This window comes from Neofelis nebulosa, chromosome 6 (assembly GCF_028018385.1).
Source record: "Neofelis nebulosa isolate mNeoNeb1 chromosome 6, mNeoNeb1.pri, whole genome shotgun sequence".
NCBI lineage: Eukaryota > Metazoa > Chordata > Mammalia > Carnivora > Felidae > Neofelis > Neofelis nebulosa.
The window spans coordinates 108,448,351-108,650,894 of record NC_080787.1 but is presented as its reverse complement, the minus strand read 5'-3'; the positions used below and the strand labels follow the sequence as shown (position 1 = coordinate 108,650,894).

The 202,544-nt window shown below is 39.8% G+C and overlaps 4 protein-coding genes, 3 long non-coding RNA genes and 1 pseudogene across 13 annotated transcripts; 5 read left to right on the top strand and 3 right to left on the bottom strand.

Annotated features, from left to right (window-relative positions):
- Positions 1 to 4,353: 4,353 nt before the first annotated feature.
- TRAPPC3L (trafficking protein particle complex subunit 3L) lies at positions 4,354 to 46,042 on the top strand. The gene is made up of 5 exons (XM_058735057.1): positions 4,354 to 4,681; positions 7,964 to 8,061; positions 11,239 to 11,338; positions 40,059 to 40,244; positions 45,042 to 46,042. The coding sequence occupies exons 1-5, from the start codon at positions 4,640 to 4,642 to the stop codon at positions 45,159 to 45,161; spliced, it is 546 nt and encodes a 181-aa protein (XP_058591040.1). The 5' UTR covers positions 4,354 to 4,639; the 3' UTR covers positions 45,162 to 46,042.
- CALHM5 (calcium homeostasis modulator family member 5) lies at positions 29,015 to 37,636 on the bottom strand. The gene is made up of 2 exons (XM_058735041.1): positions 36,918 to 37,636; positions 29,015 to 33,486 (listed from the first exon to the last, which is right to left on the bottom strand). The coding sequence occupies exons 1-2, from the start codon at positions 37,455 to 37,457 to the stop codon at positions 33,097 to 33,099; spliced, it is 930 nt and encodes a 309-aa protein (XP_058591024.1). The 5' UTR covers positions 37,458 to 37,636; the 3' UTR covers positions 29,015 to 33,096.
- Positions 46,043 to 51,233: 5,191 nt separating the features above from the next.
- Positions 51,234 to 88,825, top strand: LOC131514743 (uncharacterized). Of its 3 annotated transcripts, none has more exons than XR_009263250.1 (5): positions 75,422 to 75,948; positions 79,510 to 79,594; positions 80,835 to 81,021; positions 84,258 to 84,360; positions 88,444 to 88,825. It is a non-coding gene; the product is annotated as an uncharacterized LOC131514743 (long non-coding RNA). The 3 variants fall into 3 exon arrangements; XR_009263251.1 differs by lacking the exon at positions 88,444 to 88,825 and adding an exon at positions 78,806 to 79,061 and having other exon boundaries at positions 84,258 to 84,929; XR_009263252.1 differs by lacking the exons at positions 75,422 to 75,948; positions 88,444 to 88,825 and adding an exon at positions 51,234 to 51,601 and having other exon boundaries at positions 84,258 to 84,929.
- On the top strand, positions 65,866 to 68,584 carry LOC131514744 (uncharacterized). The gene is made up of 2 exons (XR_009263253.1): positions 65,866 to 66,634; positions 68,325 to 68,584. It is a non-coding gene; the product is annotated as an uncharacterized LOC131514744 (long non-coding RNA).
- Positions 73,494 to 75,223, bottom strand: CALHM6 (calcium homeostasis modulator family member 6). Its single transcript, XM_058735038.1, has 2 exons — positions 74,689 to 75,223; positions 73,494 to 74,057 (listed from the first exon to the last, which is right to left on the bottom strand). The coding sequence occupies exons 1-2, from the start codon at positions 75,217 to 75,219 to the stop codon at positions 73,635 to 73,637; spliced, it is 954 nt and encodes a 317-aa protein (XP_058591021.1). The 5' UTR covers positions 75,220 to 75,223; the 3' UTR covers positions 73,494 to 73,634.
- A 256-nt stretch (positions 88,826 to 89,081) lies between the features above and the next one.
- On the top strand, positions 89,082 to 90,570 carry LOC131515468 (DNA-(apurinic or apyrimidinic site) endonuclease-like; annotated as a pseudogene).
- Positions 90,571 to 102,003: 11,433 nt separating this feature from the next.
- Positions 102,004 to 183,709, bottom strand: DSE (dermatan sulfate epimerase). 5 transcript variants are annotated; one of them, XM_058735033.1, is made up of 6 exons: positions 183,534 to 183,709; positions 154,838 to 155,306; positions 114,576 to 114,829; positions 109,605 to 109,844; positions 107,029 to 107,236; positions 102,004 to 104,678 (listed from the first exon to the last, which is right to left on the bottom strand). In XM_058735033.1, the coding sequence occupies exons 1-6, from the start codon at positions 183,655 to 183,657 to the stop codon at positions 102,929 to 102,931; spliced, it is 3,045 nt and encodes a 1,014-aa protein (XP_058591016.1). In that variant the 5' UTR covers positions 183,658 to 183,709; the 3' UTR covers positions 102,004 to 102,928. The 5 variants fall into 5 exon arrangements, with proteins under 5 accessions (XP_058591016.1, XP_058591018.1, XP_058591017.1 ...); XM_058735035.1 differs by lacking the exon at positions 183,534 to 183,709 and adding an exon at positions 183,194 to 183,289; XM_058735034.1 differs by lacking the exon at positions 183,534 to 183,709 and adding an exon at positions 182,304 to 182,549.
- Positions 182,944 to 195,523, top strand: LOC131514745 (uncharacterized). Its single transcript, XR_009263254.1, has 4 exons — positions 182,944 to 183,152; positions 193,855 to 193,995; positions 194,762 to 194,821; positions 195,160 to 195,523. It is a non-coding gene; the product is annotated as an uncharacterized LOC131514745 (long non-coding RNA).
- Positions 195,524 to 202,544: the final 7,021 nt, after the last annotated feature.

The window sequence follows — 202,544 nt, the reverse complement described above, 5'->3', positions numbered from 1 at the left end:
AAGGGATAGGCAGAGAGATACTATTTGAAGAGAAGTGACTGAGAATTTTGTAAAATCAAAGAAAGTTCCCACATCAGAAGAGTGTTAGATGTTCTGAGCAGTGTAAATAAAGACAAATCCACATATAAATACATCATAGTAAAACTTCAGTCTGTGAAAAATGAAGAGATATTATTAAAAGCTACCAGAAAGAGGAGGTACGTAAGCCACAAAAGAATGACAGTAGACGGACAATAGATTTCCCACTGACAACAGTAGAGACCAGAAGGCAGTTGTCTTCAGGCTGTATGGTTTTGTTTTTGTGTGTTTTTTTTTAAATTTTCATTTTATTTCTTTTGAGAGAGAGAGGAAAAAAAAACGAGTGGGGGAGGGGCAGAGAGAGAAGGAGAAAGAGAGGATACCAAGCAGGCTCTGCACTGTTAGCACAGAGCCCTACACGGAGCTTGATCCCACCAACTGTGAGATCATGACCTGAGCTGAAATCAGTTAGTGGGATGCTTTACCGACTGAGCCACCCAGGCGCCCCTCACACACACAAAAATTTTAAAGAGCCAACAATTACTGTGTGCTTGCTACATGCCAGTCACTGTTTTAAGAACTATGATGAGGTGCTAATATTAGCCTCAACTTGTTTACAGATGAGATAACTGAGGTGTTATGAGATTAAGGAAATTGCGCAGGGTCACACAGAGATGACAGAAGAATCAGGAGTAGGTCCCCGGTGGTCTGTCATGCTCCTAACAACCACACCGAAGCTGGAGCAAACTCACCTCCAGACTGATTAAAAAATAGAGTCACACTGCTTGCAAGTGACACCTAAAACTTGACTGCACACAAAGCTTGAAAACTAGAGGTATTGAAATATATATAACTGGGAATCATAGTATAAGGCAAAACTGAACCAAAGTCAAAAAGTGTCAGAAGAGCTAATTTTGAACACCCCATCATAATAAAAGGAACAATCCATTATGAAGATATAACAATTGCCAATTTGTAGGTCTGTGACTGCATAACTTTGAAAATACATAAAGCAAAAACTGATCGAGTTATAAGGAGAATTCTTTTTGACATTTTAAACATAGTTTTATAAGAAATGATTAAACATTAGGATATAAAAGATGTGAAGAACAAGCCAGCTTTTTCTAAGATATATGTAGTATTCCACTACAGTATTTTCATTCTATTTCATTATTAATGTCTAATAACAAAGAAACAGATTAATAAGCCACAGAAATAGAATGCTCTAGACTAGGGGTTGATCACGTATGGCTCAGAGACTAAAGTGGCCCACTGCCTGTTTTCTATGGTTTGCGAGCTATGAATGGTTTCCACATCTTTAACTTGGTTGGGAAAAAAAAAAAGTTTAGTATTTTGTGACCCGTGAAATTCAAGAAATTCAAATCTCTGTATTTAAAAATAAAGTTTTATTCACACATGGGCACACCTGTTCCTGAATTGTCTGTGGCTGCTTTCTCACCACAATAGCAGAGTTGAGTGGTTGTGACAGAGTCCATATGTCTGTAAAACTTAAAATATCCTCTCCCTGGCCCTTTACAGAAGAAGTTTGCTGACCTCAGCTATAAGAAGCTGGGAAAATAAATTCACTAGAGTGGCAGCTATGGATCTGGATAAATCCTAAGGAGTAACTGGAAGGGAAAATGCAAGCTATAGAGTATGTGCAGTATAAGAAATTTTGTAAAGTCTTAAAACAAAATGATACCACATAGTCTTTGTGGTTACTAACATATGTAGAATTTAAAAACACATATAGGAATGACAAATATCAAGTTTTGCATAGCAGAACTGAGAAGGACAGAATAGAATTAAGGAGGGTACTGGATATTTCAACTGTATCAGTATTGCTTTATTGCTGAAAATAAAGCCTAAAGTATAAATAGCAACTTGTTCGGTAGAGCTCGGTAGTACGAACCGCATCTTCCTTATGTTTATAATTTCATATTTTAAAAGTCCATTTAATAGAGCATATGGGAAGTGAGGAGGTAGAAAAGGAAATTGTAGACCACTCTTTCAGGCAACATTGTAAGAAAGGATGAATGAAGCATGGATTGATAACAAGTCACTATTGAGGTATCAAAGTCTTGCTGTAAAGGAGTTTGTTGATGACAAACTCTTAAGCCTTATTGTTTACAGTTGAAAGAACTAATGACTTCATCAACAGTACCTGTGTGTAACTTGTCAATGATTGTGAATGATTACATCTGTGAGTAATCATTTTTCTTCTGGGTTTTCTAACCAAATGGTCTTTTTTTCTTCTTTTTAAGATAGCTTGCCGTCACCTGTCTATCCAACATACAAAATGTCTACTCCTTGGGGCACCTGGGTGGCTCAGTCAGTTAAATGTCCAACTTCGGCTCCACCCACATTGGGCTCTGTGCTGGACAGCTCAGAGCCTGGAGCCTGCTTCAGATTGTGTCTCCCTCTCCCCCACTTTCTCCCTCTCTCTCTTTCAAAAACAAATTAAAGCATAAATTTTTTTTTAAAAAAAGAAATATAACCTCTACACTTTCTTCTATTTAAGTGAAGACTGACAGAAAGAAAGAGCCTGTGGCACACCAAGCTTCCTTGGATCATAAGAGCCGCTGAAGGCTAGTGGGTTTCACAGTCTGAAAACCAGCAAACTGGTGTCCCAGCACCACAGGCTGCAGCTGTATTTGTGCAGATTGTGCTCTCATACGGGAACCCCAGGCAGGGACTGCTTCCTTAAGCCCTATGGTCCTGACCTAAGACGCAGGAGGGAGAGGAAGGTCAATCAGTCTGGAGGAAGAGCTGGCTTTTCCTAATGCACCCATCATGTCCTGAAATTATCATGGTGGCCCTGATGTCACCATACCACAGCCATTAGAGTTTAGTGAAATTGATTCCAGGACCACTACTCCCCACCCACCAAATACACAGGGCTTTTCTTGGTTTTTCTCGGAACCCAGAACTACCCCCACAGTAGGCTCAGCAACATTCTCTCATCACACCTTAGTAGCTTTTGTGAGTCTGCCTCTAAAACCTTTGCTCTAACATAATGGGAGTGTGTGCAATAGAAAAAATTTTTGATTTGGAGTCAGCAAATTTAGCCCAAATCCCTCTTTGTTGCCTACCACCCAGCCAACTTTGAACAAATTTCTCAACATGACTTTTAGATTCTTATCCTATAAAATGGTAATGATTACAGTACTGACTACTTCACAGATGGTAATTGAATCAAAATGAGATAAAATGAAAACCATGTTATAAATCGTAAACTTTATATAAATATAAGGTGTCATGAATCTGCCACTGAAAAGCACCCTCACACACACACACCACCACCCAGCAAAACTGACTTTTCCTGAGAATGAGTCATAAAACATAGGCAGTAATGGAAATACCTTAAATATTGAAGAATTCCATTCAAAACGCTCACCTACAAGATAAATCTATAGTAATTAGTGTTTATATGGTGCATTATAATGTGTTTTATAGCACACATTATCTCTTTGATTCTCCAATTGTTCTGTGAGATGGGCATTATTATTGCCATTTTGCAAATGTGGAAACTGAGCCACAGAGCAATAAAATGGCTTGTCCAAGGTCGCACAGCCAGTAAATGGTAAAACCGCAGCTTAGTCTGAGCCTTCCAAAGTCTCCTAGCTCTTTCAACTACACCACACTCTTTCAAAGTATTGAGTAGTCTGTCACAGCATAGCAAGAATTTTCTAGAACACATAGGGCCAATTAACTCAGATGGTAAAGATGGGAGAAGTAGGAAACTACTTTCTTAAACTGAGTTTTATGCTTCTATTTCTGGAACAGTTCTGATCCTCCACACCCTGCAGTTGTCAAGATGAGGGAGTTTCTTGTTTTAACTTTAAAGGTCTATACTCCTGCATAAATAAAGAGAGCCTTCAATAGCTAACATCTCAGGGACTATCAAAAGAAAGCTAAGGGCTTGCTTTCTCTGTCAGAAATATTATACATTATTAAACTGTAGAACACTCATTATGACCAACAGTTTTATGAAAAAATACCAATACCCCAAATCTATCATTCTTTAAAACTGCTGCTTATGAAAACAAAAATACCAGATACATTTGAATTTTGAATCACACAAGATGGGGTCTGTGATACTCATTAGAGTCATTGATTATTACATTTGAACCCAAGACATAGTAGGTACAGATTGCTGATCCTGTCTCGAATTCACACAACAATCAATACAAAGACTGAATAATGCTAACATTTAGATTTATCTTGGATTGGGAAGGTTTCTGTTTGTGATTTTAGAACAATGTGTTGGCATGAGAGCAAAACACCACTCTTATATTCCCTTGGGCTAAAGAATTTTCAGTAGCTGGTGTTTCTGGTCTGACTTCCCACTATCAGCTTTTATGTCTCTAGATTACAATTTGTCCTCACAAGTGAAGCAGTATTTGATCGGTGGCAAGGGACGTGCCTACAAGACAGTTCTGCTTGTGATTGTTTTCCTCTTCAGTTCAGCAAAGAGCAACAGCAGGGGAGTGCAGAAGTAGCACTCTTGTCTCAAAGCAAAAAGGAACTTGCGGAAACAAAAGGACGGAGATTGATACACCTGTAAGATAAAAGCCAACGAAAAGAAATCGAAGATCACATCCTTCATCTCTCAAGCACAATGTCTCGCCCTGCACACAGAAGACCAGAATACCATAAAATAGTAAGATCTTTTTATAAACATATTCTCAAAGAGGCTTTTCTTCTACTTCGAAGAAAATATTTTCTTCAGTGATTTCTGATTTATTTTAAAAAGTGACACTATAAACAGACTTTTTTCAGTGGGAGCAAGGGAGTGTTTAGTGGGTTGGATCATAAATGATACCTCTGGGAATAGTACAGTGATCAGTGATCTCTAACACTTTATAACAGAATCGATTCTTTATGCATATTTTAGGGTTTTCCTTTCTGACTAATTAGATCTATAAAGTGCCAAATGTATCTTCTGTCTCTGACGGAAAAAAGATTAAGCAATTCTTTGTATTTCATACATAGAATTCTTTGTATTTCATACTTCATGAACTGGCAAGTGAAATGTATATAAAATAGTTGATTACGTGTTAAATTAACAGGAATAGATCAGCAAGAAACTCAGTATTAAAAGATTATTGCTTTTGGAAATAGATTTCCTTGTTTTAAATGTAAGTATCTATCATTATAATTTTGTATGTGCTACTGTCCTTTCTGTATATTCCAAGCTCAGAGTTTTTTTTAAAACTTATTTACAGATTATATTTGGAATAATATTCCTCTTTAATCCTCTATTAGGCATTTAGAAGTTACAGAAGTGAAAATTTATCATTACACTTAAAGCCCTTTTAATTATTTCAGGAAACTGATGAGCATTGGATAAAATTGAGGAATCTCAGTTATGGGTAGTTGGAGTTGTATGATTAACTGGCACACCCCAGTTGGGAATGCCTGCAGGTGCCCCCTTTGGCATTCTGGGATCCTGACTGATTTTTATGTGGGGCTCTGAAATACGAAAAGATATTGTAGATTTCACATTGCACCTAAATCCCTTCATTTATATATCAGCTAAAACACACTTTTATCCTGACATCTCCAAAACCTCAAATAACTAATGGTGTTCTATTTTTCGAATGTGAAAATGACTGTCTTTATTGTTATTGTTATAAACTGTGAAGATAAATTTTATGTTGACCTTTTCTGTGATCAGTAGTATGGATTTGAGACCCTCCCAGACATGTAGTTCAAGGTTCAGCCTTTTACTAGGAAGCGGGATGGAGAAAACTGGCCCTCATGGGTATTGAACTTGAAACCCAGCTGCAAGTACAGTGTAGTTAGTACTCACCCATCAGAGTAAGAGAGAAAGAGAAAGAAGAAAATGCCATGATTTCAGGTTGGCCATAATTATAAATGAGCACAATGCTACGGCTCTGGCATGTAAATAGGGTATAATTTTATTTCCTTTTATCTCTTTTTCAAATTCTTCTGTTTTATTGCTGGTGGCAACAAATACATTATCAGTCTTTCTGTCTCTCTTGCCTTCACTGGTGCCCATTTTTATGCTGTGGTATTACCACATAGCAGTAATTGATCTTCTGTGGTGTCTCCTTACATTAGGAAGATATTTCATGTATAATTTACAGACATTTCTTAGAGTGGATGATTAGGTTTTTAAAATTAAATAAGAACAGAACAAAAATTGAATATATTGTGACCCTTCAGTGATTTTGTTTAACAATATTTTTGTTAAAATCACTTGCTTTACATTTCTTGTTTTCTACTGGAAATATTAATGTACTTATTATTTTATTATACCTGACTCATATATATATTAGTCCTTGATGTAATGTTGATTAATGTATCTAACATATATTCTACAGACACTTAGGACATTTTAACTTATGTTTTCAATACGGACACAATTTTTCACTACAACTATTTAGATTCTATCCATTTACAACTTATTTAGTTATAACAAATATTCATTCTGATTAAAGAAACATTTCTTGTGATATAAACCCACATATAAGGAAGGAGATTCTGGTGGTATTGGGCAAATTTTGTAAGTATTTGGATCAAAATTATATCATGTTTTACGGAAGCTACTTTGTTGAATAAACAATTTTATTGATTTGTTGAGCCATTTCTGCCTGTGCCTTAAAAAAAAAAAAATGAATGTATCTTATCAGACCTTATCTTACCCTCCACGTTAGGCTACCCAAGATACCTAGGTCTAGAGATAAAGACGCCTCTTCTAACCTGGAATTCACATTTAGCTTTTCGTGATAATACCAGATTATGCACAAAATAAGATTATTTCCAACAGTGGTTCTCCTCCCTACCTCTCTCTCTCACCCACTTCTACTTCAAATAAGTCTCTTGTGCACCTGAGAAATCATCACTACGTCCAAGTGGAGCCTGTAGTCTCGGGCTCCTCCCTGGCTCCCAGTTGATGGCTGGTTGGGCAAGTCATTCCCTCCTCTGTAGGACTGAGAGCTTTGAAATTGATTATCTCTAATACCTCCATCCTTTACTTAGTATTCAAGAGCAGAAGCAAAACCGAGAGGCTTCTTTAAATGGATTGACTGAGATTTGTGTGCTCTGTTTCCCCTATTTTCTACCTGCCTATACTAAACCAAACCTAAATTATTCTTAGTTGTCATTCTCATATTTACTTCACTCTGAAAATAGGACATATTTTGGAGTTCTATTAGGAAAGTACAAATTCTCCTTTTTTCACTGTGTAAAGAAAATAACATCTCACAAATTTGCTGCTCTAGTTGGGTTCCTGCTGATGGTCTCCTTGGCAGATCTGGAACCCATTAGGGATTGTGCAGATTCATGAGAAGACTCACCCAATTAATTATTCCTTCCAACTGAAACATGGTCGACAATACCAAAGCCCATTCTAGAACAACAGAAATTTATATTAGCAATTATTTTTTTAAAAACTTCCTCCAGGGGCGCCTGGGTGGCGCAGTCGGTTAAGCGTCCGACTTCAGCCGGGTCACGATCTCGCGGTCCGTGAGTTCGAGCCCCGCGTCAGGCTCTGGGCTGATGGCTCGGAGCCTGGAGCCTGTTTCCGATTCTGTGTCTCCCTCTCTCTCTGCCCCTCCCCCGTTCATGCTCTGTCTCTCTCTGTCCCAAAAATAAATAAAAAATGTTGAAAAAAAAAATTTAAAAACTTCCTCCATGAAAATACATTGCAAGTTATATAATGTAAGCAATAGATGCATATTTTTCCTGTTCAGAAATTTATTTTATTTTATAGCTCTTTTTCTCATCAATGTATCCAAATATAGATACAACTCACCCTCAAAAGTCAAAATGGTTGCAATAATTAGTAGGAGGGTAGAAAAAAATGAACAGATGATCTCAAAGACTGCTTCCATTGGAAAATTTTGTTAAAAAAAAGTGGAGTAGCATGTCGTCCCTAGCTTTGCCTATAAAGTAAAACTAATTCTTTTTTCTCTAGAACAAAGATCTCTTTGTCCTCACCTATGGAGCTCTGGTTGCCCAACTCTGTAAAGATTATGAAAAAGATGAAGATGTGAATAAATATTTAGATAAAATGTAAGTAGAAGTCTTGTATTCTCATAGAATGTGCACTTTTTTCTTAACATCCTCTGCCTTTTGTCCACCTATAAAGACTTTGCTTGCTTCACTTTCCCAGCTCTTATATTTCAACAAATCACATTTCAAAGCTGAACATAATTTCTGACAACTGCCATTTGGGTTGTCATAAAGCATAATGTAACAGGAAGGAAACTTTTTTCTATGAAAGTCAAGCATGGAACATTTTCTTTTTAATTAGAAATCATTTCTTTGCGGGCACCTGGGTGGCGCAGTCGGTTAAGCGTCCGACTTCAGCCAGGTCACGATCTCGCGGTCCGTGAGTTCGAGCCCCGCGTCAGGCTCTGGGCTGATGGCTCGGAGCCTGGAGCCTGTTTCCGATTCTGTGTCTCCCTCTCTCTCTGCCCCTCCCCCGTTCATACTCTGTCTCTCTCTGTCCCAAAAATAAAAAAATTTAAAAAAAAAAAAAAAAAAAAAGTTGAGAAATCATTTCTTTGCTAGTCACGTATAAGCAAGTGTATGGTAAAACTAAGATTGTTCTTTCAACAATGTGATGGGTCATCAAATTTGATTCTTTCCAGAAGTCTTTTGCTCTAATAAAACTCCTTCTAACATATAAATATATGCTTATATAAGTATAGACCATGTATGGAAGGATATGCAAAAAATTAGTAATGGTGATTGCCTGAGAGAACTTGGAGACAGGGATTATGGGTAGAAGAGAGGTTTATTTTTTCCTATGTAGTGTTTTCATTGTTTGAATGCTTTTACCATTGTTATGCTTTACTTAAAAATATATTAAAGGGAGAAACCCACTTCTTCCTTTTAAAATAAAGTCCATTCTCCTTGTCTTCATTAATGGAGATTCCTTCTGTACAAATTCAGCCTTTAATTTTCTCAGAATAATTATATGACCATCAGATTATTGCTCAATAATAAAATATCTTTCAACCTTTTTGGAACCTCTTAATTATGGATCCTGAAAAGGACTCTAACTGGGCAGTGACTGGAAAACCTGCCCTAAATAGAAGATTTAGTTAGAAAGGTTGAAAGGGAAATCCAGCCTAGTTGAGCATTTTAGGGCTTCTAAAAAGGGCTCGTTGTGTTTTGAGGTGGAAAACAAAAAAGACAACATAAAGGAAAGCTTGAAAGGCTTTTTTTTTTTTTTTTTTGAACCATGGTTTCCCTCCTTTCTATGCTTATTCTTTTTCTATTGGAAAGCTCTTTTTTATTGTTTTGTGTTTATTTTGGTTCACATAACTTATTTTTCATTTCTTTTTAATTAATCAGGAGTACTTCCCAAGATAGTGTCTGGAATAGCGGGAGTTGCTTAACCTATTTACATTTAAGTCATACTTCAACACGTGATATGGTATTTCTGGAGTACACATCATTTTATGTAGCTTATGTTAAATTTACATTGTTTTGTGAAACACATATAGAAAATGAAGAAACTCATTTGTCTGACTAAAAAAACATACCTTGATTAGCACTTGGGTGCACAGTTTAACAAATATGAAATATGAATGAAATATTGAAGAATAAATTCTGAGAGTCTGTGGAAAGGCATTGCCTTAAGTAAAGCAATAATTCACATTTGGATTTCTTTAATAGCTTCTGCTGAAAACATCTGACATTTTTAACTCAATATATAAACTATCTACAGAAACATACACTTTGATCAAAGCAAGATGTGTGTGTGTGTGTGTGTGTGTGTGTGTGTAGTGTGTATGTATTTGTGTGTGTTATATGTGTATGTGTGTAGTTTGTATCTATGTGTGTGGTATGGATATATATGCATGTGTATAGTGTGTATATATGTGTGTAATATATATATACATATGTGTGTGTGTGTGTGTGTGTGTACACTTATTGTGCTGACTGTAACATTTTGGCCTTCTATCACCCCTCACTGTCCAAGGCTGTGGATATGCATAGAGATTAGAAAACGCTGGAAACATCTTTTTAAATACAGTACAACCATTTCTGTAAAGTATATATTCTGTTCTTCAAAAGTTTTTTTTAGTGCGAACTTTCTAGCTAGAATCACAAAACAGTTTTCTCAGAAGGCAAGTAAGCCAAATTGAATATTTCTATCTACTGAGAAATATAGAGTGTCTCATAGACTTAGTGAATTAGTAAGCACTCTGACATTAAATCTGTTTCCCCCAACCACCACCCAGTTACCGATTATCCCCCACCAACTTTTAGGCCCTATGGAACAGACATTCCCTTTACACACCATGCTGTCTTTATCTTGGTGGGCCTTCTATTGTTGTGTTCAAATCATTTCACTTGTCTACGTACATGTGGTTGTGAAATTAAAAGACCAATTTTGTGCCTATTGGTTAGCAAAAGCAGCCTATTCCTTCTTATTTCCACCAGTAAGGTCATATTTCCTCAGCTAGATAGAAAGTTCTCAGGTCTATCTTGTCGAAGGTGTCTGCTCAGCTACATACTCAGCTATAGTATGACATCTCAGTAAGATGCCTTCAAAACTGTACTTGAGATGCTACCCAATCTATTCATGGTAGGGTAGAGCTAACAGATAATATAAATACTTTCTCCCAAGTCCCATAGGTTCAGTTTCCCTAGAATGAAAAATGAATTTTCTGAACATCACTTTATTTTCTTTTTGCCAAACTTCAGAGTTCTAACTGCAGAAACCTATGCTGGCAACAAAAATTGATTTTACTTTTCCCTTCTTCCTCTCCTTCCAGAGCCCATCCTGGATATGCCTGTTCCCTTACCATGATAACTATGCTAGGAGAAGAATGAACACCTAAGTACCATACCTGTAGCAGACAACAAGTTAGCCAGATCCTCGTTGGTTCCATCACCAGCTAGTGATGAGAAAGTTGCCAGTAAGAAACACTAGGCTACAAACACCAACTTCCCTTAACTTTAATCTACACTGTCAAATTTGGGCCAGACATACCTCTTCAGTCTTCTCTGTTTATAGGAAACTAGTTAATATTTCCCAGAGAAGTGCTTTGTGTTTCTGTGGTCTGTAAGACAAATAAAGAGCCTACTGTGAAATAGCCATTAGACTTGTCAAGTTTGCTTTACTTTGTTATCCATTTATGCAAGTGCTAAACCGATGACTCCATTCTCAAACATATATAGAATTCACTACTTAAATATCATTTTCAGACCACACTCTTTCCTTGACCACAGGGGATATGGCATTGGAACACGGCTGGTGGAAGATTTTTTGGCTCGATCTTGTGTAAGAAGATGCCACAGTTACTCAGAAATTACAGACATAATTGCCCAGGTAAATGCATTTTTTGCCCTTTCATATGTTTTGAGAAGCTTTGATTTGTCCTCAGTTCTGTGGTTTTCTTCCCTGATTAGATAGGTTCTATCTGTATTCATCACTAGGTGCTAAGAGATTCTGATCGAAAAGAATTTTATTTTGGCACAGGGACAAAGCTATTGTGAACAGAGATAATTGCTTTTAGGCATTTAAGCATCTATAGATTTTTCTGAACACGTGGTGTGTGTGGAGTGTATGTCCCACACTGGGAAAAATGTTTTGAGAGGTAAACAAAAGGGAATGTAATAAGGCAACCTCATAATATGCATGCCCCAAATCAATTCCTTTGTATAATTGTTTTAGTGCATGGAGGAAGTGGTCTTTGGCTGTCTTATAGAATATTGTTGCAGCCATTTTATTTCCAAAGCAATGTTTTCCCAAGAGAAAAATAAAATTTCTAAGAACCTTTGCAGACCTGATACATGAGAGACAACTTGGAATCACCCAAGACTAGCTCAAATCTCTTAGATATAAGACAATATGGGAAATGCATCCTTAGCCAGAATCCCTTTAATCTGGAAGCCTATGGCTATTTACCTAGGGTTGTTCATTTGTGGGATACATGGAAAGAATACATGGGTATCAGATATTTGTAAGGTTCACCTCTGGGTTCTCACAACAGACCTGTGAATTCAGCCTCGTTCTTTTCTCTCCCAATCCTTAATATTATTGTACATTGTCATACTGACTCTTCATGTGAGTGGCAATAATAGTTTTACATAGTGCTTTGTAATTCTAAATGCAGTTTTACGTATTTTTTTTGTCTTTCACACTTACATTATCCCTATGAAGTAAACAGAGTGGGAGTTATTCCCATTTTCCAGATAAGAAAACTGAGTTCCAGAAAGAATATGACAAAAATTGAAGATTAGTATATATTTTAAAAATGTAGGCATTCAAAAAACACAATCCAAATAAAAGATTTTTCCCACTTCTTGTTATAATTACTCTCATTATTTCATGGCTAGTGATCATGTGGTTGAAACTGAAACCCAGGTCTTCCAGTGTCAGTGTGGTGAGTTTATCACACAACTAAACAGTTTAAAAAATTCCCTTTCCATGTTTGCAGAATATAACTAAAGTGATAAAGCAGTAGTTTGAAAAATAAAATAACTTTTCACTAGGGCAAATGTATGGGCAATACTACAAAAATACTAGATGTTTTAATGGAAAATATTTGCACTATATAAATGTAGATGGTTGTGTTCTATTTCTGTAAGAATGCCATTGGAATTTTGATGAGGATTGCATTGCAAGAACAGATCACTTTGGATAGTATGGACATTTTAACAATATTAAATCTTTCAATCTATGAACATGGGCTGTCATTCCATTTGTTTGTGTTTTGTTTGATTTCTTTCATCAATGCAAGTCTTTCACCTCCTTCAGTTCATTCCTGGGTATTTTATCCTTTTTTGCTGCAATTGTAAATGGGATTGTTTTCTTAATTTCTTTTCTGGATAGTTCATTGTCAGTATACAGAAACTAATTTTATGTTGGTTTTGTATTCTGCAACTTTGCTGAAATCATTTCTTAATTCTAACAGCTTTTTTGGTGGAATATTTAGGGGTTTCTTGCATTTAAGATTGTATCATCTGTGAAAAGAGATAATTTTACTTTTTTTCTTTCCAATTTGTATGCCTTCTATTTCTTTTTCTAGCCTAACTACTCTGGCTAGGACTTCCAGCACTAAGTTGAGTAGAAATGGTGAGAGGAGGCATCCTTATCTTGTTCCTGATCTTAGAGGAAAAGCTTCCCGTTTTCTACCATTGAGTATGGCAATGGGGAAAAATTGTCTTCAATAAATGGTGCTGGGAAAACTGGCTATCCACATGCAAAAGAATGGAATTAGACCCTTATACCATACATAAAAATGAACTGAAATGGATTAAAATGTAAACATAAAACCCAAAACTGCAAAACTCCTAGAACAAAATAGGGGGAAAGTTTAGTGACATTAGTCTTGGCATGATTTTATGGATATGACATCAAAAAGCACAGGCAACAAAAACAAAATAAGGAAGTGAGACTACATCAAACTGAAAAGCTTCTGCACAGCAAATGATCAACAGAGTGAAAAGGCAACCATGGAATAAAAGAAAATATTTGCAAACCAAATATCTAATAAGGGGTTAATGCCCAAAATATGTAAGGAACTCCTGTAACTCTAGTTTAAAAAACTAGTAACTGAGTTAAGAAATAAGCGAGGAACTTGACTAGATATTTCTCCAAAAAAAAGACATTCAAATGGCCAGCAGGTATACGTAAAAATGCTCAAAGTCACTTACCATCAGGGAAATGCAAATCAAAACCACACTATCACCTCACCTCACCTCACCTCAGGTATATATTTGCATTTATATTTATATTTATATTTATATTTATATTTATATTTATATTTATATTTATATTTATATTTATATGCAACAAGTTTTGGGGAAGATGTGAAGATATTGGAACCCTCCACACCATTAGTGGGAATTCAAAATGGTGTAGCCACTGTGGAAAACAGTTTGACAGTTCCTCAAAAATTAAAAATAGAATTGCCATAAGGCCTGCCAGTCCCACTTCTGGGTACTTGTCCCCCCAAAAATTGAAACCAGGATCTTGAAGAGATTTTAGCACCCTTATATTCATTGCATCGGTATTCACAATAGCCAAGATGTGGAAAAAAACCTAAAAGGCAATTGACAGATGACTAGATTTTAAAAAAATGTGGTATATACATACAATGGCATACTACCCAGTCTTTAAAACAAAAAAAGAGAGAGAGATTCTGCAAGTGAAACAACATGGTCGAAGCCAGACACAGAAAGACAAGCACTGCCTGATTCCACTTAGGTATCTAAAATATTCAATCTAAATTATCTAAATATCAAATTCATAGAATCAAAGAGGGGAATGATGGTTGCCAGGGGCTGGAGGAGGAGGAAATAGGGAGTTACTAACTAATGGGCTCAAAGTGTCAGTCAAGCAGGATGAATGAGCTCTAGAGATCTGTGGTACAACATTTTACCCATAGTCAACAATAATATACTGTACACTTATAAATGTATTAAGAGGGTAGATCTCATGTTAAGTGTTCTGATTTCAATTTTTAAAAAGCTTTGGGGCGCCTGGGTGGCGCAGTCGGTTAAGCGTCCGACTTCAGCCAGGTCACGATCTCGCGGTCCGTGAGTTCGAGCCCCACGTCAGGCTCTGGGCTGATGGCTCGGAGCCTGGAGCCTGTTTCCGATTCTGTGTCTCCCTCTCTCTCTGCCCCTCCCCCGTTCATGCTCTGTCTCTCTCTGTCCCAAAAATAAAAAATTAAAAATTAAAAATTAAAAAAAAAAACGTTGAAAAAAGCTTAGAAGAAAGAGATCTGTTTGATATAAAACTAAGAACATATACAACATCCACTTTCCAAATGTGTTTCCTCTAAACTTTTTGTATGTTTCTGATGTCCTGTAAATTCTTATCTGCTCTCCATCCTCAACAAACTGGGAAAAAATCCACTCCACTCCTATGCAAGATTCCTTCTTAACAATGAAGACAATATTTCATCACCCTTACCCTTCTCTGCTGCAGAGGCGTTGTCTCCTGGCCTTTGCAGTTTCCTTCGAGGGCCCAATTTTCTCTCTCTTAATCATTTTCACTTCTACAGCAAAATGTTCTCTTACATGTGGGAATGATGTCACCCAATTCAGAAGCTTTTTAACCCAGAGGAAGGGGCAGAGCTTAGTTACAAACTTGCCCACTGAGGCTCTGCTTATAATTAGCAGCTTTCATTAAAAGGTCTGGCCTTCAGCAGCATTATCTCATTAATCCTTGTAAACTCTCCCGCGGGGAGGCAGGTGTCAAATGTTACAGAGTAGTTTTAGAGAGGAGTGGAGCAAGGGCAGACGCAATTTACCACAGTCTTATGGCCAGGGAGCATCGCAGGGTCAGGATTAGATCCTAAACCCTGTGATGTTTGTTTGGCTGCAAGCTCAGACAGACCACGCCTTTATCCAGAACACCATCCTCATCCTCGCGCGGCCTCGGCGTCTGAACAATTAGCTTTAGGCCCCAAAGTGCGCCATCTAGTGGTCCGAAAAGAAATCCCATGGCAGGCCAAATCATTGCTCGAAAAAGTCTGTAATCAGGCCTTACGTTTTACATAAAAAAGAGATGCCAGGCTAATTCTAAAGTCACATTCCTGCAACATCAAAATGCATCCATTTTTAAAATATGATTTTATCTGGGGCGCCTGGGTGGCGCAGTCGGTTAAGCGTCCGACTTCAGCCAGGTCACGATCTCGCGGTCTGTGAGTTCGAGCCCCGCGTCAGGCTCTGGGCTGATGGCTCGGAGCCTGGAGCCTGTTTCCGATTCTGTGTCTCCCTCTCTCTCTGCCCCTCCCCTGTTCCCAAAAATAAGTAAAAAAACGTTGAAAAAAAATTTTTTTTTTAAAAATATGATTTTATCATATACAAGTTACTTTTGTGGTGATTGCCTCAGCACTTCACACTTCAATTAAGACATATAATTTATAAAAATTGCCAGCAGCGTTGCAACATGCTATTGCAAAACTTTAATGATACAGTGTCTTTCTTTAGAAAAGCTCAAAGTAGTTGCCACTTATTATTTCTTCCCCTTACAAGAGTCCTGTGAAGTAAAAACGGTATCTATCATTAGCCACATTTGACTGATGACATAATTCAGATTTAGGATGATGTCGTCGCCAGTTACATAGTCATAAAAGCCAGCTTACAATTTAATTTTTCTGAAAAAGAGGGAGAGAGAGAGAGAGAGAGAGAGAGAGAGAGAGAAGCAAACCATAAGAGACTCTTAAAGACAGAGAACAAACTGAGGATAGCTGGAGGGGAGGTGGGTTGGAGGCTGGGCCAGATGAGTGAAGAGTGAAGATTAAGAAGATTAAGGAAAGCGCTTGTGATGAGCACTGGGTGTTGTATGTAAGTGATGAGTCACTGAATTCTACTCCTGAAACCTATGCTGCACTGTATGTTAACTAACTAGAATTTAAACAAAAATTTGAAAAGAAACAAAGAATTTTTCTGATCTTATTCTAGTGCTTTTCCCAAAAATTGTTTCTTTAAAATGTACTTTTGAAGATTTTCTCCTGTTATGACGGCTGTTCTGAGAAAACTGAAAATGTGGAAATTGCAGTAGAGTTAACATGGCCGATTTTAGTTGTAGTGATGAAACATTGGAGCGTTTAAGTGTAATCTAACAGGCATAAATCTCTCAGTTTATTATGAAAGCAAGGCAAAAATACAGTTGTACCTTACTCTGGTCTAAGGTCTAAAACACATTTCCTTAGTTATGCAAAAATATATTTCACGGTTTCCAAATACATTCATGACAAATGTTTTATTATTAAGAGAAGTGAATTAGAGATTAATTTAATCCTTTACTTTTTTAATGTTTATTTATTTACTTTTGACAGAAAGAGAGAGAGAGAAACACAGAATCTGAAGCAGGCTCCAGGCTCCAGGCTCTGAGCTGTCAGCACAGAGCCCAACACAGGGCTAGAACCCACAAACCATAAGACCATGACCTGAGCCAGACTCAGACGCTTAACCGACTGAGCCACCTGGGTGCCCCAAAACTTAATCCTTTAAAGTTAAGATGATCATAAAGTTTACACTTGGCAAAAGATATTATAACGTTCCCTTTGAAAAGTCACTTAAACACAAGAAGCTCTAATCCATCATCAGATGTAGAGCGATAGTCTAACCATACCCAGTGCAGTCGAGATTAAAAGATAAGGATCCACATCCTACTCAGCCACATTCCCAGTGTGTGACCCTTAGCAAGTCATGTTGCCGGTCTGAACCTCAGCTTCCATATTTATCAGGTGGGACCTCTTTCAGCTGTAGTTTTTCAGATTTTCAGGCTTTGCTTTCCCTCACCAAAATCTGGATGTGGAACTATAATCATAAATAGCTGAGTGTGATGGGTGTAGCTTCCAAAGCCTCCCTCAGGACATCCATACCGTCTGGTTATTGATGGTGTTTACAACTGCTTGGCTTAGCACAAACTCTGCCCATCAAAGCTGGGAAAGCTTTTTACTGCTAGGTCAGTGTCATCATGATGTCATTACAAAGGGTAGAAGGAATTGATAATTTTTCAGGATAAACATCACATCAGGGGTGTTGTCACAGTAAGATGAAATTTTTAGAGAAAAAAATATAATATATAAAAAATATAAAAAGACTTGTAAAACTTGAAATTCCAATCCTTAGGTCAAAAAATTGAACCCTGATATATTGTCCTTGGAAATTCTGAAAAGTGAAAATGAGATCTTTTACTTTTAATACTATAAATTGATATTTACCTTAATTAAATAATGTGTGCAATGATTTTTTTTTGGTGAGTGATAGAAAATCAATGAAATAATTGAAAGGAAGCATTCATAGGAGGCAATATAAGTAAGAATGCCTAAAGCAGGGAGGGAAATCTAAATGGTGAATGTTGTAAGCACAAACTCTAAGGCAAAAGGCTTAGGAATATAACCCAGAGGAACTTGAATGGCAGAAGGATTTTTTTTAACTGGACGATCATTTTGTTTAAAGAAATTGGTTCATTTAAGATTAGAGTTGAGGCTATACAGAAAGGTTTTGGTAAATCGTACTGGCCTTCTTTCTTTTATCTTGCTTCTTATCTGAAGGCACAAAACCACCAAGGCTGCATCTATGCAAGTAATTCAAATATTTTGAAGCATAAAGCTCCCGAGTCAGTTCAGCATGGTGGCGGCTCCACGGCAATCTCCAATACAGATTTGTACTCAGAAGCACTGATGTTTTGCTTCTACGGGGACATACAAATGACTTTATTAGACACTTCCAGAGGGGTGTGCCATGGCTGGGAAGGTGGATCAGTGAAGGCCCCATCAGGAGACAGAAACCACACAATCGTTTCAATAAGGAAGGTTTAACATGAAACATTATTAACTATTTATAGGGTACTAGCTACTAAGAAAGGAGAAAATGCTAAAGAATATCCTGGGGCTGAGGGAGAATACCCAAAGAAAAAACACACTTTGAAGAGGGTCTCTCTTCCCAAGGCTGAGGTTCAAACATCTTTGGCGACATGTGATTGCAGCCCGTGGATGCTGAAAAAGGCCTCTGCGTTGTCAGGCTGAGATGGGTGGGTAGGGAATTATGGATCAAAACCAGTGAGCAGAAATCCCCCACTGGGGTGAAGGTGGACTGAGGCTGGCAGTGAGGAAACCTTGAAATCATGGCCAGAACTGAGAAGTGAGTGCCACTGGGTATACGAAGCACTGCCAGTCACCGTTTCCTGTAGGAGGAAACCAAGAAAAGGTGCCCCAGAGCCAGGAAGAGAAGTCTGTCCTCCCGCTGTGTCCCTAGAGACCCTTCTACTGGCAAAGGAGAAATGTTTGTGAGATCTATCTCCAGCATCACTAGCAGGGCAATGATGAGTCGGTTTGGAGCTGAGAGGCAATACTCTGACAACCAGCACAGAAGGCATGAGTCAGTAGGATTGTTACATACATTTCCATGGCTGTTGTTTACTTTGGTGGCTTCATGTTTGACCCATCCAAAAGGCTTGCCCACTCAGGAACTATTCTTCTAAGAAGCTGGCCAGTGGAAGGGAGATGTGATGAGAAGGGAAGCTGCATCCTTCTCCCAACAGGGTGCTGTCAACTTTTTGCAAATGGGGATGCAAAACAGACTGAAGAGCATAATTTTCAATATGCAAACATCTGAAATAAAGACTTTCCATTAAAACACTGAAAGTTATTAAATACAGCCACTGGTTCGTTACGAATTTCTCTCTAGCCAGATCTGTTCTCCCTCCCACAACTATGAAATCTACTCTCTCCATTTATTAGTGCTAAAAGTGCCATTAAATGACTTTGTGGGCCAAGGGCCCAGAATACGACTGCCTAATAACTTGTGCTCTCTTCTCTAGAAGTCCAAAGAAGTGAGATGCAAGGCACAATGGTGGATTGGCACTTCAGCTGCCACCCAGTGAAAGGTGTAACGGGGTTTAGACTTACCCGCTGTGTTAGGGCTTCATAAGCTTCAAATGGACCAGGTCCATTTTCTGAAATATGCCAAAGGTGAAACTTAGTTTTCTTTGTAGGAGGCAGGAGTTGCAATCACAATGAGTAAACAAACATGACAGAACAACTTTGGAAAGGTAAGGGAATCCAGGAGTATCCTTACCTAGAACATTTTTATTGTGAAAAAAAGAGCCACATAAGTCTGAATTTTAGCTTAATGTTTTAGTCTGTGAAACACAATTTTATTGTGTTTTGTGCCTGCTGATCTTCCAAGAATTTGCTCTTGACCAGCTTTTTTTTTTTTTTTTTTTTTTTTTGGTATATATTTCTATTCTCCATCTAACCGGAGCCAAAGTATTTTACAAAGAATGGAAATAATGTAGAGTTTTCTTGGATTACTTTGATTTGACACGTGAGTGAAGTTATCTTTCATCTCTGGAAATTTTTATTTCCCCATCCTGTCTGTAAGCTTTTCAAAGGGAGGGATAATTTCAAACATTCTTGGGGTTTGGCCCACGGTGCCATGGCAAACCAGTACATTGTAGACATTCATTAAGAATTGTCTAAATGAATTTGGAAAATATTCTAGATCTTTTCTCTCATGTGCACGCTGCTGCTTCTCCTATTCTGTCCAGGAGAGGGCAGTGGTCCACATTCATCTCCAAATTAAAGCCTGCCTTCCATCCTGCCCTGATTTCTACCACCTGCAGAAGCTCTCTTACTTCAAGCAATATTTACCACATACAAAATCCAGTGCTGTACTGGGTGTCATATGTGACTGATGGACCACGGGAATCTGCTCCTGAAGCCAAGACTACACTGTATGTTAGCTAACTTAACAATAAATTATTGAAAGAAAGAAAGAAAGAAAGAAAGAAAGAAAGAAAGAAAGAAGAAAGAAAGAAAGAAAGAAAGAAAGAAAGAAAGAAAGAAAGAAGAAAATGGCACATTAAGCCACAAACTAGAAAGAAAGAAAGAAAGAAAGAGAAAATCCAGTGTTCCAAAAGTGCCTGTGGCTCACCATAACCAATTTACAATGAAAAGATTAGAAGTGCCATGGGATCCTGGACAGGAAAATATTCTCATTAAATAATAGACAGTGAACTCATTTTGATAATTTTATTGAAAGTTTCATCCCCTCCCCCCACCTTGCTTACTTATATGACTGTAGAAAGTTTCAGGAGAAGGGAGAGATTCAGTCTTGCCCCTTTGAGGTCAATTGTGATTGCAAAATGCAAGCACTAAATAGATAATCAAATCATTAGAGATTACATTTTACATAATTTACTCAACAGGCATATATCACTTCCAGTTTATTATGAGGGCAAATAAAAAGTACAGTTATACCTTTCTCTGGTATAAAATCTAAAAAACGTCTCCTTAGTTGCACACACAAAAAATATACTTTCTAAACCCATTTATAAGATTTCATTAAGAGAAGTTAAAGATAAAATTGAGCATTTAAGTAAATCATTTCCATTTATTATAGAAAGTATTTGAAATGTATCCTAAAACTCATCATAAAGCCAAAAGTTGTGTTGAATGTTTGGGTTGTGTCAGGTCATAGTGGTTGACTGTAATGATATTCTGGGACACACCAGCTGGTCCCATGGAAAAGCAGAAATCGGGAAATCCCTCAGTCTACCCTGTCATGTCAGTAGCAGGTATCTGTGGTTGCCTCCTCCGGTCCTCGTCATTTTGGTGACTCAACTATTCTCTGCTGATTTTGCTCTTCAGCTACCTGCTAACATCTCTCTATTCTTTATCTTCTCTCCACCTGAGTGACTCTGCTGCCTCAGGACTTCTCCTTGCCCTCTTTTAGTCTCTCCTCTCTGGGTGTGTCTTCTGTGAGTCTCTGTGTCTCATATTCAAAGTCCCAAAAAGAGCCTCTAACCTGTCTTCTGTGAGTACAGACTTCATGCCACACGTCTTCTGTGGCCAAGCTGTGGACTGAGTGCCCAGGCTCTCAGATGCCCATCCTAGTCCATTATCTGTGATCAGAATGGCAGTGTAATGAGACACAGAGTCTGGCCATCCTAGAGAGCCCTCCAAGAAGGGGGTTGGGGTACGAAAAACGTTCTGAGATTTCCCCAAATGGGGCAAAGCCATTGGCAAAGACCATATTCTTCCTGTCTAGGAAATTAGCAACATTTATTTATGAGTCTTACTTTACCTATGAACCCTGTGCTTGTGTTATTTGTCTTACTGATGCTGGTGTTTGTTTCCTTTATTCCAGAGGCTAGAATTCCTGTATAGAAGAGTATAGCAGGCTCCATTTAGCATGCTAACTATAAGGTATTGAAATAGAGAGAATTGTCTTTGTTATGTATTTTGCAGATAATAAGTAAGCAAACTTTAAAAAAAAAAAGCATCCTCTGGGAAGCAATCTGAGCCAAAACACGTTATTTGTTGAAAGTAAATATTTTAGACCATTAGCAAGAATGGGGCAGGGGGTGGGGGGGAGGTACATTTCTCAGAACAGTAAATTCAGAGGGAAGCTTCAGTGGATGGGAGCCAGCCAGATTCTCCTAAGCAAAATGATGTTGTGCTACAACAGACAGTATTAGGTTTCCTTTTGAATTTATTCTAAAGGAACCAATCATAAAAGTTTGTTCTGGTCCTTTAATCCCATGGGCCTTTTGCTTTTGTTTCTTTTTCTAAATCTTTTTCAGTTCCTTCTCTTGGCATTCTCTGTCTTTTCAGAAAATGTTACCAGATATGACCTGATTTTTTTATGTGAATAGGAAAACTGCCCAGGTGAAATTAACTTGAACCAGGCCATGCAAGACAGAGACATCAGCATATCTTAGGTTTTTTCTTTCTCTTAAAAACAAAACAAAACAAAACAAAACAGGTTTTATTCCTTATGCTTCTGTATTTTACTTTCCCTCCATTCTTTTTCCAGATTGTATTTGGCTTCCTCCATTTTCTAAACAATGTACAGGTTTAAAAGGAATACTTTCCCTAAAAGGCCTATTTCACAGTTCTGGGTGTAAGCCTAAGTGTAATGCACCCAGTACAATGCACAACACTTGAATTGTGTCAACATCCTGATTCTATGCACAAAATCAGGAGACTTTTCTCAGTCCTTTGAATGTTTTGGGTTTTTTTGACCAGGATGAAAATTTAGATCTCAGTTTTAAAGTTGCCTCCATTCCCACCCCCCCTTTCCCCCTCCCCCGCCCGCCAACCCCCCACACCCCTGACACACTCTCCTCCTTCTTACACACAATTTGCTTGAAGGGATAGACTAAAAAATGCAGCTTGAATGGCATAGAACAGAGGGGAAACCTGGAACCTTTTTATTATTAGGCAACCCCTGCCCTTTGTTAAAATCTCTCATTGATGTGGAGGTCAGGTTTTTGCTCATGATCCTCTCAAAGGTGACTCATCTCATCAAGGCTGGGAGCACTTCACAGCCCCTGTCTCGCTGTCAGCATCACTCCGTGATATGCCCTGGCTCAGCCTTCTGCCTTCCAGGACACGGAATGGAAGCTTTGTGCTCCCCACACAGATGCTCATGGAGGGGAACTTCCCTTCAGCTCAGATCTGCTCCACCTCAGGCAACTCAACGCTGTGGGCAAAATAATCTCCAGACAACCTGGATAATCTGGGCGAGAAGAGAGGAGAGGGTGGAGGGAGGGTACCACTGGTTTCACCTACCTCAGACACCCTATAGTTGTGACTGTCAGTTCAAAGATATGCCCCCACCATCCTAAAGTATTTAGGTGTCTTGCCACTGTTTTATACTAGAATAATCTGTAAATAGATGTTTGAGAAGGTGGCCATGATTGTATGTGCATCCCACCTCCACCCAGAAAATTGAAGTGGGAAACTGAGGTACTGGAATGGCAGAGTCCTCACAGTCTAGGTTGGATTTGGGACCCAGGCATCCTTCACCATGTGACCTGTATGGGGAGCTGATGGGGTGAGGAGAAAATGAGTGAAGAGCTCAGTAATTAATCCAAAGGGTCTGGACGGAACTGGAGAGTGAGTGTTCACAGGTGACAGGACGCAACTGGAGACCAGGTCACTAAGAGCACTTCCCAGTGTGGTTCCGGGGGGGCTGGATCCTAAGGGTAAAGCACTGTAGGTGCCTTCGCCCTCAACACCTTCCCAGGATTCCTGTTCCTTTTCATCCTTCAACTGAACAATGGAAGCTAATCAGACTAAGCCTAAATAGAACATCTTTCTTTTGCTTTTTATTTTTAATTTAAATTCAAGTTAGTGAACATATAATGTAATAATAATTCCAGGAATAGAATTTAGTGGTTCATCACATACTTATAACACCCATTGATCATCACAAGTGCCCTCCTTAATGACCCTCACCCATTTAGCCCAGCCCCCCACCCAACACCCCACCAACAACCCTCAGTTTGTTCTCTGCATTTAAGAGTCTCTTATGGTTTATCTCCCTCTCTGTTTTTATCTTATTTTTCCTTCCCTTCCCTTATGTTCATCTCTTTTGTTTCTTAAATTCCACATATGAGTGAAATCATATGATATTTATCTTTTTCTGACTGACTTATTTCACTTAGCATAATACACTCCAGTTCCATCCACGTTGTTGCAAGATTTCATTCTTTTTCATCACTCAGTAATATTCCATTGTATATATATACTTCTTTATCCATTCATCAGTTGATGGACATTTGGGCTCTTTCCATACTTTGGCTATTGTTGATAACGCTGCTATAAACATTGGGGTGCATGTGCCCCTTCCAATCAGCACTCCTTTATCCTTTGAACAAATACCTCGTAGTACAATTGCTGGGTCATAGTGTATTTATTTTTAATTTTTTGAGGAACTTCCATACTGTTTTCCAAAGTGGCTGCACCAGTCTGCATTCCCACCAGCAGTGCAAAAGGGTTCCTCTTTCTCTGCATCTTTGCCAACATCAGTCACTGCCTGAGTTGTTAATTTTAGCCATGCTGAGAGGTGTGAGGTGGTATCTCATTGTGGTTTTGATTTGTATTTCCCTGATGAAGAGTGGCGTTGAGCATCTTTTCATGTGTCTGTTGGCCATCTGGATGTCTTCTTTGGAAAAGTGTCTATTCATGTCTTCTGCTCATTTCTTCACTGGATTATTTGTTTTTTGAGTGCTGACTTTGATCAGTTCTTTATAGATTTTGGATACTAGCCCTTCATCTGATATTTCATTTGCAAATATCTTCTCCCATTCCATCGCATTCTAGATATAGAATCTGTTAATCTTTGCTATTAATTACTATTTTTCAAAGGCTAACTCACAAGTTAGTGTTAGGGGCCTATGGAATTGCTTTACTTTTTCCACTTTTTCCAACATATGATATGAAAATAAGTGGGAGCCCTTGATAAACAGGGATTGAATTCCATGGAAGTCACAGCACAACACCACACAACATTCCAGAGAAGGCTAGCCTCACAGCTAGCTGAATGTCAGGCCGTTTTCCTACTGAGTAACATTTGTGAGCAGAAAAGGAGTAGAAAAAAATTAAATGGAAAGAAAAACTCTTTATAGTCATAAAATTCTCCATATTTAAAAAACAGTTAATATTAACGGCAAAAGGAACTCATCAAGTATTTTGAGAAATCTTCCCATTTGGGCCAGAAATATAGCAGATGGATTATTAAAACTAATAAACTTGCTTAAAGAAATATAACCATTTAGGCTTAATTCTCTTCTCTGAGTAGGCAGAACTGCCTTACATAAACACCCACACACTCAATCTATTCCCCTTTGTACCCCTGGGAGGGGTGAAAGAAGAAAAGTGTAGGAAGTTTTCTTTTGTGGAAAAGCATGTGTGCATAACCACAAGGTCCGTGGATTCTGCAGACTGATCAGGCCTAACCCAGCAGACCACATACTCGCAGCAGCATTCCAATACGAAAGCAGGGCACCTGCAGGGAAATTACCCATAAGTTTTTATTATGACTACATTTGTGTTGTATTCTTTTTCCTTTAGTCACAGGGAAGTGTCTCTGAAGGCTCAATTGTCAGTAAATTCTGCAAGTTATCCCCCCTTACCTGTGAATGTCCATCGTCCAGTTCTGTTTATGATCAGGTCTTATAGGAAATCTGGCTGTCTCTAGGTGTCTTACCTCCTTGGCACTATTACCAAAGATGCTCCAGGGGAAAGTTATCAATGTTCCAGATATCTCAGCACATGAAAATCTAGGCTGTCTTAACTTTCCATTGGAGAGTCTTTGTTTTCTTTTTCTTAACTCATTTGGATGAGATTCGTGAGAGCCTTACTTATGAAACAAACCAAAGCGTGTGCACTGAAAATAGCATTAGTGTCGGAAGCATTTCGTTACTGTAACTATCGACAATGAAATTTCTTACCAGGAGATGAAAACTGCTGAGGAAATACTCTGGGACCCCAAACCTCAAAGGCTAAAGCAAGGTCCATCTGAGCCTAAGAATTCAGAGACACTAGGGAAGACATTCACGCTCTGGGGCCTCCCTGCTTAGTGCATTCTTGTCAGAAGAAAGATTTTGTCCAAACTTGCCTGGACCTCTCAGTGATGCTCCAGGGTAATGACTCTCAATCCTTATTGCCCTACAGAATCGCCTACAGCTTTTCCAAAACAAAACAAAACAAAACAAAACAAAACAACAACAAAACAGATGCCCAGGCCCTACTTTTGACCTATTGAGTGGGGTCTCTGGAAATAAGACCCAGGCATCAAAACTTTGAAAATGCTCCCCAAGTGATCTTTATGTGCATCCACTGATTTAAAGCAAGAGTTTGCAAACTGTGTTCCTTGGTTGGTGCTCCAGGGTGATTGCTATAATGGCAGGGAGGCATGGGAGGCCTGCTATTCCTCCAGACCCTCAGTCCAAATTCTTCCAGAGTTGCCTCTCATTTTATCTCTTTTACATATTTCAAATAAAAGAAAATGTCATTGGAACAAAAGTAGATAGTCTTGATTGAAACAAAGCCCACCCAACACTGGTTTGTGACTCTATATTTTTTTTTAACTATTTCCTATACAGGGTCAGTGAGACTCACTCATAGTTAGCCAGGTGTTTAATGAAGTGAGATTTTTAAAAATGCCAATTTCCACCCTTCATGTTTCCTCCCATGATGCAAATACCAAAAAAAAAAAAAAAAAAAAAAAAAAAAAAAAAAAACCCAGGGAGAAATAAACTTGTTCTGTTGATAACATCAGCAATCATTATTAATACAGACGCACATCTGTTCATGTTAAAATCTAGGAACAAAATGTTGTTACAATGCAACTAGAAACCATTTTATGGGTTATGTACTCTGCCCAAAGATGTATATATTTTGAGGTATTATTCTTAAGTGGAATTACTCACATCATCTGAATTCATACGTATCTTACCTTATCCTATTCTTGGAAATGATTTGAAGAATGGGATTAGATGAAATAACTAATTCATTTTCCCCATTTTCATTTCAGTTTTCATTATAATTTAAAACTTTTAAAGATTTTTCTCTAGCATTAGTGCAGCTATATGATCAGGAACTCTGTAAAAAATATGGCTAGTTCATATGGACAGACAGAAAGACGGCTCTAAAGATATAAAAATTAGAGTTTATAGACTATTCTAAATCTTGTATGAACTTTATATTGCTAAAGATTCCTTCTTTATCAATTATCTTTAAAAAATTTTTTTAATGTTTATTTATTTTTGAAAGAACGAGTGGGGGAGGGGCAGAGAGAAAAGGAGACACAGAATCTGAAGCAGGCTCCAGGCTCTGAGCTGTCAGCACAGAGCCCAACACGAGGCTCAAACTCATGAACTGTGAGATCACGACCTGAGCCGAGGCCGAATGCTTAACCGACTGGGCCACCCAGGCGCCCCAATTATCATTTTTATCTAAGGAAATATTAGGAAGGTGACCTTATTGATATAGTGAACCAGAAGCATAGTTTGAGCACAGCTATCCCAAATGATCTGGGAACTCAGAGTAGAAAAGGATGGGAGAGAGGCTGAGAACCTTGGAGTTGGATATCAATTGCCAGGAGTACAGCAAGAAGTCCATTGATGGAAGTCATGTGCTACTGGCTATGAGATTTAGGACAGAAGAACTGAAAGAAACTCAGAGATGTACTAATTCAACACTGTAATTACCATGAGGAAACACGCTTTTAAAGATTAAATAAAAACTTGATATTACACCAACGTGAGACAACACTTATGTGGTAGAAGTTAAGAGCTCAGACAAATCCAGGTACAAATTTAGGCTCTATTCTCTTACCCGTGGCTTAACCTTGACCTTTCTGAACTTTAGTGTTATTCATAAAAATAGAAACAATAATACCTCCTCCCCAGTATGGTTGGGAAGTTTTCAATTTAATCATATGTAAAGTATCCAGCACATAATAGGTTGTCAATAAACATTAATTCTGCCTTTCCTCCTTAGCGGAAGTGCAAAATTTAGAATATGATCTCTCTTCCAGGTGCACAAATGTTCTTTCTGCATAATTCAGTTTTAACCAACTGAACCCTGAAAATATTTTGTGAAGCTGCCTAAAAGCAGATTTCCTTCCAAACTCAAATATGACATTGTGTATTTGCAAAAAGTATTTTGCAACCCCAAAAGGGATTTAACTAACTCAATGCTCTTGATCAAAACCCTATTCAAATGGGCATAAGTACACTTGCCTGGCCTGCAACTAATGAAGACTTCTTTCTGGGGCTTCCCTCCTTGCTCGGGCTCCAGCCCCAGTAGCTCAGCTTCCCCTTTTGTCTCTCTTAAAGTCTCACTATGTCCTGGGACACACCGTGAGGCTGGTGCTATAAACGATGAGAACTGGAGCCCAATCCTTCCTTATGTCAGCTCCTCGGCGCAGTGTAGGCTCCCTTGGGAACTTTGGGAAATGATGGGATTGGGTCGAATATATGATACCAATCGAGACAGCAACCACACAGAGAAATCATCCTTGCAGCCGCCACATAAGAGGTGCGTGTACAGATCCACCGCTCCTCTCTCTTCACCTCCTAGGTCACAGGCTACGAAGGTCAAAATGTCAAGTATAGGCTCTATTCTAGTTGCATGGGCAGACTGAGGAAAAGAGAAGGTAGAAATAGATGAAACAAGAATCAAAACCACAAGGTTAACTTAGGTTTTTAAAATTATTATTAAATAAATGAAAATCCAATAGGAGCATAGCAGTGGCTTCGTTCTGAATTCAAAACCACAAGGTTTCTTGAAAATCACATAGTGCAATAAGGAGAATGAAGGGAAATTCACAAACTCCATTTTCTTGAAACCGAAGAAAATGTTTCTTCATAATGAAGAGTATACCTTGGAGCAGGGAAAACTGATCCAAAAGACCCATCTGAAGGCAGATTTAGTATCTTTAAAGACTTTAAAGATGTGAAAATATAGGCCAAAGTATCGTGTTAGAAATAAATCGGGATGGCATTGGATTTCTCCTCAGCAACATTCAGTGGCAAAAGAAAATGGACTAACATTTAAAATTTACCCAAGTAGAGAAAGTGTGAACCAGCTAAGCTGCTCTTCAAGTAGAGAGCAGGCCATTTGAATATCTAAGAATTCAGGGAATAGTATTCCCAAGAACCTTTTCTGAGAATGATACCAGAGGGCAAAATTCAGGCAAGCAGGAGTTGATTGACAACACTTCAGCAGAAGAACTGAGGTGAGCATATAATTCATTTCATTGCATAACTATTATGGAAATTTTCAAGCATACACAAAGGTAAAGAGAATGTACCTGCTCTCCAGCTTCAATAAGCATCAATATTTTGCCAATCTTGTTTCATCCTTCAGCTACCTCCCCTTTTTGTGACAAAATATTTTAAAGAAAATTCTAAACATTATGCTAATTCATACAGAAACATTTCAATATGAGTCTCTAACTGGTAAGGACTTTTTAAAAAAAATATAAAGTACCATGCTATAATTATACATAACAAGGTATATATTTTATATACAGGTCTTTGATTTATAATATTATTATAAATAATTCCCTGAAATCATCTAATATCCATTTAATACCATTCATATTTCCCTAAATAGCACAAAGATACCCTGTTATAGTTGGCTGTATGAAGCAGGTTATACATAAGGCCCATATGTTGCTTCTGGTTGTTATGTCTCTCGTGTCTCATTTTTTCTCTTTTTTTCATGCCATTGGTTTGTGAAAAACCGGGTCATGTGTCAAATAGAATGTCCTATATCATAGATTTACTTGGTCGCTTCTTCATGATGCTAATTAACTTGCAGATTTTTTGCCTGTATTCCCTACAAAGTGACAATTTGGTCTAATACCTGATTAGATGCAGACTTAATTTCCTAGGAAACGATACTTGACAGGTGACGCTGTGTACTTACTCTTGCACTGCATGGCATAAGGGGGCACAGAATATCGGACCATCCCATTTTTAGGGACGCTAAGGGAGATAAGTGGCCTCATGTGACACAGTCCCCATCCCACTATGCTTTCACCTAGTACTTTAGAATTCATTATTTATTGTGTAGATCCATTACATCACTAGGGGTTGCAAAATGGTTATTTTCTAATTCTGAAAAGCTCTACAAAGAATAAAATAATAAAAGAAAAGTTGAATGATACAAAATTGATGTGCATAAAGAAATAATTTTTTCATGGACTGGAATAACAATGACTGAGAAGACATCATGGGAAAAAGAAGCCATTAACTATAGCCTACAAATGCGGGAAACTTACAAAATGTGTGAGGAAATCTTTAAAATATTTCTAAAGGACAAAAGGTAGCCTTGAATAAATGGAAAATAAATGGAAAGGCACCCCATGTTCCCAGACAGGTTGATAATAACACAACAAAGGTGTCTAATTCACTAGCGTTGGGGTGGAGCCCAAGATTCTCTTTTAGCCTGCCTTCCCCAGTATGGCCTGCTTTGTGCTTTAAAGCAGTTCTCAAGAAATGATCCCTGGACCAACAATATGAACTCGGTTACACATGCAAATTCTCTTGCCTCGCTCCAGACCTACCAAATCAGACACTCTGGTCTCAGCAGTCTCTGTTAACAAGCCCTCTGGATGATTTTTGCGTGAGCTGAAAGTTTGAGGACCACTATCTCTAGTGCTTCTAAAATCTAAGTTGCATACAAATCACCTAAGATTCTGTTAACCGGACTGGATTCAGCAGGTCTGGGATGGGGTCTGATTCTGCATTGCTAACAGACTCCCTAGTGATGCCGATGCTGATGGTCTGAAGACAACAGTTTGAGGAGCAAGACTAGAAAAACGATCTGTTTCTAGTTTACTCAAGGCCAACCTACCCTGTGCCCTCTGCTCCCATTTTGTTCTAGGTATTAATGACAAATCATATGTTACTCCTCACAGTAACATGTTTATTTTAAACAGAAGTTAACCCACAGAAGTATGTTCCTCTCGAAACACATTTAACCAGAAATAATTACAAATTAATCTCAGGCTTTAGTGAAGCAATTTTGGAGAGAAACGTATTCAGCATCTATCAAAGCATGCCATAGAGGACATACTGCTAAATGGAATCTAGAGGAGAAAACTACTAAGGAAAAGCTTATGTATAAGGAGAATCTTTGTGTAAATCTATGTATAATCCAGTTTGTATAAATCCAGTTTGCATCTACTTTCTCTCCCTTAATAAATTCTTATTTTCATGTATTAGGTTTGGTGTAGGCCCTCATATTGCTTCATAGTGCCCCAAAATTTGGTGGCTGAAAACACCAAACATTTATTTAAGCTCATGATTTTCTGGGTCAGAGATGTAGAGAGTGCCCTACAATGTCTGCAGCCTCAGAAGTGGTGGCTCAAAGTCTGAATGGCTGTAATGGCTTCTTCCTCTCCACTTGGCTGGCTTGGCCAGGCTGAGCATTACCAGAGACAAGTCATAAGATGCAACATTTCCACAATCTGGCTTCACTTCTGCTATAGTCTATTGGTTCACTAAGGCCAGATTCAAGGGGAGAAGGATAAGATTCCATCTCCCAGTTAGAGCCATTGAGCCACATTTCGTTTACCATGGTTGGTTTTGATTAGAGTGAAACCCAGAAGGACCAAAGATGCAGTGAAGTTGGTTTGGTTAGAATCAACGTAAATGAAAAAAAAAAAAAAAATGCTAGCTTTAAGACCTTCTTTGAAAGCTCACAGGCTCAGGAGAGCCTGCGGTTCGCATTTCTTCCCCACTTTGCTTTCAGTGACCTCACCTTGGAAACTTGAATCTGCGTCATAGAAATTGGCAAACATTTCACATCAGGGTGTTTTTTAGGAGCCATTTGTTAAATACTAATCACATACCATGTTTAAAATCCAAGTAATATATCAAATATATTACAAATATATTGCGATGTTACATCCTCCACCTTCCCCTCTCCCACCTAAACACACACACGCCTGACCCTGCTCCTCTAACTTCCCAAGGATATGTTCCAGGTCTTAACACTTATAGGGTCCTGTCTTCAATTTGGGGTAACGTTCCATGGTAATAAAGGGTTCATTCCCAGGATTGTCCAGCTAGGGAGCCAGGATTTTTAGTGATACAGAGTGCGAGCCACAGTGTAAAATGTAGTGCCTCTTTACACATCAATTCCACTCAGAGATTTAGGGAAACTTTAAAAAAAAAATATATATACATATATATATATATATATATATATGTATGTATATATGTGTGTATATATGTGTGTGTGTGTTATATATATTATATACACACATATGTGTGTATATATATTTAAACTAGTGTGGGTATATAACATAGTAGAATGCAAAATTTGCATTATTTCTAATAAACATAAAACTACAAAACAGTTTTACACCAGCACTGCTTTGACAGTTTCCCCAGACCTCCAGTCAGGGCCGACTTACCCATTCAGCACAGTAGGCACTATGCCTAGAAACCACCATACTTGTAGGGGTTCCAAAAGTGTTTTTAATTTCTTTTAAAGTTAGAAGAAAATGAACTTTGGGGTTGAAAAAGTATTTTAGTATATAATATTAATTTATTTGTATTTATATTAATACAGTCATAAATGTGTATGTGCATGCATATGTGTGTGTGCACGCGCGCGTTTAAAGTAAAAAGGGGTCTATGGAGGCAGAAGTGCCTAGGGCCCCCAAAAGTCATAATACAGCCCTGCCTATAGGGACATGCTTTCAGAGCACAGTGGAAACATGTGAAAAGCTCTAAATTTTAAGCACCATATCCTTTCAATGTGTTATTCTTGAAAACTGCTGTCTTCAGATTCCAAGGAAATGAATTCTAAATGGTAGATTTTCATATGTCCTTGAAAGGCAGTAGAATAGATTTGCAGGACGAGGATTTCCGCTGACCGCACCACTGACCCCACTGTCTATAGCAGTCAGTTAAGAGGATCTTGGTTACTCACAAGTCACCACTTCTGCTCCCAGATGCCATGACCAATATTTATATAGAGCAGCAGACCTTCTTGCATGAGTCTCGTCAAGCCATAAAATCATAGAACTTGAAGCCACGGAGCCCCAACCCCCAACCAATGGAAGAGCACCTTTCTCGCCATCCTTGACCGTCACTCGGCATCAGTTTGAGCACATCCTGACACAGCCCTGACACATCCCGACACAGCCTTCCCTCAGGAGCTGCAACGCTGCTTCTCTTTGGGTTGTTGTCTTCAAGGAAACACTGACGGCGAGAAAACACAGAGATACACAGGTTGCTGTCGATGCAGCCGAAGATGTCAGAATGAGCCCTGAACACCGTGAGTCCGTGTGGTAAATGAACTACACGCTGTGCGCAGTACCCACAAGTACCAGTGTGGTCTCATCGTCCTCAGGGCTGTGTTCCAGACCATCCTCCACCACCTTATGCAGAGTGCTGTAGTGTTGCCGACTTTGGTGGAAAGAATGCAGCTCTGAGGCAGCCTCCCAGGCCGCAAAGGTGGGCATGGGGAAGGCATCTGGCCTCTTGTTTTCAAAAAAGCACTTCAGGTTTCGCTCACTCAGCTTGTTGGCATACTCCAGGAATGTATTCTCCAACTGCTCCTTCTCCTTTTGTGCATACGTCTTCCAAAAACTCAGCTGCAGGTGGCTGACTTTAGATCGGCAGCGAGCATAGCAAGTGGTGAGCAGAGAGAAGAAAGACGCTGAACAAATCAGGCACCATCCTAGAATCTTAGAAAGAAAGAAACAGTGAGGACATGTAGAAGCAAAGCCACTTCCCAGGGAGCCGGGATGGTGTTCCTGGTAAGTTGTGCTGAGTTAACACCACAGGCATTGCTATACCTCAGTTGAAATACTTCATGTTAATTTTGTAACAGTCAAAATAAAGTTCGAGTTTACCTAATCTCTATCATCCATCCTACCCAACGTTGCCGGTATACAAAGAAATAGCCAGAAGACAGACACATGGAAAATTGCAAAAATATAAATTATCCAAGAATCAGTTAAACCAACCCCTCAAATAGCTATTAAAGGAAAGAATTCTGTGCATGTGGAAGTGTGGTCATTTGCACAAATGAGCAATTCCTCAGCCAGGAGTTTTCAGGCATTGATAAATACACATTCATGGCTAGTGACTGATTTTTCCATGTTACGTTGTTTGCAGCGAACAACAGACCCTCTCTCAGAGAAGTAGCATTACTCATTACCCATGATCAAGTGAGACAGGCATAATACAATAAGGAAACTGAAGCCAGAAGAATTGAAAAGCTGCATTAAAAAAGAAAAGAAAAGAAAAGAAAAAGAACCTCAGCGTCATTCTAAACCTTCAGGATTACTGGTTCAGAATTTTGGTAATCAGAAAAAAAAAAAATCCTGAGTAAAAACTGGTTCAGGTGGCATTTTTTTCCCTGAATTTTAAAAGCAGAACTCTAAATAGCTCGACGTACCTTCTAAACTTTTTTGTTGCTCTAATTGCATTGGTCACAATTGGAATTAATCTCATATTTGGACAACTAACAGAGCCCTTTCACAGTTTCTCTTGACGTTTTCAATGACCCTTAGTATTTCTCAGCAAATGGGCCTGTTTGAAAATAGAAGCAATAATCTGCAAATGAACCCATTCAGACCGTAACAGAACTACAAATAAGTTGCAATGCTTTAAACCAGTGGTTCCCACACTCTGGCTCAGACTGTGGAGGCATTGTGAGGGTCTCAGACTCCACGTGAATGCCAACTCTGGAGTGGAACTAACTGGATTTAAATCTCAACCTTCCCTTTCCTACAGGTGTTCTCATTTCCTATGGGCACCTCATTTCCTCAGTTGTAAAATGGGGGTTACCCACCTCAGAGGGGAATTTGGGGAATTGAAATGAGACAGTGTAGACATACATACGCATTCAGTATGTGTTAGCTATTATCACATGCTGCGATTTTTCGGATGTTATATATTCACGTAAAAGCATTACTGAACTCGTGGTATCTTTCTTTCGTGATTTATGAATGAGACACAGCTTCCACCACGGTGAAAGTCTTCATATTTACCTTGAATCCCTTGTGGTTGGCTGCCTCTTCTCTTCCTCTTCTACCTTCCTCTTTCCACGCAGCCGGACATCCTGCAGGCCAGCAGACCGTCTCACCTCAGCATCTGAGCCAGTTCTGCCTGAGCTATACTATTCAATCAACTACAGACTCCTCCTTCCACACTGCATGATTTTGGTGTTACCTTGCTCCGAGTACTGAGCACTGAGCCCTCTTGTTCTTCCCCAGTTCATAGTATCCAGAATCTAAATAGACATGGTGGATGCGCTCACACCAGCCCTCAATATGTTCCATTCTTCATGAGTCTCCTCTCTCAAACCCTGGCAGTTTTCTCATTAATTTAGAACCATTACTGTGAGTCAACAGCTTTATGCCCATTTGTGTCCTTCATCTCTACACCTTTCAGCAGCCGTCCAAGGTAGGTGTTATTACTCCCAACTGTGAGCAAACTGGGGCTCAGAGGGGTGAAACCATTAGTTCTGGGTCACAGAGCTGGTAAGTGGTAGAGTCAGGATTCAAACCCAAGGCTAGCCAACTCTAAGACCAAGCTCTTGCCACTTGTCCACTCTAACTGCCTTAAGAATAGAAGTTAGAAAATCCAGCTGGATCTCTTCTTTCTTTGCGCCCCCCCCCCCCATGGATAGGGAACTTTTTCCACCCCCACCCACATATTCAACTATTGGTCTGGATTCCCTGTTGCTCCTGCCTGGCTGAACCACTGTGGTCAGCAGCTGTCATTGATATAGCTCCCCTTGTCTACATCCCATGTGTATCGTCCCCTAGAAATCAGCCCCGGGTCTTTCTCATTCTGCTGAAAAGTAAACAGGTAGTGTGCCCAGGATAAGCTATGACAGGATATTCATAATTCCTTATGCCTGTGTTTAGAGAAGAAAAGCTCACACAGTGATAAGTGTTTGGATCTGGCATGAACTGAATAGAGCCTGGTGCCTGAGGACATAAATCATAAATCGCTCATTGTATCATAACATTTGTAATTAGTACCTTCCTTCAACAAAAGAAGGAAGACATTTGGGATCCTGGAATGTTTTTATCTAAGATGAGCTTTATGCGTTAAACAAAAGATTTTGTTGTGGGGCATTTTGAAGCTTATCAGCTTATGAAAAAAGTACCATGTGACTATACAGCCAACCAGCTTTGGAAAGTATGATTTTAAAACCAGACTGCCTTGATGTGTTGTTGAAAAGGCACGTCCTTGTTGAAAAAGTAAAAATATACCATTTTGAGTGCCTTTATTCCGAAACAAATAGCATTCCTGACAAATTGTGGATCTGTTTATGTACTCTTATTGGTTGTTTTGGTTTGGGGAACATAATCCTACTACTCCCAAGTAGGAATTCAGTCTTTTCCTGAGGCCAGGGCAAGGCTCCACATCTGGATTTGTGCTCACGTACCTGGACGGATGACAAGCTACTTCCCTGTGTCAATTAGGTAAAGCTACAATTTCCTTCTATTAAATAAAACCTGTAGAGCGCAAAGAGCAGAGGACCTAACCTCCCTAGAGAATACCGTCACTTTTCACTGAAGGCTATTTAAAGACTGCCACCTCCCATTTTGGACAGGAAATCTTTCTCAATCTTGACAATATTTATACGCAGAGATAACAGTTGCCAGAAATCACTTGAGGGAATCTCTACACTAATTATATTACGTGCAGCTTTGAAAAATAGGAGTTCATTTGGTTCAGCTATATTTTAATAGATGAATGCTATGTGTGTTTTTCTGAGAAACCAGTTTGAAAATAATTGATTGAAGGCAGTAATTTCTAATTACAGCTCTGTCATTAATGCTCAATTATGAGTTAGCGTCATGCATTATTTACAAAGTCAACCCGGAGAGATTGTTTTAAAGCACTTAAGTATTTACATACGCATAACCCAGAGGTTATTTTCTTTTTGGAAGTGGAAAAGACAATGCAATCAACAATTTTAGGGAGCCACCAACCTCTAAAAAGCTTTCCCTGAGATTGTCTTACTGCTGCATGATGTTCCAATTTCCATTTGGTTTCAAAATATTCTAACAAGATTCAGACTCAGCTCTGCCGGAAGTGAGTACAGACAGAATACTTTGCGCGGGGAGAAAAAGGCAAGTTTGTCCTTTCTTACCTGAGACTGGGCTTGCAGGGACAGTTTCAGTTCTTCGTTGTCCGTGGGGGCCATGCTGGTTTTGCCACAAGACACTTTGTAAAGTTCATCCCAGCATTCCTGGGGCTTGCCCTTGCAAATCAGTCCCAGGAGTCTTGAACTTTTGGTCCCGCTCATGGCACATTCATAAAAAGTCCCATTGAGCAGAGCCACAGAAAGCCACATCATTGGAGCCACCAATGAACTCAGAGTGATCTGGCCGAGGACATAGAAAAAGTGGCAGCTGTGACCTTTGGGGAAGATTTTCCTGGGATTCACACAGCAGCCAGTGAAGAGCCTCATCGCCTTGCTGTTCAGAAAGAATCCCAGGATCAGTAACACCCAAGCAGGAGCAAACAGGAAAACCAGCCCATAGACCACATTCTCAGTGCTGCAGGGACACTTAAAAGCCACCAGTGAAAAGAGACGCTCGCTCCCCACGGTCAGCAGAGCCATGAAGCTGTAGCCAATAACAGTTTTCTGGTTGAGGAAGAATTTTAAAATCCCCTGAAAAGCATCCATGTTGAAGATACACAAAGGGAAAATGCTTTGCCCTTATTTATTGGCAGAGCAGCTGCGGCAGCGGCCGAGGGTGGAGCTCCTTCTTCATTAGAAACAACAGTCCTCCTTCTCAGACTGAATTCAGCCAGATAAGGAAACAATGTCATTGCCTAGGAATGAGTATTTCCCAACCATGCTCAGATAACGCCTCCTACTGGTGAATTTTGTGCCACGGAACCGGGGCCCAAACACTGAGAATCTGAGTACATTCAGAGTGCACAGTTCCCATTTTATGTTATTTTCATATGACTTGGACTGAGAATCAGAATTTTTTTCGGATTCTCAATCCTATAAATAATAGTCTAGGAATTTTCCAGCCGGAGGAATCAACATTAGCAGAAATGGGTCTCAGCCAATTCACTGAGAGCCAAATCTAGTCTCCAGGCCAGGAGTCTCATGATGATTTTTCCCTTGTTACTTAAGACTGCTACTTTTGCTACTTTGCCTTAAGATCTGAAAGATTCATTTTTTTGTGTCCTCTTAAACTGACTAGTGTCAGAGATTTGAGCCAAATTTTAGGATTTGGGCTACTTAAAATTTCTACGGAAAAGTTTAGGGAGCATTTGAGTTTTCAGTGAAAGACAAAATGAGAAGGTCCTCATCATTTCTTTCCTAGTAACCTCTTGATTACTATCTCTGCCTTTGACCTCCTGCCCAACCCTACCCTCAACCCAAATCCACCCTCCAAGCTCACACAAAGGAGATCCTTCAAATGGAAATTCAATTCTGTCCTAACCTACTCACACCTTCGGGGCTTTATGCTACCCACAGCTGATAAATACCAGTCTGCCCTGAACTTGATCATGGTATTTCCTGCCCATGACATGTTTCCTCCACCTAGAACACCTCCCACTCCCACCACAGCTGTCCACCTGGCAAATTCTCACTCAATATTCATGAACAGAATAGCAGTTTCCTTCTCTGTATTTGCAGGATTGCTTCCTAATATAGAGCACTGTACTTGCAGGACTTACACCATTGCAGTTTGTTTAATACCTTTTTACTATAAGCTCTTATAAAACAGGAACTCTATGAACTTTTGTATTCTGGGCCTAAACATGGTCTCAAACACAGAATGGATGCTCATTTAATAATTTGTTTTTCAAATAGTTATTGAACTCGCATTGTGTGCTAGAAATGCAGTGTTCAGTGAGTACCTATTGAATGAATAATGAACCTTTCAGGACTTCTAACTATAAATAATTTAAGAAAATTGTTTCCATTTCTGTCCTATACTGCTCTTAATTTTAAAAATTAAATTAATTGGGGCACCTGGGTGGCTCGATTGGTTAAGGGTCTGACTCTTGATCTCAGCTCGGGTCATGATCTCACCGTTCGTGGGATCGAGCCCCATGGTGGGGCTGTATGATAACAGTACAGAGCCTGCTTGGGATTCTCTCTCTCCCCCTCTCTCTACTCCTCTCCTGCTAATGCTCTCTCTCTCAAAATATATAAATAAACCTTTTTAAAAAATTAAATAATTAAGGCACTTGAAAGACAAGTTCACAAGTTTCCAATAATAAACTTCAAATTCCAGTGCATTTGGTAAAAAGAAAGTTCCTTGGCCCAGAAGTCAAGGGACTGAGCAATAGCATGGGCTTGGCCATGTCATTCGACTTCTCTGAATCCCAACCTGCTCACTTATGAAACTAGAGGTATAAAAGAAATAGTCTCCAGGGCGCCTGGGTGGCTCAGTCGGTTGAGCGCCAACTTCGGCTCAGGTCTTGATCTCGCGGTCCGTGAGTTCGAGCCCCGCATCGGGCCCCTGTGCTGACAGCTCAGAGCCCGGAGCCTGTTTCAGATTCTGTGTCTCCCTCTCTCTGACCCTCCCCCATTCATGCTCTGTCTCTCTCTGTCTCAAAAATAAATAAACGTTAAAAAAAAAAATTAAAAAAAAAAAAAAGAAATAGTCTCCAAGATTCTCTCCATCTCAACATGGTCAAAATCTGTAAGCCCTTCAATACAGCAGACTTTTTTCAGAAGTTACTTTATGACTCATTTATGTAAATCATACCACCACTATCCCTTGCTCCTTCTCAGAGACTAGTCATCCTTTGTGATATGACTTCCTCCACTTTCGAAAGCACACCCTTGAGTCTGATTGTCCCACAGCACCCTCTACTCTATCACCTTCCCATTGTGGTGGATATGTCTCGCGTCCCTTCTCATTCAGGATCTTACCCTTTATTAGGCTCACATGACACCTATCATGCTGGGATGTTGATGACGAATATTTTAATTTCTTACCCTCCTGAAGGATATTTATTTTTGAAAAAGATTTTTTGAGAAATAATGCTTAACTCTGTTTCATAAAGCATATTGCTTCCACAGAAAACTAGTCCCTTAGGATATCCCATAAAAATAAAACTCTTTAAGACTTGTACAGGTCATAGGGTGGGTACATGCCAAAGCTCAGTGTGAACCCACACTGGCTGACTACAAACTCCACATGCTTAACCATTGTGCTGCACTGTCTGGAACAGAATATCTGGGTGCTTTGCTAATAATAGATACTTGTTCCAGACCAAGTTTTTTAGCAGATTTTTCCCCTCTTTTTATTAGGTTGCCTTTAAGATGTACCTGGGAATTACACCAAGTGTGACCTGTAACAATCCAAGCAGAACTGAATTTTCCCTGATCTTAGACAAGAATCCTCTGGTGGAGTTTGTGGAAGAGCTCCCTGCCGGGCGATCGTCTCTGTGCTACTGCAATTTACTCTGTGGGATTATCAGAGGTGCCCTGGAAATGGTAAAGCGTATCTATTTCATTGTGTTGGGTATATTCCTTATCTCGTGCTATGTAACAGATTACCCCCAGATACAACCGTTTAAAACAACTAATATTTATTATCTCACACAGTTTCTAAGAATCAGAAATCCCGGAAGAGTTTTGCTAGGTGGTTGTGGCTAACAGCCTTTCAGAGAGTAATACACACACGGTCCGGCTGTTGGTCCGGTCCCTTCAGGGCTGCAGTCCCTGAACACTTGACTGAGGCTAGACGATCCACCTCCATGCTCACTCACGTGGCCTCACTGGCTGGCTGGCAGCTGGCTAGAGGCTTCATGAAAGTCCTTGCCACATAGGCTCCCTGGTATATACAGTCACAACAGGTGCTGCTGGCCCTGGTACTGTGTGGGAGGACCCTACCTGAGGGTGTGTGAATAACAGGAGGCAAAGATCACTGCAGTCGATTTTGGAGGCTGGCTTCCACACCTGAATTATTCATTGACTGAACAAAGACGGTGAGGTGATTCGCATCTGTGAAAAGGCACTGAGCTCTTGGTTTGGGGAGTAGATTCCCGTGATTCATTGCTTACATACAAAAACCAAGAGCACACTGTATGTTAGCCAGTTTGACAACAAATTATAAAAAAAAAAAAAGATATTTTAAAAATAAAAATTAATGAAGAGAGAAAAGAAATAAGAGATTTAAAAAGGCCTGAAAAATAGTTTGAAATGTAAGAATTACATTATCAAAAAAAAAGTAGCACTGACAGCAATTTTCTAGTGAATTTAATTTGTGTGGAAAAGTAAGTAAATAATTGTGCTTCCAAACAAATCTAAGTCCAGATAATTATTCAAAAAAGAAAAAAGGCATTGAGCATACAAGGTGAATAAGACATAGTTGCTGCCCTTCAAGAGTTTCTGTCTAGTACAGGGGCACCTGGGTGGCTCAGTTGGTTGAGTGTCCGACTTCGGCTCAGGTCATGATCTTGCGGTTAGTGAGTTCCAGTCCCACGTCGGGTTCTGTGCTGACAGCTCAGAGCCTGGAGCCTACTTCAGATTCTGTGTCTCCCTCTCTCACTCTGCCCTTCCCCTGCTCATGCTGTGTGTCTCTCTCTCTCTCAAGAATAAATGAACATTAAAAAATAATAATAATAATAAAAGAGTTTCTGTCCAGTAGAGAAGTCAGATAGATGTGTAAAAAAGTGTGGATAAATGGCTAGGGGAGGACCTGGGTTGGGGTGGTTGGTAGGGCAGAGATAACTTCCTAGAGAAACTAGGATAAATAGAAGGTGAAGGCCATGGGGTAAGGGGAGCAGGGGAAAATAATGTTCCAGGTAAAAGGAATAGCATGTCCAAAGGCACAAAAAGAATGTTTCATTCAAGGAATGAGAAACTTAAATTAATTCCATAGAGATGACATGTAGATAGAGATATTGTCTCCAGTAAGGTTTCAATTCTTTACAGAGGCTTGATTTTTATTTTTTATTTTATTTTATTTTATTTTATTTTATTTTATTTTTTATATTAAATATAATTTATTGTCAAATTGGTTTCCATACAACACCCAGTGCTCATCCCAACAGGTGCCCTCCTCAATAGAGGCCTGATTTTTATTTATTTTTTATTTTTTATTTATTTTTTATTTTTTTTAAAATTTTTTTTTTCAACATTTTTTATTTATTTTTGGGACAGAGAGAGACAGAGCATGAACGGGGGAGGGGCAGAGAGAGAGGGAGACACAGAATCGGAAACAGGCTCCAGGCTCCGAGCCATCAGCCCAGAGCCTGACGCGGGGCTCGAACTCACGGACCACGAGATCGTGACCTGGCTGAAGTCGGACGCTTAACCGACTGCGCCACCCAGGCGCCCCGAGGCCTGATTTTTAAAAAGTGGCGGGGCACATTCATATGACAACCTTTGGGAACAATCTAAAGATTGTTATATTGAAAGCAGCAGAGACCCATTATAGGTTTATAAAGAAGGGAATGGTATTTTGAAATTTGTGTTTTAGGAATTTTATCCCTTTGTCAACAAAGTGAAAGTATACAGGAGGAGGGTACAGTGCTGGAGGGAAGAAGAGGGCAGTTAGGAAGCTGATGATGGTAACCTCAAGAAAAACTAGAATAAAGCCCTGACAATAGGAGTGGAGAGGAGATCGATGTGAACAACATTAATAAGGCAGATTATTAACTAATTAAACTTAAAACTAGGCTATTAGTTGACTGAAAGAGATAAGATTGGGAAAAAGATTCAGGAATTATTTAAGGTTCTGAGCAACCTGTAAGATGGTTGTACTGTTAACCAAGAGAGCAAAACAAGGAGGGGTACACTGGGGGTTGGGAAAGATAAAGTGAGGAGTTCAGCTTGGAAGATTCTAGAATTGAGGTGTCTAACATACAAACAAGTGATGATATTCAATAAGCAGTTGTTTTACATGTCTGGAAGCCACAGATGTGGGCTGGAGAGTCATTGGAACTGTCAAAAGATGCCTAGGAAGTGTGTAGAGTAAGAAGGAAAAGAAGTCACAGGTGGAACCGTAGGAAGCAATAAAACATAATGAATAAGTTGAAGAGAGAATACAAAGACTGCAAAGGATACCAAGAAGGAATAAACAGAAGTGGGAAAATACAGGGAAAGAATGGAGTCAGAAACAAAGGAGGAGAGTATTTCAAGAGGTTCCTCGAAAAATTAAAAATAGAACTATCCTACAACCCAAAAAATTGCACTACTAGGAATTTATCCAAAGGATACAAAAATGCTGATTTGAAGGGGCATGCACACCCCAATGTTTATAGCAGAACAATCAACAATAGCCAAAGTATGGAAAGAGCCTAAATGTCCATCGAATATGTACATATACATATGTATATATGTATTATATATATATAATGGAATACTACTCAGTGATGAGAAAGCATGAAATCTTGCCATTTGCAACAATGTGGATGGAACTAGAGTGTATTATGCTAAGTGGATAAGTCAGTCAGAGAAAGAGAAATATCATATGATTTCACTTGTATGTGGAATTTGAGAAACTCAACAGTTAACATAGGGGAAGGGAAGGAAAAATAAGATAAAAACAGAGAGAGAGCGCGCAATACAGAGAACAAACTGAGGTTTGCTGGGGGGTGTGAGGGGTTAAATGGTGACAGGCATTAATGAGGGCACTTTTCAGGATGAGCACTGGGTGTCATGCGTAAGAGATTAATCACTGGGTTCTATTCCTGAAGCCAAGACTACACTGTATGTTAACTAACATGGATATAAATTTAAAAAAAGAAGAAGAAGAGGGAGTGATTCCCAAGATCAAGGACAGCAGAGATGCTAAGTAAAACAAGACCTGAAAAATATTCACAACATGTAGGAAGGAAAAGGTCAGGAAGGACCTTAGTGGGATGAGAACCTGAAGGAAGAAGACAATCTGTCAAAAACTCTTGATCAAGGGCAACTTAGAAAGAGGTAACAGTCCACAAAGTCTAGTTTTTCCAGAAGCTGAGCTTTTAAAAGTGGTGAGACCAGAGAGTAGCCAAAGATTAGACATGATAATGAGGCATGCATATAATTTTCAATTATCTGTCATAATTAGAGGAAGGATATAATAACAGGTAATCCAAAAGAGTAAAACAATAGCCATAATGTATTATTCACACAGACCTTCCATGCTCTGTCCTACCAATTTTTTAGGCTTGCCCTATAATCAAGAAATCAAGAAAGAGGAAGGGAGATGTTCTGGGAGCTTACAGACAAAGGGAGGAACCATAAAACAAAGGCAAAAATAAGATAAATAATTCTCCAGTTTTCACAGACAACATTTGATTCTATATGCTATTTGACAAATAGCTATCAGGCCTCATGTGGCCTCAGGTATCCAAATAGCTTCAACATAGCCTCCTTGCTCATTTTAACTGACTTTCTGACAAATTTTGACAAAGACAAAAAAGATCTTATTGGGGGAAAATGAGGGTGAACATAGCTTCTATATTAAGATCTTATTGGGGGAAAATGAGGGTGAACATAGCTTCTATATTTCAATTGCCTACTAGACCCAGGCTTTTTCACTTATTATTTGTTTTACCAAGTACTTTTGCTTTTATCTTATTTATCACAAGGACTTAAAATAGCTGAACAGATACTCTGTCAAGGATAGTCGGTCAGCAATATGATGCTCTTATGTGAATACATTTTAATGAATAGACAAGTAAGCCCTGTGGGATCACTTCAATGTATGGAAAGTGGGAAATTCTTTATGGTAGAAAAGAAGGGCTGGATATCAAATATTCATGTCTGTAATTTCAATCTTTAATTTTATATTTATAATTTATTTAGTTGATACTTTTTCAAAGCTCTCAAAGTCGTGATTGCTACATGTTGTTAGCACAAGTGATGCTATTTGGCTGATGACAGAATGATTGATAGCAAGTTCGTTGGAAAGAAATCATTTAAGAATCCATTTATCCTTGGAAGTTCTGCTTGACAAGGCACATTGGGTCAAGGCTATAGATGAGCTCTGCACTGTGAACAAAAGTGGGCCCATGTCCCTTGACTTGCCCCGGAATCCCCCAGGTTGGGCGTGGCCTGGACCACCCTTCTCTCTGCAGGCTCACACCACAGAGCTGACCCACAGCCAGATCATCTCTGGAGGACACACAGTAAAGGGCCCTTCATCCATGGAGCAAACTCTTTTTTTTATCATTCCATAAGTAAAGTGAGCCCCTTATTGGTTATAGAAAGCTGAAAACAAAATTTAGAGAGTTTTTTTAAATTTTTTAAACCTAAATGATGCGTGCCTGTTTTGTTTTGTTTTTTTCTCTTTCCTAGGTTCATTTGGCTGCTGATGTTACATTCTTGCAAGACACACTGAAAGGCGACCGTGTGACAGAAATAGGAATAACATTTCTGAAAAAGCTAGATGAGAAAAAATACAGACGGAAAAAATGAAGAATTGCATGCAAAACGCCACAGGGTGGCCATTTGAGGAGTTAATATTATCTAAACATATATAGCCATAGAAATTTTGAATTGTTTAATAATAGCATGGGATTTAAAAGGCTTCTATATCCACCAGAAATTTGAAGTGCAGGGCACTAGGAGTTAAAGCTGTTTTCTTTCTTTGTTTATAAATCACACATTTTTAATCTTATGTCCATAAGATTACATCTACAAATAACTCTTCGTAAGATGGGATACATGAATTTCACATATCATATAGTTTGTCCTAACAGAGTCTATTGATTTCATTTACTTATGGCAATGAAAAAAAATCACAACCAGCTACTCAGTTAGTATATTTACCCATTCTCATTGGAAAAATAGATGAAATAATACAATATAGAGTTCACTATATAGAGATAATTTCTAGATACTGTATAGAAACAGTGCCATTTATAATACCTTTCCATCTTTTTGAGAAACTATGAATACGATTTCTCTCATATATTGGCTTCGTTAATCACTTTAGCCTCCCAAAGTTGCTCTCTCCTGATTTATAAATACCAAGGCAAGCTGTTTATTTGGATGTTAATTTTAAAATATTTTTAAATAGCATTTAATTTTAATTAATTTAATTTTTATATAGTATTAACCACATTTCTTCCTTTTCTCATGAAATATTGCTGATGGTCAAGCCAGAAAATCTCTAAAATGAGAGGTCAATAATGTTTTTTTCAAAGTACTTTCTTACCCCAAAGCTTATTAAGTGAGAAATTTTGCTGTCATTTTTATCCCCTAAACACCTTACAAAGCATATTTTGTGCCCAGAACATATTTAAAATTCAAAATGTACTGGATTAAATACACAATAATCGTTACCAGACCATCAGCATACAGGTAGCCTATATGGCAGTCCGGGATCTAGTGGGATCTTCAGAGAACTGAAATTACAAGTAAGCTATAATTAGTATGGGCCCATCCGTTAAAACTGGTGTAAGTGATATGAGAGAGGTAGACTTCAGTTGGACTCGGGAGCCTGAAGACACTATCCCTCCAGTCTGAAGACACTAGTCTCTTTCTAGTGGATTCAGGTGATCCTAATTAGTGGCTGATCTTGGGAAAGGCACATAGTCTCTCAGGCACACTCTCTCTCATCTATAAAATGGCATGGTTGGACATGATAAATATCTTAAATTATATAAATGAGTTTGAATGGCATCAAGAACCACTCTAGGGCCCCTGAGTGGCTCAGTCGGTTAAGCATCTGACTCTAGATTTCGGCTCAGGTCTCACGGTGTGTTTGAGCTGACGGCATGGGGCCTGCTTGGGATTCTGTCTCCCTCTTTCTCTGCCACTGTCCCCCTCGCTCTCTATCTCTCTCTCTCAAAATAAATTAAAAAAATAACAATAAGCTTAAAGAAAAATATTTTTAAAAGAACCACTGAAATTCCACATTTTTGGACTTTAGAAGACGATGAGGAATTTCTTTGTTCCCTGCCTACCCAGCTGTCTCTTCAAAAGGACATTGAAGTGGGTATTAGGATCAAATAGAGTCCCTGGGGCAGCTGTAGCGACCATGGAGTTCCACGGACGACCAGGAATAGAATCTGGAAGAAGATTACCTGACATCAGAAGGGATATCACAGTGCCACGTATTTTAAACTGATGCCTCCAGAAGAATGTTTGCAATCCATTCCAAAGCTTCTTTTGGGCATGTTTCCATCTTCTGTTCAGTTTCCTCTTTCTCCTTTATAGTACACTCACCTCTCCAGGAACCCAAAGTACCCATGTCTAAGGGCCTCTCTCTTCAATCAGCACTGAAGTACACTTCCATGCTCTGCAGTATTCTCTTGTCTACACTTTCCTCTCCTTTCTCTCCCAGCCCAGCCATCCAAACTCCCTGGGGCCGCTGTCTTCATTACCCACCCACCTGAAGACAGCTGATTCGGATACTCTGATGCTGAGTGTTAGAACGGGTGATGGTTTCAGGATGAGTTTTGTTCTCCGTTCTTTGTTTTCCCTTACCTTAGAGAGGGAGACCAGCCTTTTGGATTGAATTTATGGTATAAATAGTGACCTATATCACCAAGAGAAAAGACTGTTCAGTAGTCCCCTCCACCTTATCCCCAGGGGATATGTTCCAAGACCCCAAATGGATGCCTGAAGCCACTGATAGTACTGAGCCCTATATATATACATATCTGTGATAAAGTTTAATATATAAATTAGGCACAGTAAGATATTTATAACAATAATGATAAAACAATGATAGCAATGTACTATAATAAAAGTTGTGTAAATGTGGGCGTTCTCTTTCTCAAAATATCTTAGTGTGCTGTACTCACCCTTCCTCCTGTGATGCCGTGAGATGATAACATGCCTATGTGATGAGATGCAGGCATTGTGACCTGGTGTTAGGCTACTGTGGGTCTCTGACCAGAACTCAAAAGAGGTATCATCTGCTTCCGGACTGAGGTTGACTGATGAAAGCAAAACCACAGGTGGGGAGAGACCACTGTATTCAGTAAGAACTCCATCCTGAAGAATGGGAGAATCTAAAAAATGCTGTTCATGAGAATTAGAGCCACATAGATACATTTTCGAATAGCCACATTCAAAAAGTGAAAAGGAGAAGGGAACACTAATTTTAATAATATACTTTTTTTAGACTAATTATCCAAAATATTATTTCAACAGTCAATATAAAAAGTATTGACGGGGCGCCTGGGTGGCTCAGTCGGTTAAGCGGCCGACTTCGGCTCAGGTCATGATCTTGCGGTCCGTGGGTTCGAGCCCCACGTCGGGCTCTGTGCTGACCACTCAGAGCCTGGAGCCTGTTTCAGATTCTGTGTCTCCCTCTCTCTCTGACCCTCCCCCATTCATGCTCTGTCTTTCTCTGTCTCAAAAATAAATAAAACATTAAAAAAAATTAAAAAAAATTATTGAGACCACTTACATCCTTTTAAAAAGTGTGTTTGAACTCTATATTTTACACTTTTAGCACATCTCAATTCAATGGTAAATTTTCAAAGCTTACAGTGAAATGTAGTCCTACCAAAACAGTAAAATTGTGTTTAATAGCTTCAATTTTTTTTAATTTAAATGAACTAAAATTAAATTTAATTTAAAAATTCATTTCCTCAGTCACACTAGTCACATTTTAAGTGTTCAGTAGCCATATGTGGCTAGTGGCTACTCTAATATACAGCACAAGTCTACAATTCCCAGTCACAGACCTGTAGGGTCTCCTTGACCTTCGACACAAAGTATTAATGGGGAGGATCCAAGTTCGTAGAGAGGGAGAAAGGAGACAGAAAGAAAAAGGTCTTTCTCAGAGACCATCAGACATCAATGAAATGCTTAGTGGTGATCCATAAAAACAGAGAGGCTTTCTAGGTAAAGATTTCACACTAAGGAAAAGGTGCACACCATCCTCTGAGTTCCAAGTGTATTTTCACCCCCTTTGTGTGAAGTTGTCTTTCTTTCTTTTTCTGTCTTTCTTTCTTCCGAAAGAGAGAGAACGCAAGTGAGAGAGCATCAGAGAGAGAAGCCGAGGAGGGGCAGAGACAGAGAGAGACAGAAAAAGAGAAGGAGAGAGAGAGAAAAGCAGGGCTCACCCAAAGTGGGGCACAAGCTCACCTGATGTGGGACCCAAACTCACAAACCATGAGATCGTGACCTGAGCCAAAGTCGGATGCTTAACACCTGAGCCACCCAGGTGCCCCTGAAGTTGAGTCTTTCTAATAAAGGCCTTGTGGAAGTTGCACGGTGTAACTAAAGAGGTATAGAATTTTTTATTTCATAAAGGCCTTCACTCTGTACTCCAGACCCTGATCAGTGCAGAGGGAAGCCAAAAAGGAAGAAAGGTTGGGGGCAGAAAGATAGTTTATTGCTATTCAAATGACATCACCAGATTGCTGCCTGAGCTGTTTACCGGGGAGACCTGCTGTGGTTGCCTGTTCACTTATTTAAAGTTGCCAGGAATCAGAAATACTTCCCTCAGCAGCCTGCACAGTTGTTTATTGTTTTCTCAAATCTCTTAGGTTCATCCGTTAGTTATTAGAAGCCTGGATCTCTTCAGCAGTTGGAATGGACTGTTAAGAATAAGTGGAAAGTTCCCTCTTCTTCGTTTATGAAGGATCAAAGTAGAAATATGGGAAAACAGATGCATGAAGTGAGAGAATGTCATTAAAACTTTCGTAACCAAAGAGGCCACTTTAATCAAGATCTGCTAAATGTTAAGTAACAAGTAAATGCCGGAAGAGATCGTATTATTCATTGTTAAGGGTCTGTCAGTTGGGACTGTAGACTGAGTGGTGCTCATATTCCACTGTCTCATCCACCAGCTAGGGAGGCTAATTAATTTCTCCTCAGTAACACTGAAGTCCATGATGAAGGCAGTAGCCTCCCAGCCCTAGAAACCTGGTATGACAAACATTTCCTTCTTTAAAAAGGGAGGCAAACTTTGTTTATTCTGCTTGGTTGCATATTAAAAAAAAAAAAAGTCTGTCCAGTTGCTATATTTCTTCATTCTGGTAAACCTTCCAGAACTTTAGCTGGACATGACCAGTGGTTAATCAACAGTGGCTATGGCAAAACAGTCAACAGACAGAAGGAAAGGGGTTGCAGCAGTATAACGTGCCAGTCTATAATCGAGGCGACACCCAGTACTGATTTTATCAGCTATAGTCACCCTAAAATTGAGAATAAGGCCTGGCCATAGCAATCACTAGCAAAACCTTATTTTTTAAGTGCTTCATTAAGAGAGGAGGAGGTAAACAAAACACATCAAAAGTTGGAAATCCTTCACTAAAAACAGGTAAGAAATAAATGTCCTAGGATAATTCCTTGTTCCCCCTCAAACTGAAACTCTTTCCCAATTAAATCTTTCTTTGCTTTTCTTCCTTCAGTTTCTTTTGTCTTCCGTTTTTTTTCTCTTCTAGAAGCTCTGTTGCCACGACATATGCTTCTTTCTTTTTCCTAAAGAATCTTCCAGCAACTCCTTTACTTAATCCTTTGTTCCCCTTCCATTTCCTTTACCTTCATTATGCTTCATGTAATGGGTATTTGTTAGCTGCATATATCTCCACTAATAGAATGACACTTTCCTGTTGAGGTGTCCACCATTTTATTAGGCCACCCATCCTTCAGGAAAAGTCATCTCTATCCCCTGCTCCACTGCTATCACCCTCGCACAGTGGCTCTTTCCCAGTTTAAAATCACTGCCTTGCCAGTCGGATCGAAGCCAGTCAGGACATGGCATCCCCTAGCCCACAACCATTGCTGCTGACATAGGGCAGAGGTCCAGGATGAATGGATTGAAAGAAGAAAAGTCTGTCTGTTACATGAGCTAATAAATTTACTGTATTCTTTAAGCGAGTAGTGTTATGTTCACTGCATAATTGGTATGTGAAAGGTCAGACAATTTGCATCATATTGGAGAACAGCAAAGAGAATAAACTTTATTATTACATTTTTCACACGGTTGAATGCTCAACGAAATGAAGTTGGATTTACAACACTTCTCCTCCTCACAGAAAGGAAAGGGCTGTGGGAGACAGAGAATAGAGAGAGGCTGGCATGATAGTGTGCATCCACCCAGCACACAAGTCCCAGAAAGGGGAGATCCCACAGGGAGAAGACCTTTTAAATCAGTGGTAGCTCTTTAAAAACAAACAAAACTCATACATTTCTGGTACGTCAACTATTTTTCCTGGAAACTTAAATCACTTCAGGAGTCACCTGGGGATTGCAAACTCAGAACAATCCCGATTTCCGGAGACTCTCAGTGGCCTCAATCTTTCAAGCCAGCAGACTACTTAGTGACTTTGCTGTTTCTGTGCAGTGCATGAATCACATAGAGTTTAATGGCTTAAAAGAGGAAACGCTAATTCCTTGTGGCCTGTATATATCAAACAACAGAGGCACCTGGAAATGCTACTTTCTTGGTTTGGGATTCAATTAAGATTTTTATCAGGTGCTATGCACATTAATTATATGCTGTGTCACTTAATTTTCATAACAATCTGCGAGTCATTAGGTTGATAACAAAGACAAAGTTGGACAGGAAACTACAAAGGAGTTCAATTTGCTGGCGCTTTCAGTGCATCAAAGAGGCTAGAGAGTAGTAGGAGTGGCAATGGCTCTGGAGTGTCTCCTGTCTCTCTTGGGAGGCTGAGGGACCACAAGGAGGCAGCTTAGAAAAGAAGCTAATAAGCTTTGAATATTTTGAGTTTGAGGTGCCTTTGAAGCATCCAAACAACATCCGATGTTCAGAAGAGAGGCCTGAACTGAAGACAGGCTGTGGAGTCATCAGTACACGGATAATAGTAGCAGCAGTGGATGTGGATGGCAACATCTGGGGAGAGCATGGACCTCAGGAAATATAAGGAACAAAGAATCTGTAGAAATACCACCATTCAAGAGGCCCCAGGGAACGAAGAGCACAGGTGAGACCGAACTTTCCATTCACAGACGGAGATGGAAGAAACTGGTTACGTGAAAGCTAAGAGTCTCAAGGAGAGCAGAGTGGGCAGAGACATTAGATGCCACAGAAAAGCCAAGAAAGGCCAGGAAAGGGACATTGGGTTTGATTAGGAGAATGTCTCTGCCTCAGAGCAATTTCAGGGCAAGACGGAGGCAGCAGATTTGTTGTAGTGGATTGAGGAGTCAGCAGGAGGTGAGTCACCATGTGGATTATTCCAAGATGGTTCTTGGAATTTGACTGTGAATGGAAAGAAACAAAAGATACTTGGTGTAAAGTTGGGTGGCTGTTGCTCTTTTATTTTTCTTTTTTTAAGAATGCAGGCATTTGAAGCTATAGGAGACAGGAAATGACTGAGGAAGCAAGGCTCTGAGGAGGTAGAAGGGGTTGGGATCCAGATCAAAACAGTCTGACTCTGAACTGCACAAAAACTACCCTATCCCCTGAGAAGAGAGTAACGAAAGCGAGAGGGCTCATGGTTGGGGATGGGATTGGACACGTTAGGGGAAGACCTTGACAGAGCTCATGAACTGTGGCCTCAAACTTCCCTGTGAAGCAAGATTCAGAGTGTTGGTGGAGGTGGAGGTGGAGGTGGAGGGAAGCCAGATGAGAGTACCTTCTGCTCTAAGCCATGGCCCATCCTCTCCCATTCACACCCAGAAATAGAAAATAGCCCAGCCTTCGGGTTGAATGATCATACACAAGCCAGGGGAGAAAATACAGATCACCTTGACCTCTGTGCTCTAGTGAACAATTCTCTACCCTCCCACCAACACAAGGGGGATAACATCCTGAGTGGAGGCACTTACCTGAGACTCCACCTGGATCATAAACAGGATTTCCTATGTCTCGGGAGGAAAGAGAGACATTTGGTTCCAGGCCTTTTAGAGAGCTCTATCATGCAGCCAATAGATGTGTGTCCACAAAGTTGCCTCAGCTACTCCAGCATTCGGCAACACAGAAATGACCCTTTAGGAAAGCCACAGAAAGCCCCAAAACCAGACTACCAAGACTTGTAAGGTGATTTTCCCAAAGATGTAAAAGAAATGACATTGTTTCCCTTTGGAAAAGATTTTCCAAGGGTTCGTAGAGAATCTTGTGAAAAGCTCACATAAATGGCACTGTTGGGAGGAAAAACACCCCAGGGAAAGAAGCACAAAAACTGAACCTAATAAGTAAAAGTGTCCACTGACATAATTTTTATTGCTGCAGAGACACTTAAAACCGACAGGAAGAAGAAAATCCCCCCCCTCCGTCAGCAGTTCCTGAAAACTGTAACCTGTGACTATTCTGTGGCTGCCTAAGGCATTTCAGATGGTCAGGAAAACCTCCAGGTCTAAACAATACACTTTTCAACCCCCTTTCTTTTAAGCTTTCTGAACACCTGCTGGGTTGAGTACCTCATGAGGATGTCAAATCTAAATGAATGAACGGGGGGGGGGGAGGGGGGGGGGGGGAGGGGAAGGAACTGCAAAACTAGTTACTTGAGTTTAGACAGATCAAGAGGCAATTCTTTGCCAAGAATTCAACCACTCCAGGCCCAGTAGTTGATTAAGATGGTGTTTCTGTGCATGGATTGGGCCAGCAGTCTCTTGGCAAGGATTTGTACTCTAATCTAAAGTTAAATATAGTTGAACATAGTTGAACTACAATAATATGTCTGGTGGCTCCTTCCAAGGAAAGAAGTATTTGCAGTAGATTTGGCTTGGAAGCAGGGAGAATCCATGCAACAACTCAGAAAGTTCTTTTCAGTTCTGGGATAGTGGACTTCATAGAAAAAGCTATAAAGATAAAAGTTTAGGACCAAACATGGTCTTGGAGATATCTAAAGTATCCTACTTTTTACATTCATAAGTTTACTGAGACCTGAAAGGTTGATAATGTCATGAAAAAGACCCCAGGGAAGGGCAAATTGAATACATAAATACTAGCATATGGAATTGCTTATTCTGATACAGACACAGGCATGTTCTAGTTCCCACTACCGCATCAGGGACCTTATTCTTATCACTTATCTACCTTCACCCTCCACTTGGCTCCTCCTCATAAGCCTAAAAATATATTCAAGATTCTCCCATCCTAGGAAAAACATTCTCTTAACACTGCTTCCCTTCTTCTACTGGCAAACTTTGAGAAAGCATGATGTAGCGGGAAAATGTTCTATGGCCTGAATGTTTGCCTCCCTCTAAGTTTCATATGTTAAAGACCTAATCCCCAGTGTGATGGTATTTGGAGGTGGGACCTTTGTGATGTGACTGGGGTTAGATTAGGTCTTGAGAGTAGGACCCTCGTGATGGGGTTAGTGCTCTTAGAAAAAGAGAAAGAGACCCAAGATCTCTTTCCTCCCCTTCCATGTGAGGATATAACAAGGCAGCCATCAACAAACCAAAGAGAGGGCCCTCGCCAGACACGGGATTTGCTGGCGTCTTGATCTTGAATATCCCAGCCTCCAGAACTGTGAGAAATAAATGTTTGTTGTTATTTAAGCCACCAAGTCTGTGGAATTTTGTTCCAGCAGCCCTAATTGTCTAAGAAAAAGAGCCAGTTTTGAAAGCGTATAATTCTATGTTGAAATGCTTGCCAGTGCTTACCTTAAATCTCTCGATTCTGACTCTTCTATTGTGTTTCAGCTGACTATTGATCATAAGTCTCTTTCATTCCTCTCCAGCTCCTCTTCTTTCCCCAAATTCTGATAGATGCAGGCTCTGTGGTTTGCACTTCTCTTGAGGCCGATGTTTCCCCTGTGTAGAGCAATCTGACACAGAAAATGTCACCTCTCTACCCTTTCACCAATCTGCTCCTATTGCCTACTCTACTTATATGTCCCAGAAGCATATATTTGGTGTGTTCAAAAAGCCAGCTCATTATTTCCTCTCACTCCCTGTAAAACCTCTTTTTCCTCCAACATTCCTAAATCCTAGTTAATGGTCCCATTGTTAAAACTAAAAGCCTCCTGTTAATTTCTGACTCCTCCCTCCCTTTTACTTCTCACATTGAATCTGTCACCAAATTCTTATAATCCTACATCCTAAACTCCTCTTGATCTTTCTTTTGCCCTCAGTCCAGGGCCTCATCTGTTCTCCTTAAGTTGCTTCCTGATGTGATTTTTAATTTCTATTTCACTCTCCACTCTGGAATCAAGTGATCTCTATAATATACAATACAGCCACACTGCAAACTTCTCAGTTTTCCTGTCGGCAAGATAGAGCTTCTAGTACGTACTATACTCCTTATCTATCCAGTGAAGTCCAACTCAATCTCTCCTACTTGGTGAAGACTATCCTAAGTGACCCATCTCCCCACCCCACCACTGGACCAAATGAGATGCCCACTAATTTCTGGTCTCTTTAGTACCTTTTACATGTCTCTACACTATACGCTGAGTATTTGCCTACATGTCTTTCTTCCCAACTAGCCTGTGAGTTCTTCTTTGGCAAAGGGCACATCTTTTTTACCTTTGTATTCCCAGCACCTGGCACAGTTCCTGACAATCAATACTTCTTAATATTTTTTGAGTGGCAAATATAGAGTGAATGAGTGAATGAATGAATGAATGAAATGGTAATTTATAGGTCTTATTGGCCCATTTTGGAAGATTGTTCTCCATTTTATCTTCATGTGACCTTCTGTTGCTAACGTCAAGCTTTTAGGGGAAAGTTCTCTGAAATACTGTATAAAACACAAGGAATGCATCTGTGATACAGACTCCTTTGACCCTGAGGATACCTAGGGTGCCTTGACTCATCAAGCTAAGAACTGTGGACTTTGCTTTGCTCAAGAAGGTGAGATTAGTCTGGAGACCATAACGTCACTGCACCTTTGCTCTGCCCCTTAATTTTCTGGTGTAACCAGAGTCTCCATGACAAAAGGGTAAATAAATGTTGGTTATTCTACTTGTCCTTTGGCTCCCTCCAGGGCTCATTGTCCTCAAGGCATATGCTCTAAAATTAAAAACCATACGGGCTATAATAGAATGAATGTGCACACATTATCCAAAGAGATTTTATTCACCCTCATAGGTAAATTGAAATAATCTTAAAAGAGCCACAGTAAAAGTGCTCGTTGTATTACCAAGTCGTGCTAAATAATACCTCCACCTGCTCTCTATATATCTCTTGAATCAAGTTCGCTTCCCTATACACTGCCACTGCCTTTGCTTTCATCCTTATCACCACAGCAGTGATTTTCTCATCCTGCAATCCCTGGAAACCAACCACTATTTTCTTCATTATGTGTGAGAGTAGTATTGTAGTTATTCAGGATATTATCATCTCTTGACAGATATATGGTAAAAATTTTTGGAAAAAGATGACATATTTGTGTTTTTCTTTAATTCACAAAAGCATTAATCAAATGGCAAAATATTAATTGTAGATGTCTGCACAAGCTATTCATTTGTAATAACTAAAAAATAAAAACAATCAAATGTCTACCTGTAGAGGGCTGATTGAACGAACTATTTCCACATAATGGAGTACTATACTGCCATAAAAAAGAAATGAGTAATAGCTTATTTATTGTAAGGCATGATGACTTCTAGAATATATTGTCAAGTAATAAAAAGGAAAGTAGAAAAAAGTGTACATATATATATTTTTTAATAGGCTAAATCAAAAACATTTTTTAAAAGGGTACCACTGAGAGAGAGAGAAGAGTATGAAAACAATAAGGATAAAAGCTAGATTTCTCAAAATATACCTTTTGGGGTGATTTAGTTTTGTTACCATGTAATCACTTTACATAATAATTAAACATTTGAAATTAAAAGCAGTTCTTAACAAATGAAAGCAAAATTAAATAAATGAATGTAACTACATATTGAATTAGTGGCATAGAGAGAACTAATTCAGGCGACTTTAAACACAGTAATTTGATTGTACAACCTTAAAGGATATACCTTAAGGACAAAAAGGAGCAGAAAAACAATAAAAATAAAAATCCTAAACTTCTCTCAGAAATCAAATTGTCTGTGGCAGTGTTGGTGTCGTTATTTTGAGTCTTTTGGGTACGTATTGTGGTATAAAGAAATGGAGAGGCACCTGGGTGGCTCAGTCAGTTAAGCATCCAACTCTTGATTTTGGCTCAGGTCATGACCTCACACTTCGTGAGTTCGAGCCACACATCAGCTCTGAGCTAACAGCACAGACCTGCTTAGGATTCTCTCTCTCTCCCTCTCTCTGCCCCTTCCCCACTCATGTGTGCTCTCTCTCTCTAAAAACAAAAACAAACAAACAAAAAAACTTAAAAGAAATGTAGTAACAATGTGGTTATTAGGACTTGGGGTTTTGGAAATGAGGAAAAAGAGACAAAAGGTCAGTTAGATAGAGTTAAATTTAATTTGTCAAAAGCCCTGTAGTCCAGAATTTGAATAGAAAACTATCAGTATATTTTTATTTAAAAAATCCAGGTATGATACCAAAAACACAGGCAATAAAAAATAATAAATTGTAGTACATCAAAATTAAAAACTATGTGCATCAAAGGACACAACAGGGGTACCTGGGTGGCTCAGTTGGTTAAGCGTCCGACTCTTGATTTCAGCTCAGGTCATGATCTCACAGTTCGTGAGTTCAAGCCCCAACTCAGGCTCTGTGCTAACAGTGTGGAGCCTGCCTGGGATTCTCTCTCTCCCTCTCTCTCTGCTCCCACCCCCCCCCCCAAATGTATATATAAACTTTAAAAATATATATTTAAAAAGGACACAATTAACAGAATGAAAAGGCACCCTATGGAATGGTACAAAATATTTGCAAATAATATATCTGATAAGGGGTTAACATCCAGAATATATGAAGAACTCCTACAGTTCAACACCAAAAAATAAACAACTCAATGAAAAAAGTAGGCAAATAATTTGAACCTTTTTCCATTAAGGATATACAAATGGCCACATGAAAAGATGCTCAACATCAAACCATTAGGGGAATGCAAATTAAAACTGCAATGAGATAACCACCTCACACTCATTAGGATGGCTATTACAAAACAAAAACGAAAACAAAAAAGCAAAAAACAAAACAGAAAATAACAAGTATGTTGAAGAGTCAAGAAATTAGAATCCTTGTGCACGCACTGTTAGTGGGACTATGAAACGGTGCAGCCCCATGGAAAACAATGTGGTGATTCTTCAAAAAGTTAAAAATTGAACTAAAAATATGATTTAGCAACTCCATTTCTGGGTTCACACCCAAAAGAATCAAAAGCAGGACTTCAAAAAGATATATCTGTACATCCATGTTCACAGCAGCATTATTCACAATAACCAAAAAGTAGAAACAGCCCAAGTGTTCATCAAAGGATAAATGAATAAACAAAACGTGATATATACTTATAATGGAATATTATTCAGCCTTAAAAAGGAAGGAAATTCTGACAGAAGCTACAACATGGATGAACCTTCCATGAGGTACCTAGGGTAGTCAAATGCATAGAAACAGAAAATAGAATGGCGGTTGTCAGGGGCTGGGGAAAGGGGGTTTGGGGAGTCATTGTTTAATGAGTATGGAGTTTTGGTTCTGCAAGATGCTGAAAGTTCTGGAGATGGATGGTGGTGATGGTTACACAACATTGTGAAATACTTAGTACTACTAAGTACACTTAGTAATGGTTAAGATGGTAAATTTTAACCACAATTAAAATTTTTCTAAGCAACAAATCAAATGACTAAAATAAAGAACTGATATTTTATTTTTTAATGTTTATTTATTTATGTTGAGAGAGAGAAAGAGAGAGAGAGAGAGAGAGAGAGAGGGAGAGAGTGAGCATGGGGGAGGGAAAGAGAGAGAGAGGGAGAGAATGCCAAGCAGGCTCTGCACCACCAGCACAGAGCCTGATGAGGGACTTGAACTCATGAACCATGAGATCATGACCTGAGCCAAAATCAAGAGCCAGACACTCAACTGACTGAGCCACCCAGGTGCCCTGAGAATTTATATTTTAAAAAAGACATTTAAGGGGCACACCAATTTTATAGTATATGGACCTTATTTGAATCCCAATTCAAACAAGTAATACTTTTATGAGGCAAGTAGGAACTTAAATACTGACTGGATACTTGATGATATTAAGAAATTATTGTTGTTTTTTAAGTGTGATAATGATATTGAGGACTTTGCTTTTTGGAGTCGTTTTTGTTTTAATTGAGACTTTGGTTTTATAGAGCAGTTTTAGGTTCACCGCAAAATTGGGGGAGAAGGTACAGAACTTTTCCCTTCATCCCTTGCTCCTACACATGCACAGCTTTCCCCATTACCAACATTCTCCACCAGAGCGGTATATGTTACAACTCACAAAGCTCTACTGACACATCATAATCACACAGAGTCTGTAGTTCACATAATGGTTCACTCTTGGTGGTGTACCTTCTGTGGATGTTTTATGTATTCTTTTCTGAAATATATACTTTACAGAAGGAATTGTATGACATTTGGGATGTGTCTCAACATAATCTGGGAATGGAGGGAAGTGTGTTGGAGAGTAGATAAGATTGGTAATGAGTTGATAATTGTTGAAACTGACTTAGAGGTACAAGAGGCTTCCTTATGTTATTTTCTCTACTTATGTTTATTCTTGAAATTTCCCATAATAAGCACTTTTTTAAAATGTTTACAATTCTGAAATCTATGTTTATAGTGGTTCATTACACAGAGAAACACATTTCTCTGTGTTTATATAATTTTCATAATATCTACTTTAAAAATCCTTCACCAGAATGATCCATCTATATCCAGTGGTATCACCAATTTCCTTACTGCCTCTCCATTGTCTACAGGGCTAAGTGTAAGTTCCCTATGATGACAAATGAAGCCCTCGGTGAGTGGCCCTCTGCTTTGCTGTCCAGCCTGCATTCAGGGCAATGCTAAAGTAATTCGGTTCCTAAATACACAATGCTGTTCGTGCCTCTGTGCCTTTTCACATGGCCTTCCTTGTTCCTGGAATGCTCTTCCCCTGCTTGTACACCTGACAAACAATTCATCTTCCCAAAACCTCTTCAGGGCTCATGTTCTCTAAAACCTTCCTTTATCATCTCTCACAACTCTTTAGTCAGTTTATATCTTGCTTCATTCCATAAATATCCGATGCAGCTCCCAGAAAAATTATCACTCTACTCTTTCTCGGACATGTATAAACATTAATAATCTTCACACAAATTTCATTGCATTATAGTTTTTTGATTATGGGGTTGCCCCCCTCACTAGACTATGATATTCTAATGGATGCTTGATAAATATTTATTAAATCAAACTGGCTCCTGCTTCAAAAACTTTTGGGTGACATTGCAAAGAGAAGGCAAGGCTAAAATGAACAAAACCTATTCAATAGTTAGAATATTGCTTTTCATACTCTACATCAATAGAGAAAACAAAATAGTCACAAGAACTGATTAAATAGATAACAAAAGACCTTGTTTCATCTCAGAACACAAAAAAATTCTTCTCAAAGAGCAAATCACTAAGAGTCCAGTCATATTTTTAATGATTATTTAAGTGATTATTTTTAATCACTTCAGAAAACATGGAAAAATCTTAAGCAGAAGTTAATAAGTAGATATTCCTCTCTGTAGATGTGAGAACCTTATTTGGAGGACACTTGAAAGAGAATTTGGCACTCCAAAAGATGTAAAGCACCAATAGTAACATTGGTAAATTTGCAGATTCTCACCATACATTTTAATGATTATTTTAGTAATTCTCCTGTTTCTCTTTTCTTGTTAAGTTTTACTTTTTAAAAATGTATTCACACAAACAATTTAAAGAGCCAGATAAGAATATAAATCATTTCCTACCACCCCTTGACCTTCACCAGTGCTGCTTTCCACCATTTCCTGCTTCATATCAGCACCTCCTTTCTACTCTTGTCAACCGGTTCTTCTGGAATCTACTTCATTTTTGTCCATAATATGCTTATATAAGCTCTTTCTTGATTTTTCAGTTTGAGGCACCATTTTTTTAAATTTCCACATAGAAATACAAGGCTTTCTCACACCCAGCCTTCATCCTAACCACACACATATACAAACTTCCTGACCCTCTTCCCTCTTATTATGTGGAATTGGACTTAGACCAGTATTCTGAGGTTCCACTACCATGACTGTGTAAACACTATAGACCACTGGACCATGTAGCATACCAAGACTAGATTTCCCTGGAGTTAACAATAGAATCATTTTCACATTTTCTGAGCTTTCTCTATTCTTATCACTAATCTTCAAACTCTTCTCCCATTTGAATATATCTTCTCTCAATATTATTCAGTACATTAACTTTTCTATCAATGTATCTTCTTAAAGAAGTCTCAAGCCTTCTGATGTTGTCTCCCTACTTAGCTGTTGCAGTGGGGGAAAAAAACTGACGCAAAATTTAAACTGAGATTTTAATATTGCTGAGAACTGCACACAGGAAGGAAGGAGAGGTTCTCCCCAGCCAGTGGCTGGGCATATTCAAATTCCATTTCCTTAACCCATCAAAGTTATAGCTCTTTTTACTCATGAGTACATTCTAAAACGCTCTTGAAAAATTGCCTCATGGCCAGCAGCAGAAGAGGAGCCTATGATGCTCAGGTGGAGAAAATGAGATGTAATGTCACTTAGGAACGTTAGGGAGGGTGGACCTTATAGTAGTCGAGTTACCAAATTTCAGTAGGCTATGTATTAGTTACTTTTTGCTGTGTAACCAATATCCTCAAAACTCAGCGACTTGTGACAATTTATTATCTCACAGTCTCTGTGGGCTATGAATTCAGGAACAGCTCGGCTGGGTGGTTCTGGTTCAGGGTTTCCCTCAAGGCTGCAATCGGGACATCACTGAAGTCTGCAGCCCTATGAAGACTTGAGGATTTTACTCTAAGACAGTCCACACCCATGGCTGTGGGCAGGAGGTTTTAGTTTCTCCCCACAGGGGCCTCTCCAGGGGCTGCTTCATCATCCTCACAGCCTGGCAGTGAATTCCATCAAAAGGGCAGTCCAGGAGAGAGTGAGAGAAAGGAGGCTGCAACACCTTTTACGGTCCATTCTCTGAAGGCACATATCATCCTTTCCACTTTTTTTCTATTCTTCAGAAGTGAGTCAGTAAGTCCAGCATACAACCAAAGGAGAGAATTCATCTCTACCTCTTGATGGTAGGCATGTCACAGAATCTGGGGATCCATTGTAAAGCCACCACACATTATTTGAAAGAGGTTGCAGTGATTTTTTTTTTTTAGCGAAATATTAAAAACTCATAATTTTGTCAAAAATTTGACTTTCTTCCTGTCTAACCCTTGACTAACCCACCCGGGGCTAATCTTGTTATGGAGGGCTGAATTGCCATCATATTTTTTTTTTGTCTATTTATTTATTTTGAGGCAGGGGGAGGGACAGAGAGAGAGGGAGAGAGAGAATCCCACGCAGGCTCCGTGTGGTCAGCACAGAGCCCAATCTCACAAGGCATAGCACAATCTCACAAGGACACCTGAACCCAGTGTTCCAAAATTGCACCATGATGCGCTTCATTGTGGGTCTGTATCCTTCCACTGTACTGATCACTCGATGGAACTCTTCAATCTGGAAATCCGTGTCCTTTCATCTGGGGAAAACATATCGAGTTATTTCTTTGGTGATATCTTATTCTATCCTACCTCTTTCTCCTGTTTCTCCTAGAATCTTATTAGTAGGATGACAGATATCTTAGACTAGTTTTCTAATTTTTTTCTTACTTTTCTCTCTTGTCCATCTCTTTATCTCCATCCATACTTCCTGTGAGATTTCCTCCAAGTCTATCTTCCAGTCCTTCTACTGAATTTTTAATTTCTGCTGTCATGTTAATCTCCAAGAACTCTTTTGTTCTCCAATTGGTTTCTTAATACCATTCTATTCTCATTTCATGTATGTAATGTCTCCTCTTATATCTCTAAAATCATTATGGTAAGGTTTTTTTTAAGTTTTCTAAAAAATATAATTTCTGCTTCTTCTAAGTAGCCTTTTTCTTTGTTTTGACTTCTGTCTTTCATACTTTTTTCAAATCTCTGCAGATCCTTGGTTAGCCTCTCAAATTGGATAAAATATGAACTTTGGTAGAGTTTGGAGGTTATGGACTACAACATAGGATAATAACTGGGGGGGGCACTTAAACGTGAATCTTAAAATGTGTTGTTTTATTGAAATATCTTTTCTTGGGCAGTAAGATTTGCTAGATATAGATCCTCTGACCTACTGCCCAGAGAATAAAGGCCTGAATGCCAGTATTCTGGAAACCAGGTTGGGTAAGAAGGCTAGGGGGAAAAAAAAATTCAGTATGTACATTTTAGCTTAATTCCCATTTGCTCAATATACTGACTCTGCCTTCAACTAGCCTAGTGTTCCCCAGTTCAGAAATCTCTTCTAGGGGCATCTGGGTAGCTCAGTTGGTTGAGCATCTGAATCTTGATTTCAACTCTCCTGGTTTGTGGGTTTGAGCCCTGTATCAGGCTCTGGGCCGGCAACAGAGCCTACTTCAGATCCTCTGTCTCCCTCTTTCTCTGGCTCTCCCCAGCTCGCACTTTCTCTCTCCCAAAAGTAAATAAACATTTTCTTAAATAAATAAATAAATAAACATAGAAATTAATAGAAAAAATCTGCTCAAAAAACTGTATCTAGAGATTGAAATTGCCATCTTTCTCTAGGTTACAGAGAAGCAGTTGTCCAGCCACTTGGAATGGGGACAGAGATCTGAGGGACCAATTCTTTTTTTTTTATTTTTTTTTTTATTTTTTTTTCAACGTTTTTAATTTATTTTTGGGACAGAGAGAGACAGAGCATGAACGGGGGAGGGGCAGAGAGAGAGGGAGACACAGAATCTGAAACAGGCTCCAGGCTCCGAGCCATCAGCCCAGAGCCTGACGCGGGGCTCGAACTCACGGACCGCGAGATCATGACCTGGCTGAAGTCGGACGCTTAACCGACTGTGCCACCCAGGCGCCACCAAGGCGCCCCTGAGGGACCAATTCTTAAAGAAGCTTTCAACCAATGCTGTTTTTTGCCCCCACCACCAGAGGTGACTGGTGCTGCTAATTCCTGAGCTTTTTTTTTTTTTTTGACAAATTCCATGGTAAAAATCATTTCATTTCTTTTTTTTTTTTTTTTTTTTTTTTAAATGTTTATTTTCAAGAGAGAGACAGAGCGCAATCATGGGAGGGGCAGAGAGAAAGGGAGACAGAATCTGAAGCAGGCTCCAGACTCTGGGCTGTTAACACAGAGCCCAATGCGGGGCTTGAACTCATGAACTGTGAGATCATGACCTGAGCCGAAGTCAGACACTTAACCAACTGAGCCACCCAGGCACCCCAAAATCATTTCATTTCTTATCTTTCTCAAGTTCTGGCTTGGGATTTAGATTTTTCAGGTCCATTAGGAAAATTGCCATTTACCATCTGCTTTCTAACTTCTAAAAATTGTGTTACTTTCTTCTCTCCTGTTCCCTATTTGCTTTCTGATGTAAAAAAAGATCTCTATACTTTTGCTTTATTGTGGTGGAACACGTACTTTCAAACCAACAATTTTAACCAGAAGTACCTCTTTCAGTTGTCTTTCACTGCCAACAATCATCTTTACCAAGCACTGATTTTAATAAGTGTAAATTGTTCAACCTCAAGTTGGAGTCAGAACATAGAGGACCTGTAATAAAGGTTTAGATTTTAGGAAAATAAAAAACTTTGATAGAAGAGGTTCCTTGTGTACCTGCAGGGAGAGATAGGCAGTTTCTAGCTGGGATAGATGTGATCATGAGGCTGGAAAATTGTGGAATTCTGTTGGTATTAACAGTGGCAAACAGATTTAAAGTTAAAGAATGTGAACTCATTTAATGTTAGTCTTCTTAGGGGCACCTGGGTGACTCAGTTGGTTAAGCATCCGACTTCAGCTCAGGTCATGATCTCAAGGTTTGTGAATTTGAGCCCCACATTGGACTTTGTGCTGACAGCTCAGAGCCTAAAGCCTGCTTCTGATTCTGTGTCTCCCTCTCTGTCTGCCCCTCTCCCACTCACACTCTGTCTATCTCTCTCACTCTCTCTCAAAAGTAAACAAACATAAAAAAATAAAAAATAAAGTTAGTCTTCTTGGATTGCATATGAATTGAATAGGAACAATCATCTCATCAAGAAATCTTGAGCAGAGCTGGGAGCTGAGAAAGGATTTAAGATTATTTTGATTTTTGAGAGGAAAAACATCTGGTTTTGATTTTATGCACTGCCCTCTCTCCAAGCGTTTTTAAGTACCTTTAAAGATGCCTAGACAGATGACGATCTTGTCTCTGTGAAATAAAGCGTCATTTAATGAATCCGGAATGTATCCATCTACTTGTTTGGCCACTGAAATAAGTTGCCCTACAGCTTGACCATGTCTCAGACTTGAGTTTATTCAAGCTGCTATTTTTGGATAGACCATGTGATTTAAGAATACTATGAAGTAAGCCAAACAACAGTTGATTTTCCATCTGCCTCTCATTATCTAAGGTAATGTTTCCCAAACTGTGTTCTGTAGAACATCAGAAACCCAAATTGTTGATGCGTACTCCTTGGAAAAAAATAAACAAACAAACAAACTTTTGTCTATTAAGTTTTGTTTCTTTACTATATGTAAGTAAAATATTAAATATATTTATACAATTATTTTTCTTACTCTATAATCAGCCTTTAAGAAATGCAGTGCCAGAGTGCCTGGGTGGCTCAGTCAGTTAAGCTTCCAACTCTTGATTTCAGCTCAGGTTATGATCTCATGGTTCCTGAGATCAACCCCACGTCAGGCTCTGCCCTGACAGCAGTGTGGAGCTTGCTCTCTCTCAATGTCTCTTTGCTCCTCCCCTGCTCATTCTCTCTCTCTCTCTCCCCATATATATATATATATATATATATATATATATATATACATATACATTATATGTACATATACATGTATATATATATATATATATATATATATATATACATTAAAAAATAAAATGTTTTATCTCAATAAATTTTAAAAATATTTGGTCTTTCTCAGTTGTTTTTATCAGTTGTGTTGCTGTATTGTGACATTTGTAAGACAATCGGTTTTTTTTTAAGTCTTCATAAGGCATAAAATCATGCTGAGGAGAGAAAACACAGTTCATATGACACAAAGAGGTATGTGACCATGTGCTACAGTGAGTTTCAGAGATGAAGTCATTAAGAGTTCAGGAAAGAAGTTATGTGGACGGATGTCATCGGGGAATGCTTTGAATAGAAAGCATGATTTGAAAGAGGGCTTGAGGGCGCCTGGTGGCTCAGTTGGTTAAGCGTCTGACTCTTGGTTTCAGCTCAGGTCATGATCTCATGGTTTGTGAGTCTGAGCTCCATGTCAGGTTCTGGACTGCCAGTGCGGAGCCTGCTTGGGATTCTCTCTCTCTCCCTTTCTCTGCCCCTACTCTGAACTCTCTCCCCCCCCCCCCCAAAATAAATAAACCTAAAAAAAAAAAAAAAAAAGAAAGGGGGCTTGAAAGACAGAAAATTATGTGCACGTTCCTACATGTCTCACTAGTATGCCAAGAATGCAAGGCTATGATTGCTTTTTACCCAGGCCATTTCTCAGAGTGTGTTTGCAGCAAGCAACATTGAGAGGTGAAATAGTTTCCCTCTTGGACAAAGAGCAGGCTTGATTACTATTTGTTATACGATGGTGGTACCCCAAGCTCTGTGTTCTCTCAAGTAACATAATCCACTCAGTGTGATGGAATTTGGAGGTGATTAGGTCATAAGGGCAGAGAACTCATTAATGGGATTAGTGCCCTTATATAAGAGACTCCAGAGAGCTCCCTTGTGCCCTCTACCATGTGAGAAGACCCCTATCTATGAAACAGGAAAGGGGCACCCACCCGACACGGAATTTGATGATATCTTAATCTTGGACTTCCCAACCTCCAGAACTGTGAGAAATAAGTTTCTATTGCTCATAAGCCACCCAGTCTACAGTACTTTGTCTCCAGTGACTAAGCTGTTAATCATGGTATTATGAAGACTCCCACACACAGTAGGTATCCTCAATATATGTTTGGATGTTTCTTGAATGACTGAAAATGAATATATTAAGAAGATGATGGTGACCATGAGGGGATTGGTTAATGAGGCCCAAAACTTGACAAGGAGAATTACTTTAAAGTGATTTGCAGAGTTTTAAAAGCAATTTGTAATTATACAATTTCTTTTGAGTATATAAGCTCATTTATCCCCATTATTAATAATCTTATCAAACCAAGTTTTCTTAAATTAATATTCTCCTAGCAAAAAGAAACGAAAAAAAACTATCAAAAACGTACTAAAGGCACCATAAAAGAACTCATGTACATACACACACACACACACTCATGTACACACACACACACACGCACACACGCATGCACACATGCACACATACACATATACTTTTCACCTGACTTTAATTCCACAGTAACATATGCTATTAAGTCTTGGGCATCATTTTTCTAATTCCAGGGCAGCTATAGTCTTTTTTAAATGTTTTTTAACGTTTTTATTTATTTTTGAGACAGAGACAGAGCATGAGCAGGGGAGGGGCAGAGAGAGAGGGAGACACAGAATCTGAAGCAGGCTCCAGGCTTTGAGCTGTCAGCACAGAGCCGGATGCGGGGCTCGACGCGGGGCTCGACGCGGGGCTCGACGCGGGGCTCGACGCGGGGCTCGAACTCATGGACTGTGAGATCCTGACCTGAGCCAAAGTCAGACGCTTAACCAACTGAGCCACCCAGGCGCCCCTAGGCCATCTATAGTCTAAAAGGGAGTATCACTTCCTCTTTTTGGAATCAGCATGTTCTTGCCTTCCATTGATTACCCCGGTGTATCCAATGGTCTTGCTCAGTAATCAATTGACTTAGGCTTTGTAGGGAATGTGTGAGGTGGTTATTCAGTTCATTTAGGGTAAAACCCAAAGCCCTTATTCTGGCCCAAATGCTTTTTATGATCTACTGGCTAACTTCTCACCCCTTCCAGTCTCTGCCCAAAGGTGACTTCTCAGTGAGGCCAACAACTCTCTAAATTCCAGCATTTCTAATGCCTCTTAGAGTGTTCTCCTTTTTCTTTTTTTCCTCACGGTATTCTTCTCTTCCTTACCTTCAATTATTTGCTTGTTTATTATCGTTACTGTTTGTTACCTCTCTCTCCCCTTAGAATGTAGACCTCACAAAGTCAGGGTCTTTGCTGTTGGTTCATTGATGTATCCCAAGTACCTAGTACATGCTGGAAGCAAAGCAGGCACTAAATAAATATTTGTTAGTCTAAATGAGTGAATAATAATGAAATCATAGAAATCAATAGGAAATATTTGCCCAAATCAATCAATATTTGGGCAAATCAGTCAACCAATATTGGGCAAATCAATCAATATTTGCCCAAATATTAAAAAATGGGCAAAAGGCTTAAATAGGCATTTCATAAAAGAGGATATCCAAATGACTAGTAAACCTAGGAAAAGATGCCAAAAACCTTTAATGGTTAGGGAGATGACAATTAAACACACAATGAGAAATACCATTACATACTCACTAGAGTGACAAACAATAAATAATTGGAAATACCAAGTGTGGCAGAGGTGAGAAGCAGTGGGAACCCTCATAGTAGCGTACATTGGTATAACGCTTATGGCAAACATTTGATATTATCTGGCAAACTGGAATATATACATGACCTCATGCTTTCATCTATTCCAGGAACACACCTTGAAGCAACACTTGCACATACCTACCTACCAGAATTCAAATACAGGAACGGTCACTCCAGCATTGCTCACAAGCGCCGGAAATCGGGAGCAAACCAAATGTCCATCAGCAGTTAAATGGATAACCAGATTGTGGTATATTCAGGTAGTCGAATACTATCCAGCAATCAAGACAAATAAGTTGTTCCAGGCATACTATGGATGAATCTATCAAATAAAAGCAAAAAAGATGATAAAACAATTCGTAGAGAACCAATTAGAAAGTGATTTCATTCACACAAAGTTCCAAAACAGACAAAAATAAACATTAATAATTTAGGAATGCGCACATAGGTGGTAAAACTATAAATAAAAGTAAGGTAATGAGGGCACCAGGGTGGCTTAGTTAAGCATCTGACTTCAGTTCAGGTAATGATCTCACAGTTCATGAATTCAAGTCCCACATCAGGCTCTCTGCCATCAGCACAGAGCTTGCTTCAGGTCCTCTGTCCCCCTCTCTCTCTGCCCCTCCTCTGCTTGTTCTCTTTTCTCTCTCAAAACTAAATAAACTTAAAAAAAAAAAAAGTAAGGGAATGATCTCCCCCGGCGCCCCCGACCGCCTGCCGCCCACATTTAGGCAGAGAGAGTTGACCCTGTGAAGTGACACTCGGGCAGGTGTTTTCTGTGTTGCTGGAGATGTCCTCTCTCTTTCCCCTCTGTGGCGGTTACGTAGATGTTTACTGTGTAATTATTTTTTTAAATGTACACAAATGTTTCATATACTCTTCTCTATGTTTGATAACACACAATTTTTTGACAAATGACAATAAATTGCCCAATTTTATAGAGATTTCTTGCATTCAGAAGTTTTTCATGTTTTATTCCTTGTGGCAAAGGATCTTGGTAGACAATACCCCTTTTTTGATACAGGTCTCTTTCTTTAGATAAGAATATGATATAATCACTTCCACAGCTCTTATATTGCAACTCACAGGAGATATTTCGTAAGGCGGCAATGAGGAGGAAGGGACAAAATAAGATCAACTACAGGCTTAGCTTGCAGGGCAGACCCAGTTTTGGACACATGGTAAGCACCCAACGGAAGCTTGCTGCTGACTAAATAGGCAGTGGCGGCTGGGGCTGACTCAGACAGGGGGGTATTTCTCAATCTTTGTTTTAGGAAGAATTCTTTACAATAGGCCACCTGGTAGGTAAGATGTTGTGAAACTTAGGGGTTCCCAGATGTTTTCCAGCCAGAGACATTTGTGGGGACACTGTGTAGACATCTGTCTACAAATGTAGACAGTTGTATATAATTCTGTTTGCAGATGCTCCCTCAGGACTTGCTTCTTTAGTTTGTAGAGCATTGATATTTTGATCTATGGCTTTGGATGGAGCAAAGAGATCATGCCTAATCTTATGAGGCGCTGTAAACTGTATCATCTTGCCTAACTCAATGCAGTGTGGAGTCATCTCTTAGAACAATATGGTTGTTTTGCAGCAAATATTATTAGCAGATGCTGTGTCTGAATCTCTTCTAAGCTGAAGCCTTTAGGGCAGCATAAAGCCAGGGTGATCATAAAGAATCAGTTGGTGAGCCAGCAAATAAATACAGTTGACCCGTGGACAACACAAATATGAACTGCACAGCTCCACTTGTACACAGATTTTTTCAATACAGTATAATACAGTAAATGTATTTTCTCTTCCTTATGATTTTCTCACCTTATGATTTTCTTTAGATACAGTAAATAATACATATAACATATAAAATGTGTTAATCAACTGTTTATGTTATCATGAATGCTTCCAGTCAACAATAGGCTATTCGTACTTAAGTTTTAGGGGAGTCAAGGGTTATACATGGATTTTCGACTGTACAAGGGTCAGTGCTTTGAAGCCCCAATTGTTCAAGGATCAACTGTATACACCCAGTGGAGAAATGCTTCATAAGCCCATGATGTGGCCTGTTTGTGGCTGGACTCCAAGGAGTAGTGTGTCCTACCAAATAGTGGTGGCCATATGCCCACCATGAAATAACTTCTGTGTCCTGATTCCCTATGTTTATTCAAAGTGGTCTCAGGTATCAAGAGTTGCCAAGTTCCTGGATGAGATGAAAAATAGTAGGGGTCACTAAGGACATCTGCATTTTTTCTGCTCACAAGGGCACATGGGCTAAAAAGGGACAAAACAGGCCCAGTAATAAGGACAACAGGTGGCCACTCTGAACCACACTATCCAGACAGGCTCAGTCCACTAACTTTAGTTCTGCCTGCCATTGACTGTATGACCTTGGTCTAGTAATGTAACCACTCCAACCTTCAATTCCTCACTTGTACGTTTGAGTGATGTGTTTTGTGGGTACCCTACAATGTTGTAAAAATGAACTGAAGAGAAAGATATAAAACTTCCTGTTGACTGCAAAGCCCTACACCATTGTAAGGGTTCTTTTTAATCTTTTCTAACTACACAGTTAACATTTATTATTCATTACAAAAAACATCCAAAGATCAAAAACACATGAGGTTTTTGTTTGTTTGTTCTGGAGCGGGTTGTTTTTTTTGTTTTTGTTTTTGTTTTTTGGTTTTATGTGGGTTTTTTTGTTTTTTTGTTTTTGTTTTTGTTTTGAGAGAGAAAGAGAGAGAGAGAGAGAGCGGGGGAGAGGGGCATAGAAAGAGAGAGAAAGAGAGAGAGAGAGAGAGAGAGAGAGAGAGAGAGGATCCCAAGTAGGCTCCACACTCAGCATGGAGCCCAATGGGGGCTCAATCCATGACCCTGGAATCATGACTTAAGCCAAAATCAAGAATCAGACGCTCAACTGACTGAGCCACCCAGGTGCCCCCAAAACACATAAGACTTAAAGAAAAACTCCTCTCCCTTATTATTAGTCTTTAGAATTGACCAAATTTGACAATTTTTTGCTTATCTTTATATACTTTATGAATGCATGTGTTTATATATATGTGTTTTTTTTTTTTTAACAAAAAAGGAAGCATAACTCTTTTCTAATTCTAAAAATTCTAATCAGCGGACTTTTTTATGAGAGAAACTGTTATATAGGGACATGGAACAATGATATTTAATGTGAAAAAGTTGCAGAACCACATTTATAATACGATAATATTTGTGTAGACACAGAGCCTATGGCTTCCTCTGGTAAAACTATATTGCAAAGGAATGAGGTAAGAGTACGTTTTACTTCACATAGTTCTCTATTGTTATCATCTTTTTCTTAAGCATATATACTTGAACAATTAATAAAGACTGTGCAAGAGGAAGTAAACAAAATGGAGACAATATACTATAAGATGTAAGTGCCCATGTTAGACCAGAGGGGGGGAAAAGCACTGAAAGAGAAGAATATACAAAAGAAATGGGAAGATGAAATAAAGGTAGCAAAAATAAAAGTAAGGATGATACGATTTTCAAAATTATTCATTAGGGAATAGAAAATAAAACTGATCATGTAGTTTCTGCCACTAACCTTCTTATAATATAGACTCACTAACAGGATATTCAGTTCTGCTGACAAGTTCTTTTAAATGATCCTGTGCAACAAAGGGCAAATAGAGCCCAAGACAGAGATCTGTTCAGAGAGGAAGAAGGGCTAAATAGGCCCAGTGCTCAATTCCTTTACAGTTTAAAGTTTTCATATTTTATTTTTTTTAAATGCACAAGACACCCATAAATTTGGGAGATGTGCAGGAATGACAAGCTAATGTCCCCTGATATTGTCAAGCACCCGACTCTTGATTTCAGCTCAGGTCATGATCTCACAGTTCATGAGTTCGAGCCCCGTATTGTGCAGAGCCTGCTTGGGATCCCCTCTTTCTCCCTCTCTCTCTGCCCCTTCCCCCCACCTCTCTTTCTTTCTCTCTCTCTCAAAAAGAAATAAACTTAAAAAAAAAATAATTTTGTGGGGTGCCTGGGTGGCTCAGTCGGTTAAGCGTCCGACTTCGGCTCAGGTCGTGATGTTACCGCTTGTGGGTTTGAGCCCCGCGTCGGGCTCTGTGCTGATGGCTCAGAGCCTGGAGCCTGCTTCGGATTCTGTGTCTCCCCCTTTCTCTCTGCCCCTCCCCCGCTCACACGCTCTCTGTCTCTCAAAAAATAAATAAACATTAAAAAATAAATAATTTTGTCTACAGATACTGTGGCTCTCAATAAATGTTTCCCTTCTCTCCATTAACAAATCCTGTCATGTCTATGTTCAAAATTTACCTTGACTCTATCCACTTTTGCTATCTTCATCACCATCGACCCACTTCAAATTCACTCCTACCTATTTTCACTGCAGTGGCCTCCTGACGAATCTTTCTGTTTCCATGTTGGCTCTGTCTCTTCCCCCATGCCATTCCTTTTTCCACAAGAAAATCAGAACAGTCTTCCTAAAATGCTCATGGGATGAAAACCAAAACCCTTCGCATGAAATCGAGGACCCGCACCACCTGTCCCTTGCTCCTTTTTTTCCAGTCACCTCTAACTAAGGCTTTCAGCTGCGCTCAGATCTTTCTCACCTTAGTCTTTGCCATGCTGTTCCGCAAACTGAAATGCTCTTCCGTTCCTCAGGTTTCAGTTTCTCACAGAGTTCCCAGCCCCCTCCTGTACTCTAAATCAGGCCACAATTGCTATTTCTATATTTACTTGCATGCTATGGGTTTCATCTGACTTCCCTACACTGTCAAAACTGTATAATGACTATACAGGGGCTCAGAACATGATCCTTTCTACTTTTGTGCATATTTGAAATTTACCAAAATAAAGTTTTAAAATCTGCCCTCTGACCCTACAAACTGAAACCAACAGTTAGGCTTGCAATTATCGTTTTCCATATTTTGTATTTTTAAAAAATTGACTTTCCTGTTCATGATAATTTTTTGTTTGTTTAGTACCCACATTAGAGCCGTCAGAGGCGGTATTTTAAAGTTTGAAACAATGTATTATCTTCAAGAAAGTGAATTTGAAACTAACATCAGATAACCTAACAGAAAGGTCAAAAGTTCAATCATTCTCCCGCTGTTTCTGCTACTGTCTCTGCTACTAAAGTCTTTTATTTGACAGCATTCTTATTCAGTGAAAAGGACCCTAAACCAGGGGTGTAAAACTTTTGATCTAGTTCTAGTTTGCCCCTTGGACAGAATCATTTGACTTTGCTTCCTTTTTCATAACTAACATAATAAATAGGTAAAGTTCTCAATTTTTTATTTGATTTAAAATTGTTTCCACAACTTGAAAAATCGGAAAAAAAGTCACAAAAATACCAAAGTTTATTTTTTAAAAACGAAGCGATAACTCAAAAGAACTTTCCTCATATCCATTAATAAGGTCATAAGTCAGCAGTAGTGTGCATACCAGGTGTATCCACAAAGCCAAGAATGGGAATCACTGTATCTCCTTCTTTAGATTTGATGCTCTCACTCTTCTCTGTTCTATGAACATACTTGTGCAACATGCTATAGTACTGCTCCTTTGGATTGAAAGTATATAGTGATGAAATTTGCTGCCAGTCTCTAATGCTTGGGGTATTGTACTCCTTCGGATGTGAGCACTCAAAGAAACATTTAACATTCTCTTTGGCCAATTCTGTCGCATGCTCTGTGGCTTGACTCTTAAGGATCTGCTGCTCCTGTTCCAAATAGATTTTCCAAAATTTCAGCTGCAGAAAACTAACTGGAGATAGGCATCGGATGATAGATGTAAAAATCAAAAGGAAGATGATAACAACTGCGATTAGGATCCAGCCCAGCACCTGAGGAAAACACAACAAAACAGCAACTTAGTGACATTTTTTCATAACAAAATTTTAAATCCTTACATAAAGGTTGAACTACTCACAGTTATGCTGATGAACAAGCAACCGTTTTAGGTCTTAGTCTCTTAAAGAGAAAGAAGAGACAACCTCCCAAACGCCTCAACCACTTCACAGGTCATTTTCCAAGTCCCGTCGAGGGCCCAGGGAAAAGCCTACTTACTCGTCACTCGGCTAGAATTCAACACGTGGAATTTCGGCAAATCCAATGAAACAAGCATTCATTTTCAAGAGTCTCCGGGCTTTATATGCCCAGAAGCAGTGTGGGGCGGGGGCTTTAGAGCCAGGGAGGCCCATTTTATTGTAACAATTCTGCCTTCTTCCGGCCGGACAAACAACTTGATCTGTACTTGGTGTACTGGCTAAAAAGAGAGTAAGTAAGGTAGGACGGGAGCTGAACGGCCAGGCGCGGTATCCGGCACAGAGCAGGTGCCTTCCCTCCTTTTCGTTCGTTTTACTGAAATTGTCGCCGTTCCAGCTTGTCGCCTGGGGTCCCGTGTCTGGGGCGAGGGCACCGGCCCAGCCGGCCCCGCTCCCATCCTCCCAACCGCGTCCAGCGCCCGCGCCTGACCTGAGACTGGGCCTTGAGCTCCTTCAGGAGGTCCTGCGCGTCGGGCGCCCGGGCCTGGTGGCAGGGCGCCAGCGGCAGCTGGGCCTCGCAGGCGGCGTCGCGGCCCCGGCACAGCAGCCGCGCCAGTGGGGCGCTCCCGCTGGCCGCGCACTCGTAGAAGGCGCCCCCGAGCAGCGCCACGGCCACCCAGGTGAGCGGCGCGACGGCGGCGGTGGCGCTGAGCTGCACGCACACCAGGGCGGCCCGCAGCCGCGGCCCGCAGCCCCCGGGGCGGGCGCCGCGCGCGCAGCAGCCGGTCAGCAGGCGCCAGGTGCGCGCGCTCAGCACGTAGCCCAGCAGGAAGAGCGCCAGCGCGGGCACCAGCAGGAAGACCAGGCCGTACGGCAGGTTCCAGGCGGCGCTGCAGGGGCACTGGAACACCGCGACGGAGAACAGGCGCTCCCCGCCCGCCGTCAGGAGCGTCACCAGGCCGTAGCCCAGCGCGCGGGGATGCTGCAGGTGCAAGTTTAGCACCGCCTGAATCTTATCCATGGGCCTCGTGCCGTGGACGGGGCGCCCTGGCCGGGCCCGGATGCTTCTGCCTCTTCACCGCCCTGCACTTTTCACTGCCCTGCGCTTGCAGTGGTTTGGGTGGACTGAGGTCTAGGGCTTCCCACTCTGCGAAGCAGCAGCTTCCGGACAGGGGGAAAGGGCCTCTCCGGGCTCCGTGAGCTTTCGCTTTCTTATTTCAGGCAGAGCAGCTGTGGCCAACACACACCTTTGACGTCCGCAGGACCCCTAGTGACTTCTCTCTCGCAGTTCAGGAACCTGACTGAGAATAGACCCCATTCCATTGTTACCTTTGTTTCCCCCCAACTTATAAGAAACTAGGGGGCTTTCCTTGGCATCCTGATTCAATGCAGCTACCCAAATGAAAAGAATACACTTTATTTGGGCAGACAGGAAAACACTCCACCTTCCCTTATTGCAGCCACCCTACTTCGTTCCTAAGCCAACTCCAACTCAGATCAAATGATTACGAAAAAACCTGGTCATTTACAGGAAACATTACTCAAGAACAAATTTTCTAGTTTCTCTTTCATAAGCGAAATCACCACAAAGCCCAGCTCAAGTTCGAGTACCTCCGTGATCTTCTGTTCCCCTCCTGTTCTCCTTCTGGACAGAATCACCAGCATAATTCACACGGACTTCTCCTCTCATCTCCCACAGGTCGTTAGACTGGATATATTGTATTGACTTCTGCCTCCATTATTCCCCCAGGTATGTGCTAGCATTGGCAGTACTTTGACAAATGTCCAATTTTTGCTCAGTGACCACCAAGTTGATCAGAAGTGGGTGGTGAGGCAGCAGAGACATGGTTATTCAAAAAAACACGGATTGAACCCCCAAAATTCCAACTGCTGCCACATCCAACTAACATGTTTCCTCCACCTTTCTCAAAAAGCAGCATTGCTCTGACTCAAACTGTCACCATTTCGGTGAAATTGAGCCATTTTGGTGTGTGGCTCCAGAGTGAGGTGAGAGGTGCTTGAAAGAACATAGGCTTTGGGTCGGGTGCATCGTGTCTGTGCGTGTATTTAATAAGTGCGCCCCTCTGAGACTCTGCATCCCCATTTGTAAAAGCAGAATAGTCCTCACCTTTCAAGATTGTTGAGACAAGTAAATTGAGTAGCATATGTAAAACACCTTTATATATAAGGTGTGCCCATTAAATGAATTTTTAAAAATTTTTTTAATGTTTATTTATTTTTGAGAGAGAGAGAGAGATAGAGCATGAGTGGGGAGAGGGTCAGGGAGAGAGGGAGACACAGAATCCGAAGCAGGCTCCAGGCTCTGAGCTGTCAGCACAGAGCCCATCGCGGGGCTCGAACTCACGAACCGTGAGATCATGACCTGAGCTGAAGTTGGACGCTTAACCTACTAAGCCACCCAGGCGCCCCGAATGAATGTTTAATGTGAGGGATTGCCTCTTATATCGCAACGCTGGGAAGAGACAACAAATAACTGTGTTGTACATGATTTAAGAATGCGTATTAATGCTCAGTTTTAGACCAAGGATTGTATTCAGTGAGTCGATGATCTTCTCTTGCCTTAGGAGAATTGGTGTGCCCTTTGAGGTCCACCTCACTACAAGGAGGGTATTTGGTTATGGAGTCTGGGTGGACAGGTCATAGTGAACTGGTTACTGCCAGCACCCGTCCACCAGGTTTGCCTTATTCACCTGGGAAGAGTAAGTAGGCTAAAGAACCATGTGGACTGTTAGAGAACGGAAAAGAAATGTATTATTCTTTTCTTAGTCCAGTGTGCCTTCTTAGCAACCTCCCAGTACCAGTGCCTGGTCCCAAATCACCATTCCCTAGCATTTTGGTGAAAAGCTGTTCTCTCTGTGTGAGTCTTAAGAAGCTACCCCCAGATCAGAGTCTAAATTGTCATGCAGGACAGTTGGGGACCATTTCTCTGAGATTAAACCAGGCACTGCTGGGCTCCCTGTAAACTTGCAGCAAAAGTCCGTATTTGAGGCACATCGCTTCTTCTATGACTATCATCTCTTTGTTCCTACATCTCAAAAAAAATTTTTTTCTCTCCCGTTATCCTTCAGGTGATTCTGCCCTTTTACTGCTAGACTCTTCTTCACTCCCACCACATGTCTCCTAAAGATGTTGTCTTCCCCCTCCTCGCTTTCCATATATCACCATGAACAAATTCTTTTATATCCACTTTTATGCAGATGGCTTTATCCAAATCTCCCTTAACTGTAACCAAACTAAAATGTGCCCCCTCTGTCCTCTTGAGTGAGGTTTATTTTATTCTCCCACATTTCTCAAAACAAGGAGGAGGGTTGGCTGGCATTCTCCCATTACAATGTCCAAACCCAGGCTTTTCTGTCATCTTCTAATACTTTATTCTCCACTGAGAGTCAAGCTACTCAGCACAACTTCCTCCCCCACTTCACTCCTGCCACCCGTGCTCATTCCCTGCATTTATCAAGACTTTCGCATCTGGTGACAGCCTTCCTCCTCTCCCTAGCTCCTGTTATTTAGTCAAGGATTTGGTTTCATATCTTTTTAGTTATGGAAACTTTCATTTTGCCAGTCCCCTATCCGTCTAATTTGTTTATTAACAGTTTATTTGTTCATTTGTTCATTCAGTCGCTCATCTAAAATGTGTAATAAGCCCCCATGATATGATAGGAACTTATAAAAGTGCCTGGTATTATTGGGTACCACAAGGAATAACACAAATAGATACCCTCCTTTCATTGAGCTTATATTAGTGAGGAGATAGATAGAGGAGGCAAGTCTCAAGGGTATGCAAATAATTAAAATGGAATCATGTAGTAGAGAGTCTCCTGGAAAAGCCTTTGTAAGGGGAGGACATTTAAGGGTCCATCTGAATGACCAAGGCTCTGGGGTTCAAGGGATCTTGGCATTCTGTGGTTGGAAAGAAAGCCAGAGTGATGGGACATTAAAGGTGAAAAGGAAGTTGGCACATTTTGAGGGCAGAGGTGCAGGTGAATGGTTGAGTTTAGGGGCTTTATAGACCAGAGTATGTGGTTGAGAACCCTGCCCCTGAAACTCATTACAGACTGAGCTGCTTCCTGACCGATTATCCTATCAGCTTGTGTCTCCAAACACTACCGCCTGGGGTTGCCACCACCGTACTCCCCAACTCTGCACTTATTACAGGTTACCGTAATTGTGAGTCTGGGTTCTGCCGGCCAGTCTGAATTTTCTCCCAGAACCAGCAGATGAGTCTAGTACCCTGATACCTATCCCTGCCATCTCTGGAGCAGCGGGTGGTTCTAGTTCTGAGTCTATTGAAGATGGTTCAGCCCTTTATACCCAGTTCCGTTTGGAGAAAATATTGCTGAGAAGTTCAGTGTTTAGTGGAAATAGAGTAACATCCTAATGGTGTGGAGAGGATTCAAGAATTTTCTCTTGAGAGTAGACTAAATAATATTTGAAAGACCTTTACACTTTGGAAAATCTGTAATTTAACACCAATTTACATTAGCTTTTAAAAAATGCATGAGAGATTCTCATGGTAAGCATGTTGGAAAACCAATGGTTATGGGGTTTGTTTTGTCTTGTTTTAACTGTCATACTTTCTTTCTCAGCACTTTCATTACCACTGTCAGGAATGGGTTTCAGAAACCACAAAAAATTTCACGGAAGAGACAGGAAAAGAAACTCTTGAAAGAATTTCACACCGAATGGAAAAGTTCCTTCTAGTCGTCTTCGAGTGAACTAGTTCGCAAACATTATTCTCTGTAGTCTTCCTGAGAACTCAGACTACTGGTGTGACCCTGCTTGGAATATGACTGCTGGATTCTAGCAATGTGTTGATCCTGGCCCCAAGACCCGCCTACGAAAGTAAAGTCAAATCAAAATTTGTCTATATTTTAAGTATCTACCATGTACAAGACAAAACTTTAGATGCCAAAAATAACAAGTAAATTTAGAAAAATCTGACAATCTTAGAGACTACCTTTCTGTGCGCCTTAATTTATGGATTTATTATTTATGTTATGTATTTGAAAATCTTAACCTGATATTATCTGAAGATTTTTGAATGTTTATAAAAGTTCTTCCAGTGGAAGTTTAAAGCAGAAGGAGGGAAAGATCATACCCTTCCCCAGACACAGGATGTCGTTTGTTAAATGGCAATCCCATGACGTTTCAAGTAACCTTTTTACAGATTCTCTTTTTCTTAGCATGAATTTTCTAAACCTGTTACAAAATTTTAAATATTCACAAAATTTTAAATATTCACTGATTCACACACTAAGAATACTTTTTTTTTTTTTTTTTTTTACAAAAGATGATTATTTTAACCCTGAGGACCTAGATGTGGCCAGTCTTTGTTGGGACCACTGTTGTCATCGTCATCGTCACCATCTAACACCGTAAGTCTATTAAAAGTTCTAGTTTTCCCGCCGTGGTTCTTAGAACCTATGTCTATTAAGGATTTTGGTAAATTAAATTATGTTTTTCCCTTGACTCAAATTATTTCACAGGTGATTTTAATGTGTGCTAGAGTTTCATTGTCAATGGCCACTTACTTACACTTTGCTTCATCCCGAGCCTCAGTTCCCCTGCCGTGCCGATTTGGTTTACCAGTTTGCGAACTATGATCAAAGGTTTGGATTTCCAAAGATAATAATGGTGAATCGCAAATAAGATTAAAGGACAAGAATAAAGAAGAAAAGTAATTTAATAGGAGGAGACTTGGGTTTCTTCAAATTATAAATAACATTATCGCAAAGTCTCAAAAAAATTTACGTTAATGGAGAACTTAAAAAGTGTTGTGGAAGGTCTTTCCTAAAAGAATATATCGCATGAGGGGCACCTGGCTGGCTCAATTGGTGGAGCATGCTACTCTTGATCTGAGGGTCATGAGTTTAAGCCCCACATTGGGTATAGAGATTACTTAAAAATAATAAGATAGATAAGATAAAAATAAGTCACATGAAATATGCCACATATTGAAAACACTCACATGTATGCAAATGGAATACCAAGTAAGTGCACAGGATTGAGGTAGATCTGTATGTGCTAGTATGGTGAAAAGGCAGAGTTGACATGTTAATTGGAAAAGGTAAACCAAAATTCTGCCTGTCATACATTTGTGTAAAAAAAGGAAAGAAAAAGAAAATGTATATATGTCCCTTGCAGATGTGTACGCTCTTCTGCAAGATTAAAAAAATACTGTCAAGGGATGCCTTGATGCCTCAGTTGGTTAAGCATCTGACTGGGGCTCAGGTCATGATCTCACGGTTCGTGGGTTTGAGCCTCACATGGGGCTCTGGGCGATCAGCACAGAGCTCACTTCAGACCCTCTGTCCCCCTCTCTCTCTGCCCCTCCCCACATCTCTCTCTCTCTCTCTCAAAAATAAATAAACATTAAAAAAATACTGTCAAATGTTTACCTCTGAGAAGTAATGGAGAGGGTTGGGAATGAATGCAGGGAGAGAGATTGGTTGGATATCTTTCTTCACTGTTTGCCTTTTTTAAAACATGCATATGTTTCTTCTACAATTAAAAAACACTAACATGAAATGTCTTGATCTAATGGAGAATCTCTGAGGAACAAGTCTGGAAAGAGGCTTTTTCACAGGCTCTTTGTCCTTCCTTCTCTGTACACAGGGCTTTTATCAAGGGTTGCTCCCTGAGCCTGGATGCCAATCATTCACCTCTCCTTGGCAAAAGTAATAAATCATAGCAAGAAACTGACTGCTTTTGAAGAATATAGAAGATAAAGAAACTGAGTGTTTGAGAACTGGAAGGTGGCAAAAAGCAGCAGGAGGCGAAGAGGAAAAGATCAAGTGGAAAGGTTGGGATTGGGTGACATTTGTCCAAATTCTGAGGGAAACAAGATGGAAAGACCCATCTGTCTCCTTCAGAGAGGGCTTCAGCTCTACTCTGTAGAGTCTCCTATGTATCCATTACTGTCACAGAAACAAGGCAGAGAGGAAAGCCAGGTGGTAAAGAAAGGAGGTGGGTGAGAGTTTAGATTATGGAGCTTTTGAAGGGCAATAGGGAGTTCAGCTTCCAGCAGTTTAGAAACCACTATTGCTTCTTTTAAATGTTGATCCAGACAAGTTTTTCCTGGGTTTCCAGGAGCTACCTGTTTTGCTCTAGCTTCCTTAAAAACCATGTATGTACGGGGGAGAATCCAGAAAACCAATAGTGTTTGGTGAGTTAGGATATTGTTTAATGGAGGCTGGGGACTGCTCCTAACTGAGTAACAGATTTAAGGAAAGAGAAGTGATTCCTAGTAAAAAGAATTCCAATTTATCCCAGGATCTCTTTCCTGGGGGGCTATTATCAAGTTGCAAGAACAGTAAGAAAAGAAATACCATTAAAGCACTACTCTCTTTCCATGGAAGGAGGAGGAAGTTGGGGCAGATATTAGAAAGCACTCTGGGAATTCATTACTGAATTGAAATGGCTTCTCATCTGTACACACTGACAGATAATCTTCAGGGATACTAGAAAACCAGGTTGGAGGGACACCACTGTCTTCTAGATGGAGTCTTGGCTTCTTCCCAGGAACCCCACACTCTCCTTGCTCCAGCTCTGGGAGCTGCATACTCTGCTCCTTTAGGAAGCAACTCTCTCCTCTTTAGGGATTGCTTTTCAATGATGAACATATAGATCATCTTCTCTGTGTCTACATTCTTCTACTAGGCAGCATTTGCATCTTGGGAAAGTTTGGGTAATACCATAATATCCTGTCTCCAAGACATTTTCTGTTCCTTCGTCCTGTTCATTATAGACAGTGATGTGATCAGAATATGTCCCCCAAAATTCATACATTGAAACCCTAACCCCCAAAAGTGATGGTATTAGTAAGTAGGGCCATTCTGAGGTGTTTAAGTCATGAGAGTTTTTAAGAGTAGGATTAGTGCTCTTATAAAAGAGGCTCCAGAAAGATCCCTAGCTCCTGGGGGGTGGGGATCTCCCAATAGCTATTAAATACTTCAGTGAATTCTTGTGGTCCACTTTACTGTACGGGGACAAGTACATGTAATCTTTCCATTTGCCAGAAGGAAAGGAATGATCATTAGTTCTACTATAGGCTACTCTTTTGTTTCACTCCTCTTCCCACTCCAGAACTCACTAACCTTCTTTCCACCCCTTCTAACCACCCCCCCCCCCCGCCACAATAAAAACACAAAGAACAAAAAAGCAGAAGTCCAAACATGGAGCTCACAGTCCAGAGTTTGGGTAGTGCATGGTAGTCTCTACATTAGGTCTTCATGTGGCCCCTCTGGGGCTACAGACCCATGAACTCACAGTAATAGATTAATCTGTCCCTCCACAGACAATGTAGAGTGGAGGAACAGGGCCAGAACAAGAAATACTCCATTCTGAAAGGGAAAAATGGAAGCCAGAAGCAGGCACTGATTGACCTCTTATGTTTCTGGGCAAATACCAGAAAGGCCTCTACCCGAAACAAAGCTGTTGAAAAATGTTCCTTGAATCTCGACTCTACCCTCTGGAGAGTCTTATGTTACTGTCCTTGGCCACATACTCAATGAGTATATGCTCTTCTGGGAGCAGACTAGTGTTCTTAGTTCATGTGCTACTTGTACAATGTTGGAAGACCACAAGTCCAGTTGGGTTTATGATTCCTTTGACTGTAAATGTCTCCCCAAATTATTTAGTAAGCTTCTTGTCTCTGATTTCAGTAAAATATGCTTGCCAATACTGTTACTCACAGTTCTTTTCAAAACATAGTTCTCAGATATACTATATGCTTTTGCTTTCTTGCCCCATTCTCTCTCTTCTTCCCTCTGCCCCCACTAATTTGTACATACCTGTCTTTTTCTCTTGCCAGTACAGGTACTCTGAGTAAACATGAGACTATAGTTTTCTGTGGGAAAGCTACACCTTTATTTTGATCTTTCTGTGGCTCTTTGCCAATTGAATACCTTAATTTTATCTTTACGCCAAAGTTCTGAACTTATTGAGAGGTATTGCCAATAGGTGTAGAAGCCACACTTAATTTGGCCTTTCCATGAGTTTATTTTAATGGACTTGGTCTTCCAAGGCTTTCCCAAATTCTCTCTTTGAGTTTGGCGTCTAAAACCTGTCAGGTTTTCCGGTTTTGCAAGTCCTCATTTTTCTGAAATATTTCTATTCGTTGTTATTTCTTCTTACAAATCAACCAGTTCTTTCTTAAGGTCATAAAGTCTTGCCAAAATGTAGCCAGCAGCAATCAACACACACTAGAAACATTGTTTTCTAATTTTTTCTCCTAGAGCCACATTTTCTTTAGCTATATATATATATATATATATATATATATATATATATATATATAATCTTTCCAAATTAATGCAGAAGTTCATTTTATCAGCAACCAAATAAGAACTGTGGCCTCACTAGCCTCCATTATCAGCTTCTATGCTGTTCACCACTGGCTTGCTAAACTAACACCACAAATTTTAGGATTTGCAATCTAACAATAAGGCATAGAAAAAGTTATTTCCTTTTGGTTGTTGTCCACAGCTGAAGTAAAAAAGAAAAATGCCTCCCTTATTTCATCCTCTTCTGTTTGGGTTTGGGAAGACAGGGGAACAATGGGGCAGATAGCGAGGACGAAGACCAATGATTTTTATCATGGAAGTGCCCCACGTCAAATACCAATATTTGGTCCAAACTGGTCATAAGGCTCCACCAAACTGCAAGGGAAAGGGGGAGTATGGTCCTCTCCTGTGCCTTAAAGGTGAACAGAACTGCACAAACACGAATGCGTGAGGTCTACCGTGCGTTACACGATCAGTTTTTCTAAATTCCCCCATCCACCCCTGAATCTTATTACATATGACAGTTTTATCATCTTTCATTTGCTGCTTACGATTTTTTCCATCTCCCCAACTAGATTATAGGTTTCGTGATGGCGAGATCTAACTCCTCTTTGGTTACACAAGTCTTAGCACAGTACCCAGGACATTATAGGTGTTCAATAAATATCTGTGGGTATAAGGAGTGAATCAATGGATGAATGAATGAATGAATGAATGGGAAGCAGACTTGGATTTTTCTCTTCTCTTACTGCAGAGTCAGCACCATGTGTACTTTGCTCAGCTCGGAACTTGAACCCTTCTACAGAGATCACGTCTGTCTGAGCCTCTTGAATTGCCAACCTTGTGATAAACAATAGGTAAACGTATCCAGGGAGAAACAGGGCAACACCAAGGAGACAACAGGGCCATAGGACAGGTTCCAGGTACAGCTGAAGGGCCATCTGGACACCCACTCCCACCCACTTTCGTCAGAGTCACCAAGCACAGTGGGGGGTCGGGATGGAGCCACAGGCGCTGACAGAGTAGTGACTCCCCCACAACTTCCTCCTTCCTGCCCAGCTCAGCCTGTTTACTCAGCAGACTTGTCTGGTGTAAAGCTCTCATCTTCCCCACAACCGGCCCCATTTCTCCACCACCTTCCCATACCACACATAGCTGTATTTCTTAAGGGAGAGATTTTTCTTTTTACGTTAGCTGTAGACAGCAACCAAAGGTAAATAACAATTTGTCTATATTTTATTATTCGATTCCTTAAAGAGGTTTCACTTCCTTTCTTGGGAGCAGTGAGCCAAGCATGAATAGGTTTTGTGGACACTAAGTCTCAAGTTTGACTGTGACTCCACTTTGGCACTCTACCTGACCTTCTCCGGTAGTGCCAGGCACCTGACTTACCTTATTAAGTTAATTAAAGTTTGGCTACTAATGACACTCTTCTGGTTCTCCTCCTAACTTGGTGGCTGTCCATCTAAGTGTCCTTCCCAGGCTCCTCCTCCAATCATTAATATTGGTAGTCACTAGAATTCAATCCTTTCCACATACGCTTCCCGAATAATCTCCTTTTGGTGCACCACTAGCTAGATGTGTGACCTGGGGCAAGTTATTGGCCTCTGTGTGCCTCAGTTCTTTCATCTGTGAAATGAAAATAATAGTATTATGTGCCTCCTTGGGTTGTTGTGAAGATTACATGGGTTGATATAAGTAACATTCTTTTTTTGAATTTTACTAAGTTTTTAATTTTAATTCCAGTGTAGTTAACATACAGTGTTCTATTAGTTTCAGTTGTATGACACAGTAATTTAGTAATTCTATACACTACTCAATACTTATGATAAGGGTACTCTTGATCCTCATCACCTATTTCACTCATCTCCCCACCCACCTCCCATCTGGTAACCATCTGTTTGTTCCCTATAGTTAAGGGTCTGTTTCTTGGGGTACCTGGGTGGCTCAGTTGATTAAGTGTCTCACTCTTGGTTTTAGCTCAGGTCATGATCTCATGACTTGTGAATTCAAGTCCCACATTGGGCTCTGCGCTGACAGCACAGAGCCTGCTTGGGATTCTCTGTCTCCCTCTCTCTCTGCCCCTCCTACCCCCCTCACACTCTCTCTCTGTCTAAAAATAAATAAACATTTTTTAAAAACTAAGTCTGTTTCTCGGTTTGTCTCTCTCCCTTTTTCCTTTGTTTTGTTTCTTAAATTTCATGAGTGAAATCATAGGGTATTTGTCTTTCTCTGACTGACTTATTTCTCTTAGTATAATACTCTTTAACTCCATCCATGTCATTGCAAATGGCAAGATTTCATTCTTTTTTTTATGGCTGAATAATATATATTCTATTGTATATAAATATATCACCTCTTCTTTATCCATTCATCTATCAGTGGACACTCGGGCCACTTCCATAATTTGGTTATGGTAAATAATGCTGCAATAAACATAGGGGTGTATGTATCCTTTCAAATTAGGTTTTCATATTCTTTGGGTAACTACTTAGTAGCATGATTACTGGATCACAGTGTAGTCCTATTTTTAAATTTTTGAGGAAACTCCATACTGTTTTCCACAGTGGCTGTACCAGTTTGCATTCCCACCAACGTGCACAAGGGTTTCTTTTTCTCCACATCCTCACCAACAGTTGTTGTTTCTTGAGATACATGTAACGTTCTCAGACTAGTGCCAGCCACATGGTAAATGCTCAGAACGTGCTGTCAATTACTTGTTACTCTCTTTTCCCATGGCTTTGACAACCAACTGTATGTTACCATTGCCAAATCCCCATCTCCAGTCCTCCCCTTTCCTAAGTTCTCTATGGGTATTTCTGATTTCCTATAGCAGACATTTTTGCTTATATCCAGCAATCATCTCAAACCCAAAATAGAACTCATTTTCCCCCAAAACTTACTTTTCCTCCAGAATTCTGATGTCACTTAAGGATACCAGTCTTTCAAGCTGGAAAACTGAGGGTCACCTGTAAGTGCCACTCCATTTCCTGTGCAGCTCGGTGCTGCCCCAGGACCGTCCCTCATATTGGACCTCTTCTCCACCCTCACTGAAAGTGGACCAGGCCCTTATTCCCTCACTCCACTCTAGCTGATGCCACACAGTCCTATCAGACAGAGTTAGCTTCCTGAAAGAAATCTGATTTAGGCTGGAGAAACTGTTGTGCACATGTGAAAAGTACAAAGTACAAAAGCTCATAGCAGTATTGTTTGTATTAGGAAAAAACTGGTTTAAAAAAAGTCAATAAGTATCCAACAGCGTCACACAGGAGAAATTGCAAAATATTCGAACAGGAGAATGCTATACAGCAGTGTAAATAAATAAACGCTGACACAGCGACAACCAACAAGGATGCATGTTAAAAACATTATGTTGTTGGGCTGTCTGGGTGGCTCAGTCAGTCAGTTAAACATCTGAGTTCAGTTCAGGTCACGATCTCACAGATCGTGAGTTCAAGCCCCATGTCTGCCTCTGTGCTGACAGCTCAGAGCCTAGAGATTGCTTCAGGTTCTGTGTCTCCCTCTCTCTCTCTGCCCCTCCTCCCCCCCCTCAAGAAGTAAATATTAACAAAAAATATTTTTAAAAAAACATTATGTTGAGCAAGAAAAATCAAACACAAAGAAAAATTTAAGTATGACTCCATTTATAAAAAGTTCACAAACAGTTAAAATAAAATTTTATTTTCTGAGGATGTTTATAAAAGTCACGAAACAGTAAAGAAAAAGAAAGTGTTGAGGAAGAATCACAGACACAGTGATTACTGTCTTTGGGGCTTGAATGGGATTATGACTGGGATAGAAAGAAGGGGGAGTGTTCACAAAGTTATATTTCTATACCAGGGTGAGGGGCACAGAAGTATTTGCTTTATAACTATGCTTTATACAGTATATTTGTTTTACTAGTTTTCTGACTGTGGCTTATGTTTTCTTAACTTATCAGGCAGAAAAAGAAAGAAATACAGTCACATTATTTTCTGGTTGAATATCCTCAATATTCCCATTGTCAAGAGGACAAGTTCTGTATTCCCAGCTATATGGAATCTCTTCCCATTCCTGCTCCAGACACCTCTGTCCCCTCCATCCCTTGCACCCCAGTTTCCCACAGTGCTGCCCCCTACATTACCTGTACTGACTTATCACAGTGTTCCTCAGTTGTGTCTTTTCATTAGCTCTGCTTGCTACTTGGAATGCCGTTTCTCTGTTCTTCACTTGGCAAACAACTCTCCTCCTTTAATACTTTGTCCAATGTCATGTTTTCATTGAGGCTATCCTTAAGACCCCCAAGTGGAGCTAGTGGTTCTGTTTCCTTGCTCCACACTATTAAATAAATAAATAAGTCTGCAACAGTCCTTACGGTGCCTACTGCAGCAATCCTTTCCAGAATTCTGTCTCCCCTACTAATCTGGGAGCTCCCAGAGCGCCAGGGCCTCTTCGTATTCATCACTGTGTCACTGAGCAAAGTCAGTCATTGCCTGTCCAGCGCTCTTCTCACTCCTGAGGGAGCTCTCACCACATATTAGCTGCCTCTCTTACTTGGCTGTCTCCATTGATCATACAATTTTTGTGAGAATTGAAGTGAGATAGTGGAAAGAACCCAGCACAGTACTTAGGTCATTTTGGTTTTACAGTTAGATTTTATAAAAGATTTTTTTTAGCAGTGGTGACTCAGAAATGTGCTAGAGGGCGCTAGTTCACTGCCATAATAGGCTCTTAGGCTCTATGGGGTGTTAACGTTTGACTTGATCATCTAACAGAGAATCAAAGACAGTTTAGTAAACAAATTATCAGCCATCTTTATTCAGGGAAATAAATGAATACAGTTCAAAAATTTAAGTCTGCAACTTGCTTGAAATTATTTGGGGGAAGAACAATCCAACAGCTGGATTGATGGCATCATAAACTTGTTTTCATCCCTGTTTTGTTTATTCTCCCCAACCAAGGGATGGTCTGACTTACAGTTGGAAATGTCAAAGCAGGCAATGTTGGTTTTGGTGACGCCTTCACCTGCACCAAAGTGAAGAAATGCCAAGCAAGGTGACTCCTTAACTGTGAAATGAAAGGATTGGGCTAGATCATCTGCAGAGTCCCTTTCAACTCTAACATTTTATAATCCACAATTCTGGTTCTGGAAGGAAACAGGCATGATCTCCAGAAATTACAAACATTCAACCAAAAAGTGCCAAAATTCAATCAAAAGTGAAAAAACAAATAATTCTTTAAGTCTTCCAAAACAGGAAGATAAAACAAAACAAAACAAAAAACAGTTTCATTCTTTCCTTCCATTGAATGCTGGAGTTTAAAAAGCAGTGTGAGTAACAAGTGATTGGCTGTCTCAAAGATGTATTGATTGTGAAGTATTTTCTAGCTTCCTTTATATCTCCACACCTGTTAATAATTATTTCAGACAAATATTTGTCTTTAAGGGAGGGAGATGAGGTAGACTTCTTTTATATAAAGTATTAGCCAGCCAATATAAGCCAGCATTATAGTTTTACAATGACTTCATTCATTTCAAACAACCTGAAAAACCCACAAACATTTATGAGTAAGAGCAAAATCCAGATAACAATATTAAGGGATGAATATGAAGAAATCAGTAAATAAATTGTTTTTATGTTTATGAAGCATTGCTACTTCATAAGAATCAAAGTGACTCCCAGTTTGGGTGTTAAGATGAGACTAGAAACAAAAAGCAGAAGTCTGATTTTGCACTGATGATATATCTGATGCCCTGTGTAAGCCGCGCTGCAGAATCTTAAACTACGACAAATAGTTGTAATTTCTAGAATATGGGGTTGTCTTTTAGAGGACAAGCCAGGCTGGGACCCGAGAAGGTAACGGGGTAAAAATACTGCTCTGGTGGGCAGCGAGGTGCAGGTTCAGAAGGGCATTCGTTACAGTGTTGCTGAAGCATGGGGAAAATCGAACTGTGGCAGAAGATGGGAAAGAGCCCAAGACTGAGCCAGAAGTCAAGAAGAGTAAGGCAGGAGCAAAGGAAAATGGAAAAAAAGGCAGCAGGAGAGGGGGAGTGTATACGAGGACCCCCATCCCCACAGATGGGAAAACCTTGCCCAGTGGCAAATCGGACACGTTCAAGATCTGCACCTGGAATGTGGGTGGGCTTCAAGTTTGGATTAAGAAGAAAGGTTGAGACTGGGTAAAGGAAGAAGCCCCAGATATCCTGTGCCTCCACCAGACCAAATGTTCAGAGAACAAACTACCAGCTGAACTTCAAGAGCTGCCTGAGCTATCCCATCAGTACTGGTCAGCGGTGTGAGACAAGGAAGGTATGGTGGCGTGGTCCTGCCCTCCCACCAGTGCCCACTCAAAGTCTCCAAGGGCATCGGTGAGGAGGAGCATGATCAGGAAGGCTGAGTGACTGGCTGAATTGGACACCTCTGTGCTGGTAACAGGCTAGGTACCTAACCCAGGCAAGGTCTAATGCATCTGGAGTACCAGCCACGCAGGGGGGAAGCCTTTCACAACTTCCTGAAGGGCTTGGCTGCCCGTGAGCCCCTTGGGCTATGTGCGGCCTCACTGTGGCTCAGGAAGAAATGGACCTTTAAAACCCCAAGAGAAACAAAAAGAATGCTGGCTTCTCTCCACAAGAGCATCAAGACTTTGGGGGAATTGCTACAGGCCGTACCACTGACTGACAGTTGGGGGCACCTCTGGACCTACATGATGAATGCCTACCAAAATGTTGGTTGGCAATCTTGATTACATTTTTTGTTGTGTCACTCTCTGTTACCTTGCACTGTGTGACAGCAAGTTCTGTTCCACAATCCTGGGCTGTGACCAGTGTCCCATCACCCTATACCTAGCACTTTGACACCTTCCCTAAATTAAGCCTGGGAAGTAAGTTCCCCAAACTAGCCTTAAAACTTAACACCCATCCCCAACTTCTTTAAAAACTGCTCTCTGAAGAGGGGTGCCTGCGTGGCTCAGTCGGTTAAGCACCGGGCTCTTGATTTCCACTCAGGTCATGATCTCCTAGTTTGTGAGTTTTAGCCCCGTGTGGGGCTCTGTGCTGACAGTGGGGAGCCTCTTGGGATTCTCTCTCGTGCACATGCTCTCTCTCTCACTCTCTCTCTCTCCCTCTCTCAAAATAAACTTAAAAAAAAAAAACAAAAACCTGCTCTCTGGAGAAACCTGCACTGTATTTCCCTTCTAAAAATGTGAATCCTTCAACCAGGCTCTTAGAGATACTCAGGTTTCCTTTAAACCCAAAATTTCTCTCTATTTTGGTGGGTTTTTTCTCCTTCTCCTTCTCCTTTTCTCCTCCTCCTCCTCCTCCTCCTTCTTCTTCTCCTTCTCCTCCTCCTCCTCCTTCTTCTACTTCTCCTTCTTCTTCTTTTTGCATTAAACAAAAGCTACTGATGACTTCCTCTGAATTGTCCACTTGAAAATAAAGAGCCATACTTTAAAAAAATAAGTAAATAAAATACGGGGGTGTCTTTTAGTCTTTTTTTTTTTAATGTTTATTTATTTTTGAGAGAGAGCAAGCAGTGGAGGGACAGAGAGAGGGGGAGACAGAGGATCCAAAATGGGCTCTGTGCTGACAGCAGAGAGCCCGGTGCGGGGGCTCAAACTCTAGAACCTGTGAGATCATGACCTGAGCTGAAGTCACTTAACCTACTGAGCCATCCAGGTGCCCCAAGTCTATCTTATTTTTTAAAGTCTACTTTGACAAAAAAAAAAACAAACAAACCCTTTTGTTGCTGTTTTCAGTTTCACAAGATTAAAGGTAGAAACTGCAGTGACACTTTAGTAGTTTTCACATAATTATGCTCATAACTCAATTAATAGTTTAAATTGTTACAATGAGGCATTTTGAACATTTCAAGTATTAGAAGCAAATATTAAAATATTGTTTTACCTTTTTGATTTATTTTGAGAGAGAGAGACAGAGAGAGAGGGGGAGAGAGAGAGAGAGAGAGAGAGAGAGAATGAATCCCAAGCAGGCTCCTCACTGTCAGCACAGAGCCCCATATGGGGCCTGAACTCACGAACCGCACAAGATCATGACCTGAGCCAAAATCAAGAGTTGCCATTTAAATGATGAGCCACCCAGGTGCCCCAAAACATTGTTGTATTTTGAGGTTCATAAAATAGTCCATAATGATTTCTGTGCATCTCTAGTCCCATTTCTTAACTTTGCTGAGCCTAGCTTCCTAATTTATAAGATGGGGCTATAGCTTATATCTTCCTTACATCCTTACCGAAGTGGTGTGCAGATGTCTGCAAAATTCTTGCTCTACAGGTCTCAGTAAGATGGCTATTATTATCACTGCTCGCCCATATGCTTTAACATAGTAATGGTGTAAACATGGAGAGGACAGTGTTTTCATGAATTGTGGGCTCTTTATATCCTATTAAAAATTTTTTTTTCAAATGATTATTTGAGAGAGAGAGAGAAAAGAGAGAGAGAGAGAGAGAGAGAGAGAGAGAGAGAGCAGAGGAGGGGCAGAGAGGGAGACACAGAATCCGAAGCAGGCTCCAGGCTCTGAGCTGTCAGCACAGAGCCCGACACGGGGCTCAAGACCACGAACCGTGAGATCATGACCTGAGCCGAAGGCGGACACTGAACCGACTGAGCCACCCAGGCGCCCCTCTTTATATCTTATTTTAAAAACAAGACTTATTTTACAGAATTATCAAGTGCCCTTTCATTCCCTATTTCTTCCCCTGGCATCCAAATTATTTTTTTAAATAAAAAAATGACCTCTCCTAAGCAGTAAATTCACAAAGGTCCTCTCATCATCTATAAGACTTTTAAAACATCCACTAAGCAACACAGAAACTCTATTTAGAAGTAGAGAAAACATGCAGTAACTTATATGAGCTCCTCCACTTGCCAGTTTTCTCCAGGAAGTCCGATGTTCTCCTAGGTGCCCTGGCGTGACTCTCCACGCGTGTAGGTGTGGCTGCAAAGCCAGCTGAATAATCAACCCTCCTGGCCACACTGCCTGCCCACATCCCCTGCACCCACACCACATTGTCCTGTGTTCTCTAGGAAGTCAGCTGTGCTGGCGTCGCCTTGCTTGCTGCATTGCACAATGTCGTGAACTCAAAAGGCATTCTCCTGGGCAATTCCTGAAGCTTAGCAACACTCTGTTGATTACTGGTGGTTTACAACATCCCACACAAATGGTGTGTTATTTTAAGTCGTGCTTTGGCATCTGGGCTTTCTATCCCACTTGGGACCACCACATGTATTACAGCCATAGCGCAGCAGTTCACATCTGTCTTTCTCATGTGGCTTGTCCTGGAGATTGAATTTTAGAACCACCGCATAGCCCAGAGATTTCAACGCTGAAACAGCTCTAGGATCTAGTTGGAGCATCTCTCAGGGCCAAAGTTCACCGCAGTGTGGGAGGTTAGTGACGTTAGCTCATTGTACCAGCTGGAGTTCTATATGTTAAGGTCTTCTGAGACTACATTCCATTCATGTATTCCGTCAGTCAGTTCGTCAGATATTGTTTGAATACCATGGATGTGCCAGGCACTGTGTAAGAATCATGTATATACAATGAGCAGGAGGGGCACCTGGGTGGCTCAGCTGGTTGAACATCTGCTTCTTGATTTCAGCTCAGGTCATGATCCCAGGGTCGTGGGATTGAGCCCTGTGTTGGGCTCCCTGCTCAGCATGGGGCCCACTTGAGATTCTTTCTCTCTCTCCTTCTCTCTCTCCCTCTGCCCCTCTCCCCTGCCCCTCCTCTCTCTCTCTCTTTCAAAATAAAAAATAAATAAAAATTAAAAAATAAAAAACACAATGAGCAGGAGACTAATCGCTGCCCTCAAGGTTTGTAGTGTAGTGGGGAAGTCAGAGTAGTGATTTTTATGTTCTCTTTATGTCTTCTAAGTGTGAGGTACCCAAGGGCAATTTTCAGTAATAGTGATGTTTGCAGTTGTTATTTCAATTTATAGTTCAACTTTGATAAAAAGTTCTGGGAATTCATCTTTCAAAATAATCACATTTTCCTTCCTTCAGTCCTTTTTGTATAAGGAACAGAGCTTTAAATATATACAGTGCTCCAAGAATTCTCCTCAGAACTCGAATAAATGGCATGGATACGCTTTGTCACTAAAACAGATTCCTTAGAGAGTGGGGCGAGGGAACTAAGGAATCAAGATTATCTGCATAGGAAGGCAATAAATGAGAATTTCCTGTATTTTACCTGTGGTCTCTTACCCTGGACAAAATTAAAAAGTGGTAAACAACAAATGCTAAAAAGTGAAAAGGAGAAAAGACTGCTAGTATGTCCCCTTCACAGAGAAGGGTAATTCCAATATCCTGTTCTTACACTTTCTTTGAAAGGAAAAGAAGGTGCCTAAACCATTGGAAACTTTTTTTATTCAGAAAATAATTCCTAAATATATACTAAAATCACTTATCCTTGTTTAATTTGGAAGGTGTGAGCTGACTGAAATGTTTTTAGAAGCTCTTGCCTTAAGAAAATCCACCTTGGGGCGCCTGGGTGGTTCAGTCGGTTAAGCAGCCGACTTCGGCTCAGGTCATGATCTCGCAGTCCGTGAGTTCGAGCCCCGCGTCGGGCTCTGTGCTGACAGCTCAGAGCCTGGAGCCTGTTTCAGATTCTGTGTCTCCCTCTTTCTGACCCTCCCCCGTTCATGCTCTGTCTCTCTCTGTCTCAAAAATAAATAAACGTTAAAAAAAAAATCCACCTTAAACCAAAGCTTCAAAAGCCCACCCCCAATCATTCGTGTTTCCTTTGGGGCTCACCATTAAAGTCACATGATCCTTCCATGACAAAGTTGCCCTATAACTTCCAGAGACAGCAGGAGGAGGAAGGGGCACCTCTAGTTTTCCCATTTAGAAGGTATTTCAACTGCCTACCTTAATCAAAATGCCCATACAATTGGTACTATTTAAAAAATTAAGGGGAGAAATTAAAAAATTAAGGGGAGAGAAGGGGCATCTCCTCTACCCCACTGTCTAATGTTTTTAAATTTTTTTAATGTTTATTTATTTTTGAGAGAGAGAGAGAGAGAGAGAGCAAGCAGGGGAGGGGCAGAGAGAGGGAGACACCGAATCCAAAGCAGGCTCCAGGCTCTGAGCTGTTAGCACAGAGCCCGACGCGGGGCTCGAACTCACAAGCTGTGAGATCATGACCTGAGCCAAAGTTGGAAGCTTAACCGGCTGAGCCACCCAGGCACCCATCACTGTCTAATTTTTTAGTCTTGTTTTCCACTACCCTCCATCGTACACCCTCTACCCCAGCCACACCAATCTATGTGGAGTCACTGAAACAGGCAGGCTGAAAATAGAGGTGGCAGGAAGACTTGGACAATTTCCGAAGCTTAGTAAGGGACAGTCAAGAGGATCGGAGCAGAGGTGTGCCAGGCAACTGCGCTCTTCTACAGTAAATGGGACGCAGAGACACATACATCCTGAGGGCCCCTGGATTTATCATCTTTTGACCTATCCTTCCACAAAATATATATCCCTTTGGTCACATGTTTTGCCTGTGAGCTGGATCTTAAATATTCCCTCTCTAGACTTAAAGAGTGAATTATCTCCTACCTATGGAAGGACTGTGCAAAAAACTTCCTATCTCTTCCCTATTGGGTCCATCCCGTGTTGAAGCTAAAGCTGTCTTTCTAAAATGCAAATCTGTGAGGTGTCTGGGTGGCTCAGTCGGTTGAGTGTCCAACTTCAGCTCAGGTCATGATCTCACAGTCCGTGGGTTCAAGCCCTGCATTGGGCTCTGTGCTGACAGCTCAGAGCCTACAGCCTGCTTCTGATTCTGTCTCCTTCTTTCTCTGCCCCTCTCCTGCCCATGCTCTGTCTCTTTCTGTCTCTCAAAAAATAATAAATAAATGCTCAAAAAATTTAATGAAAATAAAATGCAAATCTGTCTATTTAAAAAGAAAATCTTTCAATGGTTCTCCATTGCTTGCAGTGATTTCCAACTAGAGGGAAAACTTCCACTAGAGTGAACGGATGGGAAATGGGGCATATGAGCACCACTTCAAGGATTTTTCAAAACCTCACACACACACACATGCATGGATGTGTGCTATCGTTACCTCCCTTCCTTCAAGTCCCCTTAGCCACCCTATCCACACATCCCACCTGGTGAAAATTACTGCCATGTTGGTTCAGTAATAGGCATTGTTTATATCCCTCAGTTATGCTGAAGCACAAGAAAGGTTGAGGAGCCCTCACTGCAGAATGAAGTCCAAATTCCTTAACATGCCATACAAAGTCCTCTTTACTTCTTTATTTTTTCAAAGTCCACTTTAATATTCTCCCGGCTTTCCATTCCAGTCTCATCTTCAACCACTCCCCATTTCATGCCCTATGAGCCAACCACATCAATCTGGGTCAATTCTTGAATAAGTCTTGGTTTTTCATACATCTGTTTATGCTATTCCACTTACCAAGAATGCATTTCTCCCCTTATACAGCTAGGGATTTTCCATTTAACCTTCAAAAAGATATCAACAACTGAGGCGCCTGAGCGGCTTAGTCAGTTAGGCGTCTGACTCGTGATTTTGGCTCAGGTCGTGATCTCATGGTTCATGGGATCAAGCCCCACGTCTGGCTCTGTGCTGACAGCATGGAGCCGGCTTGGGATTCTCTCTCTCTCCCTCTCTCTCTGACCCTCCCCCACTCTCTCTCTCTCTCTCAAAATAAATAAACTTAAAAAAAAAAAAAGGCACCAACAACTCTATCTACAGCCACAGCCTCTTCCTGGATTCTAGGACCATTTGGGTGTCTAGAAAATACACAAGCTCCTGGACTCACCTCTCCCTGGTTATTTCTCCTGCAGCTGGCCACATATCCCACTGACTTCTCCCCCTCAAAATCCAAGGCTTTGCTACAATCCATGAGGGAATGTATAATCAGATCTTGCTTCCCAATATTCTCCCCTTTCCCATTCTGCTCCAGCCACACTGGCCTCCTGTTCTTGAAACACATCAAACACATAGTGACCTCAGGGCCTTTGTAACTTCTGTGCCATCTGGAACACACTTCTAGAAATCTTCCTTTCTTTCAAGTGTCTGTTCATATGTATCACACATGAAACCACTTTTTACAGAATAGTACCAGCTCACCATCACTTTACATCCCTTCCCATTATTCTCCATAATGCTTACCCTACTTGACATATTATATTTTTATTGTGGTTGTTACTTGCCTCTCCCACTCACCCACTCATATCAGAACATAAACTACCCAAGGACCAGGTTCTATTTTGTTATTCTCTACCAAATTTCTAGCTCCTAAAACAGTACCTGGAACATAGTAGGTGCTCAGTAAAAGTGTGCTGTTGTCATTCTTACTTACCAACTCTCTTAAAAAGTGATATGGTGCTTCCAGTTAAACATACTGGGTTCAATATCAATTTATATCTGTTTCTTCCTGAGACTCCACTAAACTGACAGTAAAAGGATTTTAAAAATGAAAAGGAGAACGGGAGTGGGGACATCAATGGAGCCTACCCTGACCACCCTATTTAAAATTACACCCTTCCCTTCTCAGTCTCAATTACATCCTCCAGCACCTATCATCCTTTAATAGGCTATGTAATTCACTTATAAATTATGCTAATTTGTCAGACCTATCCCTAGAACGTAAGCAACAAGAAGGCAGAATCTTTGTTTCACTAATGTAATATTCTAAGTAATAGAACAGTGCCTTGCACTAAGTGGGTTCTCAAAAAAATAAATAAAAAATAAAAAATAATATATACATATATATATATTTGTAGAATGAATGAATGAAAAATGGAATAAGACTGTGGAAGCTGAGAGAAGATGGATGGATGGATGGATGGTAACTAAAGAGGAGGCTGGAATCCAAGCAAGCAAGAGAATGGGGTTGTCAACAGAAATAAGCCAGTTTGCTCTGCAGCACTGCAAGGAGGCTCAGGAATTGGCAGGAGGCACCCCTGATTGGGGCGGGTGAGGGGAGAAATGCAGTTGGAAGTGGAAAATCCAACCACAGAGCAGGCAGAGGCACACTTGGACTCCAGCAGAAGATGAGGCTTTGCCTCTCCAGAGAGACTGAGAAGAGGGATTCTGAATTAAAGACACAACACAGCTGAGAGTGGAGATGCTGAGCTTAATCAGAGAATAAGTGAGACTTCTAGCTCCCTTCCTCCATGACCTTGAGAACACAGGCAGTTAGGTTTATTAAGCGCCTCCTCCCCACAGCATCCCTCCGCTGAAGTAACCAGGGAGGAGAGTGGAGACTTTGCTGAAAATTGCTCTGTCGAGGAGAAAACTCAGTAACATTTGGGAAGTCATGGAGCTACGCCATCACAGTTTTGAGGAAAAGTTATTTCCAACCTACAGTAGTTGTTGGCCAAGTGATTGATCAAAAGGAGAGAATAAAAATTTTTTTCAGATATGCAAAGGGGCAAGATATTTACCACTCACGTGTTCTTCCTCAGAAATCTCAGGGAGGAGGGGCAACTGGGTGGCTCAGTCAGTTAAGCATCCAACTTCAGCTCAGGTCATGATCTTGTGGTCTTTGGGTTCGAGCCCCACACCAGGCTCTGTGCTGACAGCTCAGAGCCTGGACCCTGCTTCTGATTCTGTGTCTCCCTCTCTCTCTGTCCCATCACCACTTATGCTCTGGCTTTTGCTCTATCTCTCAATTCTCAAAAATGAATGTTAAAAAAAGATATTAATGAAGAAAAAGGAAGCATGAAGTTCAAGCAGCATAAGATCTACACAGAAAAAGGCACACAGAATCCTCAGAATGATGGAGAAAAGAGATCTGAGCACAACTAACATGTAAGGAGGGCTGGTCCCAAGAACACAAAGGGCTATCCGATTACATAGAGGTGACTGAACATAGAGGGAGGAGAGTCCCACTCCTATTGGAGAAACTGGGAGATGAAATGAAATTGCTTGACAACTAAGCAAATGGAAAAAAGAAATAGTCATTAACCTTGGGGAAACCAAAGTTCTACATGGAAAGAAGCAAGATAGTGCTCTACATGGCTAACCCACAGGTCCTACTTATCATGGTGGTAAGTATGGAAATGCTGAATGGTGACTTAACCAAAAATTATGATAGCTCTGTTAGAAGGTTGGGGGTGAATGAAACAGGTGTGAAGAGAGAGGAGATGGACAAGGGAGCTAAATCCTCTTCTTCACTGGTAAGAAGTTTTAGACCTTATCATAAACAAGGACATAACGGACACAACAGCTAAGACAATCAGAAATTAGTTACTTCTGGAAAGCATGAACCTAGAGTGAAAAACGAGTGGGCAGGATGTGTTTAAAATTACATGCCTTTTGAGGCACCTGGATGGCTCAGCTGATTAAGAGTCTGCCTTTTTTTTTTTAATTTTTAAAAAATGTTTATTTATTTAGGGAGAGAGAGAGAACACGTGTGGGGGAGGGGCAGAGACAGAAAGGAGAGATTCCCAAGCAGGCTCCTTACTGTCAGTGCAGAAGAGCCTGACACAGGGCTGGATCTCACGAACTTTAAGATCATGACTTGAGCTGAAATCAAGAGTCAGACGCTTAACCGAATGAACCACCCAGGCTCCCCCAAGTGTCTAAGTCTTGATTTCAGCTCAGATCATGGTCTCATGATTCATGAGATCAAGCTCTGTGTTGGGCTCTACACTGACAGTTTGGAGCCTGCTTGGGATTCTTCCTCTCCATCTCTCCCTGCCCCTCCCCCTCTTGCGCTTTTCTGCACTCTCTCAAAATAAACATTTAAAAATAAATAAAAATGCAAGCCTCTTAGTACTATTTTACCTTTTTAATCATGTATGTTTATAACTTGAGGAAAAAATCTAAAACTGAAAAAGAAACCCCCAAAAACCTCTTTCCCCAAAAGAGAGGGAAACTATACAGCCCAGAAGAACAAGAAAGTCACAGTGCAACTTCGACCTTTGTTCTTCAAGTGGTGATGTGTCTGAACCTGTTAAAATAGAGGACCGAAAATTAACTATTTAGACTATAGAGTGGATTGCATGATTCCTTGCAGTCATTTCCTGAGAAATGTCAGCAGTTCATCTGTGTTACAGCATAAAGCAAATAGCTGAAACACTGCTGGGAAAGTATTTATCTTTGCCAGTAAGCTAAACAAGCTGCAGAAACTGACCTCTTCTCAATGTGATCCTAAAGACAGGAGAATCAAGCCAATGGACTTTGCCAACGGAAATGGAATGAGCGCAGGAATAAGCATGACAGGAAGTGAGAGAGAGGAAAGCCCCTTTGCTGAAGACTGTTTCCCCACCTGTAGAATTTGGAGGCACAATCAGATCATCTCAAGTCCCTTTTTTAGCACTAAAGTACAAGTGAGACCTTTGCATGCACCTCCCTAACCTCTTTCATTTCCTGAGTTAACTAATTGTCTATGGCATAGATGACCATATGTCCTAGTGTTCCCAGAACAGTCTTGGTTTATATCTGTAGTTTGCTCTTCCTTTAACTCTCCGAAGTGCCTAGTTCAGATGATAAATTACATAGGCCTATTCCCCATCATCATATCCATTTTAATCTCATTTATATTTCTAAGGAAAAACATGAATGTAGTTTTTAACTTACAAATACAACATTTCACAACTTGCTTTCTCTGAAAAATTTGGAGAAATCTCAAATTCCTTTGTGGGCAGTTTTGTAAACTATCAAGATTTTTTTTTTAACAGATTAAATCATAATGTAAATTTTTCTTTCAAAAAAGCATTCAGTGTGCATGATATTCTGTTAAAACTATCAAACTTAGGACATTTGCTACTTCTTTAAAATCATGACTAAATATTCATGGAAGAATTAATTCAATATTCTAGGCAATACAATAAGTTTTAATCATTAAAACAGTTCCAGAACAAGGCCTGCCACCGACTTTATTAACAATTATAACAATGATCTCAAAAGAATGTTCTTAGTAGATACGTCTCATCCATCTTCATGGCTGTTTGTAAGCTAATCAGTTAACAACCAGGGAATATGCATGTCCCTTCCACTGCACAAAATGTGTATGCTATTAATTCCCAAACTTTTTTTAAGGTTAAGGCTAGAGTCCTGCCAATCCCCTGAAAAACAGCTTATATTATTCAGTGAACTTGAAATACTCCTTTCAGTGAGCAGCCCTGAAACAGATTCCATAATTGATTACTCCGTTACAAGGGAGATTTAACATTGCTTGGTTTTCTGGGACAAAGAGTTGCTTAGTTTTATTCAAATATGCACTATCCCTGATATAAAACATGTCTCACTATAAAGAGCTGTGATTTGTTTCAGCATTTTCTTTTTTACTTAACCACTTAAGACACTGCCTCTGGAAGTTTCTTTTAAGTGAAATATGAGGTCCAATTAGAAGGGGAAAAAAACCCAGTTAATGAATTTTGCTTCAAGGAGGCATGATTACCATATTTTTAAAAATTGCTTAAAAAATGAGCTAATGTGTTAGACTGGGCCATGCTATGATGACTAATTCACTGTCTGCCCTAACCTAACGAAAACAAAAGGAGAGCTGAATCTGGCACTCACTTGCGCTTTTAATCGGTATTAGAAAGTATGCCTTGAGTTTTTGGATCTGAGATCAGGTTTGCTTGGTAGCTTCAAAGAGCAATTTTCCCTTTTTTTTTTTTCTTTCTAAATTTGCTTTTGATCATTTCAGACAATTCATCCTTTTGAATGAAAAACAGAAGAGAGGAATCTTGAATGAGGTTAAGTAAACGGAGAAACTGTCACATAAAGCAAGTTTAAATCCCAGTAACAGCATCCATGCAGGACAAACGGAAGCATTATTCTTTTGAAAACATTATTCTTTTAAACAGTGTGTAATGACATCCTCCCTAGAGACTTCTTCCATGAAAGAAGGAAAAATACTTCCTCAGAAGTCATTTTCTAGATTCCAAGTGTAATGAGTGAAGCACAGTTAAAAGTTAAAACTTGGGTTTACTTTACGTAAGAAGGTTCAAAATTGAACCGCAAAAAAGGTGATTCTAAGAGTTTCTCCATTTCCTTGTTTTCTGTTACTTACTGATATGTCCATGAACAAAAGGGACAAGTAAAAAGACTGCCATTACTATTTTAAACCTACAAATCAGTGCATGCGTTCTTACTGTAAACTTTGAGCTAAGCATATTTTCTGTTTTCAAGGAGGAAATCTGCAAGACTCAACTATGTGGAACGTCAGATAATTTACTCTTAACTTCCCTGGAAGTAGATAATTTTCTTACGCTGAAATATAAACTGTGGAATATGTTTCTAGTACTCTGTGCTCCTGTTACCACCTGAGAACTTAACTAAAATAACTATAGCAAGTTTATGTTTTTAAGTTTGGTATTTAAGTATCAGAAGTTGGCTTTTGTTCCAAATGTTTAAAATAGGATTAGACAACAAAAAAGGTACGTAGCAGAGAAAGTACTTCTTTCAATTCAAACACTACTTTATAAGTTTAAGTGATGCATGGTCCAAATAAACAGCTCTCTTCAAAGATTTCAAAACTGTTGCACACACATTTAATGTAATCCAACAATGAAGAAAGACACTATAGATAAATCATAATTATGATGTTTATTTAGCAAAATAAACTTAAAGTTTTCTATTAAAAAAACATAAGAATCATATCCAAACTTTAGCTTCCCCCATCTTCTTTGGTATTGAAATCAATGTTCGGTGTATAAAATATTTTATTCTGAAGTTGAGTCACTGGGTCTATAACAGTTTTCCATATAAGGAAAATAGAAAATTAAATTGCCTGTAACTGTCTTATTTATTGAACAACCAATGGATGCATTATGTGTGTGCAGAGACCAACATCAAGGAAATATTCATTCCCTGATGTGTTTTCTACAGAAAAACATATTTCAATTTTTTAATGATCATCTGTCATCATTTTATTATGCTGTCCGAATAGTAATCCAATATGCAGATCCTGCTGTCACTTCACTGATGAACTACCCTCCAAGGAAGTGAACACTGCCATCCCAGGACTTAGCAATACTTATTTTTCAACATGATTCCACCATTAAAATTTTTCTGAATTTCTCATTATTGTGGGCTTCAGTCTTTGCCATAAAATAGTATCTGGAAACTGCTAAACATCATTAAATTAATATTAATAAAACCCAACTCTATCTAAATCTTTTTATCTCAAGAAAAAATATTACTTAAAATCAGACTTGTTGTTTCTTCTAAGGGTAGTATTATATGCATTGCTAAATTAGCCAAGCCAGTTACTTCCAGAAACACCATGGGACAACCAAGCTACTCTTCTTCCTCTGATAAACCTTTGCCTTTCCAATTCCGATTTCTCCATATCCCTGCTTTCTTGTATGAAAAAATCTTCCCCTTAATTTGTTAAAATGAATCTGAGATAAAAAGTCCAGTAACAAACTAGGGCAATTTTTATTTATTTATTTTTTTTTTTGCATAGACTCTTGTGACCACACAACGATCTGGCAACGCATGGCTTTAGCGCTAACACTGTGACTGGGAACAGGACGAGTACAACCACAGTAAAATACAGCTGTCTATGAGAAGGACTGCGTAAAGGCATCTTTGGCCATGCAGGCTCTGGGCCCTCTGGAAATAAGTCAGCTGCATTGCCAACATGACAAAGAAAATAGCGATGTTCAGGATCAGGAATAGTTTGGTGTAGGAAGCGGAAGGGGCTCTGCTGCGAGTTGTCATCATCCGCGTCTGTCCAAACCGGCCTTTCATCAAGCCCCCGTTTTTGTGTTTCTCATACGTTACATCTGCAAAATCTAAAAGGTCTTTCATCTCTTCATCTTCATCTATGGGCAGTTCTTTCTGTGCTAGAATCTGAGCTTTCTGTCGAATCTTTTTTTCATTGACCTCAATCTGTGCAAAAATATCAGGGACTGCGTCCACAAATTTGTAGCGTTTGCCTGCCCTTCGGTTTTTCTTTGACTTGCTCTGCTGCTGCTGCTGCTGCGATATGGCAAAAATCCTATCAATGGCCTCCTCCGTCTGCCTCTTGTCTGAAAATCTCAGCAGGCGCTCAGCGGTCTTCCTAAAGCTAGCTGTGTTCCGGACTCGGGACAGGATCTGCTTCTCCAGCAGCTGGAACACTGGCTTAAAATGCTGCAGGTTCTGTTCCACAATAGCAGCGTAGTCCTTCACCTCGGGCACAGTGGTGCTCTTGATGGCTGAACTCCGGTCGAACAGAATTTTCTGACGATCTGCAGTGACCTGTGCAAAGGCAGACTGTCCCGTGGTCTCTCCTGTCCAAAGGTAAGTGGCGTAGGCATGCTGGCTGGTGGCTACGAACACATCCAGTTGCTGGGAGTCCCCGTGGATGCTGAAACTCTGAACATCTACAGACGGCCCTATAAAGAGGTAAGCGGTCCTGGTGATGGGACTCCGGAGGTGCATGGTGACATTCACGTAGTTTGTCCCGTTGTAGGGATAGCCCCGAGGGTATGTCACTGAAGCAAAGGTTGCTTTCTCACTGTAGCCGGTATCATCCATCCAGTACATTTTGTACAGACCATCCCGTTGCCTGATAAAAGCCCCGTGGACCCCATCTACCACTGTTTCCTCAAAGGGAACATCCACATTGTGGAAGAAGCTTGCAGCGGTCTCCAAGGGGCTGTCCTCTCCCAGGTGTATTTGGTCCACGAGGAGAAGGAGCTGTGGATGAAGGAGGATCAGATTCCTCTGCACGCTCCTCAGATTAAGCTGGGGGTTATAAGCTCCCACACCTTCCCCTCGGATGAAAACCACTCCATTTTTCTCCACTGCTGCAACCACTCTCCCCTGGCAGCTGGCGGCCAGGTCATGCTTGTATTTAGACCATTTTGATGAGCAGTCTTCCGTGACCTGACCCTCCCAGGGAGAAAAGCAGCTCTTTGACACAGCTGGGGAAAACATCAAAACATTGTTGAAGAAGGTGTACTTTGGCCCATAGAGAGCCTCAGTGATGAAAGGCACACCATTGGGAGCAAAAGTAAATGAGTTTTGATCAGGATGCTCGTGCCCGGCATTAAAATTTCTCCATCCTTTGATCCAATCTTTGTATTTGTTTCTGTGGACAATGTCATATATTGCACGGCCCCCCAGTTTTCCTGACTTGAAGGAAAGAAACGATCTATTGATTTCTGCAGGCAGGGCACTTCCGTAAGTCACAACACCCCAGTCTTCAAAATAATGCAACGTAGGGGTGCCAAAATCCGGAGGAGGAACAGATTTCAAGCTGGCATCATACCTGAAAGGATTCATTTTTAAACAATGAAATGGGTTTCTGGTGGAAGTTAAAATAACACATCAGGACTGTGATGCCACTTTGTGACGTGGCTCGAGGAAACAACACAATTTTCCCCAGAGGGCCGGCAGTGTATTCTGTGTTTGGGACATTTCCGGAAACACCCGTGGATAAGCATGCACAGGGGAGCACCCTTGCTGAATGGGAGAGGAGTACTTCACACCGTGGGATCCTCGGGTTTGAGCCTGAAATGGCTTCTGCTGTTCATACTACAGGGACGTTCTTCACGTAACGATTTCAGAACTGCCATCCAAATGACCAGGGCTCACAGAATTAAGTTCCCATCTAATCTAGTCCAGGGGTGCCTATTCTAGAGAACCCCGTGTTAGGATCTAGACTCTAACAAGCCTCAAGTTGTTAGGAAGTACTGTTCTGTCATGGCTGATATTACTGAAAGTTTGGTAGAGTACTTTCACCCTCTAAAAAAATAGATTTAAATAGAAATGAATTTCACACACTAGATAAAATTTACTACCAATACCACACGTAAGAATGTAAGTGGATGACAGGCGCCTGGGTGGCGCAGCCGGTTAAGTATCTGACTCTGGATCTCAGCTCAGGTCATGATCTTGTGGTTCACGAGTTCGAGCCCCACATCGGGCTCTGTGCTGATGGGGTGGAGCCTGCTTAGGATTCTGTCTTTCCTTCTCTCTGCCCCTCCTCCGCTTCTGTGTACTCTCTCTCAAAATAAATAAATAAACTTAAAAAAAAAAAAAAAACGAATGCAAGTGGATGAAATTCAAGAAACTATTAATACCAGGAGATTTGTAATTGTGGCTACTAGTGCCTACCTGGACCCACAGGTTTTGTTTTAATCTGCAGATGATGTCATGCATTTTGGACAATAAATGGCCTCTCGTTTTTTTATTTATGACAAATGCTTATTGTCAAATTTATACAATAATTAACATTAAACTTTCACAGTGATTAAGAACACACGTTTGTGGCTCAGAGAGGCCCCCAAAGTAATCATAAACAAGACTGTTTGCTTTTGATGATTTGAGATAACATTTCTGACAGGTCTGGATGATTTACTGCTCAAGGGAAGAAAGGCAGGCCTAGATTATTAGCTCTTAGATACTTTTCTCTGAAATGAATCAATCACCAATGGTAGAGTTAATCTTACTGGTGTTTGGTTTTGGCCGTTTTGTCTCTTGTTCTAGAAACTCAGGCCATCAGAAATTGTGTCTCTTTTTAGGTCTAGTTAATAATGTTGACTTAATTATTGTGATTTAACAAATCCAGATACAAGACAAACTGGTAATACTTCTCTGACTTTGGTCACTTTGCATATTCCTATAAATGGCAGAATTTGAACCAAGTGAGATTTAGCATTAATCTGACTTCTAGAGTCAGCTTTATAGGGCTCTCCTGGTCATATATTTAGGGTAAGTGAAATCACATCAAATTACTATTTTATCTGTGACAACAGTCTTTTAAAATGCTGGTTAAAGGATAACCAGTTTTAACTTTATTAATGTCTTTGTCCTCTCTTAATTTTTTAAATTAAAAAAAAAATAATGAAGAGAAGTAGAGCAAACCACAGAAGCTTATCTTGGAGTTGAAAACACATTTCAATAGCTCGAAAAGACATCAAGGATTAATGATTAACCAGTTCCCTGTAATTTTTATTTTAACTTATTGGATGCCAACAATATACTTGGCAGAACTTTAAACAGGAGGCCCTGGCTTCTCTTTCTGGGCTTAAAAGATTAAGGCAAAAAAAATTACATGGTTCTTTTATTATCAAAGTGAAACTGTCAAATACTGTCAAATACTTTTAAATAGTTTTGAAAATTTACTAACAGCTTTGCTATTAGAAGATTATAATGCTCCATTTACTAAAACAAAACATTTTACTACCTTTATTTATTTATTTCTTTGGTGTGATTGTCGGAGTAAATCCCAGTCTAAATTTTGTGCTTTTCTCTTTATATGATTTCAAAAATGATGGAAATCAAAACATGCACATCTATTAAATATGTGAGCCTAAGACATCTCCCAGTGTGAGAAAATAAAAAACCGCAAACAGTGATGAGATCTTACATGTAAGGAACTGTTTCCAAATGTTTCTAGCAGTGTCAAAGGCTGTGATATGAATTGAAGCTGCAAGGCGGGAGGGGGCATGGAGAAAGGGTTACAAAGTACTTTAGACAGTTGTTCTTTTTAATTGCAATAAACTAGCACCCGGTATCCCCAGGGCCCAATTCCCCCCTCCCGGCCCCCGTAGATAGCCCCACGTGTCATAGCACAATTCCCCCCCTCCCCGCCCCCCTAGACCCACGTGTCATACCAGAGAAATTCCGTGTGAAGAGTGCACCAACGCTGGCCTTTGGATGGTGTTCCTGGACCTTCCACCACACGGTTCCTCCTGATTTGGTCAGCCAGCCAGTTACCACTGCCATTACGCATGACAAATTTATCCAGGAACACTAATTGGCTTTCTGGACCATAAAACCAGTTGTAATTGGAGTCTGCAATAGCCACAGTTCTTTGAAACCCTGGGGTAAGAGGTTTGACAGAATTAAGATAAATGTAAAACTGCATACTCCCATGAAGATCTAAACAATGATTTTTCAATCCTGGTTGCAAATTAGAATCAATTCTGTATCCTGGATTGAAAAACCAAAAACACAATGTCCAGGCTTTACTCCAGCCCAGTTAATCAGAATCCCTCTGAAGCCCTTCCACAAATCTTGTGTACAAGTTTGCGTCTGTTATGTGGCAGCTTATTATTGGTAACAGAAGTGCCATAGTTCCTAATGCGTATGTATACGGCCCCCTTCCTCATTTTCCAATGTCCATGCCACGTGTAATTATATTTGCGTAGACACACAGGCTATCTATCCTCTGGTGCATGGTGAGCTCCAGAACCTGGAATGAACATCAGCTCTCCTACCAACTCAACCCACGTTCTATGCCAAGATAATGACAGAAGGTGCTTCAATCTTGCATCCAATAAAGTGGAAGTGATAAGGTTTAAGGGAGAAACTCCATTTCTATAGGAAGAAAACAATTCCCATAGAAGAGCCTGCTAATACATACTGCTGGAAGTTAGAAAATGCAAAGATCATACAGGAATTGGTCAGCAAAACAAAAGCAGGTAAGACTGGATATGATCCAGGTGTTCTTGAAGAATGGGAGGCAACTCTGAGCCAGACAGGAATAATCGGTACTAGAACAGACATTGTAGAGGGAACAAAAAGAGAAATGCTGCTGAGAACAGACTGACTTTTAACACACAATCCCTTCTAAAAAGATGCCATGGCTGTATTTACATAATTTACAGCTAGTGTTTTCACTTCTACCAGCTTCGTAGATGCTACTGCAAATAAGTCTTATGATAAAATGTGACTTCTGAATCTTCTATTAATCTGTGAATTCCCTGCAAGCAGATGATATGCTTTATTTCTCTTTGAATCCCCTGCCTTGTACAATGCCTGGCATGTAGATGTTTAATAAAGATTTGCTGGATTAATTGGCACAAATACATTAATCTTTCTCTTAGAGGTATTTATACTGTCTTCCAGTTTAGGATGCAGTCAGGGACACAGCTCACAGCAGTGATGTGGCTGGCTGTTAGATCTCAGCTCAAATTACAAAGCAGTGAGACCTCTTCAAGATCCCTTGCTTTAGATGGCCTTTGTTTATCAAGATAAACTACAAAACAGACCTCTCCTCCATCTAAGAATATGCAGTGAACAATAGGGTTCTGAATGTTAAATCTCAACTAAACTTTAAGAATCTTAGGGTTCTTTTGCTCTGCAGTGTTTTCTAGATAACTAATCCAATAATGGAAGTACTATTCAGTTCATGTGTAAACAACCAGAGCAAAAGATTTAAAGACTGGATTATTTACTAGAGGTCTAGAATCACCATCTAAAAATTGCATTTCACTGGGGTAAAAAAAATCCCCATCCTGATGAAAATCTACATCCTAAACTTTTTCAAACATCTTAGTCTTGTTTAGAAATGAGAGTTATAAGGCTGTCCTAGAAATGAATGCGTTCTTGAATCAAATACATCTGTTTTTAGAGCCAGTTCTCTTAGAAGCCTAAGCTACATAGCAACACAGAATTTAGAAGTTTTATAGCAATTCATTTTTTTTTGACTTTTCAAATGTTTATTTTTGAGTCACACAGAGAGAGAGAGAGACACAGCATGAGCAGGGGAAGGGCAGAAAGAGAGAGAGAGAGAGCGAGAGAGAGACAGGATGCAAAGCAGGCTCTAGGCTCTGAGCTGTCAGCACAGAGTCCAACGTGAGGCTCGAACTCACAGACCGTGAGATCATGACCTGAGCCGAAGTCAGACCTGACTGAGTCACCCAGGTGCCCTTACAGCAATTCATTTTTTTATTTTTTATGTAATTTTTTTCAATAAACTGTTTAAAGAAAACACCAAAGCTCCAGCAAATACATAGGTGTAATCTTTCATTTTGAATATATATATAGTTTGGAAATAAAAACTAAAAACTAAAAAATGAAAGAGACTCACTTTATGATCGTACATCAAGGAAAATTACCATGTAATCATAAATGTTTATATTTTATGAAGATTCATGAAAAGTAATTTGTATACGTACCCAAGTTTTACATCTACAAAAATAAAAGTACTATGGGGGCTATGAATTGCATCTGATCCATTATGCTCCAAGTTTTAAAGTGTGTCAAGTCACAAATCCTCGCATTAATTCCCCACATGTTCTGGTTATACATAACTCTTGAATTCTTTATTTTTTTGACAAAAAGTCTAACCTCAGTATGACTCAAGCCTCACATTTCTTCTCCTCATCTAGCCCATTTTCATAATCAGAAACAAACATAATAGCTAATGCTTTCCCACTTTCCCACTTCTGATTCCTCACTGTACCTGGTAGGATAGTTCTATACATAAACGCAAAGTGTTGTTTCAGCCATGGGTGGCCAAAGTGGTTGATATCAAAGTGCCTCTGAACAAGAAACATATACTGGAAGAGGGATCGAGTGGTGTAGCTGCCATAGGCAACTCCTTCATAGAGGGAGCCATCCGTCACCTCTCGGAGCAGGACCAGAGACTTCTCCATGATGGTCAGAACTTGTTTGGTCCATAAGTATGCTTCTTGGAGATACCCTGAAGAATGAAAACACACGGATACAATCACTATGGCTCTAATAAAGCATAAACAAAATTTGGCAAAATGATAGCCGAATAAAACCCTCTGAGTCATCTGGCTAGTTTATATTACAAATGGCATTTTGCAAAACTCATTTATCAACATTACAAACAGCATTCTGCTAATCTAGGTTTGGGTCGGATCCATGATGTGGGTTAAAAAGTTCTTGAATATGGGGCGCCTTGGTGGCGCAGTCGGTTAAGCGTCCGACTTCAGCCAGGTCACGATCTCGCGGTCCGTGAGTTCGAGCCCCGCGTCAGGCTCTGGGCTGATGGCTCGGAGCCTGGAGCCTGTTTCCGATTCTGTGTCTCCCTCTCTCTGCCCCTCCCCCGTTCATGCTCTGTCTCTCTCTGTCCCAAAAATAAATAAAAAATGTTGGGAAAAAAAAAAAAAAAAAAAAGTTCTTGAATACAAGTCCCTTATTAAATGAAGATAAACCTTGAAATGAGTACCGCTGTTAAATAAACTGAAACCTCATCACATCTAAGATAACTTTATATCTATATGTAAAGATCTTGTATATTGAGATTTAATTCAATTTTTCTAAATTAAAAAAACAAATGTTTATTTGTTTTTGAGAGAGACAGAGCGTGAGCGGGGGAGGGGCAGAGAGAGAGGGAGACACAGAGTCCGAAACAGGCTCCAGGCTCTGAGCTGTCAGCACAGAGCCTGACGTGGGGCTCGAACTTACTAAGTGAGAGATCATGACCTGAGTCGAAGTCGGACATTCAACGGACTGAGCCCCTCGGGCACTCCTTCAAGTTTTTTAAAAACTACTACTTGAAAATATTTTTGAAGCTTAATACTTCATACAACTTGCACCATTATTTTATAGGATTTTTAGTAAGCTGCAAATACGATAAAGCCTAAGCAGATAGTCTTCAGTTTGTCCTGTCATTAAAGACAGTTTCTCATTCTTCATGTGCTTTTAGATTCCAGAGGATCTCAAAAGGCAGCACAGCGGGGTAGAGAGACCATTGGAGTGACAATCTAATGGTAAAAATAATCAACTTGGAGTTCTGAACCTACCTAAAATGAGGTCCAAAATTTGGTTCAAGCACTCGAGCTGTCACATTTTTCAATTTCTGCAACTGAAAATTAAAGGCCTACAAACTTTATAAAATTCTTTTGACTCAAAAATGCTAGTCTTCTATAATTCTTGCAAGGCTAGCATTTTGGTAACAGTAACAACTCACATTTCTAAAACATTTATAATCTCCACAGCACTGAACACAATCTTACTTAATCCTTTTAACAATTCAATTAGGCATTGTTACTCCAAAATTACAGAAAGCTTGCCTTGTTCAAGACCTCTGACACATGACTAAAAGTGAACAGGACTTTGATCTGAACCTAGGTCTTTAGATTTCAGGTTTGTTTTGTTTGCTTATATTTAAAACATAGAACCAGTGAGGATAAAATTAAGCTCATTGCCTCCTGATGTGGATGGAGTTTTGTGGCTTTACCCCCACAGACATGTGTGTGATCACCAGTGCCAAACACTGCTACAGCTTACTACATGTGCTGGGGGTGAGGGCTTCCAGGGGCCCCGGGACCACAGACCCCAGCCTAAATCCAAGGTCCCAGGCTATGCAGGACCGGGCTCCCATCTCATGAGGGCAGCACTGTTCTCAGGCTCAGCTTTGCAGAGGTGACTGTTAATTGTACATTGACTCCTCCTATCCAGCTCTACACCTGACATGCCAGTCTTCTGGAGACTTTTCAGTTTCCATTCTCTAATCATTAGGGTTTAAAATTCCAGGGGTGTGTCCGGGTGGCTCAGTCAGTTGAGCATCCAACTTCAGCTCAGGTCATGATCTCACAGTTCGAGGACTGCTGGAGCCCCACATCAGGGGCAAAACACGACAGCACGGAGCCTGCTTCGGATTCTCTGTCTCCCTCTCTCTCTGCCCCTCCCCTGCTTGCGTGGTCTCTCTCAAAAATAAATACACATTAAAAAAATAAAAATTCCAGTCATCATCTTTTTCTTCTCCATATCTACCATCTCCAAGTGATGCTTAAAATCAGGCCTGCTACCTGATATCGCATTACCTAGCTTTTCCTTATTTTTTCCTTACAACAACCTTGTTCAGGAGACATGAGGCAATGTCTACCTTTGTAAACTTCAAATCTGTCAATATGAGGCGCTGGGATTGTTATTGATGCTATGCTCTGTGTTTATCTACCATCCATATAGACTTTGCCTGGAATGTGCTTCATTATTTTCATTATCCATACACCCTGTCAATCTTTCAAAGTGCTATGAACCTTCTCTAACCCACCTAAAGAAGACTGTTTTCCTGAATTCAAACTTAATACACTCAATTGATATTTAACCATAGCTTCATGGTACCTCTTACTTTATTCTCTGTTGCTATTATAACTATTGCATAATCATTTAAACATTTCACATCTATCTTCTTTGCAACTGATGTGTAAACTGCTTATGTGTGATCTTGCGGTCCCTGTGCACCGAGTTCGAATTCTCCCACTTTTGAGATTTTATGTGAGTCTGCTGAGAACTACCAACACACTAAGCTACCTAGTCAGTATCTACGAGGCTGGTCTGGAGAACGCGGGATTGTTGAAACAGCCTGTGAGGTAGCCCCTAAAGGTAGTGGGTATGCCAACAAAGCCAGGACTGTAAGCCTGATTATTAACTGAGATGTGCAGGGCCAGAGATTTCACCTCTTCGTCTGTCCAATCGTCTCATAAATGTGTACACTGCTGGGGCACCTGAAAGGCTCGGTCGGTTAAGCCTCCGACTTCGGCTCAAGTCACGATCTCACAGTTTGTGAGTTCAAGCCCCGCATCGGGCTCTCTACTATCAGCACAGAGCCCACTTCAGATCCTCTGTCCCCTTCTCCTCTGCCCCTCCCCAGCTGTCTCTCTCTCAAAAATAAACTTAAAAAAAAAAAAAAAGCATACACTGCCTATGTGGGGGTTCTGTAAGACTGTATCCCATAGTTCTGAGCAACCAGAACTGTAATCACAAAATAAATGCACAATGAAAACTCCTGCCAGGGGAGAACTACACATTTTGATCCAACCTGAACCAGTATTTTCGATGCTTGCATACTTTCTGGAACAATTTTATCTACCACAAAGAATGAAGAAGTAAGCTCTCTTCCTGCTACTAAAGAACTAAACATTTATATAAAGAAATAACACTATATTGGGCTAAAACCAAGGACCTGGGCTAAGACCTAGCTCATCTTACGTTCCTTCCACCATTTCATGATGATGTCATTCCACAGGCATTGGGATTTATAAATACTTTGAAGGTTTGCATTTAATCTTTCGTTTTTAAATTAATTAATTAATTTATTTGCATTTTCATCTTTTAAATCTTGTTTGTTTTTGTAAGAATAGGGGACAAAGGGAGCTAGGATGAAACTCTACCCTCTTAAAGCTTTCCTTAAATTATTATAAATTGAATCTCTATTCCAAGAGAGGCAACAAAATGTAATGGAAAGAGAGTAAACTTTGAGTTTGGCCAGAACTAGGTCCAAATCCCAGCTACCTTATATGGCTAGTGCGATAATTAAATAAAACAGGGACAAGGATTAGCACGTGTCATATGCTTAGGTAATGTTAGTTTCTTTTCCTCTAAGACTAATTAAAAGTGATGGCTAGTTAGTAAGACAAGGGAGAAAGCTAGACTTGAGGAAATCTGATGTTGGATAATCTACAAAATGCATACTAAATCTCATGGGGAAGTAGTCAAGAGTTCTGTTAGATTTGCCTATTCCAAGTATATATTTAGTATCCTAATAATTCACTGTGATCTTAGGGCTGCTTTTCTTAAATACAGTCTTATTTAATCATTTGTAGACTTTCACAGGTGTTGTAATTAAGTCAGAATTATACAAGCAGAGAAAATGTAATATCAGCAATTACATAATACATTAATGCAAAGTAGCTATGTGATCCACAAAAGTCACTTCCAAATTTGAGCTAAATGATCTAGATTGGTTGTTTGAAGTCTTTAGAGAAAAAAAGTAGTGTTGTAATGATAGACATCTATTTGCAAAGAACAGTCATTTCAAATAATAAACCACCCACTTAGGTTTTAAAAAGATGAACATATGGGAAGGGAGAAAAATAAAAAGGGAGAGAGAGAAGGAAATCACAAGAGACTCTTAAAGACAGGGAACAAACTGAGGGTTGAAGGAGAGACGTATGTGGGAGACAGATAAGATGGGTGACGGGTATTATGGAAGACAGCACTGGGTGTTATGTTTAAGTGCTGAATCACTAGGTTCTACTCCTGAAACCAATATTATACTGCATGTTAACTAACTACAATTTAAATACAAATTTGAATGAATGAATGAATGAATGAATGAATAAAACTAAAAACTCCATTTATCCAGGATGGCTGTCTTCACTGTCAAAATTCTCTGGGAAAATGAATTTTCACCACTGACGGTGTGCTGTAAGGATATGGCTTGGCACAATCAGAAGCCTTACTTAAATAACCTGTAGGCTAATATAACTAGCAGAAATGAGGAAAGAGATGTGTCTCAATTCTCTAAGGGGTGTCCTAGGTATTACTTCATCTCATGAACTTAGTTGGGATCTGACCATGAACATATATACTAAGGCTAGGTACAAAAATGCTCTGCTCTCAAGGCAACTGTGACTGATATTGGCTTGGGCATCCCCTCGATTGTGTCCACACGCACCTTGATTCATCAGAACTAGGCTTCCCGTGAGCAAGGCCATGCAGTTGGTGGGTTGGTGATTGTGGAGGTACTGAAATCCCCATCCTCTTCGGTATGAAGTTTCATACATATATCCCGAGACATTGGCAATCACTTCAAGAAACTTCTCCTGCTGTGTCTTACTCAAGTAGTTGTACAAGAAGTCATAGGCAGTGGCAAAACCAACCAGGGAGTGAGCAAGCGGGACTTCATCCCAAGGAGCGTCTTTCACCAGCCTGCAGAGGAAAATCAACCACGTGACTGAGTGCAAAGGTCTTATAGCGTTCATCCCACTTTTCGAGTATCTGTTTCTTAGAAGGAGAGGGCACCACTGAAGACACAATCCAAGAGGTTTAGTGCCTCACAATTAGCTTCCTTCCACCGTAGACACAAGCATAAGGTTCATCTCATGGGAAAATTACAGAACAAATGATTTTTTTTCTCTCAGATTTCTGGCAACATCAAGATGTTGAGAATTTTTACTTTTGACTTTTTACTTTCGACAAGAGGTAGAAGGATATGGTCAAAGAGATCTAAAGCATATAACATGTAGTGGCAGGGCAAAATTCTCAGGAGTACCCATTTCACCAATACTCACCCTCCCCTTTTTACCTGTGTAAGAGGTTCTCAGTTTTACTCTTAGGGCTTCCTTGCCAAACCAGTGGAACATGTACATCCCATCTTATTTCCCATAGGCAGGTCAAGGTGAAGGTATCACAGCCTATGAAATCTAGTTAAAGTGAGTGAAATGAACTGATTCTAACTCAGATTTCTACATCTTGTTCTTTCTCTTAAGATGAACTGCACTGCCTTTAGGTCCTTTGAGTAATAACTTCCAGAGAAATGTAAAAGCTGACCTGTGAAATATGAAACCGTCACTTTCTAGGAAGCCAACTTTCTGCTTAACTTGCTACATTATTCTGCAAGTGTTTTAATACTGTGTGGCCTGCATTACAGAGGAAGCTTTTTAAAAGGGATCTTTCACAATCACAATTCTACGGAACTATCCAGAAAGCCCAAACCATCTCAAGATGTATGTGACTAATCTCTAGGAGAAGGACACAAGTGAAGGAAGTGCTGTACGGTTGGAAGGTTGAAGAAAATTCTTGATTGGGGATTAAATGAAAGCTTAATATTTCTATGCCAGGAACCTCCTGACCTCTTGGCAATCTGGTGAAGCCTCTAAAATTCATAAGATAGATTACGTAGGGATATAAGGAAAACTATTACTTTGACATCTAACTATTAATACAGAGTTTTTAAAAATTGTGATCTCTGTGCTTCTTTATTACGGCACTAAAAACCAAGATTTAACAGTAGAGATAGGAACTACCATAATTTATAAGTCGTGATAAGCATAAGCAAGAGTGTCTACAATACCTATAATGGGACACGAAAATATCTCTCTGCAACAAAGTTACAAGTTCTCCCAATATTACTATAGCGGTTAGTTACCTATGTACATCATTTGGAAGAAATGCTAAATTTCAGTCAGAGTCCGTGAAAACTAAGATGCAGTATTTCTCCCATGCAAACCCCAGAGATCCCAGGACAAGGATACTTAAAAATGTTCTGAAAGGGGCACCTGAGCAGCTCCGTCAGCTGAGCGGCCAACTCTTGATTTCGGCTCAGGTCATGATCCCAAGATGATGGGTTCAAGCCCCACATCAGGCTCTGGGCTGACCATGGAGCCTGCTTAAGATTCTCTCTCTCTTCACACACACACAAATGTCCTGAGAGACCACTTCCTCTAGACTATAGCCTTCTTTTAGAAGTTTGTATGAAAGACATGATCTTAATGTTGCCTTCTATGGTCACCCTGCAGAATTCCAACTAACAGTATCTCATTTCCCTTTGTCACTTTTTCTGTCCTCTTCGCATTTGTGTATGTATATATGTATGTATGTGTGATTGCGTATGTACATGTACATATGTATATGTATGTATACATATACATATGTACATGTATCCTCTACCAGGTGTTAAGTTCTACAAGTGCAGGGTTTTATTTTTGCCTCTGTTGTATTCACTATAGGATCCCTAACCCTACAACAGTGTCTGACACACCGCAGATACTCAGTAAACATTTTTGGAAAAAAAGGAAAAAAGAAGGAATAGGCCTACAAGATCAGGCCACACTGTTAACAGTGAATATGCGATCATCCTGAAATCAGGCATCCGGAGAAATCTCTTGGCATTTGATAATTTCAGTGTTTAGTTAGCTGTGGTGATATAGCCTGGTGCTAAACTAACTAAGGTTGATGAGTTTTTTAATCGTTTGGTCACAGACAAAGCAACTAGCATGTACTGGTTGTAAACACACTATGAAGAGTATGAATGAACCCTCCACTTCCAGGGAAAACAACTTATCCTGCAAGCTCACTGTTAGGGAGTTAGGAACACAGTCTTCACTGACTCCTGCTGGTTGCTAAGCAAGCCAGGCAGAGAGTCCAGGCCATTTGTTTCCCAGCCCCTGTCTCTGCGCCATGTCACGATGCATCTATAAACGACAGCATACGTACCTGGCCATGGGAGAGCTGACATCAGTGAACCGCTACCATCGCCCCAATCCTGACACATCTGATTGACCAGGGAACTTATTCTCGTAGATCGAAGAACACTTATTATTATAATTCTCATCCTTCAGGAAGTATTATTATGCAATTTACGAAATTAGGCGAACTATGAAATCCCCAAGATGCCCCCATATACTTGCTTATTCCAGGCAGTTCCCAACTCAACAAAATGCTAGTATACTGACTTTGAAAAAAAGCTGATACCATCCGGCTCATCACTGTATCATTATGAAATCTGACCTGTAAGAGTTATATTTCTAAAAGGCTGTCTAAATACTTTACCAATACCATTTGACCCAGCCACAGATTCAAAGTGCAATGATGGGAGAGAGCATATTTTACTGTCATGGAAACCAAAGGAAATTTGCTTCTAGCACATGGATAGCAGCAAAGTAACTATCTGATTCAATGTGACTCTCACTACTGGTCAGTAAATCTACTAGAAAAGTTGGTTAAGTGGTGAATCATTAAAAAAAAAAAAAAGATACAGGTATTAACTTATGAATTTTACTTCAGCTTAACATATCCGTATGTACATACATTCATTAATCTTTTGAAGGTGAGATAAAAGCCTTTTTTTAAAAAACTGTGAGTCTAAAGATTGGTTTCATTGTTCTTTCCTGCAAAGAACACACACAACACATCATCACAATTGCAAGGTTTAGTTTCTTTATAATATAGAAATTAAAGATATTAGTGAAGGAATGCAGAATCCTTCCAGATTTGCATATTTTTCCCTAACCTTTTACAAATCTCATCCACAGTAAATTATATGATAGCAATCTTTTACAGTAAGTCATTCCAAAGCATTTAAGTTAGTTTTAGAAATACTAAGTTTTTTTCTTTTTGAACTCCTACTTACTCACATAATATTAAAATTGTATAACTACAAGTATTGATGGCATTGGCATAAAGTCATTTGAGAATACAACTGGTATTTGCAAAAACACTTCACTCTGCTGGTGGGAACAGAGATGAATGGACATAGCAGAGGACAGCTGACCAACCTTGACATTCAGCATTTTGTGAGAGTTGCTGCCAGATGACACAAGGAATGGAGGCTAATTTCACTGGCGAGTCAGTTAAGAGGAGGGTTAGAAAAATGTTTACTGTAGCCCTCTTGTTATAAAATATACCTTCTTCCCTTACGGGCCAATCTTAAAGTAAGGTCCATGGATCTCCAGGGCCTTAGAGACTCTTTGAGGGAATCCTCAAGTAAAAATTAGTTTCCCGATAATACAAATACGTTATATGCTGACATTTGCACTGACGGTGCCACAGCACTTACAGGTTAAAAACACTGGCACCTTAAGCAAGAGTCCAGCAGAGGTACCAAACTGCTCTAGCAATCCTTGCCTGATTCTGCATACTGTCATGAACTCTAAGCTACACACACAGACACACACACAAGCCAGTTTCACTTAAGAATATTCTTGATAAAGGGGGCACCTGGGTGGCTCAGTCAGTTAAGTGTTTGACTTAGGCTCAGGTCACGATCCCACAGTTTGCAAGTTTGAGCCCCGCTTTGGGCTCTGTGCTGACGGCTTGGAGCCTGCTTGGGATTCTCTGTCTCCCCCGCTCTCTGCCTCTCCCCTGCTTGTGCTCTCTCTCTCCCTCAAAAATAAATAAACATTAAAAAAAATTAAAAAAAGAATATCCTTGATAAAGTGTGAAGATTATTAATTTTATCAAATCTCAAATCTTTGCGTATATCTCTTTTCCATATTCTGTGTGATGAAATGAAAACTATGTAAAAAGCACAGTGGACACCAAAGTGCAGTAACTATCACAATGAAAAGAAACTATGCATTAAGAGCTGAAGTAGCTCCTTTTTCTTTTTTTCCATGAAACATCATTTTTATGTGAGAAAGTGACAAACTGACAAATTGCAATTATTTAGACTTAGGTATTTAAGTGGAAGTTTTCTTGAAGATGAAGAAGCCTGCCGGCTCAAAGAAAATTGAAAGCCTTTGCTGCCAATGACTAAATTTGAGCTTCCAAGAGAAAATAAGAATTTTAGAAAACATGTATCTGCTACCATGTGCTTAAGAGTTTACCAGTACATAAAAGTTTTTCTGATGAGGTCAGTAATAACAAATGTGATTTATTTTTATACTGTATAACTAAATACATCAACACTTGGAAGACTGGAATAACTCAGCAAGCAAACATTCAAAATACAAAAGGCAAGATATTATAAAACCATGCACAGATAAAAGATCCCCTGGACGTGCAAAATCTACCAATGGATTATTCTACTAATTAAAAGATGGGAGCTCATTAACATGGCTTCAGATCCCATACTTTTATGAATCAGAGTCCATTTAAAACCAACTTTTATGCAATGACTACTTGTCAAGTTCTAGTATAGAATCAAAGAATATCCATAATTTTCCGAAAAGATTCTTAAAAACTCTGTCCTTTTCAAGCACATATTGATATGAAGCGGTTGTATTTTCTTCATATATAGAAACCAAAACACCACACTGCGACAGACTGAATACAGTAGGTGTGCAAAATCTGCAAGAATGAGCAACAAAGATCTCTTGTGCTAAATGCTTTGTTTTAAAAAAGTATAGTTCTTTCTTCCTAAAAATATGTTAATGTTAATACAAAATGGACCTCTCACCCTAAAAGGAAAAAAAAATGAACCTTTAAAATGAATGCATACATGTTTTAAATATCTTTCAGCTTTAATTTTTAACATAGTAAATATCAATAGGTATAGTCTTCACAAAGCTCTTTGATGTTTTCATTAATTTTTAAGAGTGTAAAAGAGTTCTGACTCTAAAAGGTTTTTAAAAAGCTGCCTAGACCACTTTCAGAGATAAGTTTAAGTGAATTTATGTGAAACAGAAGGATATGAACACAAAAATGAACTATTAATGGCCTAGGTTGGGGGTATGGTGTTGGTGAGGAGAGGAATAGAGGTTATCAAGATGTGCTGCTTCCATGAATCAAGATGGCTACAAAAGGAAGAAAAGTGGCATAAAAATCTTTCCAAAATGCAATAGCTTCATTGATCCAAATTTTTATAATAGTTTTATATGAACAGACTGCCTCCATTATCATAAAGGCCTTTTGAACCATCTATTATGTACAGAGTACAGTGGGCATTCTAAGAAGTCATACTTAAAATTGGACAGTTTATATTGATAAAACGAGTAAAAAGAAGCTTCATAATAATATTGGCATCTATTTTTATTTCTATAGATTTATGATCAAATGACTGTATTTAAATTTTTTTCTTATAGCTCTAATAGATACATAGTCTTTCAAAATAACCATCTGTGAAAAGATTAACATTTAGTATTACAAGGTTCACAGAATACTCTACTTTTATGCTATTTCATTTACACAAACACTGTTAAGGTAAATGCTTGGAATAACAGAAGTTTGGTGTTTAAAATCTAAGAGGGGTCAAAAAATCACTGATATTTATTTAAATGAATCAATAGTACAGAAAAAATAAATACTAGAAACAATGGGACAACTCGTAACTCCCTTTACGGTGTTATTATGGTTATTAGTCCTGTTTTCTAGCACATTTTACAGCCTAACAATTTTATGTCATACTTTTCCATATGTAACTATATCTTGAAGGTCATGATTTGATCCATGGTATAGAGGCAAATTTATACATTTTTTTTTAAATTTTTTTTTTTCAACATTTTTTATTTATTTTGGGACAGAGAGAGACAGAGCATGAACGGGGGAGGGGCAGAGAGAGAGGGAGACACAGAATCGGAAACAGGCTCCAGGCTCCGAGCCATCAGCCCAGAGCCTGACGCGGGGCTCGAACTCACGGACCGCGAGATCGTGACCTGGCTGAAGTCGGACGCTTAACCGACTGCGCCACCCAGGCGCCCCTACATTTTTATAAGCATGTTTAAATGAAGCTCTACTGCTTGTTTAGCTTTTACAAAAAGCAGAACTCAAAAACAATCCTTTTTCTCTGAGGTAACATTTAGTTTTATTAACCTATAAAATATTTAGTAAATTCATACAGAAGATTCATGTTAAAAAATCTGGCTTTAGGGGCTTTCGGGTGGCTCAGTCGGTTAAGCATCCGACTTCGGCTCAGGTCACATCTCACAGTTCACGAGGTCGAGCCCCATGTCAGGCTCTGTGCTGACCCCTCAGAGCCTGGAGCCGGCTTTAGATTCTTTGCCCCTCCCCCACTCCTGCTCTGTCTGTCTGTCTCTCAAAAATAAACATTAAAAAAATTTTCTTTTTATGTTAACCAAATCTGGTTTTAGACACTTGGTATTTACAGCAATATAAATTTAAGAAAAATGAAAGAAGCTTTAAAATAATTAGGAATTTAAATGTAGAACATAGCAATGAACACTTCAGAAATTATTCCCAAGGGTAAACTTTACAGGCTGGAGCAGTACCAACTTCACTTTTACCAGCTTCACGGCTGTTGTGTCTACTGTATATTAGCCACACCTCTGCCTGCTGTGTGCCCTGGGTCACACCACCCAAATATGCCAAAATAAGGTCAATTCTACCTTAAGATGTAAATTGGTCTATTCACTCTAAAAGCACCCTGAAGACAGTAATCCGACAGAAAGTCATTCAATTTTCTTTTTTTTTTTTTTTTAATTTTTTTTTCAACGTTTTTTATTTATTTTTGGGACACAGAGAGACAGAGCATGAACCGGGGAGGGGCAGAGAGAGAGGGAGACACAGAATCGGAAACAGGCTCCAGGCTCCGAGCCATCGGCCCAGAGCCTGACGCGGGGCTCGAACTCACGGACCGCGAGATCGTGACCTGGCTGAAGTCGGACGCTTAACCGACTGCGCCACCCAGGCGCCCCGTCAATTTTCAATCAATTGCCTTTGTGTGCTTAGAAACAGCTTCCAGTAAGTTAGGAGAGTCATGTAGTACCACTGTTTTTAAAACATGACCAATGGCAGCTGTGATTCATCTTTTTTCCTTCCGTAAGTTAAACATGAAAACTAACTATGAATGTTAAATGTCAGTAATACATTAAATATTGTAAGTTATTCCTATAAAATTTAGCCAAAGGAAGTGGATTTCTAAGCCGTGTGGCCTTGCCTGTGAAGCACATTGGGGCCTCGACAGTGACTTTCCAAGGAGAGCAGAATAAACCTGGAATTTAGAGAGACTTGATGTGGGGGCCTCTGAGTGGGTGGCCAGGTATCCAAGGGGCATATTCAGCTAAATTCTGGCCTGCCTTGGTGTCCATATTCCAAGTGTTTGATCAGGTGGCTAAGAGTGGCATTTGCATCATCAAGCAAAATTCACTGTTTATAACTGGGAGGAAACAGAGATGTTGTACTTCATATTAAGCACATAGCATGCTCCAAGCCCTTTATGTACTTTATTTCATCTAATCTTCAAAACTCACATTAGGTATTACATGTCCATTTTATAAGCTGTAAAAGTAGTATTTAGAGACAGGAAAATTACATGCTTAAGATCACACAGTTAAGTTAAATGGTGGAGCCAAGAATGGCATCCAAGATCATCTGAATCTAGAACCATTTTACTTCTTAGTGAGGAAAAGCACAGTGGTTTCAAAGAAAGTCACCAAGTTTGCAATAAGAACCCGGCCAGAAGAAAGTGCTAGAGTTAACAGACCTACCAAGAGCCAGGCAGAAGGGCACTTAGGCTGAAACACATTACAGGGTTCCAAGTCCTGCCATTTTCATGACACCAAGGCAGATACAAGGCAAGAAATGTGGGAAAAAAAGGCAGACATTAGAAGAGATACCGTGATTCTGTGTCCATATGGTTGCTCAACACCCACCCAAGGAACATGAGATACCAATCATGAAGAATGCCTGAAACAACTCTTTCTCTCTCCACAGACATCCACTGAGCCTGGGGCTCCCAATTTTCTACTCCAGGTACGGTTGGTGAAGGGGATAGTGGGTCTGAACTTGCATGCTCAGAACCTTTAGCCCCTTAAGCAGGACAGGGCTACAATAAACAGAAATGGTCAGTGAGCTTCCTTTTTAACATCTACTTTATTCCCTACTTGGTAAAAAGTATTGCTGGAAGGAATATATATACATTAAGAGATCTTCAGGAAAAATATCACCCCTAAAAAATAAAAGACATTTTCTCCCACTATCTGTATTTTTATATTCATTAAATTACTAGATTCAGTACAGCAAAACATTACCACTTAATTTCATTTTAAAGATGAGAATTCAGTATCCCAAATTTTAAAATCTAAAATACAAAAATTTAGTTTAGGTTGGCTTCACTCAAGCGGAATATTGAGGAATCACTTATGTGAAAGCAGAAATTAAAGAGAATATTCTTTTTTACTTAAAAAAATATTCTAAATAATGTGTAGAGAAAATTAATTAATTTGAATGTCAAAATATACCAAGCTAAATGAGTAGCGTTGTTAAATGGGAAAAGGCACTGCTATGCCATTATTCCAATGTTTAGTTCACTGACACAAGTCTTAACCAAACATCCAAGTGTGCCATCCAAGCATAATCTATTTAAATAGACTCAAATAGCTTTTATGATTATAATCCCTTTTAGCTGACCAGTGGGCTAGTGTCCAGCCTGGGCTAGTGTCCAGCCTGAAAAGATAAGGGGGAGAAACATGATAGTCAAGATGATTCGAATTTGATAACAAGACCTCTGTTTCATTGGAATGGCAGAGCTCAAAGGACCCTAGTCCTTACCTATCAAATTCTAATGAAAAACTATCAAAGAACCCATTATAATGGAAAAATTGTGAAACCTACAAAGAATAGGAGAGAATAACACAGACTTGCCTATATCGTTCACAAAGTTTATTCGAATGATTTTTGCACATTTAAAAAAGTATCTTGGTATTTTATTAAGTAGAAACACACTTATATGTTACACACATACACATTTATACGTTAACAATGTAAAATATGTTTCAAAGGGTTCAGCAGGACAGCTTATTGCGTCATTGCTTCAGTCAATGACTATGCAAGCATACAATGATCATGTAAGAAACAATGCCTTAAAATTGTCAATTTGATTACAAAAATTAAGCATGCAAGAATAGCCAAGGAGGTCAATTAAAAGAACAATGATGGAGGGTAACTAGCTCTGCAGAGAAAACATGCTCTAAAGCTTCACTAATCAAAACAGAGTGGTGCTGACATATGAACAGAAAGACACAAATGAAGCAAAACAGAAATGTGGAAATTTGGCACATGATAAAGGTGGCATCAAAAATCAACAGGTTTTCCTGTTAAAGAAGTATCTTTAAACAAGTTTTTTGGAACAACTGGACAGTCATTTGAAAAAAGATAAAACTGAATCCAAACCTCATGGAATACAACAAAATAAACTCTAAATAAATTAGGCATCTAAATGTAAAATATGAAATCACAGTACTCTTAGAAGAAAAAATGGATGAATTCCTTTGTGACCTAAGGAAGGAAAACCTTTCCAACCATGACTCAAAAACAGAAAGCACAGAAAAATAAAGTGATCGTTTTGGCCATATAAAACTTTAAAAAGAACTTTTGCATAGGGGGAAAAAATACCACAAGCAAAGTCAAACACAAATAACAAATTGGGAAAAATACCTGCATCATATACCTTGAATACAACTACACTTATCCAAACATACAAAAAACTCTTAAATTAAAAAAAAAAAAAATCATGTCATTAGAAAAATGAACAGAAGACAAGACAGTTAACAAAAAAAGAAAGGTAAATATATCTCCCCTCCCAAATTCTCATCTCATAATAAAAGAAATGTAAATTAAATCAACAATAAGGTAACATCCAGATTAGTAAAATATCAAACTATGACAAACACTCTAGTAAAAGCTGTAGAGAAATGAGGTCACTGTCAAAATGCTGTTAGAGGTGCAAAATAGTACAAATCCTATAGGGTAGAGTTTAGCAATAATTTAACAAAATTATATAAACATTTTATCTTTTGACCTACTTCTATTACTTACAGAAATACAGCTCCACAAAGACAAAAGCACATATATATAAGGTTGTTTTCTCAAGGATCGTATGTAATAGGATTCTGATATGGCACATTGTGAACTATGTAAATGTTTCAAATATTTCAAATTAAATATATGTCAAATAAATACTAAAGTGAAATGAATGTTTGGGATTTGATTCAAAACGAAATGAACAAACAGGGCAATATGTTCCCCAAAAGAATGAGATAAATCTCTAGGAAGCAATCTTAATGAAATACAGATGAATGCTTGCCTGATAGAGAGTTTAAAATAATAGTCATAAAGATGTTTACCAAAGTCAGGAGGGCAATGTATGAAATAAGTAAGCATTTCAACAAAAAGAAAATATTAAAAGTACCAAACGGAAATCACAGGGCTGAAAAATATAACAATGAAACTGAAAAATTTGATAGAAGGATTCATCACCAGACTAGCTCAAGTGGAAAAAAGGAACAGTAAACTCAGAGACAGGGTAGTGGAATTCATCCAGCCAGAGAAGAAAAAAAAAGAAAAAAAGGAAAGATAGTTTAAGGGACTTAAAGGACACTATGAAGAGGACCAATAGAAACATTATAGGGGTATCAGAAAGAAAAAAGGGAGAAAGGGACAGAAGTTTATTCAAAGAAATAATGGCTAAATTGGGGGAGAAATGAACAGACATCCAGATACAGATAGCTCAAAGGGTTAAAAATGATGAATCTAAAGAGACCCACAAGATACATTTAAATTGTCAAAAATAAAATATAAAGAAAGAATCATAAAGCAGCAATAGAAAAGTAAGTCATTAACATACTTAGGAACCCCCCTAAGACTATGAGCAGATTTATCTGCAGAAACCTTTCAGGTCAGAAGGGAGTGGGATGACATATTCAAAATGTTTTAATAATAATACTAACAACAACAACAACAAAGACCCCGCCAATCAAAAAATACTCTACCCAGCAAAGTCGTCCTTCAGAAATGAAGAGAGAAAGCTGACCAAAACAAAAGCTGAAGGAGCTCATCACCACTAACCAGCCTTACAGGAAGTATTAAAGGGAATTCTTCAAGTTGAAACGAAAGAATGCTAATTACTAACACGAAGACATAGGAAAGTATAAAACTCACAGGTAAAAATAAATATATACCCAAATTCAGAATACTCTAATGTTGTAATGGTTGTGAGTAAATCACTTAGAACTTTAGTATAAATTTTAAAAGAACATAAAAAATAATTATATAATAATTTTTTAATAGATGCGCAATATTTAAAAATGTAAATGGGGGTAAAGAAATGTAAATTTTGACATCAAAAACATAAAATGTGGTGGGGAAGAGTGTAAAAATGTAGAGCTTTTGTATGTGTTAAAAGTAAAGTTATCAGGGGTGCCTGGGTGGCTCAGTCAGTTAAGTGTCCTGACTTCAGCTCAGGTCATAATCTCACTGTTTCAAGTTTGAGCCCGCGTCAGGCTCTGTGCTGATGCCTCAAATGGTAACAAGAGACAAAGAAGGTCGATACATAATGATAAAGGAGTCAATTCACCAAGACGATATAACACTTATAAGTATGCACCTAACGTAGAAACACCTAAACGTATAAAGCAAATATTAACAGATCATTAGCAATAGTGATCAGCAATGAACAGCAATACAGTAATAGTAGGAAATTTCAATACCCCACTTTCAACAATGAATAGATCATCCAGACCAAAAAAAAAAAAAAAAAATCAGTAAGGAAAATTGTACTTAAAGTACACATTAGACCAGATGACTCCACATACGCATCTAGAAAACATTCCATCCAACAGTAACAGAATACACAGTCTTCTCAAGCCCATGTGGAACATTCTCCAGCATAGATCATATGTTAGGTCACAAAACAACTCTTAATAAATTTAAGAAAATTGAAATCATAGTAAGCATCTTTTCTTTTTTTAAATGTTTATTTTTGAAAGAGAGAGAGACAGAGTGTGCATGGGGGAGGGGTGGAGAGAGAGGGAGACACAGAATCCGAAGCGGGCTTCAGGCTCTGAGCTGTCAGCACAGAGCCCAACTCGGGGCTCGAACTCATGGACCATGAGATCATGACCTGAGCCCCAGTCAGATGCTTAAATGACTGAGCCACCCAGGAGCTGGACCAGTAAGCATCTTTTCCAACCACAATGGTATAAAACTGGAAATCAATTATAGATGGAAATTAAACAACATGCTCCTAAGTAACCAGTGAGTTAAAGATGAAAACAAAAGGAAAATAAAAAAACACCTTGAGACAAATGAAAATGGAAACAAAACATACCAAAACATATTGGATACAGCAAAAACTGTTCTAAGAGGGAAGTTCACAGAGGTGCCTAGGTGGCTCAGTTGGTTAAGTGGCCAACTCTTTATTTTGGCTCAGGTCATGATCTCATGGTTCATGAGTTTGAGCCCCACGACAGGCTCTACGCTGACAGTTGTGGGCCTGCTTGGGATTCCCTCTCTCCCTCTCTCTCTGTTCCTCCCCCACTTATGCTCTCTCTTACTCTTTCTTAAAATAAATAAACTTAAAACATTTTTTAAATAAAAATATAAGAGGGAAGTTCACAGCGATAAAAGCCTACACTAAGAAAAAAGAAAGCTCCCCAATAAACAAGCTAACTTTACATCTCAAGGAATTAGAAAAAGAACAAATTAAGTCCAAAATTAATGGACGGATGGAAATAATGAAGATGAGGCAGGAATAAATAAAACAGAATAAAAAGACCATAGAAAAGATCAATGAAACTAAGAGCCGTTTTTTTTTTTTTGAAAAGATAAACAATATTGTCCAACCTTTAGACTAATAAAAAGCAAGGAAGACTCAAAATCAGAAATGATAGATATTACAACTGATGACACAAAAATACCAAGGCTCACAAGAAATTACTATGAACAGGGTGCCTGGGTGACTCAGTCGGTTAAACGTCAGACTTTGGCACTGGTCACGATCTCAGGGGTTCATGAGTTTGAGTCCCACATTGGGCTCTGTGCTATACTAACAACTCTAAGCCTGGAGCCTATTCCAGATTCTGTGTGTGTCTCTGTCTCTCTCTGCCCCTCCCCCACCTTTGTCTCTCAAAAATAAACATTAAAGAAATTTTTTTTAAAGAAATCACTATGAACTATTATACACCAACAAATTAGATAACCTAAAGGAATAGACAAATTCCTAGAAATACACAACCTACCAAGACTGAACCATGAAGAAACAGAAAACCTGAACAGACCAACTACTAGCAAGGAGATTTAATTAGTAATCAAAAAGCTCTCAGCAAAGAAAAGTCCAGGACTAGATAGTTTCACTGATGAATGCTTCCAAACATTTAAAGAATTGAAACCAATTCTGTTCCAATTCTTTCAAAAAAAATAAAAGAGAATGGAATACTTCCAAACTCATTTTATGAGGTCAGCGTTAGCCTGATACTAAGGGAAGACAAGAACGTTGTAAAAAAAAAGAAAATTATAGTCCAATATCCCTGATGAACATAGATTCAAAAATCCTCAACAAAATATTGGCAAATTGAATTCAATGGCACATTAAAAAGATCATCACTATGACCAAGCAGGATTTATTTTAGGGATGTAGGGATGGCTCAATATGTAAAAATCAATAAATGTGATACACCACATTTACTAAAATGAAGGTAAAAATCATATGATAACTTCAACAGATGAAGAAAAAGCATTTGACTAAATTCAGTATCTTTTTATCATAAAAGTTCAACAAACTGGGTGTAAAAGGAACATACCTAAACATAATAAGAGCCATATATGACAAGCCCACAGCTAACATTACACTCAACAGGGAAAAGTTAAAAGCTTTTCCTCTAAGATCAGGTACAAAACAATGATGCCGATTCTCACCATTTTTATTCAATGTAATGTCAGAAGTACTAGCCAGAGCAGGGGTGCCTGGGTGGCTCAGTCAGTTAAGTATCCAACCTCGGCTCAGGTCATGATCTGAGTTGGTGAGTTGGAGCCCCACATTGGGCTCTGTGCTGACTGCGCAGAGCCTGGAGCCAGCTTTGGATGTGTGTTTCCCTCTCTCAGCCCCTTACCCACTCACACTTTGTGTGTGTGTCTTTCTCTCTCAAAAATAAATAAACATTAAAAAAAAAAAAAAAAAAGAAGAAGTACTAGCCAGAGCAATTAGGCAAACAAACAAACAAACAAACAAAAAAAAAACAAAAAAAAGAAGAAAAAGAAAAAAAGAAAGAGTATCCAAATCAGAAGGAAGTAAAGCTGCCTCTATTTAAAGATGACATGATATTATATAAAGGATACTTTATAGGTATCCTTTAGGGATACTTAAGATTCCACCAAAAAAAAACCCCAAAAAAGCAAAAAACAAACAAACAAAAAACAAACAAACAAAAAAAACAACCAAACAAATCTGTTAGAACTAATAAGTGAATTAAAGTTGCAAGACACAAAATCAATTTATAAAAATCAGCTGTGTTTCTGTACACTAACAGCTATCAGAAAGAGAAATTAAGAAAAACATCTCATTTATAATAGCATCAAAAAATTCTTAGGAATAAATTTAATCAGGTAAGTGATCTCAACACTGAAAATTATAAAACATTGATGAAAGAAATTAAAGAACATACAAATACATGGAGAACTATCCTATGCTCATGAATTGAAATAACTAATATTGTTTAAAATGTCCACACTATCCAAAACCACTCATAGGTTCAATGCAATCCCCATCAAAATTCCAAAGGCATTTTTCACAGAAATAGAAAAAAAAAATCCTAAAATTCATAGGAAACCACAAAAGACTGAATAGACTAAGCAGTCTTGAGAAAGAACAACAAAGCTGGAGGCATCATCACACTTCCTGATTTCAAATAGTATTACAAAGCCACAGTAATCAGACAGTATTGTCCTGGCATAAAAACAGACATATAGACCAATGGAGAATAGAGAGCCCAGAAATAAACCCATGCGTATACAGCAAATTAGTTTCTGACAGAAGAGACAAGAAGATACAATAGGGAAAGAATAGGGTTGAGAAAAATGGATAGCTTCAATGGATGGTGTTGAGAAAACTGGATAGCTTCACGCAAAGGAACTATACTGAATCTCTGTCTTATACTGTACACAAAAATCAACTCAAAATGGATCAAACTTGAACATAAGAACTAACACCATAAAACTACTAGGAAAAAAACAGCAAAAATGCTCTCTGATACCGGTCTTAGTAAGGCTATTTTGGATTTGACACCGAAAGCACAAGCACATAGGACATCAAAACTAAACGCTTCAGGAAAAAAAAAAAAAATAGCAAAGGAAACCATCAGCAAAATGAAAAGGCAACCTATGGGATTCAAGAAAATATTTGCAAAATACTTATCTGATAATGGGTTAATATCCAAGATATATAAGGAACTCACACAACTTAAAAAAATAATAATAATAACCCAATTAATAAATGGGCAGAGGAACTGAACAGACATTTTCCCAAACAATGTATAAAAACAGGCACCATGTAAATGAAAAGGTACTCAAATCATTAACCACCAGGAAAATGCAAATCAAAGCCACCACGAGACATCACCTTACACCTATTACAATGGCTGTTATCAAAAAGACAAGAGAAAAACGCTGGTGAGGATGTGGAGAAAAGGGAATTTTCCTACACTGCTGGTGGGAATGTAAACTGGTACAGACACATGGAAAATGGAATAGAGTTTCCTCAAAAAATTAAAAACAGAAATACCCTATGATCTACCAATCCCACTTCTGGGTAAATATGCGAAGGAAACTAAATCAATATTTTGAAGAGATATCTGTACTCCCATGTTTATTGCAGCATTATTCACAATACCCAAGGTATGGAAGCAACCCATGTCCATCAGCAGAGGAATGGATAAAAAAAATTTGACACACACACACACACACACACACAAACAAACACACACTTATTTTCAGCCATAAAAAGAAATTTATCATCTGTGACAAGATGGATGAACCTGGAGGACATTAAGTGAAATAATTCGCACAGAGAAAGACAAATACTACATAGTATAACTTATATGTAAAATCTTAAAAAAAAAAAAAAAAGTCAAACTCACAGGAACAGGGTAGAATGATGGTTGCCAGGGTCTAGGGAGCAGGTGAAACAAGGAGAGGCTAATAAACAGGTACAAATTTTCAGCTATAATATGAATAAGGTCTGAGGAATTAAAGTGTAACATAGTGACTATGGTTGACACAACTGTGTTGCATAATTGAAATTTGCTAAGAGCGTAGAACTCGTGTTCTCATTTTAAAAAAGGTAAATATGTGAGGTGATGGATGTGTTAATTAATTGGATGATGGGTATTTTTCCACAATATATACACATGTCAAATCATCATGTTGTACACCTTAAATACATTACAATTTTACTTTTCAATTATACCTCAATAAAGGTGAAAAAATTGAATATGAAATAAAGAATTTTAAGATAAATTAAAAGGTGACAGAATTTGTTACCAGCAAACTTGTGCTAAATGAAATGGTAAAAGATTTCCTTCAGGCTGATGGAAATGATAAATGAAAACCAGACTTTATTCAGAGGAATCAAGAATACCAAAAAGGATAACCATGGGGGCAAATATAAAAAGACATTTTTCTCTAATATTTATATTTATATAGGTGTATGGATATTCATTCATTCTAAACTTTTAAGAAAGATGAGTGTCTCTTTGAAGAGAATATAAGTAACAATGTAATGTGAAGTCTGCAACAAATGTAGTAGCATAATATATTATAGGAGCAAAAAGGGGAGGGGAAATAAATAGAATTATACTGCTGTAATGTTTCTACATTTTTTTCTGATGTATAATTTGTATCTTGTAAATAATGATATTCATAGCAAGCACTGGGGTAACTCAAAGTAGTATAGCTAAAAGCCAAAAGAAACAATAGAATGAAATACTAAAAAATGCCTTACATAAAAGAGGAAAGGAGAGGAAAAACAGAGGAACAAAAACAGAAGGGATAAATAGAAAACAAATACCAAGTTAGTACACTTGAACCCAATCATCAATGATTACAGTATATGTAAACAGACAAATCCACCATGTAAAAAGATTGCCAGGCTGTATTTAAAAAAAGCAAAATGGAAACTTACAGATACAACAAACAGACTTTAAGCAAAGGATGAGAAAAGATAAACACTGAGAAAAAATGTGGGAATGGTTATATTAATGTCAATGTAGGCTTTGAGATAAGGAATATGATCAGAAATTAAAAAATATGTTTTATAATGAAAATGTGTTGATTCGCCATGAAAATATAACAATCCCACGTTTATGCACCCTATGAATTGGCCTTCAGAAATATATAAAGCAAAAACTGGCAAAACTAAAGAAAGAAAAAATAGATCTGCAATTGTGGTTGGAGATATTAATACTCTTCTCCTACAGATTGATAGAACAAGAAGGAAAAAACTAGTAAGGATATAAAAGATTTGAACAGCATTACCAACCAACTTAACTGACGTTTTTATTTTTTTTTATTTTAAATAGGCTCCATGCCCAACATGGGGCTTGAAGTCAATACCCTGAGATTAAGAGTCACATGCTTACACTATCAACAATAGTCTAAGTATGGAAAGAGCCCAGATGTCCATTTACTGAAGAACTGATACACACACACACACACACACACACACACACACACACACACACGTATGTATGTATACATACATACATACATACATACATACATACATACATACATACAATGGACTACTACTCGGCAATCAAAAAGAATGAAATCTTACCATTTGCAACAATGTGGATGAACTAGAGTATATTATGCTAAGCAAAATAAGTCAGTCAGAGAAGGACAAATATCATATGATTTCACTCATATGTAGAATTTAAGAAATAAAACAGGTGAACATAGGAGAAGGGAAGCAAAAATAAGACAAAATCAGAGGGAGACAAACCATAAGAGACTCTTTAATACAGAGAATAAACTGAGGGTTGCTGGAGGTGAGGTGAGGAGGGGATGGGCTAAATGGGTGATGGACATTAAGGAGGGCACTTGTTGACATGAGCACTGGGTGTTATATGTAAGTGATGAATCACTAAATTCTCCTCCTGAAGTCATTATTACACTATATGTTAACTAACTTGGATTTAAATTAAAAAATTAAGAAATTTTTTTAAAAATGAAAAAGAGTCACATACCCTACCAACCAAGCCAGCTAGGTGCTCCTTAATTGACTTTTATAAAACACTACATCCAACAACTGTAGAAAGCACACACATTCTTTTTTTTTAATTTAATGAAGTTTTTTCATTTTAATTCCAGTATAGTTAACTGAAGTGTTATATTAGTTTCAGGTGTATAATATAGTGATTCAACAATTCTATACATTATTCAATGGTCATCATAACTGTACTCTTAACCCCTATCAACTATTTCACCCATCCCCCTGACCTACCTCCCCTCTGGTAACCTTCAGTTTACTCTCTATAGTTAAAATCTGTTTCTTGGTTTTTCTCTCTCTCTTTTCTTCTTTGCACATTAGTTTCTTACATGCCACATATGAGTGAAATCATATGGTATTTGTCCTTCTCTCACTGACTTATTTCACTAGCATTATACTCTTGAGCTCCATCCATGTTGTTGCAAATGACAAGACCTCACTTTTCTTATGGCTGAATAATATTCTATTTCATACACACACACACACACACACACACACACACACACACACACCCCACATCCTCCCCAACCGCTCATCCATCATCCATCAATGGACACTTGGGCTGCTTCCATAATTTGATTATTGTAAATATGCTGCAATAAACATCAGGGTGCATGAATTAGTGCTTTTGAACTTTGGGGTGCGATTACTAGGTCATAGGATAGTTTTACTTTTAACTTTTTGAGGAACTTCCATGCTGTTTTCCAGAGTGGCTGCACCAGTTTGCATTCCCACCAACAGTACAGGACGGTTCCTTTTTTCTCCACATCTTCACCAACACTTGTTTTTTCTTGTATTTTTAATTTTAGTCATTCTGACAGATTGAGGTGGTATCTTATTGCTGTTTTGATTTGCATTTGCTGATGATGAGTGATGCCTAGCATCCTTTCATGTGTCTGTTGGCTATCTGGATGTCTTGTTTGGAGAAATGTTCATATCTTCTGCCCATTTTTTAATTGGATTATTTGGGGTGTTTTGGTGTTGAGTTGTGTAAGTCTGTTATATATTATGGATACTAACCCTTTATTGGATATGTCATTTGCAGTATCTTCTCCCATTCAGTAAATTGCCTTTCAGTTTTGTTGATTGTTTCCTTCAGCTGTGAAGAAGCTTTTGTATTTCGATGTGGTCCCAATTGTTTACTTTGACTTTTATTTCCCTGACCTCAGAAGACATATCTAGAAAACTGTTGCTACAGCCAATGTCAGAGAAATTACTGCCTGTGCTCTCTTTTAGGATTTTTATGGTTTCAGGTCTCACATTTTAGGTCCATGACCCATTTTGAATTTATTTTTGTGTATGGTGAAAGAAAGTGGTCCAGTTTCATTCTTTCACATGTTGCTGTCCAGTTTTCCCAATACCATTTGTTGAAGAGACTGTCTTTTTCCCATTGGATATTCATTCCTCCTTTGTCAAAGATTAATGGACCATATAACTGTAGGTTTATTTCTGGGTTTTCTGTTTTGTTCTATTGATCTGTGTGTCTAAGATCTGTGTGCCAGTATCACACTGTTTTGATGACCACAGCTTTGTAACATAACTTGAAGCCCAGAATTGTGGATTTCAAGCTTTGCTTGAATGCCTCCAGCTTTACTTTTCTTTCTCAAGACTGCTGTGGCTATTCGGGGTCTTCTGTGGCTCCATATAAATTTTAGGACTGTGTGTTCTAGTTCTGTGAAAAATGCTATTGGTATTTTGATAGGGATTGCGTTAAATGTGTTAGACTGCTTTGGGTAGTATAGACATTTTAACAATATTTGTTCTTCCAACCCATGAGCATGGAATGTCTCTCCATTTCTTTGTGTTGTCAATTTCTTTCATTAATATTTATAGTTTTCAGAGTGCAGACCTTTGACCTCTTTGGTTAAGTTTATTCCTAGGCATTTTATTACTTTTGGTGCAATTGTAAATGGGATTGTTTTCTTAATTTCTCTTTCTGCTGCTTCATTATTAGTGTATAGAAATGCAACAGATTTCTGAACACTGATTTTGTATCCTGTGACTTTACTGAATTTATTTATCAGTTCTTGTAGTATTTTGAGCATACACATTCTTTTAAGGGTACATGGAGTATTCACCAAAACCTACCTAATGCCGGGCTATAAAAACAAGTCTCAATCAATATCAAAGGACTGAAATCATTTTAAGTATGCTTCTGCAACAAAGGCAATAAGAAGATAGCTAAAAGTTGAATGTATATAAAAATCAACCCACTTATTTTTTTTAATTTTTTTTAACATTTTTATTTATTTTTGAGAGAGAGAGAGCAACGAGCGGGGAAGGGACAGAAAGAGAGGGAGACACAGAATCCAAAGCAGGCTCTAGGCTCGAAGCTGTCAGCACAGAGCCCGACACGGAGCTCGAACCCACAAACCGTGAGATCATGACCTGAGCCGAAGTCGGGCACTCAACCAACAGCCACCCAGGTGCCCCCAAATCAACTCACTTCTAAATAACTCATGGGTCAAAGAACAAATCACAGACAATTATAAATTAGTGCAAAAACAAATGATAATGAGAACAGAATGTATCTGAATTTGGGGGATGCAGCTAATGCAGTCCTTAGAATAAATTTTATGACACTATAAAGTTTATATTAGGAAACAAAAAGGTATAAAATCAATGATCTAAGCTTCCACATTAAGAAGCTAAAAAGGAATTAAATCCAACATTAATAGTAGTAAACAAATAATAAAGACAAAAATCTATGAAATACAAGAGACAAGTAGTAAGAGAAAATCAACCAAGGGAAAATTGACTCTAGAAATACAAATAATTGTTGAATACAGGAAATGAATATGTAAGTAGATATAACTACATAATTCCTTAACTTCTATGCATTTATGAAAGTTTTCAAATTAAGTTCAGAAAAAAACAAAAATTTATAAATGTTGGCTCTGACAGTGGCTCATCAGTTATAATAATTGTGTTTATCTTTATATATTTATTTTTCTTCTAAAATTCAATATGAATTTCATGACATACAAAATTAAAAATGTCATCTATTGCAAACATAACATGATACACAAAGCTTAAGTACTCTATGACCTAGATTAAAGATATAAAGATTCTGACATCAAAGTTTCCAAAGGAAAGAGGTGGAACCAAATTGTTATCAACCTTATAGTACATGAAACTTCCTCCCCAACACAAACATAGAATGGATAATCCGCTGTTTAGAACCTGTGGTAGGCAGAACAATGGTCCCCTCAAAGATATCCACATCCTAACTCCCAGATGGCGTGATTAAATTAAGGGCTGTGGTGGCAGATTATCCTAGTTTATCAAGATGAACCAAATCCAATCACATGAGTCTTCAAAAACAAAGAACCTTTCCTGGCTGTGGTCATAGAGACATGTGACCAGAGAAAAAAATCAGAGAGATGCGATGTTGCTGGCTTAGAAGATGTAGGAAGGGAGCCAAGAGCAAAGGAATTTATGTGGCCTCTAGAAGCTAGATAAAGCTCATCCCAGAGCCTCCAAAAAGAAATGGAGTCCTACTAACACCTTAATTTTATCCCTGTGAGACCCAAGTCAGAATCTAACCTTATATCTTGTCTTGTGTAAGATAAGTCTGTATTGTTTTAGTCACTATGTTTGTGGTGATTTGTTTCAACCACAACAGGAAACTAATATAAAGCTCCACACATATGAATAGGCAGTCAATTACTACCAGAGACTTAAGGAAATCCCATAATAGGAAAGAAGAGGCCCAGATTAACAAAATGATAAATGCAGCTAGAAAAAATTTTAAAACAAAAAGGAACTCTTGAAAATGAAAAGTAACAGAAAGACAAGCTTAATTAGGTTAAATGAAAGTTGAAGAAATATCAAGAAACAGAGATATGAGACAATGACATAGAAAACAGAAAAGAACATCAGAGGATTGGTCCTAGAGGTTGAATATCTCACCAAGAAGAGAAGCAAAAAAAAAAAAAAAAAAAAAAAAGAAAGAGAGAGAAAGAAAGAAAAACAAAGAGGAAGAAATCAAACGTATCAAGAAAATTTCCTAGAACTACAATGCAGGAGTTTCTAGACTGAAAGAGTCCGTCAGGTGCAACAGGACAGGGATGCAAAGAGAACCATTCCAAATCAACACCCAGAATTTCATAACAGTGGTGACAGAAAAGACCCAAAAAAGCCTCAGAGAGAAAAAAAAGTTTCGTTCAAACCATCAAGAATCAGAGTGACATCGGATATCTCAACAGCACACTAAAAGTTCAAAGACAATGGAACAACACCTTTGAAACTCAGGGAGACAATTTCCAGAGTATAATTCCATACCCAGCCAAGTTACATTCAAGCTGGAGGACAGAATAAACACATGCAGATATGTGAGGCTTCAAAATCTACCTCTCGTGAACACTTTCTCTGGAAACCAATGGAGAATTGCTCCACCAAATGAGGATATGTACCCCAAAAGAAGACAGCACAAGGAATCCAACACAAGATAGAAAAGGAAAACAAATCAACAGCTTTACAGCAGAGCCACATCATCACAAGTCAAAAGGCTCTGGCGGCTACTTCTTCAAGAAGATCAATGGTTAAGAATACAGGCTTCTCCCACCTTTCCAAAGTCTGGATTATGCAACTTTACTTTTATGAAAGACCTACATTAGTACGCATTTTTTTGCTAGCTGAAGGAAATTTCAAGGTTTTCCCTTTGACAAAAAAAAGTGGAAAAGCGAAAATAGCGTTCAGCACTTGTCTTGTAGCAAGCCATTAGAGGCAGCACACGCCCCAAGCAGCAAGAGTGGCACCACCAGGATCCTTCCCTGGGAACCACACTTGGTATCTCAGCATCCATATGCCAAAACTTGAACTGTGTCTGTGAGCATCTTTGCTTTATTTGGATGTCTTTTGCACATCATTAGCAAGATGTGCCCTAAGTTATCAGAACAGCCTAAGACAGGTTATTTTTTGGGTCTGGGAACACTAAAAAATATTTCCATATAAATTAATGGAACTGGTTCTTTGCTTTATGCCATTCCAGCATAAAGAATTCAGAATTTCATAAAGAATTTCAGATCCTTTTCTACCTGAACATGAGGTTACTCCCATTTATTTATAAACGTTTTTTTAAATTATGTTTATTTATTTTGGGGGGGGGGAGGGGCAGAGAGAGAGAGGGAGACACAGAGTCCGAAGCAGGCTCCAGGCTCTGAGCTGTCAGCACAGAGCCCGACGTGGGGCTCAAACCCACAATCTGTGAGATTATGTCCTGAGCCAAAGTCAGATACTTAACCGACTGAGCCACCCAGGCGCTCCTAGTCCCATTTATTTTAAAGATCAATCCCCTAATATTCTGGCAACACAACATGCAAAAAAGTAAAGAATTATTTGCAATAGAAAGTTTAAAAAGTAAAGGACACCTTAACAATGGCAAAAACTGTATTCAAATTGCTAAATCTTGTTGCCCTAATGGTAGGAAAATATCAAAACCAAAATGAGGCAGACTTTAAGGTGTTAGGATACATGAAAAGATATTTAACTTTCTCTTATGATTTCCTCAGTAAGGTTAATATTTACTCCAAATTCCCATTTTTTAATGCTTTGTCAAAATTTTTCTATTTTACAGTATGCCTTTTTAAAGGTTTTATAACAGTAAATGAGCTGTGGCTGATTTTATTCTGGGCACCAATTGGAAACAACGTGTTGCAGAATTTATTCCACTTAGTGCTGAAAACCTGAAATGTAATCATTAATCACAGATTTGCACACTTTCCTAATGAATAAAAGACCCTTCCTAATATATTTTAGGAACAAGTACTCTAAACACTCAAAATAAGGAATAAAGAGGCCACCTCACAGAGTGAAACAGTCCCCTCACTGGTGATATTTACGAAGAAGGATATTAAGAAAGGGTTCTCTGAAAAGGAATCATGTTTATCAGAATGTTCGGGAGAGTTTTCAAATCTTAAATCAGAAGCTATTAACAGATTATGAAGTAAATATAATGGGCTATGACCAACACATTTTAGTAGAATTTAATGAAATGGAACAGAATAGAAAACTGTAGAGTGCGAAGCATGACTTAAATGCAAGGGCCAATTCGTGCAACTTTCGCTTACATATTTACAAATGTAGAGTTAAAGGTACCTGTGTATTGAGTTGTGATGCCAACATTTTTCTCTTCCTATGCGTCACAATCAGAAAGGTTTGCAAAGGTCTCAGAGGATAAACTCCACACCAAACAAGCAGCTGGCCAGATGCATCCTGCAGGCAGAGAGGACCTGGGCCCAGGGCCTGCTTCAATGGGTGGAGCTTTGTTGAGACCCAGCCTGCCCAGAACACTTTCCAGCACAGGGCCAAGCCAACACTGGGAAATCCCATCGTGAGATCACCAGGAAGGAACCCAGAACACTAGACAAGTTCAGTCGGATTCAAAGTAGAGGGCAGAAGTTACCGTAGGATAAAGGCGGACAGAACACACCACACAGGCACAGGCAGTCAATTCAGGAATGAAAAATAATTTATCACTATGTTTTTCTGCATAGCAAAATGCTTTGTTTTTCCCCAAAGCAATTGTGTTTTGCTTTGAAGCCAATTACATTCAAGAGAGACAATGAAATAATGCCTATGAACAGCGGTCGGGTACCAATGTTTATTTTATTTCATGTCCTCAAGACACAGTTTAAGTACTTCTTAAAAAGTAATCTGGCAGTAAAGTGGAAAAAGTCACTTTAAGATTTTTCTTTGTGAATCATAACAAATTTGGAAGATGTGCTAGCTCACATGTTGCCAGAAAACAAAATTAATGAATAAACTAAATTTCAATTGTGAGCCAAACTTGTAAACTATAGACAACATGCCATGAGCATTAAACACTCCCAAGTTTTAGATCTAGAGTTACATCATTTTGAAAATAAAAGTTGACCCCACCCCAAATGTTGAAAGCAACCACATCCTCTCCATCTTCTGTGACCAGTGACAGGCCGTGGTAAAAAGTAAGAGGAAAAGATTCAAACTGGATTCAGTAATACTTCAAAATCTCTCCCAGGTCAACAAACTCTCTAAGGAAGGTAAAATAGTAAACTCCATCTTTTTCAAAATTATGGCCACAAGTTTAGGGCAGGAAGATATTCAAGTTAATATAAAGTTTTCAGAATATCTCTGGATTTATTCTTTTGTTTTGTTTTTAGTTATTTTCATTTCTTTGTGTGTATTTATTATCTTTTTCCTTTCCCCAGATTTTTTCTTCTAAGAGTGAATTTCCTGTAAATGAATCAACAGAAACGAACTCAAAATTGCTCACTCAATTGTTATAAGCCCAGTGGTTATCCACACTTCCTCAAGAATCTTTTCTTTTTCTTTCTTTAACTTAAAAGAAAATTTTTTTTAATGTTTATTTATTTTTGAGAGAGAGAGAGACAGAGTGTGAGCTGGGGAAGGAGCAGAGAGAGGGAGACACAGAATCTGAAGCAGGCTCCAGGCTCTGAGCTGTCCGCACAGAGCCTGACATGGGGCTCAAACCCATGAACCACGAGATCATGACCTGAGCCAAAATCAAACACTTAACCGACTGAGCCACCCAGGCGCCCCTCTTCCTTTAACTTTAGAACAAAGAGGCCAATCCGCTCCAATTGATGCTTTCCTCCTGCAGTGCCGCCTGTATGATGTTTCATTTTGGTTTCAGCTCCAAAAGAACAACGTGAAGACACCCAAGTGGCTATAATTCTCCCTTAGGGCCTTGCCTTTTCATTCTTCCAATTGTTATTCATTTATTTATTATGGTAGGCCTACTTTAATTACATCTGACCTTCTTTGAACTTTCCTTCTACATTTTTTCTATCATCAACAGAAACTGTATATTGTACTTGAAGCCCATTTTTCTCTTGGAAAAAATCTTTTTTTGTGGTGACATTTTTTTTTTTAAGTCACAACACTGACGATAAACAGGAAGTGGCTAAAAACATGCTTGAGAGGGGGCGCCTGGGTGGCTCAGTCGGTTGAGCGTCCGACTTCGGCTCAGGTCACGATCTCGCTGTCTGTGAGTTCGAGCCCCGCGTCGGGCTCTGGGCTGATGGCCCAGAGCCTGGAGCCTGCTTCCAATTCTGTGTCTCCCTCTCTCTCTGCCCCTCCCCCGTTCATGCTCTGTCTCTGTCTCAAAAATAAATAAACGTTAAAAAAAAAAAAAAAAACATGCTTGAGAGTGGCAAACTCGACTTCTCCTCTTGGGCTTACAGGTGCTTCATACTCAGTATATCTAGAACCAACCTTTTATTGGCATTCTCTAACAGTTCCAAATGTTGCAATCTCACTGAAAGGTCTGGCCATTCTCTCAGCATCCCAGAAAGAAATTCCTCTGTCCTGTCTTCCCATACAGTTGTCAAGTCTTATACACTTGAATTCTTGAGATTTTCTGGAGCCCAGCATTGCTTTCCATTCTCAGAGCCCCTATTCCAGGCTCTCATCTGGATAAACACAAAAGGCCTAACTGGTCTTTCTGGTCTGACCTCTGCAAGCTAGTCTCCACATGTGGCCAGACTCTTCCTAAAACACATATCTGTCACATGGAGAAAACAGCAGCCCTTTTATGTCCCCTGATGAGAAAACAACCACCACCTACGCTTGTGTCACAGTGATCACAACAGTTGGCTCCAGCTCAGCATCCTGCTGTCAGTTTCAAGAAATACCCAGGGTGGAGGGACTCCTTGAGCATACAATCAGCAACATCCAGACTGCGGGAGGCTGCGTAGATCAAAGGGCCCAGGTTCTTCCACAGATAAATTGTAACAAAAGTAAAGAGATGGTGGAGAAACGGCACATAGAAAAAAGACGAAACCTTTAAAAAACGAGCAAGACTGAAGACTGAACTTGTACCCAGGGAGGCACAACTGAATGAAGTATAACAGAACACGAGGGCACGATGACTGAAGTCAGGGTAAGCTTTGTGGGGACAGCTATGACTTCTCAGCTGTGGAGGCAGGCACAGTGCTGCCTTCTCAGGATGGCAGGCAAAGTGCTATGTCTGGGTCTGTGCTGTGGTTACCAGGGAAATTTCCTTCAGTTACCTTATGAAACTACACACTTGTTCATATGGTATTCCCTTTTATTTTGCACTGAACAGGTTAAAACATCCACACACACAAATTGGACCATGTCACTGCCCTGTTAAAACCCTTCAATGGCCTCACAGTGCTTGTGAGGAAAAGTCCAAGCTCCTTCCTTCACATGGCAGAGGAGGCCTTGTAGCACCGGGCTTCCTACTCAAAGTCTCCACACATGCTAGTCTCCTCCCTACATGACATTTTCAGTTCTTCAAAAGCATTGTGCTTTCTTTTTTTTTTTTTTTTTTTTTTTTTAATTTTTTTTTTTTCAACGTTTTTTATTTATTTTTGGGACAGAGAGAGACAGAGCATGAACGGGGGAGGGGCAGAGAGAGAGGGAGACACAGAATCGGAAACAGGCTCCAGGCTCCGAGCCATCAGCCCAGAGCCTGACGCGGGGCTCAAACTCACGGACCGCGAGATCGTGACCTGGCTGAAGTCGGACGCTTAACCGACTGCGCCACCCAGGCGCCCCAAAAGCATTGTGCTTTCTTATGTCATGGCCTCTGAACATCAGGGACTTCTGCTTGAAACAATCAAACACACTCTCTTTCCCCTTCACTTGGCTGATTCCTATTTGTCTGCCAGGCCCTAGTGCGAAAGTCTTCCCTGATGCTCTGATGTTGAGTTAAAGTACCTCTCTACCTACCCATTACACACTGTACGTTCCCAGTCACAGCATTTATCATCTGCATTCATATTTGTTCACTAGTGGCTATCTTCCATAGGTCAACAACAAGGCAAGATGTAGAACACGCCCTCAAATTTTCATATCGCCAATCCCTAGCACGATGCCTAGAACAGAATAAGTACACAGTACACATACATAAAATGAATATGTACATATATTTATTATAAATGAAAATTACCTTTGTTGGCATCAACTTATAAGAAAACAAAATATAAGCAAAGTAATAAAGGTAACAACCTTATGCTAGGTAATCTTTCATTAACTCATTTAATGCTCTACTATGACGTATTATATTTATCATCAATTCATAGGTGAGGAAACTGAACCATGAGAAGCCAACTAACATGCTACAGGTCACAGAATCCATAAATGGGATTAGAACACAGGCAGTCGGGCTCCCAGCCCTTGCTCTAATTCCAATATATTATCACCTCCCACTGCCTAACATCACTACCAAACATTTAGAAGACTGAAGCGGGTGGCTTTAATGGGAAAACAGAAACAAAAACAAAATGCCTACTGAGGTTACCTGATAGGGAACACCCATGAATATTACATACATATTAAGATGCCAGATGCCAAAATTTGAGGACCTGGGGAGAAGAGAATACCAGGTTCGGGAGCACTTCAAAGAGCAGGTAATCTGACTCTCCCGGTAAACTATCCACTGAGATGTCAAATCCTGACATACCTTCTACTGGCCTTCAACTGGGCCAAGGAACAATACCTCTGTGATTACAGGCTGATGACATGCAGGCCTGAGGAGCTAAAGTGAGGCAGACAAATATGAGCATCCACGGTGTACAAGGTACCAAATCTGATGCAAAGATGTATACAGATCCAGGACTTCAGCTCTTGGTAAGCTCAGACTCTCAATAAAAATTCATTCATTCATTCATTCCTTCAGTAGAATTTATTAGCATCTTGGTGACCATATTATAGCTCTCAGGACTCAAAAGTAAAACATGATGATGGTGCTACCCTCATAAAGCCTATGTGCCAGTAGGATAGGCAAACAAATAAAGCAAGAATTACTGGACAGACAAAACATCCTATAAGAAGTCTGCATGGCTCCCTTGGCATATCTGGATCAGTCGAGAAGGTATGGGTAGAAGCTACAGCCCAGGATGTTTCTGGAAAAACACTGTGAGTGGGCTGCATCTTGAAGATATATATTCCTGATCAGAGAACCAAGTAGTAAACAACCCACTTACCATTGCAAACCCACAAGTCACATGAAAAGTAATAACTGTGGGATTTGAGAAGGATAACGGGCTAGAGAAAATGTTATGGAGAAAGGAGAAATTAAACTGGATTTTGCAGTCTGGGTAGGGTTGGAGGGGAAGGAGGAAGGAAAGGAACAGATACATCTTTCTGTAGGCAGAAAGACCAACTCAGAGCTGGTTTGTAAACTTACTGCCAGTAGACTAAGGGCAGAGTTGTAAATGCCGGTCCCGTATGATCCAAGTGGACCACGGGGGAGATGCACATCAATGCCTGTCAGTGAAAAGCTTAAAACACTAAAATCACAAAATTCTAGGAAAAATAAGACCAAAAATCTGTAAGCTCTGGACAGGGACATGTTTCATGATGACAATAGGCTGACCTTTTTTTTTTTTTTTGACACCTAAAGATATTTTTTCCTGAAAAGCTTACCCACATTCAACAATGACACAAACAACAATAGCAAAATGCAATCACAGAGTGGCAAGAGTGAACAACAGAATAAACGAGGGAGGAGAAAAATGGTGGAGGTAGAGACTAGCAGCGGCAGTGCAGAAGCCACAGGACAGGTGAAAATGTAAGACACTGAACTTACAGGAGGCCCAAGTATGTACAGTAATAAATACACACAAGATATCCACCAAGGGTGTCTCTGAGCCTCTGTGCTGGTTAACCCAGGCAGAGGGCTTTGAAATGCATCTGTCCACATCATTGGCTGATATCAACAGAGACAAAGTGAGACAGATAAAGTAGACAGAAGAAACAGTGACGCCAGAAGACGTGAAAAAGTGAACAATCTTCTCTCTCCCATATTCCCTAACTCATCTGGGCATCGGTGTGCAACCATTTCACCCAAGACAAAAGCCAAGTACCATTTTTTAAAACGTCCCTTTCCTTCCCTTTTTAAATTTTAGTGTGTCTCAGAATCACATGGGGTTGGGGGTGGTTTGGCTGGCTCCAAGAGACGGTGATTCACGGAGTCTGTGTAGGGCCCAGGGATCTGTCTTTTTAAGAATACCTATATGTTACCTCATATCAGTCAGAATGGCTAGTGACAAAAAGACAAGAAATATTAAGTGTTGGTGAAGATATGGAGAAAAGAGAACCCTCATGCACTTTTGGTGAAAATGTAGTTTGCTACAGCCACTATGGTAACAGTATGGAGGTTCCTCAAAAAATTAAAAATAAAAATGCCATATGATTGAGTAATTCCACTTCTGGGTATTTACCCAAAGAAAACAAAAATACTTATTCAAAAAGATGCATGTATCCCATGTTTATTCCAGCATTATTTACAATAACCAAGATCGGGAAGCAACCTAAGTGTCCACTGATAGATAAATGGATAAAGAAGATGTGGTGTGTATAGAGACGGAATATTACTCAGCCATAAAAAGAATGAAATCTTGCCATTCTTGACAACATGGATGGATGTAGAGGCTATTATGCTAAGTGAAATAAATCAGTCAAAAAAAGACACATGAATAAACAAACACACATACACAAAACAAAAACAGACTCATAAATACAGAGAACTGGTAGGTACCAGAGGGGAAGAATGTGGGGGGGATGGGCAAAATAGGTAAAGGGGATTAAGAGGTACAAACTTCTAGAAATAAAATAGTCACAGGGATGAAAAGTACAGCACAGGGAATATAGTCAATAATATTATAATAACTTCATATGGTGACAGATGGTAACTATACTCCTTGTGGTGAACATTTTATAACATATAATTGTTGAGTTATTTGTTGTACAGCTAAAACTAATATAATATTGTATGTCAACTGTACTTCAATTAAAAAAAAACTTGGGGCACCCGAGTGGCTCAGTTGGTTAAGCAGCTGACTTCAGCTCAGGTCATGATCTCACAGTTTGTGGGTTCAGGCCCCACATCAGGCTCTGTGCTGACAGCCTGGAGCCTGCTTCAGATTCTGTGTCTCCCTCTCTCTCTGCCACTCCCCTGGTTGCTCTGTCTCTCAAAAATAAATAAATGTTTAAAAAAAAAAAACCCTAATCTGTTTGTATATTTGTTATAAATGAATTGGACCTGTAGTATGATTTTTTACAGATATGAAATAGACCATTGTTTAATTTTTCATTTTTTAAGTAGGCTCTGTGTCCAATGTGATGCCCAAACTCATGACCCTAAGATTAAGAGGAAATAAAGACAATTTTTAACTCCCCCTGCCCAAAAAAAGGACATCTATAGAATTCTGATGAAAGAACTACATGGTGAGAAAGTATCTTGTATCCAGTCAATCCCTGTGCAGCTTCTCTGTCCTAAGTGTCTTTTAAAATCATTCCTTCTTCTCTCCACCCTCACGGTCCTTTTTTTTTTTTTTTTTTTATTTATTTTGCAAGAGAGGGTGGGGAGAGAGAAAGAGAGAGAGAGAGAGAGAGAGAGAGAGAGAGAGAGAAAGAGAGAGAGAGAGAAAGAGAAAGAGAAAGAGAAAGAGAAAGAGAAAGAGAAAGAGAAAGAGAAAGAGAAAGAGAAAGAGAAAGAGAAAGAGAAAGGAGAGAGAATCCCAAGCAGGCTCTGTGCTGTCAGCACAGAGCCCAATGCAGGGCTCGATCTTGCGAGCTGTGATGTCATGACCTGAGCTGAAATCAAGAGCCAGATGCTTAATCAACTGAGCCACCCAGGTGCCCCTCACCATCCTCACTGTCTTAACTGTGGTCTTCATTTCCTTCCTGGACTAATATTATAAGCTTCTACCTATTTTCCCTCTTCCTGATACCTCCCCCCCAAGCCATCCCACACACAAAGCTAAACCACAGGCTTATGTGGGATAAGCAGTGATCTGGAGGCCCCTGACAATGTCTCCTCCTGCTGTCCCAATGCAGCATATTGACACTGGAAAGGAAAAGGAAAGATGGATGAGGCAGACTGTGTTAAGCATGGCTAAAACATGTTCCCTCAATGGATATGGCAGAAGGAGAGGAAGAAATAAAAAGCCACTCTGAAGATAACCAAGGTAAAATCAACTATTCACTTATAAGAGACTCCACGGGCATACTCACATCATTATTACTCTCTAGGAGTTAGAAATATCTGTACGGCGTTAGTAAGAACCTAATGTTGGCAAGACCCCCCCTCCTTTTTTTTTAAGATTTATTTATTGTTGAGAGAGCATGGGGTGGGGAGGGGCAGAAAGAGGGAGACAGAGGATCCAAAGCAGGCTCTGTACTGACAAGTTGACAGTGGAGAACCTGACGTGGGGCTCGAACTCATGAACCGCGAGATCGTGACCTGAGCGGAAGTCGGACGCTCAACCGACTGAGCCACCCAGGTGCCTGAAGACCCTACATCTTAAGTAGTATTAAATTGATTGCTATTTTACCTAACAGAGAAAGCCAACTTTTAAAAAAAATGACTATGAAGCATCACTGGAACAGAATACAGACACATGAGCAGCGCTTGTCAATTAACGTTTTCCCTCCAGATAAGGGGCAAGAAATGCAAAAAATTCAAACATCATGCTTGGCAAGTTTTTCATATTAGAAAAACTTAAGCGTCCAGATTGTAAAGACCACATGGACCACTTGTGTTGCCCCTGTTTGTATATATGGGGTGAGGAGCACTGACTTAGAGCTCTATCAAAAGATGAACAAGAATTCCTCTGGCCTTAAGCATGGCTCCCTCTGGGAACTCTAAAAGCCCATGTTACACTTAAAAAGGCAAAATGACACTAAAAGGGCAGGAGGGGTAGGAGAGAGAGTCACTCATCACCAATACGGACTCTGAGAGTCAAACAACAAGAAAACCAGAAAAATTAACTTGGGATTTCTGCTCACTTGTGTATGATCATAGCTGCTGTAGAACGTCTAAATTTGTTGTTAGAAAGAAGCGTTGTTAAAACTACTTTATCCTCACCAGCAGTTGAAATAATAGGTGGAGAACACTTTGCTTGTTGTGTATCGAACAATCATACCCCAAAGGAGATGCTCGGCTAACCCGCACACCCGACGTCACCTCTCAATTAGCCACTCTTCACATGCTTCCTCCCACCATGGGTCACCTGACCTCAATCCTTACCCAATGTCTTCGTTTATTATTATACTGGCAACAACCCGCTTATTAAATAGCCTTCAAGAAGAGAATTCCCAGTGGCCAGGTTCCTAACATGTGTTTCTATACATTTTTAAGAATTTGATAATCGGGGAGCCTGGCTGGCTCAGTCAGGAAAGCATGCAACGCTTGGTCTCAGGGTCATGAGTTCAAGCCCCACATTGGGGGTAGAGTTTACTTAAAAAAATAAATAAAATAAATGTAGGCTCTCTTTTATAAAACATCTGACTATCATCAAAAGCCTCATAGTCATCAGTTTTAGCCTTCTATTTTCAAGGATCTGAAGTAGGGTAAAAGGGGATCACTTCTTTTAGATCACAGAATGAGAAGAAGAGAGAAAAAGAGCGGCAAATCGATAAGGGAAAGGGTAAAAGGAAGGAGAAACAGGAATGACAAAAAGGCAGGAGAACTGAGGGCTGGGTTTTCTGAGAGCGCAACATTTGTTTCCCAGGAATCCAATGGTTTCCAGGTGCATTCTGGGCTAAGCCTCCCAGTCTTCACCACTGTAAAGTCAGGAGAGGAAAACCTGATCTTTTTACTCACAGTGCTGTGGCTGCGCGTGTTGGGACCCAGCTACACCCTCCCCCTTCCTTTGATTCCCAGCCTTACCGAACAACTTAGAAAAGTAAAAAGTCTGCAAAACAGCTGTAGGGAACTGCACTCGGAGCCAGCAGGCCACACTGAGAAAGACAGGCACACACTTCATTTTGGAATGTACAGGAATAAGACTGATTGGTTCATTTCCATATGCCAGAGGCTTTCCTTTCTTTTTTCTTTTTTTCCTCTCCTTCATTTTATTATTTTATTTTATTTTATTTTGCAAATACACTCTCGGATATCACTGTCCAGAAGTTGCGATTCATAGGCAAGGATTTAGTACTCAGTCTGTTGCAAATCAAAGTACAATTACTTCTCTGTCCCAAAGTTCAACTTTCTTTGTTTCCCTCACCAGTTCTGATTTCCTGTAGCTGACTGGCTCCAATGCAAGAATGAAGTAATTTCTTTCCTCTGTGATTTATTTTCTGACGATAAGTAAGCAAAAATACTATAAAGAAAGAAGAAAGCATGATTCACAATGAATCCTTCTCAAAAACACAACTCCGGAGTGACAGAGCAGGTAAAATGGAGTAGTGTGTATCAAGAAACTTGAGAATCAAGCTGCATGTTCATATCTAAAGATAATAGACTTTTTAGTAAAGCTACAGACCAGGTACATAATGCTAAAAGCTTTACATGCATTATCTCATTTAATCCCGAGAACTATCTTGCACAGGAAGGCTCATCCACATTTTATAGATGAAGAAACTGAGGTTTCTACAGGGTAAAACACCTGCCAAAGGATGCATGGCGAATAAAATGGCAGGTTTTTAAACCTGTGGAAACCTCAGTTTCTTGCCAGCACTGTTTTGCCTCCAAAGACCACTATGCAAGGCCCGTTCCCCAGGGTGTACAATGCTTAGACAAAAAAGCCTGTTGCCTGGAAATGCACACAGGATCGCTATATGCTATCAACTAGAGCTGAACAACAAATCCTTTTTGTTACAATCTTATCTTAAATCTCTTTTAAATGCATTCATCTCTTCATATTATTAAGTAAAATAGGATCAACTTAACTGCGCGTTTCTTAAGCGGTTAAAGATCTGTAGTGTTTTCCAATAATCACAAGTGAGTTTTTTTCTACTTCCTTTGTTTGTTTTTAGCTATAGATCCCTGCAAGAACTTCCTAAGGAGTGTAATGGTACCTAATGATCGCTAGCTTGAGTGAGATACACAATGTACAGGGAGCCTGCCCGATACATATACAAAATTCTACTGAAGGATTAAGCTAGACTAGGGAAAAAAAAGTGGTCTGAGGCTGAACCATACATCCCTGTATTTCAATGAACTTCACTTTGGAGATGCTTTATCCAGGGATGCTATGGTATATTCATTCACTGGACAGAAATCTACTTAATGCCATGCTACGAGCTGGAGGATACATGCGTGAGCCAAAGACACAACCCTGCCTTTAACATTCGTCTGGTCTGGCGTAAAAAACAGCACCATGCAAGCAACTCATCACACGTGCACTGTAAGGGTGTTCATGAGATCATTGGGAAGATTCTTCCCCAAAACCGCAGGAGACATTTCTGTCTGGCGCTTGGGTCAAAGGTAGTAGTTCTGTAAAATAACTGATCCGTTTTTGATATCATGGACACCCTACACTTCAGAACTAACGAAGCCTACTCTCTTTGCTGTCGTAAAACGCCAGGCCCACTTTGGCCCACCCATGGTCTGTGAGGGACAACATTTTACAACGGTCTCATTCTTAATTCAGCTGATATCCCCAACCTTTTTCTTTCCCTTTCTTTCTCAGCTACTTCTAATTTCAATCTTATATTTTGTATTTTGTTTCCTCAGTCTTGTGGGAGGAAAGGTATAGTAGAAATAAGTAAATGAAAATATACACATGAAAATTTTAGGAAAGTAGAGTAATATATGCTGACTCCCAAAACTCCAAAAATTGACTTTCTGGATATTTCTTTAAATCCTTACTAAGAACTGCTTTTATTTTTTTCCTACCTTAAATTTTAAGCTTCTGGGAGGTGCGCGGGGGACTGATGGAGAATATTTATTTGAAGTCTAGCTGTGTTCTTTTTTTTTTTAAATGTTTATTTATTCATTTATTTTTGGGAGACAGAGACAGAGAACACAAGTGGGCAGAGAGAGAGAATACCAAGCAGACTCCATGCTGTCAGTGCAGAGTCCAGTATGGGGCTCAAATGTGGGGCTTGGACTCACAAACCGTGAGGTCCTGACCTCAGCTGAGATCCAGAGTCAGATGAGTAATCAGCTGAGCCACCCAGGCACCCCCTGGCTGTGTTCTTTTTAACTATGTAAGGTCTGAAGGCAGAAAGCAACCATTTATAAATGAGAATACCCCCAAAGGCCAATGACATACACAGAACTTGCTCTAGTGACTAGGTGACACTATATAAAAATTGAATTATACAAAAAATGAATTTACTTTAAGTGAATCAAAATGCATTTCTATTGTTACCAGCTCTAGATTTAGGGTATCAGGTCACTAAGCTTTCTCCAAATGATTTCATATTAAGTTCTTTTTTTTTTTTTTTTTTTTTTTGAGGTAGGGCGGGGCAGTGAAAGAAGGAGAGAATCTCAAATAGGATCCACGCTCAGTGCAGAGTCAGATGCAAGGCTCGATCCCACAATCATGAGATCATGACCTGAGCAAAATCAAGAGTTGGATGCTTAACCAACTGAGCCACCAGGCGTCCCAAGCTCTCATCAAGCTTTCATCTAGTACAGAGCCAACTGCAGCCCAAATTCTAGCTCTCATTTGGAAGATGAGATCTAAGCTGAAAATGATTTGCCACTTTATATAGAGGTTAAAAATGACATCTTTTCAAATTTGCTTTTATTTTAAATTTTTTTAAAACATTTATTTATTTTTGAGAGACAGAGACAGAGCATGAGCGGGACAGGGGCAGGGAGAGAGGGAGACACAGAATCCAAAGCAGGCTCCAGGCTCTGAGCTGTAGCACAGAGTCTGATGCGGGGCTCAAACCCACAAACTATGAGATCATGACCTGAGCTGAAGTCAGACACTTAACCGACTGAGCCACCCAGGGGCCCCTAAATTTGATTTTTAGAACTAAGTTAAGAACAAGCTTAAATTACTCTGCTACTTTTACTACTATGAAGAAGTCAGAAGAACCAAGGAGAGTGTGAGAGAGAATGTGGCATCTCTGCAAAGGCACATACAGCACACAGACAGGACTCATCTTTCTGTGGAGCCCACGCATTGGGGTACTGGGAGACACACGCAAGTATGATGCTAAAAGAAGAAAGAAGTTTTGCACACTCTTGTTTTTCCATCACTACCACCCTTGGGATCAATCTTTCAGACTCCCTTTGTACTTTATGGTATGCATTATATAAAATGGACACGTAACAGTTATATCAGTATAATTATATTAGTATTATATATTATATTAAATATATAATTATATATAATATTATATATTATATCAGTATAATTAGATAGTATTTTCCTTTAACTTTTCTTTTACGATGGCCCCAAAGCCTTAAATAAGTGAATATAGAGATGTTACCTTTTAGCTCTTTACCTACAAAATACTCAACTGAAAAATAAACCACATTAAGAAACTTATATGCATGTACACCTCAGATGTACTTCTTCTTAATACCAGATAAAAGACACACCACCATTATGTTCCCCTAAGCCTTCTTCGCTGGCGTTACCTTCAGATTCTTATAGGCATAAGAAAAGGGCCCAGGGGAGCATCACTGAGCATTTTAATGGAACAAGGCCAAAAGGAAAACTTTGTGAATTAAACAGATGTTCTAGTTTAGAAAGTCACTTGAACAATGAGTAAAATCTCCAAATAAATTTCAAACACGGGGGCGCCTGGGTGGCTCAGTCAGTTAAGCGTCCAATCAGGTCATGATCTCACGGTTTGCGGGATCAAGCCCTTGTCAGTGTGTGAGCTGACAGTGCGGAGCCTGCTTGGGATTCTCTCTCTTCCTCTCTCTCTGCTCCTCCACTGCTTGTGCATACTCTCTCCCTCTCAAATTTAAATAAACATTAAACAAACAAACAAACAAGAAAGGGCACCTGGGTGGTTCAGTCAGTTAAGTGTCAGCTCTTGACTTCAGCTCAGGTCACGATCTCACGGTTTGTGGGTTCAAGCCCCACATCAGGCTCTGTGCTAACAGTGCAGAGCCAGCTTGGGATTTTCTCTCTCTCCCTCTTTTTCTACCCTTCCCCATCTTGTGTGCGCTCTCTCTCTCTCTCTCTCGCTCTCTCTCTCAAAATAAATAAACGTTTTTTAAAAAGAAAAGAAAAACAGCTTTATAGGCAACAGGTTTTTTTTTTCCTAAATAAAGTATTTAATGGGTGCCATTTTTAACCAATGGCACAATGTCAAATGAGTAATTATAACATTTGATAATATAATCTCATAGTTCAAATATCAAATAAATTTCACACATATTTTGTTTTCTTTCTTGGTGTCAGGAATAGAGTAAAATCAGTAATTAAAATCAAAATCAGAAACTACTGCATACATGGCTCAATTTTGAAACAAACCAAATAAAAAGGTTGTTTTCAACCTAAAATATTATAAGCTTCAAAATGATTATACGCACCTAACAACGAATCTTAAAAAGTCAGCTCTGATATGGATTTAACACCAGGTCTTCTGTAATGTTTTTCATTAAGAAATTCCAGAAAACCCTTCAAACTCTATAAGCAAACAGCATTCTTGATGATACTGGCAGAAATTTAGGAAGAATTAAATTTCATTACCATATTGACTGAATTCAGGAAGCTTGCAAATGACCATTTTTCACCCCTGTGATGTGTGGGCTATAACTCATCACAGCATTATATGTATTCACTGATTTTTTTCTAAGCATTTAAAAATGAGCTGTCTCTAGCCCTATAAAAATGTAGCAGCCTCTGTAATTTTAAAAGGATATTTCATATAATTTGTATTTTTTTGGTGCAATTATACCATGAATATGCATTAAAACACAGTTTAAGTATGCAAGTGATGAATCACAGGAATCTACCACCAAAACCAAGAGCACACTGTATACACTGTATGTGAGCCAACCTCACAATAAATTATATTAAAAATAAATAAATAAAATAAAAATGTGGTAACAGCAAAAAAGAAAACAAAACAAAAAAAACACAAAAAAACAAAAAACACAGTTCAAGTAAGAATACCCACAGGATCCCTAATCAACTCATTGCCTATCTTTCTGACAGCAGGTAGACACATTCACTATAAACAAATAAAATAAATTTAAGCTAATCAACAAGGAAGTAGTAAGTTTGTTTTCAGATGTTGGAAATCTGAAGTAAATTATTATGTAATTAGAATTCCTCACATAATTACACAACACTGGTTTTCCTAATGTTGGTAGTTCTTGGATAAGTATAGTTTGGTAGTTATTGGATAAGATCTTGTTTATAAATTGCCAGTTAATCCTATCACATTCATTTTTAGCTCCTAATTGTCATAAAATGTAAAGAGATCTTAACTGGCTAAAATCTCTTGTTGGCAAAAGTCTTAACCACTTGGGACTCAAGCAAAATCTGAAGCCAGATGACCATAATACATGCTTGTTAAACAGGGGGGAAAGAATTCTCAACAATCGAGATGATAGTATTTACTCAATTCAACAAATTATGTTTTCTTTGGCTAGGCTGTAGCTAAATATTTTCCTGCTAACTTTAAACATGGACGTCACTGGGTCTTCTGAAACTGTGGACCATTCATAAGCCGCTGACACCACAATTAACAAGCAACTCCTCCCCTCCACTCACATACACCTATGTGAAAATCTGGCCTCCGAAATCGCATCTGAGTGAATTCATTTCTTTAAATTACAGAGTTAATACAGTAAGAAGAAAAAGACAAAAATCTACCAACTAGGCTGAGCTGCCATCCTCTCCATGTAGTCTTTGGCCATGTCTCGAGCTTCAATGTTTTCAGGATACAGCACACAGAACATTGCCAAGGCGCCCAGGTTGTTGCCGTAAATTTCATTCCAGCGGGCGCTGTAGTCCTTGGGGTCCCAGGGAGGGAGGTACTCCAAGGGGCTGGACAGCATGGTGTGCACGGCCTCGGTAAGCCGGGCGGCAATGTGCTCATGGGAGCCCGCAGCCCTGAGCTGGAGCTCCGCCACCTCGTCCCTGGAGAAGAACAGCATCGGGTGGCTGTCGTAGTGGGCATTGGTGAAGGGAATCATGACCTCTGGGTTCTCGTCGGTGACGTAGGCTGACACAAAGCAAAACAAATATATGAAAAACACACTGGGAGCCCCCCGTGTGTGAGTCCTCATCGTGGCATCAGATCTCCAAGTCTCCAAGGCAGCCAAACCATCTTCGAAAGATCCTACATGAGGAAAAAGGAAGAAAAGGGTATGTCAACCAGGGGAACATGACCAACAGGAAACACAACCTTGCTTGTATTATGAGGTCTAAAGATTTAAAAAATAAAGCTTATGAATTTAGATTTTTTTAAAAGAATGCAACAAAAATCTGAACTAGGAAGAGACTTACTAAAACCTAATAATTTAGTCACGGGAATAAAAGGTACAATATAATAGGTAATACGGTCAATGATATTATGATAGCGTTGTATGGTGACTGATGGTAGCTACGTTTGCGGTGAGCACAGCATTATGTCCAAAACTGCCAAATCACTAAGTTGTTCACCTGAAACTAATGTAACACTGTGTCTCAACCATACTTAAATAAAAATAATCTAATTTTATTAATTAATCAATTAAACATGATACATCAGATATATATTCACTGAGGGAAACAGAACTTTGGACTTGGGGAAACCATGTAATATATTTGCTCAAGCAGGGAAGAAAAACTCTCCTTGGTATTTTTCTCATACTTTGTCATACAAAAAAAGTTTAGATTTTATGGTAGTTTTTAGACATTAATATGAAAACCACAGTAACCAAAAGCTGGTGGTGAAATGTTGTCTGGGAATCTGAATGGACATTAGGAAAGAAGAAAAATCCTGTCTTTCCTTCTTTCTTTTTTTAAGTAGGCCTCACCCCCAGTGTGGAGCCCAATGCAGGCCTTGAATTCACGACCCTGAGATCAAGACTTGAGCTCGGATCAAGAGCCGGATGCTTAACCCACTGAGACACCCAGGCATCCTAATCCTGTCTTTCTTCATATAGGCTCCTTTACTCTGGCCTCTCCCAGCTTCCTAACAATCTGCATTCTAAAGCAGGGATTAGGATCAATACATCTGTAAGAATGTGAGCAGACAAAATATTACGAGTAAGGCTATATTCTCTTTGTGTCAGCAGAAGGTGGGGACAGAGAAGACAAAGCAGGGTAAACCGTCAGCCAAGCCCTTGCAATCCCTGGGCTGACATCAGCCAAGTATGCAGTGAAAGACCAGACAAGGAGCTGCTGGGACTAGAAACTGACAGGCCTTCACTCAGAAAATAAAACCCCAGAATCAAAAGGCTGAAAGAACATGTGTGCATTTTCCCCTTATTATTTGACACCGCTGCCCACTTTTTTATTTTGCACATGGGATTTTGGTATGTCATCCAGTAAGTCAGACATTGAAACCAAGCTCATATTTTCTTAACCACTTAACTTTCTTAAAAACCCTTTTTTCAGTGGCACAGGTTAAAAGAACGTCTTTCAAATACAAGAACATTTAAAAAAAAAAGAGAGAGAAAAGAAAAAAGAAAACCTCAGCCTAGTCTATGTCCTACATCTGGGATAAAGCAGGCATAAAATCCCCCAGAGGAAAGTCAGGGAATTCTTAAAATTCTTTAGAGGGGAAAGGTTATAGAAAGCAGACCAGAAAAAGACAGTTTTATGTAAATAATGAACAGTAGTTTTCAATTATTAAAGAGAGAAACTGATGGAGAAAAATCAACCTCCCCAGCTGAACACAAACTATTTTTCCAAGGAAAAACTGCCTCATCAAATTCACAAGAAAGAAAACTAAAGATTTAACACACATTGGAGATCAATCCACATTCTCAACTTGCTGTATCTCCAAGAAAAAGGCAATATGGCATCACTTATGGACGCTGCCATTAATTCTAATATTCTTTATATTTCTGAATGTGTTTTAGACTATATGTATGAAATTCAATGGCAGCAATTTTGCAAAGCATTTTAGATGCATTTCAAGAGTAGAACTTGTGATGAATTAAAAAAAAAATTGGTATAGCCATGCTAAATAAAATATATAAAATAGAAATAACTCTTGGAATCTACTCATATTATGTCTAGCACCCAAAGCTTCACGGCGGCTGGCTAGACCCTTCAAGGTCAGAGGCCTGGCCAAAAGAAATAGTCCTCTGTGGTTATGTCTGAGGAGGGGTGTGGTCTCTGGCAACACAGAGACATGGCTGGGTCTGAAGTCATGCTTAGTCCCCACTGCCCCCACCTCCACTCCGAGGCTTATTTTTTGCTCTTTTTCATTGAATATCCGTGCAAACAATTAAAACAAGAGCCTGCGTATGTTAAATCCCCCAAAGTCTAAGGCTGGATGCAGTTACCAATGCAATTAACACTGTGGAGGTTTTAGGCACCCAGTGTGAAGATGGATTAGGAGTTTTTCCTTTGATGCTTAATTGAAGATCTTCTCTCAACTACTCATTTTTGAATGTGTAGCTCACGTTCTAGGTGTTTGTGAGGTGCTGGATTTTGGAGGGATGGCTAAGAACCCACTGGGAGACTAGAATTTGTCTTAGATCCTATACCAACATTCCCTAAACGTAGCTACAGGCAGATTGGTTTTATTCTCTTCCTCCTCCTGTTATCCATACTATCCTCCTACCCAGGTCCAGAGTTACTGAGGTAGTGGGGCGCTCCAGAGGATCCCTTACAATGTAGGAGTCACGATGTGACCCCAGGCACTTCTGCCACATTGCGTCCAGTTACGTAGGTCATGGCTAAGTGTATTTAAACAAGAAGAGTTGCTCCTGAAGCACAGAACCTCATTAAGATGTTGTTTTGGGAATGATGCCATCTCAACATGCCAACTGTTATTGAAAGTTCCCTAGTTATTGCTTCAAATTCACATGCGGGTATGAGGGCAGAAAGGCTGTGAGCTACCTACCACACATTTAAGACATTAATTCTTGTTGGAATACCATGTGGACCAATGCAGAACCCACAGAAATTCCACAGAACAATCACAAAGACTGCCTGAAAAGGACCACAGCGTTCATCGTGTCACAGACTATGTTGCCTTCTTATTACATTGCACTCAACCACCCAGCCTTCGCAGCTCTCCCGGTGATTAAGGCCTTTGTTGACCTATCCAAAGAGTTCATTTCTTCTGTATTTGACACACCCTTGTATCACATGGAACTATTCTGGCGGTTTATATGCTATGCCTCACAGAAGGTGGGACCATAGCTTCCTCTTTGTATCACAGGGCTTAACACTGTGCTTGACGAGGAAAAGGCAGCTCCTGATGCTGGCTGAACTGAATTAACCCTTGGGCTTAGGACTGGCAGAGTAGATATCATCACTAAAAATGAGAAAGGAGAAACCTTATTCCCCCTTATGTGAAGCCAAAGCAAGTTTAGAATTTTTCAGAAAAAAATTCTGCTGGGAAACTTATAGAGGAAACAAACTATTTACAAGGCCTAGAAACTCCTGCAGCCTAAAAATAATTTTGAAAGAAAGATAAAAAAGAAAGAAATTAAACCTAATTAAAGCCTAACCCAAACTACTGAGGCTGATAACCTAAAAGGAGACGTCTGCCATCTTAAGTCTGTCTAGAAAATTCCATTGAAAAGCCCCTATTTCTAGTCTTTGGGTTTCCTCTTTAAACTTCTACCTTCTGGGGGGCACTTGGGTGGCTCAGGTGGTTAAGCTCTGACCTTAGCTCACGTCATGATCTCACAATTCGTGGGTTCGAGCCCCTCAACAGGCTCTGCATTGACAGCTTGGAGCCTGGAGCCTGCTTCAGATTCTGTGTCTCCTCACTCTCTCTGCCCCTTCCCCGACTTGTGTTCTCTGTCTCTCTCTCTCTCTCTAAAAAATAAATACGTATTAAAAAAATTATTTTAATATATATATATTTAAACTTCTACCTTCAGCATTCTGTGTACCACTCTGTGAAGAGTTGGAATAACATGAAAGGAGCATTTCTGAAGATAATTTTAGGTAGACCACAGATGGACAGGTTTTATGCCAACTTATTTCAATGTATGTTAGGAAAAACTATAACTAGTACATCTAACCTGAAGTTTTAACAGCAGATATAAAATTCCTATTTACAACAAATTTAAGTTTAAAAGTTTATATTAAAAAAAAGTAAATAGATAAGGCAAAAATTGTTGAAGGTGATAGCAGAATGACTACTGGAAGATGTTGAAATGCTGAGTAAAACAATGGCCACTGAGTTTACCAGAATGGCCAACTCGGGGGCATCTAGGGCGCTCGTATGTTATGAGTCCGACTTTGGCTCAGGTCATGATCTCACAGTTCCTGAATTCGAGCCCCGTGTTGGGCTGTGGGCTGACAGCTCAGAGCACACACACACACACACACGCACGCACGCACATGCATGCACACACACACACACACACACACACTCATTCACACACAGACACACGCTGGACAAGTCTATACTTTCAGAGGTCTGTGGATGATCTCTCAAGCCATTCTCCCCCCAGTTCAGTGTGTTGCAGACACAGCAGAGCACTGTCAACTCCCTTCAATCTTCAGGCTGCATTTGGCCCAGCTCAGAGCATAGCATTTTCAATACGGCAAAATCACGAGCAACCCTCAGCAGGTGCCGCTAATATTTCAGTTTACCCATAGTTCCAATTCTCAGGATAGTTCTGAATGACTCTCCTGAGCCTCATTTCCCCTAAAAGTCTTTCTCTTCTCCTATAACACACTAACTTTCCTTATCCAGCTTTTCTTCCCATTCTTTTGTCTCACTCAACACAGCTCAGAAAGCAAAACATTCCTAAATTTTGACCTAATCAATGACTATAATATACTGTAGTCATTTAAGAATTAACCTGTCACTACCAGATAATTGAGACAGCAATTTAATCATCTCCACCCTGCTTATATCAGTAGCAGTCCAAAGTTTGACATTATGCTTAGGCCAAGCCAAATAACACAACAGGTGTCTAAGAAGATGCCTGAATTCTAATTATTTTAAGTAGGTCCTCACAAAGCAACAATAAGCCTAAAATTATTTTGCTTTAATCCTGGTTCCAACAATCCACTGCAGCTGTTATGGTTACTGACACACAGAGAAATTTTGTGTGAAATGCTTTTCACACATTTGATCTTTTACTTTATGATAACTTAATATTACAAACAGTATTTAGAGTTGGTGTCTACTGATACTCTAACAGTATCTTACAGGCAAAACTAGAACCCAATCTCTTAAATGCTAAGCCAACATTCTTTTCTTTAATGAAATTTTTAACAATATTCAGTGACATTAAAAGTTCCATTTTTGCCATCCTTACACAAAGCAAGCACAGAAAGAATATGCTGAGAAGAAAAAGAACTAGAAACTAGACTAGTAACATCGAGTTTCAAAAATGAAGGTTTCCAAATGGTCTGGGACAGTTTATAAATGAAACACATGATGATACGAAAGGTCTTTCAATTTCCTTGGCTTCAGAAAATGTAGAAAGTATAAGGATTGAAGACTGGGATTACCCTGTAGAAAGTAAAACATGTCCCAAATTAAGATGGATTAAAAACACTCTTACATTATGATTAACACCGGGCCTGGAGCTGGGCAGACATGAGTATAAACCCCTGCTCTGCTGTCTGCTAGTTTTGATCAACTGACTCCTGCTCTCAAAGTCTCCATTCTCTCATCCATCAATGATCCCAACTTCACAGAGTGATTAAATATTATGTGATGCACTTCACATAGAACCTGACATGAAGGAAGGGCTCTATAAATAATTTTTCTAATGTTTATTTATTTTTGAGGGTGGGGAGAGAGACAAGGAGACATAATCTGAAACAGGCTCCAGGCTCTGAGCTGTCAGCACAGAGCCTGACACAGGTCTCGAACCCGGGAACTGAGATCATGACCTGAGCCGAAGTCAGACGCTTAACCGACTGAGCCACCAGGCACCCCAGAACTCTATAAATATTTTTAATAAAAGGGAAGAAGTTTGGGGCATGCAAGGTTATATTAATCCATCCATAAAAGTTTTTTTGAAAGAAAAAGGAGCAAAAGAAGGAGAATCACAGATATTAACTGACTGAGCAAGGTCGAGCGCTTGTTAGAAACTTAGCTGAAACTCAAACACAATGCTCCTGACTCTAACACATATTTCATTAGCTCGCTCAATACTCACTGGAAAAGAATGAATATAACCCTTGAGATTTTTAAGTACTGGGCAGGGGTTTGGCCCTCAAAGAAAAGAATAATGATTAAATAAATGATTATCTGAGTTTGACTGCCTCCCAAGGTCTGTAATTCTTGGTGTATAAAAGGTGACTGCTTCTTACTGTATTCTTTCAAAAGAATATATATATTCAAAAGAATATATATATATATAATAGATATATATGAATATATATCTCTAGTCCCAGTATATAACAGGGACTAGAAAAGAAAATCTCTGGCTGGGGAGTGTTTCCTAGTAACAAACTTATATGACTGAAGGGATGCGTGAGTACTTGGGAGACATCTGTTGCCACTGCCTGAGTTGATAAGACCCTAACCTCAAGGGTCTGCTGTTGGCTCAGGCAATGTCATCAGTATTCCAGCTGATCATCCTGGGATGTGCTATCTGATGATAATAAAACTAAAACCCTTCTCTCCCAGGATATCAGTGCATTCATTCATAAGAAATACAAGCATCAGTCAGATTGGGAGATATTTTCTGACTTCATCAGAAATGTACACAAGGAGTAAAATTATTAGATAATTGCTGGGGGAGAGGCCCTGGGATTGGGGTAACTCAACCAGTCAGGAGCATAATTTGCTTGAAAGGATGCTGTGTTGTCAGCATATATCACAGATGCCCTTGGGATATCATTAAGAACAAAAATTTTTTAATTGAATCATTTACGAAAGAAGAGCAAAATATACATGTCCCACAGCTCCTGCCACCAAGCCCATCAAGCTCAGCTCAAGAGTACTGGCTCCAGTTTGCTCAAGCCAATGGATGGGCCCAGCAGTCAGTTAGTTACGTGATTAGGACAAATACCTCCCACAGTAGAACTGGATGTGCCCATATCCATGAAGGGCCAAAGCAGTCCTGCTGACCAGACAACAGAACACTCTTCCTTGGAAAATGTATAGACAATGTAGAAGTCAGCAATTCTTTCTCGTGTGTTCTTCCACTGAAAACCAAGTTCCCTCATTTTTAGGCCTCTAACTGGGTTTTAGGCAACTCTGATGCCCTGAGAGCACTAACGTATTGTAACAGAGCCGCACATTTCCCTCTCTGATCTATTTTGGGATTTAACTCTCAGAGAAACCTATTTCCAAGTATTTGAGAAACAACTTGCTGTGGTCTCACACACACTACTCCACTGTTTCCATGGATTTTTTAACTAACGGAATGTACATATTTTTAAGGTTCTCCTTACTTGTCTATTTCAATTTTTATTAAATGTATAATTTGGATAATTTTTTGAAAAATAATTTTACCTCAATATCAAAATAAAACCTTATATGTCCTTCATAAATTTCTGTAGTGAAATAAATCTAACATTATTCTTACATACATCAAATCCTAAGAAAACATATGGTTTTGGTACTATACAATCATTCCCTAAAATTATACTCCCTGATGTGTAAAGCCTATAGACTCAGCCAAAAAAGAAAAATTTAAAAACCAAGGGCTCTTAATCAAATTGAAAGTTCCTTTTACTGAGGGCTTATTGTTTTCCTTATTTAGGATGAAATGAAATATATCTCCCCAAAAAGTCATTTCTAAACAAAAATCCACGATATGAAATTACAGCATATGGAACCCCTAAGAATTTACACGCACTACTGAGGGAGTAATTACAACCCTGAACCCACACAGCAAAACCACACCATGTATAATCATGGCACACATCACCTTCATGCTCAACACTGGAGGAACTTGAAGTTAGGTTTGTAAGTTAAGTGCAGCTCTGTGCAGTCCAACACTGTCCCCAGGAAAGTGTTTGTGAAGATAACACATTTCCTCACAATATAATCTGGACCTCACTTCTTTCTTAGGCCAACAATGATAACTATAACTTTCTTCTGTGAGAATGGTTAACCGAAATTATGTTTAAAATGAAGGCTCCAGATCCCATTCACCAGAGGGCTACTTGAGTAAGTAATTTAGTGGTTCTCAAACTGAAGGCATCATTTAGCAGTAGAGTTCTGTCTGCCTGGTGCACCTTACTACAAAACTAAAAACCATTAAGATCCAGCTTTCGGGGCACCTGGCTGGCTCAGTCGGCAGAGTACGTGACTCTCGATCTCAGAGTTGTGAGTTCAAGCTCCATCATAGGCATAGAGCTTACTTTAAAAAACAAATAAATGAAGGTATTACCTAAATAAATAAGTGAATAAGTCAGATCCAGTTTTTGAGAGCATGGCTGTCTTACAGAAAATAGAAAGAAAGTAAAATCTGTACTTTCACGGAGGCAAAGTGAAAGCAGGGTAGAGGTGTGGTGGAGGATCTACAAATCACTTGGGAGAACACTAAAGTAGCTAATTTTGCTTACAAAGAGGAAATGAAATGGTTATACTTTTTTAAAAGTTGTACTTATTTAAGTAATCTCTGCATCCATTGTGGGGCTCAAACTCATTACCTTGAGACCAAGAGTTGCATGCTCCTCTGACTGAGCCAGCCAGGAGTCCCCAAACGGTTCTACTTTCTAAGCTATAAGTCAGTTGTAGTTTATCTAGCAGTCTAACAACTGGACATCTTCTAATTGGTACCTCTTCATTACAATTTTGATTTTCTTTAAAAAAAATTTTTTTTAACGTTCATTTAATTTTGAGAGAGAGAGAGAGAGAGAGAGCGCGCGCGAGCAGAAGAGGGGCAGAGAGAGAGGGAGACACAGAATCCGAAGCAGGCTCCAGGCTCTGAGCTGTCAGCACAGAGCCCAACGCAGGGCTTGAACTCATGAACCATGAGATCATGACCTGAGCCCGCTCTGAGCTGTCAGCACAGAGCCCAACGCAGGGCTTGAACTCATGAACCATGAGATCATGACCTGAGCCCAAGTTGGACACTTAACCAACTGAGCTACCCAGGCACCCCTTGATTGATTTTAATGATGGTATTGGAATGCCATGTCCTACAGTATTTTCAGAACTTTTTACTCTGATACTATTTTCAGAATAATATAATGCTGAGTATAATTAACTGTATTTCTTTTTGGTATTCCAAAACTTTTAAGAAGTAGTAACTTATGAACATGAAGTTTTCCAATGCACTTTTTTCCACAACTGGAATATCCATGTAGGGGCTGAGAATTACTTGTAAACATTAATTAATTAACTCAGTTATGTATTGAGCAGCTATTAAATCAAAGAACCATCCTAGGCATGGGGTAAAAACTAAACAAGACGGGTGCCCAGGTGGCTCAGTTGGTTGAGTCACTGACTCTTGATTTGGGTTGGGGTCACGATTCCCGTGTTTTGGGATCAATCCCCACACCAGGCTCTGCACTGAGTGTGGAGTCTGCTTAACATTCTCTCTCTTTCAGGGCACCTACGTGGCTCAGTCGGTTGAGCTGTGAGTTCAAGCCCTGCATCAGGCTCACTGTTGTCAGTGCAGACCCCACTTCAGATCCTCTGTCCCCCTCTCTCACTGTCCCTCCCCTGCTTGTGCTCTCTCTCTCAAAAATAAATAAACATTAAAAAAAGATTCTCTCTCCCTCCTCTGCCCCTCTCCCCGCTGCTCACATACTCTCTTTCCAAAAAAACAAAAAACAGGGGCGCCTGGGTGGCGCAGTCGGTTAAGCGTCCGACTTCAGCCAGGTCACGATCTCACGGTCCGTGAGTTCGAGCCCCGCGTCAGGCTCTGGGCTGATGGCTCGGAGCCTGGAGCCTGTTTCCGATTCTGTGTCTCCCTCTCTCTCTGCCCCTCCCCCGTTCATGCTCTGTCTCTCTCTGTCCCAAAAATAATTAAAAAACGTTGAAAAAACAAAAAACAAAAAACAAAAAACAAACCAAAAAAATGTAAACAAGAAAAACTATGCTCTTCACTTAATAACTATAGGATAAAAATCTAAGAAAATGATGTTTCTGAGTTGTGTTTTTTTAACTTCAGAGCTTATATTACTCTGACAATAAAGATGAATAGAATTCTCCCTTAGTCCAACATAATTTATTTAACTGATCATTGACTATACCTGGTCCAAAAAGAAAATTAAAAATCTTTTTTTTTTCCAAAATTTTTCTCAACAGTAAATAATCAAAGCTTTCCTGGAAGGGTATGAAAAACCACCTATGGCCTTCCCAGCAATAGCTTTAACCATGAAAACACTCTTTTCTGGCATTACTAGCTAAAAATATAAAGCATAGAAAGGAAGATAAAGATACCGAAGCCCATGGCTGAATGCAACTGCTTATAGCTTCAAATAACAATTAAACTAAACCATAAATACTCATGAAAACTAAAATACAATTTTTCTTCTTGCCATAGATTGAAGATGGCAGACTGGTGAGGTGGCTAAGAGGGGTATCAGAGTGGCCTTGGTTTACTGCTCTGTGACTCTGGACAAGTCAACTATAACTATCTAAAAACCTAGTCCCTTATTTCAAATGAAGATAAAAATAGTATTTGTGTCATGTAACAGTTGGGAGATTAAATAACACCTATAAAGCATTTACCACTTTCTGGTAAGAGTTCCCCCAAAATACTTGTCCATCACCATTCACCTCAGAACATGATTAGTGGCTGAGCACCTGGGTGGCTCAGTCATTAAGCATTTGACTGGCTCAGATCATGATCTCACAGTTCGTGAGTTCAAGTCCCACATCGGGTGTGCTCGAGCCCTGCTTAGGGTGAGCTTGAGCCCCGTTTCAGGTGAGCCCCACTACTCTCTCTCTCCTCCTCCCTCTCTCTTTCTGCCCTCCTGGTATATTCTCTTTCTCTCTCTCTCTCAATCTGGCTTTCGCTCACTTGCACCTTCTCTCTCTCTCTCAAAAAAAAAAAAAAAAAAGGAAAGAACATGATTGGTGGCTGTGGGCACAAGTTGGAACCAGACTTCCAAGGTCTGAATGAATCCCAGCACCACCACAGCCCTAGCTATGCCCCTGTTTTCTCTTCTGTAAACTGGATAATACCTTCCTCATAGGGTTTCTGTGATCTTTAAGTAGCTGATTTACTTAAAACATTAAAAGGGTGTCTAGGATTTAGGAGGTGTTCTGTAAGTGCTAGCAGTCATCATCTTCTTATTGATGAGACTGCCAAGGTCAGTCCAACTGAGAGCAAGGGGGCCATGACAGCAGGAGGAAACGCTCACAGAACTAACACACGAAGAATGTTATTTTTAAAATAGGTACAATGCATTGTGTGTTCAGAATCTTGCAGAGTCATCAGGAGCCTAAAAATATCAAAATATTTTGACAAATATAAAGTATGTGAAGCCAAGAGGTTTCTCCTTCCTGCTCAACTGCACATTTACAATTTTTAGGCGACATATTCCAAGTAACTGAACACATCTGAGAAGAAAAGAAATCTTCAAATCTAACACAATTTCTTCATCAACCAATATTTATATAGAGAGATAAAGCTTACAGATATACCATAATGACACATGTGTTTACAGTCAGAAAAACACCCTAAACATAGAAACCCCAGTCTTGATGAAATTTAGAAGATGAAAAGAATCACTTCTAAACCTAAATACAACTTCAAAAATCTGATGTTTGATTGAAATACATTTTCTACTTCCCTTAAATGGCAATATGCATTAACTTTCAGTTGATAATGTAATTCCTTGAATTTGTGGATAAAACTACCTTTAATTCTGTGACCAACGCTCCCCTTTGATTTTTAGGTATGTGACTTCCTTTCTTACCATTTGTGATGGTTAATTTTATACGTCAACTTGACTGGCCATTTCTGGATCGTCTGTGATGGGGTTTCCACAAAAGTTAGCATTTGAGTAGACCAAGTAAACGAGACTGTTCTCTTTGATGTGGCTGAGCCTCAGTCAATCCACTGAGGGTCTGAACCGAACAAAAAGGTAGAGGAAGGGAGAATTCATTCTCATTCGTGTGCACACTCGCTCTCCTGCTCTCTTGTCTGCCCGCCTGCCTGAGCTGGGCCATCAGCCTTCTCCTGTCCCTGGACTGGGGTTGCACAACCAGCCTTCCTCGGCTCCAGCTTGCAGACAGCAGTTCATGGAACTTCTCCAGAGTTGAATGAACCAATTCCTCTGCCTCGACATTAACTTCAGGGCTACCTTCTTCCTTTCCACCTCTTCTCTGATCTTAGTCAATACCACATGTACCTGCAGGTTCATTCTTCTAGTAAACTTCTGTATCTGCAAACTTCTGTGGAATGAGTCATGACATCAATTATAGATTCTCAGGCTAAGTACCACAAAACACATTTAACCTCTCACGTGTAATCTACTTAGTTTCACTCATTTATGAATTTAGCTAAGACTGTATATTTTGGGTATGTCCTTATATCATTCTCCTCCAAGATCAGGTCCTAGAGGTTTACCCTCTAATGATAATGACTCTAAGAAACACTAATACCATGTTCAAAGCCCTACCACACTATGCAGGAATGGGTTAACTCAATAGGCCTGCTGCTCAAACCCTACAAAATTTCTAAGAAAGGCCTGTCTTCAGGATTGGCCCTTGTCTGGCTCATAGGAGATGAGCTCTGAGCCTTTGTAATATTTTGCCTGATAAAAAGCCTTTGTATACCTGAGGCCTCAGGCCAACTAGTACCAGCATGACCAGATGGTTTGTACTAACAATGTGACTTATGACAAACTCCTATCTTTGCTCTGAGGGGCTAGAGTCTGAAGAGCCGAAGTCAGCCAAGCCGGTGCTGCACGTCTACATGACTGGACCCCAAGCTGGGGTGAGCTTCCCTGGCTGGCAACACTTTGCACCTGCTGTCCCATACTGTTGCCAGAGTACAACTCCACTGAGAGAGGACACCTGGAAGCCTGTGCCTGGTGTCTCCTGGACTTTGCCCCATGTACCATGTCCCTTTGCTGATTTTAATCTGTATCTTTGGCTTTGTTAAACCATATTCATGATTAAAACAGCTTCTTGTGAGTACTTTCTAGTGGATCACTGGGCCCAATGGTGGTCAGCGGGAAGCCCCCACCCAACCTTCTTTTTAGTCCTATCATCTAAATTCCCATTCGAATCATGAAAGTCTTGCCACACACTTTGCCCCATTAGAAAATGTGGTGATACTCTTTACCAAATCTTCTTTTTCACTCAACTTTTGCTGATTTTTTCTCCCCAGGAAAATGATTCTGTCTCTGTCCAAGGATGTTGCCGTTGAAGCACAGGACACAGCAGAATATACAGTGTTGTACTTACAGACCGCCTGAAAGCTTTAGGTAGTATCTAAAAAAAGAAATACACAGGGGCGCCTGGGTGGCTCAGTCAGTTGAACATCGGACTTTGGTTCAGGTCATGATCTTGCGGTTCGTGAGTTCGAACCCCGCATCAGGCTCTGTGCTAATAGCTCAGAGCCTGGAGCCCGCTTTGGATTCTGTCTCCCACTCTCTCAGGCCCTACCCTGTTCACACTGTCTGTCTCTCTCTCTCCAAAATAAATATTTAAAAATATTTAAAAAAAAATACACAGAAGTTAGGCAAAAAGCTTAAAAGAATTTCATGGGAAAGTAATTTGCTGGCATCAAACCCATAATTCCAGCATAATCAAAATTAAAATTTCATTTACTGGATACGTATATACATTCATGAATATGTCTACTGAGTATATACTGCAGAGTGATGTTTTTCTCGCTATATTTAAAGTTCTTTTTCATTCCTTACTTATATTCAAGCACTCTTCAATTTTTCCAACCTTCAAATACTCACCAATGACAAAATTTAATTTTTTCTTTTTACTGCCTTTCACATTCTCAACCATTTTTATATGTACTTTTTTTGATTCTCATTTTTGTCTCACAGATCATAGTTCTTTGGCACCAAAATCCCTGAGTACTTTCCAAATGTCCTCTCATGAATCATAATCAAAACTCAGAATACCACAGACTTGGTCTGTGAAACAATGATACATACATGTAATTAACCCAAAGATGCAGGCACTGTCTTCTCAGGACTTGCCCAGAGTTATTGGCAACCAATCCTGCCAGCAATTCAGGCCCAAACTCCCGCTCCTTCCCTTACCTACTCTGTCTCTATGTTTAAACCATCAGCCAATTTTGTTGACTCCATCCTCAAAATATACCTAGAATCCAGACACTTTCGCCACTGCCATAATGCCTAAGCCACACCATGTCTTGCCTGAATCACTGCAAAAGCTTCCAAACTAGTCTGCCTGACTTCACCCTTACCTCCCAATGGCCATTCTTAACACAGGAGCCAGAGCCATCCTTGTTCGATCACAATTCAGATTATGTCACTGCTCCATTTAAAACCCTCCAACGGCTTCCCCATCATTCAGAGTAAGAACCAAAGTGCTTACAATTGCTCTCAAGATACAACATGGCCTGGCCCCATTGCCTCTCTGCCTTCACAACCTACAGCTCTTTCTCTCTTTCCCCATTCTAGCCATGTGGCATCCTTGCTCTTCTGGTACACATGGGACACGCTCCCTCCTCAGCATCTGTGTGCTTGTTCTTTCTGCTTAGAACGCTACCCCCAGATATCTACATGGCTTGCTCTCTCACCTCCTTTAAGTTTTTGTTCAATGTCACCTTCTCAGTGAGGTTCGCTGTGTTCATTTTATTTAAGTCAATCATCACCATCCCCTAACTCCCTTCCGGGTTTTATTTTTTCTTTATAGCACTAATAATCTTCTAATCTACCATATAATTTACTTATTTCTTTTATGTGCCTAGCTCCTCCCTCTAGAATTAAGCTCCAGGGGATCACTTTGCTTCCTGCTATATCCCTAACACCTAGAAGAGTGCCCAGCTCTTAAGAAACATGCAAAGATCATTTACTGAATAGATTAACTAACGTGTCAAGATGTAAACCTTTAAAAACTGAGGGATAATTATGTATATAATCATATAACTATACAAACATAACTACATATAGAGAAGTGATAAAATTCTTTGTGTACCAAGACAAACCCTTTGGAGGTAAAATGTACTACAACCTTGACCCTTTCAAGGTTACGCAGGGCAATGATTACGGTTTACTGACAGCTGGCACCATAGCCGCTGCCTTCTCAACCCTCCCTTGAGCACAAAGCTCACACTATAAGTGAGAGGTACTGCTGTGCCCCTAAGCCACGTCCTTGTTAAGGTGCCTGGCCCACCTCAGATCTCACTCCTCACCCAGAGGATCTCATTTGGTTTCCCAACAGTCCATGGATGGTTTGCATGGGTTTTTCTCAGAGCCTTTTTCTAAACGCCACCTCAAAACTTTCAGCCCATTTTACATGGGGTTAGACATTCCACCACTTTTCCCATCCACTCCTGCCCAGACCGGGCAGGCCTCTCCTTCCACTGGATAGTTGTCTTGGTGCTAAGACTTTCACTGAGGTTGTTCTGTTTTGAAATTTAGAGTGATTCCCTTCATGTCCCTCCTTTTAACTATATTCCCAAAGATTATTATTATTATTATTTAATGGTTTGGTCTAAGGGCTTTATTAGTGCTATTTACAAATAAAAAAAATTTCCTGTACTGCTGACATTTCTTTTATCTGGAGAATTTAAAAGAATAAAGATGCTTTCTAATGAATTATTATTTCTTGTACACTTATACCACTCCTGTTATTTTGTGCTAAATATCTTATTATGGTGAGTTTCTATAGATATATAAAGTGTTACTGCTAGGAAACAATCTTTAAGGAAAAGAAAAGCTTTACTAAACTGCTGGAGACTCTGATAACTGGGCAGAAAAGAATAAGCACTGGCCACTGATCCACAGGCCAAAAAAAAAAGTGTCCTGCCAGAAATACCCCAAGTCAGAGCCTATAATATGGCCAGATATTTAACGTTTGTGTCTGTACGTCCAAGGTCATGCATGCTTAACTGGATATCTTGGTGAATATCCAGTTGACTTGACTGTCTACATTTCATACTATCTTTAGCATCTGGGAATCTGGCCCCATCCTCCACATCTCCTAATCTACGCATATGCCTCTCATATCTGCCCTACCCATTTCACCCAATCTTGCTCACAGCCAGGTCCCACCTAGCTGCTTCTTTTGGTCAAACCTGATGGCATTCTCTTCGTTGAGCTGGATGCTGGAGAAAACTCCTTTTGTACTAATCTCATTTTGTAAACTTTGTTCTCAGGTCTAGTCCTAAATGAATGTGGAGGCTAGATGACCACTTGTCAGGCAATTCCTGAGTTAAATGAGGCAGGGGAGGGGGACCAGGTGTTCATTCTACCTCAATCCCAACTATAAACCTGAGGCATCAACTTCTATCTTACCTCTGCCTATCTACCCACTCACTCATCTCCAGTCGACTCTTTAGTAAAATCCTTGCTGTTGATACTGTGGATTTTTGCCCCTTTCCAAAAGTATTCACTTCTTCCTTTATCACCTATACTTTGGGACAGTGATATATCTTTCAAATTTATAGGGAAGACTGAAATTATCCAGTGCAAGTATAATGTCCCTAAACTTATCTCTAATCCCCAAATGCAAAGAAGTCACAGAGACTGCCATGCTGAGAAGAAAGAAATGCAAAAGATCCTTTCAGAAGACAGGGACATATTGATATCCCAAGGCTCTTTGTGACATGTGCATCACTGTGACTATTCAGGGAATGGTGCAGGTCTAAGGCAAAGAGGAGACAGAAGAGCCAATGAAAGCCTGTTGTTTCTCATATAGACCTACAGATTCTTCCCCTTTCCCACAATCCTTTTGGCACACCATGGTCACCGTATGGTAGACTCAAAAGATCTGACTTGGAATCTGTTATGAGTTGAACCATGTCTTCTAAACGTTCACTAAGTAAAAGTCCTAATCCCCAGTACCTCAGAGTGTGACCTTATTTGGAAACAGGGTTGTTGCAGATACAATTAAGATAAGGTCATACTGGAGTAGAATGGGCTCCTAATGCAATATGACTGGTATTTTTAAAAAAATAGGAAATTTGGAGACAGAGAGACACACAGGGAGAATGCCACATGACGATGAAGGTAGAGATAGGAGTGAAGTATTGCCAAGTCTAGGAACACCAAAGATTGACAGGAACCACCAGAAGCTAGCAGAAAGCCGTGGAATAGAGAGGCTCTTCCATGGCCTTCGCAGGAACCAAACGGATCAACACCTTGATTCTGGACTTCTAACCTCTAGAATTGTGAGACGATAAATTTCTGTTGTGAAAGCCACTCAGAAGCACTTTGTTACAGCAGCTCTACCAAACTAACATACAGTCCTAGCTCCACAATTCTCTCATTTCTAAAGTGGAGCTCGTATTTCTTATATCTGAACCAGAGGCTGCTATAAACAATAAATATATATAGCGCTTACCAAATGCCAGGAACCATGTTAAGTATTTCACATGGCTTAACTCATTTAATCTCACCACAGCCCGTAATGTAGATACTAATATCATCCTCTTTTTACAGATGAGGAAACTGAGGCATAGGTGGTTGAGTATGTTACCCAAGGTCACATAGAAAGCGAAGGAGCTGAGAGAGAAACCCACAGTCTGACCATACTACCTACAAAACAAGCATCTTTGTAAACTACAAAATTCCTTATAAATTAAAGAATCACCATTATACCACTTTCCTACTCAAGAGCCTCTATTCCAACAACAAAACAAACAAATTTCTCATGCAAGAGCTTCCATAACCTAACACTTACCTACCTTCATTTTATCACTCATTTCTTCCCTATACAAATTCTCTCTTCACACTTACCTGCTCTTCCTTGAGTACAACTCACATTTTGTTCTTTATTCCCACTATCACTCTCTTTCATGGGGCTCCCCCTCTGTGCTGCTCCACACCCGACCTCTTTTCTTTTTCAAAGAACACAAGGTTCTTGATGAAGCCTTCCCTGGCAACTCCATCCATAAGTGGTCTCCCCTGTGGCCTCATACCTGCATTGTTCAATATTCTTTGAGAAATCAGAAATAATGCCAGCCAAGAAGATGCTTACACCATCTTAGAAGATGGCAAAAGAAATAAAATTTTTACACACACCACTAAAATAAAAAGGAGGATGTATGCAAGAGAATGACAAACTACTACTGAGATTTAGAGAAGTTAGCACATCTGGCTAGGGTGGAGAAAGAAGGATGTACTGAGAAGGGGGTACCTGAATTGGACCTAAAAAGGTGTCAATAAAAATGTCGTCTATAGCTTTATATGTGTTTACTAATGTATGCATTTAGTACTAATTGGTCCTTTCCTATAGTGTCATGTACCACTGACTACATGCAATACGACCTTCAAGAAGTACTTGTGGAAAACAATGAAAGAGTAGGTGCAGAATGAAGAAAGGAAAGAGAATGTTATAGGAGAAGTGAACTCCCACGCTTCTCCCATGTTCTCCCCAACCTTCTCCTTTCTCAGCCACTCCCTTTCTCTGCTGACTCCTCTTCCAGTGCTGTGGTTCAGCTGCCCTGTTTATGATGCTTTCTCCCTTCCCCTTTTTGGCATAAAGTCCCCTGAGGCCCAATTCATTCTCTGCTCCTAGATGCGTATTCTCTGCCCGTGTAATCCTACAGCTCTCTCCTTCCTGCAATTCTACTGCATCCATTCGGCCCTTTCAGCACTTAGTTGTTCTCATAAAGTTTCATACTTGATTATCCTTCTCCAACCAGATTTTATAGCTCCCCAAGGCTGGAAACCCATGTCATATTTATTTTGTATGTTTCCCCTCTTTGCCTCCACACAGACGTCCCTTCAAACACAGAAGTACCTGGCAAATACTTGCTGAATGACTAAACCCTTTCAGTATTTCTATCACTAAAGTATAATGCTCTTTCATCTAACTCTCCAGGTTCAAAAGTACACTGGAAGAAGTTATATATCAAAGCATTCATTCCCAAGTAACACAGACTTATCTCTTCTAAAACTTGCAATCACTGAACCAAACTTCAGTGGCTTCGCCAACAAAAAAAAAGGTGTAGGCACACAAAGAAGGATCTGTTATATAACCACCCTAATGCTGCCAGCTCAATTCAGCTTCTTTAGGCACAGGATTTATCATTTTACGGCAATTTAGTACTATAAATACTATGCACATTGCTTCCCCAAGAAAGAGATACTGAGTGGACCAACTTAACCTGAAACTTGGAAGATGAAATCCAACAAGTAGAAGTGAAATTGAATTTGTAAAGTTCCCACGTTCCTACAGCAGATACTCAAAATACTATTAGTTCATTTGAATCTTATATGGAATAATTCTATACAAGTCACAGTAAGTCTAAAAATGTTAACGGTGAAAATCCTAGAACTCAAACATAGCACATGGTTATTAACATGTGATGAATCCAATCTGAACAATGCTGATTTTCTCAGAGGAAACAGAGGTGCTTAAACTTTCACACCAGTGTTTAAAAACATTTTTTAATGTTTATTTATTTTTGAGAGAGAGAGACAGACAGACAGAGTGCCAGCGGGGGAGGGGCAGAGAGAGAGGGGAGACACAGATTCTGAAGCAGGCTCCAGGCTCTGAGCTGTCAGCACAGAACCGAACACGGGGCTCAAACTCAACCAACGTGAGATCATGACCTGAGGCGAAGTAGGACACTTAACTGACTAAGCCACCCAGGCACCCCTAAATTTCACACTAATGTTTAAGAAAGGACAAATTGGGAGTATTGCATAAAAGCAACAGATTGATTCTTATTTTGCTCTCTACTTCTACTGGGTTTCTCAGTAGAATCAATAGGCTCTAACTTGTGGAAGACTTAAAAGTAAAGATAAAGGAGGGAGAGAAGAAATTAACCTTACCACCAAAGGGGCCAGCAAAAAGACACTTGCACCTAAGATAACTCTGCAGGTTTTTCAGTGCTTCCAAGAATCAGAGTTTTCTTTGAAAAGGGTCATGGTGAAAACATTTCAAAACTGCTTTAAAACCATGGGCTGTAAAAGTAAGTTGAAACACTTAATTCCAATTGCCTAAGACACTGACTTTGCTGGGCTTCACTTCTTGCCCAGTGACCCAATAATGGCTGAGAGTGCTTTTTCCAACACCTAACGTTGCATCCAAATGAACCTGCTTTTAAGATAATTACATCTTAAGTACTAATTTTAATATTGAGAAAAAACAGAACTACCGGCCTGACACCACAGAATCAATTCTCTTGGAGATTCTATCTTCCTAAAGAAAAATGAAGTTCACATTCTGTTTTTATAAATACCATTATTATTTTTAACCATAAATACTGTAATAAGAAGTCTGGTAAATGAGAAAAGTTTCCAGACTCTTTCTGACATAGGCAACCTCTGTATTTTGACCAAATAACTGATGAATGCCCCATATGTTCCTGTGACCACTGCTGACAGTCTAGTTATACTAGAAAAAATGGAGCAGAAAAACAGAAAAGATATTACTGAAAATCCCAAATGGAATACTAGAGTCTGATGCCAAAATCTTTTAAGGTTTTCTAGATTAAAAAAGAAGTGTGGGGAAAACTGACCTGTTTGGGGGAGAACAGATTAAGCAGAGAGAAGAGGAATTTTCAGATATTATAATGTGTACCTGAAAAAGGCTGCGGGACTCTTACACATGATCAACATTTAGCCAGTGAGCAAATACTTTGTTCTAACAAACAAAAATGCTAAGTAGAAACTATGAAGGCAACTTGTGTTTCAAAAACAAAAACTGACCATTTCTTCTATATTCCTATACTTAAATCCTTTTTAATTCCTATGATTTTCATATCCAGATGAGCCAAACTCATAAATTTAGAACCTGAGAAGACAAAAGCTAATATCCCTCCAGGACAGCCTCACTTAAATCTTTCTAAACACAGAAAAACTCAAAGGCCTCCTTCAGAAAGCCATTCTAAAGGTTAAAACATTCAGAAAAACTTCCCTGTATTTAGCATAAATCCCTCTTGATGCTTGCTGTAAGTCGATTTCCTCTATTTTTTCTTCAGGGAAGATGGAAAACAGCTGTTCAACATTCCCTTTCAGGCTACTTTTTCCTTCCGGCCAGGCCCATTCCCCCCCAGGGAGAAGTGTAAACACTGCAGGTGATTCCAAAATGCAGCTGGCCCCCAGGCTGCATGGTTGGTGAGTCTGGCCCCTTTTGTACCTCCTGGAATGATATCATTAAACAGCAAAGGCCCCAAGAAAAGTTCTTCACCAGAATTTGTGGAATTCTAGAAATCCATTACTTACAGTCTATTCTCAGTAGACTCTAACAATAAAAGTGCTGTTCAAGAAGAAAGAATTACAGTCAGAACTGTGAAGAAGGTAAGCAGTATTGTCCCGCAGCCAGGCTGTCTTCACTACTGCTCTACCGGTTGTGTCAGGGTGTTGAGTGTACCTTGGCAGGGGACACTTTTAAAGTACTTGGTGATTTTTATCATGCAATTCTTGAGTTTCTTGCCACTGACGCAACTTTCTGGATGCAAGCTAACTTTAGCAATGCAATAACCCTTTCCATACTTCAATCTAAGGGAGTACCCTAATTTTTTAAAATTTAATTTAAGGAAGCTCCACATCCAACGTGGGGCTTGAACTCACAGCCCTCAGATCAGAAGTCACACTCTCTACCGACTGAGCCAGCCAGGCGCCTAAGGGAGTATCCTAAATCAAAGTGTCAATCTGTAGTGTTACTTTTGTAAATCAGTAATTCCTGCTAGATTCACAACATAATCTGGAGATTACTATGTTTTACACTAAAATTTATATAACCAACCTAATGTTTTTACCTCCCACTTCATGAATTGCTAACAAATACCCCCATTTTTCTTGCAATAGCCATTAGACTCCCAACAGTAAAGCCAGTATATGGCCTGTGTACTTCATCAATAAAAATATTATAGACCCACAAGCTTGGTAAGCCCATTTCCTTTACAAATTCCTTTTAAGAGTTATGAAATGCGGATTCAACTTTGTTGTGGTATAACATCTGCATGCATTAAGTGCCTTTTGCTTAGTAGCTAAGTTTGTTACACATGAGAAAAATGCAGAAGCATTGATTTAATCAACAAATACAAATTTACAACGTAAGCCATCTGCGTATGCAATGAATATTTCAAATAGAAAGATTTCAATGACAGCAATTTAACTGATTGCGGACCTATTCAATTTCTATTAAAAGAGCAATGTGTACCATTTTAAACACACACAGGGAATCCTACTAGGTTTATCTCGCTACTTTTTTCACATTAACTGGGGGAAAGAGAGGCACTATTAATTCCTTAAATAATATGAAAAAACTTTGGTGGGGATGGGGGGCACCTGGGTGGCTCAGTCTGATGTCTGCTCAGGTCATGATCTCACAGTTCATGGGTTTGAGCTCCACATCAGGCTCTCTGCTGTCAGCACGGAGCCTGCTTCAGATCCTCTGTCCCCTCCATCGCTCTCTGCCCCTCCCCTACTGGTTCTCTCTCTCTTTCTTTCAAAAGAAATAATAAACTTAAAAAAAATTTTTTTTGGCATGCAGACATATACGTTCAGTTGCAAACTCTCTCTGACCCTGTCTAGTACAAAGCAGATGGACACAAATAACCTACAGTGGATATGTCATGTATATGTTAATTAACTGTATATATGCCTTCTATTTTTTAAAAACAGGACCATACTTACCTGATGGTTATAACCATTCCCAAATATAAAATGTCAAACAAACTACACTTATTATCAGTATGTTTATAGTTCTACATATTACTGAAGAGGCAAATTCTGTTCTTTCAGGAATTGTTTACTAACATTTGATGACACCAAGTTCATGCTTACAGAATCTCTCAAAGGAGTTGAAACAACTAGAAGGAAATCCAGTGGTAATCTTAACACACATTAAAACTCACAGTGTTATTCTGAATTAAGAACTGAACAAACTATTTTATTCAAGAAATAAACAGATGGCTTCAACTCTCTTTTCTTCTCTTGCCAGATTAAAATCATTCCCTTTTCTCCTTTGTGATCTCCACCAGGCTCTGCGAACACTCTGCCTCCTGCAGGTTTATACTCTTCTGGGCGTCTGAAAGAGGATCTGGATTCCACACCCTCAACAGGCTGGAGCTTGCCTTGAGAGACAGGAGCGAGCCACGCCATGGGTAAAGCACCCAAAGACCTGAAGTCAGCTAATGAGGACTGAGCGGTGAGCCTAGGGCTCTGCAGGAATTCGAGAATTAGAAGAGAATTCCATTCCCACAATGGAATCCTTACAAAGCCCAGAGTGGAAGTGGAGGGAGCTGTAGGAAGGGGGTCTGTAAAAAGCCAGTGTACAGAAGTCTGGAAAGCGCATAAGCATTTGACAGGAGCTGACAGTCCCTGGACAGTAGTGAGTAGTAAAGGAGATAATAAACTAGATCTGTAGGAAAATGAAATGTAAGAGTCTTTAATAACATGCACTTGGAGTCATAAAGGAGCAAAGCAGAATTAAATGTGCAACATAGTTTCCTCTCATATTTAAGGTAGACCACTAATTACTTGTAAAATGATTGACAAGTCTCTTACCCTCACAGTACTTCCATTTCCACACCCCTAAAATGAGGATAAGACACCTGCTCTATATCACTCCCCATTTCCACTACGCTAAAATATGAAAATATAAGATTTGAAAAAAATTTTAAAGTACTAAGCGATTTTTAAATGCAAGTATTAGTATAGCCATATGATCTATCAGGGACTCTTCCGTTCCTTCAATTGTCTACACACATATGAATTTGTAAGCAAGAATTTATTAATCCTAATGGCCCCTCTTGACCTAATACATTCCACTCGTTTGAATCTTTTCTGTAACACTTCTCCACTGCGAGCTAACCAAACCAATCTTCTATACGTGACTAGAAGTTCTTAAACACTAAGTTTAGATGGGCCAGAATATGGGACTGAGTTTATTCGGTAACAGATTTTCTTCAAAGAACAATTACTTCAATTAAAGATATTATCCACTTAATGCAGAGTTTAATTTTTAAAAGGGAATTTCCTCTTAGAATTGGGCATTAGAGTTGGCAAGACTTTTTGAAATTCATCCATTTCCAATTATTGCTGTCACCAAATGGACGCATGGATCAGTGCCTCAGGAATCTGGGATTTTTAATCTCTATTTCCTATTCTGCCACTACTAACTCACCAAATGAATTGCATGGGGAAATAATTTCTCTTTATGGTACTCTGGGCTTCTACACTTGCCTAATTGCTGTGTTGGGCACTGATTCTAGGTTTAGAGAATTTTATTGTGTCATCCAAACATCTGCTGGTAATTTGGTGACCCCCAGTTAGGGGAAGATAATGTAATTCCAAGATGAGAAAACCCTAAGGCATCAGTAACAAGAACTGTTCTGTCCTCTGTTTGCACACACTCCTTCAGGAGGCTGATGCCCATCGAACCTCATCACGTGCCCTACCCAATCCTTCAGAATAGTAAAGGTCCAGCCCCTTTCAGTACATGAAATACCAATATCCACCATGATGATGTTCTTCACCTCCTCAAAGACCTGCCACAAACACATCCCAGGACAATAACAGTATTTCTCTGTTTCACTGGGGAGGAAGGGTTGAAAAAGAGTAAAAATACCAATTATATTTTAGACTCAAACATGCTAATGGTTAAGTAATACTTCATATATGCTGCAATGATGAAATGCTAGTCTTTTACTAGTTCTTTACCCCCTTTGAAAACATTGATTACTGATATACTGAAATGCAAATTTAAATATTTTATCCTTTATTCCTTTCCAATCATTGCTGTAATTGTAATACTGAATGGGAATAATGTAATATCATTCACACAACACAGTGTGATCGAAAGCAATACAAATACCAAAATAATCCACTAAAGAGTACATTAAGATATATATAAATATTTTATTATGTAATTGCAGAATGCATTTTCACCTATGATACAAAACACTTTTTCAGAAATTAAATAATCTTTAAAAAAAAAGCACAGCAGGGGAGGGTGCCTCGGTGGCTCAGTTAGCTGAGTGTCTGACTCTTGATTTTGGCTCAGGTCATGATCCCAGGGTCATGGGATCAAGACCCACATCAGGCTCAGTGCTGAATGTGGTGCCTGCTTGGGATTCTTCCTCTCCTTCACTCAAGGGCAAGCATACACACACACACACACACTCTCTCTCTCTCTCTCTCTCTCATTCTCTAATTAAAATAAATAACAGACAAACAAAAACAAGTACTGGAGGAGGAAGGACATCTGTAAAGTTAAGAACTTCATGGATGACCACCATGTCCCCTCCAGGCAGCACTGCAAGATACTGAGTAGCCAGACCACAAATCTCATTGAAAACCTGTATTTGCTAATCTGTGGACTAATTTTATAAATACTAAAGTAGTTGCTCACATAAATGTTAGTCACTATAATGGTCCTGACCTCATGTGGCCAACCCAGCTGACTTCTCACCAGGTGTCTGCCCACACTAGGCCCCTAACCTCAGAGGGAGGAACATTAAACAGCTTTCACCCAGCAGAACCAGCAAAATCCTAATAATCCTCAGGGTGGCAAAGGCCTATACTGTATTTGTTGCAAATTTCCCTTTTTGTCCAAATTCCTTTTTTTTTTTTTTTTTCTGAGAACTCCCTTTTATTTGATGAGTGTACTATCAATAGTTATTAATCTGAATGTAAAAATGTACTTTGCAGGCCACTGTTTTTATTTAATTAACCAAAAATTGATGAAACTGATACTGACATGATATGCCCATCAATGGACAATGAAACTTCCCAAGCTCAAACTCTCAGATGCTTTTTATTTATGTTTTCTCCCTTTCCACGTTGGAAGCTTCAGGAGGATTAGGGCAGTTTCTTATACATCTCTGTATATCCCCTCAATTACCAGCAGTGTCTTGCACTTTTTGCTGTACTCACACAAAGGGGTCACTAGATGCTGGAGGCATTAAATTTCATCTTTTCTCCATTTATACTAAAACACATCTAACCTACACACTTCATAAAAGGACTTGTGCCTGTATGGTGAACTTGAAAGAAAAAAGTTAACACATGACAGACAAATGGTCAGATAATCCTGTATTTTATTCTTTCATGAGCATTACATTTTTGTGATCCCATTTTGGGAGTACTGTCTGAACATTCTACCAAATATTGCACATATAGCATTTCAGAGGTTATCACTTACTAAGACATTTAAAAAAAAAAAAAATGAAGGGGACTCCCGAAAAATTAAATGCTGTCAAAATTCTAAGTGAGAACGTCCATTCTCAAATTTAATGTATCATTAACTAAGCCATGACTAACAACAACAACAAATTTAAGAACTTCATTACACGAAGATCCCTAGAAATTAAAAGTGTCACTTCCTGACCTAAGGAATTCCAGGTAAACTAGGCTCACCTCCTGCTTTTAAGCAGTGGATTTGGTTTCAACCTTTAATGTCAGCCAGCCAGCCTAAGCGGAGGCTGCTGCCTCAAATGAGCGATGAAAACGAGAAAGTTCTCGGGTCACAAACTTAGCTCGGATTCCAGCCGCGACAGATCTCGAGCCCATGTGGCATTGCTTACAGAGCTTCCCAGCCTGTGAGTCAGGCGTCCCACCACCACCACCACCACCAGGAGCTGCCTGCGAGTGAGGTTTACCCACAATTTCTCCCGGTTCGGGGGAGCCAAGCGGCGCTGGAATCCAGCATCTGGGGTGGGGGTGGGGGGGGGGCTCGGGACAGGCTCCCCGGGCTTCCGCAGCCGCACAGAGAGGCTACCCGCGCCGGGGTCCGCACACACGACAATCACCAACCCCTCCCCAACGAGCAGGGCACGCAGGGAAAGCAAGGCGCGAGGCTGTGCCACCCAGCTGGCCGAAGAAACTGGAGCCCCGTGGGCTGGCCGGGCAATCGCGGCGCCGAGGCACCGAAAGCGATCTCGGGGTCCTCACCGTGCGCCGACTCTGCGCTGGGCGCTCAAGGGCTGGGAAGGGGCTAGGAGCTGCCCGGACGCGGGAAGCCCACGGCGCCGGCTCCACGCCTCGCGCGCCCTCCAGCAGCCCAGCCGCGCAGGGCCCGGGCGCGCAGCCCGCGCCGCTCCGCGCGGGGCAGGGGACGTGGCTTTCCGCCTCCCGCCGGCACCCTACGACCCGCCCGAGACCCCGGAAGAAAGATGAGCCGCGCGGGGCCCAGAACGGCGACCGCCGCCGCCCCTCCGCTTACCGCTCCCCGCCGCGGCTTCGTCCTCCCGGGCGTCGCCTCCCCAGCCTCGGCCCCGGCTCCGCGGCCCCCTCACACCACGGCGCCCGGGCCCCCCGGCGCCCTCTGAGCCGAGCCCTCAGCGCGCCCGCAGCGCCTCGGGTGCCGGTGGGCGCCGCGCCACGGGATGCGCCGCTTCAGCCTCGGGCGGCGCTACTGCGAGCCGAGCGGGCGGGTGGGTGAGGGGTGTGGGCGAAGGAGGAGGAGGAGGGCGGGACGCGGCGGGCGCTGAGGCTCGGCTAGAGGGAGGAAACCGCAACGTCACCAGAACCCGGGGAGGCGAGATGGGGAGGGGGAAACGGGGACCCCCTTCCCCGCCGGACCCCGACCTCCGGCCCGCCCTCCTTCTTCTCCGCTCCTCCTCTCCTGGGACTCGCGGCTCGGCGCTGAGTTCGGCCTTCCCCTCCACTGGGGCCCCAACTCCAGGCACCCCTGCCTTGCCGGGCCTCTTTGGCTCCAACTTGCTCTCGTTTCTAAATGACCCACACGTTTCGGGTTCGACTCTGGAATCGCCCCGAACAGAAAGATACTTTTGGAGGCCCAGAGGGGAGGAGCTGATGCTTCCGTCCAGCCCGGGGAAGGAAATCGAGGAAAACGCGGAGAACCTTGCTTACCCGGGCTGTTGCCCACTCCCTCCCGTTCTCCACAACAGTTACTCCTCCTTTCCTCCAGCATTTGGTTTTACTCTCAGGAGTAAGGGAGGAAATCACCTACTTAGACGCAGTTCTCCCCTTTAACTGCACTAACGATCTTAAGATCACTAAAGCCGAAAGCACTGAACCCCGCAAACTGAACGGATTTTAATCATCAAAGGTAAAGGGGTCAGGGACAGAGCAGTTGTATGCAGTTTTTACCTTATCGCCCAGGCCCGCATGGCGGGGAGAGGGAGGGAGTAGGAAGGAGAGGACAGAGATCTCTTATCCAACAGTTTTTCAGGTGGAGGATTTATAACCTTAGTAGTAGTAGTAGTCGTCGTCGTCGTCGTCGTCACAATCCCCCTTGGAGAAGTTTCCACTCTTTTCTTGAAGCAGCCACTGAGCGCAGCCTGGTCTAACCTGGCTCCAGGGAGGTGTTCTAAATGACCTAAGGCCTAACTTGCTTCCCTCCGTATTAGCGTGTAATCAAACCTACCAGAGCCAGGCTGTACAAAAGTGACAGATGTTTACCCATTCATTAGAACTGGAGATGTTTTACCTGAGAGAAGTGTCTTTTCTTCGTTCACTTCCAAGTGCTTTGTTTGAGCTCTAAGGGGCCACCTCCATTTCCCCTGTCCTCGCAGGTTCTCAAGACCTTCAGAGAAGTTTCCACCAGGCCACATTAGGAAAAAAAGTGGATGTCTCCTCTTATGCTTCTCTTTTTCAGAAAATGCATATGAAGAGAGATTACTTACCAACAGGTCAAGAGGAAGTGGTTTTATTAAATTTTTAAATGTTCACACAGGTAAACCACTGTTTTGCATAAACTTCCAAAAGGTTTAAAGGTGACCTGTGGGGCTGAGGAGAAAGGACTTTCTAATTTAGATCTGGCTGTAATCTGGTTTAAATGCTTATCTTGCAGTTTCCTACCAGAGGACTTAGAAAACTGACTGCAGAGCTTCAGTTTCCTCATCTGTAATGTAGAGATACAATCCCTCCATTGAACCGTTATACCGAGGATACAATAAAAATAGCTAATATTTCAGAGTTACGACATGCCAGACACTGTGCTAAGGGATTTAAATGTATTAATTCAATTATTAGGATTAATTGTGAAAGTGCCTAGCTGTAAAAGGTAATCCAGAAGTTAATCTCCACTGATCTTCTCAAACTTGGGAGACACTTTAGAAAAAACATCTGGTTCGATTTATTTAATTTCTCAACAAAGTAGTCATCTAGTTCAGTGTGTTTCCGACCTAGATCATTAAATTAGCAGAGGGGCTTTGATAAAAATACTTTTTTAATGAGGGCTCCATACCAAACCAATAAATCAGAATCTCTAGGGGTAGTATCTAAGCACAGGCATTTAAAATCTCTTCCCAGGTAATCATAATGTGCAACCAGGATTTAGAACCCTTCAAAAGTGTCAGTACCCGTTGTCATTTGCTCCCCTCTTCACCCCCAGTTTTGCCTTCAATTGATTGGAATCTGTTTCTGGATAACATCTACTCTTGCAAAGCCTGCCCCACACCCCCCACCCCATACAACAGGCCTCAAAGATCTGCCATTCTGGTGTTTTCCAGGAAGCATCTGGCACATCAGTTCCACAGAAGAGTGCTTCAGTGTGCCTGGGTACCTACCAACTCCATCAGCTCTTCCTCATCCTTTCTGAAAAGCTCTTGGAAGGCAGTTTCTTTTGTCATCGTCCCTCTCAAAATGTGACCCCAACAATAAATGCAAGGTTTCATCCCAAATAACACAGAGTAAAAAAATGGTTAATGGCTTTGTTCTAATTACGGTATTTCCTCAAGTAAATCCTGTGGGCTCATATGGCAGCAGTATTACCCTGATGACTCCTATATTACAATCCACTAAAATTCTGAAGCAGTCGTCTTTTTCACAACTGCCCAGAAACACACCTTCCTGACCTATACTCATTATTGCTGGTGTTCATCACTTAACATGTGATTGATTCCATTAAGTTCGATTGTGCTAAGTCAGGCCTCTTCTTCTAGCTTGTTGACATGTTGAATATCACTGATGTAATTGAGTAATTCTACCTTCCAATTTTGTCTTCTGCAAATTCGGTCTGTGTGCCGTGTCATCATTCAAGTCCTCATTCCCAGGCACTTTCCACTGCCAACTGACACTGAATCAGCACGCTGTTGATGAATATTCTCATCAATGGAGAATCCATGTGTTAATTATATTTTCTTTTGTCGTCCCAGAGCAGCAGCTAATGTGCATGTGTGTGTGGTGTCTTTGTGGAAATTAGTAAAAGTTACCCACCCTTACACAGGCCAACAGATTAGGAAAAAGCAATTTCCACCACCCAGATACAGCTTAAACAACAGATGTGTTTTGTCTATTAGATGTCCTTGCTCTACTGGTGTAGCAATATTGTCAAAAAAAGGAAACAACTACTTAGTGAATTCTTGTTAACTTCTGGATTTCTTCCTTTTCTAAGTGCCCAGATACCATTTAAGAATTGGTTTATTAATTTTGTTCAAGATCTGTAAAAAGCCCCTTGTCTTGGCTTCAGGAATCTCGCGGCTTCTTTTTTGAAAATTGGAACTCTACTTCTCCATCTCCAGTCCTTTACTGTTCATCTCTCTCTGTGCTGATTTGAGATGAAAGTGATTATTTACAAACTCTTGGCTGAGATGTAATTTTTGGAGACGAGAAGTTAAGCTTTATAGAACTAGGTTATTTCCTCACAGATTCTTCACCTAAGTTTTCAAACTCTTCCAATGTTCATTTCACTCTTTCGGTTAAAGGATTATTTTTTTCATGATAAAGAAGAAAAAAGGAATGAGTTCTGTTTGTCATCTATCTCGAGTAGGTGCATTCCTTCTATGTTCTTTTTGTCTGAACAAAACAAAAAATATATATAAACAAAATAAACTATATATATTTTTCTCCTTAGTTTATTTTTGGCTCTAGCCTAATGGACCCCAATTTTATGGGGCTGTTAAAAGTACATGGTTTATGTTCTCTTGTTTAATTCATTAAACTGAAATTTGCCCTTTAGGTTTTACTAACCAGCCAGCTGGTCCGTGACTGTACAATTGCCTCAGTCCTTGAAATGCTTCTTTTTTTCCTCCCTGAGGCCAAATTAATCTATTTGTAAAACCGCCTTATCCTACACCTAAAAGATTCATCCTTGAGTCACTGAAAAGGTATGATCATTTTGGTTTGCTCCAGCCTGACTGCACTTGAGGTATACTTAGTAATAGTCTTCAGTTTCCCATTTCTGAGCATTCAGTCCTGGCCAAGACACCCACCGGATGTTTTCTCCAACCCCCCACACTCAGGCCCGCAGTCTCCCTGACTTGTCCAGTGCCGACCTGCCCCTCTCCATTACCTAGACTGTTCTCTTGCTACTGCTTCACCTCTAGATGACTCAAGCTTCCTGAACTTAGTTTTCATCAGTAAAACAAAACATTTACCTATGTTATTAATCATAACTGAGTGGCACCTTCTCCATCCTCAGTCACAATCTAAGGCTTTTATATATAATTCTTCTTCAGGTACGTATCTCCTGGCTTCACAATCTTCTAATAGATGAAGTATGCCAGCCACTTCCATATGTATCTCATTTTACCCTCACAGGCATTGATGTCAGCATTACTATGCCCATTTGAGTGGAAACAGGCTCAGAAAGTGGACGTGAATTTCCCAAGCTATAAATGGCTCAGACCACATAGGATTAAGTTTTCTGGTGTCAAACACAGGCTCTTTCCACTAAATCCTTTGACCTGTACTAACTTCATATCTAAAACCCCACTTACGGTTTGAATGTCCTCAGGTGAAAGTTTTTCTCCATTCTCAACCGACTTTTGAAATAGATGATTTTTATATCACTGATTTGTTTTAAACCACCCACAGTGTCCCATACACCTACTAAGTTACAGCACTGTTCTCTGAAATTAAACAAATGATTATTGATACTTGCCACATGAATGACTGAAATTAAGTTTATTTTTTTGAGTCATGAAAAGAACCAAAAGTAGTTTAAGTATTTAATATTTTTCTTAAGCATGGCTTTTGAGCACTACAAAGCATGTTTAGAGTTTAGAAAGTTTACAAAATGGATGTTTATTGAGGCTTGATTTAATTTGGTGATTCCTTATAGCAGGAGCTTGGACAGTATTTAATCTTCTTCTTTTTACCAAACTCTGGCTTCTTCTAGAAAAGTGCAGTTAAGGAAGAATTGCCTTAAGAAGGTTCTATTTATTTCTAAGTACTATTGTTGGAAATGCAGCCTGGGGAAGTAATACTTGATTTCAGTATTGGCTGAACTAGTTTAGTTGTTTTCAGATTGTTTCAAGTTTCTGCTGCCCAAGTACTAAAAAATAATAAAATACAATGAAACATTTAACAGCTAGGCTATTCAGGACTTTGTCTCCTGCCAATGAGATTAACTGTATTAAGCAAAGAAAATCTTGGCTGTTTTGCATTTATAGTATCTTTCAGATGATCTTTTGGGTAATAGGAATAATTGCCAGTTTGCTGATGTTAAACCTAAATATGTAATCCAACGACATTTTCTATACCTTTTTTCTAACCTAACTCCAAAGAACAGATTGTTTCCTCTAGTTCTAGTTTTTATCATTTTTATAAATAATGCCATTTTGGAGTGGCCATTTTTGCTCTTCGTGGCCAAATGGAAAAATACTGGTGTTTTTAAAAAATGCTAAAACAGCAAAATTTAAAAACCCAACTAAAGTCTAACAGAGAACCAGCATTTCTTAGAAGCACTAATCATCTATGCAAGAAAGAGGAACACTTGGAATAATCATATGTCAACCCTTTCATTTTCCAAAGAAACTGAGGTTAGCATAGGTGGTGATTGCCAGTTCCTGCTAATTACCGGTAGAGTTGGGAAAAGAAGTCAGGCCTCCTGGTTCCTGGTTACGTGTTCTTTTTCCCACTTCTCTCTGCTGCATCATTGGCCAAGAAAATGTAACTAACTTCTCCTTTTGAGGTTCTTGTATTCTACATGAGCTGTGGCAATTTATTTAAAAGTTTGAATTTGCATTCTTTCTATTAACAAAATGTGGATGCACAAGGAAAAATAAGCTTTATTTTTGGAGAAAATCAAATGTCTACTCAAATATAAATATAAATGGATGGCACCCTTTGTTTAAGCATTGTTAAACTAGATGCTGTATGTTACATTTCCCACTGACAAGTGGGTGAAATATGCTCATCACCACCTACTTAACAATTGCTATCTAACCAAGTTCCTGGCCTTGAGGTGAGATCCTCAATAAAGTTTAACCTCAGTAAAGTTTTACCTCAATAAAGTTTGAGTCATTTATCCTCATTACCTCACTATACCTGGAATTTTTAAGGCATTCAAAAGTTTTAACAAACTTTCATGTTTTTATTGCATGAATCAATTGTCTACATTTCCTGCTATTATACAAGAAGGATAATGCTAGATGGCAATGTTTCTATTCATAGTGGGCAGATTACCACTACAGTGTGAAGATCAGCCACATGTATGTACATCTATACACATATGTGTATACATAATGCACACACACATTTTATGATCAGTCATTAAGCATGTGTCAACAAATAGCAACTATTATGGAACACAGAACACAGAATACAACATTCTTGGATTGTACTGCAATGAAAAAGCCACTTAAAGTGAATCTGCCTGAATTAAACAAATTAAAGTTGTTTGGGGGAAATGAATGGGTCAATGCTGGAAATGGAGAGTGTTGAGTTCTAGGACTAAATCTTTCACAATCCAGCATGTGACCCCAGAAGAAATTTTTTCTCCTACTATAAATCTGGAAAATTCAGCAATAGCATACATGATAACTAGGGCAAACCGCTTAACCTCTTTGAGTCTCGGTGTCCTTAGCTGTAAGTTAAAGCAATTGGCCTTGATCAGTGGTTCTCAGTCCTGCTTATATATCAGAACCACCCAGGAAACATTAAAAAATAATAACATCCTGCACTACCCTCAGACAAATTGAAACAGAATTCCTGAGGGATGTGGCTTATGCTAGTAGTACTCAAAATGTGGTCTAAGGACCACCAGCATCAGCATTACTTGGTATATTAGTCAGTTTGGGCTGCCACAACAAAATGCCATAAACTGTGTGTCTTAAACAAGAGAATTTTATTTCTCACAGTTTGTGGAGGCTAGAAAGTCCAAGATCAAGGTGCTGGCAAGTTCAGTTTCTGAGGGAGCTCTCTTTCGGTTTTCTCACATGTGTCCTCATGTGGCCTTTCCTTGGGGCATGCATGTATAGAAAGAGCTCTTTCTCTCTTCTTCTAAGGCCAATACTCCTATGGGATTATGACCCCACCTTTATGACCTCATATAAAGGTAATTTTCAAAGGTAATTCAGGTTAATTTATTTTTCTTTATATTTTTTTATTATTTGTATTATATTACAGTATTGTAATCATTTTTATATGAATATTTTTGGGTTGGAATTAATTTTTGGAATTAATCATCTGAGTTTCCATTATTTCTTATGGGGAAATTCGCTTTGATATAAGTGCTTTAGATTACAAGCATGTTTCTGGAACAAGTTATGCACACAAACCAAGGTTTTACTGTATTTAGAAAATCTCAAAAAGGTCACTCAACCATATAAATAAAGGAACTATGAGTATTTCTTAGTATTAAAACTTATGTTCTGAGTTATATAATTTTAAATTCTCTTTTGATACGAGGACATAAATGGCTAAAACTGTAGATGCCACTTCCCTCACAAACTTATAATAATAGTTGTATACAAATGAAGTTTTAAAATATCTCAAATCACCAGAGGTATGACCAGTGAATTCAATTATGTCAGCACAAAAGTTAGCACATAAAAGTAGAAAACACAACCCCTTGATATTTTTTCTTTTCTCTTCCAGGCACATGAAACAGTTAAAAAGTCAACAGTTAAAAACTTCAAACTCATCAGAGAGAGACAAGTAACCAACGAATGAAAACTAAAAATCTCCATAATAGTCCTAGGGTTTAATAGGAGAGTTATTAAGAATAGTATTTGAGGGACACCTGGGTGGCTCAGTCAGTTAAGCATCTGACTTCAGCTCAGGTCATGATCTCACAGTTTGTGAGTTTAAGATTCGCACTGGGTTCCATGCTGACAGCTTAGAGCCTAGAGCCTGCTTCAAATTCTGTCTCTGTCTCTCTGCTCCTTCCCCACTCGTGCTCTCTCTCTCTCTCTCTCAAAAAATAAATAAAGATTAAAAAAAATATTTGAGTAGTTGGCTTAATTAGAATTCTGTTCTGATAAGGCTAAGGTGGGAACATTTCTTTTTTTTTTTTTAATGTTTATTTATTTTGAGAGAGAATACACATGGCGGGGGGAGGGGGGGCACAGAGAGAGAATCCCAAGCAGAATCCACACTTTCACTAACCATGAGATCATGACCTGAGCCAAAATCAAGAGTCAGACACTTAACCCAGACACTTAACCAACTGAGCCACTCAGGAACCCTGATGGCAACATTTTCACACATATGAATATGTTAAATATCCATACTGGTGGTCACAAAGCAACTGGAGAGTTAACATCAAACTGATCCATCTACTCTGAAATCCATACTCTGTTGGAAGGGGGCTAATGGTGTCACCTCTGTTTACAAGTCCTTCAAACACTAGCTTTCAAAGATTTTCTGCATCTTTAAATAAGTAAACATTACCAGGGAAATTATAAGTAAAATGCTAGAGTACATGTCGAAATGTAACTTTCTTTCCAAATGCAGATACAGGATAATATTCCTTCTCTATAAGCAAGTTTTTTTTTTTTTCAACGTTTTTTATTTATTTTTGGGACAGAGAGAGACAGAGCATGAACGGGGGAGGGGCAGAGAGAGAGGGAGACACAGAATCGGAAACAGGCTCCAGGCTCCGAGCCATCAGCCCAGAGCCTGACGCGGGACTCGAACTCACGGACCACGAGATCGTGACCTGGCTGAAGTCGGACGCTTAACCGACTGCGCCACCCAGGCGCCCCGCAAGTTTTTTAAGTAAAACATAATTTGGTAGCGAGTTGTTTGAAAACAATGCTGCCACATGAATTCTGCTTTTATTGGATGTTGCTAAGAATGAACATGGCCTCACAATTTAACCTAAGAGATCTTGCTTCACAAGTCAAAGATATCATTTTATGAGGAAAGCAAGCTATATTAACACTTAGAACCACAGACAAGCTGAGATTAACCAATGCTTAAGAGAACAGGAAATATTATGGAATTTTGATTTGTAATAATATTGCAAAACTACCAGCCGTTTCCACTTAACTACATGACCTGTTATATATACTGTATTGAAATGAAAGATCTGTATCACAGTTTCTATTTTGAGTGTGAAAGAATAGCACTAACTTTTACATGTCCCTGACCTATCAGATGTCATTCTCTGAAAGCTAAGAAGCTTCTGAATGCCACTAATATGAAAACAGTATTTACTACATATAGGAAACAAAACCTATGACTATAGTAGCCAAACTAAAATTATAAATAGGAAGATATATTTAAATTTGATCATGATGGCTTACAACTACTGAAATCCACAAACTGATAACAATGGTTATTTTTAAATTTTTTAACGTTTATTTTTAAGAAACAGAGAGACACAGAGCATGAGCATGGGAGGGGCAGAGAGAAGGCGAGACACAGAATCCGAAGCAGGCTCCAGGCTCTGAGCTGTCAGCACACAGCCCGACTTGGGGCTCAAACTCACAAACTGTGAGATCATGACCTGAGCCGGAGTCGGCTGCTCAACCGACTGAGCCACCCAGGTGCCCCAACAATGGTTATTTTCAAATTGTATTTTACTACTAGGAAGCTGAGCAAAATATACTGTTCATATTCAGTGAGGAAATTGTTAAAATACCATTCTAAACATAAAATTTTGTTTTTATTGCAAGAAGCATCGTCAGAACTGTATGTATTTTCTTAGTTCAGAAATCCATAAGCAAGTCTTATTTGCCAGCTTTACCAGAAACTGAAGCAGAATATGCCTGTGTCTTTCTTTTCCCAATAAGCAGAATAAATGTAATGAAGGATAAGTCAGAAAATGTAAGTAATTTTTGGCCTCCATATTTGTAGGTGATTTTTGTTGCTTTGATATTGAGATGGCAAATGATAGCTCAATTATTCTGGATCAACAATTTAAAAAGTACCATATTCTATATCCTGAGTGGGTGAGTGAAGTGTCAGAACTGTATAGGGAAGCAATATTTCTCATGATACCTTCTCCTTCTGCTTTTACATATTAGAAAGTTTTCACTTTAAATTTTTGTTAATGGTTTGGTAGTCCTGCTCAGAAGTATAAACAAGTCTCATTGGCTACTGATCTCCAAGCACATGCTTGAGGTATGATACATGAAAGACAGTATCGGCACAGGTGCCCAAACTTTTCTACAACATTTTTCATTTAATGCACCGTTGACAGTCTGTTCCCATCAAGGCAAGCCTTTTGAGGAGCTGACATTCTATTTGCCTCTTCTGCTGGATGGCATCGGTGGGGAGGAACATCAGCCAGGTTTGGCCCAGAGAACTTGGAGCCATCCAGGCAAAGGCCTCTGATAATTCATCAAAATGTCTAGAAGACTTAGTAATACCTCCTCTTTGTATGTCTCTACCCATAGCTTTAAAAGGCAAAAAACCAATATAGGAGTTGTGGGAGGAAGAGGTTGTGAAAGAAGGATGTCATCGCACCAGCAAACTTACAGGAAGTCTTCCCCTATTCAGTCTATCAAGATTGTCTAATAATCTAAGGATTAGGATCCTTAGGATTTTAGGATTGTCTAAATCCTAAGTCTAATAATCTATTTCTGATAGTTCCCCTGAGGCGGATTTTCTTCATGATTTTTAAAAATTTATTTAATTATTTGGAGAGAGAGAGAGGGAGAGAGAGAGAGAGAGAGAGAGAGAGAGAGAGAATCGCAAGTGGGCTCCCTACTGTCAGCACAGACCCGGATGTAGGGCTCGAACTCACAAACTGGGAGATCATGACCTGAGCCAAAACCAAGAGTCGGGGGCGCCTGGGTGGCACAGTCGGTTAAGCGTCCGACTTCAGCCAGGTCACGATCTCGCGGTCCGTGGGTTCGAGCCCCGCGTCAGGCTCTGGGCTGATGGCTCGGAGCCTGGAGCCTGTTTCTGATTCTGTGTCTCCCTCTCTCTCTGCCCCTCCCCCGTTCATGCTCTGTCTCTCTCTGTCCCAAAAATAAATAAAAAACGTTGGAAAAAAAATTAAAAAAAAACAAACAAAAAAAAAAAAACAAAACCAAGAGTCGGACGCTTAATTGACAGAGCCACCCAAGCACTCCTCTTCAAGTTTTTTGTTTGTTTGTTTGTTTGTTTGTTTGTTTTGGAGAGTGTGAGCAGGAGAGGGACAGAGAGTGGGGGACAGAGGATCTGAAGTGGGCTCTGTGCTGACAGGCTGACAGCAGCAAGCCGGATGTGGGGCTCCAACTCCTGAACTGGGAGATCAAGACCTGAGTCAGAGTCTGGCACTCAACCAACCGAGCTACACAGGTACCCCAAGCTTTTTTAAAGCTAAAAACTAATACAGATATACAGATGATAGACAGTAGATGATAGACAGATGATAAAGATATATACATAGATATGTATAAAACAAAGGTCTAGAAACCAATATTTATATTTTTTTATTTTAGTGTATTTCATTTAAAAACAGATTCTGGTTGACAAATAGATTTCAAGACCAACTAAATAGATTGCAACTTGTAGCTTAAAAACACTGCACTGGGCGTATCCTGTATGTGAAGAAAATATCTTTCATGTTTACTTTTAGAGTTTAAGGGTACAGGCCTCTAAGAAATATGGAACTGAAACAAAGTCTTCTGAATTCTTTCCAACTCTAGTAAATCTGGCCATTAAACACATAGGAAGATACTTTGATGCTTTACCCAAACAAGAAGACAAATTTGCTTAAAAACAAATACCGTGTGGCATTTAGAAGCCTACTCATACTGGCTGGAAGAGAAGGAAACAGTGGTAAATAGGTAAGGTTTAAAGGGCCTTTATGATTTTCCCAAGGGCCACATAGATCTAACAGGAAGATTATGTGTTTGTGAAGCACACCAATAAATTGTGCAAGAGTTAGAGCTGTAAGTCACCTGGGGTTCCCTACAGCCTAGAAATCATTCAATTCATCAAACGAGAAGTTCATCAAATGACAAGATCCACCTGGATGATCATGAGTCATCAGTTCTTTCCACTGGGAAAGATACTTCCAAAGACACCCCATCCCAGACTGTACCCCCATATTCCCTCACTACCTCATCTCCGGTTTTTAGTAACTAAAGAAAAGCTCTTCCCCTTGACAAAGCTAGAGACTTAAAAACTCTTCTCACCTCCTCCATTTATAAATAATTGTATGGTAGTATGGTGATGATACTGTGATCTCTAAACATGTCATCTATTGATTATTATTTTCATTCTTTTCATTGAGTAAATATGTTTATGGCCAGAAAGAATCAGCAGCAGTAAAAGACTCCTGTAAGCGATGAGAGAAAGAGGGTCATGATCAGAAAGTTTTGCTACATTCAATACAGACAGGACTTTGGAGTCAGGCAAGGAAGACTCTCCTGCCTTCTGCCAGAGGCAAGAATTCAACTAGACAGTAAAAGTACTGAAACTAGAAATTTTTTTGTGACCTAGGCCTGAGAAATCCTGAAACCAGATTTATTCACATATTCTTATTTATGTGGGGCATTTTAATTTATCAGTGACTTGGGTTGATTATTCTATAAATTCTATACTTGACAGCTAAGCTTAAATCTAAGGAATCCAGAAGGATATACATCAAAATGCAAAGACCTCCGCCAGGTATTTCTTTTCATCTTCACTCACTTTGACACACATAAATGGATTTTCATACATTTTGGACTCATACATACATGGATCTCAACAGACTTGGAATCATCCAGGGAAGTAGATCCCTGGAATGTACCATTGAGAACAGCAAATATTCCTATGGGGGTCGGGGAGGAGGATTCTAGAAATATTTTGGATGCTACCAATAATATTATTTTCTTAAAATTCTCAAATTGTTTATTAAAGGATGAGAGAAAAGGAAAAAATAGTTTTTGCCTTTTAGAAAAAGTCTTATACAAGCAAGTCTCTGCTGATGCCATGTAAAAAACAACTTGTTTTTATGTCTAAAGGGCAAGAGCCAGGGAGTGGCTCACCACCCATCAGCACTTGACCCTTCTGAAGAACGAACTAGCACCGGAGAAGGAAAGAGAAGAAACACTGTGTTGTGGATGCCAGAGAAAACCAGGATGTAATAGACATTGGGGGGAAAACATTATTAAGGAATTTCTAAAGTTCACACTTCTTACTTAGCTAGACAGTTTTTGTTTGTTTGTTAGTTTTTTGAGCCATACTTTGGAAAAATACCAAGACCTCACTAAAACCACAGTTCCGTGTAGAGTCAAAACTAGAAATCAATGTGAGATGGTGAAAAGAGGAGATAGTAACTTAAGGCCAAAATGTGACTCTTTAGTAATGAATTTTGGAAGCACTACCTATGCAGACAGGAGCCCATGAGCAGAGACTGCAATAGAGGCTATGGATGGTGAAACTTTCTATGCACCAGACTTACAGGAACCCTGAAACACTCAGTATAGCTACTGCAGCCAAACACAAGCAGCAGGGGAGAGAGAAGTTAGCACTGGACAGGGATCCAGGTATATGGGATTCAGGAACATCCTGGCTCTGCCATCAATTCAGGTGACCTAAATAAGTCACTTCAAAAAAAATAAATAAAATAAGTCACTTCACCCACCTGGGTGCCAGTATCCTCATTTATGAAACGAAAGGGTTGTATCATCTACAAGAGTCCTTGAACTTTAGAATTTTATGACTCAAAATTCCTGAGCCATGGGACAAATGACTTCCAGATCAGAACTATCCAGCAGAAATATAATGCAAGCCACATACGTAATTTTAAAAGTTTAGTAGCTACATTAAAATATGCAAAGGGGGGGGGCTCAGTCAGTTAAGCGTCCAACCTGGGCTCACGTCATGATCTCACACTTCATGGGTTTGAGCCCTGAGTCAGGCTCTGTGCCGACAGCTTGGAGCCTGGAGCCTGCTTTGGATTCTGTCTCACTCTCTCTCTGCCCCTCTCCCACTCGCACTCTATCTCTCTATATCAAAAATAAATAAACATTAAAAGAATTAAAATAAAAGGGGAGGGGTGCCTGGCTGGTTCAGTCAGTAAAGTATGAGACTCCTCATCTTGGGATTGTAAATTTGACCCCACATTGGGTGTAGAGATTACTTAAAGTAAAATCTTAATTAAAAAAATCCCAACACTTTTGTGATGTGGTCTATGTACAATAAATAAATAAATGGGAACAGGTGAAATAAGATTTTATAAAATTTTTGCACGACCCAGTATGTTCAAAATATTGTTATGTCAACATGTCTTTGGGAGAGCCTGGGTGGTTCAGTCATTAGGCATCCAATTCTTGATTTCAGTTTGGGTCATGATCTTGCGGTGTGTGAGATTGAGCCCCTAGTCGGTCTCTGCACTGACAGTGAGAAGCCTGCTTAGGATTCTGTCTCTCCCTCTCTCTCTGTCCCTTCCCTGCTCATACTCTCTCTCTCTCTCTCTCAAAGTAAATAAATGAATGAATGAATGAATAAATTGAAATGTCTTTGAAGTCTCCAAGTATCCGCCCACACTTCAACTGCTCAAAAGCCATACATAGCTAGTGGCTACCATCTACCATACGGGACAGCACTACTCTAGACAGTAGTGTAAAGTTCACAAGATGAGAGCAGGAGCTACATTTCTCTTTGATGCTCTGGGCCATGGTTCCCTGGCTATTCACCAACATTACTGGAGGAACTTAAAACAATATTTCTGAGCCCACCCTGTTCCTTGGGCATGAGTCATATCTTAGGAGAATCTCACCAGATAAATCTGCTGCTGTGCAGCCAGTTCATGCCAGTCTGCAAGGTAATGTTTGAAAATCTCTTTACTGACCGAATGAAGCCTTCATGCTGTTCAGAGATGGGTAGAATAAAGGAAGCAGTGGTCATGTGGCTCGTATCCTCTCCAGAGAGGCTCCAGATAGTTATCAGAGGACTATCTTCTGTGTATTCAGTGGGATGGAAGATTTCAACACTCGTCTTGATAGCATAGAGTGCTTTTAGTTATTAAAGGCTGTCAAACTTTTTCAAGTTAAAATGTACTAAAGAACAATGAGCTGATGCTGCAAAACAAAGAAGGCCAAGTGTGGAGTGTGTCAAGCTGAAGACTTGATGGAGCTGCAGCTGTAACTACACAACTATTTTTGAGCCCATTGAACGTTTCTGTGTACATTAGTTGCCCTCAACGGAGGACTGATTCTCACCCTCTAGGTGTCTTTAGTTGAGTGGTAACCGAGCAGTTGAGAAAACTTATCAAAGTGAAGAGTCCCATACTTTCATTTTACTGACATGAAAAAAAAAATAGGTGTATGTATTAGAAGTCTCCCTTCTAGACTCCCATAATCATTTAAGCACAGACAAAAGAGGCTACTATATTCAAAAAACAGATACATCGAAATAAGCTGGTTGACTGAGCTCTAGCCAATGTTATCCCAAAGGGAAAAGAAAGGGGTCTTAAATGTAGACGAGGGTATTTGTGGCTTAACTGGAGGAGAAGGTTGGAAACTATCAGCCAGAAGATAATAGAAGAGACCAAAATGGTGACATAGGAGAACCCAGCCTCCTTCCCCACCTCCCCCCGGCCAACAAAGATCAACAATTAGACAGCTATCTACAAACAAAATGAGTTCTAGGAGAGCTCTGGAGTTAACTAAAGAAACTTTGGCAACATAGTGGAACAGAAAACCTGAAAACTCACAAGAACAGAATGAAGACAGCTTCATTTTTCCTGCATCATTCCATCCACCAGCCAGCACTGTTCATGAACCAAGAGGGAACTTCCCAGGTAGAAAGAGTTCCCTTTGTCAGGAAAGGGATAGTGGGGTGAACAACAAGCTTACCCAGTCTTTTGGCACACTACACGAAGATCCTGCTTTGGTTTCACTCCACCCAGACCGCGCAGCTGAGAGAGAGACAGCTAGGAATGAAGAAGGAAAGCAGGCGCTGCCATTAGCAGCTATTCAACAGGAGCAGTCACAGTTCACAGGAACCTGATCTGCAGACAAATGCAGCAGATTTTGCTACTGAAAAAATGAACGGCCAGCACAGATGCAACAGAACCCTTGTGGATTTTGCCAACTCTCATCCCACAGGTGTTCTCATTTGTTGATGCCAGCCAGCTGAGACCCTCTGCCCTCCTCCTTCCCCTGCCACACTCCCATCAGAGCCCGGAACTACACCAGCAACCAGCCCAGGCCTCTACAGCTGCAAGAGTGCAAGACACCAGCAGAAACCCCCACAGCTGACCCCCACTGCCGTGTGCACAAAGTTAGCCGCTCTAACTGTGCACTTGCACACAACGGCCTGACAACTGTCCCTGACCTCAACTGCAGTGTGCATACCCAGGGAGACCTCCTGGAGCCACAGGAGGATAAACTGACAGCCAGGGCCTCCACGCCGTAGCTTGTGGGCCCACATCAGGCCCTGTCTTTTGTCCTAGCTTCTCCACTGTGTTTCCTGCAGCTAGCCCCTCCAATTATGCACCTGTATGCCCCTGGATCAATCCCCATCATCAACCTCCCCTGCAGGCACAAGTGTAGGGGGCAATTGTGCAACCACAGGAGAGCACACCCAGAACCAGAGCGCCTGCAGATGCCCCAGCCAATGCTGCCTGCCCCCCCCCAGACCTCCCCCATGTGTATGTCTGCAACCAACTTCTGCCACTGCACAGGCACCTGCAGCTGGCCCCTGTAGCAGACTATGTGCCCATCACCAGCTCCAGCTGCCACTTCTGCCTGTCCTGCTCCCTAGCCACTGGATCTGGAAGCCATTGAGAACCCTAACAACCTTTGCAGCCACTATGGACTACTGCTGTTCTTACTAAGCATCATATATTTGTCAACACTGTGGACCCCAGTAGCCTGAGCCAAAGAGACATCATGTATCCTCCTACCCCCAACACAGTGCTGTCACATGCCTTCACACTTGGTGCCCAGTACCAGCAGACCTGGGATCACAATATGCTCCAGTGTGCCCCACCCACAGGTGAAAGTTTTCCCTTAATGAAGTCAGTCCATAATATCTGGAAGAGTGCTGCAGACAATGAGTCTGGAGTTCTTTCTTGTCCAGCAAGAGAGAGAATGCAGAATTGAATACAAGAGAGGCTAATGTCCAGGAGGAGGCAAAAGCCCAGAACAGGGGTTTCATCTCCGTATTTATTGAGCTCAAGATCTTACACACGTGGTGAACATGAAGAAAACAATCAGATAATCATTAACTTGTGTGTGTAAGAAGCACAGGGTCTGGAGGGCAAGTGGAGTTTGAAGTGATCAAAGTATATTGGCACCAGATGGAAAATAGTTTCCCGCAGGTGATATAACAAGTTACTCGTGATCCCATTAGAATATCTCACTAACTAACCTTGGGTGCTTTTGTCCTGTGGTGGCAGCTTTTTTCCTAAGCTTTTTTAACCCATTTATGTAAGTATAAGGAATTCTTGAAACTATTTCCCCACAGAAGAGGTGACTGTTTCTTCAAATGCATAGATACCTACACAAGGCTACAGAGATCACATAGAATCAGGGACAAATGATTCCACTAAAGGAATACAGTAGAACCCTTAGTAACTGGCTCCCCAAAAATAGAGATCCAGGAATTTCCCAACACAGAATTTAAAATAATTGTCCTAAAGGTGCTCAGAGAGCTACAAGAGGATACTGGAAGAAAATGTAATAATATCAGGAAACAATACATGAACAAAATGAGAAGTTCAAAGAAGAGATATAAAACATTTTTAAAAAGAAGAAATTTTACAGCTGAAGAATACAGTGACTGCACTGAAGGACTGGATAGAGAGTTTCAGCAGCAGAGTTGACTGAGAAGAGAGAATCAATGATCGACAAAACAGATCAGTCAAATGATCTAATGAGAGAAGAAAAAGAAAAAAGAAAAAAACAAGAATGAAGAAAGCCTATGGGCCTTATAGAGCATGATTCCAAGAACAATGTTTGCATAATTGGAGTCCCAGAAGGAGAAGACAGGGAGCAAGGGGTAGAAAGCTTATTTAAAGGAATAATGGCTGAGAACATCCCAAACCTGGGGAGAGATGTGGATATCCAAGTTCATGAAGCTAATTGGTCATCTCAAAAATGTAAATCCTAAACAATCTTCTCCAAGGCACATTATAATAAAACTGTCTAAAATTAAAGACAAGTAAAGAATTCTAACGGCATCAAGAGAAAAGTAATTTATCTCATACAAGGGAAAAACTGTCAGCAGATTTCTAAGCAGAGATTTTGCAGTCAGGAGAGAATGGGATGATATATTCCAAGTGCTAAAAGAAAGAAACTGCTGATGAGAATACTTTATCTGGTGAAACTGTCCTTCAGAATGAAGGTGAGACAGACTTTCCCTAACAAACAAAAGCTGAAGGAGTTCATTACCATTTAAGAGAAACGGTGAAAGAAGTGGATACACAATATAAAAAGAGGTAGGGGTGCCTGGGTGGCTCAGTCAGGTAGGTATCTGACTTAGGCTCAGGTCATGATCTCACAGTTCATGAGTTCAAGCCCCACATCAGGCTCTGTGCTAACAGTGTAGAGCCTACTTCAGATCCTCTTTCCCCCTCTCTCTGACCCTACCTTGCTCATGCACACTTTTCTTTCTCAGAAATAAATAAACATTAAAAAAAATAAATAAGTAATAAAATAAAAAGAGGTAAATTGTAACATCAAAAACATAAAAGAAAGACAGTAAATGGGCATAGTTCTTGTATGTGATCAAAGTTAAGTTGCTATTAGCATAAAATAGATTGTTACATCTATAAGATTTAAAAAAAATTTTTTTTAATGTTTATTTTTGAGAGAGAGGGAGAAACAGAGTGCGAGTGGGGGAGGATCAGAGAAAGAGGGAGACACAGAATCCAAAGTAGGCTCCAGGCTCCAAGCTGTCAGCACAGAGCCCGATACGGGGCTCAAACTCATGAAACGTGAGATCATGATGTGAGCCCAAGTTGGATGCTTAACCGACTGAGCCACCCAGGCATCCCTATCTATAAGATGTTTTATGTAGACTTTATGGTAATCACAAAGTAAGAACATAATAGATTCACAAAAGGTAAGAAGAGAATCAATGCATACCATTATGGAAAATCATCACTTCACAAAGGAAGGCAGCAAGAGAGGAAGAAAGGAACAAGGGAACTACAAAACACCAGAAAACAGCAAGATGGCATTAGTAAGTCCTTACCTATCAATTATTCTAAATATAAATGGATTGAGTTCTCCAATCAAAAGACCTACAGAGGCATGTCAGCTATATTTCAATAATAAAAAGTAAAAAAAAAAAAAAAAAAAAAAAGACTTACAGAGTCTGGATGGATAAAAAAACAGACCCAATCATTTGCTGCCTACAAGAGACTCGCTTCAGCTTTAAGAACACATGTAGGTTCAAAGTGAAGGGATAGAAAGAGATATTTCATGCAAATGGAAACCAACACAAAGCAGGGGTAGATATACTTTTATCAGACAAAATAGACTGTAAGCCAAAAATAGTAACAAGAGACAGAGAATATCATTATATAATGATAAAGGAGTCAATTCATCGAGAAGATATAACAATCATTAATATATAGTATCCAACATTGAAGCACGTAAATATATTAAGCAAATACTAACAGATCTGAAGGGAGGACAGACAATAATACAATAATAGTAGGGGATTTTAATACCCCACTTTCAACAATAGGTAATTAACAGATGGAAAATCAACAACAAAAACTTTAGATTAGACCCATACTTTAGACCAAATAGACCTAACATATACAGAATATTCCATCCAACAGCATCAGAAAACATATTCTACTGAAGTACCCACAGAAGATTCTCTAGGATAGATTATATGATAGGTCACAAAACAAGTCTTAGCAACTTTCAGAAATCTGAAATCACACCAAGTATCTTTTCCAACCACAATGGTTGGAAACTAGAAATTAATAACGGGAGAAAAGTTGAAAAATTCACAAATTTATAGAAATTAAACAACACACTCATGAACAACCAATGGGTCAAAGAAGAAATCAAAAGAGAAATAAAAAAAATCTCAAAACAAGCAAAAATGAAAATGCTACATATCTATGTAAAACCTATGGTATGCTGCAAAAGTAGTTTTAACCTACATTAAGAAAAAAGAAAAATCCTAAATAAACATGCTAACTTTAAACTTCAAGGACTAGAAAAAGAAAAACAAAGCCCTAAATTAGCAGAAGGAAGGAAATAACAAAAAGCAGAAAGAAATGAAACAAAGAACAGAAAAACAATAGGAAAGATCAATGACAATGGTTTTTCAAAAAGATAAAATTGATAGACTAAGGACTAGACTAAGAAACCAGTCTGGCAAATTAGACAAAATTAGGGGGGAGAGTGGGGGTGAAAGGGCGGGGTGGAAGAGA

Bases quoted from the DNA above. Each gene is read 5' to 3' on its own strand.
- CALHM5 (XM_058735041.1), bottom strand. From the start codon at position 37,457: ATGGATGCTTTTCAGGGGATTTTAAAATTCTTCCTCAACCAGAAAACT. The intron at 33,487-36,917 runs GTAAGAAAGGAC...TTTCTTTCTAAG, and splicing joins CCCTGCAAGCCCAGTCTCAG to ATTCTAGGATGGTGCCTGAT.
- TRAPPC3L (XM_058735057.1), top strand. From the start codon at position 4,640: ATGTCTCGCCCTGCACACAGAAGACCAGAATACCATAAAATA. The intron at 4,682-7,963 runs GTAAGATCTTTT...TTTTTTCTCTAG, and splicing joins GACCAGAATACCATAAAATA to AACAAAGATCTCTTTGTCCT. The intron at 8,062-11,238 runs GTAAGTAGAAGT...CCTTGACCACAG, and splicing joins AATAAATATTTAGATAAAAT to GGGATATGGCATTGGAACAC.
- CALHM6 (XM_058735038.1), bottom strand. From the start codon at position 75,219: ATGGATAAGATTCAGGCGGTGCTAAACTTGCACCTGCAGCATCCCCGC. The intron at 74,058-74,688 runs GTCAGGCGCGGG...TGTTTTCCTCAG, and splicing joins AGCTCAAGGCCCAGTCTCAG to GTGCTGGGCTGGATCCTAAT.
- DSE (XM_058735033.1), bottom strand. From the start codon at position 183,657: ATGTGGCCTGGTGGAAACTTCTCTGAAGGTCTTGAGAACCTGCGAGGA. The intron at 107,237-109,604 runs GTACAGTGAGGA...CTCTTACCCCAG, and splicing joins GTATAGAACTATCCTACCAG to GGTTTCAAAGAACTGTGGCT. The intron at 104,679-107,028 runs GTATGACACGTG...GAATCCTTTCAG, and splicing joins CTTCACACGGAATTTCTCTG to GTATGATGCCAGCTTGAAAT.